Source organism: Callorhinus ursinus, unplaced genomic scaffold, assembly GCF_003265705.2.
Source record: "Callorhinus ursinus isolate GAN/ISIS: 27379988/994484 unplaced genomic scaffold, GSC_fseal_2.0 scaffold3, whole genome shotgun sequence".
Lineage (NCBI taxonomy): Eukaryota > Metazoa > Chordata > Mammalia > Carnivora > Otariidae > Callorhinus > Callorhinus ursinus.
Window position 1 is genome coordinate 54776288 of NW_027397065.1, and position 277802 is coordinate 55054089.

The 277802-nt window shown below is 37.6% G+C and overlaps 3 protein-coding genes and 1 pseudogene across 10 annotated transcripts in view; 1 reads left to right on the plus strand and 3 right to left on the minus strand.

Annotated features, from left to right (window-relative positions):
- ITGA2 (integrin subunit alpha 2) overlaps nucleotides 1-32305 on the minus strand; it is a 105719-nt gene extending 73414 nt beyond the window's left edge. Inside the window, exons 1-2 of the mRNA XM_025867296.2 lie at nucleotides 32148-32305; nucleotides 5535-5655 (exon numbers count right to left, since the gene is read on the minus strand). Coding sequence (XP_025723081.1) covers nucleotides 5535-5655; nucleotides 32148-32205 — 179 coding nt within the window. The 5' untranslated portion in view covers nucleotides 32206-32305. The remainder of the gene's footprint in view (nucleotides 1-5534; nucleotides 5656-32147) is intronic.
- A 20596-nt stretch (nucleotides 32306-52901) lies between these two features.
- Nucleotides 52902-221365, minus strand: ITGA1 (integrin subunit alpha 1). Of its 8 annotated transcripts, none has more exons than XM_073890924.1 (31): nucleotides 220634-221365; nucleotides 163751-163871; nucleotides 150895-151007; nucleotides 148409-148497; nucleotides 148191-148302; nucleotides 147443-147570; nucleotides 132039-132187; nucleotides 128079-128229; nucleotides 115475-115640; nucleotides 109794-109867; nucleotides 108977-109121; nucleotides 103446-103588; nucleotides 99884-100027; nucleotides 98374-98631; nucleotides 96043-96173; nucleotides 92475-92641; nucleotides 90722-90858; nucleotides 88589-88699; nucleotides 86572-86781; nucleotides 84707-84787; nucleotides 79531-79607; nucleotides 77832-77921; nucleotides 76361-76463; nucleotides 70503-70616; nucleotides 68149-68253; nucleotides 67882-67986; nucleotides 66713-66805; nucleotides 65460-65532; nucleotides 64485-64601; nucleotides 58987-59082; nucleotides 52902-55787 (listed from the first exon to the last, which is right to left on the minus strand). In XM_073890924.1, the coding sequence occupies exons 1-30, from the start codon at nucleotides 220692-220694 to the stop codon at nucleotides 59012-59014; spliced, it is 3639 nt and encodes a 1212-aa protein (XP_073747025.1). In that variant the 5' UTR covers nucleotides 220695-221365; the 3' UTR covers nucleotides 52902-55787; nucleotides 58987-59011. The 8 variants fall into 8 exon arrangements, 5 of the variants coding, with proteins under 5 accessions (XP_073747025.1, XP_073747024.1, XP_073747023.1 ...); XM_073890923.1 differs by lacking the exon at nucleotides 220634-221365 and adding an exon at nucleotides 194903-195014 and having other exon boundaries at nucleotides 52902-53104; XM_073890922.1 differs by lacking the exon at nucleotides 220634-221365 and adding an exon at nucleotides 194903-195014.
- On the minus strand, nucleotides 207623-209568 carry PELO (pelota mRNA surveillance and ribosome rescue factor). The gene is made up of 2 exons (XM_025867301.2): nucleotides 208526-209568; nucleotides 207623-208236 (listed from the first exon to the last, which is right to left on the minus strand). Exons 1-2 carry the CDS (start codon nucleotides 209249-209251, stop codon nucleotides 207805-207807), a joined length of 1158 nt encoding a protein of 385 aa, XP_025723086.1. The 5' UTR covers nucleotides 209252-209568; the 3' UTR covers nucleotides 207623-207804.
- A 20508-nt stretch (nucleotides 221366-241873) lies between the features above and the next one.
- On the plus strand, nucleotides 241874-242715 carry LOC112820227 (small ribosomal subunit protein uS3-like; annotated as a pseudogene).
- Nucleotides 242716-277802: the final 35087 nt, after the last annotated feature.

Sequence of the window (277802 nt, forward strand, 5' to 3'; positions counted from 1 at the left end):
CCAGGAAATGACTTTAAACATATCTCAATCCTTTGTATAATTGCTTCTGATAAGAGTTGCATCATCGACATTTGAACATCCTGTGTGTACAATGGGGGCCTCAAAGTGACACAGAAGGGGGAGCAGACCATAGCTTTACTTACAGACAGAGGGGTGCTCTGCTGCTCTGCTTGGGAGTAGTCTTGCATTTAAAATTATGCAGCTTGTTTGAGGCTGTTAAAAAAGCTCTAGAATTCTCAAAGCCACGTCATCACTATTTCTAGAGCAAAAGTCCACAGTGTGATAAAAGTATAATAAATAAAATGAGCAAAAGCATCAAGATCATTTTGTTCAAATCTTGTGCATCCCAATGTAAATGCCTGTAAATTCTTAGAAACATGGGGCATAGAGGACAGCTGATGTTGTACTTGAAAAATAAGGAGTGTGGTTTAAGAAAACTCAGAGCCATAAGTGAGATGTCAGAAGGAAGGAAAGGGGTGAGAGATAGAGTTGGGGCTCAACAATACAGACTGTAAAGAAAGTCAAAGAGAACAGAGGAAAAACTATTCAAACAGCAGCTTCAGAACAAGCAGTAAGAGAGTAAAGGAAATAAAAGGGTGTGTGTGTGTGTGTGTGTGTGTGTGTGTGTGTGTGTGTGTGTGTGTGAGAGAGAGAGAGAGAGAGAGAGAGGGAGAGAGGGAGAGAGTGTTATATAAGTCCAAGAGAAAAAGACTCACAGTTATAAAGGAATTCACAGTAATCCCACTTTCTTTGCCCAAAGTTAACTTGATTAGTATCAGGAGGAAAGTTAATGTTTAAACAGTCCTTCCCACATCTGCTACTTCCATAATGTCTGTGCAGTTGTCATAAATTAGGAGTGGAGAAGGGCACAGTGCCAATCGTCAAAACAAATAGGCAATTCTGGATTCCAAGTTTCATATTATTTTCCTTGAGCCTGAGAGTTGTGAGGGCCGCCTGTCCTTGCAGGGGGACACGCCATCCGCTGGATCCTCACTCCAGCCCTGCAGGGGGACACGCCATCCGCTGGATCCTCACTCCAGCCCTGTAGGGGGACACGCCATCCGCTGGATCCTCACTCCAGCCCTGTAGGGGGACACGCCATCCGCTGGATCCTGCCACAGCCCTGTCCTCCATGGCAAGGCACCTCGGCAGGGCCAGGCTAATGAGAGAAGGACCAGGAGCAAATCTTGTCCCTCGAGTGTCCCACGCTTTGGGAGGAGAGAATGAGCTCTCAATAGTAAGATAATACAGTTATGACACTGAAAGGACACCCACACTATTAACCACACGGGTTTGGCCTCTATTGCATCTCTGCCAGCTCTGCATATCAGTCTTCCGCTTTGACTCTGCTCCACGCTCCTTAAAAGGTAAGGTTGATGTTTTCTATTTCGCACCTCACACAGGGTCCAGCCTGTGGTGGATTAGCAGTTGGTGTCCATGACGTGCCCTCTTCTGCTTCTTTGCTTTAACAAGACCAGCACAGTGAAAGGGCAGACTGGCATGCCAGGCCAGCTTTGGTTCTCTTTCCTTCCAGCTTTTCACTGCCATAGGACTTAGCCTCTCAGGTAAGACAGGTACCCCCCTCTCCTCTTCTTGTGTGCTGGGGTGTGCTCGTACCAGCTGGTACTGTAGACAGGCCTGAGGGTAGTAAGACTAACAATACACCTTACCAGAAAGCTCTACGCTGGAGTTAAAAGCACTAGTCCAACCAATAATAGAGCGATGCCTTGTTCCCCAGTAGTCATTGTCTGTGTTTATACATCTTTCAGGAATGTCATGAGAAGGCTACAGTAGGACTTAGGAATGTCTACTGTCCTTGGTCTGAACATAACCTGATCAGCACCAGAATCTCATCCTAAGCTGCTAATACATTCATCTTTTAACAATGTTTTGCATGCTCAGAGAGAATCATGGAGAGAGAAAGGATGTATGGCTGTCTCTCACTCTCCTGGGACTCTGCCTCCTAGATTCCTGTCAACATTTTGTCCCTGTTGGTCTTGCTCAACTTCCAACCTGCAACGTGGTCAGTAGTTGAGTTACCTTCCGATCCTTGGTAGGCTTATCGTCTCTAATAGCATCTCCTACTGATGGTGGCTCTTTCTCTCAGATTGACCTTGTTGGGCGCCTGGGTGGCTCAGTCGTTAAGCGTCTGCCTTCAGCTCAGGTCATGATCCCAGGGTCCTAGGATCGAGTCCCACATCAGGCTCCCTGCTCAGCAGGAGACCTGCTTCTCCCTCTCCCACTCCCCTTGCTTATGTTCCTGCTCCCGCTGTGTCTCTCTCTGTCAAATAAATAAATAAAATCTTAAAAAAAAAAAAAGATTGACCTTGTCCTAGAAAGAGCAACCTTTACCTTGTCACTTAAAAAGAACAATTGTGTAAGACTGTTGCATCACAGACCTGTACCTCTGAAACAAATAATACATTATATGTTAAAAAAAAAAAAAGAAGATAGTAGGAAGGGAAAATTGAAGGGGGGGAATCGGAGGGGGAGATGAACCATGAGAGACTATGGACTCTGAGAAACAAACTGAGGGTTCTAGAGGGGAGGGGGGTGGGAGATGGGTTAGCCTAGTGACGGGTATTAAAGAGGGCACATATTGGATGGAGCCCTGGGTGTTATACGCAAACAATGAATCATGAACACTACATCGAAAACTAATGATGTAACGTATGGTGATTAACATAACATAATAAAATAAATTAAAAAAAATAAATAAAAGGAACAACCGCAAGCTTGATGGCAGATTGTCCTCAGCAAGGCCACACTTACAAAGCAAACAATCAGAGTCCCTCCAAAGGTCTTGTTCGGCTCACACTTAAGTCAAACTACTATAGTTCACTTTGTAGAGTACCTCAGGTGAATCATTTGGAAATAGGACTTTCATTCAGTCATTCAACTCATAACATTCTGGGTTCTGAGTACATGCCATTGAAACAAACAATGTGCCTCTCTTCAGAGACAGGGCAGAAGACAGACAATGAGCATATAAAACAAATAAAGGTGATTACAGATACTAATAACTACTACCCAGAAAATGAATCTGCATGGAAGGCAGGAGAGTGGCTGGGAGGTGTGCTGCAGTCCTTGTTTAGGAAGACACGCTCTGAAAGGTTTCTATGAGGAGGAGACATTTGAGCTGAGACTGAAAAATGGGAACTGAGCAGCCAAGTGGAGATCCTGGGAAGGCTGCTCCTTCCAGGAGAAAAGCATGTGCAGAAGCTTTGACGTAGTAATGAGCTTAGTATGTTCAAGGGACAGACAGAAGACACAATTCATGGAGCACAAGCGTGAGGGGATGAATTATGAGATGGGACAGGCAGACTGAGACCAGATCAGGGAAGATCCTTTAAGGAATTTTAATGTATTCTAATTGCAGTAGGAAGCCACAGAGGGTTTTAGTCTAGGCAGTAACATTATTTGAATCACGTATTTAAGAGTCCACAAGCCTGCCCTGAGGGGTAAGAAGGGAAGCAGGGGGCGGGGTGAGAAGTGGTTGCCGCAGCACCCACAAGGGCTCATTGGCTTTGAGCAGGGGCTTCAGGGAAGACGGGGGAAACCAACGGTCTGTTATCACATGTATTTTGTCGGTGGCATCAACAGGACTGGCTAGTGGATGAGATATGGGGGGCATGACAGAAAAAGAAGAGTCGAGGATTTTTGGTCTCATCGGCTGGTTCAGAAAATCAGATATTTGTTTAAGTTTGCTATGTTAAGCTTGGTATGTCTAGTAGGCATTCATGTAGTGATAGTTCTTATGGGTGTCTGCAGTTCAGGAAAGAATCGGGGCTGGACATAAAAAATTGTGGGTTATCAGCAACTTCATCTTGTAGATTCCAAAGTCAAACTATACCAACCATAACATCTTTCTAGCCCTTTGACTACAGTTTATGGTTATCAAAGCATAATAATATAATTGTTAGAGATGCCGTCTGATATCCCAAATGATGTCAATAATTGCTATTCTTTGGGTTTTCAACCAGATCATTCTTATCCTTCTGGATGACTGACAAACTGCAGTGTATCTTACTAAGTCTTCTCATAATTAGTTAATGCTTTTCTCCTGCCTATTCATCTCCTCCTAAGACCCACCTCATGATTCACCTCCTTCAAGATGCCTTCTGAAACACAGTACCCTCTTGAGTGATAATTTCATTTTGTTTCTTTATCACACAGATGGGGATGCTCCAAAAGGGGAATAATTTGGATTTTAAATGTGTCTTTGAATTTAATTTTTTGAGCATCAAACATAAGTTCCCACAGAAAAAAGATTATTAATTATAGCTCTTACTTGATAAGCCAACAACAGCCTATTCGATTGTTGGAAAGAACTCTAAAGGATCCAGGTTGGAAGCTCCAGGGGTAAGTCTGGAATCTTCTGCTGCAACAGGGAGTTAAGGTTCCAATGGTAGGACTCTTGTGACCAGTGAACATCAAGACTGGCAAGAGAGGAGCTACAGTTCTACCTAAAGACAAATTTCAGAATCATCTGAATTCCCCTGCATTGATTTTCAATATTTTTATGGGAAATTTAAGCCAGCAATGGGAGTATATAATTCCATATCCATGAAGGTAGTGTATATAAATGTAACCATGGTTTAAATGTAACCATTACACAGCATCAAAAAACTGGGGGCACTTTCATGCAGAAACAAATGATGCAGATGCACTAGAGAAAGGCAACTTTATAAATTTTGCACAAAGGCTTGTGAGGGTCCTGTGCCACACAGAGGAGGAAAGGTTGACTTCGAATTAAGCCAGTAGATAAAGCCGTGCTGAAGGAAAAAATTTAGGGAAAAAATCTAGAAATCTAGAAATGGCCAAGAGGCAGCATCAGCTAGGCTGACCATTTACAAAGCTCAATGGTGGATACCAGTTTACAGAATAAGAAATGAAGACAACTGTATCTATCTATCTATCTATCTATCTATCTATCTATCTATCTATCTATCTATCACTCTCTCTCTCTCTCTCTCTCTCTCCCTACCTATCTATCCATCCACCCAACTATCTATCACTTTCTTCCTCCTTCCCTCCTTCCATCTGTTAATTAAATGGTCAAAACTCCTACTATGAATACTATGGAATACTTAGGGAAAGTTTTCTATCTAGGTTTTTTTTTAAAGATTTTATTTATTTATTTGACAGAGAGAGAGAGATAGCAAGAGCAGGAACACAAGCAGCAGGGGTGGGAGAGGGAGAAGCAGGCTCCCCACTGAGCAGGGAGCCCGATGCGGGGCTCATTGCGGGGCTCGATCCCAGGACCCTGGGATCATGACCTGAGCCCAAGGCAGACGCTTAATGACTGAGCCACCCAGGCGCCCCTCTATCTAGGTTTTTAAAAAGTACCATTACACCATCTCATTAATTATCAATCTGAAAGTTATCAACTGTCAAGGACAAATTCTTCATTTGAGGATATTTGAGGGCTATCTATTAATAATACATTCATGTACCAATTTGAACAAGCTATTAGAGTTAAATATTAAATTTATTTTGTATTTTTACTTAAATCATAAAAAGAATATTCTTACCAGTTGCCTTTTGGATTTATAAACTGCTGCACTGCATAGCCAAACTGTTCACTTGAAGGACCGGAAAATATCTTTGCTTCTAGGAGACCAACATTGTATGCCATACAACAATTTAAAATGCCTATTAAGAAAGATGAAAACACAGTCCATATTTACAATTTGTGAATATAAGTTTGTAATATAACTCTCAAAGGCCACTTAAAAAACTTGTTTTATATAATAATTATTCTTCCTATTAGTGTTTACCAAGAAATAATAACTACTGCTTTTTAAGTACTTTTTTGTGGCTCTGGTACCATGCTAAATACTTTATATGCATGATTCATTATCTCATCCATCCTCATAGCATTCCCAGGAGATGATTATTAATATTATATTTGTTTCGCAGAAATTTCTAAGGTTCCTGGGGATAAGTATGTCTCCCAGGTGGAAAGGAATAAGGGTAAGGGCAGGATTTGAACACACGGCTGTCTGATTCAACTTGAATTCTAAAACCACATATTACCTCTAGAGACTCTTAGGTAACTTCAGTTCTGTTTGTCCTTCCTAACACAGTAAGTCTCCAATCTGCCCAAGGGCAGAAGCTGAAGGCTATTTACTTTTTGTCCTAAATTCCCCTGAAGATTTTGATATGGACTCTATATGAAGTATCTGTTGGAAATGCATGGCTTCTTCAAAGGAGGAAGAAAAATCACAGCTCCTTGAAAATTATATCATTTTCTTTCAGAAGAGATCATTTTTGAGGATGAAAATGTAGGGGATGGAGTCCTATCACTTTTATTCCACTGAGAACTGTCAGAAGTGGTTTTGGTTTTTGATGCTTCTTTCTCAGTGCTCGAGAAACGATAATCATTTTCAAAAACAACAGAGACTTTGATAGGATAAGGCCCTGATAGACTTTTTCAAAAAACCTTATTTGTGATGGAAAGGGAATAGGGGAACAAGTAAGGTTGATGGCTGTCAGTCCTTCATTCTGGAGAAAGCAAGCCGGGTGGATATAAATGCCGTCTGTGGCGACGGGGTACGCTTCATCCTGTCTGCCATCAGTGTTTATTTTTGCAGACACTGAAGGCAGAAGTGGGTTCTTTGAAACTGACATCCAAGTTCTATTAATATGTGTTTCTGTGAGAGAATATCCCACTTTCTGGGCAGCAATGAAAGTACAGAGTATTTCATAAATCTATTGTTTCAGGCATGGAAAGGCTGGAGGAAGAGGGCCTGCTCCTCTATGGGGCCTGGGTACTTCTGGGAGCTGATTCTGCGCAGCGCACCAAAGGAATTATGAAGTCAGTGATAAAGCTTTGGGGACTTAAGGTAGTTAATGTGCTTCTCTATGTGCCAAAGTCATTCCACCACAGATTTCTTCATTCAGGAGAGCTCAGCTCATTATTTATTAGAAATATGGTCACCCAGGAAGAGAAGGACAAATAGTAATTTTGAAATACTCTGTGACAAAATCTGCATAGCTCTACATTTGCAAATTTTCTCCTTAACACCTATTTTTCACATGTACCATTCTTCCTTCTTATTTTTCAGGAAATAAAATGCAGAAGAAAATAACATAGCAAATTAATCACGGAACGAGAAATGACATTCAGAATACTGGTGTTTTCAAACAACAGTTTAACTTCACCCCATTGTGCGGAACTCAATAAATGCTATCTAATTATGTTACCAGTTATCTAACATACTAGTAAAAGCTTGGGGAGATGATGTCAAATGCTCCTTCTTTTCTAATGTGTAATGCTGGAAAGGCCATATATGATGCAATGGCATCATTTTAATTAATTAGAACCATTAATTAGACCTCAGCAGATCATGTAATGACACAAAATCACGTTGAAATTCATTTTATCATCTAGCAGTTAAATTTCAATTTATATATGTTATATATAAATATATACTTTATATATTTATATATATAAAGTATATAATATATACTTTATATATTATATATAAATTACTGCCTATATATATGTGTATATATACACATGTATGTTTATACACACATATAGAAAATGTTATTCAAAAATATAAATCAGATCACTTTTCTCTGCTAAAAATATCCCAGTATCTTTTATTATTTTTTTCTTAAGTATAATTAACATACAGTATTATAATAGTTTCAGGCATACAATATAATGCAACAGTTCTGTTCATTATTCAGTGCTGATCTCCCTAAGTGTGCTCTCAGTCCTTTGTAACTATTTCACCCATCCCCTAGTCCACTTTGCCTACCTCCCCTTTGGCAACTACCAGTTTGTTCTCTGCATTTAAGAGTCTGCTTTTCTGTTTGTCTCTTTTTTTTCTTTGTTCATTTGTTTTGTTACTTAAATTCCACATATGAACAAAATCATACGATATTTGTCTTTCTTAGACTGATTTATTTCACCTAGCATTATATCCTCTAGGTCCATCCATGTTGTTGCAAATGGCAAGATTTCATCCTTTTTTTATGTCCGAGTAATATTCCATAGTAGTATTTATGTGTGTGTGTGTGTGTATAAAAATGTGTGTGTATATGTACATGTATATATGTATACGTATATATAAATATACATACACACACACATCTTCTTTATCCATTCATCTATTGATGGACACTTGGGTTGCTTCCATATCTTGGCTATTGTAAATAATGTTGCAATAAACATTGAGATACAGGTATTTTTTCTAATTTGTGTTTTTGTATTCTTTGGGTAAATACCAGTAGTGGAATTACTGGATCAATGGTAACTCTATTTTTAATTTTTTGAGGAAGCTCCATACTGTTTCCCACAGTGGCTGCACAAAATTACATTCCCACAACAGTGCATTAGGGTTCCTTTCTCTCCACATCTTTGCCAACCCTTGTTGTTTCTTGTGTTTTTGATTTTAGCCATTCTGACAGGTGTGAGCTAGTATCTCATTGTAGTTTTGATTTGCATTTCCCTGATGATGAGTGATGTTGAGCATCTTTTCATGTGTTTGTTGGCCATCTGTATGTCATCTTTGGAGAAATGTCTGTTCATGTCTTCTGCCCATTTTTAATTGGATTTTTTTTTTTTGGTGTGGAGTTTTATAAGTTCTTTACACACACACACACACACACACACACACACACACACACACACACACACACCCTGATTGGGTATATCACTTGCAAATATCTTCTCATATTCAGTGGGTTGTCTTTTTGTTTTCTTGATCGTTTCTTTCACTGTGCAGAAGCATTTTATTTTGGTATAGTCCCGATAGTTTAATTTTGCTTTTATTTCCTTTCCCAGGGGAGACATATCTGGAAAAATGTTTCTACAGTGATGACAAACAAATTACTGCCTATGTTTTCTTCTAGGAATTTTATTTTTTCAGGTCTCACATTTAGGTCTTTAATCCATTTTGAGTTTATTTTTGTGTATGGTGTAAGAAAATGGTCCAGTTTCCTTCTTGTGCAAGTAGCTGTTCAGTTTTTCCAACACTATTTGTTGAAGAAACTGTCTTTTTCCTATTTTATGTTCTTGCCTCCTTTGTCATAGAAATATCCCAATGTCTTATCAGTACACTGAGAATAAAATCCAATTTTCTTACCATGGTTTCAAAGGTCATTCATGATGTGACCTTGTGTATCTGGTGACTTCACTTTCGCTACCCTCCTTCCTCACTATGTTCCAGCCACACTGGCTTTCCTTCTGTTCTTTGAGCACAAGCAGCTCATTCTGCTTATGGCCTTTGCAGCTGCCTGACCCACTGCCTACAACATTTTCTTCCCAGCTCAGCATCTATGTCTTGGCATCTATTCATTATTTAGGTCTCTGCTCTCCTTGTAGAGACTTCCCCTGACTCTATCTAGCAGCAACATTCTACTCCATCAATATACCACTATCACAGCACCAATTACCTGAAATTATCTTATGTATCTGCATTATTTTGTGTCTGTCTCTGCCTAGTAAGACCTAAACTCCTTGTAAGCTCAGATTTTATTTCATTTATTCACTCTTATTTTCTCAACACCTAGTATAGTTCATTTGTTGAATGAAATGAATTTTTAATTAACATATGCTCTTCAATGATAATTTGGAATATAGAGAAATTTAGAGGAAGAAAGATCACTCAAAGCCATATCATTTTAATGCAAGTGCCGTGAATTTGGATATATTTCCTTCCAGCATTTTTTCCTCATTTAAACCATAAACTTGTATCATACTCTTTCTTAGTGCTTATGTCTGCATACTTATTCAGAATCACTTCGACTCATTTGATCCCCCATGAAACCTTGTGAAGAAGCAAAATGTAGCTATTATTACCAACGTATAAATAAGGAGGTTAGATACCATTTTTGTTCAGTGTCACACATTTGGTGGCTGAACTCTGAGTCGGGGTCTGGCTCATTTTCTCAACCTTATTGTCCAGAACTTCCTTCATAAATGGTCTGCTCATTTCCTCACTAAATATGTCATTTTCCATTGCCATTCCTTATTCCATTGATCCTAAATCTCTTCTTTCCTGCTAATTCAATCCTCCCCTCAAGACCACGCCTCTTTTGATAAACCTGGACAATCTCAGTTCACTATACTTACTTCTCTTCAGATATATATCTACAACTCACTATCTATGTCATCATTTCACACTTAGCCTGTGATAGCTAATTAGCTTATGTAAATTTATTTATTCATTTATTTAAAGATTTTATTTATTCATTTGAGAGGGAAAGAGACAGAGAGAGCACAAGCAGGGGGAGTGGGAGAGGGAGAAGCAGGCTTCCCACTGAGCAGGGGGCCCGATGCGGGACTCGATCCCAGGACCTGGAGATCATGACCTGAGCCAAAGGCAGATGCTTAACCATCTGAGCCACCCAGCCTCCCCTAGCTTATGTAAATTGAATGTATGTATTCTAATTCAATGTCTATTCCTTCTTTACAGTCCAATTGTGTATAGAAATATGTTTCTATATCTGTTCTTATAACTTTACTGGATAGTATGGAAAATAACAACCATATTTGTTTCATCGTGTTCCCTTCCCCCACAACCATGCCCATATGTCTGAACCCACTAATAAATGGATCATTCAAAACATATTTATCTAGCTCCTTTGTGCCAGGCATTTTCTAGTCCCTGGGGATATAACAATGAACAAAACAGACAAGATCCCTGTTGTCTTTGAGTTTCCTTCTGGTAATTTGAGTAAAAAATAAATAATTACATCGTAATGGGAAGAGTATTAAATTTCAGAGAACTACAAAGAACCCTAAACCAAAAGTTGAGAGAAGGGTAAATCTAAGTTTGAAGGTTTCATGGAAGAGGTGGCAATTAATCTGGACCTTGGAGGATGAGCTGAAATTCACGACATAAAGAGGAAGGCAAAGGTCATTCCAGGCACAAGGAACACCCTGCTCAGCCGTATAGAGATGTGAAAGAGCAGCTCTATTTTCAACTTTTTGAGGAACCTCCATTCTGTTTTCCAGAGTGGCTGCACCAGCTTGCATTCCCACCAACATATAACTCTACAACCCCGCAATTGCATTACTGGGTATTTACCCCAAAGATACAAATGTAGTGATCCGAAGGGGCACCTGCACCCTAATGTTTATAGCAGCAATGTCCACAATAGCCAAACTATGGAAAGAGCCCAGATGTCCATTGACAGATGAATGGATAAAGAAGATGCAGTACACACATACACACACACACACACACACACACACAAACACACACACACACGAATATTATGCAGCCATCAAAAGTGAAATCTTGCCATTTGCAATGACATGGATGGAACTAGAGGGTATTATGCTAAGTAAAATAAATCAATCAGAGAAAGACAATTATATGATCTCAGATATGTGGAATATAAGAAAAAACCCAGAGGATCATAGAGGAAGAGAGGAAAAATAAAATAAGACAAAACCAGAGAGAGAGACAAACCATAAGAGACTCCAAACTGAGGGTTGCTGGAGGGGAGGTGGGTGGGGGGATGGGGTAACTGGGTGATGGGCATTAAGGAGGGCACGTGATGGAATGAGCACTGGGTATTATATAAGACTGATGAATCACAGGCCTGTACCTCTGAAACCAATAATACATTATATGTTAATTGAATTTAAACAAAAATGTTTTTAATTAAAAAAAGAGATGTGAAAGAGAAGAGTATGGGACAAAAAATTGGCACAGAAAGTCATAGATTGTTTCATTAATTTATACATTTCCAATTCTATGTTAGATGCTGTGAGTTTCAAGGTGACTTGAGCTTTACCCTGCCAGGGACACATCATTACCCAAAGTGTAAATCTTACCTCCTTGTCCTTATGTGAATGCTTGTGAGTGCAGTAATAGTGCCGCAAACTCAACATATTTAACAAGGGTGACTTTGTTGTGCATTTGTTGACAGTAATGAAGTCCAAGTACTCTAGAGAATCTCAGTAAAATTTACTGCAAATATAAGCACTGTATCCCCTGGAAGTCTAACTCATTTCCTCTATGTCCACAATCCTCGTTGATTATAACCTGGCTTGTTGCCATTTTCATATCCATAGGCAAATCAGATAGAAAAACCACCCTGATTAATGCAGAATTCGTTTATCTTCCATTCATTAAAATTTTTTTTGAGAACCGCTTGCCCTGAGAATTCCTGCTCATCTCTGAAATAAGTGTTTGGGGAGCCTTAAAATTTAAGAATTGGCTTCAGCAAATATGCAGTTAGTTCTCCCGCTTTATTCTGGAACCAAATTTTAAGTTATAAGATAATTCAAAAGAGAAATATATGTTTGGTGATCACATTAGTTAACCCAGTTTTGTTCTCAAAATGTAGTGGAGCTCAGATAGGAAAAAAAAAATATTTCAAAAACCAGAGCAGAAATAAATGTATAAAACAAAACAGGTCATTCTATATTCAACAACAAAAATTTGGCAGAAGTTTATTGACTTCCAAAATATCCTTGTAAGAGATTAATGATACATATTTGTAGTAAAAGATGGCAGAAGGAGGGTCTAATTTGTGTGGTCAATGCAAAATTTAAACATGTCTACATATGTTGACAGGCTGGTGGGGCAGGCTTTGCATGGAAAGGCTTCATTTGCAAAAAGGTCCAAAGAGATATAAGGGAGGAAGTTCATGTTAAGAGAAGAGAGTCAAGGCCAAAAGCAAGAGGCAGATTTGGGAAGAGTGTGGTGTTTTTAACCAGGGCACTCAGTTTGCACTTTGGCCTATTCCTGCAAATGTATGCTGCATTTCACGGGGGAAATATCTCTGTTAACTAGTAAACAAAAACATAAGAATTCTTCCAGTGATAAAATAACTAAGTCATGGAGACGTAATGTACAGCATGGTGAGTACAGTTAAAAACACTGTATTGTATATTTGACAGTTGCTAAGAAAGTAAATCTTGAAAGTTCCCATCGTAAGAAAAAACTTTGTAATTATGTGTGGTGATGGATATGAACTAGACTTATTGTGGAGACAATTTCACAATACATACTTATATAGAATCATTATGTTGTACACCTAAAAGTAATATGTTATATGTCAATTACATCTCAATAAAAAAAATCTAAATTAATCATTATATAGTTAGATATAGATGTAGATGTAGATCTATAAACTGGTCCTCCCCAGAAGCTGCAGAGGGTTGGCAGGTGCAGGGGCACAGAGCAGTGAGTCAGGCATTGTGGGGGCAGCAGGAAGGTGTAGAAGTCACCAAGACACAGGGGAACACTCTTAGGGGACAGCAACGGTTCCCAGGAAAACTGGGCTTAAGGGTCCAGGAGAAACACTCTCATCTAAATCAGGGACAGGGGAGACTCCAGGTGTGGTCTGTCCTAGAGCAAAATTTCTCTCCATCTGTGGGTCTATGAACCTTGAAAAACCGTGTTGTCTGCTTCTAAAATATAGTGGTAGGACAAGGATGTGACAGACATTTCCATTTCAAAAGGGAGAAATTAGAAGGAATGATGGGTCACAGGTACCAAGAAAGTTTAACCTAGCAGGTCAAATTCCATTAGGCTTCAAGGCCCGAGAATAATCCTCTGCCGCTCAAGGCTCTGTCCCCTGGGTCCACAACAGCTCTACTGGCCTCTGCTTCAGTACTAGGGGGCAGGATTTCTGCTGAAATGACATTCCTAAAAGCTTGTAGGTCTCCTGTGTACACCATGGGGATCTAGGCCATTACACAAGACAGCTCTCCACAGACCTTCTTTGGATAACTCCATCTCTATCCCTGGCCTCTGCCGAAATGGTTGAGAGGATCCATGGATCACATGCCTAATCTGTTCTGCAAAATTTTCCAACCACACCTCTGGCCTTTTCTTCAGAGCAACATTTTCTTAACAATGAGTCTCCTAATATTAGCTTTTATTTTTGTAATCTGGGTAGGCTGAGAGTCTCTCATATCATTATGTTGTTCTGTTTTGTTGAACAGTTTCTTTCTCAATTTATCTCCTTCGTCTTGCATCTTACTACATTCAGTTAGGAAAAAGCGGGGCTGCACCTTCAACATTTTGCTGGGAAATCTCCTCAGCCAAACATCTACGTTCATTGCTTGAAAGCTCTGTTTTCCACACAACTGCAGGACACAATTAGCCCAAGTTTTCTGCCACGAAATAACAAGGATTACCTTCCCTCCTGTTTCCAATAGCATGTTCCTCATTTCCTTCTTGAGAACTTCACCAGAAGCAGCTTCAACATTCCTGTTTCTACCAACGGTCTCCACAAGGCAATCTTCAAAGACCCTCTATCCAAATAAGGTAATATACCCAGATTTTGGGGGCAAGGATGTAGACATATCTTTTGGGGGGCACCATTCAACTTCATACAATGAGTATGCCAAGAATATTAAGATCCTGACTGCTGTTTACCTCGGCCATTTCTCAGGGTCGTGTTTACAGTGAGCAGCCTTGATGGATGAGGTAAGATCTCCCTCCGGGACAAAGAATAGGCTTGTTGACTTCTTGCTGTAAAATAGTAGGTTCCTGTCTTGTAATGCAGCCTAGTGTGGATGCAGGCGTCCATTTGGACCCCTTTACCTAGTTACCATGAGACTTCATGGAGAAGCAAAATGGTTCCTGATGTAAATATGCTCGTGTGCATGCTGCTTGTTGTGCGATAAGAAAGTCCTTTGTCTCTGACTCAGAAATATCGTGTCATCTGTCAGCATCAATGAAACGGTAACAGGCTAATGTATTAACTTGTACCTAGGACGCAATCAAATCCTAGACCTGACAGAGTGGAGAACAAAAATTCCACAGTCAGGAAGTTGGAGGTTGAATGACAATGAAAATGGATACCTCCTGGGAGTTCAGAGAACTCTTGGAATAACATTGTATTTTCCTATAAGGGTGGAATAGGAATTTGAAGGAGTCTTATCTCAATTTTAAGAAATGGAGAGACTCCGATCTACATTTGGGTAATAATTCCCTGCCTCATGGTTTGTGTCTACCTTTATTTTTTTTTAAATTTTTAAAAAGACTTATTTATTTGACACAGAGAGAGAGAGAGAAAGAGAGCGAGCGAGCAAGAGAACACCAGCAGGGGGAGCTGCAGAGGGAGAGAGAGAAGCAGGCTCCTTGCTGAGCGGGAGTCTCAATCCCAGGACCCTGAGATCATGACCTGAGCTGAAGGCAGATGCTTAACCGACTGAGCCACCCAGGCACCCGTGTCTACCTTAAAAAACAAAAAACAAAAAAACAGTGTATGCATGTATCATTTATTTAACAATTACTCTGTGTTCATATTAAAGAAATATGTGCATCACTTCCATGGCCAGAGGTAAATCTATTCATGTATTATTGAGGCTACAGGGGTGTTATGGATGAATTGCATCCCCCAAATTCCTCTGTTGAAACCCCAAGTCCTAATGTGACTATATTTAAAGCTAGGGCCTTTAAGGAGGTAATTAAGGTTAAAAGAGGTCGTAAGGGTAGGACCCTAATCTGATTAAGTCTAGTGTCCATATAAGAAGAGGAAAAGTACCAGAGCGTTCTCTCCCCATGTGATCACTGAGGTAAGGCCGTGTGAGGACACAACAAGAAGGCAGCAGTCCACAAGCCAGAAGGAGAGGTCTCACCACAAACCAACCCTGATGGCCCCTTGGTCTTGGATGAGCAGTCTCCAGAACTGTGAGAAAATAAATTTCTGTTGTTAAAGCCACCCAGTCTATGATACTCTGTTAATGGTAGCCCCAGCAGACTAAGACAGGGAGAAATCAGGTTATATCAGAAATTTTCAAAGTATTATTCTGAGTTTCAAAGATAATTCTGTCAATCCATATATGTGCATATATAAATACAGGAGAGATATATACTAGTTCCACTCTAAAGTTCATATTTTGTGTGGAAAAAAAAAATCCAAGTTTTTTTCCTGACAAAGTAACTGTATCAAGTCTTAGACTACTGTGGCATGTAGTTTGATGATTTTGAGGTCCTTACACATTTTTTGATCTTGCAGGCGATGAACATCTTCAAAATTCTCCTTAAATTTATTTATTATGACTTAGTGCCTCCTGATAACTCAATAGATTCTCTTTTTTTCATAAAGATGTCATCTGGCAGTCTCACTGTCTCCTAGTGGCCAAGAGGACTTGGGAATACCCACTCATCAATCCGCTTCCTATTTTCACAGTTTATTTCTAAATTCCTTCTGTGTAAAAGGAGAAATTCTCCTTCTCTCTCTCTCTCTCTCATTCTCTCTCTCACAGAATAGCATTTTTGTGCATTTAGCAAGTCAATGCCTGCTGAATAACCTGCTCAGTAACAAGATATGCCTCACATATCCTGAGGCAATGTATGGAAACAACACGCATAACTGAAGTGAATATTTCCTCCATTAAATCTCTGTTCACAGGCCACTTCTCTATAAACTTGGGTTCTGGTCTTCCCCTACCATTCAAGCCTGCATACACCCTTCTTCTAACTCCCTTGATACTTGCCATTTGCATCTCTTGTGGTGGTGTACTGCCTTAAAATGTTACTCCACTGTTCTTGTGTGTGAGTTCTTCCTGGAGAACTGTGTCATCATTCCCTCCCCTGTCTGATCTCACCTCCTGCCCTATCCCCTCAGCCCACTCAGCTGGACTCTGGCTCTTCCTTAAATACACTCTGACCACCGGCCTTTTGCATTCAGTCCCTCGGCATGGAATATTCTTTCCCCAGAAAGCGTCACCTTCACTCTCACTGCCCTTCTGTTTGCGTCAAACACCAATCTATCAGAGCTGTCTTTCCTCACCACCTGTGGCGGTCAGGGGGCTCCCAATGATCCATATCTGCTGCTATTCATGCCTTTGTGTGACCCTCTCCCCTGTGACTTTAAACCAATAGAATTGAAGATTCAAAACATAGAATTGAAGTCTAGGATAGATCACTTCTGTGATTATATTACATAAGACGGTAACTTCTGTCTTGCTAGCAGATACTTTCTTTGTCTTTGATGAAGCAAAGAGATGCACAGGGAAAGGAAACTCAGGGCAGCCTCCAGTGGGAGCCAGAGAGGAATGGAGGCCCTCAGTCCAACAGCCCTGGAGAAAATTAATTCTGCCAATAATCAAAGTGAGCAGAAGTGGATCCTTCCTCAGCGGAGCATTCAGATGAGGCCCCAGCCCTGGCCCACATCGTGAGTGCAGTTTTAAGAGATACCCTGATGCAGAGGACTCCAGTGAAGCCAGGCCCAAATTCCTGACCCACAGAAATTGTAAGATAATAAACGTATATTATTTTAAGTCACTGCCTGTGCGGTAATTTGTTATGTTGTCATAGATAACTAATACCTAAGCCCCCGTAAAATGATACCTGCCCGTTTCCCAGCCCCTGCCGGGTATTCTCTATCCCCCTTATTCCGCTGTGTTTTGAATAATGCATCACTACCACCTCACATGTTATACATCTATCTCTTTTATTTGTCTGCCTCCCTCATTAGAATCTGTACAGGGAGATCTGAGTTTTGTTGGAATTGAAACTTCTACGATTTGGGGCAGAGTGACTCTAAGGAAAAAAAATTACAAAATTATGAAACAAAATTCAGGTATTAAATACTTAATTAGGATGAGAAAAGCAATCCTAGCAAGTTACATATTTTTCAAAGCTGAAAAATCTGAAAAAACAATATATATTTTACTGATTGCCTAACATACTTCTGTAATACCTTTTCCTACAGTTTTTGGCCTCCATATCTTTTAATCACCTCTCCACTTGACAATTTATGAAATCATATTTTCTAAAAAGTATTCAATATGTTTTGGCATGGTAAGTTGAAACTTTTTTAAAAAAGATTTATTTATTTGTTTTTTAGAAGGGTGGGTGGGAAGGGGCAGAGGGAGAGAGAGTCTTAAGCAGACTCTACACTGAGCACAGAGCCTGACTCAGGGCTTGATCCCATAACCCCAAGATCACGACCTGAGCCCAAACCAAGAGTAGGATGCTCAACCAACTGCACCACTCAGGTGCTCAGGCATGCTAAGTTGAATCTTAAAAAATGTTTATTATTTATAGTTAAGAGAAGTTCCTTTCATTTTATAATTCCTATTTGTAATGTCATGGGAATGTTTAGGACTGTTTTCCAATATCATACAGGAGCTATAATATTTTAAGTTCCCTCAAGTTTTCTTTACAGGGATTAATCCAGAAAATCTTTGAATTGGTGACATTTCTCAACCACTTTGTTGTTGACATCTTTGTTGAAATATGTTAGGGCACAAAAGAGACAGTGACCTCAACTTTCTCAGGTCAGGCTGTGTGAACACTTGGGAAGGGGCCTGCAGAGTGAGGGTCCCTGAAACTTAAGCTTCTCTTGTTTTATGGTAAATCTGTTTTTGTCCCTAACAGTAGGGAATCTGCCTATGTTGTTTACTGCTGTATTCCCCAGTATTCAGAAGAGTGCCCAGTCCATGGTTATGGATCAATCATAATCAACTGAATTGACAAACTGCTGATTGTTTCACCTTCTATCTAACAATCACATATAAGGGGAGATCAATATCTAACAATAACATATAATGGGAGATCAATAAAGACCAGCTTAGTTAATAAATATGAGTTCTGGACTGGTTCAAAGGAAGATGCTTGAATGCAGGCTACTGAGAAGATACACAGATAGATGGATGAAAAGGTAGATTAGTAAATATGTATATATACCTAGACATACAGACATAGACGTACAGACATATGTACAGACAAATATACAGACAGATTTTATTTTCTATTTAGAATTTTAGAGAACATTTAACTTTGTTTCATTTATCTAGCTATAGGTGAACCCTAAAAAGAAGATGGACTATTTGGGGGGTGATGGGGTAGCAGAAGTATGCCAGTGCTAGAAGTATAAGGATTTTTTTTTAACTGAAAAATCCACATACTGGGCAAGACCAACAGTATCTCATAGTGCCTAAGAGCTTAGGGTTTGAATAGCTCTGTGATCTTGGGCAAGTTCCTCATCCTAAATAAGCCACCACTTTTTCACCTGTGAAATAGATATGACACACAAATCTACCTCATCGTGATCAGACAACACATTTAAAACTCTCAACCCAGTGCCTAGCAAGTGGGTTGTAAAGACAGCTGATTTTGTTTGTTTTGTTTTGTTCACTATTAATATCATTATATGTTACCAAGGATAGCACGATTTTTGTGAAATTTATAAAGACATACCAATTTGTGATCCCACCTTCACCTCTACCATGAAAAGCATATTCTAAATGAATTTCCACTTAAGTTTTTGAGAACTGGTGTATATCAGGTAGGAGGATGACACATTACTGCATTTTGCTGAGGCATACCCTGAGTATACCACAAAAGCCATCAGTTGGTGGATCCTTCAGGAAGTCGCACAATCAGGAAGTGGGGCTACTCAGATCCTGACTTTAAACTTTGGAAACAGACTTCAAACTCTAAAGTGTAGCTAATTATTATTTAGAATATTTATGACAATGACAAATGGTCATAGGTCACATTAGATCATTTGAACACATACACAACCACAGGAACTCATTTTCAATAGCATTGTCTTCATGCTAAAAGGACAAAAATGCAGAAATAATGTAGAAAGCCCTCTCCTGCCCCTAAAAAAAACACAAAGCAAGTAAACTTGGAAATTATAGGCTCTCTAGAAATGACCATATACCGTATACAGATTTAAGCTCTGTGATGGCTGGCTTATAGCTACGGTGCTTGAAAAAAAAAAAAAAGTTGTGCAAAATCCAAAAGCATAAGATGACCTTTACAACTGTTTTGGACTACAGCAGCCTAACATTTTTCTGATTTCATTAAGAAAAATGCAATTTTTCCTTAAAAGGCTGTTTTCAGTGTTATATTTAAATTCAGTAAGGACCTAGGTGCTACCCTTTACCTCCACAGGTGATGTTAGAATTGAAAAGCAGAGCTCCTGAGGGGCTGCCTTGAATCCTCCACAATTCCCCCAGGGTCTGACACAGCTGCTATCGGATAGGCCTACATAAAGTTCCTTAAACAGATCTCTTCAATAAATGAATGATGATAAAAATAGATGAATACCAAGTATATGGACCTTTAAAAAATAGCATCATATATGCTTTTCCAGTTTGCAAAGCACTTTGCTGTTCGTAATCTCCTTTAATCCTCCCATTGACCCAGAAATGTAGGGAATAGTTCGCCTGTGATATGCAAAGTCACTGGGAAAAATGGCATTTAGTTTACTCTTCAGTGCTGGAGTTCTTGCCACAAGGCCACGAACATTAAATGTGCCTAATACGGGCACACTTTGTTGTACTGCACTTCACTTTATTGAGCTTTAGGTTGCGGTTTTTCCGATGGAAGGACTGTGGCAACCCTGTGTCTAGCAAGTCTATTGGTTACATTTTTTCCAACAGCATTTGCTCACTTCATGTCTCTGTGTCATATTTTGGTAATTCTTGCAATATTTTAAACTTTTCCACTATTATTATATTTGTTATGGTGATCTGTGATCAGTGATTACGACTTGCTGAAAGCTCAGATGATGATGAGCACTTTTTAGCAATAAAGTATTTTAAAATTAAGGCATGTACTTTTTGGGGACATAATGTTATCACACACTTAAGAGATGACAGTATAGTCTAAACATAACTTTTGTATACACTGGAAAACAAAAAAAATTCACTTTATTGCAATATTTGCTTTATTGTGGGGGTCTAGAACTGAAGCCCCATTATCTCTGAGGTACATCTGTACATATTTGTTTAGTGTAGTGGTTCTCAGCTGGGAGAATTTTGTTCCTTGGGGGCATTTTGTAATGTCTGGACCTATTTTTGGTTGTCACACTTGGGGGCTGGTGGCTACTAGCATCTAGTGGGTGAAGCCCAGTGATGCTGCTCAACATCCTACAGTGCACAGGACAGCCCCTCCACCCACCCCCACCTGCCCTTCAGGAATTATCTGGCCCCAATGTCAATAATGCCCATGTTGAGCAACTCTGATGTAAACAATGAACTGTCTTGTAAGCACCATTAAGTTGATTAAGTTACTGTGGTGGTTTTAAAATCTGTCTGGGAATTACTTGACACTCTTCCCATCAAGAGAATAAGTCTCCTTCCTCAGAATCTAGACAAGACTTTATGATTGCTTTGATGAATAGAGGCAGTTGCATGATTTCTGAGTCTATGTTAGAAAAGGCCATGCAGTTTCTGCCAGTTTCGCGGGGGAGGGAACCCACAAGCCTTTGGATCCCTGAGTCATCCTGCAGGAAGTCAAGCTATCAGGGGGTGCCATGAGGGCAAGGCCCCTGATGGGGCCACACAAAGAGAGAGCTGCCCGCCCTCTGACAGTAACCACATGAGAAACCTCAGGCCAGAACTGCCCAGCCAAGCTATTCCCAAAGTCCTACTCAAGAAACCATGAGAGATAACAAATGATGGTTGTCATTTTAAGCCACTAAGTTTTAGGGTGAGGGCTTACATGGCAAAAGCTAACCAGAACAATCTCCAAATTTGGTTGCTTGAAGTCAAGTGCTCTGGCAAACAGAATGTCCTCTCTTTCCCCCTAAATGGGTCTGACCCATGGAAGCATGGAAATCTTAATTAGAGGTCTGCCACTCCCTAAGTGAAATAGATTATAATCAGCCTATGGGAAATAGGTCACCAAGGGTGGGGGGTTGTCAAAGAGATTTTCAGAAGAAATTCTGAAGAGCATTTTGAAATGATGGACAGCACACTGCAGGCTGGAGTCTTGGGCTTCAGTCATTTCAAAAACTGATTATTATTAAACTGAGGCATTTACTAGATGATCTCTTGATGTTGTTCTAGGCCTAAATTCTAGAATACCCTAATCTACACATATTTTTCAAAAGACAGGCATTTTTACCTTGTAACTTAAAAGGTACACCCTAATGACTATAAAGAATGAAGCATCACTTTACATCTACCAAACTAAAAAAAGTTAAAAAGAAACTACAAAAGGTGAACTAAAACCTAATGTTGGTGAAATTTGTAAATCCACACATTATTGAGGCCTACACTGTTCACTCCACAACAAGAGCTAAAAAATACAAATAATCTTTGACCCAGTAATGCCCCCTCTGGAAACTGTCCAAAAGGAAAAAGGAAAGAAAAAGCTTCTTGCACAATGATATTTATAGCCACATTATTTACAATAGGGGAAAAAGCCCACAGGAAACAACCTAAATATCCAACAATGAAACAATAGTTAGCCATGATATGGCAGGATGCATTAATGCAAAGCTGTAAATATGAAGCCCGTGTAGAAATGTACAAAAGATATCAAGTGAAAAAAAGTATATTTTTTACCGATCATTTCCATATATATGGTAAGTGTATCTATAAAAAGTTACTTTCACACTTATAAATGTCAAAAGAGAGAAATACAAATACTTTTTCTGTTGAGATGACTATTTTTGTATGTGTCATTTTTCTATAAGGATATTAAAACATTCAGCTTTAATATTCTGAAACTAGTAATCAAGTTTAATATTTCAATGGACTTATGTACCTCACAGTTATCTGAATTCTAGTTTTGTGTTTATTTTTGTATTTTTTAAAAATTTTATTTATTTATTTGTCAGAGAGAGAGAGAGAGAGCACAAGCAGGGGGAGTGGCAGGCAGAGGGAGAAGCAGGCTCCCCGCTGAGCAAGGAGCCTGACACGGGACTCGATCCCAAGACCCTGGGATCATGACCTGAGCCAAAGGCAGACAATTAACTGACTGAGCCACCCGGATGTCCCTAGTTTTAGGTTTATTTAAAAAAAATTTTTTTTACCAATCGAGATGCCTGGGTGGCTCAGTCATTAAGTGTCTGCCTTCGGCTCAGGTCATGGTCCCAGGGTCCTGGGATCGAGCCCCGCATCGGGCTCCCTGCTTGGCGGGAGCCTGCTTCTCCCTCTCCCACTCCCCCTGCTTGTGTTCCCACTCTCGCTGTGTCTCTCTGTCAAATAAATAAATAAAATCTTTAAAAAAATTTTTTTTTAACCAATCATTTTTTTGAGCACTTACTATATGCCAGGTCTTGGGAATACTGGGGTAAATAGGATCGAGGGTGATTTTAAAGAAGGCATTCAGTGGAAGAGAGAGTCCACTGAAGCTAAATTATGGGTGCTGCTTTACAAGAAGAGAGTAGGGAGAGACAGCACTTTGGGGACAAAAGGAAGTCTGACCGTGCTCACGCTTTGATTCATCTTGTTAACTTGTCAACAGAGCTAGCCCAGGTGGACATTGCAAGGCCAAGAAGAGACATTTTAAAAGTAAACAAACTCTGCCAAAGAAGTGAAGAAAGAAAAAGATCGATGAAAGAAATATTTTAGCCAATTCAGATAAATCTGCACGTAGAGGCTTTTTTGCATATTCTAATTGGAAAGAACTAGGAAGTTTTCCACTCGGCCTTCGTTCAGAAAGCGCACCTTTCCTCCCTGTATGACAGGAGTTGCCACACACGTCTCAGATTGTCATCACTCACTCAACAAAATTCAGCTGGGCCCAAGTGAAAAGGACATGGGCCCTTAGAATTTGCGATCAATGGGGGTGAGAGCTGAGTAAATGGATTTTTGAAATAGAAAGTGACAAGTGCTATGAACATGCGGGGAACACCCAAACTGAATTGGGGTTGGGAAGGTTTCCTGGGGCGCATGAGCCTCAATGCCACTGACACATAAATGATGTGCAGAAGATGGGTTGGGGGATAGAGAGTATTTCACAAAGAGAGAACACAGACAAAGGTGAGAGACTGTGAGGATTGAACTCTTAAAAAGGGTTAAGGCCATATCTCACTTAGACCATAACCAAAAAGTAATGATAAAATGATGTCTGATAATTTCGGGGCAAAAATTAAATACTGTGATGATAAAGGGGTTTCTTAATTACTATGTGCTATGGTCTGAATGCTTGTGTCCCCCTTCCCCACCCTAACTTCATATGTTGAAATCCTAACCCCCAAAGATGATGGTGTTAGGGAGTGGGGCCTTTGAGAGGTGCTTAGGCTTCACCCTCATGAATGGGATTGGTGCCTTATAAAAGAGGCTCCAGAGAGACTCCAGCCCCTTCCACCAGCTTCGAACAAGGGGAGGCCTCTTGCCAGAAACGTTACCAACCTGGTGCCTCGATGCTGGACTTCCAGCCTCTAGAATCATGAAAGCCACCCAGTCTGTGGTATTTGTTCTAGAAATCCAAATGGACTAAGACACTATGACCTTTACATAAATTATTTATTTAATCATCTTTCAAATTTTTTATTAAGGCTTTTTTATTCAAGCTATTACGTTTTTATGCTGAAAAGTAAATAAAGATCACATGGAAGTATCCCAATTTCCAAGGCTAAGTTATTCTTTTTTTTCCCCCTCAACAATGTTAATAAGTACATGGAAAAACTAAGTCAATTGTTCTGAGAGATCTGTTTATACACTAGCATTTGGAATATGGCTTTGGAAAGGTTATAGAAGCCCAAAGATTCAGTGTCCATATTCTAACAAGCATCCATGAAGCTATTTGGTAAGGACCTGAAGGTAACTGGTCAACAATTTGGAATAGAGTTATCTGACTGAGCTGACCAGAAGCCAGCTTGTATTCAGTCTGCATTTCTACACGGTATCCATGGGAATGAGATCAGGCGTGCACAAAGACAAACAAAGGCCACCTTCAAATGAATGAGAGGGAATGACAACTGTCAATGTTCAAGGCATCCATGGGCGCAAGAGCTTTGCTCAGGCTTTTCAAAACACAATGAAATAATCTCTTATGCTGACAATACAGTGTCCATCACTCCTTTATTTCCACGGCTTTGTTTAAACATTCACCTCATTTTTATACAGAAAGCTTTTCAATGATCAGGAGTTATGTATGGCTTCTGTGGTAAAAACTGTCTCTAGTCACTTTAAACTCCTGAAAGGAAGAACTGCAGTTACTCTTTCAGAACATAGAATAATAATGCGGAAATTTTCACCAACAAAATTGCACAGTTGCGGTGAACTGTTTGGACAACAGAGCAGACAACTCTTTCAAAGGAAGAACAATATATTTGAAAACCATTAACAGTCCCAATATTCTGTGGCCCTGAAAACATTAGCAAAATATGCAGTTCAAGTTTGTACTGGTTAGTTAATGTGATTTATATGTACAAGAGTCAGCAGGCACAGACTGGAAAAAATATTTGACTATAAGTACTTTGAACTAATGATAACTTTAACAAAATTAAGAATCGGCATTAATTTCTTTTCTAATTTGTATGATTAAATGAAAACGTTTTAAAACACTTTGAAGACACCGCTGAGTTACACAGAATAAAAGGCTTTAATATCTTACTAACAGAACCTTTCAAAGCCAGCTCTAATTCTCTGTGTTCTATGGGACTATGATTTCTGAAAAGATGACTTTGAGGATATTTATTATACTGGATAGAAATAAAGAACTAAAAGCTTAACTGGAGAAACCTATCTATAACTCTAAAAAAACTTCTTTGTTTCTTCAGAAATCTGACGAAAGCACAGATACTAATTCTGCAACCAGAGTTTGAACACTGTTATATATTATGCACCCTAAAAACCATGCAAAGCTTATTAATTACAGCTATTTTAGCATGGTAAGTCTGCTCTGAAACAGAAATAGATACGAGGGCTCCCTCATCAGTCCAAGCAGCCACCCTGGAGGGTGGGGGCTGCCAATTCCCACGTCTGGGCTGTCTCCCTCTGCACCCCTCAAAGTCATCAACTTCGCCTCTGTCTCATCAGTTCATGTCTTCTCCATGTCAGACCCCAGAACCCACTCTGCCTTCCTTCAAATGGGCATCTGTGGCTTCGAAGCTGTTGCCAGAGCTGCTGCTGTTGTGGTCCTACAATTCTGCTCCCCCTTTCCCTCTGACGACCCCTTTGCATTGGATGTCAGCACTGGTCCTTTCCCCCAGTCTCTCCCCGGCTAGGGACTCCTGCCACATATACAGATGCCTCAATGCAGTTCTCAAAATTCACAAGTAGACCATGCAATAACGTAAGTAATAGAAGTAAAAAAAAAAACCCCAAAAACCTCATTATAATCATTTTTATGCAAGTCTCTCCCATGTTTGTTGGTTTGTTCATGCAAGTCTCTCCCGAACTGTCCCTCTGCCACTCCCTCTCCTCTTTTAGTGCCTAACTTCCGGAGGCTGCCTGCATTTCCTCACAGTGCACTGACTCCTCAGCCCATGCCCCTCTGGCTTCAGCTTTTCGCCCCATGGAGACTGCCCTCGTCAAGGGTGTCCGACATGTTTGACTTCTGTGAAGAAGCTGATCCTGCCGACCAACTCTTCCCTCTCAAGATATTTGTGTGGCCCCCTACTTCCTGCAGCCTTCTTTCTGCTTACTACTCCCACTGCTCCTCTCTCCCTGGCTCCTCCTCTTCCTCATCTGACTCCATCAGGTAATCCCTCCTGTTGTGGCCAAAGCTGTCTTCTGGTCTCTGCCTGACTCACCAACACCATGTCCTCAATGACTCTAGTTGCCTCTGGCTCCCAAATCTCTACCCCCTGTTGTTCTCTCTCCTGCTTCTAATACTGCTGTATATGTAACGATCTACCTGCTAGACATGTGCACCCGGATGTCTCAAACAACCCGTCAAGGTGAACTGATTATCTTTTTCATCTAAGTTGCCTTTTCTCCTTCCCTTCCCCATCTGAGCAGCAGCTCACTGAGCTCTCTACAGCCAAAACCTAGGCCTCAGTCTTATCTTCTCCCTCACTTGCTGCCACCATAGTAAATCCTTCAGCAAATCCTGTCCACTCTCCCTAACTACATTTCAAATCTGTCCCCTGTGATCTTTCTCTACTGCTACTGAATTTTGCACCATCATCCCCCAATTGTGTACTAAGCTAAAAACAAGACCAGAACCAGTTTTTCCTAAGTGCTTTTGGTGCCTTCAGTCTGACCTCCATTCAATCCACCATCTTCCTTGCCTCCAGAGTGATCTATCTACCCAAAGGGCCAATCTGATCATGTCACTCCCCTGCTAAGGCTCTTCAAAACCTTCCCATTGTCCTCAAAAATCCATGCTCCTTACCACAGTTTACAAGGCCATTTAGGGTCCGGTGCCTACTAACTCTCACCCTTTCACCCTCTGTGAATACCTTGCAGTGTGTTCTGGACATAATGACCTTCTCCTTTCCTATTCAAGCATCTAAACCATGTGATCCAGGAACTAGGAGACTTGGTCCCATTCCCGGCTATGGTACTCTCCGTCCTATATTATTTAGCAATTAATTATATATAACCAAATGATATCTATTATGTCACAGAAATATACGTTAGATATCTCTGTTATAAGCACAGACAACAACACAATATGATGAAAACAACATAACCAAGTTTTAAATTACATTTTTTTAGGCACAAAGAGATGGCTCTAAATTTTAACAGTTCAAAAACTCAAAGGCCATATAAAGGGTCTGCTTTCTCTCTTTCCCCTGGGCCAGTGTACTGGCTTTACCCTCAAGCTAGCTGATATCATGGCTGTAAGATGCTACCGCTGTCCCAAGCTTCACCTTTAGACCTGGAAGTATGTTTCTTAACCAGTATCTCTCTTAAGAATGAAAAAGTCTTTCCCAAAAGTCTCCAAGCATACCTCCCTCCATATCCCAGTGCCATCACATGCCCATGTCTAAATCAGACACTGGAGAGAAGCATGGGACAACCAGGAATGGCCCAGTGCAAGCCCCTCGGGGCCCCCCACTCTCAGCTGCTCCGAGTAGGAGGCAGTCACCGTACTTCTGTCAGAAAGGAGGAGGGCAGGGGCCGAAATTGGTTAGGTACCTTCCAGGGGCTGAGACAATGTCCTTCCCTCATGTTTGGACTTGTTTCCAAATAGACTGTAAACTCTTTGGACCATGTTTCAAGTTCCCTATGGCTGAGCCTAGCACATTGCCTTCCATGAAACAGTTACTGCATAAGAATATGTTCAAATGCCAGTTTTATGGAATTCACTACAGTCAGATGAACAAGCCACCTATGGATCATCTGAAGGGGCATCATAGGAATCACTTTCACATACAGAATCTCTTGTTTCAGGATTTACGGCATTAAGATTCTTCTTTTTAGAGAGACATTCTTCTGTGTGTTCAGGTAAATCATTAGTCACCATAACAAATGAAAAAAAAAACACAAAAAACCCACAAAACCCCTCCTATCTTTGACTTGCCAATTAGAATGACAGCCTTCTGTGGTTCCTTCTCTTTTATGCTGCACTGAATCTTTCAGTAACATCCCAAGCTAAGCAAGGCTGATAGTCCAAACCAAAGCTTTTGACTTAAGTGGGAACATGCACATGACATCAGGATGATAATTTTGGTCCCTGATATTTTCCCCATTCTTCCTGAAATACTTTATTTTTGATATGCTGACTTGAATTTGTGCCTTTATTTGGCTAAATGTCTAAAATTCCATCATTGGAAGCTCGTCTCTTTACATTCACAGGCTTCTCCCTTTTAATAGGCCCATGGCCATTAGCACATTTAGACAGGAATAGTCATCACCCACTATAGAGGGAATTCATTTGAACTGACGCATTCACTGACTCTTGGTGTTGAAACCTACCTGTCTTGGAGGTCATCTCATAACAAGGTGGTACAGGCAATACTGGAATTTTAATTTGTTAGGAAAGACGAGATACAGCCCTAATATTTAAGCAATTAACTTTCAAATCTGGCTGTACGTCAGAAATGTTTGAATAATTGTTTTTAAATACCGATCCTGAGCCCCAGTGCCTGAATTTAAATCAAACAGAGGCTCAGGAACCAGGACTTAAAGAGAGCAAAGCGTAGTCGTGGTTGGGCAGGTGTAGCTGGAGAGCCATGGGGTGGGGAGTTACTTTATAAGACGGTGGTTTATGGCCGTGGAGGTGCTGAGGCTAAGAGGTGGAGGCAGTTTAGGGTCAGTCCCAGAAATGAGAGATGACCTCAAACTTCCCTTTTAGTCATAAAAGAAAAACTTCCCTACTTTATAATCTTGCTTGGAGTTGTCTTGGGACAATGGTGAGTTAGTTGCAAAGGGATAAGAGGAAAAGGGAAAAAGCATCAAGGCAGTGAAGGCAAAGGGAATAGTCTGGAAAATAACACTAAATATGGTCTGATCAAGTGCAGTCAGAACACAGAAGGGTGTGTATTGGTGTATCTCTACGGCTTTGGGGCATGTGTATCATTCCTGTGCCCATGTGCAGTATGTGTACTTGTGTTGATGTGTGTGCATGAGGACTGTAGCAGAGAAAAAGCCAGAATAGGCAGGACAGCCTGCAGCCAGATGGCGAAGGACTTTTTAGGCCAGGCCAAGAAATCTGGACTTCACTCCGACAAGAGATGGGGAGCCACCAAACTTTTGAAGCAAGGGGTTGATTGGATACAAATAAGTGTTTAGAAAGATAATGCTGGTGACCATGAGTAGAATGGGTCAGAGGGATAAGAGAGAAAACCAGGAAAACCAGTTTCCAGTTGTCCAGACACAAAGAAAGAAAGGGCCTGAACTGGGTGGTGGCAGAAGTTGCATAAAGTGGGGAAGATGGACAGAACTTGGAGATAGGCTGTAAAGTTGAAACAAGGGAGAAGATTTCTGGTTTTCATGTTTGCATGTGAATGCTGCTGCCCCATAACCAACAGTGGACAAGACAGGAGAGAATTCTGGAGGGCAGGTGTTTTGACTTCAGTTGAGGACGCACTGAGCCCATGCTTATTTGACATCTGGGTGGAGATGGTAGCGGATGGAAAAACTGATCTGGAACCAGAAGAGGAGTCTGGCTGGGGATTCTGACTTGAGTGGGGAACTGGCCCAGAGAGAACTGGGAGAATGAAGACAATGATCCCAGATGGAAGTCGAAACACCAAGGACTGGGCTAAACAGATGAGCTCGTGAAAGAGAGTGAGGGAGAGGATTTGAAAGTATTCGGTAAAGAGGGGGAACTCTGGGGCAGGGAGGGAAGATCAGGATTATCTGTGGTCTGGCAGCACACTGGAGAATATAAGTGTCACTGTGCACTCTGAAATTACATTTTCCTTTCCGCTATAGACCTATCATTTAGATTATGAATGATCTAGGCCCCCTATGGCCTTTCTCTTCCATCCTTCATCTGCCAGTTACCATTTCAATGACTGTAAGCACTTAAACCAAGGAGTGATCAATGCAAGGTGATAAATAGGAAACTGGACTTTGAGCACTGTTTTCTCTTAAACACCCATGAGAAGGTTTACAGAAAGTCAATTTGACTCTAAATGTTAAAATGAGATTTGAGGGTTTTAAGTTTCCACAGTGGTTGGCATGTATGCTGGACAGGATGTGAGATGTATAAACACACATACATACACACATGCTTTTTACATTCTCATTTTGGGTATTTATATTTGTAATATTTCTATTACACAGTTGTACTTGTATATAATTTATAAATACCTATATGTGTGTATAGTAATGATGAATACTCAGAAATTTTACATACGTAGGGTAATGCCAAAAAACTTCAGCTATCACTGACCGAGAGATTTAATTATTCATGTTAATTTGGGATGTTCATGATATCAGAAAGTGATGCTGCTTCCCTGGGAACCTGGATTGATATCATAAATGACCAAGCTTGATTATGATCATCCTGAATTGAGAGAAAATTTGTTTCTTGAGTATGCAAATAACTGGAACAGAAGGAAGGAATAAATATTAAAAAGTCATTTTTACAGATGTCATTTTAAATCACCTCTGCTTGCTTGCACTGATTTGTCCTTATTAACTACCTCCAGGTTAAAAACCTCTATACCTGACTTCATGCCTTGCAGCAACACATTCCACTAAAGTATTTCTCACTGCTCTTTAAAAAACAAGCCTCAACACTTCAAAGATAAGAAAATGATGTTATGTTTCCATAGTTTCTGTTAATAATGAGTAATTAAAGAGAGATGTAAACCTTGGATTTAAATGTCTATTAGTTCTTGGGAAGGTCGTGGTGTTCCAGGGACTGATTTTCAACGTGAATCCAACTTTATCTGAAACCCCTAGATTAGGGTTGATGGTCCCTCAAAACACTCTTTGGGTACCAGCACCGAATATCCACGAAGCACCACACAAAGTGTGGGACAGAAAACCTAATGATGCCTAGTTTCTGCTGGGGTTGGGGATAGTGGTGCCATTTCTCTGTTATCTCAGACTGGAAGAAAATGCTACAGGGTTATCTGGATTAGGTTTCTTGCATAATAAAGAATAACCTGGCTAAATGCCTCAAAGGAGGATAAGAAATATTTATATATATTAGGAAATATTTATATTCTTTGTAAAAACACTTGAAAATCAGAGACCATTTTTTTTTGATAGCTGTTCAAACTACAAAATATAAATGTGCCCCCCCCCCCCCAGTAAACCAAAGTTCTTACAGTAAGCACACAGTAGGCTCTGGCAAAGGTCTGGATGAGGGTCGCACAACTTAGTGCAGAAGGCGATGGGTGGGCCTCACTCTAACCGCCCTGCAGCTGGAGCTACCGCTTTAGTTAATTCTCTTACTGGCAGCAGCTAAGATCAAGAAAGTAAAAAGAACTTTTTCTGGCCTAAGTTTATATTAAGTTGAACAGAAACGTTACAACAATTAGAGGAAGGCAGAAGGGAAGGAAGAATTCCCTTCTGCCAAGTATTTAACAGGCACTAGGTTTTTCTATGTCCTCTATGGTTAGAAACATCCGTGCTGCAGCCTGAAGAAATGGAAGCATAATTCACACCCTTGGGTTGAAAAACAGGCATTTCGGGCTCCCAGGCTCCTGCAAAGCCACCGGGTATGGCGCTGAGGTGGTGCAGGCGGCCTCCCAGAACCGGATTCCCGGGACCCGAAGAACCCTCTGGTGTGCGTCCCGGGCGGCACCTGCTGTCTAAGCTGGGCTGCAGGACTCTCCATCTTCAGGACACCCCTTAGTCTCCACTCCCTCTCTGCATGTGTGTGCGTGCGCGTGTGTCTAAAACCAAAACGCGCAGGAGCTGACTTTGAAGGGTGCTTCACAGACAGGGTGAGACACGCCTTATGGGGACACCATGGGGAGGGAGAGAGGGAATGGGGAGTCTCTCTCTCTCCGGCTCTGGATGGCTGGGAGCCTGGGTCCACGTGGAATCCGAGCTGAGAGGCGCGCTGCCTGCCCCCTCATCCCGCAAAACTCCTCCCTCCTGCCCCAGTTACCCGCGCAGGTCCCTCCGGCAGCTGATGGAGAGCGAACTCCTCGCTTACCTTGACTAAGCACTAACACCAGCCGCAACGGCGCGCCCCCTGTCCGTCCTGGCCGCATCCTGAGCCTGCGGGGACACGGTAGCTGCTCTCGGATTGCGGAGGGACTCCAGAAGCTGTCCCGAGAGCCTCTCTCGCCCGCCGGGGTGAGGGCAGGGAAAAGTTGCCTGGCAGCTCCTGGGACGCCAAGGCCCGCCCCGGCCCGCCCCGGCCCGCCCCTCGGCCACGGCAAACACCGGATCTGCCCCGGCCCCGCCCCGCCGAGCCCAGTCCCTGCGGCCCCGCGGGCACCTGCGCTCAACCACACCCCTGGAAACCGCACCTTAACTCCCCCGCGCGGTTCCGGCCCCCGCCCGGGGGAACCCGGAGGCCGCGGGGCTGGGGTCCGCGAGCCTGGCGCTTTTCCTGCCCTGCACTGGACTGGCCGGGCACGTCCGACGGGCGGGAGCCGGCCTGTCACTACCCCGCCCCTGACGGCCGGCCTGCCGCCCGCCCGCAAGAGACCCCGGTCCCCTGGAGAACCTTGGCCCTTCTGCAGCCCTTTGTGGCTCCAGGCTCCAGGCAGAGGTGGAAGGCGGGGGTGAGGGGCGCCGCGAGCCCAAAGCCACGCTTTTACGGGTGGCGCGGTGCGTGGTTCTCTCTGCTTTTCTCAAGTGGGTGGAGAAACGGACAAAAATAAGTGCAGAATGACCAGGTTAGAAACTAACTCGACAGGAAAGAAGATCTGCTCACAAGTTATGATTATCCGAGGTATATTTAAGCAAGACCTGTTGCAAAAGCACCGTGTGTGTGTGAGATAAATCCTCATTCATTCCTCTCCTCCAAGATAATAAGCAGCTGATTTGATTACTAAGTTTAAGCGATTTACTTCAAGACACAGAGACGAGTGAGAACCCATATATGAACTTGTGACTCTTCCTTTTTGTATTACACCATGACCATTTTATTCCATTATTTGAGTTTCAGATCTGGAAAAAAGGACATTCTGTAACCATATCTGAGATTTTTACTTACCAACCTAAGAAATAGGATATTCTCTTTTCTTTAAATCTGATTTTTCCTCCAAAGGTTCACCCACAAATTCCCAGCACATTGCTGAAACCAGAATTCTACCAGTGACCACTTTTATGAAATAATAAAATGTTTTAATAAATTAAACTTAAGGAACTATTAGACTAATCATTATTATTATCACCATTCCAAATCTTCATGGAGCAGCTAGTATGAGCACTATGGAATATTTGGGATACTGCCACTCAGAAGTAAAGTGGTTCAGGGTGCAAGGACTTAATTAATTGGTAAAAATCAAATGCTCTCCTTTACCATAGCTGAGGCTGGAGTCTTAAAGCACTAAATTGGTATTCACCAGATGTTACTGCTTTGCACCATTACTATAAACTCAGTACCTTTGAATTCAAAATGTATAGCCCCTGGTTCTTTCCTGTTTTCTTAATCTGCCCTTACTAATTCTACTTACTAATCCCGACAAACACTTGAAGGCATTTTTTTTTTTTTTTGACCTGTCTGTGGTACTCACCTGCTTACTAAGACTCCAGATATCACCTGAGAGCTCTTAGGTGGCCATTCACTAACCCTGACACCAATTTAGCCTCTCCTCACAGACTTCTTGCAGGAAGTCAGCCAGGTTTCAGGGAGATGAATATCTGTCTGTTTCCTTCTGACTCACTGAAATGTGAGTAAGTGTTTGGAACCGACCCTTGTTTGGGAGGCAGTATAGCTCCCTTCATGTGAGACAGGAATCTGTGCTTTGTCTCTGGGTGCTGGAGAGGAAAATGCACCCTTCTTTGCTTTTGTGCTCAGAACTGGACAAATTAACATTATGCTGGCATGAGGTACAGAATAAATCAGGAGCTATATTTTTCCAGAGCAGGCAAAAATTTCAAAGTTCAAGAAACAAAGAATTGACTCCTGCCCCACATTAATTTTAAAAGTGTAAAGCGTTCTTGCTACAAAACAGTTTGAGAACTCATGCCTTAATCTTCCTAGCTAGCCTAGTCTGCTTAGGTGTAACTGTGCTGGACACCACATCCTAAGGAAATAAGATTAAGGCAGGGCTTTTTAAATCTTTGGTCTCAAGGAGCCCTTTACACTTAAAATTATTGAGAATCTCTCAGATGAATGGATAAAAAGATGGTGAAATATTGTATATATTTTCTAACGCTCCCAAAGTCCTTTATTGGGCCAACAAGGCTGGGAGCTGCTCTTGGAGTGGGGTCCCAGTCCCAGTCTGGATTCTCCAGGTCTATGCTGCCTCTGCCTCTGTTCCTAACTGGGGCAGTTGGCCTCCTCTGACAGGCTACTTGGTTTGCTCCGTCAGGTATCCCCAGCCCTCCTTGGAGTACCCCTGGGCCTTGGACGGGGCCACCGAGAGAGCCAACATCAGCATAATGATGCCTGAATTCCAGGACTTGTGGATGTGAGAGTTAAACTTTGGAGGGACTGGAAGCTGGGGTATCTTCAGACTGGTCTTCTCACACATGTACTGGCTGAACTGGTCCATGGCTGGGGGGGGCGGGGGGGGCTACCTCCTCAGACTTCTGAAGGGCAGTCTGGCTCTTGACACTAGGCCCCAGCAGCTCCTGGTCATACACCAGGTAGATGGTGCCCCCAGCCATACTGCCCTTGATGAGGAACCTCCTCAGCAACCATGCTTGGGGCACTGTGGTCGCTCAGCTCTGTGTGCAAGGACCCAGATGATGGAATATTATTCAGTCATAAAAAAGAAGGAAATCTTACCATTTGCAATGACATGGATGAACCTGGAGGACATTATGTTAAGTGAAATAAGCCAGAGAAAGACAAATACTGTATGATCTCACTTACATATGGAATCTAAAAAAAGTCAACTCATTGTACAGAGACTAGAATGGTGGTTACCAGAGGCTAGAGGTGAGGAAAATGGGGAGATGTTGGTCAAAGGGTACAAACTTTTAGTTATAAGATGAATAAATCCTGGATGTTTAGTGTACAGCATGGTGACTACAGTTAGTAATATTGTATATTTGACATTTGCTAAGAGAGGTCTTAAGGGCTCTCACAACAAAAACAAAAAATGGTAACTGTATGAAGTGATGGATATGTTAATTATCTTGATTGTGATAATCAGATCACAATGTATATATATATATATATATCAAAACCTAATGATGTACACCTTACAGATATACAAATTGTAATTGTCAATTATACCTTATTAAAGCTGGAAAGAATATGGAGGATCCTAAAGAACTTTTGTTTATGTGGATCATTTCTACCCATGTTTATCATGTAAGAAATTAAAACATACATTTCCTAATGTTTATATATTAATTCAACAATAAGGCTCTTATGTGTTAATGTAAATACAAAAAATGTACCAAAAATAGCTTTATTTCCCCAAATAAAGAAAATCATGAGAAGAATGGCATTGTCTTACAATTTTGCCAATCTTTTGAATGTCTGGCTTAAAAAATAAACACTTGATTTCTCATATCTGCTCCTGCATCCAATCTCTTGGGATAGGTAGTTTCAGTGAAATTATATTAGTTTGGAATTAATCTGGTAGTTAGAAAAAACAGGACATAATTGTGGATATTCCTGATACTGCCCCCAAACTCAAAAAGTGGTAGTTTCTTAAAGACTAGTTCCAATGGGGAATCTGAAACCACATCAACAAACTTTTCTTATCCTAGTGTTGATTTGCAACCTCGGGAATTCCTGGGGTTGAAAACTGAAATTGGCCTTCACACATGGAGGGCAAGGAGAGAGGAGAAAGAGGCAGACCTCTTCCTATTGGGGGGGGGGGTGGCAGTTTTAATAAGCAAGGGAATTTATAGTCTAGGTTTGTGTGGAGTGGCCACAAGATGAGTGAATTTCCACACTGCTGCCAGAATCTCAAGTTTACGTAGAGCCCTTAACAGGCAGGGTTCAGTCATATATACAGTTCAGATAGTCTCAATAACACATTACTTTCTCAAAGCTGTGTCCCTGAAGTGGCTACTAGTGTGGGAACAGTAGGCAGAACCTACATTTTAAGGACAGGGGAGGGAATAAGGAGCTTCCAATTACCCAGGTCCAACTTGCAGGTCAGCCAGCCGTCACATCCTCCTGATAACCTCCTCCAACATGTTGTGCATTAAAATTCATTGGTCTATTGAGCACTTTGAGTAGATCTTTCACCTATGCAAAGTTTTGTCCCATCATATATTGATCATTTGGAAAATATTGGTTCACTGAGTTATGCAGATTTTCTAATTGTTGACACATTTCAGTACACAATATAAAAAAAATCATATCATCACCTATCTCATCGGAAAAGTCTTTATATATTGGGAAGCTGTCAAGCTCATGCTGGCACATACACATTTTCCAAAATTTCAATTTTAATTTGAAAACTTGAATTTTATCATTGGCAGCACATACTATCAGTTGTTCTATGTGAAATGAAACGCCCACTTCATTCATTTTTGAGAAATAGCTATATAATACCCAAGACTGAATAATCATAGTTTGTCTATCAATTGTTTTTTCAAGTAAAACTGGTGTTCCATGAGAAACGTGGCTAGTTCAGTTTACGGATCCTTGAGACAACCATCCTATTTCAGTATGCAACACAAATGCTTTATGTGTATTACCAGGTTTACTCATGAAAAATATTTAAAAGACGTACTGAAGCGTTGAGATTTAATAAAGGTAGTTAATTTTTCCTGCTTTGTCAAGGACATTCTCTCTCTCTCTCTCTTTTTAAGAGATTTTAGAGAGAGAGAGAGAGAGAGTGCGTGAGAGCACAAATTGGGGGGAGGGTGGTTCAGGGCAGAGGGAGAAGGAGAGAGAGAATCCCAAGCAGGCTCCAAACTCAGCATGGAGCCCAATGTGGGGCTTGATCTCATGACCCTGAGATCATGACCTGAGCCAAACTCAAGATTTGGATGCTTAACTGACTGAGCCTCCCAGGTGCCCTGTCAAGGACATTACTAAGTAAAACTATCTTTCTCCTCCCTCCCTCCCTCCCTTCTTTCCTCCTTCTTTCCTCCTTCCTAGTTTCTTCTCTCCCTCCCTCCTCCCCTCCCCTCCTCTGCCCTCTTCTCCCATACTTCCTCCTTCCTTTCTCTCCACTGCTCCCCTTGCCCTCTCCCTCTCATTTTTTCTCTGTGTGTCCAGTGGTGAAGAATGCAATGATTACTCTTACTGATCATTGTTCTTGCACCATAGAGCAAATGCGAACACAGTGAAAAATACAGATAATGTCTCAATATTAGTGTGAAAATATTTTTGATCTACCAACCACCAAAAAGATCTTGAGACACCCAGGGGCCACATTCTGAGAATTGCTATGGGATGGAGTGAGGCCTCTCCATCCTTTTCTTTCGAACTCTAGGCTGGAGTTTTTTAGGTAGGAGGCTCAGATGAATTTTCCCCAGGGTTCTCTCTGACCTCTTTGTAACTTTAAATCCAGCTCTTTGTTTATCTCATTCCCCCACGTGCAATCACCTAAACTAGGAGCCTCTGCTTTCCATCCTCAGGGATACCACCAGGCCTCCCCCCCACCACACCATATCAATTTTGTCCTTATCCATACAGAATAGAGAGCCCAGAATTGGACCCTCAACTCTATGGTCAACTAATCTTCGACAAAGCAAGAAAGAATGTCCAATGGAAAAAAAGACAGTCTCCTCAAAATATGGTGTTGGGAAAATTGGACAGCCACATGCAGAAGAATGAAACTGGACCATTTCCTTACACCACACACAAAAATAGACTCAAGATGGATGAAAGACCTACACGTGAGACAGGAATCCATCAGAATCCTAGAGGAGAACACAAGCAGCAACCTCTTCGACCTCAGCCGCAGCAACTTCTTCCTAGAAACCTCGCCAAAAGCAAGGGAAGCAAGGGCAAAAATGAACTATTGGGACTTCATCAAGATAAAAAGCTTTTGCACAGTAAAGGAAACAGTCAACAAAACCAAAAGACAACCGACAGAATGGGAGAAGATATTTGCAAATGACATATCAGATAAAGGGCTAGTATCCAAAATCTATAAAGAATTTATCAAACTCAACACCCAAAGAATAACTAATCTTATCAAGAAATGGGCAGAAGACATGAACAGACATTTCTGCAAAGAAGACATCCAAATGGCCAACAGACACATGAAAAAGTGCTCAACATCGCTCGGCATCAGGGAAATCCAAATCAAAACCTCAATGAGATACCGCTTCATACCAGTCAGAATGGCTAAAATTAACAAGTTAGGAAACAACAGATGTTGGCAAGGAAGCAGAGAAAGGGGAACCCTCCCACTGTTGGTGGGAATGCAAGCTGGTGCAGCCACTCTGGAAAACAGCATGGCGGTTCCTCAAAAAGTTGAAAATAGAGCTACCGTACTACCCAGCAATTGCACTACTGGGTATTTATCTCAAAGATACAAATGTAATGATCCGAAGGGGTACGTGCACCCCAACGTTTATAGCAGCAATGTCCACAATAGCCAAACTATGGAAAGAGCCAAGATGTCCATCAATCCATGAATGGGTAAAGAAGATGTGGTGTATATATATCCAATGGAATATTATGCAGCCATCAAAAAACCCCCGAAATCTTGCCATTTGCAACGACATGGATGGAACCAGAGGGTATCATGCAAAGAGAAATAAGTCAATCAGAGAAAGACAAGTATCATATGATCTCACTGATATGAGGAATTCTTAATCTCAGGAAACAAACTGAGGGTTGCTGGAGTGGTGGGGGGTGGGAGGGATGGGGTGGCTGGGTGATAGACATTGGGGAGGGTATGTGCTATGGTGAGCGCTGTGAATTGTGTAAGACTGATGAATCATAGACCTGTACCTCTGAAACAAATAATACGTTATATGTTAAAAAAAAAAAGAAGAAGAAGAAAGAAGATAGTAGGAAGAGAAAAACAAAGGGGGGAAATCGGAAGGGGACATGAGCCATGAGAGACTATGGACTCTGAGAAACAAACTGAGGGTTTTAGAAGGGAGGGGGTTGGGGGGGATTGATTACCCTGGTGATGGGTATTAAGGAGGGCATGTATTGAATGGAGCACTGGGTGTTATTCACAAACAATGAATCATGGAACACTACATCAAAAACTAATGATGTACTTTATGGTGACTAACATAACATAATAAAATAAAATTTAAAAAATTGTTCTTATCCCTAACATATCCATCTTCTACTTTCTGTGTGTATTGCTACTCTCTTTAGTTCAAGCCCTTTTGATCTTTCCTCATAATGTCAGTCTCCTATGCAATCTCTCTGTGCTTTCTCCTCCTGTCTCTGATCCACTGTATACCATCAAAGTTCTCTTTCCAAAACAGAGGATTGATTTGCTAAAAATCTTTGGAAGTCTACAGGATGAAGTTCAAGCACCTTAGTGTTTAAGGTCCCAGTTGAACCTCAACCTGCCTCTGCTATCTCTCTTACCAAAACTCTTTCTTTTGTATGTATTATGATATGACTTGAATTTAGTAATGTGTATATACTCCATCTTCTCACTTAAATGTTGGATCTCTGAAATCTTACATGTTTACATCACAAGTGTCTAATCCTGTACCTGGCAAATAGTTCCTAAAAATAATTACTACATTGAATTTCTGAAGAGTTCTACATTCTTCTCCCTAGACCTGAAAAGGGTAAAGAATGTGAAATTCTATGTTACTCCTGGAAAATTTGCAATGAAATAACCAATGATTCCTCAGATGTTACCCAGTAAATCCATAACAAGACTGAGTAAAGTTCAGAATCCATTGCGTTTGACTCACCCACAGGTCTCCCGGCACCTGTTGAGTTGCATGATGTTCAGACACTTCCAACTTAAAAACAAAACTAGTAAACAAAACTAAAATAGTTCTATGTTCCTCAGGTCTCTGGAGCCATCAATTCTTCTATGCATTTTATTCATACTTCTGTTCTAGCACTACTAGGATTAACTGTCCTTATTTGTTTTCATGTGTGTGGCAGACATGCAAAGCAATCAGCCAGTTCTGCCCACAGGTTGTTCTCAGAGTTTGCCATGATTTCCCTCTGGGAGTCACCCTGCCTCCTCGTGATACAGAGAGACACCTGACCCTAGAGAGTTGTATTCAGGGTACAGAGATTCTAGAGGGTCTTTGCTGGCCACATGGACCAGGAATTCAGGTTCACTTGGGGCAGCCATTTTTTAAATGAGCATAGAAAAAGCCGATTGGTAACTTTTCATAGAAAACAGAAAGGAGAGACCAAGACACTGAGGCATGAATAAATTAGAGAGAGAGAGAAGGAAAGGGTGAGAGAGATTGCTTTAGTTCCTTTTCTCTTTCTGTTTTCTGTTTGTAGTCATTTGAGAGATCTGACTGCTCACTCCATGAAATTCCCAGTGTCCTCTTAATATTTTCTTTTTATTTTTCCTATTGAATATCCTTAAGGACAGTGACCATGTCTCATTAACTTTACTCACACTCCCCAAAACAGGGCCTGACACATAGTTGGTGGTCAGTAAATGTTTTCTTCCATTAATGAATAAACACATTTATTCAACTAACACCTAATTATTAAGACGAACCAGAGAAAAGCAGAAGTTAGGAAGTTTATCTCTTAGAACATGGAAAAGCTCAATGAAGGGAAAACATTGTTCACATGAACTTCAGGATTTTTTTATTTTGTTTTTTATTGTTGTTGCTTTTTTTTTTTTTTTTTAAGAAATGTGTCATATGATGGATCAAGCCAGCTGTATGGTTATTTGTTACTCTGCTGTCTCTGGAAAACTTGAATGTTTCAGTTAGAGATATAGAAAGAAATGACTGTATTTTTCAAGGAGGAAAATGCAATCTTACTTAAACTAGCCTAAGTAAAAGAATTGAAAGGATATGAGGAAATTTCAAAGAACCCAAAGATGTGAATTAATTACAGCCTGGTCTCAGGGACCTAAAATGGAGACTGGAAAAGGCAAGAGCACAGATCATTTATAGAACTTTGAGCAATGGTGTGAGTTGTTGGCTTTGCCTCCCTGCCTATACCTGCTCCATTCTCCTCACTGTGGACTTACTTCCTCCTTTAACTCTTCATCACTTCCATGGCCCTCTATCTTCAAACTGCAAGTGCCTTTAGTTTCCATGACACGTCTGTAACCTTGATTCTATGAGACCTAATTTTAACTCAGGACATGGTCTTCTTCAGTTTGACACACTTACAAGACCACTCACAATGACAATTTTTTTTTCTTAAGTTCTCTGCCAAGAATACACAATCTTTGATTCTGCAGGTAGCTTTTATTCTTTTCTGAAGTCAAGACCCTTCCTTTCTCAACCATTTTGCAATTTAACATTGAGTGCCTCCTATGAATCATGGTAACTCTTGTTTCAGTTGAAGTAATTTTGATTGTGCCGGTTAGATTAGAGTCTGTCCTTTTAGATGGAAACACATTTCAAATGTTTAACATCAAAAAGTCAAACACAGCCAATTTTGCCGTTAGGATTTATTTGACTGGCAGGTTAATGAGCTTTGTTTACACATCAAAAGAATGAAATCAGTGAAGATGGGAGAGCCTCAAAAGATTAGGAATTTAGGTTTTGCCAGGAATCTTAGTCTTAATCATTAAATCTTTTTCTGCTTCTACATCCTCTATTATGCTATTTAAGAAAGCAAAACTTTTATTCCTGGCTCACAAACTTTGGTCCATCTTATGGTCTTCTAGTATTTGTCTTTAAGTTTTTTGCATAATTCTCCTCCAGACTTCTTACCTCTCTTTCCCTCTTACATTTTTATAATTTCTAACATGACCCTTCACTTGGATTAAGTTGAGAATCTTGCAAAAACATCACTTTTGTCATTTATTCATTTACTTAACACATACCTACCATGTGCAAAATAATAGTCTAAGCACTGTGGTAGGAAACAGTATGTTACCTGGCTATCCTCTATGAGCTTGAAATCTCATTACTTAATATTATCTCCAGAGTCTTGCTATAGATGAAATCATATGAGATATGTAAGCAGAGAATAGGGAAGTTTGGTTTGGTTAATGCCATTTAGTGTAATGAAAGAATATTTAGGCACATTTTCTTTAGATTCTCCGTATGAACCTTTATAAAAGTACAGTTACGTGGAAAGTAGTTTCTTCTATCAAAAACCTCTAGATCTAAAGGTAAATGAAGATGTTTCAAGGCTTAAATTCATGGAGCACTAACATTTTTCAAGTCTATAAAACCACACATCTTCACATGGTATAGTATGGTAATGTAGTTCATTTTCTTCTTAGAGTTGTGGCCCATGACATAGACATAGAGGTAGCAGCTTTCACACAGTTATAAACGGAAACTCATCAGCCTTGCAAGTCTCTGAGTGCAGATGAGATCCCATTCAGGCAAATGCCCCCAAGTGTCCTCCTTTCACTGTTCCCACTTTTATAACCAGGTCTCTCAACTCATGAACTATTTCTTATGTCCGTGGGTTATGACTTCCACACCTGCACTGGGAGATCAGTGCTAGTTGCTGTTGGCCCCTGCTGTTTGAGGCCCGTGCTCTCCCTCACCACAAAATGGGCATAGATCCTTTTCCATTTCAACAACTTATGATGACTTCAGGCTTCATGTTGCCAGGTTTGCTTGGGACTCTGCCTTAAAATGAGGCGGCTGCTACCTCCCCTTAGACTGACATTCTCTTAGATGGAATCCCCAGAAGGCTTGCTTATGCCCCAGTGCATTACAAGATCCAGCCAGATTTACCTGTGGCCATTCTTCCTTCCCCAAACCCCCCAGGATGCATAGCTGGGTCCAGAGTAGCTGGGTCACAAAATGTTCAAACAAGTTACCACATTTATCCAGAAACACTATTTCCTCTTGACCTTTGGCTCTGTTTTTGAGTCTGGCTCAGAAATTTTTTCCACCATATTTACTTGCAATTTGGCTTCTGTTCTTTTCCATTCTCTGCTTTCTCCTTCCCCAACTACCTAATTCCACATGACATATATGACTGAAACTCAGCTCCAGCCCTAGCACAAACTCCTTCCATATGTTTATATATATATTTTTAAGTATAAGATTTTAATAGTGATTATATTTGTATTTTAACAGCTGCATTGAGGTATAACCGATATACAATAAATTGTACATGTTTAAGTTGTTCAATTTGATGTCTTGGCATTGCATATTTATATCAGTACACTTTTAAATAATATTAAAAGATTTTTAAAAATACATGCAGTTGTGTAGGGGTGTGTGTGTGTACTCACATTTGCATGCGTATCTGTGTGTCCTTCAACTAGAGGACACAGGGGAGGCACTCATAGAAGGCAAGCTAACTTGAGGACCCAGACAGAGGCTGAGGGTTAGTCTGGCAGACCCATATACCCATTTGAGCTATGAGACTTCCAGGAAAAGGACTACCCCTAGGGGAGGGTAAGGTGTAAAACACTGATCCAAGAAACAAGAGGTTTTTAAGGGGCAAGATTAATTTGAGTAAAACAGGGTGTCCGTTCTAAATCCTGGAGTGGAGGGTAGATATTAAAAGGATTACAAAGCAAAATGGTAAAAATGGTACTAACATTCCAGTGATAGAGTAAAAGATAGTGAGACATTTTTGGCTAAGTTATAACATGAATGGAGTGGTAAATATTCTCATTTCAATAGAAACATTACTGGACCATGAACCAGAGAAGGAAATAACTATACGTTAGAAGCCACTGAAAGGGTTCAGAGTACACCCCCCAAAATATGCCACTTTGACGTAAGGACTATTTTGAGTGAAGGCAATAGAGAATAAACAGACACAAGAAAATCTCTCTGCCTTTTCCTTTCTACCAGGAAGGTCAGGACAATTCTTCATCACCAGGGACAACTCTAGACTCTTACCAGCCTGGAGAGGGCACCAGAGAAATCCGCATAACAAACCTTATCCACTAACTCTTAACTTTCATGAGTTTCCCCATATATTTATCTTTCCATTATTTGCTGCCCCAAAAGCCTAAACCACTTTTCCTTTGTCTTGTAATCTGTCTACAAAATTGTTGTTCTTTGTTAAGATGCTATATAATTCCCACATTCTAACCACCCCTTTGAGTTACCATCACTGATTTTCCCATACGTGTGCTTGATGGACATGTTAATAAACTTGTTTTGTTTTTCTTGTTAATCTGTTCTTTGTCCATATAATTCATAGGGCCCTAGCCATAACATCTAGGAGAGTAGAGGGAAAAGTTTTTTCCTTCCTCAAACCACTAAGCATGAACAAGTGATCAACACTAAGAGCAGGAGAAGACCACAATGACCGGGGCACCATGCCATGCAGTCCAGGGCACTTTTGCTGCTAATTGGTCTGTGCGAGACATACACTCCAGTAGCCCACAGAAGATCAGAAGGAAAGATTTAGGCCTGAGGTTCCGACACATCTCTAATTAGGACTTGAGTCAAAGAAATATTATTGTAATGCTATAAGCTAACTACTGAATGCCTCAGGCTGAGAATCTAAGATACAGACACATCTGCTTGGTACATTGTACATTACTGTGTATAAGTTGCCTTTCATTTTTTATTATAGTCTGTTTCCATCCCACCTCCCAAATTAGGGTTACTTTAAATGCTCCTCTTACTGGGTCTCCATATTTGCAGCAAAGCAGCAGAACTTCCTATATTTGTCATCTTTGGGTTGTAGGTTGCAGAGTGAATATGTGGATGAAGAAGATAAGTGACAAACATCAAGGGTGATCAGAAAAGATTAGATCAACCAGTTCCGGAGTCAGTTTCTGTACATTAATATATAACTTAATTTGAACCAAAACAAACACCAGCTGTTGCTATTTTACATGGTTAGAATATAAATGTATGTTCTATAAACTGGGGCAAAAAGAAAATGTGCATATTTTTGACTAAAAAATAATCATTTGTTATTGCCATCCACAGTGAGAATTACAACAAGCCATTTAAAATAGTTTAAATAAGTTGTTTGGAATTTAAAGGAAAAGCCCTAAATTGTTGCCCTAAATTATGACAGAAATTAAAAATCCATATATACCAAAGAGACTACTCAGGATAGGGAGCTGAGAAGAGGGGAGTAAGATAACTATTTACTGTATACTGAGTGCTAAGAATGCCACATGTATTATTATTCCAAATTTATTTTATTTTGGCTTTTCATCACAACTTTATGGGCTCGTATTATGTTCTCTACTGTGTGAGTGAAGCTCATTCTTAGAAGGCCAAGTTCAGGACACTTGTCCAAACAAGTGCAGCAAGCAGGGCCAGAGTGGGCATGTGGACCCAAGTCTCCCTGATTCCAAAGTGCATTCTCTTTATTAGGTGGCCAAATTATACTTTGAGATACAATATTTCAAAACTGCTTTATAAGGAAAGCATCAAATACATTTACCAAGTTGTTCATGCAGCTTATAAAATCTGAGTACATTTCAACTCAGGCAATACAAGGCATATAACTATGTTGAGTACTAGGCATGAGGGTCTTTCAGGGCCATATTGTCTCATAGGAAATACAAAACAAAAATAACCAATTATAATATAATCACAATCCCCTCCTGCCATCACCCTGTAAGTTTCAAAGACAAGAAAAACTAACTAATAAATATATCATAATCACAAAATACATCCATACAATGGAATACTTCTCAGCAGTAAAAAGGGAAAACACTGATATATAAGCAACATGGTTAAATCACAAACACGTTATGTTGAATGAGAAAAGGCAGATACAAAAGGTAGGTTCTTTATGAATCCTCTGATATGACCTTCTGGAAAAAGCAAAACTAAATGGACAGGAATCAGATCCATTGAGAAGGCTGGGACGAGGAGAGAAAAGTGACTAAAATGAGCATGTGGAAACTTTTAGGGCAATAGAAACATTTTATATCCCGATTGTGGTGGTGGTTACATGCTTTTGTGCATTTTTCACAACCTGTAGAACTGCTGATTTGAAAGGGATAAACTACTGTATGTAAATATCTGAATCATCATGATTTAAAAACTTTTAAAATCCAAAGTAAAAAGAGAATATGTTTATAGAAAGAGAGATAGGTGGGGTAAAGTCTGGGCTACAGAAACGCCGTCTGGGGAAAGAGCTCTGGGGGAAGCAAACTTAGGAAGGAAACAAAATGCCAATGTCTATGCCACAATGTCTAGGAAAGGAAAGAAGAGAGACTAATTCTTCATATTTAATTAGATCTTTAAAAGGCACTTTCAGTGTAAGCACATTTGCCTGACTTGACCTTAAAAATTGATTAAAAAGACTGGTTGTTTCCTTTTATAGTCAGTGGGAGTAACACTTAAACATAATGCAAATGCCTCATTGGAGAAGTGGGTAGCCCTAGGATGTCTGAGCAGTCTCTTCCTTTCTTATTTCTATCAGTTCAGGATGCCTTCCTGACAATGCCATCATATACAATTCCATCAACATTTCTGGGAAAATCTTGTGTTCATTTTCATTTTTGCCTCAGCTAACTTCTGAATTCTGTGCAGCAAGAAAAGTTATTCTCTTCATGCTAAGTAAGTCTGGTCACATTCAATCCAGCACATGTTTACAGAGTACCTCTTGTGGCTAAGTACTGCACAGAAAGCAGACGCAGAGCAAAATGGAAGTACAAAGCATCCTGCCCTCAGGAAGCTGACAGGAGGCTTGTAGGGTAAGGCGTACTCAGGCAACAAGGGCCCCTGCTTGGACTTTGCCTGTGCAGGTCTGGAGGACCGAAGCGAGAATTCACTGGGAGTCAGTCCGCATTCAGTTTGAGGAGCTTTATAATTGGAGTTACCCTAATGGAGGAGCTGGATAAAACAAGGTCTGGCATCTGAAAAGAGGACAACTTTGATTACAGAAAAGTGTCTGTCCTGGCTTTTGTTGGTGGGTTAAGATAGAAAGCGTGTCTTTTTTTTTTTTTTTTTAAGGATTGGGACCACAAGGGTATCAGAGAGAAATATAGGTAGAAGGAAGGTATTCTCATCCCCATTTTAGAAGAGAAGACAGCACAGTACCTTTGTATTGAGGATGCCATCAGCAAAAGATGCCACTGGCAAGAACTAGAAAAAGAAAATGGCAGACACCACTTGATAACCAAGAAGCTGTGCTCATGAACATAAGAGAGCCCTCTGGGAATTCCAGAAAGAATTGGAGGGGGTATATTTTTAAGGGCCAAGAATAGGTAGACTGCAGGTCAAAGAAAAAAGGGTTGGATACATCCAAGGATATTTGTAACCATTAATGTGAGCCCAGTTTTATCTTCAGAAGGGCCTGGAATAGGTATAGATGGGTAAATGTGTATGTATAAAACTAAAATGTCATTTAGTGCCATATGGACTGGGACAGACTGTAGGAATTTAGAGAAGAGAGAAATCATAGTGTGCCATTCAGTAGGACTTCCTTAAGAAAGAGAGACTGGAGCTTGAGAGTCAACGCATTTAACTCAAAACTCTGCCAAAAGCATTTTCCAAAGAATTGTCAGAAAAAATTACCCTCAGATAAAAACCATCTTTTGATATCTCTTTAGGGGAATGGTGACTGCTCCTCAGTTTTCAGGTATAAAATTACTTGCATACAGTAGATACTTAATAAATGTCTGTTAAATGAATATTTTTATAAATGAATAAAGTCTTAAATATTTTAAAATTATATTATGGTTTTAGAATTTTAAATGTTAGATGAGCCTTATAAAGATGCTATATAGATTCATGACATGAGGAACATGTGTTAAATCATTCTGAAAAATATTTTTAATTTTTCCTTTGTACTTCCATAGAGTTTTGGAGTTGAAAAGGCTTTCAGAGATCCTTCTTGGTCTGAAGTTCCCTTCATATAAGAATAAACTTGATAGTAATCATGTTGATTATATCTGAAATACCATTTCGGTGGACATTATGAGTTTAATCACTTACTACCAAATCCCACCCAACTCATCTCTAGTACATGTGCTGCCGAAGCGAGCACTCACCCAACTCATCTCTTCCTTCTGTTATAGACGCTGGAAGTTAAATATTCTATTTCCCTTGCAATGTGGAATGGTCATGTAACACCATTATGCAAGGTATAAGTGGAAGTCTGCTGGGAGGAAGGAATTCTCGGAAATGTTTTACAATTCTGATTTTTTTAAAAAGAAGGATTGGCTTTCTACCTAACTTCTTCAAGCTTGGGACACAGATCTCATTCTGGAAGAGGTAACAAACTGGCTTGTGACAAAGGCCAGCAAAAAGGCCAAGAGAATCAGGATTTCTAAGAACTGACCATTATATCTAAGACCTTAAATAAGTGGTACTAATTTCTTGACCTATGGCAGTGCCATACATGAGCTAATATAGTCTTTGTAAAACACATTCTTTCATTTTATAAACTCTCATAATTCTATCAAGAACTCACTTGTCACTATGAAAAAAGATTGTTAGATGCAAAATGCATCATAGCTGTGTTGTATTTTATGTTTGCACTGTCATTATGTTGTCTTGATTTTTAAAATAGTTTATCATATAGTAATGATCTTAATACCTTAATCTCCAATTTTGTTGATTTTTTTTTGGATAAGTTAAAACACTTGTCTGAGAGTCTTGACAGTTGGTAGAAGGAAAATAAATTGACAGACATTAACTTGAGAGGCAATTTTAGATATTAAAATAATATGGAGACAGAAAAACTAAACTAAGTGTTACTTTGCACAAGAAGTAGTAAGTTTATGGGATGTAATACTCTAAGATAAAATTAATAGGTTAAAGAAGACTTAGATAAATGGACTAACACTTTGGTTAATACAGAGTTAATATTAGAATTTGAGATACAAGGGCATGCTTTCAAACAATTAGTGCTTCTCAAGAGCAGAGCAGAATTTCCAGCTGGAGTAGTGAAAACCTCACTCTTGGAAGAGCCTGAAATAGGCTGGGTCAGACTATCAGGGATGTTGTAGAGAAATTTCCAGTACTGGATGACTTTTCAATTGCCTTCAAATCTATGAGTTTATGACTAATGACCATATTATATGTTCATAGTTTTCCTCCCAAAGCGATACAGATAAATAAAACTTTACTCAGATTATCAATTCTTGCATTCATTCAATAATAAACAAATATTTTCTGAGTACCTACTATGCACCAGTTATTACAAAGATAGATGTGTGTTCTTTTGCATCTCTGTGTTTTCATTTCTCTTCCCATGACTTCTGAAATTCTTGCTGTTGGGGGAAATGATTTTGGAACCAGATAGAAATTGGTTTTTATTTCAACATTACCACTTACTAGCTTTATAACCTTGAAATAGCCCCTTAACTCCTGTGAGTCTCAGTTACATCACCTGTAAAACAAAAATAAATAATAGTATCACCACAGTGTTAGTGATAAGATGAAATAAGATGTTAGAAAATTGCCTGGCATGTGAGATGTAGGCAATAAATGTTGATTTTCTTCCCTTTTTTCCTCTGCTTGTAGAAAAATGGGAGACTTCACCCAGCCCCATCAGTTCCATTCAAAACTACCTGCTTCACATGTGCCAATTCTTATAGCTCTTACAGAATACAAATGACTCTTCATTTAAACATACAATCTTCATTCATGAAGATATGGTCTATCTTAAAAGGTGAAAAACTGCTGTGCTGTCAAATAATACACTAATTGGAATCTTTGCCGAATTACCCACCTTATAATGATGAGGTAGGCAGAATGGGTAGGAATGAAAGAAGGGTTTGAAAAGTGAATGAAAAGGATAGCAGATGGTACTTGGGTGCTAATAGAATATAAAAGTCTGAGAGTAAAGGAAGGAAGAAAATAGAAAATGAGAGACTCAGCATGTGAAACTAAAGAGCCCTGGGCATTTCATCGAGGACGGTTAGAGTCTCCAGCATGGCTAATTTCCAGCTCCACTAATTATAGTCTGATGACCAATTCTGGATACTATCCTTTATTTACCAGGTTGAGGCATTTCCACTCTTGCTTTTGGAATGCCATTTGGGATTGTGGTATCTAAATGAATTCCTGCCACACATGCTCGGTTGAAAGATACTACAAAAATAAAAAAAAAAAATAGCTGAGCAAAGTGGAAGCTAAAGACCAAACCTGCAGATGTTTCAATGCTGCTTTTATTAATTCAAGCCGTTCTTGCCAGTCAAGTACTAACTGGGGCACCGGCACATGACCAAACTGCATTCATCTGTGAAGTGGCTGGCAGCCTGGGTGCCTACAGACAATGGTGCTTGTTCTATTATTCCTGCCATAAGGGAGGAATTGGACCATTGTAACTAGAATTTGTGCAGGTCAGGGACCCTACACACTAATTTAAGACTCAACTCTCAGAGTGGAATGACTCCATGATTCTGCTCTAATCCACACAGAAAGTTTCATTTCAGCCACCACCGAGTCCTTGAAAATCTGCAAGACATCAAATTCAACTCAAGTATAAACCTGGATTTCTGTGTACTGCAGAATTCCAGGGATCTCCTTTCTCACAAAATTAGACTCTTCCCAAGTCTGGAATTGTACACATCTTAAAGTTCATTTTGTCTGATATTCATACAGCCACCTCCAGCTTTCTTATGGTACCTCTTGGCATGACATATTTTTTCCCCCATCATTTTCCTTGCAACTGATTTGTGCCTTTGAATCTAAAGTCTGTCTCTTCTAGAGGGCATATAAATGGACCTTATTCTTTTATCAGACTGACAATCTCTGCTTTTTGATTTGAGTGTTTAGACCATTTACCTTTAACATAATTATTGATATGGTTGGAGTAACATTAGCTATGTTGCTATGTGTTTTCTATATGCCTTGTGTTTTGTTTGTTCCTCTGTTTCCCCTTCACTGTCTTCATTTGTTTGTAATTCTTGTAAGGTAATGGTGACAGCTCTTGTTTCTGGCAAAAATTCTTTTTCAAGGATTGTTAATAAAATAACCCAGTTGATTTTGCATAATCAGTGGGGCCACACTAGCTATTATACTTAGTGAGACTACCTTTCCCATCTTTCTGTATCCACTCCTTGGTGTCTGGCCCATCTCACCCCTGTTTGAAGAAGTAGGTAAAAGTAATTATTTGACATCTGGACTGTGGAGAATTCTAGTATGGCATATATATGTTTGTATAATAATTATTAACTTAGAGAGAATGTGAGAGGGATAATTTTCTTCTTGTTGTCAGCTCCAGAGTGAGGGAAAGAATTGATGGCTATCACCATTTTAATATGAACAAAAAATTAAAAAGAGAATGTAAGATTTTTAGAAGGTACAGGGTAACATGTTCTCTGTGATATCAAGCATATCAAAGTAGAAATATGTAAAAAATAAGCATGTATGCCCAGAAGAAGGACAATAGGATGTTAGGAATTTCTGGTGTTATGACTCTTTTTAAATTATTTTTCTGTTTATCAGATTTCCTACAATATGTATATATTCCCTTTTACCCTAATTCTTTCCTGATTTAAAAATGGATACTCATTTATTTAAAAACAAGTCAAATAATATAACTATTCTAAAGAAGAAAATACAAGTCACCCCTAGTCCTCATTGATCACTTCTCTTTGGTGAACATTCTTCCTGACATCAGCCTGTGGATTATTACATTAATTGTATAAAAGTGAAAAAAGACACCACAAAGGACAGGAAAGCGAATGTTATGCCTATGCCCTAGGCCTTACAAATAATAAGTTCTGATGTATGCCATTTATTTTATAGCGAATATATCCAGATTTTTTCCTAGTACCTCCACTGTGTATTCTCATCCTGGGCGAAGAGTGAGGTGGCAGAAAAACTACTTATCTCACAGTGAGAGAAAAGACAGGGCATTGGAGACATGTGCTGACACAAATTAGTACAAGACCTTGTAAATAACCTCTTTATAAGTCAGCCCATTTCTTCTGTGAAAGTACCTCAGTCACCCTACAGCCTGGGTTGAGGATGAAAATAGTGACAAGATGAACATGTGTAATTACTACTAAAACTCCTTCCTGTATTTTCTTCCAGTCCTTATATATTAAATAACTATATTTCTTTGAATTATAGATTAAATAAAGAAAATAACTCTTTTTTTTCATTTCTTAGTATTTTTTTTGTTTCTCACCATGTGGTCCAATCTATTGTTATACAACAGATAATTTATTATTAAAACATCCCATTAGAAGAAGATATGTAGTAATACGGATTCTGTGGCTTTTGTGTCAAGTTTGCAAAAGACTAATCACATTGCTATATTGTGTACAGGAAACACCACAGACACACTTAATTTGCTTTTGTTTTTTCCTTTTAGACCATCAAAGTGAAAACCTACAAAGGAGCTAAAAAAAAAAAAGCTGGAGTTTTGGAAGAAATACTAATCTTGGATAAAATTTATGTACTTAAAATCACAACAATCACATTCTTCTTTGAATCATTTAAAAAAATTCATAGATAAGACAGGATGCTCCTTTACCTTGACGTAAGATGCACAGCTGATGCACAAGATAAGAAAGAATTATACTAAAAATACCAAACCTCTGACCTCAAATCACTGTACGGGATGTACCATATATTGGATATTCAAAATACTCTTTTACTCTCTCAGCTATTTCTAATTCTGTCACTTTAATGACTGTTACCTGATAACTGATTTTTAAAAATGGGTTTAAGTTAGGCATCTAATAAATTACTAGAGTCAACAAAGGTTGTGCTTCTTTGTTCTTGAGGAGATGAAAACAATTTCTTCTAATGAGTTTGTCCAATAAAAGTCTTACAGAAATGCACATACCCTTAACTTATTCATTTTAATGAGTTTATTCTGAGGTAAATAAAAAAAATACACAATGCAATATACCTGATGTCAGACCATGCTGAAAACTTTATTGGAGTGATATGATACGCGTTTCAGGGCAGTAGTTATTATATACAATATTCTTCTTCTTAATCAAATGGATACAATTCTTCACACTGTCTGTTAACAATTTTACACCCTCACAGTAGTAATACATAGTACACCATTCTCTTCACAGGCCAATGTTTCCTAATGAAGACAGCTGTTGCATCCTGCAATAAGGCCAAGAGATGTCAGAATTAAATGCGAAGTATTAGGATGTCCTGTATGAAATGATTCCAGTATGAAGAAGATCTGATGTGTTGCTGCTTCACATGATTGTTTTTACTTGAGACAAAGTGTACTAAACTCCAGGAAATTAGCCCCGGCTAATAAGCAAGGAAGAATATATTTTTATTTGATCAACAATTTACTTGTGCAAAGTACATGTGTTAGTATTGCATGGGGGTACGATGTGGTCTAAGGAAGCTTGCGGTATTTTGAGGAAGAAGGGTGTATATATAAAAGATAAATAGCTTTATTTCCTCTCCCCACCTCCATCCCCCCCCCCATGTTTTTTCTGTCTCTCAAGATGCAAGAAGCCTTGGGGGCATGATAGGAAGACTGCCAGTCTCAGGCTTTTGCAGAAGAGTTTCTAAAATTCCACTTAGTCTTTTTTTTCCCTCCCTAACGATGTGACTTGAAATATGGTAAAATCAAATATCATCATAGTTGGGAGTGTCACTGGTCCCTAGTTTATAGCCAGGGTTTCTGTGGTGTGTCAGATAATTAAAGGATTTCCAAGTCTCAACTCACCAGAGAAAACATGCAACCATGCAAAGTCCTGCAAGGGGCACGAGGTTTATAATGGCCTTGCCAAGGAAATTCCAAATCAAAACAAACCATCCCCATTGTGCACTTGAGAAGAGAAGAGATCAACTGGAAGGCAGAAGGCAGGAGGCAGAAAGATCCTGCAGATGGACTCTAGCTCCTGCTGTCCGGTCCTCATGGCACGGAAATTCTCCAGCCCGTGGCAGGAGGCAAATGCAAGGAAGTCTTAGGTAAAGTTCAGCACTCATTAGTTATGGGGGAAAGGTTTTGATATATTTAAAAAGGCAAAAAAAAAAAAAAAGGCTGACCTCAAAGCAGAGTACATTTGAAGTGATAACTCACCCTTGCATATTTTTCAGTATGGTAAATTTTCAGCAAGAAGTGCTTATGTGTATATCTGATATGGAGTGGGGCCAGGCTGATCTGGGGTGCAGTGAATTCAGGAGTTAAGCTCAGAGGCAGAAGTATCCATCCCCATCACTTAAGACCTGAACCTCCTGGTGCCAGATGTCACAGGGAACGATGGGGCTTAGGAGCTCCTTCAGGTTTCCTCAAGGTAGATGGTTAAAGGCTGTTACTTGGAATTTTTAAATTCAAGGTTAAATTTTAATATGAGGATCAAAGATACTGACTTCTTCACCAGATGACAATGTTAGATGTAGCTCTATTTTTGTTTTAGATAAGATGTTGCACAATAGTGCTTCCATTTGGGTAACAGCAGAACTGAGCCTTTTGTAATGTACTGCAGAGTTAACATCTAGGGGTGATTTCAGAAGTTCTGTGTAGGGGAGGTTTAGGGACAGCAGTTTGATATGAAGGGGTTGCTGAGTGGACTCATCTTGAAGCTCTGTTTGCATTAAAAAATTTCTGCTGTTTACAATTAAATTACATTAAAAAATAGTATCAGTCTGAAGATTTTAGAGCCCTCTTTTAATTTTTTGGATTATTATGGCCATGGGTGAGGATGGAGATTGTAGGGTGCTGGTGGCTACATCCTACCCTTGGCATAGTTGCTGACAGCGTCCCACAAAGGTTGGCAAATCTGTTAAAGATATTACTTCTCTGAGGTACAGGGCATTTTGTCCCATTACATTATGCCTATATCATGTTATGCCTTTAGAGTGTCACAGAAGAACTGAGGCCTGAAATCCTGTATAAATGATCAGTTCATTGAAGCTGGTATTCACAGCAAACAGAGAGCACATATAAACAGATTTTCCTCCAATAGTCTTCTTGAAACTCTCCCTTGGTGTTGGGGGTTAGGGGCGATCACTAATGCAGAGGACTTGAGAGGTGTTGAAAATAAATGAAGGATGCAGAGGATATTATTTTCTAAAAAAGGATTTGCCAGAAGCCTCCTTATTTGAACAATAACATGACTGCACCAAGCACATTGAATCATGCTTTAAATCTGGGTCTTCCCTAGTTTTCTCAGTGTTGTGCCAAGCAAGACAGTTAATTCACACAGAGCATGTTACCACATTTGACAAAGGCATTATCCTCTATGAAAGACACTGCCTGGAGCTGGAGGGGTGGCCATTCACCCTACAAGCTGTGGCCCTTGCAGAGGATGCCTGGGGAGAATGTGGGCACAGCTTTTCACAGCTGCTACAATCCAGCTTGAGTCAAACACTGTGCAACCACCTTTTGCTTTTGGTACAGATATTTGTTTTCCAATTGAGTCTAGATATTGGTTTTGTAAAAGGAAAAGAGAATATATATATTTATAGGTATTAATAGGTATTTGCATGTGTAGGTACATTTATCATGGTTGAGTAAGCATCAAATTTTACAAAAATATCTCCCTCTATAAGCCTCATTTTAAGCATACTGATGACATGGAAATATTCAGAGATTAAATTGCCCGTGACTTTAAGGCTCAAAGAAAATAACTGAATAAATTGGACAACTGAATTTCAAATTGGATCATAGAAATTACAAATATTTGCAAAGGATGAACTTTCACAGTATCGTTTCAGGGTTCTGGATTCCTTGAGAAAGTAAGACAGCTTCTTTGTGGCTGTGAAGGTCTGATTTTCATTGTGTCACCCTTTGTATTTTCTTGCTTTCAACTCCTTGCTTTGCCTGAAAATTTATATGATTTTATTAATATTAAAGGAAAGCTATAATTCTAGAAATTGAAATTGAAGAATGAGGGATAGCATTATGTCTGCTGGGCTTGAGATGAGCATTTAAAGCATTAATTTGAAATACAATTATATTGTGTGTATTTATGTATGTATATATATCTAACATGTTACATCTCTGTATCTGTTATCTATCTATCATCTATCTATTGTCTATTATTATCATCTAATCTATTTCTTTTTTTTAAGATTTTATTTATTTATTCATGAGAGATGGAGAGAGAGAGAGAAAGAAGCAGAAGGGGAAGCAGGCTCCCAAGCAGCAGGAAGCCCGACGCGGGACTCGATCCCAGGACCCTGGGATCATGACCTGAGCCGAAGGCAGACGCCTAACCATCTGAGCCACCCAGGCGCCCCTCATCTAATCTATTTCAATGGTGTGCTGAAGCCAGCTTACACTGGTTCATAAGAGTTGACAGATCAATTTTCAGGAGTTTTGCAAGCTGGTTAGGGTTATATTGGTAGCTTGAAAATGGCCATGGCAAGCCTATTTAAATCATGGAAATAGGCAAATTATACAAATCAGGGATTTTTTTTCCTCCTGAAGAGCCAGTTGTTGAATAATTTACCAATATACCATTCTAAGTTTGGTCTGGAAAGGGACTTCATACATATTTTAGTTCACAATGGAAGAAATAATCAACTTTGTAAAATACCAAAGTTAAAAAAAAGTTTTTGGCATAAACTCATATTCTTAAATAGCACTCACTTTTCTTATTAAGTGCTTTAGAATAAAATGATAGTTTAGTATATTTCTTAATCATTGATTATGTTTTAGAACATTTGTACTGTTGACTTATTATTTTAATCAAACCTTCCACATTTATCTTTTAGATAGTTGCAGAACTGTGCACTAAAGTTAAATATTAATGAAAATGAATGAATGAATTAATGAAAACGGATGAATCAAACTTTTCTTGTTGGTGTAGCTTTTGTGTTTATTTTTTTGTCATTTTTGTCAAACCCTGTTATTTGGTATTATTGAGGTATTTCGTATTTGATTTGTGTTTGTCCATTCGTGTGTGTGTACATGTGTGTTTACACACACATACAGATGCTCACACATAAAGCTCAACAAATAATAGTATTAGGGAAAAGGGATATCTGGTTCATTAAACATTCTATTTGAAAACTGGGAACAACTTATGTTAAAAACTGTGCCAGGCTTATAAGTAGCTATTTGATCTGTCCGAATGGTTCTTCCTGTCTTTTCTAACAAGTTCAAAATGCCATTGTTTCCATCTTTCCCCTCTGGGTTAATATCGTATTTGGTTGAAATGTGCACATTCCTGTTTCAGCGAATGCTTTGCCTAGCAGTCATAGAGACCAAGTGTGAATTTAAGTTTACCTGTTCGATTTACTTCTAAGAATGTGCTGAGATTGGAGCTGAGTTGCCGAGCAGGCTGTGCAATGCAGTGACTCCGAATAAGAGAGAGCCTGAGTTCTGTTGGGCAAAGAAAGAACAGGTGGGGAGAGTGATTTCTGAACCTGGAGATAGGTAGTGGGAATGAAGGAAACTCCCGAAGTGGATATTTCTGAACAATGACCAGCAGGAGGATATCAAATCTCTGGAAAGTTTGAGCTTTTCTTCTAGTATTGATGACCTCAGCACTTCCCAGGTGCATGACTTTGATCGTCAGATCGTAGACATAGATGTGGAGAGCCACAAGGGAGGCCGACTCTGAGTCGGCCTTGGAAATTCCTTGGAAATTAGTTTTAAAAATTAAACCTATGTCATTTAAGTTCGCCCTTGATTTGATGCTTTTTGAGAATAGGAGAGTCCAGGACTTTCGGGATAAGTTGCTGGACAGGTAGGTGCTGGTCTTGTGATGGTCAGCCCGGTGGAGAGATGGAGTTGTTACAGAAGTATCAGCAAATTTTACAGCAGTAGTTCACACATGCGGCTATAATACATTCATCCACTGTTACTTTCCTAAGAAACGGAGCAACCTACGAGCTTATGCTGCAGTAGAGTCCAATGCACCATAATGATCACTTCAGGAGCAAAGAAGCTCATACAGAGGTGTGATATCTTTCTTTTGGTGCAAGTTCCAACCTAAGATTCTTTAAAATACATTTCCAGAGTTCTATTTAAATATGGATATGCCACACTAAAAAAGCAGTGGCTTCTTGGTAAAATACAATACCGAAATGGAATACTGACTTTCATAAAAATAAGAAATGTGTTTGGAAATTTAAATACCTTTTAAAAAATTAAAAACAAACGTACTCTCACAGCTTGAGGGTTTAAATGAACCATGTGCCAAGGAGTTGAGAAAGCTCCTACTTTGGGTTACATCCTGGGACTCCTAGCGTTCAAAAGCCGCCCAGCTGGGCATTTCCGTGGCATCTGCATGTTCCATTCAGAAGCCATCTTAGCATATCCCGCACACAACATGGCTTTTCATGACAAATCACTGGTATGCCCCACAAAACTTCTGTGAAGTGTTGTTTTCAGCATAAAAGTTTTGAGTTTTAGGGCTCATGTCAAAATTAAGCATGTTCTGTGAAAGCTTAAATTAATTCTTTCAGTGAGTTGCCTTTAAACAAGTCTATCTTCGTTTTCCATCAGCTCAATTTTTCTAAACACTTTGAAAACAAAAAACAAAAAACTTTCCAAGTACAGAACCGAAGACAAAGATGCTGAATGCATTCTCTGTGACTTAATTCTATTTTCATTCCATGTTTTATATATACTCTACCCAGGAAAATTTTCTCATTTAAATAGGGAGAAGTGATCTTTTTCAGTTAATTTCTTTCTTGTCATTTACAAATGTTGACTATCATGCTGAATGTAGATATCCATCAGGAATCAATGGAAAAAGTTTAATTTATCGATGATCATAAAAATCTTTTTATGCATTCCTTAAATACTCTGGATGCTGATTTAATATATAAACATATTTGTACAAGTTATTCTTCATCTTCAAAACACTTTGTAATTCTACTTAACACAAATGAGTAATTATTTAAAAATATTTTTCTTCATTTTACAAAATATATCTTTCTGGTATTGTTTTTGGATCTTCCTTGATCTGTCATTTTCCAAATGATTAATCCCTGATGGATTACATAAAGTTATGTGACTATGTCTTTAACTGTAATAATAAATTTCTTGTCACATATTTGAGGCAAACCTGAGGATAGATCATCGAATAACTGTTATTTTTTTCCTCCTGTAAAATATGTCATTTCTCCATTTTCTTCTTTAGTGGTCTTTTGAAGAATCCAATCTGTTGAGAAAATACCAAACATAACACAATTAATTATTTGAATTTAGATAATAAATGCTAATTTCCTTGGATAAAATTTAATACTACGTTAGTGATTCTGGGCATTCAAATAATTAATATAATTGAGATTTTTTTCATTGACCTATTAAGTAATATTGACTGTCAAGAAATGACATTTGTCAAATTGCTATTTCATTTTAAACTTTTTTGTTGGTTAAATATATCATGTCTCCTAGTAAAAACTAGTACATGTGGTTTTTACTAGTACTAGGGAAAATATTTGGAAAGACATATAAACTACAGTTAGCTGGCATTAAATGGCACTTTGCCATCATCTTTTTTCTCAGGGATGTGGCAGAGAAATTCCATCAAATAACTGATGGTCACAAAGTGAGGTCATTAGAGCTGGGGGAGGGAATCTGGCACATGCACCATGGCTGAGGGTGGGGGAGATTTGAGTTGTCTGGATTAACTTTAAATGTGTTAGAACATCTGCCTTTATAGGCTTGACAGGAAGTGCCTCTTGAAAACATGCTGTATCATTTGGATATGAAAAGGAACTCACTGAACATAAAAGAAATTTCACAAAGGGGTGAATGTGGGTTACTTTTCATTATACTTTGTAATTTGGGTCATCATAAAAATTATAAGTGCTTTATTTATTTCCTGCTGTACATTATAATAAAAATAAGTATAGGGGCTGGAAGGGACCTTTGTAATAATCTTATCTAAAATGTGGGTATTTTAAATAAAAGGAAATTAAGCATCCTAGAGAAGTGTTTTTTTTAAGTTCGTATTTTTTTTTTATTTGAGAGTGGATTATAATAGTTCAAGCAGACAATGAGTTAATTCTTCGAAAGTATAGTACCTCCGTATCATTTTAATAATGAAGTTATGGTGAATTATGCAAGAGAATGGTATATTTTCAAGAAATCATTATTGAATAATTGAGAGCTTAGATGGGATAAATAGTCAAAATGCAGTTTTAAGTTAGAGCAGGTAACTTCTTTATGTCTTTCGCCATGACAGGGCTTTATGTCCTCCATCATGTCAGGGTCTAGCGGGTGGTAGATGAGGAAAAGGTGACAACAGAGAAATAAACGTGAAAAAACAATAAATTTGTCCTGCTTCAAGGGGCAGTTCTGTGTCTCAGGGTTTTTTCTTTGAGCCAACAATAAAAGTTCTGGATTCACAAACTATCAAGTCTCCTTACCTTGTGCCTGCAGGTCCTGAGTTGAAACTAAATCCAACAAGGCTTTCGCAGGAGCAGGTGGTGAATGTAAGACTTTTCTCTCTCCTGTCCTGCCCTGCTCTCGCTCTCTTCTCCTTTCCCTCTCAAGTCTTTCTGCATCTTTTCAACCTTCCTTTGCTTTCACATACTAAATGTTCTATTTTATTTTATTTTTTATTTTTAAGATTTATTTGAGAGAGAGAGCAAGAGCGAGCAAGTAGTAGGGGTGGGGGAGAGGGGCAGGGGGAGGGGGAGAGAGAGAATCCCAAGCAGATTCCCTGCTGAGCACGGAGTCCCATGCAGGGCTCCGTCTCACAACCCTGAGATCATGACCTAAGCTGAAATCAAGAGTTGGATGCTCAACCAACTGAGCCACTAAGGGCTCTATTTTAAAACTAAATTGTGTTATCTGAACTTTTCCACTCAACTAATTCTACTAACATGGTTTGTTAGTGGAAGTTGGGTCATAAGAATGCAGACTAGGTGAATGCAGTACATAGCTTCAAACTGGCTGGGGCCAATACTAGCTAAAATTAAAAACCAGTTAAGTTTGTTTTCAGTGCCCAGACTAACAACTTTCACTTTCCTTCTTTGCCTTTCCATATTTACTTATCAGTAAGTTCTAGGTCTTATTTATGCTTATCCTTAGTTCAAAACCCTACGGCAAAGGGTCAGATTCAACAGTACCTGGTAGAAATTACGGGCTTACTGACTATAATATGGAATAAATGTTGAATGAATAAATTTAACTAATGTATAAAAGACTAAAAAATGGTGGCGCTATTCCCTGTCCACATCCACCAAGGATATGTGTATTGGATGAGGAATAAAGCTTTCGGATTAGTAAATAAATCATCAGTGATGGAACTTCAGCCATCAGTATGAAATCAAGTTAAGAGAGAAAAACGTTCTGCTTTCTTAGGGCTTCTCTGTGGGCTGAGTCTCACTTCAATCTATTCAATTATATTGGCCTGACTGGGCTTCTCCCTCAATGTGTGGTACTATATTCCAGACCCTGTTTCTCAATCTATTTAAAACTGTGCCCCCTAAAAGCCTTCTCTCTTCAATATTAAGTATGACAAGGGATGCCTAGGTGGCTCAGTCATTAAGCGTCTGCTTTCGGCTCAGGTCATGATCCCAGGGTCGTGGGATCGAGTCCTGCATCGGGCTCCCTGCTAGGCGGGAAGCCTGCGTCTCCCTCTCCCACTGCCCCTGCTTGTGTTCCTGCTCTTGCTATCTCTCTCTCTGTCAAATAAATAAATAAAATATTTAAAAAATAAAAAAATATTAAGTATAACAAGCTACTACTAAGATTTTGAAAAACTTTAATTTCTACCACGTGTACTGCAAGGATAAATTATATAAAGACAGCGCTTTTTGAAATAGAGTCACAGCTCCAGGAAGAATCTTTGGCCTGTTCCCTGTATGGACCCTGGGAGTTCCAATGAATTTCCAGAGTGGTCAGATTTGTTGTTGTTGTTGTTTTTTTAATTTTTAAGTTTTATTTATTTATTTGAGAGAGAGATAGTAAGAGAGAGAGAGAGAGCACGAGCAGGGGAGGAGGGAGAAGCAGGCTCCCCATCCATCAGAGAGCCTGATGCAGGGCTTGATCCCCGATGCGGGGCTTGATCCCAGGACTCTGGGATCATGACCTGAGCCGAAAGAAGACGCTTAACTGACTGAGCCACCCAGGTGCCCCAGAGTGGTCAGATTTGGAAGAAGGAGGAAGAAGGGATAGTCCTGAAATTTCTGCTCCCGGTCTAGTAAGTGTAAAAAAAAGTCCCTGGGTAGCTCTTCTGAGTCTTCTGCAGACCAAATACATGCTTCAGGGAAGTTCCACATGGCTTTAAGCAGGAGGAGGGGCAATTAATCTTTGTAGTATAATGGAGCTGCCGAAAGTCCGAATCCAACCAGGGACTCTCATTCCAAAACAAAATATTTTTATACATTTCAGAGAGTTCATGACCCTCTTGAACAAAATCCAATTCCTGGAGCTCCAGAATAAAGAGCCCTGCCTAGAGGCTTCTAGCAGTGAGAGATACTGGAAAAGGATGGGCTTTGCTGATAGAGCTTTGCTTGCATCCAGTCCTTTACTAGCTGGTAATCTTGGGAGAGTTACTTAACTTCTCTTTGTTTTAATGTCCTCAAATATAACATGTAGTTAATATACTTTGTTGAAAAGGTTGTAAACACAACAGAGTGAATAAAAGCAAGAGGGAACACAAAGCAAGGGGTTAACAGTGTTGGCAAGGAAGTAAAATGGTCTGGATTTCGGTCCTTACTCTGAATCTGATAAACCATGTGGCCTTGGGGAACATATTTAACTCTTGTACGTCCCAGCATCTCATTAATAAAATGAGGTTCATAGTCGTGTCTTTCTCAGAGGGCTGATGCTAACATTAAAGTGGAAAAGTTTAAAACAGTTGCATGTTGAAAGCATTCAGTAAGTCCTAATTCTCTTCCCTCCCTAATTCTCTTCTCTTCCCCCTCCCTGTGGAGTCGCGGATCTGATCACTGGATCTCCCACTGAACTGGTTGAACTAACTGCACCTACTGGTCAGAACAGTCCAAAGGTTGCTAAATGACCTTCCTTCCTGGGCCTAAAGAGATCCAAGAAGCCAGCAGAACATATCAACAAAACATTTATTGGATGGAAGAATGTGTTTATTTTTACCTTTATTCGTCTTCAGACTGGTGGCCAAAAAAACTAGGTGAATAAAACTTAATTGTTTTAAGCAGAGATATGCCACCAGAGAAAATCTATCCAAATATCAGCTCTGGCTTTCCTTTTCTCTTGTCAGCTGTCTCCTAAAACTACATGGGCAAGTGCAGTGCTCAGAATAGAAAAGCACACTTAAAGAAATCCGTAAAATGCTCTCTGGAGTAGAGGCGCGTAGAAGTGAAGAAACCACAATCTTTGTTTCAAGCACAACCTCTAAGACAGGTCTTGGGGACCACGGTGTGGCAAAGCCAGGTATTACAGACAAAGCACTGATAACCCTGCAGTGTAGAAGGAGCTGCAGGTTTGAGAAAGCCAGGAATTCTTAGAGACTTTGCGAGAGAAAAGCTATGGTTTCTATTTACTGAACTAAATGTTACTGACCTACACCTTTAACATGGCTTTGTTTATCATCCTCTGTGAGTGCAATCCCCCCAAAAGAGGAAGTTAGGCATTGTAAGCGAGTCAAAAAGGTAGAACTGTTGGCAATTTGTGGGACAGAAATTTATTATTTAAACTATTTGATTAAAGAGAATTCTGCTGCTCAGGTATTAGAAAAAAAATGAATATGTAACCACAACCTGTATTTTTTAACAGAGTTTAGCTATTTAATAAAGCAATTTGGTAAAATATAGGGTGGTATAATGTTAGAATGAATACCAATTTGATGTTTCATTGGAAAAAAACATTAAATTCAACTTTTCGATAGAATTTTGTTCTCTATTAAATTTAGTGTAAATTCTGTCATCTCAGTTCTGCTTAATTTGAAAGTGATACAGCTAAGAATTTGAAAAATCTCACACACCTCAGTATAAGCAAAATATCTATGTAAATATATGGATTTATCCAATAGAAATAGTTTTACAAGAGGATTTGAAATAGGAGTCAGTAAAACAGTAAGATTTCTCTTTCATCAACTAAGTAATAAATTTATCCTCTCTCACTCAGGCACACAACTATTGCATAAAATGTGGCATATTTCTTCATATATTAAAGAAATCTTAGTTTTTAAGATACAGAGAGATATGTATTTGGACAAGGCTCATCTTAACCATTCTACTGTTTATATATTCTTAAACTGATATAAGAACTCATTTTGTCCTTTTTTTATAAAAGAGAGTTTTCATTCTTCTTTATTTATAAAAGTAATGCATACTTCATTTACAATTCTCAATGTTATAGACATATAAAGGTCTTTTACAATCCCAATCTCCAGAGAGATCCATCATGATTTTTGGATTTGTTTATTTACTTTTTTTTTTTTTTACAAAACTGGGATCAAGTTGTACACAGCGTTTGGGAAATACATTTTTTTCTTTTGTCTTGGTCATCATCTCAATATTTTTAATGGTTGTATAATACCATATTACACAGCATGGATAAATAATAATTTATTTCACCAATTTGTTGTTGATAGTTGAAATAGAAAGTCAAAGGAACTTTGGTGCTTACCTTCCACAGTGCTAATATGAGCAGCATTAATAGCAATAATCCAGCAAAAGCACTCAATAGGATGACCCATAATGGCACTCTGCCCGGCAGTCCATCTTTGGATATTTGAATAGCAAACTGAAATTTATTAAACAAGACTGTTAACATTGATAAACACCTGTTACAATTCTTGGTACATTGAGTTCTTGCAGGCTATAATTTTCTACCAAACAATGTACTTAATCTGACTACTACATACAGAGAAAACCTTGAGTTTACATTTAAAAATGTCCCTCATCTATTAAAAATCTCTAAGGATGTCAAATTTATTATTACCCAAAATATTTATAATCTTATGCTTTAGAAATGTACACGTAAAGAGTAAACTGTCCATCAATCAGAATGCTAGGGAGCAGAGGTGAATTTAACTCAGTGAGAACCAAAAGTATTACATATTTTAAGGATTTATTGATTGACTTTAGTGCATTATCATGATGGTAAAAGTTTAGGCTGGAGCGTTACCACAGGTTGTTGACATCATCAACCTGAGTAGGTGGTCTTCTAATTCTAATTTTCATGTGTTTTATTTTTTGTCTACAAATTTACATATAATTTTCATATGGTAAAATGCACAAATCTCAAGTGGACAGATAACATGAATTTTTGCACATATATTCACCCCTATGTATTTTTATCAGACTGCACTGTCCCTGCCAGTCGACTTCTCTTCAGTCTGTATATTAGGTCTTAACTGAAGGAAAACTTGGAGGTAAACAGCTGTTAGTGTCGCAGCCACTCAATGCGGCACCCAAACCGCAGCGAGACTTGTCTGCCCTGGGTCTCATCCCAAGGTTTCTGAGAAAAAACTAATTCAGTGTAGATCTCAACAATGAATGACAGCTCAAGTTTCTGTGTTTGCTTGTCACAGGGAACATCTCAATTCCTAAAGCTAGAGGGCAGACTGGAGGTAAAAAAGAGAACAGGGGAGATATTTACATATATTGGCTGCTGGTACAAACTCCTCAGATGGCGACGGGTGGGTCACTGCTGACGCTTTGGGGACACAGAGCTGGCATGAATGTACATATGTACAGAATAAGATCTTAGAAGACAGATTTCAAATGCATCTAAAACAATTCCCTGAACTGATAGATACAGAAGCTGAACTCTGGATGGGATCAATGACTTCTCTAAGATCACACAATTACAAAATGATCACTTCTAGTAATTTTAACGATGGGCGTACAATTTTCTTTTAGGCTAAGATGTTGAATAATAGTTCAAAATGGGGAATTTTAAGCTAACATTTAGGGGAAATAAAGCTAATTATAAAATTTCAACAAAACACATCCAGGAATCAAAAGTACTCTTTTCCAATATAATTTACACTCAGTTTTGGGGGGGGCGGTGCTTACTGGTAAAATTTTGGCTTCTCTGCATGTGGAACAACTTTGCATTTATCAGTGTTCTTTATAATGTAAATAAACGTTATATGCATATGTTCTTTAAAGGTGAATACTTACCAGGGGTCATTGACACTGGAATTATTTGAGATAAGTATTAATTTGAAATAAGAAATTTTTAAACATCTGAATGTTATGTAGCTTCCAAATAAAATTATATGACTCATACTATCCACATGGGACATTTAAACTCTCCCATGATAAGAGGAGAAATGCTTACATAGCCACATCAGTAACAAGTATTCTGGCCTTATTTTATAATAAAACAGGAGGAAAAACATCAAACCATTTTATTTTTACCAAGGACTGAAATGTGAATTTGTATGAGGGAATATTTCATTTTTGCTTCAGATCTCCCAATGACTAAATGAAGAAAACCTTTCAAAATTTACATTTATTTCTGTACAGTGTACACTTTCTTTAAAGTGTTTTTCAAGTCTGCTCTTCAGATGTCAACTGCATTTTACAATGTAAGTTTTTAAGGAGGAAAATCACAAATGCATCATTTGTTATCAAGGTGAAAGTAAAAACAATTTATTGTGATAGTTACAAGCGGTAAAGTCAAACATGGCATGTTAATTGTAAATATCATGGTTTTTCCCAGTTTCTTACAAAGAAGACTGAAATCACACTTGAAGCTAATTAAGTATAATTTGAAGCAAAAAGTATCTGTTACTTAGTGACTAGCTAGTTGCTGCCTTAGGTTCTATAAGCAATTATAAAACATTATGTCATAGAATTCAGAGTGAAATGTATAATGTTTTCAAAACTTAGAGTTGCTCTTACCTCTCTTTTTTGATTGCCAGTACTTAAAATCAGTGATGTATTTTCACTCTGAAGGTCTGCCCTTACAGTAAGATTTAAGCTGGAAAAATGTGCCTGAAAAGCAAACAGGATTTATTTTCAAAATATTATGCTAATCACAGTGAGAGCTAGTCATGTTTGAGTAGTGCAATTTTTAAAATATGGATTCTCCTGAGAGATTTAAAAACACTGGTTTTGTTAACATGCAAATGGAACTGGTGGTTTCAAATGACCCATCCCTCTTCTCTCCACTCAAATTTTCACTTAGGTCCTTGTTATAGAATGAAACAATTCTATATCATTTTCTACAGATTTATCCTTAGCAAAAACAAATCTCAAACCCTGCCCCCCTTTCATATAGCTAGGTATGAAATAGCTACACTCTGGTAATGAAGTTTATATAGGAGTTTGTGCAGGATTAAACATGAAATTGCCAATATCCATAAGTTTGTGATTTATACAAATTGTAACTTAACATGATCGAACCTAAAAATTGGAAATTTCATATAATTAACTAAACACTTCTAAGAGAGAAAGAAACCATACAAAATACAATGGATTAAGTTTTAAAGTAGCTTGTTGTCAGACAGATTTGACTCTTAGTAGTTAAAAAATGTCCTCCTATTTTATATATATACATACATATGTGTGCATATATATATAGTATATATAAATGTGTGTATATATGTAGTATATATAAATGTGTGTCATATATATACATATATATATGTGAAGTCTAATCTAATACAGTGAGTCCATAATACATGTTAGCTCTATTGTTAATGGTATCAAGGAGTCAAGCACTGTCTCTCTATAATTCTTTGTCCCTTAACTGAGTTCTACAGCGTTAAGATAAATGCAAACTTTGATACTGTATAGGTCTTTATTTCCAGCGGTACAAAAAAAAAAAAAGAATAAGAGAGACTGAAAAAAAAGTATACATCTGGAAGGAGACCTTGGAGATAACTTCATTACTAATAAACAAGGAAAATGAGACCCAAATAGTTGGTTAAGTAGAGCTGGGGCTTGGACCACATTTTTTTACACTTCCAGTTCTTTCTACAGAAGCACTCTGCTTTGCATATACTAAGTAATGAGCAAATATTTGTTAACATAATTCAATAATTACAGAGAACAATGCAATCACTTACTTTTATAAAAGTTGGTTTCCATAAGATAAGTGAAACATTCACTTGGCTTATGTCAGAAGGAATCAAAGTACACGTAATAGTAGCAAATTTACACGTACTGCAGTCCTGTTTAAATGTTCAGAGGTATATATTAGTATCTTTGCCATTTGACAAAAAGATACCATATTAAAGTATTCTATAAGATAGCTATTTTTAGGTTGATATTGAATTTATTCACTTAAAAAGCATGAGATAAAACTAGCACTTGTCTTGGTTATCTGAATTTACCGGAATTGTGCCTCGTTTGAGATCTTCAGGTTTGGATATAATCATTTTCTTCCCAGAGTTGACACCAAGAGGGTCCTGAAGGCTACTGGGTCTGCAGTTTGCATTCTAAGAAGTAAAAATATTTCTTTTATCAGACAATGCCAGGTGTCAGAAGGAAAAATGACTTGGTACAATAAAGTGAAGAATCTGAGTGACAGCCATTGTCACAGATGAAAGATCCATCTTCAGGAGTGTGCAACATGGAAGGAGCTGTTCTGTAGCATCCATATACCCCCACTCCCAGATAAAAATTACTGTTAGAATGCTACTTTTGAATTGTAATAGAGATCAGGGAGGTTGTTATCAAAAAGGAAGGATGTGGGGCGCCTGGGTGGCTCAGGCATTGAGCATCTGCTTCGGCTCAGGTCATGATCCCAGGGTCCTGGGATCAAGCCCCGCATCTGGCTCTGTGCTCCACAGGAAGCCTGCTTCTCCCTCTCCCACTCCCCCTGCTTGTGTTCCCTCTTGCTGTGTCTCTCTCTGTCAAATAAATAAATAAAATCTTTAAAGAAAACAAAACAAAAAGGAAGGATGCTAGTGGAACTTAACTATTGCATAACATAACTCATTAATTTATTGTTTTCATCAAACATTAGTTGTAAATTCCCATAATACAGAGAGAGAAAAGAAGTTAAAACTATACTGAAAAAAAAGGTTAGCATTTGTTATTCATTATGTTGGCTCATACGATGGTTTGTGAAACAAACAAAAAAAAGAGAGGGGCTTTCATCTGTATTTGTGTATTCATCCAATAATATTTTAGGAGTCTCTAAACACCAAGGGTAAGATATTTGGTCCATGTGGAAAGAAGATGTAAGTAAGCAGCCCTATAAATGTTAAGATGTCATGTTTGTAAGACAGCTTGTTCTTGGATTGTTTTACTAGACTTACTCTAATAAGCCTTTCGTTCATCAAGACTCTCTACATCCTTGATAAAAGGTAATGAGGATAAAGTTCATAAGTAATAGGAAAAGCACAATTTTAGTCTTCCTACATCTTCACAAACCTGCTTTTTTGGATTAGAGAGAAATGGTAGAGGTTTAATTTTTCCTTGCCTTTAGGGAAACATTTAAAGATTATAATCCAACTATCTCGGTTTCTACTTCTTGATTTTTGAGAGTATTTTAACTTAAAAAAAATCTCTGAAGACAGATTGTCAAATGCTGATAATATGCATGCATTACTTCAACATTTATTGTGATTTTCTGTGTCTTAGAGACTGAACCATAACAATTTACCACATTGACTCATTCAAAGCTATAGGTACAAAGTGATGCTGCTATTGTTTGGGATAAGTGAGTAAAGAGTACCGTACTGTTTTATGTGTAGCTGTGTGTGTGCTTAGGAGCAATTAAAAAGTCTCTTTATAGAGCTGTTTGATCATCTTAAACAAATTAAAACTGTAACAAACATTTTAAGGCACAAGTCAACAAGTAGTTATCTAAAATCTACTCCAGTGGATTGAATAGTATTCCAAAAAGACATGCCCAAGTCCTAGCACCTGGAACCTGTGAGTGTGACCTTATGTGGAAAAAGGGTGATTTTGGGGCGCCTGGGTGGCTCAGTTGGCTAAGCATCTGCCTTCAGCTCAGGTCATGATCACCAGGTCCTGGGATCCAGCCCAGTGTGGGGCTCCCTGTTCAGTGGGGAGTCTGCTCCTCCCTCTGCCGCTCCCCCTGCTAGTGCTCTCTCTCTCTCTCTCCCTCCCTCTCAGAGAAATAAATAAAATCTTAAAAAAAAAAAAAAAAGGAAAAAGGAAACAGTGTCATTGCAGATGTAATTAAGGATCTCCAGATGAGGTCCTTCTGTTTAGGATGGGCTCTAAATTCACTGATGAGTGTGCTATAAGAGACAGAAGAGGCAAAGACCCAGAAACTCAAGGAAGACAGACACGCGAAGACCGAGGCAGAGACTGCAGGTATGCTGCCATAAGCTAAGGCATGCCAAGGGTTGACAGCAGCCTCCAGAAGCTAAGAGAGAGGCATGGAACAGATTCTCCTTGTGAGCCTCCATAGGGAATGAACATTGTTGACACCTTGATTGTAGACTCTGGCCTCCAGGACTGTGAAAGAATACATTTCTGTTGTTTCTAGCCACCCAGTTGGGGTAATTTATTACCACAGCAGTTGTAGGAAACTAATACATCTACTAAGGAGCCAGTGGAAATTATTATTATTATTTAAAATTTTCTAAATGCTTCTCCAGATCACTTTGGTAAAGCTCTTTATCACAACTGGCATGCAAAACAAAAGGTTTTAAATACAAATTGAAAAAGATAATAATTATGATGTAATTCCAAGGCACACATTACTTACATTAGAAGACGACCATCCACTTGGGTATAGCACAGGATAACCATCTGATGTCAAGTTGGGAAACGAAATTGACAGTTTAAGTTCTGGCATTGGAAAATGTCCACTCTTTCTAATCTACAGGAAAGAAAAATAAAAATGTAACCTCTCTTCCTCTTCCAACAGCATCCTTTCTGTATTAGGTAGGACATCTGTTCTTAATTGAGGAATTAAGTTGTGTAATATTTTGAATCTGAAAGCGAATGCAGGCAGTTTACGGCACTGGATAGAGAACTGGCATAATTAAACAAGCAAAAAATAGGGATGTTTAATAGTGGTTGTATGCATCACCTATAACGTATATTGTTCCTTCATTCTCCCACTCCCAAAATAGGACTGGGATTAAGGAAAATCAGAATTAAATTTCTTTATGCTCATCATCTTTTTGGACATACTGGTCTTTTTGGAGGTGGGAAGGAGGGAGAACATTTACTTGATCCACTCAGAACAGGTGAGCATATTTTGTTTGCCTCAACCAGCTTGCCATAACTCCTTAAACCCACAAATCATTTCTCAGCACAGCCACATGGGATCTGCCACCACTGCACAGGAAAACCAGATACCAGTATGCTTCCCTTCACCATTTTATCTCCAACTAAGGCTACTGTGTCAATAATGATTGTTAATCCACTTGGATGAGAGTCACATTGATTCTCCTTTCAATGCCCATCTGTTTTTATCCACTAAACTACAATTCCCACTTAATATCACATCATGCCACCAATGGTGAGTGTAGCTCATAGGGAAGGAAAGCCAGGCAGGATGAAATTCAGCAGAGAGCCGAATTTGCTATTCAAAAGTCCTCACAAGTGGAAGAGGTGCAATGGAATTGGAGCAACCAAGTGCTATGGCCCTCCCTTCTTCCCACTCAAGCATAATTTCCAGGACCTACACCTTCTTCACACCCTCCCTAGGCTGAATTCTTAGGTGAGTAGGGAGCTCCTTAATTGACAGATGCCAGAAAATCCAACTGATCTATCTAATTGAGCCTTCTGGACTGGGAGTTACACAGTAAGCAATTCCCTGTGTTTGCCTAAAACTAAATGCATCCCTTAATCTTGGAATTCTAGGAATTTCTGAACAGCTGTGCCTGGCCTCTTAATCATGCTCCTTGACTCTTGCCCCTTCTTATTGTAATATGCCTTAAAATTGCCTGCCATGGCCTCCCACTCTAATTCCATCTGTTTTCTGCTAAAGAATAAAAAATCATATAATCTGTAATTAACATTTTTTTTGATTAAAAACAATGTTATTTACAGAAACATTGGAAAATATTGAAAATAAACAGGAAGTAAGTTTTCTACAATTCTACTACATTGGTAACACTTTAGTGTACAACTTACCTATCATATATGTATATATTATATACATGTATATTATAAAATTTGTAACATATAAAATACAAGATTTGGCACCCCACTTATAAAATGTATTGTCATGGTGTTTTCCCATAAACTTAGAGATTCTTTGAGAAATGAGTTTCATTGGCTGCTTAATAATAACCACAATATCAATATTTATTTATGTTCAACATTTATTTATATTCTAGACACTGTGCTAATTTTCTTACTTGCATTATTGCTTTTAACCCTGTTAACAGCCTTATGAGGTAGATTCTCTTAATATCCCTATTTTACCTATAAGGAAACAAGGTTAGAATGAGAATGAAGAACTTCCAAAATCACAGAGCTAGTAAATAGCAGAATTAAGTTTTTTTTTAAATCTAAAATGTGCCCTCTTTAGCTGTCTTTCCATTGAATAACTATCTGATAATTTATTTAAGCAATTATATGTGGTTAAACTTTTAGATTGTGTCCAGGTTTCAATTTTTAAACTACAAATGACACTGATAACAGTATCTCCTAGGGGTGTCTGGCTGGCTCAGTCAGAAGAGCATGTGACTTTTGATCTTGGGGTTGTGATTTTGAGCCCCATGCTGGGTGTAGAGATTACTTAAAAATAAGTAAGTAAGTAAGTAAATAAATAAATAAATAAAAGAGTATCTCTGAGAATAAATCTTTGTATCACCAATAATTTTCTATGGTACATTTTAAGCAATAAATTCATTCACTGGGTCTCACCTAAGAAAATGTTCATATATTTTTCAATTCCATTACTCCAATTTTTTATTTTATCTTAGCAAAATAATGAGGTACAAAAGATTATGGTCGGGGTATTCTTTTTCTTTTTTAATTTAATTTTATTATGTTATGTTAATCACCATGCATTACGTCATTAGCTTTTGATGTAGTGTTCCATGATTCATTATTTGCGTATAACGCCCAGTGCTCCATTCAATATGTGCCCTCTTTAATACCCATCACCAGGCTAACCCATCCTCCCACCCCTTCCCCTCTAGAACCCTCAGTTTGTTTCTCAGAGTCCATAGTCTCTCATGGTTCATCTCCCCTTCCGATTTCCCCCCTTTGTTTTTCTCTTCCTACTATCTTCTTTCTTCTTCTTCTTTTTTTTTTTTTAACATATAACGTATTATTTGTTTCAGAGGTACAGATCTATGATTCATCAGTCTTACACAATTCACAGTGCTCACCATAGCACATACCCTCCCCAATGTCCATCACCCAGCCACCCCATCCCTCCCACCCCCCACCACTCCAGCAACCCTCAGTTTGATTCCTGAAATTAAGAATTCCTCATGCCAGTGAGATCATGTGATAACTTGTCTTTCTCTGATTGACTTATTTCTCTTCGCCTAATACCCTCTGGTTCCATCCATGTCGTTGCAAATGGCAAGATTTCGTTTTTTTTTTGATGGCTGCATAATATTCCATTGTATATATATACACCACATCTTCTTTATCCGTTCATCTGTTGAAGGACATCTTGGCTCTTTCCATAGTTTGGCTATTGTGGACATAGCTGCTATAAACATTGGGGTGCACGTACCCGTTCTGATCATTACATTTGTATCTTTGGGGTAAATACCCAGTAGTGCAATTGCTGGGTAGTACGGTAGCTCTATTTTCAACTTTTTGAGGAACCTCCATACTGTTTTCCAGAGTGGCTGCACCAGCTTGCATTCCCACCAGCAGTGTAGGAGGGTTCCCCTTTCTCTGCTTCCTTGCCAACATCTATTGTTTCCTAACTTGTTAATTTTAGCCATTCTGACTGTGTGAGTTGGTATCTCATTGAGGTTTTGATTTGGATTTCCCTGATGCCGAGCGATGTTGAGCACTTTTTCATGTGTTTGTTGGCCACTTGGATGTCTTTGCAGAAATGTCTGTTCATGTTTTCTGTCCATTTCTTGATTGGATTAGTTGTTCTTTGGGTATTGAGCTTGGTAAGTTCTTTATAGATTTTGGATACTAGCCCTTTATCTGATATGTCATTTGCAAATATCTTCTCCCATTCTGTCGGTTATCTTTTGGTTTTGTTGACTGTTTCCTTTGCTGTGAAAAAGCTCTTTATCTTGATGAAGTCCCAATAGTTCATTTTTGCCCTTGCTTCCCTTGTCTTTGGTGAGGTTTCTAGGAAGAAGTTGCTGCAGCTGAAGTCGAAGAGGTTGCTGCTTGTGTTCTCCTCTAGGATTTTGATGGACTCCTGTCTCACGTTTAGGTCTTTCACCCATCTTGAGTCTATTTTTGTGTGTGGTATAAGGAAATGGTCCAGTTTCATTCTTCTGCATGTGGCTGTCCAATTTTCTCAGCACCATATTTTGAAGAGACTGTCTTTTTTCCATTGGACATTCTTTCTTGTTTTGTCGAAGATTAGTTGACCATAGAGTTGAGGGTCCATTTCTGGGCTCTCGATTCTGTTCCATTGATCTATGTGTCTGTTTTTGTGCCAGTACCATACTGTCTTGATGATGACAGCTTTGTAATAGAGCTTGAAGTCCAGAATTGTGATGCCACCAGCTTTGCTTTGCTTTTTCAACATTCCTCTGGCTATTCGGGGTCTTTTCTGGTTCCATAAAAATTTTAGGATTATTTGTTCCATTTCTTTGAAAAAAGTAGATGGTATTTTGATAGGGATTGCATTAAATGTGTAGATTGCTCTAGGTAGCATTGACATCTTCACAATATTTCCAATCCATGAGCATGGAACATTTTTCCATTTCTTTGTGTCTTCCTCAATTTCTTTCATGAGTATTTTATAGTTTTCTGAGTACAGATTCTTTGCCTCTTTGGTTAGATTTATTTCTAGGTATCTTATGGTTTTGGGTGCAATTGTAAATGGAATAGACTCCTTAATTTCTCTTTCTTCTGTCTTGTTGTTGGTGTATAGAAATGCCACTGAATTCTGTGCATTGATTTTATATCCTGTCACTTTACTGAATTCCTGTATGAGTTCTAGCAGTTTTGGGGTAGAGTCTTTTGGGCTTCCCACATAAAGTATCATATCATCTGCAAAGAGTGAGAGTTTGACGTCTTCTTTGCTGATTTGGATGTCTTTTATTTCTTTTTGTTGTCTGATTGTTGTGGCTAGGACTTCTAGTACAATACTGAATAGCAGTGGTGATAGTGGATATCGGTCAGGGATATATATATATATTTAAGATTTTATTTATTTATTTGACAGAGAGAGACACAGTGAGAGAGGGAACACAAGCAGGGGGAGCAGGAGAGAGAGAAGCAGGCTTCCCGCCAAGCAGGGAACCCGATGCGGGGCTCAATCCCAGGACCCTGGGATCATGACCTGAGCCGAAGGCAGATGCTTAATGACTGAGCCACCCAGGAGCCCCGGTCAGGGATATTCTTAACAATGTTATTTATATCAACATTATTTATAATAGTTTGAGAGTACCTATTTCAAGTTTGGACCCTAGTAACAACATATTAATAGCTATAATATTCAAAATTCTTTCCTTCCTTCCTTCCTTCCTTTTGTTGAATTCTTTAATCTGGGAAAAGCAAATGGGGCTAGAAGAGCTTGGCAGCCAAAATTTCAAAAGTTAATCTCGATAATAAGGTGATCTGCATTCATGCTAATTTCCAGGGTATAGCTTGTCATAGAAATTTTAGCAAAGAGCACGAAAAGAAAATAATGGAATGAATCTTGAGAGCATACATTTATTTCACTTTGTAAGAGAACTTCCCTTTCCACTATTGGCAATTCCCAAAGAGATTGAGACCATTTTCACTTATAATACTGTTGCATTATTTCATGCTTCTGAACATATACTTAAATCCGTCATTTGAATTGGACCCTCTTTTACTTGAGTAATATTAACTTGAGTCTGTGTCTGTAAGTAGGCATTACCTAAAATGAAAGTCTGGTTTAACTTCATAATTCTTTGCTACAATGGTTAGGAAAAGTTCATTATGAGGAATTCAAAGAGAAAAATAAATTTATAGTAGAAAACATCACTTAAGGATCTGGTAGGAGGAACATAAGTTATAGTATGATGCCTATGGAAGGTTGCAATGAGCAGAATGAGATACATATTTATTTGTTGAGTAAAGTAAAATATTACCAAGACATCTGAAGTAATCAATTTCTGAAATAGTCATATTTATTTTTTTAAAAGTGCTTTGCTCACTCATACTGAAAACATAATGTAAACAAAGTCTATAGGCTTATAGGTAGTGTCTTTTTGGTTTTATAAGTTTGTTTTTTCTAGGAAGTCATTCTAAGAATGTGTTAGGAGGAAATTAGAGACTTTTTAAAATTGCTTCAAAGTATAATTATCAATAATTCTTTAGATAAAATTGCTTCAAAATAGTGAAATTATAAAAAAATATTCTGGAATATAGAGATTAACTGTTGAATCAACATGTTTCTATGTGTCTGTTAATACTTTCATTTATTTATAAACTTATAAATTACTCCTTGACAATAATAATTTAGAGGTAGTTTCTTACCAAATAGAAGATATTAATTTCATCTCCAATGTCCTCAGTAGAATTAATAACTTCAGGGACAGTCTCATTGGCTGCAACTGAAATATGGTATTCGCTTGCAGAGCTTAGAATTAATTGGAAGAAGAAAAACAAAACACAACAAAGTTTAACTTTTATTTGACCTCACTTTTTTTCTTTCTTTATACCAGGTAATCCCACAAAAAGTACTTGTAGAAATTTCAAATCAGAGGCAAATTCTTTTACCCTGAAACCTACAATTAAATCTTTGAGGAGGGTGAGAAAGATGATATAATTCAGCTCAATAAGTCACTGATGCTTATTTGGCCTTAAAATGCCAAAATACGTACAATTTTTAAAATAAAAGTTTCATTGTTACCAAGTGAAAAGTTTCCATTAATTCACTAATATCATTTACATTTTGTAAATAATGAGGCTAAAACTTAGTATTTTTAGTAGTGCTGAATTTTAAATAGATTTAAAAAAATTGTTAACCTTTTCACATTAAGGGCCTATATTTACTGCTAAACTTAAAAATTCAATCTTTCCTGTACAACTTCTCCATGTTCTTTGGATGAACTTGGTGGAATGAAGTATAATAAAAATATATAGGTGTTTGCCAAAATTTGATTTTAACAAAATGAAAAATTCTTGGAAAAAAGTCATTGTACCAAGAGAAGTGGATAACAGCGAGATAGAAAACAGCAAATAGAATTTGGAGGCTAAGTAATATATATAAAATCTATGTGTATATCCTATTATCCTCTCATTTTTGTTGTTTGTTATCAGAAAAAACAAAGTTCCATAGAAAATAAATTAATAAAATGATAAGACTTTTAGACTAAGCTTGTCTCTGATTCTTGTACTTTTTATATACATTGCACATATTTTTTTAGCAAAAGCTTGGAGTCTTGCTTAAGCAAGGGGATTTATAGTGGGAAACGTTGCCAATATGATTTGTGTTTGGATAGATTGAAAGTTCTTAGGGGAAAGGAGAATTTATGAATAATGCAAGAAATAAACAGCTTCATTAATAAGAAATGATTTAATCTTGTGTGTCCAGAATGGGCAGGCTGATCAGATCCCTCACAATGAGAAATGATAGTTAAGAAATATGCTGGTGACCTCTAAGAACACTGCCATTTGTAAAATACTTCTTCTAGGTCTTCAGAGTTTAGAGTGGATTGCTAATGAGTTTAGACTGGACTGCTAATGCAATCCAGCATCATTAGCACCTCACATCTAAGATTATTTAGCATGCTGGGTCTCAGACTTTAGAGTGCATGAAAATTACCCGGAGGGCCTGTTTAACACCGATTTCTGGGCCCCAGAGTTTCTGATTCAGTATATTGGGGTGGGGCTAAGAATTTGCCTAAGTTCCCAGGTGCTTCTGATGACCGTGGCCAGGGACCACACTTTGAGAACCACTGGGTTTGTAGAAAGGCATCAACATAAAAATGCAGTTTCCTCCTACCTGTAAAACTGAAGTCCAACTTCATATTTTACTGGGATAGAAATGTTTACTTCATTATCAGAAAGGGCTTCAGGAGGTTCTTCACTGTCACTAGAAAATACATAGCATGTTCAGACAAATCTGAAACTATTGACTAGAGACATTTCTGAGCATTTGAAAGGGAACCTTATCTTGGCAACTAAATAAAAGCATAGAAGAGTAGAATTTTTGTTTTTGTATTTTTTGTTTGTTTTGTTGTTGTGGTTGTTTTTCAATCAGGGTGGGGAGGGAGGTCAGAAATGGGTATTATTAAATTTCCCAAGTTGATTCTGAATTGTAGCTAGGGTGAAAACCACACTGATATAGTCCAAGTTTTCTCAAACTTCTATGAGGATTATGGATAAAGTAACCTTGCATCTTCCTAAGAAACAGCTAGCTCTGTATATACACTTCACCCCTCAAAAACTTTTCTGGCTCCTTATGGTTTGCTCAGTTAAGAAAACATGTCTCATTCTGACATTCAATACTCACCATAACATGGTAGGATGCACACCCCCTGTTTATCTTCATTACTCCTTTATGTATTCTCTATATTTGAGCTAAAATGGATTACCTGATATTCCCTCAGTAGACCTAGTGGTCCACCATTGAGTTTTTGCTCAAGCTGTATATTTTTCCTAAAATGCTCCACCTAATTCTATTTACCAACCTTTCTATGAATTGCTACTCACCCTTTAAGGTCCTTCTCAATTGTAATCTCCTTGATCAAGTTTTCTTGGGGTCTCATTGCCAAGTAGATTTAATTTCAACCTCTATTAAGTCTCTGATACACAGCTTATATTTCTTTAATGAATTTTCCTTGTTGTATCCTATATTATAATTTATATATATATATTTTTATAATAATTTATATATTAGTCTTCTTAGCCCCCTACTATAATGTTTACTCCATTAAGTTCATGTCCTTATTAATTTTTGTATTCCCTATAGTGACTAATTCAATATCTTGTCTGTAGTAGATATCAAATAAATATTTGTTGAGCTTGATTAAATTGAGCACACAGAATTCATTTACCCATTAATTTATTTTCTCATTTATTCATTCATTCTACATTTATTCAGTGATTATTAGATGTGAGGCACCACGCTAGCTACTAGGGAATAAAGCAACCAGAGATAGAACTTTATCTCAAGGAGTTTATGGTCCAGTGGATGATTACACTTAGAAGAAAGTTAAGACACTATTTCAATTTCCTTATTAGCCCTTTGTTATTTTTAGTCTGGGTATTCTATGATATCTATGATTTGGATGAAATGTATTAAACTACAAAAGGGCATCATAAAATTTAAGTCCATCTAATGATTCAGTTGACCGTGATGGCAGTAAAAGTTAAATTAGCAATCCTGTAAAATTTTAAAAAATTTAAATGCAGTTTGGCAGGTATAAGTGATGTGTGATTACAACATGTTTTACAGCTCATAGAACCAAAGGTTTAATCTTGGTAGATGCATTAATTCTATTAAATAAAAATTTCTTTATTTTTAGTTAATCATAAGGATGTTTTTGTGAAGTAAAGGCGTTCACTGCCTTCTGCTTTTACTGATCTCATAAAAGCTGTAAGAAGTTCCAGTGAGTCTATAGAGCAAAATATTCTAAATACCTGAAATTATATACTTACACACTTATATCACATATGCTTATGCATACATATCAACCAACCTTGTTGCACTTAAATGAATGATCACATTTTCCATGAGATAAGATGTGTTAAACTGAAATAATATTTTGAAAGTAACCTATGAAATAAAAATATTTTTAGTTTAGTAACAGATAAAGAAGTAAAATGTTTACTTTGATCAAAATGTTTAATTACATTAATGATATTACCTATACTGAAATTGCAAAGTTATTTAAGAAGTCTGACCTTAGAAAATAAAACCTAATCACATCTCAAAAATATAACAAGACATAACATACATGTACTTTTAAATGTAAATACATTATGCAAACAATGAATCATAGAACACTACATCAAAAACTAAAAAAAATTAAATATGTTTTTAACTTTTCAGAAAAATATAAATCTTTCAAAAATAAATGTAAATATGTAATATGCTTTGTATATTAATATTGAATTTAAATATTTTATTCAAATTATATTAATAAAAATAATTTATACTACATCAGCTATTACCATGAAGGTACATTCTATGTATTATATTACCATAGTCTACCAGATCACAATCATAAAAATGTAATTATAAAATGGTCATAATAAAAGCCTCCTTAATATGTAACAATTTCAAGTAGCAGTAACCATCTACACATGTTCATTATAAAATAGGGGAAAACCTACTTGGTTCCATTAATTTGATAGTATAAAAAAGTTTTGGACTTTTAAGGAATAAAAACAAAATGAAAAAATAAAAGGCTTATTTATAATAAACTATGATAATAATAATAATAATGCAGTAAGTTTTATTTACAAATTGTATAGTTAAAATAATACCTAAGAAAAACATATAAACTATATAATTCAGGACTCTTCATAAACACTGACAGGTAGGCCAGAAACTGGATTACTTATTTGAAGAAATAGGTCCTCAGCAAAGTTCTAGTCCAAGACTCCTCATGATAATCTTTATAAAGCTGTATTTCCTATCCTGAAAACTAATCTTGGTTTGTGCTAACTAGGGTGTTTTGGAATTTGGCCAGCTAAATAGATGGCTCAAAATGCACAATTGATAGAAACTACCTAAAATTTTACCTTTGTGATTAAGTGCCAGACAGGACAGAGTTTGATCTTTAAAGCTCTTTTAATTAGTTTAGGACCATTCACAGAAGGGATGATTAAAATTCAGGTGTCATGAGATTTGCATGGTTGAACCATATTATGTGTGAAGTTTTCTTTTGTATTTTCTTTTCCCACATATATTTTGAGTTACATTAAAATTTTTTTTCTTAAGAATCTGCATGTCTGCAGTGTGCTTCTTGCTTTGAAACAGTAATCATAATTCTAATAGATTTACTGGGTGGGTTTGAGCTACAATACTTTATAGAAGGTCAAATTGCCAGTCTCACAGTGTGCTCATTTTTCTCCTGCCTTTCCTTAATCCCCTGACTGGCCTGGACATATAAGTCTTGGCATTTGGACCTCGGGAAGATACTAGCAGAGAACTGGGGTTGAAGACGGTGCTTATTCCATATTGACCTGATCCTGAAATTCTTAAACTATAAATCTAGATCTTGAAGTCAGAGTATATTTTAAGTGTAGAGCCCATGCAAAAATCCCTTGCAAATTAACTTCCCATCTCTCTATTGATGGCATGAGATGCTTTGATTTAAGCTTTTACCTTAAGTAGCAAGGAAATGCTAAAGAAAGAAAAAAGTGGTTGAAAAATAACTAAGATTGCAATTAATATCTTTAAATGGCTGAAATGTAACACAGACTATATCATTATTCTTTAAGAAATGGAGATAATTCCATGGTTAATTAAAGTGTTCAGAGGAAGGTATAGACATGAGTTGAAATTCACTATTTCCATATCAAAATAGAGGAATTATGGGTGTATTTTTCAAATATGATATATGTTTTATAGATTTTTAGGGAAGAAATGCAATTTCACAATAAATTTCATTTGAGATAGTCAAGAAATGGGCTTGATAATGAGGTTCCAAAAGTAAATTGGTATATCCAGTTAGTTTCATAGATAAAATGGTTTATTGAATTCAATGATAATTACTATCATTTGTAGTTTCTTCAATCACTAGTAGCCATGCCATATATGTTAAGGGAAAAGGCTTTTCTGAATACTCATTTGCAAAAAGAGAAGCTAAAGACTTCATTATAGGTATGTGACTCTGACATTTCCAGATGTCCAACTCAGTGTTTGTCAACTTTTTAGGATATGTAATAAAGATGATAAAGATCTATTTTGAAGTCTTATATTACAAAATATTATATGTGAAGAAATTGAAATAAATATTTGGGATAGTATTTCTATCTTTTTTTAAAAGACTAAGTCAAGTAAGTAAAGTATCTTCTTATCTCATCACTTTGATTAAGTATTTCCCTCATTAACTCAATATGAATAGAGGAGCAAATATTCATACTGAAAAGCAACCTTCAGTGAAAATATATGCAAATGTGTTGTTTATCATTAAGTGAGATAACTATTCTCTGTTTTTCATGGAAACAAATATTGTTTTTAAAAAGACATGAAAGCACTCTCCTCACTTCTGTTCAAGTACTACTGTAGGTTTCAGCTAGGGCATTTAGGCAAGAAAAAGAAATAAAAGGCATTGGCTTGGGAAGGATGCCTCTACTTGCAGATGACATGATCTTGTATATAGAATATCCTAAGGAATCCTCTAAGGAACTATTAGAACTAATAAATAATTTCAACAAGGTTTCAGGATAAAAGATCAATATTCAAAAATCATTTGTATTTCTAATTTTTAGCAATAAACAATCTGAAGATAAATTTAAGAAAAGAATTTCATTTAAATTAGCATTAAAAGGGGCACCTGGGTGGCTCAGTTGGTTAAGCATCTGACTCATGATTTCAGTTCAGGTCATGATCTCGTGCCAGAGATCGAGCCCCACATCTGAGTGTGGAGCCTGCCTAAGATTCTTTCTCTCCTTCTCCATCTGCCCCCGACTCTCTCTCTCACTTTAAAAAAGAATAGCATTAAAAAAGAATAAATGCTTAGGAATACATTTAACAAAGGAAGTGTAAAACTTGTATTCTGTAGAACACAAAACATTTTTTTTAAAGATTTTATTTATTTATTTGAGAGACAGAGAATGAGAGACAGAGAGCACGAGAGGGAAGAGGGTCAGAGGGAGAAGCAGACTCCCTGCTGAGCAGGGAGCCTGATGTGGGACTCGATCCCTGGACTCCAGGATCATGACCTGAGCCGAAGGCAGTCGCTTAACCAAATGAGCCACCCAGGCGGCCGAATACAAAACATTTTTGAAAATAATTAAAGAAGATCTAAATAAACAGAAAGACATCCCATGGTCACAGATCAAAGACTTAATATCTTTAAGATGGTAATAATCCCCAAATTGATCTGCAGATTCAATATAATCCCTATCAAACTCCCAGCTGGCTTTTTTAGTAGAAAATGACAAGCTGATCCCAAGGTACAAGTGAAAATACAGGGGACCTGGAAGAGCTAAACAATTTTGAAAAAGAAAACATAGCTGAAAGACTTACATTTTCAGATTGCAAAATTTACAGAAAAGTTCAGTAATCAAAACAGTGTACCAACATAAAGACAGACATATAGATCAATGGAGTACAATTAAGAATCAAGAAATAAACCCATATGTTTATGGTCAACTGACTTTCAATAAAATGCCAAGACAATTCAATGGGGGAATGAATAACCTTTTCAACAGGTGGTGTGGGGCAAGTGGACATCCATGGACAAAGAATTGGACCTTCTCCTTCTTACACAATACACAAAAGTTCATCAAAATGGATCACAGACCTAAAGGTAACAGCTAAAATTATAAAGCTCTGGGAAGAAAACATAGGAGTGAATCTTTGTGATCTTGGGTTAGCAAAGCATGAGTGACAAAAGAATAAATAGATTAATTAGACTTCATCAAAGTAAACACTTTCATGTTTCAAAGGACACCATCAAGAAAGTGAAAAGACAGAATGGGAGAAAATATTTGCAAATCATATATCTGAACAGTGACTTGAAAGCAAAATATATGAAGAGCTCTCACAACTCAATAATAAAAAAAGACATCCCAATTAAAAAATAGGTAAAGGATCTGAATAGACATTTCTCCAAAGAAGATATACACATGGTCAGTAAGCACATGAAAAGATGCTCAACATCATTAGCCATTAAGGAAATGCAAATCAAAGTCACAATGAGATACTATTTCATACCCACTGGGATGGTTATAATAAAAAAAAGGCAGTAACAATGTGAAGAAAGATATACATTGCTTATGGTAGGAATGAAAAATGGTGCAGTCACTTTGGAAAACAGTTTCTCGGTTTCCCAACATGTTACACATAGTTATCATATAACCCAGGAATTCCACCCTAAGAGAATGGAAAACATGCCCACACCAAAACCTGCACACAGATATTCATAGTGACCAAAAAGTGGAAAAACAACACAAATGCCCATCACCTGATAGATGAATAAATAAAATATGATACAACCACAAAGTGGAATTTATTTGGAAATAAAAAGGAACTACTGATACATGGATGAACCTTGAAAACATTATGCTAAGTGAAAAAAATCAGTTGTAAAAGCCCACAGACTGTATGATTTCATTTATATGAAATGCCCAGAATAGATAGATCCATAAAGAAAGAAAGTAGATTGCCTGAGGTTGGGGGAGGGACTGGAGGAGAAAAAAGAGAAGTAACTGGTAATGTGTACAGACTTTCTTTTGGGGATGTGAAAATGATCTAAGACTGATTGAGGTGATGGCTGCACAATTCACTATTTGGTGAATAAACAAAAACCCATTGAATTGTACAGTTTAAATAAGTGAATTTTATGGTATGTAGATTATATCTCAATGAGGATATTATTAAAAAGAGACAGAGAAATGAAAAAAGAGTTTCTATACAAAGTTCTAAACGAATCTGCGTGAAAGATCTGTTGTGGTGTACAGGTCAGAAAATCCTACTACTATAAGATAAATTATCAAGTATAAATTTTTAATTTTGTCTTAACGTTTGAGTTTGACTCATGCAATAATTGGCTTTTGATTCCAATATCTCAAAATTTTGAACTCAATCTTCTTCATCTACATCACCCTAAAATACCACTAGAGGGACTTATATATTTAACTTTGAGCATAATATTTTTCATATCCAATTGCCACATGTATGTTTTAGAATCTGCTTACCTCTTCTCCTCTTCTCAGGAAAGGATATCCAACTTTACATGTGAGATTATGATTGGATTCACAACTGTCTTTTTGGATAGCCTTGGAAGAAAAAGTAAACAGAATTAGAGCAGACACACAGGTGAAATACTTGAGCTTGGTTTTCCAGAATTTTCCCAGTTGTGCCTTGGACTCTGCCTTGTTAAGATTTGTCTCTCAATTTAGTTGGGATAGTCACAGCATTCTGAGATCACCTGTGTCACCAACCATGGAAAATCTGAAAACATTATTTACGGGAGACTGAAGGACAAAGCACATCGCATATCTTGTCTAGGTGTCCCACAGCACAACGGACATACTAACAGCATGTGCCGCACAGGGTGATTAGGTGGCTGGACGAAATAATCCACACGTCCTCGACTGCCCTATGGAAGCCCACAGTGAGTGGTTGTCATGAGAAGAGTTTCACTCAGTGGTAAGAGCATGGGTTCTGACCTGAGACCACCAGGAGTTAAATTCTGACTCCATCACTCTTAGCTTTCTCCTTGTCAAGACTCCTCACTTCTCTGAGCCTGATTTTCTTTCAAGTGAGGTTAGTCATACTCTATTTCATCAAATTGAAAATGCCACTGAATAGGAGATAATAATAATAATGCCATTCACCATTATTTTGCATACCAATAAGAGGGGGAAAATGCTGCCAGTTAAGTAAACACATCAACTGTAAAATGCAGTTACAGCAAAGTTAAAATGTGACAGAAAGGGTTTATCTTAGAATCTCTGTAGTACAATAATACCTATTTACTTAATGACAATTGAATAAGTGGAATGCTTAGAACAGTGCCTGGAACATAATGTGACTCAGGAAAAGACTGTCATTATTATTACTGTTTTTATCATTAATAGAAGTAGAGGAGATGCATTATTGATTTTTATAGTTCTCCCTCTCTACCAAGGCCATGAAGTTAGTTGAGGATACTGGCAATGATTTTTAATATAGTCCCCTTTCCAGAGAAAAATTCAGTGGTAATATTTTTCCAACATCACTCTGCACATTTGGATTTATAATTAACATTCTTTACTGAATCTAAAATATGTGGTAGTAATGGAGGACTTTTTTAAGCCTCTGTTAGTCATCATGTTTTTAAGTGATATCCTAATAAATAGAGAGAAATATCAGTGAAAGTCTGAATTTACAGAAACTAGACAATAGAGTTTTAATATTATAATTAATAAGGGTATTGCTTTTAATATGAATCATACATATTGCTAATTCATATCTATATAGATAGAATTGTAACTAAGGGGGATTCATTCCGAGATCAGAATTAAAAGCAAAGTTCAAATGTGGAAGTACAAATTATTCCTGACATAGCATCTTATTCAGCTATGTTATTGCCAAGATAAAAAAAAATTCTGTAATGACACTAAGACATTGTAATTTAACACCTCTCTTGCCAGTGTAAGGATTTTACATAGAAAATGAGAAATAGTATCTTGATTTTTCTTTATGTAAGCATTTTTTTGTTCCATACATGCATTACTGCACCTCTGTTTAACTTTCTTGACTTTGTTATGTTTATACTTTTCTTTGACTTTGTCTCAATTTCAGCTATGTAATGCCTCTATGAAAGGTATGATTTTGACACATCAGTGATACTTTCCTCATACTGAATCTAAGAAAAGTCATAGATCTCTAAAGACATTCATCAAAACAAAACTTTTAAAAAAAGTTTGGTACTTTCACCATGAGTGAGTACTAATAATTTGTACAAAATGCTCTCTATTCTTCTAAACCCAATAAAAACAATTAGTTCAGTAGCAGAAAAAGTAGGCTCAATAAATTATTATTACAAGAATAAACAAATATAAAACTAAAAGTTTACCTCAATTCCTGAAAAAATTAGATTTGGAGAATAGTGCACTATGGTTCTGGTGTTATAGGCACTGTCCTTCTTATTTTTGACTGTGAGACTAACATTGAACTTATCGTTGTGGGACCTGACAATAAGCAGGCCCTTTTCTGTGGTGGATACTTTCAGGGCGAGGTCCGAGATACATTTTTCCTTGTTTCCACAATCTTTGGCGAAGGGAATCTGAAATGGTCACAGGAAAGTGTTTTTCAACATTTAGTTAAGCATGACTGAAAATTACTTATTAACCCGCTTAGTGAAATGATATATTGCCAAACTAAGTTAACCAACTCATAAAAAGAACAGATTCCACTGCAGAAATCATAGGGAATTTTAGATTTATTCCTACAATTTATAGGGAAAAATAATAAACTCCCTGAATATAAATTCTTCCAGTCCTTTAAAGAATGCACAATTTTTCACAGATGTTTTTCACTTTTAGTCTGCCAAAGTAGGAGCGTTTCAGAAAAATCAAGTCAAGTACTCTAAGATCTAAATCTATGAGAGAACACTTTAACACTCAACCCCAATTATGAGATTTTCTATTGAAAAGAATCAAATACTTAGGAATGTAATAGAGCTCAGAGGTAGAAAATGGTCAAGCCACATAACTAGGAGCTTTCCTTGACTGGTCTTCCCATTAAGCCTCACCCTTTTATCTAAACCTTCGCTAAGATCTGTCCATTCTACCTCCCTTCTAAGTATCTCCAAACTCTCCATTTCCACCTTCACCTCTAGTCTAGCCATCCTTATTTCCTCCCTGAACTAATGCAACAGCTTCCTAAGTGTTCTCCTGCACCCATTCTTGTTCCAATCACTGTTCCCCTAATCATTCTCTACATTGCAGCTGGAGTAATCCTCAAAAATACATAAATCCAGTACTATCACTGAACCAACTGAAACCATCAATAGCATTCCCTTTGCTCTTCAAGATATCTGTGCAGTAGCACAAAGTCCAGAATGATCTGGTTCCTGCCTATGCCCCCCTCCTCATCCCTATCACCTTCCCCCCTTGCTCTTCAGCTTCGGCCACATTAGAGAGTTTAGTGTAGTTCCTTTATGCCTCAGAACTTTTACACATATCTCTGTGCACGAAACACAGCTCCCTCCACTCCTGTGAATAGGATGGAAAATCTTTTTTGCTTCAGGTCTCAATTTAAATGTCACAACTTCAGGGGTGTGCGCCCTGACTTTCTATGTAGGCAGAAGTTCCCATAAAACAATTAAGTTCTCCAGAGCACATGCTTTAATTCCTACCTAATACCTGTTTCTTAGGTTAGACTAAACTCTGAAGCCTGGTATGGATAAGCTACCCAATAAATATACTTGAAAGGAAGAAAGTGAAAGTGAAAGTGAAAGATATGGGTATGGGGAAAACTAATTCCCCATCCCTAATGCTTCCTCCATTGGTGCCACCCCATCTTTCTACTTGCTCACTCACTCTTTCTCAGGGGTGAGACATTGGACTTTGTGAATTTGGAAGCAGGAGCAGGGTGAACACAGCTCAGTCCCTTCCCACCTCTTCTGCTCTTGGGGCAGTGGTGTGCCCATGGGAAGCATACATTCTTGCTCTATATTTCCATTCTGCAAGTTTTATGAGGTGGGCCCCCCTTGAATGAGGCCTGAGATTAATGAGCACTCTGATGACGCACTTGGTTATTTGTGGTCTAAACCTTGTTCAGTAGGAGGACACCCAATATGCCCAAGCCATGTATGCAACCCAGTGCTCATTAGTAATAAAGTGAGTTCCAGGAAGTTAAACCATGTCGTTCTTTCAACTGGTCCTAAATTTAGCAGAGATTAAAAGAGGTGCTATTTGTAAGTTCCCTCCAACAATGGGAAATAGAAGAGTTGAGAAAAGTCTAGAAGAGTCTCATTCTTTTTTTAAAAAATTGACGTAGGTTTGTGTATGTGTGTTTATATGTTTCAGGTATTTTCCCCTCAATATGTTCACATATAGGCATTCTGAATTTTAAAAAATATGACTTACATATTCATGTACTGAATTTGGTAGGGAATCATCAAGAACAGGCCCATTTTCTGGATCGGTAAGATTAAAATCCAAAGTTATCCTTACAGAGTCCCGAAAGTCATGCTTGTCCTACAGGTTGAAGCATAATATATTTTATCATTGGTATCACATTTGCTGAATGTTCTGACCTTCTTATGGCTTCCTTCTTCTGCCCCTGTGGGTTATGCTTGATGGAACATTCTTGTGCACCTGATCTGACATATGATCTCATCAGGCTTTTGCTTCTGTGGAGAGAGACTGCCTTCTGCCTTGATAAGGGACACTGCTGAATGCAGAGTCTTCAGAATATGACCAGTTGATCCACCGCCAGCTTCTCGGGGGCCCTGCTGGAGTAATAGGATGTGCCATACTTTGCCACGTCAAGATATACTACTCTGGGCTGCTTGTAGAAGAATATCTTTTCTCTTGAGATCTTGAGCTAAAAACTGCCATGTAATACTTCTAGGAGAGTCTCTCAAGTTCAAATGAGCAAACTTTCTTTAAATTGAATTGAATTTCGTTAGTATAATATATGCCTCAAGTTGCAAGAATTTTATAATGTAAAATGATATGTAAGTAATAGGAATGCAACCAATATCGTTTTATACTATCATTAGTAACAGCCATCATTTATGGCATGTCCGGAATTATGAGCTTTACACACATTATTGAGAAGTATTTCAACAGTCCTCCAAAATCAATAACTATTATAGTCATTATTTTACAAATGAAAAACTGGGCCTCTAAGAGACTAAACAACTTGGTCAAAATCATTTGGAATGTAGAGAAGCCTTTGAGACAAATTCCATCGTGGCTGACTCCAGAACAAATGTTAATGTATCTATTAAAACTTAAAGAATTTTAGAAATTTTGAAACTAGTTCATTCCTTTTAATACCAAGTGCCTACACATAGCTAGATTCTACATTTTGGACAAATATACACTACAGTGATTTCTAGCAGGTTGAAGGCAGGGGCACATCTAGTTTCACGCCCTTTCAAATTTTATACAAGTTCTAACTCCTAAATGTTCAGTTCTGATGAAGTAAATGGGGGGATAACTCCGGTTTTTTTTTTCTGATTATAGATTGATCTTAGTGTTGACAGATAAGTTAATTTTGATATATATTCTGTGGGGAATATTGACTTGAAAATCACTGAAGAAAATTACAGTACATCAACAGGCATGTTTTCTGTCACTTCCCTACCCTGACTATAATATTTTAAAAATATAGAGTATGAATACATCAAGAATACAGAAATAAATCAGAGGTGGGGGGAAATTGGCCTGTTTTCCTTTAAAATTCCAGGATCATGTATAAGTCCCAAGTCTGTCTCAGTCACTAAAATCTGTGTTTTCTCATTACATCCATTCTTCCCTCTTTTTTTTTCTTTAAGTATCATGTACCTTATAAGAAAATGTTAAGAAACTCCTGCCCTTATTAGGAACATTTCACATTTACATAGTGACTAAATAAAATGCATTTTAAATGGTTCAAACTGGCTTCCTAGCCATCTACAGAGATTAATAATTTGCTTTCCAAGGCTTCCTTATTACTGTAACAGAAAGAAACTTAGGTAGCACAAAGTCTATGGATAACAGAAAATGCCAGATTTTTTTCCCTTTAATTTAAAGTCAAAAAGTGAAATACATAGTTCTGTGGACAAGAAGAGACCCCAGAAAGCCTATGGCCCAACATTTCTCCTCAGGGCATGTAATCACTTATCCACATGTGACAGATGAGGCCCACAAAAGTTAAATGATGCTTTCAGTTTGAAAGAATAAATGAATGAATATAAAAAATGAATGAATGAATGAATGAATGAATGAAGGCAGAAGGTTTCTTATCAACTAGTGCACTGTGCCTTCTACAATTCCATAATATAAAGATGACTGATAACACACACAGGGAAGAGGAAAGATAGTTTTATGAAATGCACTTGGAAATTTGAAAACCAGACCTGTGATTTTCTGATAAAAGTGACCAAATAAAATGAAGTTTACTTCATCATGTGCACTTTGAAATGAAATCCATAAGATTGACTTGAAATAAGACATCTATGCTTTATTCTTGATTTGGAATAAAGCAGCTATAACATATGATTTACTTGCCAACATGTAGAAGGAGAGCTTAGTGCATTCTGATTCTTCAACTGTGATGTTTCTTTGAATCTTTCTTTCTTGAGTTCCAGAGAAAAAACTTCGTGATATCTGTCTTAGTGAATCTAGTGTGACACGGTACTGCATATCTGGAAACAAAATGACAAAAATATTTACTTGAGGTAATTTTTATATGGTCTAGTTCATTAAATTAACATTATAGAAAAATCTCTTGAGCAATCAGTCAACAAAAAATTTCTATTACCTCAGCTTATCCACACTACTGTAGTACAATGGTAGTCTTAGTCATGAAGATAACCTTCAAGAACTCTACAGAACCACTCTCTGAGTTCACTATGCCTTTGATGTTTAATCACACTTATTTTATAATGTATATGTACATATGCACACCCACACACTCATACACATGTACACCAACATATAAACTAATTTTCTGACCATGCATGTGTTTATTGGGTTTTCACTTAAATTATTTTTTTTAGTTTAGCAATGTTGAAGCCCTGTTTAGAATATTGATTTTATTATTATTATTTTTTAAAGATTTTATCCATCTCTTTGACAGAGAGAGACACAGCGAGAGAGGGAACACAAGCAGGGGGAGTGGGAGAGGGAGAAGAAGGCTTCCCGCTGAGCAGGGAGCCCGATGAGGGGCTCAATCCCGGGACCCTGGGATCATGACCTGAGCCGAAGGCAGATGCTTAACAACTGAGCCACCCAGGTGCCCCTGATTTTATTTCAATAGATAAAAAAAATATACACTAATGAACTCTTATCAATTTTATGAAAAAGTCACTTCAGACTGTTCAAAGCACATAATGAAAGAAGCTTAATAAGTAAGTTTAATAAAATAGTCGTACCAAAATAAAAAACAAGTTAAACTTATACTTTCTAAAAAGGCAACAATCCTACTTATTTGATTGCTTAGTTACTCTATAAAAATTAAATGAGACTGAAACAATGTTGTATATGAAAATGTAAATCATATTTTACATTTTTACCTCATTTATCTTCTAGTCAGAGGGCTATTGCAGAGCATAATTATGAAAAATAGCTTTTAAGGATTAATGATTTTTCATATTCTACTTACATTTGGTTTATAGAGTAAACTACTCTTTTGCAGCCTATGGCCTCCACAGTTTTGACTCCAACATATTTCAATATCATTAAAAAGCCACCTTAGGAAGTGTATGTGTAGGGAGGAAGACATACCTAGACTGTGCCCGAGAACACACACATGGAACATGTCTGATTCTCAAAAACCAGGTCACCTTCTAAGCGGAGCAAAGAGATCTCAGGAAGTGGGGGTGGCAAAGCATTCAAGCACTTTGTAATACCAGTCTTACCAAAGAGAGAGCAGGAGAAGGAACAGAGGGGTTGTGAAAACCCACAAGAAGGAAAACTGGGCTCCTGGTCCAATCTCTAAACTCTACTTCTGAAATGGTATTATTATTATTGTTTTTAGCACCTGGTTGTTTGTGGTAAATGGGAGAGCCAGAGGGGAACTATGGACTGTGGAGACCATTGCATATAAGCATATAGTTTCTGCTCCAGATTTTATTGGGTTCCATAACATAGTCTTTCTTCAGTAGATTTTTTTTTCAAGGTTCAACATGTTCACAGGGGCAAATGTGATAAGCAGATCCCTATCATGGGGTAAAATACAATATCTTACTGGATTTCATCATGCGGGACCAAATGTATTGTCCTGCTGCCCTAAAGTACTTGGTATACGTATGACACTTACCAGCTACAAAAATTGTGTCTTCTTTGGACTTTAATTTCACATCAAAACACACTGTAGCATTTATGCATACTGTTTCCTTTCCTTCCACATGGCAGTTTTTCTTTTGGATATTCACTTTATTGGGGTCAAAATTCATGGTCACTTTAACGACAGCCACATCTCGCGACCTACAAACATAAATAATGATGATTATTCACACATTTTCACATTTAATGAATGCCATCATTATGGGAGTGCAATGTGAATGCACTGATGGGGATACTTCTTTGTGTATAGTTGGGCTCTCAGGATTCCATTTCTTTGGTGATTTAAAAAGTGCTTATTTAATTTTATTTTTTATTATTTTTAAAGATTTTATTTATCTGAGAGAGAGAGAGAGAGCAAGAGAGCTTGTACATGAGCAGAGGAGAGAGGCAGAGGGAGAGGGAAAAGCAGATTCCCTACTGAGCAGGGAGCCTGCCTCGGGGCTTGATCCCAGGACTCTGAGATCATGACCTGAGCCAAAGGCAGATGCTTAACCTACTGAGCCACCCAGGTACCCCTATTTATTTACTTGAGGGAGAGAGAGAGAGCATGTGTGAGCAGGGGATAGGGAGAGAGGGAGAACCTCAAGCTAACTCTGCGCTGAGCTTGATCCCAGGGTCCTGAGGCTGTGACCTGAGCCGAAACCAAAAGTCGGGTGCTTAACCTACTGAGCCACCCAGGCGTCCCTCTTTGGTGAATTTTTGATTCACAGAAGTGATGGTATCTGATGTTCTGAGGACACCCAGGTTGTTTTGGGACTATCTTAGGCTGTGGTTCTGAGTGGTAGCAGAATATACTACCTCAAAATGTGACTATAGGAGCTCAGGCCATGTCACTCCAAAACATATCACTTTGGTATATGGATTATTTTGAGCTGTAGGCACTTGACAAACAGCAAATGCAGGAAGAGGCTTCTGCAAACTCTCCTTGTACCCAAAGACAGACACTCCAAAAGGAACTTCACTGGAGTTCATCGACCAGGAAGGATTGACTCCTATCACAGGACAGGAGACACCAGAGGAGATGAGCTTTGTCACAAACTATCATATCACCCATCTGGTCTTTCCTAGGTCCATTTAACTTCCTTAAAAAGTATTTACTCTCCTTATAGAGGCCTACATACCTTCTTCCTTTTCTCTATTAAGATGGTATTTAAGTCTAAATTCTAAGCCACCTCAAAGAATTACTCATTTTTCTCTGGGTATCTCCCACGTATACATGGGGCATACATGTTAATAAACTTCTATTTGTTTTTCTCTTGTTAATCTTTTATTACAAGGGTATCAGCCAAGAACTCAGAAGGCTAGAAGGAAGATTATTTTTCATTCCTTACAGTTCACAAGGCAAAAATCTGTTTGCTTGTGAAGGAAGGAAGATGGAATCAAGTGCTCAGGTGCAACCTCAGAACCAAAACCATATTTTGGGAATCTTTGAATTTGTTCTCAATCTGGAAAGAGTCCAAAGGCCCATGGACAACTTGTATGCACTATAATACTTGTACAGACAAGTACAAGTTCTATAGCTAGTTATCTTGTGAATACATAGGTCTTTGATTTGCTTTTGCATTAAAAAAACTATATTTTTCTTTTGAAACATCTTACCCCTAGAAAACATGAAAACATAAAAAAGGAAACAAAGAAAACAGAAATCACTTGTAATTCTACCACTCAGCAATAATCACCATTAATATTGGATATGCTTTTTTTTCTTTGAAGAATATATATCTATGCATATAGATGTGTCTGTGTATATATATATATACAGGGAGACATACACACACATGCCTATACATCCATACATACTTTTAAAACATAATATAATGAACAGATTTCCAATATTTGTATTTTTCTGGAAACATTATTTTTAATGACAATATACTATTCCAACATATGCATGTATTGTAATCCATTTACTCAGTCCTTTCTTATTGGACATTTGTCTTAATGTGTTTTTTTTTAAATAGTTACTAGCCCAGTGCTGTGATCACTCTAAAGATTATATATCTTAGGTGTAGATTAAATCTTTAAAAATTTTTAGGAAGCAAATTCCTTGTTAAAAAGTATGAATATTCTTGAGGCTTTTTAACAGTTATTGTTAAAATACTGTATGCAAATACCTTCTAATGTGTTTTAACCAGTTTACTCTTTCACCAGTAATGAACGAGTATGTCTAGTTCCCTGCTTAGTAGTTTGGATCCTTCAGGAATGAGGCTGCCTTGACCACTTCCCACCGCACACCCATCTGCCCCAACAAGGTCTTTAAAGGGGTTATAGCGCAATTTATTCCACATGATGGGGCGTTCAATATTTGCTCCTGGAAGTCCCTGATTGGGACGGACTTCTGTTTATTGCCTGCCACCTATATCCACTCTAAATCCCTCCTTCAGCATTGTAAATCTTGGTCCTCGTGTCCCAGTCTGTTGGTCTGGTCCATTCTGCTGGGCAATGATAGGGGTCCAACTCTGTCATTTTGGCCCATCAACGATAAAGCACTGACTGGGAGTAAAAGAGGCCATAAAAATAAGTCTTCAGAGCTTTGTAAGAAACCTTTGAAACAAAACTGGAGAGTAAAAATTGCCCTTATAATGTATGTACTTTTAATATGAGAGTGAATACACTAAATACTTTTTGAGTTAAGGTTATCAAAATAAATTGATCCAGGATTAACTGTTTAAACAGAGACTAACTGTACCCTTTGTTGCTGATACTGGCGACTTCTGGGTTGGAGTCCTGCTTCTGGGTGAACCCTTGCCCAAGTCACAGCTACTTGCTACCCAGCATTCTCCTTTCCTAGGCACCACCTTACAATTTCTTTTCTGCCTACTGTACAGTTAAACCATTTTTTAACATAATGGTTATTATCTGTGTACAGTTTAGTGTACAATTTTTATTTGGCCATAAGTTCTTAGACATTATCTCTGTTTTTAATTTTTAAATTTTTTCTTCAAATTTTTAAGTTGAAGTATAGTTGACATACAATATCATATTAGTTTCAGGTGCGTAACATAGTGATTCAATAATTGTATTCATTATGCTATGCTCACCACAATATGTGCAGTTACCATCTATGTATGGTATGGTATAAATATAATATATATATATAATATATATAATAGAAATATAATATAAACAGACAATGATGCACAATTGTCTAATTATACATATTAGGTAAATGAATGAAGAGTCAATTACCCCGAAAAGTTTGTGAACAACTCAAAGTTAAGCATATTTTCTTGTTTATATAATTCTCTATGAGGCCCTCTTCTTTCCTATGCTGCCCCCTAAAACAGAATACCTACCTTAGTGGCAAGCACATAATAAGTACCCCAAATTAAGAGTTGGTTTTACTTGTTCCTTTAATATGGTTTCTCTATTTTTAAGATTTATTGACTCCCCCAGGTTCTTTAACTAAATAGCTTTTATCTAAATAATGGGGTACAAAAGAAAACAGATATTTGGTATGACACGAGCTCCAATCATACTCTGAGCTCTGGAACTATTTGTACAGTATCATCGGATGAATTGGATGTTATTAAAATACATACCAGAAGAGGGCAGCACCACCAAGGCCCCCAATAGTCACATCAGTCAGACCGTCACCATTTAAATCCATTTCTCCATGGATAGACTGGCCAAAAAATTTTAGTGTCTTGCCATCTCCACCTGATGGAATACGCTGTAAAAGTCCCAACAGAGAGTTTTTATGCCAGAGTGTCTCTTCAAAAACAGTTTTAAATAAATCTGAGAACTTGGATTGGTTAACAAAAAATAAAAATTGCAGATCTTTTGGAAACCTGCCTAAGAAGCCCCTCATGTGGAGACAAGTTGAATTACTCAGATGTTACCAAAGGTTATTCTTTTTATAGTACAGACAAAATAATCCAGGGTTGCTGACACCAGAGAGAGGGAAAAAAATTTTATAACGTCATTTTTCTAATGCTCAAAGAAAACATTGTGAGTAATTGGCTCTCCGTTCTAGTTCCCACTCAATCCCATAACACAGAGATATTTAAAGATACTGGAACCTTGAAAACACATCATACAAGCAAGAGAGGAAGTAGAAGTTTGTCCTAGGGGTCAGTTTGGGGTTCACGAAATTTGGGGGATGGATATAAATAGCACATTCCATCAGATACATTTTCCAGTGTATGATCTTCTTTGCTAAAAGTCAAGGGCACTATAAACTCAATAGGTACAAATGAATGTGGAGTTCTCAAGGCTGATTTGTGCACATACCCACACATAATGTGTTTAATATTCATACTTCCTGATTTAGCTTTGGTTCAAGCTGATAACATTTTAATAGAACCTGATGGCAAGGAGACAGGACGGACAGACCCTCCCTAAACTTGAGGTCTTCTTAAAAACCATAAATTAAGAAGCCAAAAAAGGCAAACCAAATGGAAACATTCTGCATGCTGAAATGTTTGTGGCTCATTGGGAAGTATTTCCTTATTTTTTCAGGAAAGAAACCCGAGACATCTGCCTCATTGGTTCTGGAGGAGTTCACTCAGTTTGATTCTGGATTATCACATACACAAACACATACACCTCTGGTTACCATGGAAACAAGTGAGCACATCCTCACCTATCCCTGGGAAAGCATTTTGCCAATAATTAAGCAAACTCAACTCTACTATTCTTTTTTCTTGTTATTTAAAGCTGCATCTTGAGTTACCACCATTTTACAAAATAAATTTCTTATGACAATCTATCCTATTATTAATGATTTAAATATCCTCTTTTTTTTCTACTGCAAATGTCATTTCACTAAGTTTTCAGGATTAAGAGTGAAGGAATAAAGTGGTAGAACACAAGAAAGAAATGCCTTCCTGCAGCTCCTCATTCCATCGTGCCCCCATGGTTAATACTGCCTGTTTTCAGTTAAGTAATACCATGAAGACTTTTGAATTATTTGAAAACAAATAATTTACTAAGTGGATGGTAGTGTTGTTACTGAAATACACCCTTTACTTTATTGTTTCACTAATGTCATTATCACTTTACAAAAAATTAAGCACAACTTCACATGAATGGATTTTGAGAATTTTGTTGACTGTAGTACAAAAAGAACAACTATAAAAAGAAATAATTGATGTTCTGATTTTCTTTTCATGTTATATAAGTAGTTCAATGCCTAACTACTTATGGTTACTTAAAACAGACAATTACATTAGAAGAATCCCTTTAAACTCTCCTACTTTTATAGTGCATTAAATACTTCTGCAAATTGATATTTTTCTTATATAGAAAAAATTACATTTATGGATTAGAACCATTAACTGACAATAAATTTAAAACAAGAACAACAGAAATCCCTGCAGGTTAAGCTTAATTATTTAGATTTTTTTCCAAGAGGGATTACTTGTGAGGAAATTGTAAATCTTCAGGAACCCAAATTCATTTGACAAAAAAATACCAATTTAAGTTATAAATATAAATGTAATGCAATTTCATTATAACAACACGGATATTGAATATAAAAACAATAATCTCATCTTTATTGGCTAAATTATATCATTATTGTTCTCTTATTCAGAAAGTGGTATCCTCTGTTTAGGATCAGGCACACTGCAACTGTTAAATCACATCGTTAAAAAGTGTTCTTTTTTTTTTTTTTTTTGTTTTTTGTTTTATTTTTCAAAGAGCGCAAATCACGGAGACATGGAAAAAAAAAAAAGAAAAAAAAAACCTAGATAAACGGATAAAATACAAAATAATGCTTCTGTAAAGAAAAGAGAAGTAAATCTAGTTTCCCAATAGAGTCAGAAGAAGAAAAAAAAAATCAAGTAACTCATGAAGCAAGACAAGAAGCAAGCCTAGCATTGAACCCACTTATCGTTTAAGGGTGGGAATGTGTAGGTTTAACTTCTTACTTGTGCGTACTCTTTCCTTATAGTCTTGCCACTCCCATGATAAATATACACGGCTCCCCCATGATCATCTTCCAGGGGAGCTCCTATCACGATGTCATCAAATCCATCAAGATTGAGGTCTCTCACAGCAGCGATAGCTGTTCCGAAACGAGCCCCGCATGGCTCGTTTTTGTTTTCCTTTGTGCATGAGTTGTGCTTCAGAGATGAGCAGCAAGTCTGCTTAATGGGCTCCAGGCTCATTTGATATTCAAACCTTGTCTGGAAGAACGATAAACAGGATACTTACGGATTTCTATCATTACTACAGCATAGTGAAATTTTTAAGTACATGCTAAATCAGCGCTGTTAAAAACCATTTGTACATCAACGGTAAAGTTTATAAAATTTCTTAAAAAGGGTGCTTATCTGAGAACCACGTAAAGATTTTAAAGAACAGATTGTAGAAGTGTAGGGAAGAAGGCATATTGAGGATTTTAATGGATTCTCTTTTTAATGCAAACTAGTGAGTATATAACTCACAGAATGTTTTTAAAGCCAAAGAACTGAATTTTTAAATCCTCAATTCAGGCCTTTATCCTTCCTTCATCCAAATTTGCTTCTTTGAAAAGTCTCTGTAGTCTCCTCTATAGGGCAAGGAGAAAATTACACTGTTCAAAAAGCAAACTTTTCCCAAAGCTATCTAAAGCAAAAAACAAAAAAACAAAAAAACAAAAACCCTGAAAAACTCAGTAAAGAAAGTACTAGTAATGATGGACAGGAACACACGTTCTAGGAAAAAAGGGGAAAAAAAGCACAGGACCCCCCAAAAAAAATTGATGGAGGAAGCAAACAAAATGATAGGAAGAAAGATATACAATTTATGAATTAAAAAATTAATTGGAGAGACTAAGAATTTAAAAAGCTAAATAGATGAATACTGGACTTTTCCATAAACAGCAAAACAAAACAAAACAAAAAAACTCTTCTAATGAAGAAATCGAGAATTATTTCACCTAACAAATGATGTCTAAAGTCAGGAGCGGCAAACAAAATCTCACTCCAGCCCAGTGAGGTATTCCAAAGACCATACTAGTTTGCCGAAACTGGTGTCACTGCCTTAAAATTCACTACTCCACAGTCTCTCTGCTTCCCTAGCTTTAACTGTTTTGACAGCGAATGCAGTTTTAACTGCTAATGTTTCCAACACCTCCAGGCCAGAGCCATGAATGGCTGCCCTGTGAGTTTATTTAGCAGTTTAATGAGATTTATATTTATCTTTATTCTATATTTTCTGCTAAAAAAGAATAGTTCACATTTCCAAGCAGAAAACATCTAATGGTTTGAACTACCTTATTAGAATTCTAAAATGTTCATTTAGAAACTGAGGAGTTGGTGCGGGTAAAGAGGCCCTGAAAGATTCTTCGCTCCTTTTTCTAAAGTGAGTACAAAATTGGAACTGCATTACTTATTTGAGATTGAAAGAAAGGAAGAGATATTCCTGAAATTCTGCCAAACTCAGAGGTAGCATTACCTGATTAAGAGCATACACATATACTTTCCCTTGTTCCTCTTTCTCTGTTCCCATGTACATGGGAGCCCCAACCAGAAGAATGTCGGTATTAGAATCTTTATCAATGTCGATTGTTGTTAAAACACTGCCAAAGTAGGAACCAATCTAGGGTACAAAACAAAACAAAATAGTCTGATGAACATCAGAAATTCTCAAGATAGCTAAAAGCCTGCATTTCTTTTACTTATCCTCATCTAGAAGAGTATTTGAGATTCAGATAGATACGGGAATGGAAATAAAGTATAGAAATGGATTCTACCTGAGAGCTCTTTATTGGCTCTTGTCGGGGGCTAATAAATAGGCAGACCCACCCTTGAGGATGAGCCCCTGTCATAGATTTTGCAGCCTGAGAGTAAGAGAAATGGCTTCCTTTAGATTTCATCCTAATGTCTCTTCTCCAAAAAGCAGAAAATGTAAGTAATGCCACCATGATTTTTTTTAAGGACATAAAATGAGATTAAACAATAAAAGGCATTCTGGGATGGCTTCAATATATGCTTATACACAGTAATATAAAAATAAGAAATAAAATACAATAGGAAGAAGTGAATGTCTTGGGATACCAGTGCAGGGAATTTCATCTTGTAGACTTAGAAGATTGTTCGCTCACGCACCTGATAAATTATTGAACACTGCGTCTGAAACTAATGATGTACTATAAGTTGGCTAATTGAATTTAAATAAAAAAAAAAAGAAGATTGGGGCGCCTGGGTGGCTCGGTTGGTTAAGTGTCTGCCTTCAGCTCAGGTCATGATCTCAGGGTCCTGGGATGGAGCCCTGCGTTGGGCGCCCTGCACAGTGGGGAGCCTGCTTCTCTCTCTCCCTCTCCCCTTCCCCACTCATGCTCTTTCTCTCAAATAAATAAATAAATAAATAAATAAATAAATAAATAAATAAAATCTTTAAAAAAAAAAGAAGATTGTTTACTCAACAAAATGGCTAAGTCTTGTCCTAGCACTTGCAGAAGATAGAAAAATATAAAAAGATTGCAGGGGGACCATCCCTTTGCAGCAATGTTTTTTCTTTTAAAGATATGGATATATTTTAGGGAAATGCAGGAGACTTGAACTTCATTACCTAAATGCAATAGCCTTCCCAAATATTGACCTGTGTTTAATATTTGATGCTCTTGATAGCTGTCTTATTGAAACTTCCTGTCTTGGCGTCCATGATTTTAATTTTGCTCTCTTGATTCTGCCACGATATCAGAGGCCACCTTTTGTTTTCATCTTTGCTGGTTCCTTTTCCTCCTCCCATGCCCTAGATTTTGGCCTCCCCTAAGCTAAGATCTGCACTTTTCCACCATTCTCTTCTAGATGGCCAATCCTTCCAAACATTTCTATTACTGAAAATGGCAAATTTCATTCCATCTTCCGCTCAAGGCTCCAGTTCTGCATTCCTAGACATTGTTAGACACTCAGACAGCTGCTAGACATTGGCTTTCAAATGTCCTTTCCTCATAGGTTATGAAGGGTTGAAAAGGTTTTTTTTTTTTTTAAGTTGAATTAATTACAAACATAAATAAAATGCTGTAAGATCTAGCAACCTTGGGTCTTCATTCCCCCATGACAATAGCCATCTGGAGCTGAGTGGGAGCTTAATGTTTAGAAGGCTCATGAGCTGCCCAGCCCATGGTTCCCACCATTTCCTGCTGTCTTCTGTGTAGTAGCTTTATTTATTTACTTTATCTTCCTGACACCCACAACCATTTGAATTTGTGCTCACTGTTACAGGAAATATGTAAAACCAAATACCATAAAAAAAAATCTACACTGCTTGAGTTGCTGACATTCTAATAATGGTGCCACCTTTCTCTCAGATTCCCAGGCTCGACTCTTAAATCATTTGTAATTTAAATCATTTGTAACTTTCATGAGTAATTTTTCACAAAATTCTCACTTCCTGTCTTGTAGACAATTAGTAGAGTGATATCAGACCTAAGATGTCATAGAAAATACTTCATTTTACAATCCTGTCAGTTCCTCCTTATTTATGTCTACTGCATTCCTTCCTTTTCCATTTTTATTGGTGATACATCATTTTAGGCTCTCTTCACCTTAGCCTGTTTTTAGATTGCTGAAGCATTTTCTGATTACAAATGTGGGCAAAAGGCTAATAAAACCCTTTCACCAGGTATTATTATTTTATATATATGAGAATCTTTATACACGAGACTCTTACTTTTGGTTCACTCTAACTCTGTTCCCCTGGACATCTGTGGGGGAAAGGATTTCAGTTATACTACTAAGCAATATTGAGATTGGTCAAAATAATCTCTAGTTGGGACATTGCATTTAGGCTGTGGGGATCTATAAATACCTGATGGAGCTAACACAGTTTGGGCTTCCCAAGATGACTCTGACAACTGCACGCCCTTAGCTAGAGCCCTGAAAGCTATGTTTATGGTGTCATTCTAAAAGATATGGGCTCCTGTGGGGCGTTAAAGAGAGGGCAGCTCTCTTTAACATCAGGCAAGGATGTGTCTGTCTCCTCTGACCTAAGCTGTTCTGCTGCACTGGGCAGCTGTGAGTACATCTGCAGGGGGGGAAGGCTGCTGCTGCCCAGCCTTGTGGAGTAGTTGGTGATGGGAGGAGGGTGGAGGGGCAGTGTGGTGAGTTGGGGATATTTAGTGAAGCCCAAATGATTGTAATGCAATACTAACCAATCACATAGATGTTTCAGTTAAAAAATATTTACATATATTTATGTTTGCATATTGCATGTACGATTTCTTAAAATACTTTTAATATTCAATATCATCTAATGAGAATTTTTTGATTTTACATAACTTCCCAATACTTCCAGGAGAAAATCCAAATTCTTTAGTTTGCCATTCAAAAACCTCACACAGTTGGGGTCCGTGTTATCTTTTTAACTGGCTCTTCTGCTCTTTCTACTTATCTACGGTCTGTCTTTCCTTCTAAACTAGCACAAATCTGATCTCGTGGTAAGACTTTTGGCACCAATCCTAGCTTAAAACAATCTTTCCATCTTCTGCATTTACTGTCTGTGCCATTGGCATTTTCAGGCTTAATGTTTTAGAATGTTTTTCTTATATGTATATATTTGTACATGTGTGTCTACATCGTCTATCCATCTTATCTCCATTTCCATGCAACTGAAATATTCCTGAGGCCAAAGACGCAGGCATTTTACATCTCTGCAAGGAAGCTAACATGGAGCCCTGTTTAGGGTTGATGTTGACTAGGACAGTACTTTTTCTTTTTTTTAATTATTATTATTTTTTAAAGATTTTATTTATTCGTTTGACAGAGAGACAGCACAAGTAGGGGAGGGCAGAGGGAGAGGGAGAAGCAGGTTCTCTGCTGAGCAGGGAGCCCGATGCGGGGCTTGATCCCAGGACCCTGGGATCATGACCTGAGCTGAAGGCAGACACTCAACTGACTGAGACACCCAGGCGCCCCAGTACTTTTTCTTTTTAGAGTTTAGGACAGTTGATGGTTAATTTAAATTTACATAGAGTATACATGGATTAAATTAAAACAATAATTTTTAAGCTTACCTGTTCTCCACTGAGTGTCTGGAGAATCTTGATGTCTCCATCTTCCATCCTGTAGATGACAACTTGGCCCGTATGATTGTACCGTGGCTGTCCAGCAATGTACAGCACATCTCCAGAAACAGTGGCGGAATTCACTGTGTAACCTAACAAAAGAGCGACACCAGGTGTCAAATATACTATCTGACCCCTTAAAGCCTGCACAGAATAAATTAAGATCCATTTTAAATGGTTGGGAGAATCATTTTTATATGTTTGAAAATATTTTTTAATGCAGGGAAGTTTGTCTCTGTAGAAACTTTTAGCATGCTCTCTGATTACTGCGACTGCTTTGTCCACTCCCACCTCAGTTTTTCATTGTTTAAAGGCACAAATGATATGACAATGATGACAGAAGAAGAAAAAAAAAACCCACAAAAAATCCCTCATAATCCCAATTCATGACTTTGTAATATATCAGTTGTACTTCATCTGGACATATTTTATAGAACCTAATAATTTTAATTATTAGGTTCTATAAAATATTATTTTATTTATTATCTTTTATTTTATAAAATTAATAATTTTATACAGTTGGAATCATAGTAAATGTAAGCCTTTTCGGTGTCGCTGCTTTAGATTTTTATTTTATGTTTATTTACTTGTTTTTTAGAGAGAGAGGGTGTGTGTGTGCACGGGAAGTGGGGGGAGGAGCAGAGGTAGAGGGAGAGAATCTTAAGCAGGCTCCATGGCCATCACGGAGCCCCACGCAGGGCTCAATCTCAGGACCCTGAGGTCATGATCTGAGCCGAAATCAAGAGTCAGATGCTTAACTGACTGAGCCACCCAGGTACCCTCGCTGCTGTAGATTTTTCAGTAGTAATTTTAAGTAGTTGATGTTTATTCTCTGAATGAAGGCATAAAGGGATTACGTTTCTACCACAGGATCATTCCCACTAGAATGGTAGAATTTTTAGGTGGTTTTTTAATTTTTTTTTAGATTATTTATTTATTTATTTATTTATTTATTTATTTATTTATTTAATTTGCCAGAGAGAGAGAGAGAGACAGTGAGAGAGGGAACACAACCAGGGGGAGTGGGAGAGGGAGAAACAGGCTTCCTGCTGAGCTGGAAACCTGATGTGGGACTGGAGCCCAGGACCCTGGGATCATGACCTGAGCCAAAGGCAGACGCTTAATCCACTGAGCCACCCAGGCGTCCCTGGCAGTTTTTAATTTTTTGATATTATACTTAAGGCTGCAAAGACATCCTTGAACATTTAAATTTTTTTCTTCTTTTGGGTTTTTGGTGACAAATTTCAAGGAATAGATTACTGGATCATATTTTTTCAATTCTTTCAGTGTCTGGCAAATTGGTTCCAGAACATTTTTACTAATTTATTCCATGAACGGCCAAAGCACAAACTAGATTTATCAAACTCTCACAAACTTTGGGTATCATTACTATTATTTAAATTTGTGAATGTTCTAATAGATGTTAAACATAATCTAACAATAATACTTTGCTGTGATTTTAATTTGCATTTGTTTGATTAAAAGGAGGTGGGTGGGGGGATGGGTGAAAGAGGTGATGGGGATGAAGGAGGGCAATTGTTGCGAGAGCACCGGGTGTTGCTTGGAAGTGCTGAATCACACTATTGTACACCTGACACTAACAGTACACTGTGTTAACTAACTGGAATTTAAATTTATAAAGTGAGTTTTGACATTCCTCTTTTTAATTGGGCTTTCAGTTTTTGTGTATCTTTGAGGCAGACAATTCAATTTTTGAGTGAAGAATTAAATTTATTCTTTGTGTTGATAAAGAACAGAGCTAAATCAATGAATAAAAAATTGCACATTTCAACTCTACAGAAAGAAGAAATGTTCTAATAACCAGATCTGCCCATCAGTAGAGGAGAAGAGGGCAGATTATTTTTCCAAATGTCACAGAATAGTATTTCTTACTAAGAGAAAGATTATATGGAAAATTTATTTTTCAAGTGTTTTACTATAAGGTAATAGTTTCACTTTCTTACAACATTTCTGTAAAGGAACAGAGGTTTTTTTGTACTAAAACATGTTTAATCTCACAAGTGCTAAAGGAACACAATTCCTCAGGCATTTTTCCTTCATGAATATTTTTCTCACATTCTCATTTCTTCATCTTTCTTTGAGCTTCTAAAAAAAACCATGCATAATAAATTGTAAACTATTCTTTTTCAAACAAGTAATGTTACTAAACAAGTACTTATGTTACTAACCACAATATTGCTTAAAAAATAAAAACTTTAAGGTCATGTTTATACACAAATAAAATAAAAAAGAAGAATGTGCAAAACAAAGACTGTCTTATTTCATATCACTCTACTAAGAAATATTAAGAAGGGATTGGCCCAAGAGTGTTAGTACACTTTGATTTTTTTTTAAGTTTCAGAGCTATGAAGGCCAACTGATAAAGGAACCTTTAAAAAAAGTTAAAAAATTATGTTTGAGGCTTGGGGTTGTGTGATTATTTGGTTAATTAATTCTGATAATTTGCTCTTGATAGCTACATCTATTAACTTAAGTCTTCACAAAGACAGTAGTCTACTGGTTAGGTCCTTACTGGTTGAAGCTCAAGTGTTTAAAGACAATAAGGAGGGAGAGAGAAAGAAAGCCATGTAAAGTCTAATTTTCTTGAAAGGAAAATAATTATAAACATCTAAGCTTAATGTTGCTTTCTGAAGAGAAAGCACAAAATTGAAGAAAAAGGAAAATTCATCGCATAGCCTTCTGCATGGATTTACAAGAAATAGATCCTGTCAGCTCTCATAATTCACTCCTTGGGAAAAGTGCTCGAATCTGGTGAGATAATGGGAAACAGGTCTGTTCTGCTTTGGTTTCATGCATTTGCCTCACATCTTTACTTTTTCTCTTGAATTTGTCTGCCATGATTAGAAAGAGGCAGACCGTGGGTAGTGGAGGCAGGGAATGAGATTTCCACTGTACTCTCACCATCAAATCCACTTGCTAAGTGCATAGTGTCCTAAGGCAATTCCTGGGTTGTGGAAAGATGAGTGAATGACTATACCCTGAGAGAGGTTCAACAGTTTCTGTTCCTACTTTTTTCTGGTTATTATTGATTACTATGAGATTTTTTTTTTTTCTATAGAGCATCTACCTCTCACTTTGTTTCCTCCATGAGATTTTCCACAGCCTAACAACTTGCAATCCACACAGATTTCAGACTAACACATTCAAACTCTTCTTAATTTGTAACCCATACAAGCAGACATTTTGAAAGTTCCATTTTAGATTTAGAATAATGTTTGTGGGTACAAAGGTATTTTTCTTCCCTGTCCCCTTTCTAGGTGCTTTTCTATTTTAAAAGAAATCTTATATATCTTAAACTTTATGTTGGCAAAATATCTTATGTGCTAACTTGTGATTAAGCTAATGAAATGATTTCTAAAATATAAAATCATCTAAGCACATTGTGGACAACATACCCCCAAATTTCCTTTTCTGGGCAGAAAGAAATCATATGTTATAAATACTGTGGTTACGAATGAAGGTTCTCTTAGTTTTTTTCTCGCTCACAGTGATATCCTTAAGTCTTAAATTCTCTAAGCCTGCTTTAAGCAACCTTGAATCTAAGCTTTCCGGGAATAATAGATTTAGGATTCTTAAGACTCTTTGGTTTTAAGGAATTTTATCATATAATAATAACTCAGAATATAAAAAAAACCTAGTGTTATTAAAATGTGTGAGCTTTTTTTTTAAAAAAGATTTTATTTATTTATTTTAGAGAGAGAGTGCACACATGCATGCAAGGGTGGGGGGAGGGAGAGAAAGGGAGGGAGAGAGAGAATCTGAAGCAGACTCTGCACTGAGCATGGAGCCCAACTCAGGGCTCAATCCCAGGAACGTGAGATCATGACCTGAGCTAAAACCAAGAGTCAGACGCTTAAACAACTGAGCCACCCAGGTGCCCCAAAATGTGTGAACTTCTTAAGATGTCACACACATCTTTGTGGATTTCATGCCATATCTTTAATTTTGTAAATGTCTTTAATTTTGAAAGGAACACTGGAATAGAATCAAGAGACCTAGATTCTAGTTCAGATCTGTCATAGGTAGCTGTGACATCATTTTTCTATTCCTTAATATCCTAATTTGGAAAGTTGGATGTTTACCATATGCTAAGATCTCTTTTAATGTATATGAATTTTGAGCCCAACCTCTTTATGTTAGAGTACAATCCTCCAAATACTTAAAAGATATGCAGTGTACATTTTGTTTCCTAACCATTAATTTCTTCAAATTTTGTCGGGGGTGGGAAAGGAGAGAAAGGAATTGTTTCCAGATCAGTATCCTTTAGATAATCTTTTAATCAGCACAACCTAGTCTGGCATTTTCTTTTGTTATGTGTAATGTCTGACCAGGGCAGAATGTAATAGGACTTTTATGAGAAATAAACTAGACTTTCATGAATGCAGTTCAACATGTGTTAAGGGGTTTGAGGACTCACGTTATATTTGCTGCTCACTGCCATATTTTTAATTATCTTAAATCCTCAGGCCTTTCATTTTTCTTAAGTCTTGTTGCCTCTACAGTTTTAAGATGTGTCCTTGAATAAGGAGATGTATGGATCTACTAGTAAAGACCTCCTATCTTCCTTGTAAAATAGAAATAAACTGGAATAGAGAGAGAAAAAGACTTGCCTCCAGGACAGAAAGATCCCAGAGAGGAATGCTAACATACTAAAATTGAACAGTGAAAGGTATTTGTTTTCTTTACCACTACACCCCAGCACCAAGAACAATGCCTGGGGCAAAATAGGTACCGGTCAAATATTTGTTGAGTGAGTGAACAGTTGGGAAACCATACCCTGAGCATTTTTTTTTTCATCCTAGGCCCTCCTAATTGTTTACTGAGATCATTTAGTGCTAGAAAAGATTCCTGGTATCTTCTAGGCAGCTTGGTACAGATCTAGAATAAGGTGATTCCTGACATATAACTCCTCATTCCAGAAAAGTCTTTGAAAAATAAGATGATATTACATCTTAATATTTGTCTTATTTAATAGAGTTATTAAAGAAGAAGCTATATATCAAGACAAATTAACATTTTCTTTTCCAAAATTAGGACCCATAGAAAGAAACCAATGATATAGGATATTTAAGAGAAAATGGGAGTCTGACCTTCAGGATATTAGCTGAATCAAGGTTTCTCTTTTTTATCGTAATTTCCTGTCCACCAGGTGCAAAGCTCTTCTTGAAGTTAATGAGAATACCAAACAGGGAGACCTCAAAAAGTGCACATATCAGCCTAAACCATTCCTGCACTTCTGAGAGAGCATGACCTCCATGTTCTATTATTCTGACTACTGCTCAGAAACTAAGGCTGCTTTAGAATTTTCATGGGTCCTGTAAAATGTCTAACTCTTGGAAATGATTTGTCTTACTTGGTTATAAGTAAGCCTATATAAATATAAGCAAAGAATGCTAAAAATAAAAACAAAACCAAAAATAAAACATAATAATTTTCTATCAATTACATCCAAACTTTACCTAAGTAAGAAGCAAGAGGTTCATTCTTTTTGGTAGACTCAACGTTAAAGGTTGTGTTTTGGGGGATTATGATTTGATTAGCCTTCTGCATGACGACTGTTCCATTCCAATCATAGGCTCCTACTGCTCCAAGCATGACCCAGTCCTTATATCCAAAGACAGAAAACAAATGATATTTAACAAAATAGTAAGAACACAGCATTAACAATGTGATAGGTTCTGGTCAAAGTGCTTTACATATATTAACTCATTTAATTTTCACAATAACATGATAGTAACTTGGCAGAGTAAGTAACTTGCCCTAAGTTGTATAGTACAATTGCCCATTGCAATGTTAATATTCCTTTGCATGGACTCTGATGCATTTTCTTTCCTCAACTACAAATGATACATTTCCTAATCTTGCCTTTCTGTTTAATTCTGTTAATTCAAGAATCCTAGGTCTTGAACATGGAATTCTAGTAAGATCTTTGAATACACTGAAACTGAGAAAAAGATACATTCCATATCATTAGAAACCATTTTAAGTTAAGTATTTCATTTAGCCAGATGTATAATTACATAAGGCAGACCTCAAAATGTTTGATTCACAATTATTAGTACAGTGTAGTGAACTGTGTGGAAGAACTCATTTTCCTAGTAAGTTTGTGAAATGTCATTTTCCTATTTGGATTAGGAACATCATCACAGTTGGAATAACCGCTCAAGCCATGAACTGCTAGTTGCACTTATAATGCTGATGCCTGGGCATTGCTTTTGGGAGTGGAAACCTTAAAAAAAAAAAGATACTTCATTTTCTACCAAGTGGTCAATGTACCTGTGAATAATGAGCACTGAAGCCAGTCTGAGACATTTCCATTTCAAATGAAGCTGCTGACTGGTCAGCTGTAGCTATAACAGAAACATAAATGCCTGTTAGCACACTGTTGATTTGGAGAAGACAGAGGCCAATTACAGTCTGGGCTCTTTACAAACCAGAATTTCCAACATCTTTTGGGTATGTTCAGCCACACATTTCTCAACCCAAAATTCCTAGGTAGGGCTGGGTGGAGGACAGAGAAGGTTAGCAGAAGGGCCATGTCTAAATTCTTGACTGATGGCTTCCCCACCCTTGCTGGAGAAGTTGAGAAATCTCCATTCATGCTTCTGTTCTTACACTGTGGATGCCTGTGGATGATAATGGCACTTTGGATCCAGGGGGTTAAAGTTGAAAGTACTGAGATTGAAAATCTCTGTCTTCCCCTCACACCATCGGAATCCTGCTCACACATTAGGCTAAACTTGCCTGCTATGTTTCAGGGCTGAAATAATTTTATTCACATATCTAAAGAGGTCTCTTGACTCTACCAGCCCCACCTGTATTTCCAGCTACAGATCCTCTCAGAATGCCATTATTTGATAAAGGGTGAGGGGTTCTGGGTTTGTATTTGCTCTAATTTCTGGTGGTAGGTATCACTCACAAATTGGGAGGAACTTTTTGATGGTCTCTAGGTCACATGCCATACAATCACATATTTTTTTAAGAATCTGTACCCATTTTTTGAAAGACCTAAATGTGAGACAGGAGTCCATCAAAATCCTAGAGGAGAACACAGGCAGCAAGCTCTTCCACTTCAGCCACAGCAACTTCTTTCTAGAAACATCCCCAAAGACAAGGGAAGCAAGGGCAAAAATGAACTATTGGGACTTCATCAAGATAAAAGCTTTTGCACAGCAAAGGAAACAGTCAACAAAACCAAAAGACAACCGACAGAATGGGAGAGGATATTTGCAAATGACATATCGGATAAGGGGCTAGTATCCAAAATCTATAAAGGACTTACCAAACTCAACACCCAAAGAACAAATAATCCAATCGAGAAATGGGCAGAAGACAAGAACAGACATTTTTCCAAAGAAGACATCCAAATGGCCAGTAGACACATGAAAAAGTGCTCAACATCGTTCGGCATCAGGGAAATCCAAATCAAAACCTCAATGAGTTACCACCTCACACCAGTCAGAATGGCTAAAATTAACAAGTCAGGAAATGACAGATGTTGGCGAGGATGCGGAGAAAAGGGAACCCTCCTACACTGTTGGTGGGAATGCAAGCTGGTGCAGCCACTCTGGAAAACAGTATGGAGGTTCCTCAAAAAGTTAAAAATGGAGCTACCGTATGACCCAGCAATTGCCCTACTGGGTATTTACCCCAAAGATACAAATGTAGGGATCCGAAGGGGTACGTGCACCCCAATGTTTACAGCAGCAATGTTCACAATAGCCAAACTATGGAAAGAGTCAAGATGTCCATCAACAGATGAATGGATAAAGAAGATGTGGTGTGTGTGTATATATATATATATATATACACACACACACACACACACACACACACACACAATGGAATATTATGCAGCCATCAAAAAAACCAAAATCTTGCCATTTGCAACAATGTGGTTGGAACTAGAGGGTATTATACTAAGCGAAATAAGTCAATCAGAGAAAGACAAGTATCATATGATCTCACTGATATGAGGAATTCTTAATCTCAGGAAACAAACTGAGGGTTGCTGGAGTGGTGGGGGGTGGGAGGGTTGGGGTGGCTGGGTGATAGACATCAGGGAGGGTATGTGCTATGGTGAGTGCTGTGAATTGTGTAAGACTGATGAATCACAGACCTGCACCTCTGAAACAAATAATACATTATATGTTTAAAAAAAAAAGAAGGTAGTGGGAAGGGAAAAATGAAGGGGGGGAATCGGAGGGGGAGACAAACCATGAGAGACCATGGACTATGAGAAACAAACTGAGGGTTCTAGAGGGGACGGGGGTGGGGGGATGGGTTATCCTGGTGATGGGTATTAAAGAGGGCACAAACTGCATGGAGCACTGGGTGTTATATACAAACAATGAATCATGGGACACTACATCAAAAACTAATGATGTAATATATGGTGATTAACATAACAATAAAAAAATTAAAAGAAAACTAATGATGTAATGTATGGTGATTAACATAACATAATAAAATAAAAAAAAGAATCTGTACCCATTTTTTTAAGTCAATGGTCTGTAATGAGGTTCAGTAGCAAGCATTAGGTCTTTTTATCTTTCTAAGAGCTCCGTGAATCTGAAAATTTTTTAACGAGGATTTCTGTGGGCAAGATTCTATACCCATTTTTAGGCTCTTTACTGAAATACAGAGATAATCCAGAGCATTCCATGGAAAATGTGCTACTCTCAAAATATTCACCAACCCAAAGCCACAACCTCCTAAGGGGATTGCGGGAATGTTGATTCATTTACTTTAAGTAGGGAGTTACTGATTTATTTGGCTTTGCAAATAAGTTAAAAATAGTGCATAATTGTAAGAGTCAGTCTGCCCTCTCATTGAGGCATAAGAATAATTAAACTTGTGAAATCACACTTATTTACTAGCTATTTGCTGTCATAAATTTGTTAACAAATACATCAGTGATTGCCTTTTTTTAGGACTAGGTTAAATAGGGATATCAATCAAGAATCCAAATGTATCATTTTAATTTCACATATGAATTATCCTCTAATTTTAAATGACTGAAGTACACTTTAAGTTTTTAAGTCCACAATGCTTTATGGTGCCTTTTTATTTATCTTTGCAAGGCCAACTTAAGAGCACAGCAGCAAAACCCTGCATATATCCAGTACTTTCTCTTCCTGCTGTTCTGCTTACAGCGGAGAACAGAGGGAAGGGAGTTATGTGACATTCCGCCTGCTGAACTCTCCTCATGGTGAGAGCCCCTTGCACATCTCTGAACTTGCTGTCAACTCCTCCCAGGACTCTTCATGAGTACTGGGATAACCACTCTCCCCACTGCTTGGCGTCTGGTTGGGAATTTCAGCATTTTCCCCAACATTTGCTGGGAAAGGGAGACAGACCATTTTCTGATCTTTGATTGGGCAAGTTGGTGGCGTGTTCTCATCACTAGGTGGTGCTGTCTGTGGCAAACAGGAATTTCATAATCGCTGCTATTTACCATCTAAAGATAAATGTTGATAGGAAGTGGACACTTCTCAAGTAACAAGGAAATGAAGCCCTTTCTGCTGTCATTATGAAGAAAATCCTAAATAGGCTAGTCAAAACACTGCATTTGGTTAGGCCACAAAGTGTAGCAATAAAGATGCGGGAGACATTTTAATCTGTGGACATTTAAAAAAATAATTTTGCTTTTAAATATACAGACTTCTTATAGTTTCGGGGCATTCCAATGTGTAATCTTTAACTAATGGTGTAGATAATTTAGAAGCAACACAAAAATGTCATTTAAGGCAAACGGGGCTCCTTTTCCCACAACCACTGATACAGGCTTCATTTCTACAGGTTCTGTAAGGTTATATTTATTTGCTTACTTAAGATGAGGTTTAAAATTGAAACTGTATTGTGCTTATCTAATGTAACTAAGTAATTTTCATTTAAATGGTCTTTACAGATTGTTTCTATCATATCACAGATCACATTATTGACTTATCACATTATTAAAAATTAAAAGTACACAATGACTTGGAAAACTTTGTCTATTTCCTTGGGGCCAGTGAAGCTTATGGTCTGGCCTATTAGTAAATGACACTGGGATAGCTACTGTGAGACCAAAGCCACTTAAAAGTGACTTGCGTACAGAATGCAGGAAAGCCAAGTTCTCTAGACGCAGCTGCGACTTCAGATGGATAAGTAATTCAAGTGTTCTGTTTCTAAAGGCACAGGGCAGGTGGGGCAAAAGGGAAGCAGAGAAATGAAGTCTGCATGGGCTGTAGCTGCTCATCAAATCTAAACCAAATCTGTCACTTATGGGTCATGAAATCATCAGGGTGAGTCACCACCAGCATTTTTTTTTAATTGAAAGAGAAGAGAGAACGAAAATGAGAAACTATCAGAGTGCTTTGTACATAATAAGAGTAATTTTGTGAAATTCTGTTTGATTTTTCTACATACATGTATGTGCACTGGGTCATGCAGGAGTGGAAAAATTTTCCCTTCCTCGGCTGGTTTAATAATTAACTTGACCTAAAACAGATTATCAGGAGAAAAACAAATTTAATTTCATATGGGACCCCCCACCCCCAAAATATGAGACTGAAGGTCAAGTGGGGGCAATTGAAGCTTATATACCATCCTGACCTAAGGATTGGGAGAGGAGCCAGGGGCTGCAAAGGGAGGAGGGCAGTTCAATGGACATAAGAGGAACAGATGTTTCATAATTAGAAGTTTGCCCTGCCATGCAGATAGATTTTTCAGATTAAAAAGTTATCCTTGGTTATAGCTCTTTTTCTTGACCAGCCCCCCTGTATAAATTCTTTTAGGTAGTTAAGGAAGAGGTTAAAGTTTTTCCTGAGTCTGCTGGGTCTTGATTGCCTTCAGCTCAAAATAATCTACATGCCAAAGTGACATATTTTGGGGTGGCCTATTTTACTCCCCTTTAGTGACCCATGATAATAAATATGCTATGCCTCGTGACTCTTTCCTTTCTATACATTTTAATATTCTGTTGTTAGTCACTTTTTGCATTTTCCTGGTCATTTGATGCTCAAAGTGGTCTACTTTGCTTTACTTATGTCTCTTTCTCATTTTATCTTTCTGTTTCCCATTATCAGGTCGTATCAGGGTGACTGAGAATGTGCTTTTAAATTTCTGTGCTTAAGATGCAAAACAACAGTCTTTCCGTGTGTCCTCACAAGGACAGGGTCCATTGGATTCGGATGAGGCATAAGAGTAGAACTCTCTGGAAAAAGGGAAAGAGGCATGTTCTCTTAGGCTCCAGTTATCAGAGAACATGAACAAAGAGGCTTTTTTTTAAGTTTTCCTGGCATAACAATTCCAAAGACTTATTTTTTTTTTTTGTCAGGCAAAGGCTAGTTTCAAAGTAATTTGTTACTTGACATCTACCAAAGGCAGAGGAAGGAATGCCATGACTCATTATCCTCAGTAGCCAATCGTCATTGCAAAATCAAAAAAATTCTACAAAAAAGAATTATGACTTAGACAAATATAGTGAACCAATGTTTTACTGTCATGGGAGTTGAGACAGAGTTCCGTAAAAGACCTTTAAAGTGGGCAAGAAGCAAAACAGGAGAAAATAAATGAACAACAAAGTTACTGCAAACAAGAACATTTCCATAGAAGCCCAAAATAACATAAACAAATTAAAAAGGAAAAGTTGAGTTAGTGTCTCCATTTTCTAAAGCCGTGTCACAGAAAAGGACTAACAATACGCGGGCACCTTTTTGTTCTGGTGAGTCTACACTGACCATTGCCTTCCTTCAACCCCCACATCCTTACAAAGAGAGCTGCCGACAGACACGGTGCTAATGTGAGATAGCCATCTCAGGGAAAGATTTACATAAAAGGGCACCGTTCCATGCTGGCTATTGTACACAGTAAAAGTGCACGACCCATGTAGTAGTAGGAATAAATACCAAAAACCCATTACATTGACTTTGCATTGTAGACAGAACATACAGGATTACAAGAACTAGTCATACCTTCCAAGGCAAATATTCTTTCTCCCAGAGCTTCAACAATAGTGACTAGAGCCAATTCATCAGAGACGTTGAAGAAATGCTTTTCAGTGGGTTCACTTGCAATTGATTTTATTTCTTCCACAAATTTTTCAGTGCTTAAATTTCCTCTGTTATAGCTCCCAAGAATCTAAGACACGACAAAATGGCAAGAATATATTTTAAATTCTATGTGTTAAATAAGGATCCCAAGCATTTTGTCAATAAACAAGAGAGGTGTATAGTATATTAATTCAATGCAATTTTTATGTATTTCCACATTCTTGGAAGAACAATCTTCAGTATATGTAGATTCCCTAATATTAACTGTTATATACTGTAATTGGTGTAGGAAAATATAAAGGGCAATCTTGTATGTTTGTGAAAGTTTCTTCTCTTGCATTCCTGTGTCCCTGTTTATGAACAGCTCTATCTTTAAAGTCTGACAGTTCAAAAGTAAGTTATAGTTTCTGAATGTCTCTGCTATTATTCCAGCCCATGCCACCACTATTTGCTGGCAAAAACAATTAGCAAGTGAGTTACTTGATCTTGAATAGGCAGTTCTTCCTGATAATCTTACCAAGAGCCAGTCCCACATATATATATTTTTAAACAGATATTAAACTAGATAGTAATCTAACTTGGCAATCTAGAAAATAAACAATCGGGACATTCCTGTTTGAAACCAAATGCTCAGGACAGGGACACCCCCCACCCACCCTTTTTTATAGAGTAGAGAGAGAGGCAGGAATTATCTGTTATAGTTCACCGTAATTATTTAGATGTATTAGCAGGTTTTCTCAAACATCTATTTTATATTTTAAGGTAACGTTTATTGAGATATAATTTATATACAGTAAAACTCACCCTTTCTAGGTATACAATTGTAAGTTTTGACAACCCACACAGTTGTGTTACTACCACTTCAAGATGTAGAACATTTCTATCAGTGTTCCCTCTTGCCCGTTTGTAACCAATTCCTTCCTCCCCCTAACCCTTAAAACCACTGATGTATTTTCTGTCCTTAAGGCTTTGCTTTTTCCAGAATGTTATATTTACGAATTCATATAGCATGTAGCCTTTTGTGTCTGACTCCTTTCATTTGCGTAATGCTTCTGAGAGTCATTCATGTTGCCCCATGTATCAGAAGTTCAGTTTGTTTTTTTTTTATTGCTAGTAGGATTCCATTGGATAGATGCACCCTAACTGGAAACAATCCAAATGTCCATGTAAAGTATGGAACAAATTTTGGTAGATGCATACAATGTATAATAAAAAAATGAATGACTGATGCACAATATATCATGGGCGATCATTATGTTGCGTGAAAAGTTAAACACAAAAGAATACGTACTATATGATTTCATTTACATAAAATAGAATAGGCAACTTAAGCTGTGGTGGTGTAGGTCACACCAGCGGTTACTACAGAAGTGAGTATGAAAAAAATGAAAGTATAGGGAACTTTCTGGGGGTGATGGAAATGTTCTATATCTTGATTGATGAATCAGTTACATGGGTGTATGCAATTATCTAAACTCATCAATTTGTTCACTTTGTACATAATTTTCACACTGAAATTTTGCATTTCACTGTATGTGTTATTTAATTAAAAAATGAACTATGATGGCTTGTAATAATATGGATGAATCTTAGTAATATTAAATTTTAAAAGTTTCAAAATACTATATACAGCATGATACCCTTTTTATAAAGTTAAATAAAAGGAAGACTTTTAGAATTTTTTTAAGATACATATAGATACCAAGAGATTAGAAAAGGAGAGCAAGAGATGAGTATAGGATTTGGGCCAATGGTTATCAGGTAGAGGATGCCAGGTGGTGAATGTGGTCAGGCCCATAGATGCTTATACTGGATACTTAAAATCTGTATACAGGTACAATAATAAACGTAGAAATCTATGAAATGGGCCATGCTTTCACAAATGATGAGGTCTCCTAAACCAAGGATCATGATTAATTCAATTCTGTGCTCCTGGTATCCAAAAAACAAAGGTAAGATTTTGAGCTCTGTGCTATTGCTTGATTTTTAGAATATCATACTCCTTGAGGACAAGAAAAATCATGACCTCCAGGGACCATGAAGACACCAGAAATTTCTCGCTTCACTTTCCATTTCTAAATCATAGACATAGATTTGTCTAGCATCATTAAACTGAGACTCGAGGCTGTCTTCAGAGTCCCACTGCAACACAGACCTGCGATACTCCCCAAACGCAGTTCAGCACTGTGGACCGGGTGGGTCCTGGGCACATGGGTGGGCTGGCACCGGTGGAGGTGCCAGGCAGTCCTGGTCCTCATCCTCACTGGGTCTTCTCGCCACAGACCCCTGCCTCTCCTTCTCTGAGCACCCATCTCGTGCCCACTCTCCTTCGGCTTCCTGTTCTAGGCCTCTGCATGCATTTTTTAAATGTCAGATTCAAAATGGTAGATTTTAAAACTGATATTTTTATTAAGAAGGGTACAGTTTTTACTTATAGTTAGAAAAAAAGCTGAAATTACTGTTTTAGGTGTTGCTATTTATGATCTACCACATACTTGTTCATTTGCATTATAAAATGTATGGGGGTTTAGATTAGTAACTGAATCATTAAAATGTACACTAAATGTTAATGTGAGCATACGAGTTGTGTACCAGCTAGCCAGGAAGGCAGTACAGATAGCAGCTTTGGAGTTTTCCTTCCTAGTGAGAAGGTGCTGAGGGATTGATTCCTGGGTCCTTCCCCTTGCTTGACTCACACCCACCCCATTCCCACAGAATACCTGGGAGGAGTCCCGAGCAATGCCACCTATCTGCACACACAGGTCTTCATCGAGGCCCTTGTCTCTTGTTTAGCTCTGTGTCTACCTATAAAATGTGTTCATGAGGCACATGCCCTAAAGTTTGTGAAGAACTTTGTGCTACATTGAAAAAGTGAGCAATTTAGGAAATCACTACACTATTTGGGTAGCTTTTTGATTTTTGAAGCTAACTCTCTACTACTTGTCCAGATACCGGTAAGAAGGTGAATACCAGGAATTTGCAGAATTGCACGAGAACAAAAAACTCAGATGCTGTCTACTTGGCTGAAAAGCAAATGCCAACCATCAGAGATGGTTTATATTTGAACAGAGACCACTGGTGCTTTTCCCACTTTAGCTACTTGATGGTGGAAGAGAATTAATGGAAATGAATGTAGAGAATTGTCCAGTTAAGGGAGGGAAAATCCAAGGGCCGCTTGCTTTTATTACCTTGAACAAATTCTCTCTAATACTTAAAAACAATTAAGATGATCTTCTTATAGTTGAGTATTTCCCCACATCTAGATGGACATGCCCCAAAGAAAGCATGGAAAAGGTGGGAGAGAGTCTCCAGCCTCCAGAGCCTCTCACACCTGTGTGTCCGTTTCAGGATCACTGGGGTCTTGCTCCACACCTCACTCTATACCTGGTATTCTTCTCACACACTGTTAGGTTCCTCTTTGGTCAGTAGTTTTGCTACGTATGGTTTTCCTTTAGATTCATACAAATTCTACATCATGTGAAGCCCTCTGGGTCCCCACTATTTTACCTAATTTATCCTATAAGTTATATGACATCTTTGGCTGGAAAGTCACCATCTTTCCCCCTTAGTCCCTACTGAACATATTCTAGATTCACTATCGCATTGACATGTTAAGTTCCATTTCACTTATAAAGTAATGAATTTGAAAATACACATAAAAATTGTAAAGATGTTTGGACCATGCACGGTTGAGGTTCTTAGTTGTGATGTAAATGTTATCAGGTATTTAGTGCTCTATGTGACAGACAGAGACAACTGGATAAAGTTCAATGGGGAAAATGTCCAAGTGACATACATAAATAATAAAAATAAAACATAAATGGAACATGAGAGTATATATTTAGAAGAAAATATAAGAAAGAAAAAATTCCCAGGAAGTACTGTGACTTGTATCCAGTTTGAACTATTCTGTATTAAAGAATAAAAAATGAAAACAGAAATGTATTTTGATCCTTCACCCAAGGATCTCGCACTTGCAGAAACATTATTTTCTATGAGTGAGAAGAAATACAAAATAACATTTATAAATTACTTCTGTTTCACTTTATACAAATATGTCAAGCCCAGGCATTTGGTATTCTGTTAATATTTACCTCAAGTAGACATTCAGAATTGAAGTTCCCTTGAGGCAGATGTGTCAAATGTAAAGTGTACAATTCATTCACATGTACTATATATAGTGCCTTTTGTGTGCAAATGAATGAAATGCTAAGATACTTTCTAACTTCTCTTATTTTCATTTGAATGCTGTAAATGATACACATTTCACAGTCATTATAATCCCAGCCATTATCATCTAAGATTAGAATATGAAGGTAAAACAGGCTCCTGCTGGCAATGTCTAGTATCCTCAAGTGACAGAATACAGACCATGCAGAATACATACCAGTTTGGGACCCTCACCAAGTCTGAGAGTTTAATGGGTCATGTTTGCAGTTTTATCATAGAGTGCTTAAATTTTCAATAGTCAGTTAGTTTGGGGTATTGTCCCCCCCAAAACACATCTTTGTGGTGTTCAGGATCAAATGGTGAGTAAAAAAAAAAAAAAAAAAAATTTGAGTAGGAGGAACAGCTCAGGTGGCAATAGGGGCAGACCCCCAGGTATAGTTGATCCATGTGAAGCATGAATGGAGCTTCAGGAATGCCTAAAACCTTTCTGTGTGAATGCACAAGGAGAGGAAATAAAATAACTGTCTTATTTCCTAGTTTGGCGCAAACTAAAAAATACAAGTTTCACTGGGGAAAAGAAATATGAATTGGGAAAATAACAATTCTTGCTGTAGTGAAATTTTCCTATATATTATTTATAAAAATTTGAAGAGCAATTTGACAATAATTCATTGATTAAAACAGGAAAGGAACTCATGATTTTATGATTCTCTAGGAAAATTAATGGAATTATGAGAACCCTTTTTGACCAGCTGGGAGGCAAAGTATGAATTACCAACTAGGGATCCAACCATGGGAAACATAGTGACTTAAGGACAAGAAATACTGTATATGTAGCCAGATACCCTGTAAAAGTGATGTAAGCTTCACTTAAAATTAAGAAGTCATTCATTGATAGGTACAGTATCTGCTTTCCAGTGAAGTTTTTTTAATGTTGTTAATGCTGCTGATGGTTTACTCAGATCATTGCCTGCTACAGTGGTACCTGGAAAGCTGAATAAATGATAGCACTTCTGATATCCAGTTGTCTGGGACAAACTGGGCATACACTGGCTTTGCATGCTGAAAAGACCAGCCATAGACTCTAACTGTGGCCAGTATCACTGAGTGAAGGAAGGCTGGATCTATGGAATTATTCTCAACCACAGAAGAGATCAAAATAGTTATAGCAACTATTATAATAAGGGGAGGTAATAATGGATTGATAGTAATTGGCAAAAGGTAATTTATAGAAGTAACAACAAGGGAAAAGAGAAATAATGAGGTGTTTTAATTTTTCACATCTGTATCCCAAATAAAAAAGAACATTATTGGACATTGGGCTCTCTCCATAGTTTGGCTATTGTTGATAATGCTGCTATAAACATTAGGGTGCATGTACCACTTTGAACCTATATTTTTGTATCCTTTGGGTAAATACCTAGCAGTGCCATTGTGGGATTATAGGGTAGTTCTATTTTTAACTTTTTGAGGAACCTCCATACTGTTCTCCAGAGCGGCTGTACCAGTTTGCATTCCCACCAATAGTGCAAGGGGGTTCCCCTTTCTCTGCATCCTCACCAACAGCTGTTGTTTCTTGTGTTGTTAATTTTAGCCATTCTGACAGGTGTGAGGGGGTATCTCATCATGGTTTTGATTTGTATTTCCCTGATGATGAGCGATATTGAGCATCTTTTCATGTTTCTGTTAGCCATCTGGGTGTCTTCTTTGGAAAAGTGTCTATTCATGTCTTCTGCCCATTTTTTAACTGGATTATTTGTGTTTTGGGTGCTGAGTTTGATAAGTTCTTTATACATTTTGGATATAAGCCTTTATCAGAATGGATAAAGAAGATGAAGCACACACACACACACACACACACACACACACACACACACAGGAATATTACTTAGCCATCAAAAAGAATGAAATCTTGCCATTTACAACAATGTGGATGGAGCTAGAGTGTATTATGCTAAGTGAAATAGGTCAGGTCGAGAAAGACAAATACTACATGATTTCACTCATATGTGAAATTTAAGAAACAAAACAGATGAACATATGGGGGGGAAGAGAGAGGGAAACAAACCATAAGGGACTTTTAAAGATCGAGAACAAATTGAGGGGTGATGGAGGGAGGGAGGTGGGGGATGGGCTAGATGGGTGATGGGGATTAAGGAGGGCACTTTGTGATGAGCACTGGGTGTTATATGTAAGTGATGAATCACTGAATTCTACTCCTAAAACCAACATTGCACTGTATGTTAACTAACTAGAATTTAAATAAAAATTTGAAAAGAAAAAAAAAGGATATTGTTGCAGTCAGAAGTTGACTTGTTGATAAGCAAGTCATCTTGGTTATAAAATAAGTACAGTCACCTTGCCCCTGGGAGGCAGTGAATCAATTTTGTGTTCTGGGAGTTTATCAGGGATGAATCACTCTTCTTCCCTTCCTACAACGGGGTGGGATGTCTTTCACTGATCATACTTTTGAAAGGAAAGGAGGAAATCTCACTGATGAAATGCTGAAAAACCCTTATGTGTAATATCTGATTCTTACTTACAGTAAATAAAAGAGATTTTGTCAAAAAACAATTTAGGCTAAACTCTTACAGTTCTGAAAGTTTTACTTCCTGACTTGTTTAAAAAATCAATTTATATTAAGAAGACTCTCTCCTCCTAGGCAGAGGGCCCATGCTATGGAATTGAGAGTGAAAGGAAGGCTGTACACAGTTGTTAGTGAGGCTGAGATAAGGTTTGATAGTCCATGGGGGAATCTCTGAAGGTTTCTGGGCAAGGAGACAACACAGTTTATCTCTAAGATTCCTTCTAGCTCTAAAGCACCATGATTTTATTATTTCATGGTTGTAAACTCCTCTAGTTAAATATCCTTAAGAAAAATAGTATTTATTGGTTGCCTCGCCTACCAATAAATAGGTGCTAGATGTTTTCAGTCATTATCTCACCGATTCTTTTTCTGAGAAAAAGAGAAAGAAACAATATTTACCCTTTATCTTTACAGATAAAGAAGCTGAAGCTTGGAGTACTAAGTGACTTATCCACTGTCACAAAGGCAGAAATCGAACAAAGGTCTTTCTAGCTCCAAAATATACTCTTCTCTACCCTCTCCCACTTCTTCTCACTTTTGGAAAATATCCATGGGTTTGTTGTTGTTTAAGGTTATGACATCATGGGAATGCTTAGTGTCTCTGTGCTGGGTCTTTTTGCTCTGGTACAAGGGCTGGAGAGGACTGTGGTGCTCTTTGGAAGTCTGGGGAAGTGAGTGAAAACAGGTTAGGACAGTCCTGCAGCACCTTCCAGAGATCTGCTGCAGCAAGAGAGACTGGGAACTGGGGAAGAACAGCCCAGGGCAGTGGTACAGACGGTCAGTCAAGGGGTATCTGGAGACTTGGTCATGTGGCCTACAGCCATGAAACCTGATGTCCCTTGGTTTCCTCATTCATAAAATGGGAAAAGGAAAGTGGCCCTGCTCTCTTTGGGGTACCATGAAGGACAAAGAAAGGTATCTAGAACACAGAAAAAAAAGACTATGGTAGGTTACAGAGTTCTATATAAAATTATATATATATACACAGAGTTCTATATAAAATTATTTTCCATATTTCCATTTGAAAGGTGGAATTTTTACTTCTCCTTTTCTAAATGTCCCTCTCCATGGGGTGGCACCATGAAATTGAGTCACCTCAGTTCATGGAACTATTAGAAGTTGATTTAGAAAAGATAAATTACTATTAAGAGGTAAAAAGCACTCTGTCTCTATTTTTTTTTTTTTTGCATTTTGAGAGACAAATGTTATTAATAATGGATTGCTTTTATATTGATACAGATTTGCTCACAAAGAGCTAAAGTACTTTGTACTTTATACATACATACAAAGTATGTAATATCTTCTATATCATCAATAGCAGGCTAGGCTTTTCCTTGGAACTAAATGAAATTTCTTCTCTGATCCTTTTTCCCTTCTTGTCCAGTTTAAATACAATTACAGGAAACATTTTAGAGCTGCTGGCTGCACAGTTAGGGGCTATGAAGTAGGGAGGAAATGGAAAGTCCGGCTTTGTGATGTCACCAGCTTTGGTTTTCTTTTTCTACATTCCTCTGGCTATTCGAGTCTTTTCTGGTTCCATACAAGTTTTAGGATTATTTGTTCCAGCTCTGTGAAAAAGGTTGATGGCATTTTGATAGGGATTGCATTGAATGTGTGGATTGCTCTACGTAGCATAGATGTTTTAACAATATTTATTGTTCCAGCCCATGATCATGGAATGTTTTTCCATTTCTTTGTGTCTTCTTCAACTTCTTTCATGAGTATTTTTCTGAGTACAGATCCTTTGCCTCTTTGGTTAGGTTTATTTCTAGGTATCTTATGGTTTTTGGTGCAATTGTAAATGGGATCGACTCCTTAATTTCTCTTTCTTCTATCTCATTGTTGGTGTATAGAAATGCAACTGATTACTGTGCATTGATTTTATATCCTGCCACTTTGCTGAATTCCTGCATGAGTTCTAGCAATTTTGGGGTGGAATCTTTTGGGTTTTCCACATAGAATATCATGTCGTCTGTGAAGAGAGTTTGACTTCTTCTTTGCCGACTTAGATGCCTTTTATTTCTTTTTGTTGTCTGATTTCTTGGGCTAGGACTTTTAGTACTATGTTGGAGAGTGGACATCCCTGCCATGTTCCTGACCTTAGGGGAAAAGCTCTCAGTTTTTCCCCATTGAGAATGATATTTGCTGTGGGCTTTTTGTATACAGCTTTTATGATATTGAGGCATGTTCCCTCTATCCCTACACTGTGAAGAGTTTTAATCAAGAAAGGATACTGTACTTTGTCAAATGCTCTTTCTGTGTCTATTGAGAAGATCATATGGTTCTTGTCCTTTCTTTTATTCATGTAGTGTATCATGTTGATTGATTTGCAGATGTTGAACCAACCTTGCAGCCGAGGAATAAATCCCACTTGGTCATGGTGAATAATCCTTTTAATGTACTGTTGGATCCTATTGGCTAGTATCTTGGTGAGGATTTTGGCATCAATGTCCATCAGGGATATTGGTCTGTAATTCTCCTTTTTGGTGGGGTCTTTGTCTGGTTTTGGAATAAAAGTAATGCTAGCCTCATTGAAAGAGTTTGGAAGTTTTCCTTCCATTTCTATTTTTTGGAACTGCTTCAGAAGAATTGTTATTAATTCTTTAAATGTTTGGTAGAATTCCCTTGGGAAACCATCTGGTCCTGGGCTCTTGTTTGTTGGGAGATTTTTGATTACTGCTTCAATTTCCTTGCTGGTTACGGGTCTGTTCAGGTTTTCTCTTTTTCCTGTTTCAGTTTATATGTCTCTAGGAATGCATCTATTTCTTCCAGATTGCCTAATTTGTTGGCATATAGTTGCTCATAATATGTTCTTATAATTGTTCGTATTTCTTCAGTGTTGGTTGTGATATCTTCTCTTTCAGTCATGATTTTATTTATTTGGGTCCTTTCTCTTTTCTTTTTGATAAGTCTGGCCAGGGGTTTATCAATCTTACTAATTCTTTCAAAGAACCAACTCCTAGTTTTGTTCATCTGATCTGTTCTACTGTTCCTTTGGTTACTATTTCATTGATTTCTGGTCTAATCTTTATTAATTCTCTTCTCCTGCTGGATTTAAGCTTTATTTGCTCTTCTTTCTCTAGCTCCTTTAGGTGTAAGGCTAGGTTGTATATTCGAGACCTTTCTTGTTTCTAGAGAAAGGCTTGTATTGCTATATACTTCTCTCTTAGGACTGTCTTTGCTGCATCCCAAAAGTTTTGAACAGTTGTGTTTTCATTTTCATTTGTTTCCATGATTTTTTAAAATTCTTCTTAAATTTCCTTGTTGACCCATTCATTCTTTAGTAGGATGCTCCTTAGCCTCCTTGCATTTGAGTTCTTTCCTCTTGTGAATGAGTTCCAGCTTCAAAGCATCGTGGTCTGAGAGTATGCAGGAAATGATCCCAATCTTTTGGTACTGGTTGAGAACTGATTTGTGACCCCGTATGTGATCTATTCTGGAGAATGTTCTATGTGCACTCAAAAAGAATGTCTATTCTGTTGCTTTAGGATGGAATGCTGTGAATATATCTGTGAAGTCCATCTGGTCCAGTGTGTCATTCAAAGCCCTTGTTTCCTTGTTGATCTGCTTAGATGATCTGTCCATTGCAGTGAGTGGGGTGTTAAAGTCCCCTACTATTATTGTATTATTATCAATGTGTTTCTTTAATTTTGTTATTAATTGGTTTATATAATTGGCTGCTCACATAAATATTTACAATTGTTAGATCTTGTTGGATAGATGCTTTAATTATGATATAGTGTCCTTCCTCTACTTTTATTATAGTCTTTCTTTAGTTTAAAATCTAATTTGTCTGCTATAAGGATTGCCACCCCAGCTTTCTTTTGATGTCCATTAGCATGATAAACGGTTTTCCACTCCTTCACTTTCAGTCTGGAGGTATCTTTGGGTCTAAAATGAGTCTCTTGCAGGGGCGCCTGGGTGGCTCAGTCGTTAAGTGTCTGCCTTCAGCTCCGGTCATGATCCCAGGGTCCTGGGATCCAGCCCCACATCAGGCTCGGCGGGAGGCCTGCTTCTCCCCCTCCCACTCCCCCTGGTTGTGTTCCTCCTTTTGCTATCTCTCTTTGTCAAATAAATAAATAAAATCTTTAAAAAAATAAAAAATAAAATGAGTCTCTTGCAGACAGCATATTGATGGGTCTTATTTTTTTTATCCAATCTGATACCCTGTGTCTTTTGATTGGGGCATTTAGCTCATTTACATTCAGAGTAACTATTGAAAGATATGAATTTAGTGCCATTGTATTACCTGTAAAGTCCCTGTTTCTGTAGACTGTCTCTGTTCCTTTCTGGTCTATGTTACTCTCTTTGCTTAAAGGATCCCCTCTAATATTTCCTGCAGGGCTGGTTTAGTGATCACAAATCCTTTTAGCTTCTGTTTCTCCTGGAAGCTTTTTATCTCTCCTATTTTGAATGACAGCTTAGCTGGATACAGTACTCTTGGCTGCATGTTTTTCTCATTTAGCAACCTGAATATATCATGCCAGTCCTTTCTAGCCTCCCAGGCCTTTGTGGATAGGTCTGCTACCAGTCTGATGTTTCTACCCTTGTAGATTATGGACCTCTTGTCCCTGAGCTGCTTGTCTCTGAGATTTGCAAGTTTCACTATTATATGTTGAGGTGTTGACCTATTTTTATTCATTTTGAGGGGGGTTCTCTGTACCTCCTGGACTTGAATGCCTGTTTCCTTCCCCAGATTAGGGAAGGTCTCTGCTATAATTTGCTTCAATATACCTTCTGCCCCCCAACCTCCAACTCTCTTTCCTCTTCTGGGATCCCAATTATTCTAATATTGTTTCATTTTATGGTATCACTTATCTCTCAGATTCTCCCCTTGTGATCCAATAGTTGTTTCTTTTTCTCAGCTTCTTTATTCTCCATCACTTTGTCTCTTATATCACTAATTCTCTCTTTTGCTCATTTATCCTAGCAATTAGAGCCTCCATTTTTTATTGCATCTCATTATAGCCTTTTTGATTTTGACTTGGTTAGATTTTAGTTCTTTTATTTCTCCAGAAAGGGATTCTCTAGTGTCTTCTATACTTTTTTCAAGCCCAGCTAATATCTGATATCTTTATAATCATTATTCTGAACTCTAGTTCTGACATCTTACTTATATCCATACTGATTAGGTCCCTGACAGTCAGTACTGCCTCTTGTTCTCTTTTTTGAGGTGAGTTTTTCTATCTTGTCATTCTTGCAGAAAGTGGTTACTTTTCTATTTGTAGAGTTGCAGCTATTCTTTTCTTAGATATCTGGTTGAGTTTGTCAGTGTTCAGAATGATTTGATAGCTATCTAGTTGAATTCTTGGGACCAGATGAAACTAAGCTCTCCTACTCTTCCACCATCTTGGACTATTCTCCAAGCAATGTATTTATTACCAGCACATCCTCAATTTCCTCCTTTCTTTCCTCCCTTCCTTTTTTCTTCTTACCTTCTCCTTTCTCCTTCCTTCCCTCCCTCTTTTCTGCCCTTCCTCTATTCTTCCCTCCATCCTTCCAGCATTCTTCCTCCTGCTGGGGGGTCCTCTTCTCCTCCTTTTCTGCTCTTCTTTTTTCTTTCTTATTTCTGTCTCTTTCTTTCTCTTGTCCTTCCTTCCCTAGGACACAAAGGGAGCAAGATCCAATCCTGCCCTCACAGAGTTTACCTTCAAATGGAGACGTTTCTCCTTTACAACCTTGTTTGTGTAACTTGCATAAAATAATCATATGTACACACCTCTTGTCTTCACACCAGATTTTGAAAGCTATCTCTAGCCATGTACTTACAGCTATGGAAAACCGCTGAATGTTTTCATCCTCACAGTCTTGGATGACCTTATTCAGTCGATGATTGTCATGGGATTCCCCATCAGTCACAATTACCATGACTTTTTTAACTCCCCTTCGGGCACCCCGGGCTTCAGTGAAAGCCTCCTTCCTGAAGTGATCACAGAGGAAAGAGAAGCAAATAAAATACCACCCGAAGGTTAGGCAAAGTGATAAACAAAAGAAAAACACTGACGACTCTAGTTGGAACAGTGCTGTCCCTCCACGATCAACACTCACAACCACTGTTCAGGCTGGGAGGCATGAAGATCATTATTTGTAATAGTCTTAGATTTCTCCCAGATGATGAAGAGGTCACCATTTTACTAATCATCACATATCCCATATACAAAGGGCAGCACTATTTCATTCTTTGGAAACTTCTCAGGGAAGGTGTGACTGGAGCACACATCAGATCTGGAGAAGGTCCGATCTTAAATACTTGCTCAACCACTCCTTTCTCTATAAACACTCCTCTTTTCTTCTGCTTTAGGCAGAAGCTTTTGCTTGTCCTCACTTCCACCACATCCATTCTGACATTTATAGAACAGTATGGAAATCCTCTGAGCTGAAGAGGGGTGCTGGGAGAAAACAGAATTTTGTACAGCTGGAATGCTTGAGAGTGCTCTTGGATATGGGGAAAAAATGGACATAGTAATAAAAGACTGCAGATGGCTGTGGTCTGAGTCAGTGATAGAGCAGGGCTATGGGGGGCAAGAGTGGATGGAGTAGCTATGAAAGATTTGGTCTGAACTAGGTTTTAGGACACAGGCTGCTGGGGGTAGGGTGGAAGAAAGCAGCACAGAGAGAAAGGGAAAATGCTATAACCTAACTGCAAAGAAAGGAATTTTTTATTCCTTTTTTTAATTTAATTTTTATTTTTATTTATTTATTTATTTATTTTGTTTTATTCCTATTTTTTATTCCAAAAAGCATTTATGGAAGAGAAGGGAAATTAACAATTTTTGTTGTTTTGTGCTTACACACACACACACACACAGGGGCATATTTTCCCTCTATTATTTTCTTTCACTCGCTCACTTTCCTTTCTGGAGTCAAGTACATTTTATTTAGGAATGAAACCGTGAAAGGATTCATATAATATTTTTTAGATCTTGGTATAAAATGCAGCAATCATTATACTGAATGGTCTATTTCAATATTTTTCTTTGGTCATGAGGACAAACAGCTGCAGTTTGGGATATGCCAAAAAAACATTTCTCTTAACTAAACTTCCAAAGGGTTTGCACAATACACATTAGTTTTACTGCAGATACACAGTAAATATACACAGTGGTGGGTATCTTGTGAGCCGGCTAAAAGATCCTGGTGATGTGGGCAAAGGGATTTTATCTCTGTTTATTTTCCTTTAAAAGGGCTAAATGTCAATATGACAAGATGTTAACAATTGTTGATTTGTTTGGTGAGTACACAGGATTTTGTTGTACTATTTTTTACATTTTTAATTTTTCTTATAATTTTCTTTTTTTTTTTTTTTTAAAGATTTTATTTATTTGACAGAGACACAGCGAGAGAGGGAATACCAGCAGGGGGAGTGAGAGAGGGAGAAGCAGGCTCCCCGCTGAGCAAGGAGCCCAATGTGGGGCTCGATTCCAGGACCCCGGGATCATGACCTGAGCCGAAGGCAGACGCTTAACGACTGAGCCACCCAGGCACCCCTATAATTTTCAAAATAAAGAAACTATTTAAAAAAGTTAGCCACTAGGGAACTGTGTATCTCTGCCCTCTACACTACACAGATAGATTTTCTGACTTCTTTATATGCACAAAAGTGAAAATAGATGTTAGAGGCTAGTCTTTATTTTTTTTATTATATATATTTTAAAGATTTTATTTATTTATTTGAGACAGGGAGAGAGAACAAGCAGGAGGAACAACAGAGGGAGAGGGAGAAGCAGGCTCCCTGTTCGAGCAGGGAGTCCAATGTGGGACTCGATCCCAGGACCCTGGGATCATGACCTGAGCCAAAGGCAGATGCCCAACCAACTGAGCCACCGAGGTTCCTCAAAGGCTTGTCTTTAAATGAAGTTCAGACATGGATATCATATAAGATTCTATCCTTTTTGCAGTCCTAACTCCTTAGAGGATCACCAAAACTTCCCAGTTCTCTTGAAGATTCAGGCCATTACTGAATGAACCTCAACCAATGGAGATGATTAAAAGACATTTCTTAAAGAAAATCTGGTAAATCTAAACAGGGGTTGGTTTTATATAATGTAAGAGTAGCCACTGGCAGAACTCCTGAGTACACTCTTTCTGTTTCAAATATCTTCAGCAAATTGCCCTTTACCCCCAAATACTACCATCCAGTGAAAATAGAAGCAAAGGATTCTAACAAATGAAAAATATTGTTTGCAACTGGCCCTGCCTAAAAGGAATAAAGAACAATTAAAAATATGCTTCAGTGTGAAAAACTAATGTATAAGAAGGATACTTAGTGATACCATTATTGAGTTTTATTTATATACAAAACTCAATAAATTATGTGTCTGACAGCTAAACCCTTTGTGAAACATGTAGGCAAAAACCATATAGGGTCATGGAATTTAGAGTGTATTTATGCAGGAGCAAAGCAGCCAGAATATTTCTTCAGTTAGTTTTCAAAGATGAATATTCATTCTTAAGTGGTTGCCTTTGGAAAAACACAGCTCCCTACAGGCTCAGAGCTTTCAAAGAACACTTTGATTTACTTTGAATGTGCAGTCACATTTAGTCAATTATTTAAGAGGGTACATTCAGTACATCTCAACATGTGCACTCTTTGTGCATGCAAATTGGTGATCCCATAAGCAGGTAAATGTAAAATTACCCCATCTGTTTGTGGTTATTTTCTCTTGAGCCCCATATAACTAGAGCCACATGCTTCTCTAACACTTATGAGTCTAAGGCTGCACATGAAATTTTAAATTTTTGAATATCCAACCCATTCTTTGGAATATCCATGTTAACTATTTTAACCCCCTTAAAATACTGATCTTAGCAGGCAGGTGAAATGAGAGCATGGCTAATTAGTTCTTTAAAATCAGATGAGAGTCCAGAAGTTGAAGACACTTAACAGAAGAATCCTTAATATTAGTCAAACTATTTATTAGATTTCCTGTGATATTGGTATTGTTTAGTTTTTGTTCAGAAACTTACTAGCTTTAAAGGCAACTTAGGAAGAAAATAGCAAGAGATAAGAGTTGAACGCAGTTTGGAAAAATATAGAAAAACTGTTTCACAGTGTAATCAAAGGAAGTTCTGTAGCTTCTCATAGAATGAAGTTCAGACAGAGTGGATTATGTGTTCTTCATGGAGGTATAGGAGAAAGGAAGGGATGTAAATTAGAGGGAATTTGGAGAAAGGAAGAAAGAAAGAGTGCACAAATGATGGAAGTTCTTGCAACTTCTTTTAATCTTTTCACTGCAAATGATTTCAAATATAGCAATATTGAATTTGACCTTTTAAAAACTCTTACTTGAGAGCTTCAATAACTCTAAATCAGGTACTGTAAAATTATGGACATACTAGGATATAAATATATATTGAGTAGAAGTGGATGAATATTAATCCTTTTTTTAAAAATGAGATTCCTAGAAGCTGTAGACAAAGAACAAAGGGAAAAGATATTCACTAATATTATGTCTTAGTACCCAAGAACATGATGCAGCAGACTACAGTAATTTTCTGATTTTTCCATCATTTCAACCTTTGGAATAAGAGGAAAGATATGAAGGGTGGGGAGACTATATTGTAGAAAAACTTGATCCAATAACTATTAATCAGTGGGATCTAGTTTTAAAAAAAAGATGGCTTTAAATATTGCCAAGGTAAATGTTCATTCGACACTCCAAAGGGTTTGATTGTGAGCAGTTATTTTTGCATAGTCTTTTACTTTGGTTTATTTTTTAATCCACATACCTGGCTGTGTCTATTCCAAGGGCTGTCATAGTCTGGCGGCCACCTCTCTGGATTATTTTATTTGCTGCAACAAGTACCTCTTCTGTTGATGAATACTTATTGAGGTTGAACTCATGGGTTACATTTTCTCCATACTGTACAATTCCAACCTGAAATACCAAGCCACTCTGAGTTATCCATCTAGCAATGCTCCGTTTTCAATTTTCTTTAGTTTAAACATGTAGATCAGATATACTTTTTTGTCTTTCAGATGAGTTTAAAAATTCATCAGTACACAAATCCTTCTGTTTTGACAGCAATAACCATTGGCACTTGTGGATATTCACAGCCCAAAGAACAAGAATGATAGTACTATTATTAAACTTCCCAAACAATTGGTTTATATCTTCAATAGTTTCTACTGGATGACTCTGGCAGGCTTTGGTGGGTAGAAGGTGCTACACACTGACAGGCTCTCTGCCTTCACTTTGTTTCTAAACTAGAGAGAGAGAGAGAGAGAGAGAGAGAGGGAGATTCAACACATGATCATTCCAATGCATGTTCAACTGTGGAGAGGGCTATCATGCTGTTTAGCAAGTAGAAGCTAAGGCCCTGCTTCAGAAGAGGCTCAGGGAAAGCCTCTTAGAAGTGATAATCAAGTTAAGACTGAAAGGTGCAAGGAGTGTGGAGACCTGTCCTGAATGGAGGCTGAGTGGGAGGATGGGGTCCACATGAGGAGAATCTGTATGTAAAGAAGATGAGATGAGCAAAAAGCAAGGGACGTCCTGAGAACTGAAAGGAAGTCAGTGAGCCTGGACCAGGCTGTGAGGGGAAGTGAAACAAGATGAGGCTGGATGAGTAATAAGCGGGGCATGTATCTGGGGAGGGCACATATGTGCTTCAGGCTTTATCTAGTTCAGGCGTAGCTTCATTTCTCTCATGCCAGCCCTTCTCCCCACCATCCCTTTTCATGTTATCTGTCTTCCCTTTCTGCCTTCCTCCTTTCACTCTGTCCTTTGCACAGACTGGATAATTTGGGCAGCTAACTGCAAAGTCACCATAGAGTAAAATGATACAGAGGGTAAAGTGTCCCCAGATTTGATTTCCTTTGCTTCCTATACCTCCCCCTCCCCTAGAGACACCCATTTTTCTTATCCTTTTTCTATACCTTTCCTTAAATGTTTATGTGAACCAATAGACTAATCTACATCAAGAACTGTGACTGGAGATAACTTTTTGTTTAATTTTCTCAACTCAAAATTTGAGATTCAGAGAATTCTATACCCAAAGGAATGTCTTTTTAATGTAGAAATCTGGGCACTACATTTCTTGGGTTGGGGAAGCGATTTGAGACAAGGCTGCCTTCTTTCCCAGGCAATTGTGTAGTTTGTCCATTGATAAAGTTGCCTCATGCTTGCTTCAGACCCATCCTATTTCCAAGTCTGATCCTATTTCCAAATGGCAGAGGGGACTGGCATCTACCTTCCAGCTTCCCTTGCAGATGTCACTGTTTTCAGAAATCTTTAGGCTTAATTACGTGTCTGATTTAATGATACATTTCCACAGTTGTGTCTTTCTTCTTGGAAACCAGAAGTATACTCTGGCATTTTCAGAAACCAATAGGAGAACCTTCCAATTTAAAATAATCTTTATCATCTTTGAGCTACCTTCTAGAGTGCTTTAGAAATCGTGGCCCAATTAAAGCCACTATACTTAAATAAGAGTAGTATCGAATATTTTTAATGCTTTTCAAAATTTTTTTTCCCAATTTATTCAGATTATAGTAACAGAAATTAGTACCACATTTTATAAATGAGGAATTTAAGTTTAAAATACTCCTCATGGTGAAGGGGCAGAAAAGGGTCTAGTCTAAGATGTGAGTCCTTTATCCCAGGGCTTTTTCCATCACTCTACTTCCTCTCTACAAAAACACACCTCTCTAAAGTCCCCGCATTCTCTGTCACCTCGTTCTGACAGTTTCTACTAAATGCTGCTATCATATCATTGCTACTTGATGAATTTAATGAGCTAGCTACCTAATTGAGATGCACTGGAGAATATAATAAAGCAAAGCAAACAAACAAACAGATCATATTTTAAAAATGGAACATATTAATCCTTCCTTAGAGTTGCTTAGTTGGGTATAGGATAAATAAGAAATAACCGGAGAGCATATTCAAGTGTAAGATAAGGTGCATAATAGGCTGAGTGAACATGCAATCTGCTCAGTTCATGTCCAGGATAACCCTGATCTTCTATGAACATATCTTTCACTATCTAGTCCAAGATTATGTGCCATTATAATTGGAATAAAGATGACGAGAAGTCCCTTTGGAAATAAAGTAGGCTACAACCAACTAATAATGCAAAAAATAATAAAATGAATGAGGACACACCCATAACTCCCAATTCAGGTTATTTCTTTGAATTAAATGTTATGGATAGTTCTCTATTACTCTCCACAAAGATTTAAAAATATTATCCTAATGACCTTTATAGCTTTTAATTAATAATTCAGGGAGAAACTGAATAATTATTAAGGGAAACCATGAAGGTTTGACATTGTCTTTGCATATATAAATATTCAATGTAAATAAAGGTAAAATGATTTTGCTACTTAGATAATCATTATGCCTGTTTTTGGGTATCAAAATGAATAAATGCTACTGTGGAAGTTAATTGCTCACCCATTCAGGACATCTTACAGAGTTGCTTTGTTTTTCCTTCCCTTTGTTTTTATTTGATTAAGCAGGAGACCAAAGAACTCTGAAAACTGTCATTCCTGTCATTATTCTTGGATATTTTACTACTTGGGTGCATCTAGTGAACACCCTAATCTCTCGTTTGGATAATCTATTGAATAGCCTAGTCTCTTATTTCTTTGACTTCCTCATCTTCAGTAATTTTTTCCTCTAGGTCACCTATGTTGTCCAGTCTCAAGGTCTTATCCTTGACCTCAACAGGAAGAACAGCAGTACCTCCATCTCAATTTCAAGTGTTCGTCTGTCTGACCATTAACTTCAGCTCATTTACCTAGTATATCTAATTCATCAATTCCTTCACCACATCAAGACTTCCAATTAATTCAGAGATCGTATTTTTTTTTTTAACTTAGCATAGATTTCATGGTCCATCACCACAATCATTTACTTGCAAACTTTAACTCCTTTAACCTTTTTTCCCCTCCATTAACTCACTTGGCTAACTTCCAACTCTGGTTAAGTCCAAGTATCTTCTTTTCTTTGCGAGCTTCTGTGACACTAAATGTTTCTAGACAGAAATCACACAACTTATAGACTAGTCTCACTTTAAAGTTATGGCCATGAATCTCTAATGTGGTTGCACATAACACTGCCCAGCAGTCCTACTGTTTTGTACTAATGAGTGCACTTTGCTCCCATTTATTGAGTTCAATCGAATTCTAGTCATAAACTATTAACTGCTCGGGAAAAAGAGAGTATCACACTGATACATGGGGAGGAGGTCACATGAAAAGAGGTAGAATTTATGCCAATTAAACAAGGCTGTTTTGTGCCATAATATTTGACATTTGCAACATACTTTACATATCTTATAAAACCTTCTGTGAACTATTGGATTATCTGGACACCAGGAATAGCAGAAAAATTTTAGCCCCTTGGTAAGTCAGAAATCAGTGCTTTATATCTTTTTCCTCTCTCTCTTTCTCTACTGACTTAACATATATCTCAATTCCATAAGTTTATTCTTTAGATAACTTATAACTGCCAGTTGCCTCATGCTTTCTTTATACTTTGCTTCTAACAACTCCATGGGAGAGCCTCTTCAAATGGCTGACTACCCTTCGACTGCTAGAGCTGCTTTGCCCCAGAGGCTCAAAGAGCCAGAAGTACCTGGAAATATTCTCCCTCCTCACCCCTTGCCCTGCTCCATAGATGATGTCTGAGTCCAGGCAGGGAAAGATCAGTCCCTTGACTCAACTTGGAGTTCCCCTTCCAGATCAGCCTGAGGTCCTGATTTCACCTGAAATCACACCCTTGGTTGTCCTCAGTTGCTACTGTTGCACTCTCCCAAATCTCTTACTATTTTCTGTTAAAAGCACTCCCTTAGTAAATCACTGTCACTTGGCTCATTTTCTCAGGGTTTGTGTCTGGGAAACCAGACCTAAGGGAGGGAGAGAGGATATAAAGTACTGATTTCTGCCTTACCAAGGGGCTAAAATTTTTCTGCTATTCCTGATGTCCAAATAATCCAATAGTTCACAGAAGGTTTTATAAGATATGTAAAGTATGTTGCAAATGTCAAATATTATGGCACAAAGCAGCCTTGTTTAATTGGCATAAATTCTACCTCTTTTCCTGTGAGCTATTATCCCTGTTTCTGAATTTCTTCATTGGCCCAGGCCAGACCTCACTGCCTTGAACCTGGACTGTGGTAATCGTTGGTCTCTCTGCCCTTGCTCTCCCTCAGATTTCCATTCTCCTCAGCTCCATCTACATATTCATGGAAGATTAACTGTCTTGAAATTCTGCTTTTATCACATAACTTCCTTCTTCAAAAATCTCTAATAACTCTCCATTGCCTACTACATCAATGACTTTGAAATATACTTTAAAAGAGAATTTTTATTCTACTTAAAATGGAAACAGATAAAACTTCAAGGTGCTCCTTGAAATACTAGACCTGTAGGGTAAAACTCAGTTTTCTTTCCCTGACCTGCAGTCACTCAACAGCCTGACTGCACTTTCTTTGTTCCCCCTCAACTCTAGGATTCCCCAGTCCGAGTGCTGTCCCTACCCTTTCTTATCCCCCCAATAAAACTAAATTTTTATTACCCATTCTGGAAGATTCAATTCAAGTTTCACTTTTTCTGCAAAACTTTCCCTACCTAATCACCAATCTAGATAATACTGATCTTCCTCTTCTCTGAGCCCTGAGGCAAACTTGTCTGTTTTGCTCCTGTGAGTACAGCATTCTTCTCAACTGCTTTGTATGTGTGCTTTATCTTCCCAACTACATTATATGTTCCAGAGGGGCAAGGAGGGGTAAAGAGCGTGGACTATGTCACAGCTTTTGGTATTCTCTTATCCCATGCCACTGCTTTGCTTTGCTTACAGTTGACCCGCATACATTCTTACTAGATGACTGTAACATTTCACATGAGCAAGTAGAAAATTGAGATAGCAGGGAAATAATGATAAACAGAAAAAGAGAGACAAAAAGAAGTGTGGGAAATGAGAAGACTGGGCAGTAGAAACTCAAATCTCAGGGAAATGACACAATGTAGGTCCCTGGCTGATACTGGGCTGCATATTTCCTTAGGAACCAGGCAGAATAAGACCTGCTGTGCTTTCCCTATAAAAAGAGTTCCATTTATTGATTTTGATCACAGGAAAATGGTCAAATCACAAAACAAACATAACTAATACTTTGCTGAGTATTGATGAGACTCAGTGAACAAAAACAGTTTCAGTCCCAGCTTAGAATATAATTTAAGGCAGGTAAAACAGGTTCATACTAGCACACTGTGTATATATGCATATGCAACAGAATCAAATAAAGGTCATGATTAAATAGCAACATAAAAAGTGAGCCAAGTGATGAACACACACTGAAGGAGGCTGGAGGAGAGAAGCACAAGCACATTTACTCTCTTGCATTGAAAGGCCTCATGGAGGGAAGAAAATGTAGCCTCCTAAGCAAGAACCCCAGGTAAAGAACAGACAGTGGGTTATGAATGTAGAATGGGAGAAAGCAAAGCTGTCTGGAGCTTGGAAAATATGTTAAAAATGATGAGGAACTGAAACCATTCTAGAAATTGAGAAAAATAAAACCTGCCAATAATCATCATATTTGACTTGAAGCAGTCAGTTGCTTCAGTTGTTGGAATGATACAAGAACCAGAGGGTAGAAGTTAAGTAGAACACTGTTGGAGAGTAATGGGGATGATGAATATTCTAGGCATGTTTGCTAAATGGAAATAAGTAAGCAGGGATGGCAGCTAAAAGAAGCAATAGGTTCGATGTGAACTTTAAGAGAAAATGGAAAAAAAGTAGCTTATGACCTCAGCAAGAGTACAGGAAGGTAGTAACAACACTCCTAAGGAGTGGATGAATCCCAGGTAGAATGGTTGCTTTTGGAGACACCTGGAAAGGAAGCCTTTACTTCCTAGGGAGATACAGTTGGAACTTCCTGATTAAGTAGAACAAAAGATATAGGTATGTAATTGTAATCTAAGGCCAAAGAGAACTAAGCTTCAGGCTAGAGCATAAATCAGGCACACAATGGCTGAGGATTCTGTTACATGAACCAGAGGTTTGTAACACTGATTCAAACCCTCCATTTAACATGAGATTTATAATCCTTCTTCAGCTAAGCCATGAACTAATATTCCCTTACCCCTTTCCTAGGGAGTACTAGCATCTTTTTGTATGTTCCTAGGTATGATATTTAAAGAGTTCCATGGTCAAGTAAACTTGGAAAACAATGGGTAACACAAAGTTAACATGTATCTTTACAGCAGTACCCCCTTCGACATCCTCTCTGTTTCTCTGTCTTTATCTCTTTTGTCTGTCTCTCTTTCTCCCTTTGCTATTTATATTAACAACAACAACAACAACAACAATAAAACACCACAAATTTTGAATGCAAAAGACCAAGGCTTTCTCTTACTCCTGTCTCCAGTTGCTCTACTCTGACTCATAAGCAAATTCTTTTGAAAGTGCTCTCAGAGAGGGGCCTGGGTGGCTCAGTCAGTTAGGTGACCAACTCTTGGTTTCAGTTGGGGTCCTGATCTCATGGTTGTGAGACTGAGCCCCGCATTGGGCTCCATGCTTAGCTGGGAGTCTGCTTGAAATTCTCTTTCTCCCTCCGCCCCTGCCCTCCTCTCTAAAATAATAAATAAATAAATCTTTAAAAAAAAATGAAAGTGCTCTCAGAATCTCTAATATGAAAACATGAATTGTGAATCATGAATTGGAAGACCAGGTATATTTTATTCTTATTTAAGGGAATATTTTTGGGAGAAACATATTCAACACCTCAAGCAACATAGTTTGGAAACATTTCTTTACATACTGAGTTACCTACTTGTAACGATCAATTAATTGTTCTGCCTCGTTGACCTTTGTTATATTCATGATACAATATCATGTACTGCAGTTACACAAATATAAGATTTTATCTCATTTCTGAGTTGGAAGTCTTTTGGGTTCAGGGACAAAGTTTTAGTTAGTTTTTTTTTTAATTTTTTAAACTGCCCATGACACCTAGCATAATATTTGATCAATAAGATACTTCATATATATCTGCCAAATTACAATGAATTAATTATCTAAGTGGCTTCATTTCTTTTGGGGGTTAGAGAAGAAAGAGGAGGAAAATGAATGTGAGAAATATAAAAGAAATCATTGTAAGGAGGACCTTCTGATTTTTCTTTCATGAAACTTCAAGTCAAAACAGAATGACAAAGAAGTATAAGAAAGAGAAGTGTGTAAAATAGCTATTAAGTGTATTAAGTCAGAGAGCTATGAAGGAATGGAATTATTTTCTCATTTAGAGTTGTATTATTACTTTGTATTGTTAAGTCAATGTTATATCAGCAGTACCTAAATTTTAATTTCTAGCACAAACTAAGTTTCTGGGCTTTCATTCAACAATTAACATTATCAACTCAATGGCTTCTTTAGGAGAATAATGATAGGGTAAAACAATTGAGTTTTCAGTGTAAGATGCACAATTGCTTAACATGAAAAGACCTCAGGCTTTGTGTCTGGCCAATTTTATATTTCCTTTTACCAAACTATGGTACAAAAGCCCTGCCCTATAATATGCTTCTAATGTAATCAAGTCAGAGTATGATGTGGTAATAATACAGATTGTAGTCCAAGTGAACCATCATCATGGACCATTCTGAGGCTATTTTAGCTGAAACTAGGCTTAACCTCTTGTCACTATGGAGAGGGACATAAATGAGACTGGTTCCCAAGGACATGAAATGAGTTCTCAGAAACATAAAATTGATAGATGATAGATATAAGTTCTAGGAAAAGGGTGTCTTTAGCTGCCCTCTTGAATGCTGCTGCAATGAAACTCATCCAAGTTCAAAAATGCAAGGATAGGAGAGTAAAAGTAAAGTTCCAAGGAGAGAGAAGACTGTGGCTGAAATCAGGATGAGAGGTGAATGGGGCTGGGGAGGGAACACCTGCAAAGAAAAGCCTGAAATCTAATGTAAAGGGATGTCTGGGGGGAGTCCCCACAAACAAGTACTTCTAGCTTAATGACTTCATGATGTGAAGTGAGAGAAGGAGGTCATTACAGCAATGGTTTTTAACACAAGGAGAAAAATTCCAGCAATGACATTTTTCCAACCCAAATGATTTATCTCCTATGTGCTTGGCAACACATAAAACTCCAAATTGTAGTCCATAAATAAAAGGTTTAAGGCACGATGCTGTCAAAGTGGAATTCACAGTCTGCCAGGAGAGACAGACACATGAAGCAAAAAGTAGTGCTACCAATTGATGAGAGCAATAAGTGAAGGGTGAGCACAAGGTACGGGAATATGGGAGGAGAAAGAATTGTTCATGGGAAGCAGGGGTGGAAAGATCATGGAAAGTGACAGAGCAAGTGACATTGGAACTGAGTCTATGAAGTTTACCTAGCACCCAGGGCCTGGGGGTGGGAGTGGCAGCAGAGCAAGAAGGGAGGCAAAAAGACACCAGTGAGGCAGAGGGCAGCGGGAACGACTGGTGCCAGGTGACAGATGCCATTTAATCCACTGGAGAGCTTGGATATTATTCAGCAGGTGAAGATAGGTAATTTTTTATCTAGGGAAATGCTATAATCTGAAAAGATCTGGAAAGATAACTCAGGTGAGTTATGGATGGAGGTAGGAGAAAATGGAGACTGGGTGGTTAGTGATAGAGAAGATTCACCTCATTCACAGCACCACTGTCGGAAAGTATATCCTGATTGACAAGGATATGGCTGCAAGGCGCAGTCAGGCTTCTTTTCAGACTTCAAAATGATGAATCAGGCCTCATATTTAAGGCTTCTAGGGAAATGGCCATGAAATGCGCAGTAAAAAGAAAGATAAATAATATTCCTAAAATTTAATTAATTTCTCTCTTTCATTTTGCCTGGTTTAATGTTATGCTATACTCTTGATAGCAACAATCTAGACATTGTTCCATTAGTATATTTCACTTTTATATCAAGCCTCACAATTTACTGGTTTTATTTAGGGTAATGCACTCGTATTTGGCATATTTATATCATTCTCATTTATTATTAAAAGCAATGTTATGTTTAGGTATTGAGGATCAATAAGACCTCTGTAATGTTTATACCATCATATCTTTTATAGCAAGCTCAGAGTGTTTCAGGTTTGTTTTTATAGGTGGTTTTTTAAAAGGCAACTTTATAGCCTTTACTCTGTCTTGGATAAAAAATTGGCTTACAAAATTTCCTTCACTGTGTTTGCAAAAAATGGGTCCACACAGAAACATGGAAGAAATTTTGAGTAACTATTTGGAGTTGATCTTTTTGTCATTATGCTGCATTCTACTAATATATACTAATTGTCATATGGAAACTTTATTTTTTTAAGTTTTTTATTTTAATTCTACTTAGTTAACATACAAGTCATGTTATATTAGTTTCAGGTGTACAATATGGTGTGATTCAACATTTCCATACAACATTCTGTGCTCGTCACAAGTGCACTCCTTAATGCAAGCTTTTTTATTTGTTTTCCTTCCTTCCTTCATTTTTTTCTTTGCTGTGTTGACAATTACTTGCACATCTTTGCTACTACCTTTCAATACATGCTATTACTACATGACAAATCTATGACTGTAGAGAATAGGCTATCATATTTCATCTTTACCTGTTGTACTAAGTGTATGACTGTAACCAATATAATAAACAAGAACTCATGAGGCAGAGTCAGAATGTAAATTTTTTTGGCTCATGATCCCTTTAAAATTTATCTAGGGTGAAGTTCTTCCATTATCCCTAGATAGAAAGATAAATGTCTTATTCTTTGTTTTAAAATATCTATTAAAAAAAAAAGACCTATACAATTTGGCCCGTAAGCAATACAGGTTTGAACTGTGTGGGTCCACTGATACATGACTTTTTTTTTTTGGTAAATATAGTGTAGTACTGTAAATGTGTTTTCTCTGCCTTATGATTTTCTTAATCACATTTTCTTTTCTCTAGCTTATTTTATTGTAAGAATACGGTATAGAATATATATAACATATACAATATGTCTTCATCTATTCCTTGTGTTATTGGTAGGGCTTCCAGTCAACAGTGGGCTATTAGCAGTTAAGTTCCCAGGGAGTCAAAAGTTACATGCAGACTTTTAACTATGCAGGGAGTCAGTGCCCCTAACCTTCACATTGTTCTAGGGTCAACTGTATTTTAATTTAGTTGTACCACATGAAATTGCTGTATTTGTAGGTAAAAAATGATCAAATAGCAACAATTTCATATAGTTCAACCTAAATTAAAACAAACTCAAGAAGACAAAATATGAAAGTTGATTTATAGTTAAATTTTCTCTCCTCCCCTTACTAAGGCTTACAGGGGGTGAGAAGCATGTAGTTGAGAAAGGGGCACAACCGGCTGTTTCTTTGTTTCTTTACTCATCTTCCCTTAGATCATTAACTATAGTTTCTGACCTCTCCAGGGACAGGGGTAGGGGAGATGTATAAAGGATACAGGAATTCTTACTTGACTGGTGCTATCCTGAGGTAGATCAAGTGCTACCAGGTGATAACAGCCTTCTTGTGGGTTCTCTGCAGATTTCCCTTTACTTACATCCTTGTCTGAGTGAATATATTTCCCTATTGCAGTCCTAGACATCAGGGATGTCTTCTGCTTTTCTGTGCAGAAGAAGCCTCTGCTCACCTCCAGGAGTCTATGGATAGGACCTAGCACGATTCCACGATGATTCATAAACACACACATTCTTTATACTGACAGACGCTGGGCCTGCAGGCCAATTCCACTGAGGCTACCTCTCATCTGATTGCCCGTCAGGAGCTGGTCGGCTGCTATCTCCCCCGTTAGGTATTTCAGGCAAAGGTCAGGCACTAGTCAAGGTGTGTCCCAACTTTAGTGGACACACCAAGCTCACTGTATGATCCCACTGAAGCCTTTCTCACTAGACTCTTCATAAATCCCCTCAACTCCATTCTTAATTCCTTTATACCTTTGAGGTGGGTGAGGAGTCTAAGAATTCATCATCCAGCTTTTAGCTTTCTATCTGTAGGCTCTCTCACAATTTATTTTTATATCTTCCCCTTTCGGAATGAAGGTGGGGAGGATAAGTAATTGACCTGCTCCGTTTCTGACCTGGGCTGGTTCACCCCTCCTTAGGCAACCTGGTGGTCCCCGGCTCCTGGGAGGAGGTAGCCATAGTGATGCCGAACTTGGTGCGCACACCCCATCAGCATAGCGCACTACAGCCCAGAACTCCTGGGCTCAAGTGGATCCTCCTGCCTCAGCCTCCGAAGGAGCTGGGACTACAGGCACGTGCCACCGCGTCCGGCAGAGGATAAGTACTTGGGAGGAAAAATTCCAGAAGCAAATTCTGTCAATCTTCGGGCAGAATTGGGTGCTTTAATTGAAAACAAACAAAAACAAAAACAAAAGACAAAACAATCCAAACTTATTTAAATTATGTTACCACCAGTCAGGGAAAAAAATGGTTGTTAAAATAAATTATTTATGTTTTTAGAGAGAATTACTATAAGACCACATGAAAGATAACCATACTTTTCAGTACACATTTCTTTGAAGAGGAAGTATTTTTCCAAAATTTCTATGAACAAATTTCTTTTCTGAATCCACTGAAGGAAGGTCAAACTTTAAAGGGAGTTTAAATGCGTTACACTTAAAACCTTATTAAATACAGTTTAGCAAAATTGATGGCTTAGTAAATATGTCCTTTTCAATCCATCTCATTTAGAGAATTACTTATGAAACTAGTCATCAATACAACTTAAGCCAAAATAGAAAAAGATTAGAAAATACTAAAGTATAAACACTAAAGCCCAAAGTATAAAGTAATATACTTAAAAGAATATTAAAATGCCAGTTATAGAAAAAGTGTCTCATTAAATGTCCACCTATCAGAGAAAAAATTTTAAAAGCATTAATTATGATATACACATTTATTCAACAGAGTCTCATTAAGGGCCCACTATATCACAGCAAAGCACTGGCTGCCACTGAAAAGGATTAAAAGGTGATATAAAGTCTGTATCTAGAGATGCAGCAGACACACGTACACTATATAGAATAATGCATTAATCCTGTGTTTCTCAAACTTTACCGTGTTTAAGGATCATGTAGCTTGCTTACTTAAAATGCAGGCTCTAGAGCCCTACCCTGAGAGACTCTGATTCTGAAAATCTGGGGCACAGCCCAAGGACCTCAGGGATTTGGAAAAAGAAATTCTATGAGCCACTTTTGGAGAAACACTGCATTATACAGAAACCCTATGAGGGCACTGGCTGTGTCTGTCTTATTCTCCACAATTATCCAAACCCTAGCCCAGAGCCCAGTGCACTGTAAACCCTCAGGAAAAACATTTGAGTAAATGAATGAAGGAGTATGGATAAACTCCACAATGAATTATACAAGCGAGATGCGACATAAAAATTTAGCCATTTAAGAAGCTCCTCTCTCCTTAGGAAGACGGTTTCCTTGGGTGAAGTCAGCAGATATCACAACTGACTCGGTGCACAGGGTTGCATTCTGAAATTTTCCCCTCTGTGGAATGGTGTCTTAGAACTGAGTAAATGTGACCTGACTCTTCTGCCTCAGAGTATGTTCATTTCCCTCCCATTCACTGGTAGCATCTGAACCCTTAAGGCCTGACCCCTATTCCTCTGAATAGAGTGATTGTTCCCCCCAAGGAAAGACATAGGATTCCATACAGCCCACATTGGCTGGCTAGAATTCCACTGGTGGCTGGCAGAATAGCTCCTTTATTAGGACTTTCATTATAGAAATATAAAATTAATTACTGTTCTAGTGGATAGAAACATTAAAATTGCAGCAGGATGGGTTGAGTATATAAGCAACTGATTGTTATCTATTTCTTTACAAAACAGAGTCATCACTGGCACAGATCTCCACTGAGGCGGTGATTATTTTTCTAAGAGAGCCTTGTAGATTTCCTTCTTGAAGTTGTGGAGCAATTTCAAACATGTCACTGCTGCACTATTGTCCACAAATAGCTACAGATACATTTTTTACAGTGAAACAGATAAATGAATTTAAAAATAAAATAAAATTTCCAGATGAATAAAAAATACTTGAAATTAAAAAAAATATTCCAAGACTATTCTTGAATTTGGAAAGAAAGGACTGGCTAAGGAAGCAAATGGGGTGGGCAAAACAGGTGGAAGTGAAGAAAGCACATCCTGGGGAAGGCAGTGAGAGAGGGCAGAGCTGCGGTCTAGCCATTTCATGGCAGGTGTGTCAGGGGTCAGGGAAGAGAGTGCCACAGGGCTGGCCGCAGAAGGACAGGGACAGTCATGATGAAATGAAAAGGACTAGAGACCTAACATTTAGGACCAGCTCTGAAACTTCTCCAGAAGTAGAGGTCTCCGCAAGAACAGAGAGCCCGACTGCAGTTGGAAAAGCCATGGTTTCTGATCTGTCATCAGTAAGCAAGTAACCTTGAACAAGTTACTTAGACTCTCCCATCCCCTCCATAGATTGAGATTTTGGGGCTAAATGACCTCCACAATTCTGCCCAGCTTTAATTTTATAGCGCTATGAAAATTTATTGACCAAAGAGAGAAAGGATGGAGAAGAGAGGAAAGAAGGAAGAGAGAGGTCCTCAGAAGGAGAAAAAAATGGAGGAGGAAGTCACATTCTGGAGTGGTCTTTTAAAGGATGCAGGCTGCCTTATGGCCTGTAGCAAGAAGAGATATAATATCCCCTCAAAACCTCTGGTAATTCACTTGGGAAGATTAACTGCAAATGAGAAACTTGTATCCAGGAAAATTTACATTTTGTGATGCATAAAAGTTCATTTTCTTTAAATAATTTTACACTGATTTCAAGATTTTTTTATGGTACAGTAGGATATACACAGTCTTGCCCCTTACCTAGCTCTCACCTATTCAGCCTTGGAACACAGCCATATGACATTTCACTTTGAGGTTTTCCATCTACTTTGCAATCTTCAACTACTATCCTTTTGGGAAAATTCATTTTATATATATGTGTATATAAATTTATATTTATAGGTATACATATACATAAATATATACAAGCATATCATACACATACACACATCTGTGTGTATTTATGTCCCACACTATGTGTTGGTGTGCCAAACATTAATGCAGTCATACCACTTTTTCAGTGCCTCAGAAATTTCTCCAAAAGTCGAGCTCTCAGAAAGAAAAGGAAAGACATTGGTCTGCTTGTACAGTCCTAAAATGTCCTGTGCTCTCCTGCAGTCCCCAAACCATGCAACAACCATTTTGACTCTGACTCCTGTACTAATTTCTGCTCTCAAGGCACTGACTTCACTCTGACATTTAATTTGCCTTTTATTCACTGTCATCTCCATATTTTAAGCCATACAGCCATATAAGATTTTTTTTAAGTTTTATTATGTTATGTTAATCACCATACATCACATCATTAGTTTTTGATGTAGTGTTCCATGATTCATTGTTTGCATATAACACCCAGGGCTCCATTCAATACGTGCCCTCTTTAATACCCATCACCAGGCTAACCCATCCCCCCCACCCCCCTCCCCTCAAGAACCCTCAGTTTAATAAACATTAGATTAGTTAAACCCAAACTCAGTGTCTGAAGTGGGAGAGCCACATGATAAGTTTCACTTCATTTAATGACAATAAAGGGGATGTGTTTAGAAACAGATACTCATGGGGAGAAATTAAAAAAAACTATCAAACTTAACTGTAGCTAAAACATGGAGCATGTGCTTTTCGCTTAAGAAAATAAATTATTAAATATGAGAAAAAAATGGACCTTAAGCGATATCCTGTGGTCACTTATGAATTTACTTGTGAGAAATATCTCTCATAATATGAGAAAGGAGATTGTAATGTGATGTGTTCTTTGGGATGTTAGATTAGTTTCCACAAATTCTGAAATCCTGCTTTGACATTACCAAAGGTGGCTACACTTGCCTTATAAGTAAGAATACTATCATGATTTTACAGAGATTTATAGGGGATATTTTCTAAGAGCATTAGAAATGGCAGTTTTCATAATATTTTCTGTTTAGAAAATAACAGGGTCAGACATATGGAATATAAAATTCATCCCAAATATTAGCTTTATTGATTAATTTATTTTCGGAGTATTTTGTATTATTAAAAATCTATACATTTTTATCTTTAGGACAACAGAAGTCAAAATGCATAGTCACATACCTGTGTCTGTTTAGGACCAATATCCATTCTTTCAAGAAGGTCATTTAAAAAAGCTGTAACACTCTCCCAGGGGTAAATACTATTGGAGCCATCCAGCACTATGACTATGTCCAGTTGGGTGCTGCATTCTGTAATAAAAAGAGTCAACTGTGCAAATTTCGAGTTTGTCTTTTTAGATAGTTTGAAGGTGTACGGAGTGTTTTCATAGCTGAAATAAGCTCATTTTAAAAGATAAGCTGAGAGTTTACATAGTGTATACATTGGGTTTATAATCAGAAAAAATAGTTTTAGGAAAAGTAAAGGTGATAAATACTACTGCATTCAATAGCAATTGGTTTGGGATTCTTATCAAGTAAAACTCATCTCTATTTAATTTTAATCAACATTGTATGAGTTATCTTTGGAAATTTTCTCAATATGAATTTTTTATATAACTGTTCTCATTCTGTGTGTATTTCAAATGAGATTACTTTCTTCAAAGAGACTCACTCTTTAAATAAAAACAGTGTGACAGCTTTAGCTATGATGTTTAAACAAGATTCTGTTAAAGGTTATTTACACTAATAATCAGCTCCAAAAATAGAAGTGAGGTTTGGTTATAAATTGGCAAAGCAAACATTTACCTAAATTGGTAATGCTGGTAGCTGGGAAAATACTTCAAGCTCTTTGGTATGCTCCTGTGTATACATATGTCTCATTCATTGCTTACACTTTTCAAACATGTAAGAACATTGCATAAAATGTATACCTCGTACAGGAGCAATGGAGTTCACGACTTGAAATGTGGGGCTGACATCAGAACAGATTCCAGTTGTGTAATGCAAATGTCCACATCTATAGGCATATAAGGGGCCACATGCCTTTTAAAAAATTAAAAACCATAAGATTAAAAATTATATAACAGATTTTATAAAGTCTTAGAATAACAGCATTCCTGGTTCATTAACCAACTCTTTGCTATCTTACCAGAAACCCTCCGTTTGGGTTGGTGACTAAAGTTGATCCAAAAGTCATGTTCTCCTTTACTTCTGTGACATTGGGAATTGATGTATTAACTAAAAATAGAACAAAATTTTATGAGGGTAGAAAACAAAGTATAATTAAGTGTCTTCTCATTAAGACATTCTATTTGCTTTGCTCATATCATAGCACTTTCTTCGTCTGATTCAACTAAATAGCCTTCAAAGTATTATTAAGGAATATAATGAACAAGCTAAGGCTAAAAACTTGGCTTATGTCCCAGAAACTTTGTCTGGATAGCTGTCTCAAATAGTTTTGCTGAACTGTAAAAGAATGCAGAACTATTGGGGCAATGAGAGAATGTGGGATAGCCTTTCACACATTTTTGCTAATTAAAACAAATAAAATATTTAACCTCATAATATTATAGACATAATGTAAACTTACACACCTACCTTGCATGTTATATCTATATGTTATAAATAACCAATGATAAAACATGATTTCTGACAAGAGGGAAAATGAGTAGTAGAGCAGAAAAAAAAACCCCTCAAATACCAAATATAAGTTTATGATCATTAATTTCACCATCATGGGGACATCATGAAGGTAACAAACAAAACTGGAGCAAGACTGAGCATTGGTCAGGACGTTTGGAGAAAAGAAACAATGAAAGGATACCATTTGACATTCGAGATAGGAACGTTGGGTCTTGAAGCATGCCAACCTAGCAAAATTGGCAAGAAGTTCCAGTTATTCATATTGAAAAAAAAAAAGATTGGACAGGGAAATAAAAATCTTCTAAACCCTGCTTAGCAGAGTTTGAAATATTTGAAAGTGGCAAAACTCAGGTTCAAGAAAGATTTATCTCACTGTTAAGGCCCAGAAGTTTTTCCTACCTTAGGACCATATACAGCTTAAAGTGAGGGAATGGAAGCCGAGATTCCTGAATGGTCACACTGTCTTCCTAATCTGACCGTGGTCCTTGTCCCAGAGTTTAGTCTGGTTTGCCTTGAAAGTACTTGGAACTGGGCTATTATTTACACAGGTCTTGAATAATCTGGATTAGAGTTTTTTATTCTAGGGTTGACCCTGGATGAACATTCTTGGGACATTACGGACTATAGCAGGAACTTCTCCACCGTTGTTGATGTAGTTAAAATCTCCAAGCTAATGTTAAAACTCTATTACAGTTTCCAGTAATGAAAGAATAGCTCCTATCAGAACAAGTCCTTTGCAAATAACAACTATAACTCTAGGAAAAGGAGAAAAAAAAATCTGAAGGCACTGGAAAGCAACCAAAAGCAGACAGAAACTGGAGGCAAGTATGTACTTATAAGAAAAGATAAGCACTGGGTGAGTTTCCTGTTTATGTGTTTGTTTTCCCCCAAGGGAAGGCTCTTGTCAGTGGCTAAACCTCAAATAAAGCTCAAAGTCTTACTGTTTTGAAGAAACAGAGGACAGAAATTGGGGTAATGACAGCAACTGCAAAGTGAGGGGGTATATCTTGGAAAGCAGAACCACAAAAAGAGAGTTCCAACATATACGTGTATATCCTGTCCAAATATCTGAAGGACTTGAACTGTATATGTGCAGGGTAAATTTCAAACAGCTCAGCTACAATTAGAAGAACTGAATAGAGTTTTTAACTGCTTCCCACTGCAGTTTGGAAATTGAGTTCAGCCAAGTAAACTGTCTGCTAAAACAAAAAGTTAAGACTATTCAAAGACACATAAAAGATCTAGAATCTCCACACTTATAACTCAAAAGTATAATCCAGGATATAATCCAAAATTACTAAACACAAGATAAAACAGGAAAATGTGACTCAAGCTCAAGAGAAAGGTAATAAATAGAAAGTGATGTTGAGATATTCCAGACGTTCTAATTATCAGACAAGGATATTAAAGCAGCTATTATAACTATGCTCATAAATGTACAGGAAAAATGTTCATAATAAACAAACAAAATTGAAAGAAAGAGAACTGAAAAATAAAATATTTGAAGTTAAACCTACAAAATATATACTAATTTGATGGTATTTAATACTGTATAGAACACTGATAGGATTCTAATTCTTGGATAGTTCTAATAGGAAGTTTCTAGTCATGTTCTAATTACAGTGATATTTCTATCAAACATACCCATTTCTATATAAATTTACCTTGTACTATTCTCTTTAAAAGAATTTATGTATTACAAGTCTTGTGCTATTTTCTTTTTAAAAAGAAACAGTTAAATTTTGTGGAGGCAATGTAATGGGTGGGGTTATTTGGAAAGGTCTTTTATTTCTAAATCTATGGGTATTCTATAATGAATTCTAAAGCAAATGAAGGGCAGACAATCAAAATGTCATTTTATGTGAATCTGAGTGATAAGAACTGAAGAATATTTATAGATTCTTGTAATCTTTTCTTGAGTTAAAATTTATTTTTTTTTGAGAATACTGGGTATAATTTAGGATCAGGCTTTAACGTTTTGACTTTACGTACCTGGTAGATCCAACTTTATGCAAGGTAATGGTTTGCCTCTCCCAACTGGACACTTATAGACATCTCCAGTTCTGTTCTTGGGTTGACCAACTAGAGGAGAACCAACAAGCACCCTGGAAGTTACATAACTCAATTAACATTTTTGAATAAAAGGAAACATTTTATTTTAGTTATTTTATGACTAGTTCCAAGACAATGACAGTTTCATAGACATAATCAGATAGTTACCCTCTGTTAGTAATGTAATGTTATTCAAAATAAGCTGAGTGTCTTCAAATTGCAGGTTGATTTGTATTAAAAAACTATAAAATATATAGAGGAGAGATTTCAGTATATTTTATTTATTGTATTATATATTACTTTATTATATATTTTATTTGGGGGCTGAAATAATAAATAGTGGTTAAGCCTGCTGCTGTGTTAGTTCACAAAGCATACATGGAAGTATAAATGACTTTTTCCTATGAGGAGTTGATAATTTCATAGAGAAGTTAGCAAATATAAACACTTGATTATCATAAGATTTAGTATTAGTATATACTAGTTTGTAAGCATTTAGAAAATAAGGATAGCTGTGAGACACAGGTTAAAATCACTTACTGTCTTTTTAGACAGAATTATAGAATTGCTTTAATAATAATTAATGAAAAAATATAATCATGATTTATTTTAGTCCTAGGAAGCCATTTAACAAGTTTTCCTGTGATATCTTTGGGAATAGTGTGGATGAATGTGGTTGAGTGTTAAGGCACTTGGGTGGATTCACAGCTGCTGATTCATTGCTGGGTGAAAAGCTATATACAAAGATGCTGATTACTATCAACCAAAGGACTTTAATTATGTGCCATAAGAATGTACTTGGGTTGTCTTAGCCTGTATCTTTGTTTATGACTTTTGAGAAGATACAGAAAGCATAAAGTTATGCATCAAGTAAATCAGTATATCTATTTGGGCAATCAGAAGTGTCTCAAAATTCTGGAACTAGAAACTTAATAAACTAGTTAAAATTTAATATGAACCTATGTAAATAACTTCACTTAGCTGCATACTATTATCTACATCAATACAGAATGTGGGCAACCTGACTCAATAGGAGTTCATGTAAAAATGACAGGGGGGTTTGTTGATAGCAAGTAAACATGAGCCAACAGTGTATTTTAGTATCAAAAATGCTAAAGTGACCGTAGGCTGCATTGCTGGAAATAGATGCCCTGGTCAAGGAATGTGATCACCCCTCTGTGCTCTGCACTGTCAGACCATGTCTGTAATCTCCAAATTAAAAGGGACATAGGCACAATGGGATGTATTTGGGAGTTATGACTCAGATGGTTAAGCACCTGGTAATTTTGTCAGACCAGAGGTGCTTGAGGGAAAGTTGGGGATGTTTAGCATAAAAAAAAAAATCTGAAGGAGAGTTGAGAGGTTCCATAGGAGTGTAGGTGCTGAAGGCATATATTTAAAAAAAAAAATCTAAATATTTGAAAGTCTCTCATATTGAAAAGAAATGGGATTTATTTTGTGTAAATTCTTTGGATAAAGCTAGTATTAATGAAAATGTTTTATAACATGCAAATATTGAATTGTTGAACAGACTCCCTAAAACATAGCTATGCTTTAATGCCTTTGTAAAGCCATTTTTTATATGCATAAATAACCATAAAAATGTTTAAACCTTTTAATGCATAATTCTTACTTCTGGCAATCTATCCTAAAAAAATGGCCTAAATTAAGGGAAAAGCTTAATGCATAAAAAATAATGCTCATAGTGTTATATACAATATAAAAGATGAAAAAAATATAGTCAATAGCAAAAACTAATTAATTATTGCAGGGTCATTCTATAGAATATTGCAGTCATAAAAAATAATAGTTAATAAGATTGTATGGTGGTATTAAAATCATTTATGATCTAATTCAAAGTAAAAATCTACCTCATTTAGTGAAAATCTATGACAATTCAAAGTGGATGACAAATTATATTAAATGTATTCATCATAATAGCAATGACAATAATAGCTGGCACTTACTAAATCTATACCTTGTGCCATATACTGTTCTAAGTGCTTTCCATAAACTAAGTAATTTAATCCTCTCCATTAAATACAGCATGAACTTTGGTGCCAGACTTCATGCATTCAAATCATAGCTTTGTCACTTAGTTGCATGATTTAGGACAAGTCACTTAGGCTCTGTGCCTTAGTTTCTTCATCTGTAAAAATGGAACTACTACATCTATGTAAAACATAGATTAAAAGGGAGTTCATCAAAAAACAAATTATATTAAGGAAGTTATGGTTAGTGTTCTTTCCCCAATATTTTCAAAGCTTTTTTTAATGTGATTGATTAGTTTTATAGTTAAGAGAGTTTAGAGGAAAGTAGTGAGCCTATTTAAATATTTAAGTTGAGGCTAGATAGATTGAATAATGTTTATTAAGAACAGTCTATAAGCCCAGCATGTACACTAGGCCCTGGGGATATGAAATTAATAAAACACGTTTTTTTAGGTTGCTTAAAACTTAGGGGGAAAGCAGAACTATAAATGGACTATTATAATACTGAATAGGTCAGAACTTGGTGCAACTTCAGCAAGGTCTTAGAAGCAAGAAGAAATAGCTCTTTGGTAGGTCCAAGTAGCTCATCGTAGCTGGAGTAGAAGTTGAGCCTGGCAAGCTAAACAGTGTCCAGATCATGACCATCCCTATAGTCCAGTTTAAGGAATTTGGATTTATTATATGGAGGGGAGAGTTGGGAACCACCAATGCTTTTAAGGAGGGATGTGACATGATCAAATACTTTACAGAGCTTATTTGCTTGCAGTGTCATGAATAAATTGGGAAAGGGGAAAATTAGACTCAGAGAGTGAAGGTAAGAGTTTCTAGACCCAGACAAGAAAGAAGGATCTGAATTTAGGAAGTGGAGAGGAAGGGAGAACAATTTCTACAAATAGAATATAAGTTATCTTACTCTAGGTTTCCCCAAAAGCAGACCCTAGACAAGGACTTTGGTGCCGGTAGATTTTGGGGAGGCAATTCCAAGCACACACAAATGTGGAGGTGGGAAAATGATAGAGGGAAGAAAGGCCGATAGAGTGCTTTGATAATGGTTTACTTCTGCAGGGCTCTGGGCTCAGTCTTGCTGGTGAGCATCTCAGAAACCACATGGAACATATATGAGCATGCTCTGAGCATGGTTGAGGCCCTAAGAATAAATACTACTGCCTTATGAGAGTACAAAGTAAGAAGAGAGCTGAAGGAAAAAATAACACCTAAGATTTTAATGAGCAAAGGAAGAAAACTGGTAGGAGTGTCCAGAGAAGGAGAGAGAGAATTAGGAAACAGTGGTATCACAAAAGACAACGAGGAAAGAATATAAAAAATGGGAGCCATGAGTAAAGAGCAGACGTCATTTCAAGACATTTGGCTAAAAATGAAGGAGATGGGCCATGTCAATATGTGTGGGCTTTTTTTCCCTATGCAAACCATCAAGGGTTTGAGGTGAGCTTAATTTTATTATGGAAGGCATCCATATATTGATAAATGATGTTGAGAAAGAGCTAGTAACAAGAGAAAGGCTAATATTACAGAAGAGAGAGCCCCTGAGCTGGTGGAAGGGATGGATCCAGAAGGACAAATTTGTCTTAGACATGAGGAAAGGCCACTGATTACCTAGGCAGGGATCTGGGTGCCCCAGTATCCAGAGGTTTGAAACTGTAGTAGATGGCTTGGAAATTTTTTGCATTCTTTGTAATGTGACATTGTCCTTCACTGTCCTTCACTAAGGCAGAATCTCTTTTTTCCTCCTGTCAAACTGGGACTTACTTGATAAACAGAAGGCAGCAGAAACAGCACTGTGACTCCTGAGGCTTGAGTAGTGTATAGAATTGTCAAATCAATACATTGCACACCTGAAGCTAATGTAACATTGTATGTCAACTATATTTCAATAATTAAAAAAAAATGTATTACAGATTCTACTTCACTCTTTTGGAAATCTGAGATCACATGCTGTGAAGAAGCCCAGTCTAGCCTAATGGAGGATGAGAGGTCACATGGGGGAGAAGTAGTGCTTGAGCCAACAGCATGAACTGCCAGGCATGTGAGTTAAATCATCTTAGACCCTCCAGTCCCAAGTGAGGTACCAGATGAGCATTCATGCAGTTCCCAGGTAGCAGGGGAACACCTATGCAATCCTCAAAATCTTGAGAAATAATAAAAAATATTGTTTGAGCTCACAAAGTTTTGAGATGATTTGTTATATACCAAGAGATAACTGAAACAGGAAGGGAGGATAAAGTTTTAATCTAGAGCCCCTCCCTCCTTTCTTTCCTTCTTTCTTTCCTTAACTTCCTTCCTTCTTTCTTTGAAAACAGTAGCAATTGCCATTTCATGAGATTTAGGGAGAGAGGTGATTGGGTGGGGGGCTTGCAGAGATTTAATTTAGATTTAAACTGACAGGGCCTATGTAGACCAGTTAGGGAACCCTCAGGCCAAAATGAAGTCAGGGATGTTTTGGAAGTTGTTTCTACTGTAGATGTAAGATAGGCCTCCAAAGCCCCTTCCAATGCGAAGATTTCATGATCCAAATAGACAAATTATGTGTGTAGAAGAGTACTGATTAGTTTAGGAAACATGTACCATTAGCTGGGGAAAATCTAGGATAATTGATGAAAAGTGAGTGCTGAATGGCATGTTAATAGTAAAGTTATTGTGAATTTTAAAACAGGAGAGAAGAGAGATTTGCAGCCCAAGCAAAAGTTGAAAACAGGAGAGTGAGGGCTGAAAATGAGGGTGATGAGGAGGTCCAGGTGGTGGGAACACAGTGGAGAGCCTCTGTATACACTGGAGCAGGGAGGTTGAGAGTGGCAAGCCTCTGACTTTAAAGGAGAGGCTCTGGAGTTTATATTTGATTTCTAGGGCAATAGAAAGCCCCTACAGTATGGGGATCACTGGAAATGACCCGAAATAGCAACTGGAGCCATGGCCGATTCTGGATTCTGGAGAAGTAAGCCCTGAGGTGTGAGAGCTCAGAAAGCAGTAGTGTAGTAGACCAGGACTACCTAATCTGAAGTAAGTCTCACTTTTCCCAAGCTGTATAAAAATAACAAGATCCTAGAAAAGTATCAGCATAGTCTTTATGGAATTTCAGGAATCTCCAGTATTCTCAATCCCCATTATCTTGCTCTTTTTTCTCAAATACTTACTACATTCTGACATGATATAACCTACCTGTTTATTACATTTATTATTTATTTTTTGTTCCCTCCTTCCCCAGTAGAATACAACCTTCACAATAGCAGGAATTTTCATCTATTTTGTTCACTCATATACCCTTAAGGCTTATAAGAGTGCCAGAAACAAAATAGGCATTCAGTAAGTATTTACTAAGTGAATGAATTAATGATTGTATCAAATGCGCTAAGAATCTGAATAAGACAGACCTGGGAATTTATGACTCATGTGACCAGCTAAGAGGTCCTAATTGTGAAGTCTTCTTTTCCATTTTAGAGGCTGAATCTTTTGCTTAAGCAGAATGCCATATATGACTTTGGCATGGCACAGGAGGCATTTCCACAGGTCAAGTTTCCAGAGAATCCTTGTGGTTACAGGACAGAATTGGCTGAAAGTCAGAAGGCTGGTGTTCCATGTCCTGGCCCTGATACATACTTACTATATTAAACCCTTGGCAGTTCATTCTCTGAGTCTCAGTTTCCTGTCTAGAAAATGAGGATGGTAACAATGGTATCTGCTCAAACCCATAGGGTCACTGTGTAAAGACCCAAGACACGCTGTGTCATGAATGATGATATTGTTATTTCAAATTTTAATGCAAGTTTGCTTTAACTCATTACATTTTATTTCTATTAGATTTTTGCTTTTTCTATGGCACTATTGCAATGATGTGTGTGCAGATTAAGAGGATTAAAGAATGTTCTGGATCTCATTATTGATCTCTAGAGAAACACCTGATGAACTCAAAGATCATCAAAGTGAGAAAAACAATTTTTTCTATACCCATTCTATAATGACTAATTCTAACTCTTTCTATACTCATTCTAAAATGACTAATTCTGATTCTCATTCACTCATTCTAAAAGTTCATCTTATAATCTGCTCTCCTCTATGAAAAAGCTCCAGTCATAATAAAATTTAGTAACCTGAGAAATATTTGCTATTCATAATAGTCATTCTTGTCATTGTGACCATTATTTTACTTATTTGAAGAGTAGCTGTTCTGTGACTCCTCTACTTCATATTTATGTTTTTTCCTCTGTAAAAGATAGTTTTCTAGAGATTTTTGTCTCATATTTACATTATCTCATGAACACTCTTTTCACCTCTTTTTTGATGTCCAAGCCAAAGTCACTATCAGAGTACCAAGTACCCCCGCCAGCCAGTACCCCCCTTTTTTTTAATGAATTGAGTGTTTGGTCATCTTGGAAAGTGAAGTTACATAGTAGTCCCATTAGCTGCAGTACTTTCAGTAATGAAAGGTATAGGGGTGGAAATGAGGTGAGCCAAAGAAATGACAAGTTTAGCAAGGAGGAAATTTCAACTTCAAAAGATATTATAAACAATGGAAAATAAATATTATATTATAATTGTAAGAGAAAATGTGCTAGAACCTTTGAAAAATCTTCTTACCCCAAGCTTGAATAGGTCTTACTTAAAACATACATACATTGGAAATAGAGCAGCAATCACATGAATTCACTGGTAAACCTTACTTGGCATAAAGCAGGGTCCTCTAGGGAAAAGGCAGGAAGGCAACATATTTTGATATATATTGGGTGGAGGATTGACTAGGGAGGTATCTGCATCATGAAACCTACTTTGAGAGGCAGGCTCACTGAAGTCACTGAACCCCAAGAATGGTTGCTTGAACAGCAGTTAAAAGGGTTGATGCACATATTAAAAGGAATGAAGCAAAGGAGCCACAGAGTGGAAAGCCCTGAGACAATATCTCACATTTTCCCATTTGGTGGAAACTTTGCCATACTGGTGATTACCACTAAATCTGGAAAGTTTGTGCAATGCTGAGCACATTTAAGTTTCTTTTCTTCAAAGCAAAAGTATTAAACTAATTGTGTTCTCTGTGAATTTTTCTGAACCACATTGCAATTGCTTGGATGTTTCAACTCATGCTAGCCATAATGAACAACGGCTGATCTTAATCAGAGGTATAATGTGTTCTGCTACTGAGAAAACATGTGGTTTCTGAGCCAAATATATAAAGTAAATTACACGTCACAGTAAACTTTTGAAAGGTAAAGGGGGCATAAGGCTGCCCTTTTTTGTTAATTTTTAATTCTTTCTAAAGAATTAAAGTAATGCTTTTCTTTTTTTTTAAAGATTTTATTTATTTATTTGAGAGAGAGAGAATGAGAGATAGAGAGCACGAGAGGGAAGAGGGTCAGAGGGAGAAGCAGACTCCCTGCTGAGCAGGGAGCCCGATGTGGGACTCGATCCCGCGACTCCAGGATCATGACCTGAGCCGAAGGCAGTCGCTTAACCAACTGAGCCACCCAGGTGCCCTAAAGTAATGCTTTTCAAATGCACAGACTGCACTTGTAATGGACCAACAAGTACTACTTCTTTTTTTTAAATTTTATTATGTTATGTTAATCACCATACATTACATCATTAGTTTTTGATGTAGTGTTCCATGATTCATTGTTTGCGTATAACACCCAGTGCTCCATTCAATACGTGCCCTCTTTAATAACCATCACCAGGTTAACCCATCCCCCCACCCCCTCCCCTCTAGAACCCTCAGTTTGTTTCTCAGAGTCCATAGTCTCTCATCGTTTGTCTCTCCCTCTGATTCCCCCCCTTCATTTATCCCTTCCTGCTATCTTCTTTTTTTTTTTTTAACATACAATGTATTATCTGTTTCAGAGGTACAGGTCTGTGATTCATCAGTCTTACACAATTCACAGTGCTCACCATAGCACATACCCTCCCCAATGTCTATCACCCAGCCACCCCAACCCTCCCACCCCCACTTCTTTAGGCAAACTTCAGCCAAGATGCAATATGGGTCAGGGTGATTTTTTAAAAATCTGAGGTTGATGAGCTTCCAAAACCTGAGTAGTAAATATGATTTATAAAGGTACCCACCTCTGGAGAAAACCTGAGTAACAAAATCCACGTCCTCCAAATACGTCAGTTATTCCATAGGCCATTTCTTAAAGTAAGTCTGCATCCTATCTGCTTTTATAAACACAGAATATCCAAACATGTTTCTAAAATTTATTTTACAGTACCAGTGCCTGGATCTCTTTAGAACAATATGCTGCTACTATGCCATCCTTAAAAGTTTAGACATTTAGATTTTTGTAGTTTGCTTACTTTTAAATTCAGTTGGCCACATTGCTTTTGTTATTCTGATTTTTCACACCTCTTATATAAAACCATTGTCAATATGGAATGACAAAATGGAATTAAATTATCTGACATCCTTATACATTCAAATGCTCACAAATTCTCACATGTATGTTAACATGTAAAGTCTGAAACTGTGAAGATAGTTATTATCAGCATTTACTTCTTAATATAGTTCTAATAAAGAAAAAAGCACCAGACTGGGAGTGGAGAGATGTAAGTTCTATTTTCAGCTCTGGCGCTAAGTAGTGACAGAAGTCACTTACAAAAAAACAAAAAAAACAAATACTTTATTGAAATATGATTGACATATTAAAAGTTGTACATACTTAATGTATACAACTTGATGAGTTTAGAGACAAGTATACACCTGTTAAACCATCACCATAGTCTATATGCCATAAACGTATCTATCGCTTCTACAAGTTTCCTCCAATACTCTTTTTTTTCCTCCAATACTCTTTAGTTACTATTATTATTATTTCATGATAAGAACACTTAACATAAGATCTACCTTCTTTTTTTTAATACTGCTGATTATAGTTTATTATATTAGGATACAAATTAAGACGAGTCCTCCAAAAGAGACCACAGTACAAGGTCTGGGAGGGTCCCAAATGTGAAGTTTCTGTGTCCTCAGGACACAACACTTGCAGCCCATCAGTGAGCAGGAAGCTCACTCAAGCCTCAGTGTCCTGAGTTTTTATTAGGGCCTTATTATATAGGCATAATTACTTGAAAAAGATCTACCTTCTTAATACATTTTTAAGTATACAGTACAGTATTGTTAACTATAGGCACTATGCTGTTCAGTGAATCTGTAGTACTCATTCATCTTGCATAACTAAAACTTTGTGCCCTCTGAGTAATACTTCCTTGTTTTCCCTCCTCCCAGCTCCTGGTAGCCATGATTCTACATGCTACTTCTATGACTTTGACTATTTTAGACTCCTTATATAAGTGAAATCATGTAGTATTCGTCCTGTGTCTGGCTTATCTCACTTAGCAAAATGTACTCCAGGTTCCTCCATGTCTCAAAAGGCAAGATTTCCTTCCTTTTTTCAGGCTGAATAATATTCAATGTTATGTATATGACACATTTTTAAAATCTATTCATCCATCAATGGACATTAGATTGCTTTCAAATCTTGGTTGTTGCGAATAATGTTGCAATGAACATGGGAATGCAGATACCTCTTCAAGATCCTGATTCCAATTATTTTGAATATTTACCCAGATGTGGGATGCTAGATCATATGGTGGTTCTATTTTTAATTTTATGAGGAACCTCTATACTATTTTCCATAGTGATTGCATCAATTTTCATTCCCACCAACAGTGCACAAATGTTTCCTTTTTTCCACATCCTTGCCAACACTCCTCTTTTGTGTTTTTGATAATAGTCATAGAAGAGCCATTTTTAACATTACTTGTGTGTGTGTGCTTGTTTTTTCATTAATGATAACAGGGAGTTAAACTAGATTCATTTTTTCAGCCAACAAATAATCATTGAATGTATATTATGTTTAAGGCCCGGTGCTAAATTGCAAGTGGGAACCAAAACCAGTCTTTGTTCTCTAAATATTTCCTCTAATATATTAACTTCTCCCTCTTATCTGTATTCCATTTCAGGTTTCCAACTATCCAGACATACTCAAGCTGTGTTGAATCACCGATCTGTACTTCTGAAACAAATAATGCAACATATTTTAAGAAAAAAGAAAAAGAAGAAGATAACAGGAGAGGAAGAAAAGGGGAGTATGTCAGAGGGGGAGACGAACCATGAGAGATGATGGACTCTGAAAAACAAACTGAGGGTTCTAGAGGGGAGGGGGGAGGGGGATGGGTTAGCCTGGTGATGGGTATTGAGGAGGGCACGTTCTGCATGGAGCACTGGGTGTTATGAACAAACAATGAATCATGGAACACTGCACCAAAAACTAATGATGTAATATATGGTGATTAACATAACAATAAAAAAATAAAAAAAAAACCATACTTACCAACTTCCTGATAAAACTTATTTTTCTTTCCTGTATATTTTCCTCTAAATGGCTACCCTATTTCCAATGATCCAGTGTAGAAATTCTGGAATATGTTTGACTCCTCCTACATCTCCATTTGACATTTCCAAACTTCCACCAATGATTCATCTAAATTTATCTTGGATACACTTTTCTTTCATTCCAGTTCTCCCTAATCTAGCCTGGGACCTCATCTCTTAAGCACCAGATTGCTATTTTTGCTTACCTATAGATTCCCCAGCTTTCAGGTACTTTTTTCTCCAATCCAATCTTTACGTAATTTCCTAAACTAAGGTTCATAAAAACCACCTACAATGGTTCTCAGTGCCCTTTACTTAGGTCCAAGTTTCTTCGTCTGGCTTCTAAGGTCTGCCACTACCATTTCTCCTCTGTCATCCCTGTGTCAGTCCTGTTTGCTTAGCAACACACCCATTTCTCAAATCTATGCCCTTGCTTATGTCGCTTCCCAGATTGGAGTGGCATTGCTTCTTTTTTTATTAAAAATTAAATCATCTTTCAAGACTCAGCTCAAGAGTCAAGAATCAATTCCTCCTTCTCTTAAATCCTATTGAATTTATAGTGTATATTATACTGATTAGCACAACTGTTTTTTTTTAATATTTCAAGTTTTCATTTAAATTTTAGTTAGTTAACATAGCATAACATTAGTTTCAGGAGTAGAATTTAGTGATTCATCACTTACATATGACAACTAGGGCTTATCACAAGTGCTCTCCTTAATGCCCATCACTCATTTAGCCCATTCCCTGCCCACTTCCCTTCCAGCAACTCTCAGTTTGTTTGCTATAGTTAAGAGGCTCTTATGGTTTGCCCCTCTCTATCTCTCTCTTTTTTTAAATTTCACTTATGTTCATCTGTTTTGTTTCTTAAATTCCACATACAAGTGAAATCATATGGTATGTGCCTTTCTCTGACTTATTTCGCTTAGCATAATATACTCTAGCTCTATTCACGTTGTTGCAAATGGCAAGATTTCATTCTTTTTCATTCTTTTGATGGCTGAGTAATATTCGATTATGTGTGTGTGTACATATACACACCCCGACATCTTCTTTTTCCATTCATCAGTCGATGGACATATGGGGAGGAACATAGGGAGATAGGTGGGGAGAAGCAGAGGGAGAGAGAATCCCTAGCAGGCTCCAGGCCCATTGAGGAGCCCAATTCAGGGCTCCATGCAGGGCTTGATCCCACAACCCTGAGATCATGATCTGAGATGAAATCAATAGTTGGATGCTTAACTGACTGAGCTACTGCCCAACTGAGTTTCAGTTTATTGTAGCTTATACTTGGCCCACTCACATTATTCTCTGAGAGGCAGAGCTCCCTGAATTGCAGGCATAATGCCTAAAGGAATAAAACTGGTGTCTAGAGAGATGATTTTACCTCTCTAACCTTAAATGGGGTGGGGGTGGGGTGGTAAGTGAGAGTATAGGTTGGAAGGACAAAGAATACAAAACTCATACTCTATTATTAGATGTCTCATCTAAGATATTTGTAAGGAGAGTAGAGAGTGAAACACCTCCACAAATTCTAGTTTGTACCTAGGATATAATATTTGTATGCAGAAAATGTGAGAACTCAAATTCTTACTATTGATCATTTTGGGGGGCTTATGATCAAATGAAGTCTAAAAGATAAAGTGAAATGTCAAAAAATCCATATTTTTTATTTGTGAGATATAGTAGAGTGATAGATTACTGTTTCCTAAGAAGTATAGATCTCTTTTTGATTATTCTTCTTGTTACTAGAATAGTTTAACTTATTAAACTGAAGCAAAGTTTAACAACTGCTTGTTCTTTTTTTCCCAAAAAACAAGAGGCATTAAAAATTATGTTAAATATAAAGTAAAAGAGCTTTAATATTAATTTTGTGTAATTTCCAACAGGTTAAATATACTTTAAAAATCATACCTGAAGTGAACTGAATCATTACTAACGGGCTTAAAAGTGTATAAAAGAAATTCAGTAAGGTTCATTGTAAACAGTAAACCAAACTCAGTAGGTTAGTACATTACCAAAAATATAAGCTCAATAATATCTTATGGAAGTGATATTAACCCTTTCAATATAGCTTCTCATCTGCCTCTCAATCCTTCCAGCTGAATTGTTCTCTAGAATGAGAACAATTAAAGAACTCTTGCCAGAATAACAATTACAGAACAATGACTATTTTGCACAAGGACCTTCCTTGAGGTCAACACGGGTTTCAACAGAAATCACTAACCACTTCCTTTAGTACTGCCAAGGAATTTTCCTTTTTTTTTTTACTGTGTCAGTTTCCATTACCAAATGATTAGACTGCAATTTCTATCATGCATGATTCATTCTGTTGAAGTCTCATTCATAAAACAAACAGTAACCAAACAATATTTTCCATTACTTTGTAAAAAAAAACTAGACAACAACACAACAAAATTGACCGGCTTACCATTTTCCTTCTTCATTTTCATATTGTTGAACAGTATATCCAAACATGTCCTCCACGGGGCCACTGAAAGTCATTGAATTTTTCACATCAACGTTGAATGATACGCAGAAGCCTAGAACAACTTTAAGAGAGAAAACAGAGTCCAGTTACACAGAGTTAACTAAGATTCCATAATGTTTTGAATTATGGAAGGCATGTTAAAAAGAGCAATGATGTTCAAAAAATGAGAACTGCAAGAAAGGTCTACAATATTAATTGTATTACTGACCGAAAATAACAACTAAAGAATACAAGTACTAATATTCAAACAAAATCCTATAGAAATTTAGTAGCTGTACCATTCCCAGAGCTAATGACTTCAGAATATGAGAGAGCTGGCAAAAATTCATGCTTGTATATGCCTAATGTGGTTACAGATATCTTTCCAGTAGTGAGCCCTACAGTGAATCACGGTCACCAGTGAAATGTAAACACCTTCTTTTTCCTGTTTTCACTATGAAGGATGAAAGAATCACCCTTTAAACCCTCAGGAGAGGAAGCTTTCTCCTTGCTGCTTCCAAAGGGAATGCAAGCTGATTGCCTCCACCCAGAAATGGCTTCCTAAGCAGGCCTGAGGTTTGCTCCGCTTCCCTCTCAATCAAGTGGTGGACAGAAAGCTTATCCTAATACACTAGAACCTCTGTATAGAGTTGGTGGTGATAACCTCACAGGTTGCTGTCCATGATATATCTAAATCACATGACATATCTAAAGAGCTTACTCAGTGCTTGACACACACTAGATAGTCAATGAGGGTTAATTCTCTTCAATTTCCTTAAAGTTCATGTAATGAAAACCCTTTACAAGTGAGACTCTCTCCTAAAAGGGTTCTGGATGGTGCCAAATTCTGTCAAATGGATGGTGCCAAATTCCATGTTTGGTACTACTTTTTAAAGTATACTTGTGAAGTTACAAAACATTCCTCTCCTAGATGCAACTGAGAATTCTTCCCAAAGAGCACTCCCTTATAAAATCACAAGCATCATAAGGCACATTCAGAGGTAATTAAATTCACTGTTCTTTATTAAAACCATGATACAGCTACACACATCTTGAAAAATTCTCTTTCCTTATTCATTATAAACCCTAAATCCAAACTCGAATTCATTCTATGCTCTAATTCATAATCTTCAATTTTAACATTATTGTTTCTTTGTTGCACAGGATTGTACCTAATTTAGAGAAAATTTTGTTCTTAATATATGTTCTCCCAAAGGCCATTAAAAAAGGATATTTATGTATACCTATTTATAAAGTCTTCCTTGATCTTTCCTACTGGAAATAATCTTTTTAATTACTAAATCCTCCTCTTTCATTTTCTGAATATCTCTCATAGAAATAATTATTAAATACTATTTTATTTACATTGTAATTATCTCTGTGTGATTTTCCCCCCCCCTAGTATGGAAAATTCTTAAAAGCAGGGAATTTCTTCCTTATCTTTCTTATCCCTTCTCAAAATCTAGCCTAACTCCTTGTACACAGATGGGCAATAACATATTTGTAGAGTAAACACATTGAAGGAGAAAGTGTACCATTTGAAGTTAGAGGTGAACTGACAACTATTTCATTTTAGCTAAGAAAGACTTAACGGAGATGGAAATTTTCAAGTTAGATTTTTAAAGGGAGGGAGAGATTCAAATTGGCAGTGAGAAGAAAATATGTCCCAAGGATTTGGGAGGGTCTCTACAAGTAAGAAGACATAGAAAGGGACAAATATGGTTGCAAAATCATAGAGAGATTTGCTTGGCTCGCGTGGAAGATGCAGAAAAAGAATGGAAGGCTACCATTGGTCCATTTATGTATATTTCCTGCTCCTACTTCAAGTGTGATGGAGACAGCTGGCTACCATCTTCTGTATAATTGTCTTTCACATATTTGAAGACAGTTTTAAACATGGTTCGCTCTACTCCAAACTAAATAGTACATGCTCCTACCCTTCTCTTACAGGTTTATTATTTTGAAAACTTGCAACAGATTATTTTTGATATGAGGGAGACACAAAGTAGTACGTCTACAACAGGATTTCTCAACTTTGTTGTTATTGACATTTTGAGTCAGAAAATTACTTGTTATGAAAGTCTATACTGTATGTTGTAGCAGCATCTGTGGTCCCTGTCCACATGATGCCAGTAGTACTCCCTGGGTTATGGAGATCAAAAATGTCTCCAGACACTGACAAATTCCCCTGGGACCAAAATTGCCCAAGTTGAAAATGACCATTCTATAGATAAGGACCAGAACACCACCACCAATGATTTTGTTGAAGAAGATGATGGAAAAACAACTGGCTTGCAGACCAGCAGCATCTGCATCACCTGGAGCTTGTGAAGGATCCAAAATCTCAGGTTCCACTCGGATTTCCTGAACCAGTATCTCCATCCCAACAAGATCTCCAGGGGGTTCAATTCCTGTTAAGGTTTGAGAGGTGTAAGCCTGTAATATGGTAACCCTCTTTCATAATGTTGATGTAGGTAACATAATTTACCCAAATTAAAAGTACTCACCATCTTTTAGACCAAACGGGGAAGGGATTATCATTAGTCAGATTCAAGTTCACCTGCTCTTGAAATATTTTTCCAGCACTTTATTGTCTTTAATATATGTTCTCCCAAAGGCCATTCATGATACTCCTCAATATAAGACCAAGAGCTTTTGGTTTCCTTTTTAGGCCTGTTTATTCCACATGTTGTGTGGAATGTCCGGGGTGGGGGGGTGTGCTGCACTTTTTTTTTTTCATTTCCTGTCTTCAGAATTCTACAGGCAATTTGCCCAAAGTGATTGTAAATCAGTCTCTTTCATGTTTGCTAAGGCACCAAGGAGACTGAAGCACAGGAGATGACATAAAAAAATAGTTTACATCTTGTTCTTTTGATTTAAAGAAGTGCACAAACAGTGAAAGCAGCTTCTTGTATTTTTGAGTTTGGTGCTCATTTTGTTATACTAAGTTGTCTTGGAACTTTATGTACCAGAGGTAAAGTAAAAATCATACTTATTCTTCGTCAAAGTCAAAAAACAAAAACAAAGTTGACGTGGCTTAAGGGGCCATATAGGGTGAAAATGATGGGAAATAAGACATAGACAATAGCCAGATGTCAAAATTAAGTTCTGATTTCACATGTACCAGCAAAAGAGGAACTTTTTCCCTTAATAATAACAACATAATTACTATGTGTTACTCTTCACATGCTCCTTCTCATATAATTTTCCCACAACCTTACAGTTAGTGTTATTATCACCACTATGCAAATGAAGAGGAGGAGGCTCAGGATAGCAGAGAAATTTGCCCACATTTCCCCAGGATTCCTAAAATTCACATTAATTTGATTTCTACATTTTATCGCTAAAACTGAAATGGGCTAGTAGAAGGCAACGTTACTATTAGTCCATGTAATCACATCTTCTGAAAAGCAAAATTGGGGAAGAGGCCTTCTACAGTGGCCATGGCTAAGAAAATGGGGATGAGGGGGCTGACTGGAGTAAGGAGAGAAGTCATGCCTGCAGAGCTCTAGATAAAGCATCATGAGATATTTCAGCCAAAACATTCATGTTCAGGTAGAAAAGAAATGGATAGGCTTGCTCTCTTTCAAATATGATTATATGTGTTATATATTTAAGGGCTAAAAACTGAGGAGGAAGATGAGATTGTTGGTATTGAAGGGTATATCTTGTGAAAAGAGATCATTTTGCACAATTTCTTTGCCCCAGTATGGAATTTGATGTGTAAGACAACTAAATGAGAGAAAGAGAAAAAGAGAGGAAGAGAGGGAGAAGTAACCTACAATTGTATGGTATTTTCTGCATATAAATATTTTGCCACGGGGCCACCTGGGTGGCTTAGTCGGTTAAGCAGCCAACTCTTGACTTTGCCTCAGGTCATGATCTCAGGGTCCTGGGATTGAGCCCCACTGAGGCTGGTGGGCTCTGCACTCAGCTGGAAGTCTGCTTCCAGATTTTCTCTCTCTCTCTCTCCCTCTGTCCCTCCCCCTGCTCTCTTTTGCTCTCTCTCAAATAAGCAAATAAGTCATAAAAAACCCTGTTGCTACTTACAAACATTTTCATATAAAAAGGGTATTGAACTAGACAACAAACTGTAGCGGTTGGGCAGAACAGTAGCCACTATTCTCTTCTTGTATGTTAGGAAACTGGACCTTAGAAGGGTTAAGTGATTGGCCTAATGTTAGGCTGTGTTAGTGGCAGAGAAGGACTTAACATTGGGCTTCTGAGGTCAAATCATAGACTTTCTGTGTCAACAGTGCCATTGAAGTGATCAGATTAATAAAAATAAAAATCATAACCCAGGTCAATAGAACGCTCAAATAGCCCATGAGAGCTCTTAATCATCTTGTAGCTTTGGAGTAGTTGAGGGTAGGACTGGCAGGAAAAGTTGAATGAAGGGAGCAAAGTCAGGGCATCTCCCGAGGGCACCGACCTTCTGGTCAAAAAAGACCTTCCTCCTCCACACATCCTCTGAGTTCCAAGAAAAGTCACTGCAGCCTGTTTGATTTTTTGCTTTTTAATGAAGAAAGTCTGTCTTTCACAGGGTGGTCCAGAAATTCTGATCTAATAATATCCAGATTGAAGCATTTAATAGCCAATGGAATTTTGAATATTTAAAATTCTAAGCCCAAGTAAAAAGGGTATCAAATAAATGGTGGATATTAAAATGCTATTGCTTTCTTTCAACAACTTCCTACACATTTATCCAATCTGGACATAGGAGAAATCATGGAATTAATATTATATTTATTATTTTTAAAGAGTGAAATGGCACAATAGTAAGATAGGAAATAATAACTTTTATTATAGTTAATGGTTTTTATTTTTTATTGGTTTAATGGTTTTTATTTACTTATTTTTAAAGATTTTATTTATTTATTTGAGAGAGAGTGAGAGAGAGAGTGTGTGTGAGCAGGGAGGGTCAGAGGGGGAGGGAGAAAGAATCTGAAGCAGACTTTAATGAGGAACCTGATGCAGGGCTCAACGGGAGGCTCAATCCCACCACCCTGAGATCATGACCTGAGCCAAAACCAAGAGTCAGATGCCCAACTGACTGGGCCACCCAGGCACCACTATAGTTAATGGTTTTTAGAGAAAATTCCTTGATTGTATAGAAAGATGGTAATCTTTAGAGATATATGAACCTAGGCTTAAAGAAGAGCCCTTTCACTTATATTATTTGTGTAATTATTCACATTTATTCAACTACTCCACAAATATTCATCAAGACTTTACTTTGGGTTGAATAGATGTTAGGTCCTGGAGATATAATCATAAAAAGATGGTGCTTCTACTTTCAAGATCTTATAGCCTAGCTGGGAAAAATATAGTAAGTGATTTAACTTCCAGGAGCCTCAGCTTATCAGATTTAAAATGAGCTTAACAAATGCTTTATACGTATTGGTTGCTGTGACAAATACAACTTAGGCATGTAGCAATAAACAATACTCAATAAATGAGTTAACTGTGTTCATAAGTAGAATCCAAAGAATCAGTTTACCATCTGGCAGTTGAATTTTCTTTTGGAAGAGGATCCCCTACTCCCATCCTGACGACCATTTGCATCTTGAAAAACAATACAGATGTGTTATATCAGTGGGGCAGGACAGTGAGTTCATTGACTCATTTCCATACAAAATTTCCTGTTTCTAAACCTGGTTGCAGTGACATGTGTAAGGAAAGTCTACGATGAGGGAATCAGACTTTCCAGGTGAAAGAACTGGCCAAGGAAGAGGAATGCAGGTGAATCCTGTCCTCCCAGTTAGATCTCTTGGGTTCTCATCTCAGTTCCTCAAGATGTGGTGAATATTTATGACACCACCCAGGTTCTCATCCAATAGCAAGTTAAGGCTTCTCCTACTTAAATGACAATCTGCTCTTCTCTAACCTACTACAAAGATTACAAGTCTATTCCAAGGACAGGACAAGCCTGAAGTGATTCTTCTCCTATAATCAGGCCATACTTACTGAGTGACAATCTTGAGCCGCCTGAGAATCAGAGAAAATACCTAGGCGGTGCCACTCTGTAATGCAGAACTGCAGAGTTCCCATAGCCCCCCAACCTGAATGCTGGTACATCCTGGGTGCCTCTTATATCTCTTGCTGTGCCAAAGCCTCTTGGTGGAAAGAGTTCATCTTCCCCTGGTCAAATGGATAGAAACTCCTCAAGTTATATATGCTCACTATAACTGTGACACATTAGGTATTTTATATCACTTCAAATTTACTTTTCCTTCTCCTTAAATTCAAATAAAATATATTCAACTTTGAGACAGTTCAGGGGGTTGGAAGAAAAATTTTAATGATAAAAGTTGATGGAAACTGAAAGCCCTTTTCCTCATTTGCAATGTATAATGAAACATCTTTATAATATCAGTGCTATAAGTCTGGAATTTTAATTAGTTCAATTACTCTTGGTGGCTAAGTGAGTTGGATCTCAATTTTGGTGTACATGATTACCTTAAAAGAGAAAATTTAAGAGGTACCTGGGGGGCTTGGTTGAGCGTCCAACTCTTGGTTTCGGCTCAGGTCATGATCTCAGGATCGTGGGACTGAACCCCACATCAGGCTCTGCTCAGCGGGGAGCCTGCTTCTCTCCCTCTCCCTCATCCTCTCCCTCTGCCCCCCCCCCCGCTTGTGTGTGTTCTTTCTCTCGCTCTAAAATAAATAAAGAAAAATCTTTTTAAGCAAGACAAAGTTTGATAGTGTAACTGGATCTATCCAAAAAATATAGTACTACATAATTCTAGTTGATCTGATATCTGAAGTGATTATTTTTACAGCATTGCAATCTTGAGAAGGATGAGACAAAGAAATCCAGTGGTGAAGACAACAGAAAATAAAAATAGAATAAAAAAACAACATTAGAGCCTTGAGCCTTGATGTAGAATCAACACAAGTGTTTAGAAACGGTATCATAGTCTCAAATACAGGAATACCTATTTTCTGGAAAAAATACCATACCCAACTCACTGTCTCCAAGCAATTGAAACTTCCCTATACAATTATGTAAGAGGAAAGTCTGGCTCAGTCAATCCCACCATTCAGAGTTCTTTCATCAGAAATGATGCAATATGTCAGCATGATATCTACCTCTATCAGCAAGTCCAGAAAAGCCAATCCAAATAAACACCTCAATGTTCAAGCATTTTCCAAGTTTCATCCTGGGAGGTTGCTTTTTAACTTCAGCTTGCTACAGTGAGTGAATTGTTTTGACTTTAGTGCTGACGTCCTGTGGGCCTCCAGTTAGTACATATGGTATTTGAACTTCAAAGTGAGTGTGTGTTTATGTGTGTATCTGTATATGGCTGGTGGGAAGGAGGCAAGGAGGCCTAATTCTTGGCACATAGTAGGTGTTTAATACAAGTTTGTTAAATGAAACAGGATGGAATAAACAGAGAAATGAAGATTTCTCATATAAAGGTCATTCTGGCTGTAAGAACTTGTACCCTTTTGTAAATGCTGCCCAGAATATTAAACTCCAATGGAGTGTTTCCCAAACATCCTTTGTTAAAAATCCCCCTTTTAAATTTTTCTACATAAGTTTGTTCTTCCACAGTGTTTATTTTCCTTTGTAGTATCTACAGGCATCTGCTCTTTTCCCATATCCTCCCACCACAAATAATTGCCTACTCTGCCAGCTCTTCTCAGACTGTCCCTTCTCTTGAAATTCTTAAACAGTCTCAGTTTCCCAACGTCTCCACCCTATCACCATCATCTTCTGGCTCTGTGTTTTACAGGATAAAAAAGCTGCAGAACCTCAGGAGTCCCTGGACCCCATTGTGGGAAACATGACTTGCGTGTTTGTGCAAGCAATGTGAGCACAGAACTCTGTTCTCCAGCTGCCCTGGCATCCTGGGAGCTGAACTCATTAATTTCTGTGACTACACAGCATGGAGCGCTGCATGGGGAAAGGCATATTACACTTTAGAACAGAGCAGGGTTGCATCCTATTCAAGAATTTACACTGAAATGTGAGATACAAAGTCTTTGGATGTGTAAAAGTATGAATGAAATTTGTACTTTTGTTAATGAAAACTTTTCAGTAGATTTTATTAATTTACATATAATACCTTCTCAGTGAGACAGTAAGACATTGTCAGTAAGGTTATTTTTCTTAGCATGCATAACAGGTACTTTTGAGGCCCAGGAAAGCAAAGAGGTAGTATGCACTGTAAAATAAATGGTTCCAGGCACTAACAGGTTGTTTTATTGATTCTCCTACAGATTCAATAGGACAATTTTTCTGGATGGCTTGGGTACTGGCTTTTGAAGTCCATACACATGTTGGAGTGTGTGAGACATGTTTACTACTTCAGATACTTCTATTGCTTCACTGGGGAGAGTGAATTCTTCTTTTTTGTTTGTGTGTTTAATAACTCCAATAGAAATCAGGAAATTTAAAATAATTCATATCACTGTGTATACTCCCTCTTTGCTTTCCTGATCCATGAAACCACCTCTTGTGCACATTAGCAAAAGTAACAGGATTGGCAATGTGTTACTGGCTCATATATATCATGGAGAAGAAATTATATGTAAAGTAACATAATTCATTGAAAAAATCTGTAAATAAAGGTAGAATTTTTTATTCAGGTTTTTCTTCTCAGGCATTTATGGATACAATGCATATGGTACCTTGGTAAGATGTGATTCTGAGATTGAAACAAAAGCATCTCAAAAACATGCATAAGATTATCCAGTTACCTAATGTACAAATGGTATAAAACGAGCCAGAAGTGGGGCACCTGGGTGGTGCAGTCAATTAAGCATCTGACTCTTGGTTTTGGCTCAGATCATGATCTCAGGGTCTTGAGATGGAGCCCCGCATGGGGCTTCGTGTGGAGTCTGCTTAAAACTTTTTCTCCCTCTCTCTCTGCTCCTACCCCACCTAAAATGAATAAATAAATCTTAAAAAAAAAAAAGAGCCAAAAGCCATTCTCTCTTAATTGTACAATTTGTAGTTAGGAACTAAAATTGTTTAAGTGAGAACACACTTATGTGTAACACAAAATAGAAATGAATGGAAAAATTCCAACATGTGAAAAAAATCAGTTAAGTTGTGATTATTTAGACTGGAAAGTAATTACTGGTATTTTGAATCAACTATAATATTTTTTCAAGGATTGAGTATGCCTGAACTTTTTAAAATGTCTTGATTTTTATGCAAGGTTTTAGGAACACAATCAACATATAAAATGATCTACCTATATTTTCTTTTGCCATGGACCACACAGGGGTATTAGCTTTAACTTGCCTTAACCTTTCATATTTTTTTATTTTCCATAATGCTCAGAAGCCAGGAGGCAAAGTATACAGATTTATAACATTCCTCTTTTGATGGAATAAGATTATCTAAATACTTTCTGGTTTAACGCACAAGTGGTCAATCATTAACATTAATAAATTAAGGGCCTCATGAAGCTAAGTAACAAAATAAAATACTGTGCAATCCCCAGTATATCCCAAATCGAAAACAAAGTCTATAAGAAAACAATTGCTCATCCTAGAGTTACCCAGTAGTTTTAATTGGCAATTTCAAATTGCATAGATTAAGAGATGCCTTATTGATTCTCATATACCAAGTAATGGGCTAATTTTTCTAGATGTCCCTAATAATATACTGGTACTTAGACTAAAATGATTATAATATTTCCCTCCCTTCCTAGCTAATTATTATAGCTAGTTTTCATTTTATCATTCACTATCAAACCTTCTCTTCATTCAATAGTCTTTTGGTACCTCTGTTCAATTTAAAACTTGTTCAGTTTATCGAGAGAAAATAATGGAAGTCAAATGCATATAACTTGTGGTTTGTCTGAAAAAAAAAGGAAATAAATCAGAAAGTATTTTAAAGGACATGGGTTTGTTTATAAAAGATGAAGAAAAATCTCAGTAGCCTGGAATGTTCAAATATTTCAGAAGGCAAGGGTCAGTAGAATGCTTGTTTTCTTTTCAGAGGAAATAGATAACTTAATGATGCTTTCTTTTCTGTTTTGAGATAGCTCCAATTTTGTTTTCTTAGCTATAATTGTTGTTGCTAAGACTATGATGATCTTTTAGCACTTAGAACATTAGTTGAGCAGTAATATCCTTGTATCCAAACTCTGTTCCTATCTAGCAGCATCATCTTTTACATTCTTTCCATTCGTCTTGTAGAGTATCTGGTAATTGAAGTAAATAAGATGTTATAATCAAAATCCCCAAGAACTGGCAGCCAATATTTTCCTTAAATGGAAGCATACTGGTACTTAGAATCACAATCCTGGTGACCAAGTACTTGTTATATACAAGGATCTTGAAATTCGAGTAGAGGTTATCTGTGGACTGGGGGCAAGAGAAGGAAGAGAATAGGATCCAAAAAGAAATATAAATGTGGTTTTAACTTTATATGTTTTTAGAGGAAAGTGCTTACTTCCCTTTCTTCATGGAAGTGTGCTCTGTGAGCTGTAACCCTCCTTATCTGTATCTATGCTTGTCTCCTTTCACACTTAAATAATTGGTGAGTTTGGAAAGAGAAGCTGTATGGGTAGCTCAGTCTTTTCTTACTTGTTTTCTCTTAGAAGTGAGCCTGCCTACAGAAAAAAAAAACAAAAACAAAAACAAAATAATGCTTTGTTCTATTTCCCCTATATCAGACTCTGAGTTGGGGGTGGAGGGTAAGTCAGCTTTGTCTAATGGTTAATAGTGGAAATTTCATTCATCAGCCACGCTCCATTCTGATTCTTGGTCATTTCCCAATCAGTTTTAGCTTCAATGTCGAAGAGATTTGCTCATTATTGGGCTTTCTAAAAAATCCTAATAGTGTTTTATTTCTCATGAAAAAGAAACAATTATGGGACAATGTTTAGATTTTGCAAATCTGGGTACTGGGCACACTTAACGTTTATTGTTATTCCTTTAATTTTCTTTCTCTTTTTTTCATTTCGAGAAAAGTTTAATGCCATTATACCAAGTCAACCATATAAGATTCTCCTCTGAAAAAATAATACTTTGTGTTATTTTCAGAAATCTTTCTTTCATATATTTAAAAGAGGTTATTGGTTTCTCTATTTACTGGAATTTGAAATGAAGCCTGCTTTATAATTACAATGACTTTTTGGGGTTTTTTTGGGTTAACCCCTCCCCCCGCCCTCCTCCCCTCCTCCTCCCCTCTAAGCCTTTAATTTTCTTATTAGTCTAAAGAATTTCATGAGAAAAAAGAACTTCTAAATATTTTTTGTATAATTATTATTATGTTTAAAGATGTGTTGACATGATATATCTTTTCTAATTCTTTTAAATTTTATTAATTTTTAAAATTTCATATCTCTTAACACAGAATTAGAACAAACACAATGCTATTTTTGTTTCTAGGAGCTGCAAGGAGACACAAAATAAAATAATTTGAATGTATCATCTTAATTATCTTTACCCATTTCTCATTTTCTACAATCCCTTCACTATCAATGACATTGAGAGTAAGGGGTGGGGGGTCCGTAGAAAAAGATATAAGGAGGCATGATTAGGATAAGGGGGAGATATGATATTTCAGAGGCAGGCAAGGTGAACAAGGGCATGTGGAGATTTGACCAAGGATGGTTTGCTATGGCAGCTATATCTTACACTCACACTCTGGTGGTTATTGCTGGGGGCCAAAAAAATCAAGATTTTAGGAATGAGATTAATACTATGATTAGCCAAAGTTTCCAATTTGCTTAACAAATACACTGGTCTGAAAAGGAATTGACTGCTAGAATTTTCACTATTTCTTTTCCAGTACTTGTCCACAGTCTAGTTTCTTGGACTGTGTTATTTATATGGGTGTGTCTGCCTCTTCAGAGAACTGAAGACGATCCAAATCATGGAACTGAGAGTTATATCAAGAAAGAGACAAATGTGATGCTCCAGGAACTCATAATTCCTTACTATGGGAGAAGTTTAAAAAATATGGAAGTAAGGCAAGTTATTTCCACTGGCCATCATTATTTCACAAACACTCGGCACTCAGGGAAGATGTAAAAGAAATAGGTCATCACTCAATTTAGAACTGTCCAGCATGCCAGAGGTGTACTGAACATTACTTCTGAGAATATAAACATATAAAGATGGAAGGAAAAATGCCAAGGAGTTGTACACTTACCAGTAAGGTTAAACAGGATAGAGCAGGATTATGGCAGATGAATGAGCATGCGTATTTGACAATTTTCCTTAAGTATTGCAACTTTAGAAAGCTTGCTGACTTCATTGTTTCTAATCATTCCATGTATTCTTGCAACTCGCTAATCTTAAATTATTATTTGGATCTTTAAAGGGGCAGAGATTAGCACAACCAAATCAATAGCAACCACAAAGACTACATCCCATTGACATCAATGGAATCTAGTACCACATTTCCTCAGAAGGGAGCCCATGATATATCACAGTATGTTACATGAGAATTTTTAAGACCTTAGAGTTAAAGAAAATTTGTATCTTATCAAAATGTAAAGATGCTTAAGTGGCATTAGACTGGATATGCTTTTTTTTATGAGGGAGTAGGCAGGATCCTGAGGGTTCTGTATAGTAGCTTAACCTCATGAAAGGCGTTTTACTGTCTTTTCAAAGATTTTGAAAGGATATCTTTTCCATCTAGTGATACTACACAAAGGTTAACACTCAATTTTAAAGTTTTTGATGGCTTACCAAAACAAAAAGTTTGAGAAAAACAACTAAAAACAACCAAACAAAATTAAACTCTTTGAGCAATGGGATCAGGGGGAATCAGGGATGAAAAAATATGTATGGATTTAGATATTTCTGTTAGAATAAAAAGGGTCTTCTCAATACCTAGAATATTTCTTGTCAGTATTTAAATATGTTTTCAGGTTTCCAGTGATAGTGTTCATTCTCTATTCTAACATGGTATAAGTAGTAAGTGGTTATATGTTGTATATCCTGCAAGAAAAATCTGTTTGATCCTTGATCAAACTGTTGAGTTTAGGGGAAACTGCAAAGAATTAATTATGACTTCCTAATATATGACTTCTATAGTGACAAATCATAAAATATTATAGTTGGTAGATATGAGACACCTTACCTATTATTTAAGTTGGCCATTCCATTTCACCAGAAGCCAGCAACTACTGTCTTATGGCAACCACCTAATTCCAACCAAGGGTTTCAGAGGGTGCTGCCATGTTTTTAAGTGACACTGACATCCAGACTACAGCTGACTGGCCCAAGAACAAGCATCAGATTTAAAATGAACCATCTGGTATCTTACCCTCCTGGCCACAGTTGATTAACTCTAAGGCAGCCAATCCAAGTACTCAACTCTCTGATATCAGGTTGGCACCTTTTGTAGACTCTTGTCCTGGTGGTGAAGATCATGGAACAGGACACTCAGGAACAGAAACAGTCTTCATTCTTGCCAAGAAGGTATTTAATGGTGTAAGAGTGAAAGCCAGGTGAGGGAAAGAGAGAATTCTAAGATATAGAAGGGAAGTGAGATATTGTCTAGTCCAGTTAGTGGCCCCCCTTCAGTTTCATTGCTCCACTGTGGCTGGGGGAAAGATGGGAAGGAAGAACGAGGCAGGGTAGCCAAGAAAAACAGATGGCTACCATGACCCGACTCAATGCTTCCTTCTTACTTCCCCCCAAAGGCCATTAAAAACTTTAAAAAGACAAAGTAAGGGAGAAAAAGTGACTGGCCTGCTCTGTATACAGATTACAAGTATGTAAATAACTGTCTATATGTAACAACACTCTGCATGTGTTACATTCATTCAGCACACACTAATAAACACCTATCATGTGCAAGGTAGTGTGGAAGAGCTATGAGTGATTAAAAGGCAAAATAAACATTAGCCATGCCCTCAAAGAGCTTTAGTTATTTGTGAGACATAAGGCATAATCAAATAATTAACCATTTGAGGTTAAAAAAGAAAAAAAAAATCCCAGGGGCCATAGTGATTGCTGTAATGTGACTCCTGTAATTTGGATGTCAATTTTATAAATCTTAATCCCAGTTTTGTTTTTTCTTTCTTTCCTATTTAGTCATTGAAAAGGTCTGTGCTATTTAAGATTTTATTTATTTATTTATTTGAGGTGGCAGATGGAGGAGCAGAGGGAGAGGGACAAGCAGACTCTGTGCTGAATGCAGAGCCCGATGCAGGGCTCGATCTCATGACCCTGAGATCATGACCTGAACCAAAATCAAGAGTCGGACGCTTAACTGACTGAGCCACCCAGGGACCCCAGGTCTGTGCTATCTAAAAGAGAATAGGAAATAGATATCTTGGGACTTAAATTGGGTAGTCCTTTATGTACTATGAAAAAGTGTGACACCTTTTTAGTTGACTAGGCAGGTGATTAAATATGCAAAATTTCCCTGGGAAGACTCTACATTTCACATTAGAAAATGCTTTCAGTACTTTAGGTCTGTACTCGAGACATCACCATGAGTTAAAAATAAAGCCAGATGAAAACATGACACAGAACTCACACTGACTTTCATTGCCCGGTCAGATTTAAAGTTGAAATCTTCCATTATGCAACATAAGAATAATTCATTTAAATACAGGCAAAAGGGCAGGATGGTGGTGATGTCACTACAGAATAATTGCTGCTTTGTGGCAGGCTGATCTTATTAGGAGGGCAGAGCTGAATGAGGCACCAGCTTGCCCCTCCACAGACTGACACCCTGCCTGGCGCCTACAGCGAAAAACTACAGTGAAAAACGAGGGTGAGTGATTCTGTTGTATGTCTGTTATTTCCCAGCCAAACCCTGAAGCATATTTTTCCTTCATGTCTTGAGTGCAACTACTATTCCGTACTATGATGAAAGATCAGTAATATAATTTGTGTGGACACTTTATAAAATACTTGGCCTTCTATTACTTTAAAAGTATAAAAAGAACTTTTTGAAAAATTTCAAAAATTGGATTTCCTACAAGCAAGTAATGATTTTCTGGATGAACTCCAATCAACTTAAGAATGACTGTTATTTTTTTTAAATGCCTGTCAAAGAAAGCACAGAAAAAAAATTTGTTTTTGTTTTTTTTAAAGATATACTCCCTGGTGAATACTTAGGACTTACTCAAAACAACTGGGCACATAAGAGCTTCCAAAATTTATCTTTGAAGACAAATAATGGGGACAATTTGAGAAGGTGATGAATCAAAGCTTTGTCATCTATTTCTTAACAGACTGCACTGAGGAAAAAAAAAAAGAAAGATTTCAGAATAGCATTAGGGTCCAGAAAATTGGCTTCTAAGAAGCTTTTAGTTTTCCGAATAAGGCTATTGTCCAAATTCTTAAATTTGTATGTTCTCATACTAAAACAACGTTTCACAGAACTACTAACATTTATTAGCTTTTTTTATATTTGGGAACTCAAATAACTTTTAATATATTGGGTCAAATGTCATTCTTAAGAAGAAAGGATTACTTCATTTACATATTTATTTAACTGATGCATGAAATGAGACCCCAACGAAGTTGGTCATAAGCTACATGTCACACTGAAATACAAAGGTTCTGTGGCTTAAGTGTTAGGATAGTATGCCTTTATGACCTGAATCCTCAGCCAATTGCAAACCATACCAAAGTTGAGGATCACAGTGGTCAAAGGCCCAAGTCTTAACAATAACAATGATTTAATTATTCATAATTGACAAAAACAAAAACAAACCAAAACAACAACAACAAAAAACAAGAGTGTATCATGTGTAACAGTGTGAACACACACACTCAAATATGGTTTCTGGACATCTTAATGGAGTCCTACTTTTGGCAATACCAAAACCCCCCCAAATCCTTTAGTACCTTAAAAGGTATTTTCTCTGTATGTGAATATGGTACTGTTCTCATTAGTTTCCTCTCAAAAAAAGAAAAAAAAAACCACATAAATGTCCTCTGAAATCCTTATTTGAAAAGTTCTTTTCACAATCATAATTATTGAAGACATTTTTCAAATACTGATTAAGAATTTCTCCTTTATAGGGTGGCAAGTTTGTACAATTTTCTTTCTCTCCCTAACCTATAGATCTTTTGTCACAAAAACTCTGATTACCACATTTAAAAAAAATATTTACCATTTCTTTTCTTAAAGACTTTTTAAAAAAATTATTAAAGTATAACATATATTCAGTATAGGGGGATAAATTGTGTCCCCTCAAAAATATGTCCGAAGTCCCAACCTCTGGTGTCTGTGAATGTGATCTTATTTGGAAGGAGGATCTTTGCAGATGTAATTAAGGGTCTTGAGATGAGATCATCGTGCATTTAGAGTGGCCTAAAATTCACTGATTGCTATCCTCATAAAAAGAGAGAGGGAGATTTGGGATACCTAGAACCAAAAATGTACTCATGAAATGAGTACAAGTTTAGTTAATATTCATTATAAATAACATGTATATATACACACACAGAGAAAGAGACAAAAATGTTTTTGTTGTGATGAGAACTCATAGGATTTGATTTACTCTTTTTTTAATTTAATTTTATTATGTTATGTTAGTCACCATAAAATACATCATTAGTTTTTGATTTACTCTCTTAACAACTTTCATATATACCATACAGAAATGTTAGCTGTAGACATCATGTTGTACATGACATCCCCAGCACTTATTCATCTTATAAGTGGAAGTTTGTACTTTTTGACCATATTCATCCAATCCTCTCTCTCCCTACTCCGTACCTCTAGTAACCACAAATCTGATCTCTTTTTCTATAAGTTAGTTTTCGTTTAGTTTTTTTTTTTAATACTCCACACGTGAGAGCCTACAGCATTTGTCTTCCTCAGTCTGACTTATTTCACTTAGCGTAATGCCTTCAGGGTTCATACATGTTGTCACAAATGGCAGAATTTTCTTCTTTTTTTATAGCTAAAAAATATTCCTCTGTGTGTGTGTGTGTGTGTGTGTGTGTGTGTGTGTGACATCTTTATCCATTCCTCTGTCAACAGACACTTAAGTTGTTTCCATGTCTTGGCTATTACAGATAATGCTATGAGCATGGAGGCGCAGATATCTCTGACATAGTGTTTTCATTTTCTCAGGCTATTGTTCCAGATGTAGAATTACTGGATCATATGGTAGTTCTGTTTTTAATTTCTTAAGGAACCTCCATACTGTTTTCCATACTGATGATACCAATTTACATTCCCACCAATAGTGCACAAGGGTTACCTTTTCTCCACCTCTCACCAGCATTTATTATCTCTTGTCTTTTTGATGCTAGCCCAAATTTCTGTTTCTTTAAGCCACTGTGCTTGTGGTAATTTGTTACAGCAGCCCTAGGAAACAAATACCTTCAGAAAAGGGCACATATCCTCATTTTTTACAAATGTACGTAAGGGCACGAAGTAACACACTCATGTAACTGACCCCCAGATCTGGAAAAGGAACATTTTCGGCACAACTGAAGCCCTTTTGGGGTCCATTTCCTTTAAAACTACGAAGCAACTCAACAACAAAAAGGCAAACAACCCAATTAAAAAATGGGCAAAAGTAATTAGTGGTAATTATTTGTAGTAATTAGAACCCTCATATATTGCTGATGGAAATAGAACATCATGTAGCTCCTCTCGAAGATAGTTTGGTGATTCCTTGAAAAATTAAACATTGAGTTACCATGTGACCCAACAATTCCACCTCCAAGTTTAATACACCAAAGATAGGTTCACATAAAAACTTGTACACGATTGTTCATAGTAGTATTATTCATATAGCCAAAAAGTGGAAACAACCCAAATGTCTATCAACTGATGAATGGATAAGCAAAATGTGATATATCCATCTAATAGAATATTATTCAGCTATAAAAAGGAATGAAGTACTGATACACACTACAACATGAATCAACTAGATTTGTGGTTTTCAGGGCCTTAGAGGAGGGAGAAATGGGAGTGATTGCTTCATGGATATGGGGTTTCTATTTGGAGTGGTGAGAAAGCTCTGGAACTGGATAGATAGTGGTAACGGTTGGACAACATTGCAAATGCACTTAATGCCACTGAATTATAACTTTAAAATGCTTAAATAGCAGGGACACCTTGGTGGCTCAGTCAGTTAAGCATCTAACTTTGGCTCAGGTCATTATCTCAGGGTCCTGGGATGGAGCCTGCATCGGGCTCTCCACTCAAGGGAGAGTCGGCTCTCCCTCTCTCTCTGCCCCTCTACCCCTGCTCGTGTTGTCTCTCAAATAAATTCTTAAAAAAAAATAAAATGGTTAAGTGGTAAATTTTATTTTATATATACTTTACCATAAGAAACAAAATACAAAGCATCTCAATTACTCACCCTAAACATACAATATGGTTTTTTTAAATTTTTATTTATTTTATTTTATTTTATTACATTATGTTAGTCACCATACAATACATCATTAGTTTTTGATGTAGTGATCCACGATTCATTGTTTTCGTATAACACCCAGTGCTCCACGCAATATGTGCCCTCTTTAATACCCATCACCGGGCTAACCCATCCCCCCACCCCCCTCCCCTCTAAAACCCTCAGTTTGTTTCTCGGAGTCCATAGTCTCTCATGGTTCGTCTCCCCCTCCGATCTCCTCCCCTTCATTTTTCCCTTCCTTCTCCTAATGTCCTCCATGCTATTCCTCATGTTCCACAAATAAGTGAAACCAGATGATAATTGACTTTCTCTGCTTGACTTATTTCACTTAGCATAATCTCCTCCAGTCCCATCCATGTTGATGTAAAAGGTGGATATTCATCCTTTCTGATGGCTGAGTAATATTCCATTGTATATATGGACCACATCTTCTTTATCCATTCATCTGTTGAAGGGCATCTCTGCTCTTTCCACAGTTTGGCTATTGTGGACATTGCTGCTATGAACATTGGGGTGCATATGGCTCTTCTTTTCACTACATCTCTGTCTTTGGGGTAAATACCCAGGAGTGCAATTTCTGGGTCATAGGGTAGCTCCGTTTTTAATTTTTTGAGGAAACTTCACACTGTTTTCCAAAGTGGCTGTACCAACTTGCACTCCCACCAACAGTGTGAGAGGGTTCCCTTTTCTCCACAACCTCTCCAGCATTTGTTGTTTCTTGCCTTGTCAATTTTTGCCATTCTAACTGATGTAAGGTGGCATCTCAGTGTGGTTTTGATTTGAATTCCCCTGATGGCTTAATGATGATGAACATTTTTTCATGTGTCTATTAGCCATTTGTATGCCTTCTTTGGAGAAGTGTCTGTTCATGTATTCTGCCCATTTTTTGACCTATTTGTTTTTTGGGTGTTGAGTTTGAGAAGTTCTTTATAGGTCTTAGATACCAGCCCGTTATCTGTAGTGTCATTTGCAAATATCTTCTCCCATTCTGTGGGTTGCCTCTTTGTTTTGTTGACTGTTTCCTTTGCTGTGCAGAAGTTTTTTATCTTGATGAAGTCCTAAAAGTTCATTTTTGCTCTTGTTTCACTAGCCTTTGGAGATGAATCTTGAAAGATGTTGCTGTGGCCGATGTCAAAGAGGTTACTGCCTGTGATCTCCTCTAGGATTTTGATGGATTCCTGTTTCACATTGAGATCTTTCATCCCTTTTGAGTTTATCTTTGTGTATGGTGTTAGGGAATGGCAAAGACCCCATCAAAAAGGAGAATTTCAGACCGATATGCCTGATGAATATGGATTCCAAAATCCTCACCACATCCTAGCTAATAGGATCCAACAATATATTAAAAGGATCATCCACCATGACCAAGTGGGATTTATCCCCGGGATGCAAGGGTGGTTCAACATTCGCAAATCAATCAATGTGATAGAACACATTAATAAGAGGAGAGAGAAGAACCATATGGTCCTCTCAACTGATGCAGAAAAAGCATTTGACAAAATATATACAGCATCCTTTCCTGATTAAAAATCTTGAGAGCATGGGGATAGAGGGACATTCCTCAAGTTCATAAAATCCATCTATGAAAAACCCACAGTGAATATCATCCTCAATGGGGAAAAGCTGAGAGCCTTTCCCTTAAGATCAGGAACACATCAGGGATGCCCACTGTCACCACTATTGTTCCACATAGTACTAGAAATCCTAGCAACAGCAAACAGACAACAAAAAGAAATAAAAGGTATTCAGATTGGCAAAGAAGAAGTCAAACTCTCTCTCTTCGCAGATGACGTGATACTTTAAGTGGAAAATCCAAAAGACTCCACTCCCAAATTACTAGAACTCATACAGCAATTCAGTAACGTGGCAGGATACAAAATCAATGCACAGAAATCAGTTGCTTTCTTATAACAATGCAACTGTAGAAAGAGAAATTAGGGAAACGATTCCATTTACAATAGCACCAAAAACCATAAGATACCTTGGAATAAACCTAACCAAAGAGGTAAAGGATCTATACTGTAGGAACTACAGAACACTCATGAAAGAAATTGAAGAAGACACAAAAAGATGGAAAAACATTTCATGCACATGCATATGGATCGGAAGAAAAAACATTGTTTAAATGTCTATGTTGCCCAGAGCAATCTATACCTTCTATGCTATCCCAATCAAAATTCCAATGACATTTTTCAAAGTGCTGGAACAAACAATCCTAAAATTTGTATGGAATCAGAAAAGACCCCGAATCACCAAGGAAATGTTGAAAAAGAAAAACAAAGCTGGGGGCATCACATTGCCCGATTTCAAGCTATATTACAAAGCAGTGATTACCAAGACAGCATGGTATTGGCACAAAAACAGACATATAGACCAATTGAACAGAATAGAGAGCCCAGATATGGACCCTTAACTCTATGGTCAAATAATCTTTGACAAAGCAGGAAAAAATATGCGATGGAAAAAAGACAGTCTCTTCAATAAATGGTGCTGGGAAAACTGCACAGCTATATACATAAGAATGAAACAATATGCTTTTTAAATTAGACTTTTTATTTTGAAGTACTTGTAGATTCACATGCCATTGTAATAATATGTAGAGTTCCTGTGTACCTTTTACTCAGTTTGCTTTTTAAAGAATCTTCCATCCTTATTTTTCCTATTTAAAGCAATAAAATATAAATACCTTCCTTTGGTGGCTAATACAGGATTATGTAATTGGACATTCTGCAAATTGGGCTTCCTGCCATTGCATTAGGTAAAAGTACGGTGTGTTTTACTTGGTTACTAATCAGCCCATTAAGAGAGAACAACCTTCCCAGCTATTTTATCTTTAATGGGAGACAAAAGGAAACACAAATTAGGATAGATATTAAAATTTTGATGCTTCAGGTACATATTCAAATGTATTTTGATATGTGATTTATAGTTGTGTGTGCATGTATTTTTTTAACCCATAGAACAAGGCATGGTCAGGGCTGAAAGAAATTAGGTCACAGACCACTGAGTATGAAAATATAAAACAAATACAGCACTTACGGTCGGGTACATTTTCTTCAAGCTATAACTCTGCAAACATCTGACATACCATCTATCTGGGAAGTATAGAATATGTTAATGATGTTTTGTATACTTGTGAAATAAATTGGTAAGTGCTGATACGTTTAATTTTTTTGTAAAGCTACTACAGGCATATGAAAATGTATTCTATTTTCTAAGCATTCAAGAGAAATGAAAAAGAAATCGTAAAAGCACTATTCATCCTTTCCCCTTCCTTTTCCCATGTTTTCTCCTGGTTTCCAATTATTTTTCTTCCTTTGCCCTATTTCACTACTCTGTATTGCTTTCTCAGTCCCCATTGGGAAATAAATGCCCAACCACAGGCTAAACATTGACCAAATAAATAAACATTTAACCGGTTGTGGGTTCTGCCTAAGCAGGATCATGGGATCAAAACTACAAGTAGAAGAGATCTCTAGAGATACGTGAGCTCTGTTTTCCTACAGCAGGAAAAAACTGGGGTGTCAGAGAGAATAAAATAGCTTTCAGTGTCACTCACTATTAAGGCATACATTTAAAAGTTTGTGATTAGATATTTTTAATCCAGTAATGAAATTAATAGTATTTTGAATATTACATATAGGCCTTTCATTAATTTTGAAAATGATTGTCTTCTCTAATATTTTATTGATCAAAAATAATTTGAACTGCTCTCAAAAATATTTATCTTCTTTATTAATATCTCTATATTTTATTTTTCTATTTTTTAAAGGTACTGCCTTCTTTTTTTTAAGATTTTATTTATTTATTTGAGAGAGAGAGTGAAGGAGAGAGCAGAAGCCAGGGGGAGAGGCAGATAGAGAGGAAGAAGCAGACTTCCTGCTGAGCAGGGATCCCAACCTGGGTTGATCCCAGGACCCTGGAATCATGATCTGAGCTCAAAGCAGATGCTTAACTGATTGAGCCACCCAGGGGCCCAATGTCTGTGTATTTTAAACAACTCTGTACTTCCTACAATAGTTTTTTTTAATGTTTTTTAAAATTTGTGATTATTTAAAATGCTTAAAAATATCAAAATATTATGTTGTACATCTGAAACTAATATAACGTTGTATGCCAATTATACCTTAATAAAAAAATAATATAATAAAATGCTTAAACACTCCATGCAAATCAGGTGCTTTCATTTTGATCATTCGGTCTGTATTTAGCTTTAAGGTGTATCTAAGATGCGGAAGGATCTCAGGGAAGTACCATTGAAAGACCTCCCTTACCGTAATAAAGCTCTTTGGACCTGGCTCCTTGGGGCCCTCCTTTGAGCACACATTGAATAAACCCAAGTATGCCCTTGAGGAATCTCAGAAGGCCACAGCTAGAAAAAAGCCTTATTTAGATCCCTAATTAGCCAGTGTCCTTAAATGATGAGGGAACACTGAGGCCCAAGCAGTTGAAATATCTTGCCTAAGACACCATGGCTGGTTTACTGAGGGAACCCAGAGCTGACAATTTCTTGCTCTTCATTGAATTCCCAGCTCTATATCCCACACTATGGAGCACATGAAGCAATGATAAGCCATCTTCGCTATGCATCCCTGGGATATAATTATAGCTCACACAAGGCAGAAAGATTAGAGGAAAGAGGTCTTCTTCAGTCTGCAGCTGTGTTCCTACTGGGTAAAACAATGTCGTGGTTAGAGGCTAGAATAGGGGAAGGACTGGAGAGGGAGCACAACCAAGCGACAGACTTCCCGTCAGCGACAGGCTGAGGCCCGTTGGTCAGAAGCCTGTCTTGAGTATCCCTCAGCCTGTCTAGAGCAGCCAGGGTCCTGAGTAGCAGTTATTCTAGGAAACTAGCAAGGCTGTTGCCTTTCTGGGATGGAGTAAATTACCTGGTCCCATCCAGCCCAAGCTGAAAAGAGTCCCTACATCAATGGGAGGACGAGGGGAGAAAGCGGCCGGAGGAGGGTTAGATTTCATCTTATTTATCTCTGTATCTCTAGTGCCTTGCATAAAATACGTGCTCAAAATATGTCTATTTGAATAGAATAACTAATTAGAGCCAGAATTTTGTGACCAGTCTACCTTAGGCAAAACATTTTTCTTTCTCTGAGCCTCAATTTCCAAGTCTGTCAAGTAGAAATACCAAAAATGATCCTTGTGGTATTGTTCTGGGATTGAAATAAGATTCTGTATGTGAACACCATTTGGGAACTCTAAAGCACTTTGAAATATAAGGGATAAAAAACCGGAAAACTGCCTCCATATGGAAACTTCTCAAACAGACCCGAGCAAATTTTGTTATTGACATTCTTGTATTCCACAAAACGTATGCAATCGAAGTTTGCAATACAGGCATGTCTATTACAATGTGATATAACCATTCCTAAAAGCAACCTCATGTTTTCTACAGTCTCATGTCAAAATAATGCAGATTGTGGTAAAAATAGATTTGGAGCAGCCTACTCAAAACCTACACAACTTTTTAGCCAAAATACAAACAAAACCATTAACAACCAAAATAAAAATACTAGCATGATTTTAAAGGCATGTTAAATTCCTCACAAATAAATGCTATGCTAAATACAAGGGCTTCAGTGGAGGGGAGTAAGAAAATGTTGAGGTTGTAGAGTTATGGGGACAAGGGGAAAATGAACTGAGTGTGGGGTCGACCATTAATAAGCCCTTCCAAGAAATCACACATATGGCAAAAGTAAGCCAAGAAGAAGAATGGAGGAGAATGGACATTGTACACAGACTGTATTAGTCCATACTTGCTGTGTCCAACTCTTAGTGTACTTAGCATTCAGGTACTGGTACTTGGTGGCATTAACATTCAGGTGCTGGTGCAATGTCCACAATAGCCAAACTATGGAAAGAGCCAAGGTGTCCATCAACATATGAATGGATAAAGAAGATGTGGTATATACATACAATGGAATATTTTGCAGCCATCAAAAACCCCGAAATCTTGCCATTTGCAACGACGTGAATGGAACTAGAGGGTATTATGCTAAGTGAAATAAGTCAATCAGAGAAAGACATGTATCATATGATCTCACTGATAGGAATTCTTAATCTCAGGAAACAAGCTGAGGATTGCTGGAGTGGTGGGGGGTGGGAGGGATGGGGTGGCTGGGTGATGGGCATTGGGGAGGGTATATGCTCTGGTGAGCGCTGTGAATTGTGTAAGACTGATGGATCACAGATCTGTACCCCTGAAACAAATAATACATTATATGTTAAAAAAAAAAAAAAGAAGATAGTAGGAAGGGAAAAATGAAGGGGGTGAAATCGGAGGGGGAGACGAACCATGAGAGACTATGGACTCTGAGAAACAACCTGAGGGTTTTACAAGGGAAGGGGGTGGAGGGATGGGTTAGCCTGGTGATGGGTATAAGGAGGACATGTATTGAATGGAGCACTGGGTGTTATACGCAAACAATGAATCATGGAACACTACATCAAAAACTAATAATGTAACGTATGATGACTAACATAACATAATAATAAAAAAAACCATTCAGGTGCAGGTACTTGGTGGGGAAACTGCATTATAGTGACATGTGTTATAGTGACACCATTGCCCTATATGCCAACTATGTCTGAGCTAATTTGATTATAGCAACACGTACATACCTGAACAGAATAACTTTATTCTTCTTTTAAGAGTTTCAATAAGGCCATTTTCACTCAGAACGAGAGTAGGGGAAGAGCAACCTAAACACACAGGTTTTTGAATGTAGGCTCCTGGACCCCACAACAGACTTTCCAATTTAGTCCATTGGACATACTTTGAAGAACACTGATCCAAACTAAAATCCCTAAGCAGTCTAGAAATGCAAAGTAAAGGTAGTCACTTGTAGTCTTCATGCTACTGAATGCTACCAAAGTTTACTGAACACAAGTCTTCACATTCACTAGTGTATACCAGTGTATATAGAGTTTATTTATCATCCAATACTTATTCAGTACACCTTGAGATATAATTATTTTCCTGTAGTACCTATAATTGGAGAAACAAGACACACACACTTATTAAGTAGGCTATCAATACAAAGGGTGTATTTCATGATATAGATATTAAGGATTATATAGTTAGAAGAGTTTCATCTGTCCATTAAGTTAAAGGACAAAGAATTTTAAACACAGCTACCTTAAACAAGGGAAACAAGAAGAATGTAGCAAATATTCTATCAACATATGTTCTTGTCACAACCAAGTGAATGAAAACTGAGATAATACTACAAGTTTCTTATTAGTTCTTGTCTGATTGATTTTTGGACTCAGCTTAAAACCCAATGCTCTGAATGTTTTTCTCTGGTAGGGCTCACCGATTATCACCAGATATCCATGTACTCCTCCATATTTGCCAGCCTTCCTTGCACTTCGGTGGGAGCCATGTGGGCCATTTTTGGTCAACGAATGCGGAGCAGAAGTGATAATGTGTCCCCTCCAGCCAAGGCAGTGCTATTTCCTACCTACACCTCTCTCTTCCCTTCTGCTGTGATCTTAGAGGTATGTGTTTCTGATGGCAGAGTACAAGATGGAGTAGGACCATCCAACCCACACTGGACTGAGATTTATGGAAGAAATAAAGTCAGTGGTAAGCCAACGTATATTTGGGGCCTTTTGACAGTTAATTGTGTTTACCCTGTTATTACTCTTGCATGAAGCTTCTGATTTCTAGATATTCTCAAAATACAACAGAATTAGAATTTATAAAATTAGAATCTCTAAATGGTGAGAGATTAGATGCCCTTCTAATGTACATGTAAATGCTGGATGCTTTGTTAAGGCACTGAGGATTGAGTTGGGTTCTTATATTATTATGGCAGAAAGAGATGCAGTGGCCTTCTCTAATTCTCAAAATTCTCTAATGCTCTAGGCATTTCATTACTTTCAATTTCTTCCTGGAAGAAGGAATCACACAAAAACATTCTTAAAAGACATTGTTTAAGGTGATTGTGGGAAATAGTTATAAAACACCAAGGTCTAAACCAAACAGGTTTAATCCCTGCAGGAAATTCCTTAGAACACAATGGCTCAGATGCAGTCAGGTAAGCCACCCTTGAATACACGTCCCAGGAGATTCACAAAATATTCTTGTGCAGCAGAAGGAAATCCTGTCCTAGACATTCACGTAATAATGGATTTGAGTCCAATATTGAAACTTGCCTAACAAAGAAAAACAATAAAGCCTATTATGCATATACACATGGCTCCAGGTTAGAACTTCAGAAAGTACTAGTGAAATGCACGATGATTACAATGTGATTTTCTACTAGCATCTCAACTGAATATACTTGGAAAACCACACTATTTTTTTTAAACTTAGCAAGTTATGATGCTAAAGGAATAAGTGCATATACTAAGGTTATTTTTATACAATTGCTGATTAATAACTTATGGATATATATTCATAAGTTTTTCCCATCAAGTTATCTTAATTATGCCTAATTAGAAAATATACTCTATATCATGCTCTAGGCTAGGGGTCAGCAAACTGTCCTATGAGCCAAATGCCACACGTCATATTTGTAAATAAAGTTTTATTGGAATACAGCCATGACCTTTAGTTTACTATTCTTTACAGCTGCTTTTGCACTACAATGGCAGAGTTAGGTAATCACTAAAGAGACTGTGTTTCCTGCAAAGCTGAAAAAATTTACTATCTTGACCCTTTACAGAAAAAAAGGCTGCTGACCTCTGCTACAAATAAGGCTGAAACAACATTTTATAATACGTATATTATAATTTGCATATGCAAAAATACATATTTACAAATATTTTAGATATTCATGTTTGTACCAGTTTAATCTCCTATAGTTAAACAAATCAAAGGCAAGAAACAGGATAAAATTCTGGCCGATGAAATAAATGTTTTTCTGTCTTTGCTTTACTTTTAATCTTTGGTGCATTAAAGCACAATTGCATATTTCTGCAGATTTCTATTACAGAAAGATATCTGCTTTCTCAACCCAGAAACTTAAGAAAATTTTAGTTTCTTTGAGAGGAAGATGATCTCTATTTGGTCAGGACATAAAAACTTTAATACTCATTTTGTATTTAATTAAAGAAGAAGCTCTAACAAAGCTTGTAACTCAATCCCCTTATAATAGGCCACAGATTTAACATTTATCGAACACCTCCTATGTGAGTTGAGTGCTCACATAAAGTTTCCATAATTTAATTGTCCCCACATTTCCAGGTGGTATTATCTTCACTTTATAGGTGAGGCTCACAATAGCTTAGTGATGTCCAAGATCACAAAATCACTTAGTTGCGGAATCCAGGTTTAGACCTAGTTCTCCTAAAACCAAGCCCACTGCAATTTTAACCTCCCACTCCCTACTCCCCATTCAGCAATTCTGGTGTATTAAACTCTGATTGACTTTTACAAAAAGTAAGAAAGCCAAATAAGGGAAAACAAGTTTTGCAAAGATTAGTATCTTACTAGGTTTGAATCAGACTAAATGTTTAATGGAAAAAATTCCAACATGATCTGTTAGTGGGTAGTATTTAAAACTTTAGAATGTGTTAGCTTTGAGAGAGATTATAAACTGTTCTAAACTGATCCCAAACTGACACAAGTTTATCACCCAAGCACTTATTTTTTTTTAAAGATTTTATTTATTTATTTATTTAGAGAGAGAAAGAGCTCATGAGCTGGGTGTAGGGGCAGAGGGAGAGGGAGAAAGAGAATCTCAAGCAGACACTACATTGAGCACAGAGCCCCACGCAGGGGCATGACCCTGAGATCACGACCTGAGCCAAAATCAAGAGTTGGACATTTAACCCACCGAGCCACCCAGGTGCCCCTCACCTCAAGTACTTCTTCTTTTTGCTTTTAGGGTGCCAATTCCATCCAGAGAAAGGAATCTAGCTGCTAGGTGACATTACTTGAAAACATTACTTTGCTGTGCAAAAGCATGAAATCATGGAACACTACATCAAAAACTAATGATGTAATGTATGGTGATTAACATAACATAATAGAATAAAATTAAAAAAAAAAGAAAACATTACATTGAAGAAAACCCCCATCTGCTGTAGCCAGTGATAATACAGATATTTACTACTATTATTTTTTCCTGTGATTCAGAATAAATGTGAGAAGACCTGTGAGCAAGTAAATATTTTTCAGAAATATGGAGTATTACAAAAGAGCTTTGCTATCTCTCCAGGAGTGTTACACCTTTAAGACTCTAGTTGGTGATATATATACAAGGCAATAGGTTCTGAGACTTGCTCCTCCACTCTGAGCACGGCCACATGGTCCTTTCTTGCTCCATAACAAGGACCTTGGTCCCTAAGAGAAGAATGGCAGGGTGGCTGATGATGATGAACTCTTTTCAGCTCTTAATTGCTTACCTAATTCATGGAACAGTTCATTCAATAGCTCCCCCTCTCCTGCCCCCATTCTCTACCCCTCCCTATGAATGACAGTTTCTTTTTTTTTTTTTTTAAGATTTTATTTATTTATTTATTTGACAGAGAGAGACATAGCGAGAGAGGGAACACAAGCAGAGGGACCAGTAGAGGGAGAAGCAGGCTTCCTGACGAGCAGGGAGCCTGATGTGGACCCCAGGACCCTGGGATCATGACCTGAGCTGAAGGCAGATGCTTAACGACTGAGCCACCCAGGCACCCCTGAATGATGTTTCTAGTCTGTTTATGTGGGGTGGGAGGCAACATGAAAATTTTATGCCATGGTTCAAGAAAAATTCTTTTATATTAATAGAAACAAACACTAACTTCATGGTTTAAGCTCCCACCTAAGAGTGGCTGATATATTTCACTGTCTGTAAGACGTCATTAATTTTGGCTGGCAGATTGATTTCTTTTTGGAACTGAAATTGTGCTCAGTGTTCACAGATATTTATTGAATCCCAGGGAGATAAATTTTAGATATACCATATAAAACAGGTAAAATGTCTTAAACATTTGCTCTGGACCAAGCATTATAAAAAGTGTCAATAATCTCACTTAATTTTCAAAAATCCCTATTAGGTTGGCACTTAATTTGCAGGTGAGGAAACTGAAGTCAGTCACTGAAGTAGTCAGTATTAGAGATATTAAACTTTGGAGCTTTTATCCTTAACCACTGCCTAATACTGTCTCCCTACATATATACACAATTTGTTCCCGTTTTTACAAAGTTTTTGTGAGTTAGTATCTGTTTAGTGATAAATTTTAAGCTAAACCTCCTTAATTTGTGAAGAGTTTAAGCCCATTTGTAATTAGTAATTTTATTTTGTAGGAGAACCTCACATTATCAGATTGTGGACATGGGACCTCTGGACAACCCATCTGTTATTCCTGTCCCCTAGAGATTGTTCTCAGAAGCTCTGGTTGAGTTTTAAGTCCAGGGGCTGTCTGGGATGGCAATTTAATCAGCTGCATTGTCATACACAGATAATTTCTGTAGCACAGGTTTGACAGTGGCTTCCTCTCTCCCTGAGCCTCCTCATCATCCAAAATATTCCATTATTATTTACATTATCAAAGCTACTTTCTGTTGTTTGCAACTGACTTAGAAATAGTAAGAGAACTGTGGTTTGTTTATAACTTATGCATGGCTGGAATCCCCAGATAAAGAAAGCTGAGCAGTTGAGGAATGATATTCAAATAATTAATAGGTACCATAGGAATTAAGGTGAAAATCAAAGAGGAAAATACAACACATTGTTTAACCTAAGAATTAACATAAATTTAACTTGATTGGGAGTTTAATGATGGGCCATGCCTGATATAGAACCAGCCTTAGCATCATGGGGCTGTGTGAGTTTCTGTGTTTCCTGCAGATTGAGCCAGGACTACCTAGTTGGGTGGTTAGTGTTCTCTGTGTGTGCATAGTGGTCACCTGGAGGAGTTACTATTCCGGGCATGAACTTCAAAAGTGTAATGTGCTCTTCTGTTTTCCTCTTCTTTATTGGCTTATAACAGTTATAAGAGTGAGTTTTTCACCTCCATTATTTACGCAATGAGGTAGGACATGAATATGTATCTGAATATGAAGAAATGAAAATGTTATAAATGCCAAGCATGGTCTGGCTAAGCCATCTCTCGCTGAAGGTAACTCTGGAGGGAGTGGGTCCACTTTTTCTGGTTTTAACACCTCTTTGGCAGATGGTAGGAATTTATGATAGGAAAGGACATGAAGTATTTCTTTTGCATAATACCTCCACAGTTGATCTGGTGCCCAGGTGGTAAATATGGTAAAAAAAGATACAAAAAGAAGGAGTAATTAAACTAAGTTAAATACAGCTCTTAATAATTTTCAGGTATTTTGCTTAAATCATATCATTTATGCCTTGCAACTCTATAAGGCAAGTTTAATTATTTTTCCCATTTTGCAGGTTGAAGCTCATAAATCTAAATTTGAGGATCATAAAGATAACATGACTTACCCACAGTCATGGAGCTCATCTCTGGTAGAGTTAAGATTTTCTAGTTCAGGGTCAATGTTTTTACCACTGCTGCCTGCCATCCGAGTGAAAGAAGACATTCAGAAGGTGGCCTATACTTTGGCTCAGTTGAACAACTGATTTGATTTCATCTCAGGTCATGATCTCAGGGTCCTAGGATCGAGATCTGTGTTGGGCTCCCCACTCAGCGGGGACTCTGCTTGTCTCCCCATCCCCCTACGCCTCCCACTGCTCACTCTCTGTCTCTCAAATCAATAATCTTAAAATTAAAAAAAAAGGTAGCTCATACTTAAATACCATCTACCCAAGAGAGTCTAGCCAATTGTGATATCATCCTCTTATCAACAATTTTAGCTTTTACTCACTGTACAATATATGATCTTGCTGTCTTGGTTCTGTCTTACATAATTCTTGCAGCCCAAGATTTATATGCTCCATCCTTCAAGAAGTGGGAATCAGTTTCTCTACTTTTTTGTATCCTTCCCCATTGTACCTAGTAACATATGCACATGTAAAAAGCATCAATAAATATTCAGAAATTGGTTAACATTAGTCCTAATTGTGGATTTATTATAGCAAGTCAATACATAAAGATACAGACAAATCCCATACTGAGGCACTAAAGCTAAAGAAATAAATTCTCCTCATCAATTTTTGAAGTTGCCTTTTCAGTAGTGGAGATAATTAATCTACAATTCCACATTTTTTTCTATGCTCCATCTTTTTCTTAGCTAGGCAGCTGACTGGTATTGTGGCCACAGAACATATTAAAACCAACCGGCTTACTTAGTGATGACCTGCCATGGTTTAACCTGGCTGCAGATAAGAAACACCTGGGGAACTTTTTAAATGTACACATGCCTGGGCTTTTCTCTCAAGTATTCTGACTTAAGTGTCTTGGGGTGGAACCCAGTCAGCAGTGTGATATTAAAACTCCCTCGTTGATTTTAATGTGCAGCCTGGTTTGAGAACCACTGGGCAAATTGAAAGAACATTCCAGAATAAATAAAGACCCGTGTTTTTCTCATATCCAGTTCTTTGGGACAGCAAGCAGTTGATAGGGAAGGAAAATAACAAGGAGGAAAGTGTCAGGACTATGCAACTTAGCATGCCATTGGGATGTCGCAAATGATTAAAAAATATCTGTAAACTTCAAAATTTTTGTGCACCTATTGAAAAAGTGTCTTAAACAACTGTTTCTCCCCTAATGTTCAAGTTTAAAGGCCCCAACAACTTTGAAAATATGGGAGTATTTGGCAAAGCATTCCAAATAAATGACCCTCAGCTCTGGAATTTGCTCCTAGCAGGCTGCTCTCTTTAGCAGTCAGCCAAACCCAAAATTTGGCAGCTTTTGGAATATGGTGAAAAATAGATTCTTTTTAAACCTGAGAATCACTGAAGATTTATTTTGCTGGAAAGATACAACTTTTAAAAATAACAAGCAGTTATTGCTACTGTACCAAGTAGAATCAGAGATTTGCAAGAGCAACTATGAAATCAAGGGCCACTCATCTTTTCCTCATTCTATTGATGAAAAAACAGAGGCTCAAAAGAATGAAGTGATTTCCTCAAGTCACACAACCTAATGGTAGGGCCTGGGTACATCCTGATCTCCTGACTCACAGGCCAGTTTTCATGTTTGCCCTGCCACAGCCACAGAGTCCTCTGAAAATGGCCAAATGATTTCTTCTGCTGTGATTCATTTTGGTTGTTCACAAATGCAATGTTTTTGCAAATGCTTATATATGATCTTTGGTAACTGTGGCAAATAGCATTCAAATTACGTTGTAATTTTTGGTATGTAACATCCTTTCCACAGTGTCAAGGACTACACTCTTGATTCTGACAATTAGAATTTCTAATTTATCCAGAAGAATATATGTGAACACATGCATCAAATGCAAATCTAAGAATAAATCCATAACTAACCATTATCAAAAGGTCTTGTCTTTCTCTGTATTTCCTGTCTACTCACCCCATTTCCCACTATATTTTACTGTGACTTAGGGCAAGTAGAGGAGTCAGATAAAGGTGAAGATGATTTCCAGAAAGATAAGAAAAATTCTAACACTTATTAAGCTCTCTTAAGTTCTAGGCAAGGAGTTAGGCCCAGAGTGAGAAATTTAGTATCTGAGTTTCAGTGATAACAGATTAATTTTTTTAAAAAATATATGACTACATTTAATGAGGCAGATAATTTTACCTCAGCTCTTCCCACTTCCGCAACATTCCACATGTATTCCATTTCCTTTCACTCAGTTAAGAATACCAAGAGACACAAAGGGTCAGAGAACTATTCCCAGAGTCATTCCTCCTTTTATATTGTTCTTTTCTCTCTTCTGCAGAAAATTTCCTTTCCTTCCACCATACTCCATCCGTGTTGGCCAGTTAGTGAAACATACTACTTAAGAGAGAAGTTGTTCCTTTTTATTAAGGGTGTTTCCCTGAATTTTACACTGAGGATAAAAGGCTGAAAAAAGAAAGAGGAAAGACTCTAGCAGGTCTTCCTACTGTCCAGTCTCTGGGCCTTCCCCCCGTGCCCCCCTCCCCAGACCCAAGCGAGTACCCTGTCACTTCTTTCTTGACAGCTGGCCAGCAGTCTGCTTTCCTTGCTCTGAGGTAGCTGCCATCATCCCCTCTCTTTTGGACTTCCTCTCTTCCAAGAATGGCTATGGAGTAGGACATAATGTCCCATGCTCTCCCTCTCACCATCTCCTTTGCTGTCCTTTCTGGATTAACTGTTTTGCTGTTAGTCATGACAGAGGAACAGGAGAAAACAAAAACGTGGAAAATATAAAGGTTCCAGAATCTCAAAGTCATTTCAGTCATGGTCCCTGATCCGTACCTCTCATTCCACTTGTGCCTTTTCCACTCAGTTTTGAGGGTAGGAGGTGATGTAATCTCCTTTCTCCATGATGTTTTTTCCTAGGTTTGTTGACTCTTTACTGTAAATATTTAAACATCTAGAGAGCTTAGGGATTACAGTGACCACTACATAGAAGAAAAAGGTACCAAATAAACTTCAGGGGCTTCAAAAGGTAAATGTCCTCAGTTCTCTTTGCCTTACCTCTCTGGAAAACAATGGAAGATCAATGTGGGTTTCTGGAATTGACCAGTTTAGCTCTGATAGCACCTCCTCAGTGAAGCCAGTCTGAATTAAGAGCACCATCTGAGCTCCTACATTCTATTACATTTTTCTTTAATTATTATTTTATTAACATACAATGTTTTATTTGTTTCAGGGGTACAGGTCTGTGATTCATTAGTCTTACACAATACACAGTGCTCACCAAAACACATACTTTCCCCAATGTCCATCACACAGTTACCCCATCTCTCCCAACCCCCTCCACTCCAGCAACCCTCAGTTTGTTTCCTGAGATTTAGAGTCTCTTATGGTTTGTCTCTCTCCCTGGTTTCTTCTTGTTTCATTTTTTCCTCTCTTCCCCTATAATCCTCTGCCTTGTTTCTCAAATTCCACATATCAGTGAGATCATATGATAATTGTCTTTCTCTGATTGACTTATTTCACTGAGCATAATACCGTCTAGTTCCATCCATGTCGTTGCAAATGGTAAGATTTCATTTTTTGATGGCTGCATAATATTCCTGTGTGTGTGTGTGTGTGTGTGTGTGTGTGTGTGTGTGTGTGTGTGTGTGTACACCACATCTTCTTTATCCATTCATCTGTTGATGGACATCTTGGCTCTTTCTATAGTTTGGCTATTGTGGACATTGCTGCTATAAACACTGGGTTGCAGGTGTCCCTTAAGATTACTACATTTGTATCTTTGGGGTAAATACCCAGTAGGGCAATTGCTGGGTCATATGGTAGCTCTATTTTCAACTTTTTGAGGAACCTCCATACTGTTTTCTGGAGTGGCTGCACCAGCTTGCATTCCCACCAACAGTGTAGGAGGGTTCCCCTTTCTCCGCATCCTCGCCAACATCTGTCGTTTCCTGATTTGCTTAATTTTAGCCATTCTGACTAGTGTGAGGTGGTACCTCATTGTGGTTTTGATTTGGATTTCCCTGATGCCAAGTGATGTGGAGCACTTTTTCAAGTGTCGGTTGGCCATTTTGATGTCTTCTTTGCAGAAATGTCTGTTCATGTCTTCTGCCCATTTCTTAACTGGATTATTTGTTCCTTGGGTGTTGAATTTGTTAAGTTCTTTATAGATTTTAGATACTAGTCCTTTATCTGATATGTCATTTGCAAATATCTTCTCCTATTCTGTTGGTTGTCTTTTGGTTTTGTTGACTGTTTCCTTTGCTGTGCAAAAGCTTTTTATCTTGGTGAAGTCCTAATAATTCATTTTTGCCCTTGCTTCCCTTGCCTTTGGTGATGTGTATTCTACCACATTTCTTATTCCTGCACCAATTGCCGTGCTATGATAGCTTGTTTACTGTCTGTTCCCCATCCTAGACTGGCTTTCTCTGTAAGAAAGGGACTGCAATCTTTTCTACTCACCTTATATTGCTGGGGGCTGGCAAAGTGCCTGGCACATAGTAGGTACTTAGTAAATGGTTGTCAGAAGAATGAAATGCTTCTCAGAAGAAGAAAGGTAGGAGGAAGGATCTTTTTCTAGGAGAAGATAAATACTCCTCCAAGGAATGAACAACTGAAATTCAAAGCTAAGTTTGGGTCTCAGTGATGCTGCTGAAAGAGAAACTGCTTTGCCACAAGATAAATTATTTGGTAAAGGAGGGTTTAAAGCATTCTAAGATCCTAATTTGTTCCTTGTTTCTCAAACCTAACCATCTCCCAATATGCATGGGTGACAAGAAAATGGGTAAGAAATTCGAACAGGATGGATCAAACAGGAATGTGGACCCTATGAAAAATTCCTATTCATGTGACTTTGAACAAGTTATCAACCCTCTCTGGGCCTCAAGTTTACATCTATATCATGAAATGAGTAGGCCAGATGACATATAAGGTTCCTTACATCACTAACCTTTCATGATTCTAAATGATTCACAGGCATGTATGGCAATATATTTTCAATCTCCCTCTCCTCCACCTCAAACCCCTCCCCCTAGAAAAAAGTGACTCCTACCATTGTCAACAGTACACTTGCAGAGGAAGAAAAAACTATAAATTATGGTCCCAGGATCAATGAGGTGAAATAAAAGATTAAAATATGTTTTATATTCACAGAGCAATTTTTCATAACAGTGTCAAACAAAAAGTTCTTGTCAATGTTTACTCTAGGACTTGATGAAAAATTCCAGACATAAAACTTCTGGAACATAGACTTGAACTCACAGGACCTCCCATCTCTGTCTGATAAATTTACAACTAAAATCTATCAGAGTTTTTTCCTTAATGAGAATTTATCTTTCAACAATTACTTCTGTTTTATTATTGAGATCTTATGGTTTAGTAAAACTCTGGCTATCTGGAACTGTCATTCTAGGTATGACAGATAGCTAAAGATTTTTTAATATCTATCTTTTAATAATTTTGGAAGAAAGTACTTTTGAAAGACATATTTCCTTGATTTTTTAACAGAATACACTGAATGTAATTCAATCTTTTCCTCAATATGAACATCAGTTACTATAATACAGTAATGTCCTCAGACCCCAGTGAAATAGTCTCAGCCCTAGACTTTCTTCTTTTGAACCTCTGTCAGCTTGGCCACTTGTGATCATCTCTCTTGATATTTAATTTGCTGATGAAAGGGAGGGAAAAAATTCTTAATTCATTTTTACATACCCAAGAGTAGCATAGTTCCTGCTACTTACAACACTTTAGTAAATATGTGTTTGGTGAAATAATGCATGAATTAGCATAGGTTTAATTTTTTTTTTTAAAGAAGCTTGCTAAAACTGGGTGTGAAATAATAATAGAGGCTAACTAAAGGCTTGAGGGGATTGGTTTAATACATAGTCTTGCAACAGTTTCCATCCGCTTTCTAATTCTCATATTCTAGATAGAATCCCATAGGTTTGAGCTCCTGAGACTTATATAGAGATGAAAAATAATAGTGGTAGGTAAATAACTTATAAAATGATTGCTTAAAATTTGGCTGATTATATAAAATTCAGTGTTATTGAATAATTCTTCTATTTCTAGGCACATGTGATCCACTCCAAACAGAAAACTAAGGAATGAACTGGCATTCCTACATTTTTTAGATTATAGCTTGAGTAGGCACATCATCACACCCACTAGCTATGTGATTTGGGGCAAATGATTTAAACTCTTCTAATTTGTTTTCATATCTGAAGAGAGTAATGACAAAATCTTTCTCGCAGGACTCTTCAAAGAATTAAATAATTCATTCTAAAGTACTTTACCATAGATCTGGCCCTCAATAAGTATGTAGTTACTTATACTGTGATATGTTGTCCATTCCCGGATTTGGGACAGTGGAGCCAACCCTGTGCATGGCCAGGAACTGTTGTCTGCAAAGACATTTTTCTCTTGTGCTTACAGCTTGCCAGATTGTGCTCTGCCTCAGTCTTGGGTGTTCTGAACCAAATGTGGCACCCTACACTGAAATAAGCTCTAAGTCCTCTAACTCCCTTTCAATATGGAAAACAGGCACATTTCCATTATACTAGTATTCTAAATGATGGGATTTTAAGGTGGGGAATGTTAAGGGCTGAAGAAAGGAACTTAAAAGAAGGCAGTACTCCAAGTCCCCACAATTTATCATAAATGTCACAAACTTTAGTGACTGGCACCTGGAAATTAAGACCTTTCCCATATTGATGCTGCTTATTACAGAATTAAAATATTCACTGTCAAGAGCAAAAATGATAGCCTCAATTTTGTTTGCAAATAAAGTATTGCACACAAGAGTGGATTTTCCTTGAGTAAATGCATTAGTTTCACCTCAATTTAAATGAACAAATTCACAACATCCGTTTCTTTCCCAGAGTTATCACAACAGAATATACTGACATGTTTCTTAAAATATAAAAATTAAATACTGCAATATAAATGGGTTATCTTACAAATTATTACACTCAGAAAACTATAAAGAATACTCTAAAATATGCATGAGAATACAGATGGTGATACTAAATCAAACACTCCCTAGAAAGGAAGAATTCTTGCTACATAAAGAAAAACCACAAATGAGATTTTATCATCTCTACTCCAGCTTAACAAGTATCTTTTGTCAATGCTTTTTATAGTTTTCCTAATCTAACTAGCTCCTTATTGAATTTGGTCAATTTATTTTTCATTTTTAGTGAAATTTACCTGTTACTTGATGACTACAATAAGTAACTACTCTGATTGTTCTTGCTAAATTCCAAGATCATTATTATGGATCTTACTGCCCAACATCTTAACCAACTGCATCGTTGACTTTCGAATCTTTTCTAAATAAGGCATCATTAGTACACACAAGTATTATATTCCCTCCCTTAGAAATCACTAGGACTTTTCAAAAAAAAACAAAAGGAAATCACTAGGACTTTTCAGTAACATTTCTGCGCTAAACTTCACTAAACTGCCAGTTGATCAGCAGTTCACATAATGTATTAAGAAAATCTTGACTAGCACTTGTCTAAAATACTACATCTAGAATACATAAACTGAACCTCGGCATAAACCTTAAAGATGCTGACACATCAGTATGAAGACAACCATTTAGAGGCTTTTGAAAACTTTATCTGAAGTTGTGATTCTTTTTAAGTCCTAAAATTGCTACTTGGAAACTCATTTACTGAAAAATGTGTATAAACAAAATTATGGGCTGACCAAAATCAATTTTTAAAATAAATATAAATAAAACATTGCAAAATCCATGCCACAATTGTGACACTTAAAGTTCTGCAGGGAGTGGAAGTGTGCTCAGGGAAATCAAAGATGCCACGGACAGGGAGCCCAAGAGTTAAGGGTCCAATTGCAGTAATACTGCTATAAACCTGGCCTGAATGAGACAGAACTTGCTAATAATTCCTGTCCTATGGAAATCCTGAAAAAGTCTCTTAGTAAGTTCAATTATCACACCCTACTATATCCTTTTTTTAATTGGAACGTTCATATACTAAATTTGTAAATATATATGCATATTGACTCACTTAAAACCCATATACAAAAGTAATTTGGCTTTTGCCCTCAAATTTAGAAATTTTTTTATCTTAGGAACTTTTAAAACTCAACTTCTATGTAATCAACACTTTGGCACTTTGGCTCTTATACTTGTATATCTCTAGAACATTAAAGAGCTCTGTAGGGGAAAAAAATAATTATCTGACCATATTAATTATTGAAATATAGAAATATCTCTACTTTAAAGGACTTTGGTAATGGAGTCAAGGAACATTTAAAGAGATTATCTGTTTCCCTATGCTTCTGTGCCTGGCCTTTTTTCCTAGCTTTACTAATTCTTGCTAGGCCATTTTTTTTTTCCTCTCTCTCTCTGATTTCAGGTTTACTTATATGCTGACAACTCCTGTATAATTAACCTCAGCCAACTGCTTTTTCTTGAACTTCAGGCCTGTGTGCTCAATTAACTAAGGGACCTTCTTAAATAAGGGACTGAATGAATGAATGAATTCATTCATTCATTTACCACCCCCCCCCAATATTTTGAGCATCTACTGTGTGCCAGTGTTCTTAGCATTAAGGATATAGCAATGAACCTAACATACAATAGTCTGCCCTCATGGAGTTTACATTCTAGACAGATGACAAGCAAAACAACTAAATGAAATAAGCATTATAGAGAAAACTAAGACAAAGAAGGGCTTGGAAAGAAATCTTGGAGAAGTTATCTTTTTTAAGACTGGCTTAGAAGTCACTGAGGTGAACTTTTAGCAAAAACCTCAAGAGAGTAAGTGAGCATATAGAAATCTGGTGGAAGAGCATTTCAGATGTCCTACAGGCATCCTCAGTTTTTTTGAGAGAGAGTGTTGGGTGGGGGGCAGGGAAGAGCAGAGGGAGAGAAAGAACCTTAAGCAGGCTCCATGCCCAGTATGGAGCTGGATTTGGAGCTCAGTCTCACAACCTGAGATCACGACTGAGCCAAAATCAAGAGTCGGATGCTTAAGCGACTGAGCCACCCAGATGCCCCTAGAGATTCAAAACTGAACTTAACTGTTTTTCCTTGCAAGCCAGCTTCTCTTCCTGTATTTCCTGGTTTTATTTTGTTTTGCTCTTTGAATTGTGCCATCATCTCTCCCACATTAAAAAAAAAAAAAGTCTGAGACTTACCCCTATGGTCTACTCTTTAACTCTGAACAACAATCTGCAGCCTATGTCCTTTTGATCCTCTCTTCATATTGCCTATTCCTTTTCATTCCTGTTGCAAGGATTATTGTTATTGCCCTTGTTCAAGCCAACATTGCTTTTCCCCAGGGTTTTTCTAATATGCATTCTCTTAACCAGTCTTCTTGCCTCCTCCAATTCATCCTTGATATTGCTGCACAGTTATATTTGTGAAATGCAAACATGCCATTCTCCTGCTTAAACTTTTCAGTAGTTTCTCATTATTGTCAAACCACTCTTAATTGTGGCATGGGGGGGTCTAATGTGATTAGCATACTTACCCTGCCCCTCTCCTTTTCCCAATAATCAATCTGGGGTTCTTCTCACCATTTTAGGTAAGTTTACTGGCTCCAGCTCTATCAAGTTCCTCCTAAAAGTGACCCCTTCCAACACTGTGCTCTCTTACACTTTCTACAAGTTGCTTTTGTAACAGTGATTTGTTTACATGTTTGTCTTTCCTAAACCCAGCTCAGTGCTTGAATCAAAGTAGGCACTAAAAACCAAATGGATAAAATTAAATGTATTACCCCTAATAATGGGTATAATATAAATATAGATGCCCCATTTCTAGGATCTGGACACAGGCAAAAGGTTTCTTTCTCCTCAAACACTCAGAATCACCTTAAAAACACCTATTCAACATGCAACTCAACATATTCTGATACTGAACACAAATATCCAATCTTATTTGCTTGGAAAACTATCTGATTTAAAAGCACAATACTCCTTTCCCCAGTAACAGCTTTTACTTTGGGGAACTCACATATACACCATTCATCTGTGTACTTCTATTTTTAGCAATGAAGGAAATTTCAGTTCCAGAATACATGAATTGCAGAAAATATGAATCACTTCTGTTAAATCTATTTTGAGGTTAAGAGAACTGGTCACAGGGATTAAAAAAGGAAAATAAAGTTAATGACAGAAAATAGGTAGAGATAAAGGAAAATTAGTTTTACAAAGCTACTATAGTGGCACCTGGGTGGGAAAAGATCCAACTTGTATAGAAGAGGGAAATGAAAATGAAATCCAGAATCAACAATCCAGACATAAAGCTAGCAAAATACTTAACATATAAACGGGGGAACTATTAGCAAAATAAACGATATATTTCATACCTAGAGTAAAATGAAATAATCTGTCAGCTTCTCATTTATTATACTGCAGGGGCGGGGGAGGGTAGCAAATCTTTGTTTACAAGTACCTCATGGTAAATGGACATTTTACAACATTGCCTTGAGAGGTGTTTCCATTTGTAACCAAACTGTTCCTTATTAGTTAATAGAAGTTGAATTAGACATTCATATTAATGAATTAGACTACTGAATATGATTTCCAAAGACTTATGGTTCATTTTGCTTTTTAGAGAATAGTAAAAAAAAAAAATTTTTAAATTTTATATGGTATCACTATTTTGATATTTCACCCTATACATATATGAAGATTTATACTCTTGACAATGGTACAGAATGTAACTTTTTTTTTTTAGAGGGGGATGAAGAGAGAGGGACAGAGAAAATCTTAAGCAGGCTCCATGTCCAGTGCAGGGCTCCATCTCACAACCTGAGCTGAGCCACCCGGGAACCCCAGAATATAACTTTTTAAAAATAGGAATTCTTGAAGATATTTTAAGTACTTTATAGACAAAAAAAAAAATACGCTTTTATTTCGAGAAGTTTTATAGATAGTTAAGCTGAATACTGGCCATTGAAATCAACCTTGAGACTCAAATGTTCTTCTCTATGGCTGGCAACCCCAGCCAGAGATTTTTACTGGTACAGGGAGAATAAACTATTGCCTATGTTTATCAGATTTTATTATGCATAGTAATCAACTGGAGATGTTGTTAAAACACAGACTGAAACTCAGAAGGTCCACGATTCTAGTTTCTAACAAGCTCTCAGGGTTTTGGTCCATAGTCTGCTGGTTATCCATGGACCACACTTCTGAATAGCAAGGCCTGAATCAGGGGTTCTAAGTCTTGATACCTAATGGAATCACCTGGAGAGCTATAAACAGTCATTTCTAGGGGTGAAAGGTTATTGAATCTGGGATCCAGTCTTGGTAACGAGTTTAAAAGCTCCCAAGTTCAGGCTAACAAGCAGCTAAATTTGAGAACCTATGACCTAAAATGTATTGGTCAGATTTATGGGTAGGTTTCATTTCTCCTTGTTTCTAATACAGTAGGTAGCAGAGCTAGGATTAACCGGTACTGTATAGATTATGAGAGTAATATATGCCCCAAGTCTCCAAATTCTTACTGACAATATGAGTCATTATCAATCAGGTTCTAATGTTAAGAATCTTAGCAGTTTCATTTCTATCCTTCTACCAAATGATTTAATAACATGCTTTTCATAGTATTTTAAATATCCATGGATTTATAATAAAATGACAATCTAAATTATTTTTAGGAGATAGATATGTAGAAATGTGATTTTAAAGTATATGGAAGTGTTTATTCCTTTTTTTTTTTAAGATTTTATTTATTTATTTGACAGAGAAAGACACAGCAAGAGCGGGAACACAAGCAGGGGGAGCGGGAGAGGGAGAAGCAGGCTTCCCACCAAGCAGGGAGCCCGATGCGGGGCTCGATCCCAGAACCCTAGGATCATGACTCAAGCCGAAGGCAGATGCTTAACAACCGAGCCACCCAGGCGCCCAGGAAGTATCTATTCCTAATTACAGATTAAAATAAACTCAGATTAGTTAGAAGTTTATAAAAAAATAATCCCCAGACCTGGCACTTGTCCCAGGAGAAAAGCCCAGACACAGAAAGGACAGCACAAGTTTACTTAGTATCTGTATTTGAAGTAGGTACTAATGTGTTACAAACTTAATTACCACTCTTTCTTCATAATGCCTTTCCTAATTATTTTGCTAAATTGAGGTTTGTAAAAGGTCAGGATGCAATTCATTTCAAGGATCCATCCCCAACTCTTAAAATGCACATCCAAAATACTTAATGAAAATATTTTAAACTCTCAGGTATTAGCATAAACTCCCTCATTACAGTAGAGTACTGGAGTACAAGTCAACTACCACATACTACTAATGATGTGACTTAATCAAACTTTCTGAACAGGCCTTCTCACTCCCTAAAATAGTATGTTGAGAGAGAGTCCAATAAGAATGTGCAAGCACAGACTAATGCCACATAGAAATATAAGATAGCACTACATATATCTAGGATAAGCCAAATAAATACATAAATAGTGTGGCAGTGCAAAGAAATGGAGCCCAGAGCAGGGACTACTTTTCAGCTTTAGCACTAATTAGCCACATAACAAGCAAATCACATACCTTAATTGCATTTTTAAAAAATAAAGATAACTCAAATAACTTATCTTGAGAATCCCTAGCAGATCAAAACTCTATGATCTAAAAATCACTGATGAAGCGGTCCTCCAAAGCAAGTATGATTAACTGTAAAACAAGGCGAAACAAACAAAAACCCACCAAGAGTTTACTTGTAACATGACTGATTTAACAAGTCTCTTAAGAAAAATACCATTTTAAATTTGTCTTCTAGAAAAGTCTACAAATTATTTGGCCATCACTTAAAATAGCAAATTAAAAAAAAAAGTGTAGAGGAAATGGAGGAAAGGGATCATTAAATACCGTACAAGAACACTATGCAGAATTCAAATAAACAATGTAAACTGAGGATAATAAAATATTAAACAGCTTTTCCTAAGGAAAACTTATTTCAAAGTATGACACTGGGATTTTATGATCTATCCCAAAAAATATATAAGCATTCTTATATACACAAAATGTTTTTAAGTACTGCAAATAACTCATAATTTCTACATAAATTATTCTAATTAATAAAAATGGTAGCACATGGTGATTATTTCCTTTTAATTTATTTAGTTTGAACACATGTCCTGCCAATCACAAAATACCTAGTGTGGCCAAATACATGAGAAATCCCTGTAAGAATCACAAGGTGCCTTGCAGGTTTCTGTCAGGATGCTAAGAAAATTTAACAACGGAGACACAGCTTTTATCAGTTATAAGGTTCAATCATTAATCTTCTTCAGAACTGGAATCATCCTCTTGGTCAGAGAGTTCAGGGACAGGGAAGCGGAGAATGGCAGCTACTCCAGTCAACTGACTGAGCTGTTCCCCTGATACATGAAGACTAGAGAATATCCTAACCGTGCCTGCGTTCTCTTTCACACTGTCCACCAGCTTCACATACCGGCTTCGCGTAGCGACATCCTGGTGCCTGAAAAGCTCATCGCTGATAAGCAATGTGTCAATTGCCATAGCTTCATTGGCCTTCTCCACCTGCTTGAGTCCATAAAACGCTCGGTCAGGTTCATGTTGTAACATTTTATAGAAGTCATCCAAGGCTTTTACTTCCCCAGCAGCTTTAGTGTCTGAAAGGCGGCTAGCTACAGAAGGGTCACAAAGGGCCTCTTTCAGGGAGTACTTGTGTCCAGAGGAGGCATGTACCTAGAATCATAATTATGAAAGTTAGACAAAAGAATCTCTTAGAGTACCCATTAATCAGCCTGCAGTGACCTAAAGCCAAAAGCACAAATAAGGCTTTGTATGTTTGAGGACTTAAGCAAAGTTTACTATGTAAACAGGCTATTTAACAACTCTCTTTTTATTTCATTATCTCACAATCACAGTCCAGTGAATACTTTCTCCTCTTGTACTTTTCCCGGTTCTAAAATTTAAGAGTAGTTTATACAAATCCCTCTGCCCAATCTTAATTATCCTTGGAGAAGACTTTTACCTGAAGAAACTTGGACCGGTTTTCCAGGAGCACTTTGTTGTCGGTCTTCACTGCTTGCTGAAACATGTAGTCGCAGAACTGCTCCCTCACAAATCCTGGGCTGGCCACCAGGATGCACTTCACAACATCAAAGTTTATGTGGCGCTGGATAGCCTGGACCACCTGTTCATAGAACCGCTCCAAAGCCCGGTCATGTTGAGAACAGTTGCCTTTCCGTTTTCTAGGGATGTTCACCTCCACCTTGGCCCGAGTGAGGGTCATGCTGGGAGTGACTAAGCAGATATGGGCGAGGCCTTCCTGCATCACCACAGCCGCCACATCTGCACTCCAGGCTGGGTCACAGGCCTGCTCGATGCGCTCCAGAACCACACTGTCCCACTGTTTCTTGGCCAAAGTGAACTGGCGATTGGGCTCCAGCTCAATGGTGTGGTAAGCCCCCATCTTGACATACTCATTCTCTTGGATGTTGGTCCCCTTAACCCGCAGCTGGCAGGCTTGAGAGTCAAAATCGATGGCCTCCACGCAGAGCGTGAGAGTAGTGCGGACTCGGTTGCTTCCTACGCTGCCCGTGGAGGACTCGGTCTGTACCTTGCGGATGGTGGAGGCACGCAAGCTGTCGCCCACCTGCACTAGATTGTAGGTGTGCCACATATCCTCAGGTTCTTCGGGGACTAGAGTCACCTGGCCCGCATTGTCTTTCTCAATGTCCTTTCTCACGAGCTTCATGACCTCGGCGGGGGTTCGCAGGGAGAACAAGAGGAAACGAAAAGATCCCCAGTGGGAAAGGGACAGGGAGGGGAAAGGGAGTCTAGGCCGGGAAGGGGGCGGGGTCCGGTCCCTATGGGCACTTGCCTGGCAGGAAGGAAATACTCTAGCTCCGACTCAAGCAGCCAAGGGGAACACTTACTCTAACCCTTCTTTTCTTAGTCTCCCGGCACACCACGCCAGACCCCTGGGAGGGACAATGCAGCAAACACAATCTTCTCCGACGTACCAGCCGCCAGCACAAACCCAGCGGCTGATGGAATGAGGGCGCATGCGCAGCCCGCGTCCCGCCTCTCGGCGCACGTTTTACGTCCCCAAGGAGGAGGCGGGGTTGTAGTTTGCGCGGGCGCAGGCGCGCTAAGCGCGAGGTGTGTCCGGAGTAAACCGAGAGGGAAGGGCTGGTAATCTTTGGTGGCGAGTCATTTATTTTAATGCTGAACTTGGACTTCCTAAGTTTTCTCTTCCAAACCTGTTTGTGCAGAATCTGGGGAGTATATGTGAGTGCAATTATTTTTCCAACTGCGTGACGTTGCCACTGTACACCTCTACCCCGGGTAAAACCAATTTTAAAAAACTTAACCAAAAGTAAAAGGAATTCTCAAAAGTGCAGACTTGGCCCCAAAGTTCTAAATTCAGCTTGCTTTATTCAGCACTCAAACACTGCACGCCTGTTGGAGTTTGGTATTTCCAGAAACGGTTTCAAAGAACTACTGGTCACGGTTGGTCTGGGCTCAGAGCAACGTGCCCAGCTGTTTTCTGCGCTTAGTTACCGTGTCTGCACGATCTGACTACCCAGATGTTAAAGCACTGACCCCAGAGAGAGAAGAAACTATCTGTGGAATTCACCCCTGGGTGGACCTCTCAGTTGTTTGCCCTGATGTCCTGGAAATCCCAGAATCCGAAATTGGCAGCCTCCGCTTTACGCAGCTCTGTAGCCTGTGAAATGTTAAGGTTGGGGGTTGGGTCGCAAAAATTTAGAGCGGGATCTTCATTGCCTAAGTTGAGCTGAGGATATTGGAAGTGGAGAAAATCTGATTTACTAGGACCAACCCGACTGGATGGCTACAAAATTGATTTTAAAGAAAATCCTTAAGTCACTTAGCATTTTTATGGTGGTCGGGGGTTGAGAAGTGAGGATTGCCTCTTACAATTAGTGAATATAAAAAGCCCACCAGAGTTTCCCTGAGAGTTAAGATGAGATGGAGAGGGGTGCCTGGGTGGCTCAGTGGGTTAAGCATCTGACTTCAACTCAGGTCATAATCTCTAGCGTCCTGGGATTGAGCTCCAACAGGCTCCACGCTCTGCGTCTACCGCTCCCTTTTCCCCTCCCCCTCCGCTCATGCTCATGAGCTCGATCTCTTGCTCTCTCAAATAAAATCTTAAAAAAAAAAAAAGAACAGAGGAGGTGAACAGAGTAGTCCTACCCACATATCGTCTCATTCTCTTTCTTATCTTGTATATGGCACTGAAAGGGAATCTTACCACCCGGAACTGGTGAGACCAGGATGAAAGGGAGGAATCTGATTGTGGCACAAGTCTTGATACTGATGCCTCAATTATCTTCCTCAGAGATTCTCAGGGGACACAAAAATCCCTTCCAAAGCTCTAGTGCAAATTAGAGGCATTGTTTTGTGGTTTCTCGCCCTCCTTTTCCTCTTCCTTCCACACCTTCCTCATAAAGTTTCTAACTCAGCCTGCCTTCTTCCACTTCCAAGAAAACCCAGCAACTTTGAGTAAGGAACTGATTGCATTGAAGTGTGAAGATGGCTTGCCTCTCCAAAGGACATTTCCTAACTGGGAGAGAGAAATACTTTGAGTTGCTCCTTGATCACCTTTCTAAGTAGAATTTACTTCTCTCCAAAGTCTGACAAAGATTAAAATCCACAGAATCACTGTGGCAGGCATACAGTAGGATCTTAGTAAGTGTTAAATTTTTCTTTAAGAGCTATCATTTATTGAATGTTCATCAGGTACTTTCTTATACTCTTCTAATCCTCTTCTGTAAATATTTGTTATCCTCATTTTGTAGATTAAGAAAATGAATTACAGAAAAATAAATGTATTCAAGATCACAAAACCAGCTTTTAAATTCAGACCTGCTAAGGGCGCCTGGGTGGCTCAGTTGGTTAAGCGACTGCCTTCGGCTCAGGTCATGATCCTGGAGTCCGGGGATTGAGTCCCACATCGGGCTCCCTGCTCAGCGGGGAGTCTGCTTCTCCCTCTGACCCTCTTCCCTCTCGTGCTCTCTATCTCTCATTCTCTCTCTCAAATAAATAAAATCTTAAAAAAATAAAATAAAAAATAAAAAAAATAAATTCAGACCTGCTTAACTTGGCACCCTCTCCTCTGTTCAGTGCTGCAGGCTATATTATAGATGCTCGAAATAATCTCTGCAACCACAAATTATGTGCTGTCATCCACTGCCACTTCCCCTTAATTGTCACGTTTACAAATTCAAGACCCAGAGCTTAGGAACCAAGTGAGAGCATCTGAAAGGCACCAGCACCAGTCCCTTCCTTGCTTTTAGTACTTTTAAAAATCTTTATATTCATCCATTCAACATAGTTTTCCTTCTGCCCAGCCTAGGTCATACCATTATAATCCTTGAGAAAAATCTAATATTATACTTTAGAAAAATATGCATATATTTCTACATTTAAAACCTGTGGGAAATCCACACTGACTCTTAATTCTGTGGTTCTTTTAAAAAGTTTATTTAAATTATGGGCCTAACTACTTTGGGCTGTGTTTTTATTTTGTATTTTATTTTATTTTATTTTATTTTATTTTATTTTATTTTATTTTATTTTATTTTATTGTTTAAGATGTTATTTATTTGACAGAGAGAGAGAGAGAGAGAGTACAAGCAGGCAGAGTGGCAGGCAGGGGGAGGCAGAGGGAGCAGAGGGAGGCAGAGGGAGAGAGAGAAACAAACTCTGCTGAGCAGAGAGCCCCATGTGGGGCTCGATCCCAGGACCCTGGGATCATGACCTGAGCTGAAGGCAGATGCTTAACCAACTGAGCCACCCAGGCCCCCCATTGGCTGTCTTTTTAAACATAGATGTGCTTCGGTGATTGAACATACTACAAAATTTTTCATAGAATTACTATTTGATCTGAAATGGAACTATTTTTTAGAAACTGGAGCTTACTGTTAAATGATCTGATGTTTCTCCCAGATTTTGTGTGATAACTTAATATTTCCAGACTAACTGCATTTCTATTTTGAGTTATTTAGAGTTCTCATTCCCTACTAATTAAAATCCAATTCCCTAGCATTCAAGGCCTTCATGATTTGGCCTTACAGCTTTATTTTCCACTTGCCACCCTCCAGCACCCTATATTCTACAGGAATAATCTTTGATCCCCATACATCCTGGGAACTGTCTACTTGCTGCCCTTAACTCATGCCATTCTCTTTCTTTAAAATGTCACTGCCTCTCACTCCTGTCTCCATAAATCCTACTTCTTTTTAAGCACCTGCTTAAATGTTATTTCACATTTGAAACCATTCATTATATTAATTGGAATACTTGTCTTTTCTTTCTTATTGAACTCTGAGTGGATTCATCCTTTTATTTCCCCACTGACCCTTGAAAAGTCCCTTGCACATAGTAGGCACTTATATATTGACGATAAGCTGAGTGGATCAGATGTAAAGTGTGGCAGCTATCTTAAGGCATGATATCGTTACCAGTTAGAGTTCACTTAGTAATGGTTCCTCTTATTGTAAAACTGCTGTAGTTACAGCAGTTATGTAATAGATAGCAGTATATGACATTTTCATTCTTTACCAAAATACACAAAATCATGAGAAAAAACATGATTTAGCTTTGTTACTTTAAATTATAATTTTATATTTACTTACTGGCTTTTTCAAAATAGAAACCTTTATATCAGTAACTTTATATATATTTTTTCTATTTTATTTATATTAATCTCTCTAGAATTAAAAGTTTTCAATTTGTTGTTTTTGATATAATTCCAGTCTCAAAAAAGAGAACTGGGCTAGAAGTCAAATGTCTTGGATTGTAATTTTTACCCTGTCAATTGTTTTTACTCTAACTGTTGGCAGCCCTTAGTCTCTTAGAAACTCCATTTCTTTTACTTAAGAATTGAGGGCATTGAACTCAATAATTAAAATTGTCTTAATTATAAAGATTATGCTGCAAAAATCTTTAAAAAAAGAAAAACACTACTCATAATCTCACCCTATCATATTTATTTTCAATTTTGCATAGTACCTTTTGAATTTTATTCTTCCTAAAGTCCATTGCAGTGGTAAAAGATCAATACCAAGTTTAATACTTGCATAGCAAGAGTCAGCAGACATGAGTCATGATCTTTCTAGCTAGATTATAGCAACTTTAGATAAGTCCCCTAACATCTACAAACCTGAACTTTTCATTGTAAATTGTAAATCGGATTACTTGTCCTGCCTCTCTCATTTGATAATGCTTATAAGGTTCTATTGAGATTATGATACTTTGTAAACTGTAGAGTTCTACAAACACGTGAGATAATGTGGCATATCTCTAAGAATGCCTGACCTGAAGCTAGAAATCTGGATCAGACAAAGCAAGGGGCAAGACAAGATCATAATTATTCAGCCTTAGAAAAATAACTTGTTCAGTAAAGTTGACTGATGGATAATCTTTTGGGTACCATTAATTTATATTAGTATCTCTTCTCCAGGGAAACCTTAGGTCAGCCCTAGTGCATGAGTTCATGTACCTCATTGGTGAATTGGATTACAATTCTTCTTCCTATTATAATGGTATGTTAGAAATGGTTTGTATGACAGCATCAGGGATTCTGAGCTCCTGAAGAATGGAAATCTTGTTTGAATACCCTGGGCTTAGCATGGTAAGGCTGTATAGATGTTCCTGTTTCTAGTATTTTTTTTTTTTTGCAAGACTTAACTTTCCTGCAACACATAGTTATCTTTTCCTTCCTTTGCTTAGAGCACCTTAGAGGCTCCTCCCATCATTGCTTCTTTGCTTGTCTATTGCCTTTTTCAGACTGTGAGCCTACCTTTTATTTGTCTGTGTTCATGAAACCCAGCACAGCAATTGTCATATAAACTTAGTCATTATATGAAAGGATGCATAACTGTTAGTTCTCCTTTAATGCAGAATTTTTTAACTTGTCTATCACTGGCATCTTAAAATTAGGAAAACATTCTGTTTTATAATGTTACTAAAATTTTAAAGAGAAGATTACTCTTAAGGTAAGTTTCTAAAAACTTATTTCAATTTTTCAGATAGCCGTGCTTAGATAAGAAAATGATTATTTTAAACACATCTTACTGATGAAAAGATCTTAAAATGTTGCAAATAATGTATAATGACAATTTTATTATGCCTGTTTAGAAAATGCTCTTTGCAGAATAAGCCAGAGCTCTGATTATGAATATCTAATAATAAATGCAAATCAGTTATGTGAAGAGAATGTGCTAACCTCAGGTTGTTCAAAGATGCCCATGTGCCCTCCACAAGCAAAGCTAAGTGGACAGCTGGGAGAAGTATTCAGCTAATTCAGGCAAAAGGAGAAAAGGAAAAGTTTTTGTTTTTTTACAGAGATCTACTGTTTGGATAAAACAATATTAATGTTTTTGCACATAAAGTGAATTCTTAATACCAACCAGTGCATATATTTTAATCTCCTTTTAAGACTTAGTTGACTTTTTAATTTTCCTTGAAGACTTTAGATAAAAATTAGGTCCCTTCATATGTGTATAGCCCTAGCACTAGTCACCATTTATGACAGAAATTTAGGGTTTGCCAAAACTAGTCATTGATCCTGTGCAACTAGAACATTTTTGATTACTTTATTGTCACATTTCTCCTGAGGCAGAATATTCAGACGAAGCTCATTCTTGGGATTTGGTGAGGCTGCTGATGACAGAGGAGCAATTATCCCCTGCATCATATAGAAAAAAACTAAGGAGAGGGACAAGGTTCATATCGTTGTATCCATAAAGAATGCCATTTATATTCAGGAGTATGTTTGAAATTTTATGATGCAGTTTTTAAAAATACAAAGAAATGTGATAGAAAATTACTGTAGATTTACTGTATGTTTGTAATTTTCAGATGTACATTTTCCCACCTTTCAACATCTCTAACAGTCTAATAATTATAATTGGATTGGCAGCACTTTTTTTCTTTGTAGTGAATAAAATAATGATGCATTATTCAATTGATGGTATCTTTCATTCAATCAGATATAAATATGGGGGTGTGTGTATATATATGTGTATATACATATATATATATATTCCAGGTGAGGATACAGTTAGAAGAGACAATCTGATCTCTTAAGTATTTATGAGTTTGTCTTTTGTCTATCTTTTGAGATTCATTCAATAACAAATTTTCAAGTGCCTATTATTCTTAGATGCTAAGGATAATAAACTCTACCCTCACAGAGCATATAGCAAGCTGGGAAGACAGACAGATATTTAATTAACCATATCATGTGGTATAGTATAGAAACAAAGATGCTAGAGGCTTACATGTTTCTGGGGAAGGAGGACCAATGGGTTTCTTGGAAATGACGTTCATGTGGGGACTTGAGGGTAAGCAAGCAGTGCGAGCAACTGCTTATGCAAAGGCCTGGAGACCTCAGAGGAGCTGGCACAACAGAAGAGCTAACAGAAACTCAGTAATCTTGACAGGAATATATTCAGCTCATTTACATCTCTTGCTACTCTTCTGTACTTGCTTTGAGAGTGAATACAATTCTCCAGTCACGGACCACTCTGGATAGGCAACGTATTTTGATTTTAGCATTGTGGCAACAATTCCAAATATCTTTCATCTCAATTTTTAACATGAATTCAAATACATTAGTTTGTGTTTCATACAACAGAAGGATTGTGTAGGTAAAGAATAGCACTTTGATCCCTAATTTTCTGAATATGTTTTAAACACGAGCTAGCTACTTTACAAAATATTTTAAGGGGCATATGAAAATCCAGCAAGTTCTAAACCTAATGGGAAGTTTCTTGGGTTGGAGGTGGAAGAACATAGGCAGAGGAGCATCCATCTAAGGAAGTAAAATCGACAGTTATAAGCTGTGGCCCAAGAGTTTATGCATCAAAACAGCATCACAACAGCAGGGACGAAAAATAGGCAAACTAGTTAAACATATATATTTCATCGCTACTCTCAATGCCTATTTATTAAATAAACATCCTATGAATTTATTGCTACCTTTACAGACATCATAATGACTAAAGAGTTTCACCATCTTCAATAATTCCCGACAGTCCATTGTGTGCCACTGGAGGTCATTTCTCTGTTATGGGTAAGTATCTGATTCCCATATTCAGCCATCACCTCACCGGACTTCATTTTGAATAGAAAATCTTAACTGAAAAAAGTCACAAAGGAAGACTCCTTGCTCTTAGGCTAACTAAAATGTTTCTAGTGAGGAGAGACATATAACTCAAATAGGGGTCATTTTCTATATTCTTAATATCCAGGGATAGTCTTATTTGAGTTATAATTAATACAGGGTGGGACATCATCTAATTTCATGATATACCTAAAAGTCATGAAAATATCAGATATACATCATTGATTCGGTCCTTTTCAAAGTCTTTTAGACAGTTATGCTTGGCTTTAACATTCAGAGGGTTGAGCAAGAAGGAAATGGATTGCATTTTGATAGTCTATATGGCATATTATTTCACAGCATGAGATTTGAGATCAGAGAGAAAGCTGAGCACAGGCTTTGCCATTTACTAGTCATGGGACTTTGGACAGATTAATCTCTTAGCATTTTGGTTTCTTCATCTCTAATATATGGATAATATTCTAAAATTTTCCTTTTTTTGAGATTAAAGTGAAATAATACATGTAAAGTTTTTGGCACAAGGCCTCACATATATGTTCCCAATAAATATGTGCCTTTCAGCATTGTGTTAGTTTTTCTCTGTTATTGTATGTCCTGACCCTATTCCCCAGGAGGTTTAATTCTGCCATTTGGATTTGGCCAATGAGAGGGTTGGGCAAGACGTTAGAGAGTGGGAGGAAAAGAAGGGGTTATTTATTTCTCCTGCTCCCTCCTGGCTGGGCTTCAGCTGTGGCTCTAGCTGCATTCCTCTTCCTATGCCCCGGCTCCTGTCCAACAGCCCTTCTCCCATAGCTAGAGTTCACAGTCAACCTGACACTGCTACCTCCTCAGGCCTAAGAGTGGTAATGGCTTCTCTTCCCACGGCTGCTTCAGATGCTTTCTTCTCACTATTGTTTGTCCTTAGGTGCTGTGCCATCTTTAGTCAGTTCTTTAAATGCCTCTGTAAACAGTCCTTTATTAAACTTTCTTTAGTTAAATGCTTTATATATGTCACTAGTTTTTTGCTGGGACTTTGACTTACATAAAATAATAATCTTTGTTGACAAGTCATTTTAAAATACTGTTAAAAGCTAATACAAGACAATTCTTAATCCAATGGGAAGTTTATTGGGATGGTGGTTTGTTGTCATGCTATAAACCCAGCTTTGAAGGCTAGAGAGGGTTCCTTTAGATGGCAGCTTTGAAGGCTGGAGAGAGTTTGTTTAGATGGCAGGGGGAGGTGGGAAGGAAGGGTGGAGTTCTTTTCTAGATATATAAAACAACAAGATCATAGCCACAGTAGCAAAATGAGCATGAGGATTATGTAGAAAGTAAGGAAATGTGACTGGCTTTCATGGGAAGTTTACATTTCAGGGTTTTGGTAGGCATGATAATGGTGTCCCAAAGACCTTCATGTCCTAATCCCTAGAACCTGTGAATGTTACCTTATATGGCAAAAGGGACTCAGTACATGTGATTAAATTAAGGATCTCAAGATGAGGAGATTATCCTGGATTATCCAAGTGGGTCCATTGTAATTAGAAGGATCCTTATTAAAAAGAGGCAATAGGGTCAGAGTCAGAGAAGGAAATGGACAATGAAGGAGAGTCAGAGGAAAGATGTGAAAATGCTATTCTGCTGGCTTTGAAGATGGAGGGTGGAGCCACAAGCTAAGGAATGCAGGTGGCCTCTAGAAGCTAGAAAAGGCAAGGAACTGGATTCTCCCTGATACAGCCTTCAGAAGACACACAGCTCTGCCCACACCTTGATTTTAGCCAGTGATACTTCTAACTCACAGAACTGTAACATACTTGTCTTCTTTTAAGCCAATAAATCTATAGGAGTTTGATACAACAGAAATAGGAAACTGATACGTATAGTAGGAGAGAGAGGGTGCTGGATTAGGGCAAACCCCGCGCGGTCAGTAGAGAATTCTGGATTTCATCTGAAGACAATAAAGAACCACGAAAGTGTTTTTGTTTGTTTTACTAAAAAGACTAAGATATAATGAAAATTACTTATTAAGAAGATAGATTAGAGGTTGGGTACAGATTTGCAACAAAAAGAGTTCTCTACAGTAGTGTGCATGGGCAGGTATGATGATGAGACCACAGGTTGGGTGTGGATTCTATGAATTGAGAAGTTTCCAGGAAAGCTGACAGTATGATGACTAGAAAAGCAGCAAAGGAGAGGAAGAAGTCAAATTTCAGATCCTTGTGTTGTGAAATGGGCATAAATATAGCATAAATGAAGAACATATTGATTCTGATGTAATAAATTTTAAATTTTAGTATGATTGAGTAATACACACACATACACACACAAAAGGAAATTAAATATTATAATTTAGAAATATCTATGCATTATTCTTTAAGTCCCTTTCTGCATTTAGCAAGGCATATTATCCCAACAATTGGCAAAAAACCCACAGTATGCAACTGTGACTGTTTTAGGCATGAGTAAATAGTTAAACCTAAAAAATCTTCAATTATATATATATATATAATTATATATATATACATATATTTCATATATACATATGTGAAATTGTAACTTGTTGACCTCTATTTTTTTAAGTTTCATTCTTGTCTTTTTAGAGGATGTGCAAACTACATTTGATTGTTTCTGCACTAGTGATGCTTATTTGGTAAAATGAAAAAGGTACAACTTGAGTAGTTAGAAAACTTCAGATTTTGTACAATGACAACAAAATGCAAACGACCTCCAAAAAGTTTGAGCTGAAGAGGCATCATAGGTCAAATAAGTGCAAAGGGCAGTGACAGTAGCTAGTAAGTTAAACCATTCACGGGCTGTAAAGCTGTTCAGAAGTTACTACTGTTTGGATTACTGGACACTTCCTGAGTAGTGGAAAATATCTGGATGAAAAGTGAATAGCTCATAATTAACTCTCTTAATACCACCTTCACCATGGAAAAATGTTTTGCTTGCGAATAATCCATTTCTCAGTGATCTTCATTAAGACTTAATGCTTGGGCATCTAAATCAGAGTAAACGGGCCTGATCACCCCTGTTTTTAATGGAAAAATGTTAAATTAACTAATACCAATAAGCATGCCAGCAGTAAAGACACTGAACACTGAATACTGATGATATGCTAAACCCAACCATTAACCTAACCATTAATCAGGTCACTTTCTTTCACACAAAGCTTCACCAATCTGCCTTTTTCTTTCACCATTACAACTATACCCCCTCAGTATATGGTAAAATCTGACCATGGGTTAGTCATTTGGAAAATCTTAGAAAATGCTATGATTCAACCTTTTTCTAAATTGGATATAACTTTGCATTTCCAGTGTTTTTTTTTAAAGTCCCTCCTTAAAAATACCTTTTATACACAAGTAACGATACTATATTTTGCATTTAAAAAAATAGTCTGCTCTGAGACTATCCCTTTCTCAATTTCAAAGTGTTCCTCCTCCTTATACAGAAACATCATTTCAGGACAAGAAACAATTTTGCCTCGCTTTCCTTTCTTTCCTCCTTCTGTAGTGGAAAAGATCTTGAATACCTGACAGCAAGAAAATGCAATAATGCCCACTCTTGAGTAACCGGAAGGTAGGAACTTTGCATATAAATCTGGTGCCCTCTAGTTTCCTTCCTCCAAAAAAATAAAAAAAATAAAAAAATAATAAAAATAAATAAATAAAGGCGGGGGAATGACATTCAGCAAAGTCCTAAAATACAATGTAAACTGTCAAAACAACTTTAATTGTAAAGTCATTTCTACCTTGTAAAGTTTTCAGCACTGTCTCCCTCCTACCATTGCGGGGGAAGGTTTTGAAACACATCAAAACTAGTATCAAAAACAAAACGCAGACACTCCTTTCTATACTCGGACCTGCCCAGATTACCTGGAGCGTCCCAAAGTGAACCAGCTCTCCCTCCACCTCTCTGGGCCAGAGCTCTCTGTATCTCCCTACCCACAAGTAGCCCGGAGCCCCGCACGCAGATGCTCAGGAAAAAAACAAGGTCGCTCACCGGTGAGGAGCCAGCAGCAGGCGACAGCGACCCCTGGGCTGGCCTGGCGTCGGGGGGCCATGGCCGGGGAGCCCGCAGAGCCCGGGGGACGCGCTGGATGGGAGGGCAAGACGCAGCAGGACTGGGCACGGGAGCCGCGCGCTCTGGGCCACTCTGCCGACGCAGGTCTCAGTCTCCGGCCCCGGTCAGTCGCGGCGCCGAGAAGCCGAAGAGTGAATTTCCTGTGTTTTCGACGAATGCCTCTAGGTCCTCTCCACGCTTTTCATATCCCAGACTTACTGCCCCATCGCCCGCCCCTTCGCGCGCTCGGTCTCTGAAATCCCACTGGCAGCCTCCCAGGCTCTGTCCGAGACATGGACAAATAAAGCCAGCTTCGCGGGTTCGTGTTTAGGCTAAAGTCCACGGGCTGCAAAGCAAACCTTAAAGGGACATCTGCCTTTCATTGAGAGGGTGATCCCGCTCTTCGTGCCAGCTCCCTAAGGTGGTAGGAAGGCGGGCGAGGGCTGGACCTTCGGGAGGGTGTCGCCAGCCCAGTGGCCCCGCCTTCACACCCCTTACCTCTCCCTGGGTCGGGGCAGGGAGGGCACTTTCAAAGTGCCGGGGCTCCTTGGCCCTTAAGGGGAGGCTGCTTTCCTGGGGTCAAATTGCGCAGAAGGAATTAGACTGTCTCTGAAAGTGAGCACCACCTCCCTCTCCTGCGGACACTTGAACTTCGCTGTGCTGTAGTCTGGCACTGAGAGAGAGAGAGAAGAGGGGGCGTCCACTCAGACACGCCCCCACAGAGGGTTTTGCTTTCGCTTATGAAGAGTTTACTTCATTTATGGTGACTTGTGGTTGAACGGTGGTTGCCCCTGAAGTTTTCTTTGGGGAGACTGTAAGTGGGAGAAAAGAAGAAAAACAAGAGGGGGAGAAAAGAAAAAAAAAGAAAGGAAGAATGATAAATGCAAGAGGGAAGAGGGAGGTTAATGAAGGGAGGAAAACAGTCTCCTTAGAAATGATTATGTGTGGGGACTATTTTGTTTAAGTTGAATTAAGATGTTTGTACACTGGGAATTGAATCTAATAAAGAACTCAGGGCACTGTTTTATTTCTTCTTGTTATAAACTTTTATAAGTAAGAGTGCATTAAATGATGTTCATGTTACTCCTTCCTCTCCCACTCCCACTCTCTAGGGAACTGAAGATTGGGAAGTTAAGTTGATAGGTCACAATGTTGGAGACTGTTACCCCACCCGGGGAGACCCAGGCCAGAAAAGGCGCTTAAGAATTTGCAGTGCTTCCCTTCCTTGTTGAATGAGTTGTACAACGTCCCTGAGTCAAGAGCCACATTGACATGTTAGCTTCACGTGCTGTTTTTTGTTTAAAGCAGCTGTGTCTTAATGGTTTTGAGAACTTCAAAGAAAGAGGAGTGGATGAGTGGATTTGTGTTTACAGGTGGTGGAGGAAATCAAATCTATTCAATTCAGTTCAATTCAAAAGCAACAACTAATTATCTCTATCTAGCAGGACTAGGGCTAGGCAGGACAAGACTGCCACCCAAAGGAGGACTCTGCCTAGAACACAATACAGGTGACATAGTATAGGTAACCCAAGAGAAGGGAAGGGAGAAGCCCACAGGGATGATTGAATAGATTGCCACCAAATAGAAGATTGCAGGAACTAAAGTTTGAAAAGATAAAAGGTAAAGAAATGTAATGAAGATCAAAAATAGGGTGGGCAGCCCTGAGAGGTCCAAGGCCATCAAATCTCAGGAACATGACCCAACAGAGCTAAGGAATTCCTCTTCAAATTTATGTATGAAATGATTAACTACCTAATAAATATATTTAAAACACTTTTTCCCGTTTCCAGCTTTCATATTTTCATTTCTTAGTCTTATTTTCAAAATTGCACAAATAAATTTCTAGAAAAATATCATGTTGGATCACAGTTCAAACCCATCAGACATTACTTATGCTCCTATGCCTGCATTCAGTGGTCTCATATCCCAGTTTCGCTTTCCAACCCATCTTAATTAACCTGCATTATCACCCTGCCTCCTGCTGTTCCTTTCCTGGGAAAGCCTTAATGAGTATATCTGTACATTTCATCTCCCTGTCTATAGTCTCAGTTATGTCTTATATCTCTCAGTATGGCCCATGGGGCTTTGAACAATAATCAAATACTGATAAACTGATTAATGCTTAGACATTTAAAAATCATGATAAATACCTTCTTCAAAATATCTCTTCAAATTGCTCACTGTTTTCATAAACATATAATAGTGTGTGTATATATGTAAACCTACGTGTATATATATGTGTACATACATATATACATATGCATATATGGGGTTCTAGAAAATTACAGTATTATTGAATTAGAAAGAAATGAAAAGAGAAATTATAAAATTATATCTATATACTGCCTCTCTCTGAAGATTATTGTGAGGATTAAATGAGACAAACCAATGAAGCATTTAGCAAAATGCCTGGATTAAAGTAAACAGAAGTGAATTATTCTTCTTCCCAGTTGTAGGAGAATTAGAATTAGACAGTGGGAATATAGGGCAGGGTCTGTGTGTGGTGGGCCATAGGAAGTGATGCCATTTGATGGGCATCAAAAGAGAATGTTAGTGTTTGGCCAAAATCATCTCTATCAACTCTTGTTATTATTTCTGGAATCCTTACCTGGAATCCTTACTTTTTGTATTAGGGAATTATCTTGAAAATATCCCAATAAAATGGGTATACATTAAGACATCAGAACCCATTACGACATTAACAAGGACTTACTTGTCAAATTAGCTAGATGTCAAGGGGATTTTTTTTTTTTTTAACAAGAAAAGGACATTTCACTAAGGGGTTGGGAATAGGAGAGGGTCTAGAGTTCTGCTACTGGTTAAGGCCAAGGTTCTTTGGTAGTTAGATCATGGGTTCTCAAAGCCACAGGATAAATGAGGCACTCCAACCTGGGTAGAAGGGTGGTATCAGTTTTATTCAATAGTAAATAAATACTTTTTAATTTTTTTATGTTAGAGTAACAGATTTTTATAAGAAAAATGTAAAATGATGTTTTAAAAAAGTTAAATATAAGGTTTAAAATACATTTTAGTATAGCATCAAATTGTGCTTTCTTCCCCCCTCCTCAACTCTGAGGTGTTATGGGTAGGTAGTATTGTCTAGAGCTGCTTCTATTAAGATCTCATAAAGATTCAGATTTTTAAATTTTACTATGCATATATTCAGTTAGTTGCTCTCCAAGACACTGATGCTAACTCATAGAGCTAACTCATATGGTCAACTTAGTTCAGTTGAATAATTTTATTTATTTATTTATTTATTTATTTATTATTTTTATTTATTTATTTTAAAGATTTTATTGATTTGAGAGAGAGTGAGAGAGTGTGGGTGGCGGGAGGGGCAGAAGAAGAGGGAGAACCTCAAGCAGACTCCCTGCTGAGCATGGAGCCGGACATGGGCCTCCACCTCATGACCCTGAGATCATGACCTGAGCCAAAATCAAGAGTCGGAGGCTTAACCAACTGAGCCACCCAAACGCCAGATTTGAATAATTTTTAAGTTCCTGCTGTGTACTGGACTCCAGGGCTATGTTCTGCAGAGGCAAAAATGGGTAGAACACTTGTTTTTCTACTGAAAATCTGCTGTCCATTAATTTTTTTCACTTGGAACTAGGGACAGAAAACAAGCAGTTTTGTTCTCAATTATAACATTGACATGTTTCATTTTAAGCCTGTAAATTAAGCAGTCTAGTGGAATTACCATATTAGTGTTGTTACTTCAACTTGAGAACCCATGATTGCTTCTTCTATGACCAAAACAAAGTCACAATGATGTAGAGCTTAAACTTCACCACCAACTAAACTTTTTTTTTTGTTATTGCATAATGTTCTTGTGTGAATGTTGTTTCACTTAAAATATAAAATAGGTGTTCCTCCCACCCTATTTCCTGAACAAGTCTATGCCAGAAACTTGGTCCAAAGACATTTGGGCAACTGGTACTTAGGAAAAAAATTTGAATTTAGAATCCTGGTGAAGGACAGTTCTAAACACTGTGAAAAACTCCTAAAACTTATTAGCAGACTTCAACATGAGTGACACACTAGGGCTGTACTGGGGGAGGGAGTACCAGGGTGGTGCCCTGGCAAGAATATTTAAGTCGTGGCACACTTGAATCACAATAACCATCACTGATGAGCAGTAACATTTTTGCTGCAATGCTGGATTCCTTAATTTGCAATGTGAGTTAATTATTTTTTAAGCTATTAGGTAATTCTGGGACTATTTGAGCAGGTTGATTTAATTAATTTATTTTCCTTTCACCAGTTTATAAAGAGTTAAAGCAGGTAGGTGGGCTCTAAAATTTCAGGACTGAAACAAATAAATTGTTAGTAATTAAACCAAGAAGACTGATATTTCTTGTAATAGGACTGGGTCACTATATATGTGGGGGAAATAGTCTTCTAGTTAATAAAAAATAAATACATCAAGAAAAAGGGAGTCTATTATTTGGCTCTGAAATAATAACGCTTAAATCGCTTGTTTTACAAATTATGTGGCTATTTTTCATCTGCTCTACTAGACCATAATCTATACCAAGACAGTCAATTATTCATTTTTATTGCCTGCAGCATCTGCCCCTTTGTAATTCATTCACTCAAACATTCAAACATTTATGGTGTTACCTCTGTGCTGCAGGAAGTCTTCTGGCCCCCAGGATTCAGAGATGTTGAAATGCTTGGCACTATTCTCAAGAACATTCACAAGATACCTAGAGATATGCACAGAATGATCTTCCTAATTGTGTCTGATGAGCCCTAGAACAGAGCATAAAGTCAACCGGAAGAAAAAGACGGTTTCATATAGATGATGGCACTGAAATGTGGTCTTGCAGGAAATGGGGAGACGGTTTCACAGGGGGAGGAAAAGGATAATGGGCATTCTAGGCAAAGAGAGCATGAAATGGATGAATAGAATGGAATAAAAGTTAGGAAAGGCAAGTGAACTTCTGACCAGATTTGAAAGGATCTTAAAAGGATGCCAAGGAATTTGGACTTCTCATAAGAATGTAGTATTTTTGGAGGAGGAGCAAGATGGCAGAGAAGTAGGGGACCTAAATTTTGTCTGGTCCCAGGAATTCAGCTAGATAGGTACCAAACCATTCTGAACACCTGTGAACTCAACAGGAGATCAAAGAAAAGAATAGCAGCAACTCTCTGAACAGAAAAACGACCACTTACTAGAAGGTAGGACATGCGGAGAAGTGAATACGAGGCGATATTTGGGAAGATAGAGGCAGGGGGAAGGGGGGCCTCCGTCAGCCGCTACCCGCAAATGATAGAACAGCAGAGAACAAAACTGGAACTTTTAGAAGTCGGTTCCACTGAGGGACGTCACTCCAGTGGTTAAGCGGGGGGTGGAACCCTCGGTGGGACAGTGTGGTCTCAGGACCCTCGGGGTCACAGAAAGACCAGGGGTGCCTGAGTGCGGCAGAGCTCCCAGGTATCGGAGCTGGGAAGCCGGCTGCAGAGACGGAGCCGAGGAGTGGGCTCTCAGCTCGGGGTTGCCATAAAGCGTGACCCGCGGCACAGTCGGGCCACTGCTCCTCCAGCAGGGACCCAATAAGTGGCAGATTCGGGGAGACTCCCCTTCCTCCCCCAGGAGGAGCGGTGTGGGAGCGCACCAAAGGGATCTGCTGGGTTTGGAGACTCCACACAGGGTTGTGCACCAGAGATAGAAATGCTCAGTCACAGGCCGGGTGAGTACGGAGTGCGGCTGGAGACTGGAGAGACAGGAGTGATTGACTGCTTTTCTCTGGGGGCGCCCTAAGGAGCAGGGCCCTGAGTTCTTGGCTCCTCCAGGGCAGAGATTGGGAGGCTGCCATTTTTATTCTCGTCCTCCAAAGCTGTATGGAAAGCTTGCGGAAACGAAAGCTCCCAAGAGCAAACCCGAGTAGATTACTTAGCCCGACCTGGTAAGGGCGGGGCAATTATGCCTCCTGCAGAGACATTTGAGAATCACGGCAACAGGCCCCTCCCCCAGAAGATCAGCAAGAACAGCCAGCCAAGACCAAGTTTACCGATCAGTGAGAACGGCAGAACTCCAGGGCTAGGGGAATACTGCACATAGAATTCATGGCTTCCCCCCCATGATTCTTTAGTAATTTTCTTTTTCTTCTTTTTCTATTTTTTTAAATTTTTCTTTTTCCCTTTTTCAACCAACATCTTATCAATCCCTTTTTTAAAAAATCTTTTTTATTTTTCATTTTTAGAGTCATATTCTATCCTTTCATAGTAGTTAACCTTATTTTTGGTATCTATATATATATATACATATATATATATATAAGTTGTACTCTCTTTAAAATTTTGGGATACAGTTGCTTCTAACAGACCAAAATATACCCTAAATCTCTAGTGTATGGCTTTGTTCTAGTCTCCTGCCTAATCACATTCTCTCCCCGCCTTTTTTAAATTTCTCTTCTTTCTTTTTTAACCAACTTCTTATCAATTCCTTTTTTTTTAATCTTTTTCTTTTTTTTTCTTTTTTCTTTCTTTCCCTTTCTTTTCCCCTGGTTTCAGGTCTCTTCTGATTTGTTTAGTGTATATTTTTCTGGGGTCATTGTTACTCTGTTAGCATTTTGTTCTTTCATTCATCTATTCTCCTCTGGACAAAATGACAAGATGGAAAAAAATCACCTCAAAAAAAGAACAAGAGGCAGTAGCGACTGCCAGGGACCTAATCAATACGGACATTAGCAAGATATTGGAACTAGAGTTCAGAATGATGATTTTAAAGATACTAGCTTGGCTTGAAAAAAGCATGGAAGTTATTAGAGAAACCTTTCTGGAGAAATAAAAGAACTAAAATCTAACCAAGTCGAAATCAAAAAGGCTATTAATGAGGTGCAATCAAAAATGGGGGCACTAACTGCTAGGATAAATGAGGCAGAAAAAAGAATCAGCGATATAGAAGGTGAAATGATGGAAAATAAAGAAGCTGAGAAAAAGAGAGATAAACAACTACTTGGATCACGAGGGCAGAAGTCGAGAGATAAGCAATACCATAAGACGAAACATTAGAATAATTGGGATCCCAGAAGAAGAAAGAGAGAGAGGGGCAGAAGATATATTGGAGCAAATTATAGCAGAGAACTTCCCTCATGTGGGGAAGGAAACAGGCATCAAAATCCAGGAGGCACAGAGAACCCCTCTCAAAATCAATAAAAATAGGTCAACACCTGACATCTAATAGTAAAACTTACGAGTCTCAGAGACAAAGAGAAAATCCTGAAAGCAGCTGGGGACAAGAGGTCTGTAACCTACAATAGTAGAAACATTAGATGGGCAACAGACCTATCACCAGAGACCTGGAAGGCCAGAAAGGACTGGCATGATATATTCAGAGCATTAAATGAGAAAAATATGCAGCCAAGAATACTATATCCAGCTAGGCTGTCATTGAAAATAGAAGGAGAGATAAAAAGCTTCCAGGACAAACAAAACTAAAGGAATTGCAAACACAAAACCAGCCCTACAAGAAATGTGGAAAGGGGTCCTCTAAGCAAAGAAAGAGCCTAAAAGTAGACCAGAAAGGAACAGAGACAATATACAGTAACAGTCACCTTACAGGCAAAACAATGGCACTAAATTCATATCTTTCAATAGTTACCCTGAATGTAAATGGACTAAATGCCCCAATCAAAAGACACAGGCTATCAGATTGGATAAAAAAAAAAAAAGACAAGACCCATTGATATGCTGCTTGCAAGAGACTCATTTTAGACCCAAAGACACCTCCAGATTGAAAGTGAGGAGGTGGAAAACAATTTACCATGCTAATGGATATCAAGAGAAAGCTGGGGTGGCAATCCTTATATCAGACAAATTAGATTTTAAACCAAAGACTGTAATAAGAGATGAGGAAGGACACTGTATCATACTTACAGGGTCTATCCAACAAGAAGATCTAACATTTGAAATGTCTATGCCCCTAACATGGGAGCAGCCAATTATAAAAGCCAATTAATAACAAATTCAAAGAAACACATGGACAACAATAGAATAATAGTAGGAGACTTTAACACCCCCTCACTGAAATGGACAGATCATCCAAGCAAAAGATCAGCAAGGAAATAAAGACTTTAAATGACACACTGGACCAAATGGACTTCACAGATATATTCAGAACATTCCATCCCAAAGTCACAGAATACACATTCTTCTCTAGTCCTCATGGAACATTCTCCAGAATAGATCACATCCTAGGTCACAAATCAGGTCTCAGCTGGTACCAAAAGATTGGGATCATTCCCTGCATATTTTCGGACCACAATGCTTTGAAACTAGAATTCAATCACAAGAGGAAAGTCGGAAAGAACTCAAATACATGGAGGCTAAAGAGCATCCTACTAAAGAATGAATGGGTCAACCAGGAAATTAAAGAAGAATTTTAAAAATTCATGGAAATGAATGAAAATGAAAACACAACTGTTCAAAATCTTTGGGATGCAGCAAAGGCGGTCCTAAGAGGAAAGTACATAGCAATACAAGCCTTTCTGAAGAAACAAGAAAGGTCTCAAATACATAACCTAACCCTACACCTAAAGGAGCTGGAGAAAGAACAGCAACTAAAGCCTACAGCCAGCAGGAAAAGAGAAATTATTAAAGATCAGAGCAGAAATCAATGAAATAGAAACCAAAAGAACAGTAGAACAGATCAAAGAAACTAGGAGCTGGTTCTTTGAAAGAATTAATAAGATTATTAATAAACCCTTGGCTAGACTTATCAAAAAGAAAAGAGAAAGGATCCAAATAAATAAAATCATGAATAACAGAGGAGAGATCACAACCAACACCAGAAAAATACAAACAATTATAAGAACATATTACAAGCAACTATATGCCAGGAAATTAGATAATCTGGAAGAAATGGATGCATTCCTAGAGATGTATAAACTACCAAAACTGAACCAGGAAGAAATAGAAAACCTGAACAGACCTAGAACCACTAAGGAAATTGAAGCAGTCATCAAAAATCTCAAAAAACAAGAGCCCAGGGCCAGTTGGCTTCCCAGGGGAATTCTACGAAACATTTAAAGAAGAATTAATACCTATTCTTCTGAAACTGTTCCAAAAAACAGAAATGGAAGGAAAACTTCCAACTCATTTTATGAGGTCAGCATTACCTTGATCCCCAAATCAGACAAAGATCCCATCAAAAAGGAGAATTACAGATCAATATCCCTGATGAACATGGATGCAAAAATTCTCACCAAAATACTAGCCAATAGGATCCAACAGTACATTAAAAGGATTATTCACCACAACCAAGTGGGATTTATTCCTGGGCTGCACGGTTGGTTCAACATCTGCAAATCAATCAGTGTGATACACTACATTAATAAAGAAATAACAAGAACCATACGATCCTCTCAAAAGATGCAGAAAAAGCATTTGACAAAGTACAGCATCCTTTCTTGATCAAAACTCTTCAGACTATAAGGATAGAGGGTACATACCTCAATATCTTAAAAGCCATCTATGAAAAACCCACAGCGAATATCATTCTCAATGGGGAAAACTGAGAGCTTTCCCCCTAAGGTCAGGAACACAGCAGGGATGTCACTCTCACCACTGCTATTCAACATAGTACTAGAAGTCCTAGCCCAAGCAATCAGACAACAAAAAGAAAAAAAAGGTATCCGAATCAGCAAAGAAGTCAAACTCTCACTCTTTGCAGATGATATGATACTTTATGTGGAAAACCCAAAAGACTCTACCCCAAAACTGCTAGAATTCATACAGGAATTCAGTAAAGTGGCAGGATATAAAATCAATGCACAGAAATTAGTGGCATTTCTATACACCAACAACAAGACAGAAGAAAGAGAAATTAAGGAGTCGATCCCATTCACAATTGCACCCCAAACCATAAGATACTTAGGAATAAATCTAACCAAAGAGGCAAAGAATCTGTACTCAGAAAATTATAAAATACTCATGAAAGAAATTGAGGAAGACACAAAGAAATAGAAAAATGTTCTATGCTCATGGATTGGAAGAACAAATATTGTGAAGATGTCAATGCTACCTAGAGCAATCTACACATTCAAAGCAATCCCCATCCAAATACCATCCACTTTTTTCAAAGAAATGGAACAAATAATCCTAAAATTTGTATGGAACCAGAAAAGACTCCAAATAGCCAAAGGAATCTTGAAAAAGAAAAGCAAAACTGGTGGCATCACAATTCCAGACTTCAAGCTCTATTACAAAGCCATAACCATCAAGACAGTATGGTACTGGCACAAAAACAGACACATAGATCAATGGAATGGAATAGAGAGCCCAGAAATGGACCCTCAACTCTATGGTCGACTAATCTTTGACAAAGCAGGGAAGAATGTCCAATGGAAAAAAGATGGTCTCTTCAACAAATGGTGTTGGGAAAATTGGACAGCCACATGTAGAAGAATGAAACTGGACCATTTCCTCACACCACACACAAAAATAGACTCAAAATGGTTGAAAGACCTCAATGTGAGACAGGAGTCCATCAAAATCCTAAAGGAGAACACAGACAGCAACTTCTTCGACCTCAGCCACAGCAACTTCTTCCTAGAAACATCCCCAAAGACCAGGGATGCAAGGACAAAAATGAACTATTGGGACCTCATCAAGATAAAAAGCTTTTGCACAGCAAAGGAAACAGTCAACAAAACCAAAAGACAACCGACAGAATGGGAGAAGATATTTGCAAATGACATATCAGATAAAGGGTTAGTATCCAAAATCTATAAAGAACTTATCAAACTCAACACCCAAAGAACAAACGATCCAATCAAGAAATGGGCAGAAGACATGACCAGACATTTTTCCAAAGAAGACATCCAAATGGCCAACAGACACATGAAAAAGTGCTCAACATCGCTCGGCATCAGGGAAATCCAAATCAAAACCTCAAGAGATACCACCTCACACCAGTCAGAATGGCTAAAATGAACAAGTCAGGAAACGACAGATGTTGGCGAGGATGCGGAGAAAGGAGAACCCTCCTACACTGTTGGTGGGAATGCAAGCTGGTGCAGCCACTCTGGAAAACAGTATGGAGGTTCCTCAAAAAGTTGAAAATAGAGCTACTGTACGACCCAGCAATTGCACTACTGAGTATTTACCCCAAAGATACAAATGTAGTGAATCAAAGGGGTACATGCACCCCAATGTTTATAGCAGCAATGTGCACAATAGCCAAACTATGGGAAGAGCCAAATGTCCATCAACAGATGAATGGATAAAGAAGATGTGGTATATATATATACACAGTGGAATATTACACAGCCATAAAAAAACCGAAATCTTGCCATTTGCAACGACATGGATGGAACTAGAAGGTATTTTGCTGAGTGAAATAAGTCAATCAGAGAAAGACAAGTATCATATGATCTCACTGATATGAGGAATTCTTAATCTCAGGAAACAAACTGAGGGTTGCTGGAGTGGTGGGGGGTGGGAGGGTTGGGGTGGCTGGGTGACAGACATTGGGGAGGGTATGTGCTATGGTGAGCGCTGTGAATTGTGTAAGACTGATGAATCACAGACCTGCACCTCTGAAACAAATAATACATTATATGTTTAAAAAAAAAGTAGATAGTAAGAAGGGAAAAATGAAGGGGTGGAAATCAGAGGGGGAGACAAACTATGAGAGACTATGGACTCTGAGAAACAAACTGAGGGTTCTAGAGGGGATGGGGTTGAGGGGATGGGTTAGCCTGGTGATGGGTATTAAGGAGGGCATGTATTGAATGGAGCACTGGGTGTTATGCACAAACAATGAATCATGGAACACTACATCAAAAACTAATGATGTAACGTATGGTGATTAACATAACATAATAAAATAAAATTAAAAAAAGGAATAGAATATTTTCATAGTTCTGAGTTACATATGCAAACATGTTTTTTACTCTGTATTAGTGTTTTCCTCTCATATGTTTCCTGAAGTGGTGTGATTTACTCTAATTTTTGTGGTAGAGGAAATGAAATATATTAAATCCATGAGGCATAATGTGAACCTTCTTTTTTTTTTTTAAGATTTTATTTATTTATTTGAGAGAGAGAGAGAATGAGAGATAGATAGCACGAGAGGGAAGAGGGTCAGAGGGAGAAGCAGACTCCCCGCCGAGCAGGGAGTCCGATGTGGGACTTGATCCCGGGACTCCAGGATCATGACCTGAGCCGAAGGCAGTCGCTTAACCAACTGAGCCACCCAGGCGCCCTAATGTGAACCTTCTATTCCCTGAATTTTTATGCAGTGCTTACTTTAAGGAAATTTATTATTATTTATTATCAATAAGTATAATTATATGCACTAGCAAAAAAAAAGGTGGAAGTTTGGACATTTATTTCTGACCAAAGAGTACAAATAATCTAGAAGAATAATCTTTGGTGATTCTTTTGAAATTTGAAGAAGATGAAAATGAAACCACTATCATGATGCCTAAAGAACTTTTAGATATGCCAACTGGACACCATAGAGTAGATACGTAAACATTAAAGATATACTGCCAATGTTGGACATTTTAAGGATGTGGAAAGAGAGGAACCCTCTTACACTGTTGGTGGGAATGAAAGCTGGTGTATCCACTCTGGAAAACAGTATGAGTTTCCTCAGGACATTAAAATAGAACTACCCTATGACTCAGCAACTGCACTACTGGGTATATACCCCAAAGATACAGATGTAGTGAAAAGAAGGAGCACATGCACCCCAATGTTCATAGCAGCAACATCCACGATAGTCAAACTGTGGAAGGAGCTGAGATGTCCTTCAAGGGATGAATGGATAAAGATATGGTTCATATATACAATGGAATATTACTCAGCCACGAGAAAAGGTGAATATCTACCATTTACATCGCCATGGATGGAACTGGAGGCTATTATGCTAAGTGAAATAAGCCAGTCAGAGAAACACAATTATCATATGGTTTCACTCATATGTGGAACATAAGGAATAGTGCAGAGGACAATAGGGGTGGGAGGGAAACTGAATGGGAAGAAATCAGAGAAGGAGACAAACCATATGAGACTCTTGACTCCAGGAAACAAACTGAGGGTTGTGGAAAGGGAGGCGGGTGGGGGGATGGGATAACTGGGTGATGGGCATTAAGGAAGGCATATGATGTGATGAGCACTGGGTGTTATACTGAACTGATGAGTCACTGAACATTATGTCAAAAACTAATGAGGTACTACACCTTGGCTAATTGATTTTAAATAAAATAAAATCTGTTGGAATTAATCAATGTCAATAAAGTGACATGTTACATAATTAAAAAAAAAGATACTACTTCACATTAGGATCATTATGACAGTCACAGGTGTTAGCAAGGATATGGAAAAATTAACACTCTCATAGATTGTAAAATGGTGAAGCCAGTTTAGAAAATAGGTATTTCTTCAAAAAAGTTAAGCATAGAGTTACCATGTGACTCAGCAATGCCCACTTCTTGTGTGTGTGTGTGTGTGTGTGTGTGTGTGTGTGTGGTGTACTCAAGAGAACTGAAAACATATAACCACACAAAAACCTGTACACAAATGTTCATAGTAGCACTATTCAGAATAATCAAACAATAGAAACAACTCAAATGTCCACCAATTGATAAATGGATAAATAAAATGTGCTATATCCATATATGGGGATATTATTTAGCCATAAAAAGGAATAAACTACTAACACATGATTCAACATGAGTAAATCTTGAGAACACTCTAACTGAAAGAATTTAGACACAAAAGGCCACATATTGTGTGATTCCATTTATATTGAGATGTCTAAAATAGGCAAATATATAAAAAAGGAAAAGTAGATTAGTAGTTGCCAGGGCCTGGAGGGATAGAAGAATCAAAAATGACTGCTAATATGTAAGGGGATTTTTTTTTTTAGGATGATGAAAATGTTCTAAAATTAGATAGTGGAGATGGTTGCACAACTGTGAATATATTAGAAACCACATGAATTGTATACTTTAAAAGAGTGAATTGTATGTTTCATAATAAAGGTATTATTAAAAAAATAATACTGTGCTAATAAACAACAGATGGGTTGAGATCAAGAAGCCTAGTCTACATGCACAGTAGTAGAATTAATGAACAGTAGTTTCTTCTTTAACTTTTGGTAAAACCAATTAGGCTATGTATCTATATTGGAGTATGAAGAATAATCAGTGACAATCACTGCTTGTTATGCTTTCCAGTAATGTGTAGAGATTTTAGAGCAGAATATCTTGACTGTAAACTGTAGTCTAAAATATTCTGCAGCAATTTGGCTGCAATGCATGTAGATGCAAGAAAAATGAAAAATAATACGTTCTTTCTTAATTCTCAACTTGTTGCATACAGAAGTTCTAGAGAGCTACATGAATTACTATGTTGACAACGATTACAAAGAGAAAAAACAAACTACCAGCCTTCTTTAAAATAAATACTGTTCGTTTAAATGTTAGTAGTTGGTTTATTTGGTTGAGGTACTGATTCAATAATATCTGCTAATTAGAACAATGTATTAAGCAACATAAAATTGACCCAGATTATCTGTTGATCACAACATTTTAAGGCACTTGTATGAAGTAGACAAGAAAACAAACAGAACAGAGTATATTCAGTGAGAAAGATCTCTAGATATGAACACAAGACCATGGGCAAGATGAGCATTACAGAGAAATGCTCTCTCCATTTGCTCTCAGCCCTGTCATTGAATCTGTGCTCGTTAACTATCTTAATAAAGTTAGATGTTCTAAAATTGAAAACAGGAAGAAATACTGGCAATAAAATCCCAACAAGTAAGCAACTTCTAGTGATCTCTAATTAACTCCTATTGCTTATTTTAAGAATTATTCCAACTCTTATTTATAAAACATTAAATGGAATTCAAAGTTGACAAAATGAAATAGACTTGAACTGACTCTATTCTTTAAGAGTTTTAAGGGATTTTCTTACAATGGTTAAAAAAAAAGGAAGTCTTGACTGTTCTTCATTCAAAACCTAATCAAGTCAGTAAATGAAGCAAGTCTAGTTGTATCCTAATGTTTAAAACACATGTATAATTATGAATGTACATGGAAGCACACACATGTAAACACACACACATTCTAGCGAATCATTCACAATATGATACTGGTCTATGCAGAAACACGCACTAAGGTTAAGAATGCTCACCTACTTCATTATATGTGACTCTGTAATATTTTATCATTTTGCTTCTTTTATTGACTTTACATTATAGATTCATAGGCATCTAAGAAATATTATCTTTCACCATTGTTTGCAAAGCTTTTAGTCTCAGGTCATGATCACAGGCTCCATGTTCAACAGGGAGTCTGCCTGAGATTCTCTCTCACTCTCTCTCTCCCTCTGCCCCTCTTCCCCACTTTGTCTCTCTCTCAAATAAATATTTTTTTGAAGATTTTTATTTATTTATTTGTCAGAGAGAGAGGAAGAGAGAGAGACCCCAAGCAGGGAGAGCAGCCGGTGGAGGGAGAAGCAGGCTCTCCGCTGAGCAGGGAGCCCGATGCAGGACTCGATCCCAGGACCCTGGGATCATGACCTGAGCTGAAGGCAGATGCTTAACCAACTGAGCCACCCAGGTGTCTCTCAAATAAATAAATCTTAAAAAATAAATAAATAAATTTAAGGAGTTATGACCTGTCATAAACATTCACAAAAAAAGATCTCAAGTGTCATTTATATGACATTTAATAATTATTGAGAATTGTTCCATTTATTTATTATATTTGATTTTCATAACTTCCCCATTAGGAAGGCTGGGTAGGTATCTCTATTTTACTTTATTTTTCAGAAATTCAGAGCCATACAATGAATGGAATTGCCAAAAGTGATACCTAACCCTGGAGGTTTTTTTTTTTTTTAATTCTGTATATCCACAATTTTTTAAAAATTCTGTATATCTGGGAACACTTTTAAAAGAATTTTTAGAGAATTTATGTTAAGCTGGTATTTTAATTCTTGTCTGTTTGTAGTAAATACACACAAAATATTCAAATAAATCTCTGGGACACATCTGTTTCCTGTTCATTGTGCACATCATGTTATAAGCTTTTGGAATGAAAAGTGGCATTTAAAAACCTCAAGAAATGACAATAGCAGTGATGATGTTTTTCAGCTCTTACTGATAATGTGGGAACTGATTATTTATCTCAAAAGGTTTTTATAAAATAAAGCAAACCTTGGAACATATTCAGTTAGAAAATAAACCTTGAAATGATAAATCTTGAAACCAAGAGCGATAAAGAAGAGTTTCAAGAAAGAACTCAGTGATTTTTAAACATGCTAACATTTCTTAAATGCTTTTGTTAATTCTATGATGTTGTCATAAGTTGATGCCTGTGTGTAATACATATTATTCTATCTTTAAGGTAACACAGGTGGTTGAAGCACCAGAACATATTTTTACCTAAATAGTTAGACAGCTTTTAAATAGTCATATTTTGGGCAGGTTACTAACTTTTGATTTGGAAAAGAATTTATTATAGTTTGCCTTGGTTCTTAATTTGCTATATTAATAAATCTTAGTTTAGACCTTAAAAATATAAGTGATTTGAGAATTAGAAATTCTTTGATGAGAAAACGTATCTAACTTTACCTTATTTGAAGTAGAATCTATTATTTAAACATACATCAGACATCAAGAACTAAAAAAAAAATTGTACTAAGGCAAGAAGAAATTGCCTCCTTCTTCTTTCCTCTCCCTTACTTCGATTTCTTACCTCCTCCAAAGGAAGTTTCTGTAGTCTGGTTATTTTCTGTAGAAATCAAGCATCCCTCACTAGGAATGAGGCCTCTCTGGTCACATATATAAATATATGTATGTATGTATGTATGTATGTGTATGCATGTATTTATGACCCATTCTGTCAGCATGACCCAGCAGATAATAGAAGTTAGAGCCAGCTGGGAGTTCAAATACAATTCATTAGAGGGTCTGTTTACAGAGATGCAGTTATGGCTGGGGGAACCAGCAAGGAATGTGGAACCATGAACTATTCCCACTCTTAGGCCTCCAGGTACAAAGGAAGGAGATGGCATTACCAGGAGATGACATTTTCAAGAGTCTTGGAAGGGAGTGGGTGTCCAAAAGAAGCTGTCTTTGTAGAAGGAGGCAGCCAGTAGTGTGGATGGGTGTGAGGAGAGAGCCTAGGATGAGAGATAGCCAGGAAGGGCAGCAGGAGACATTTACCTTCTCCTTTCTTGTGCTTTCTCCAACATCCTGCCTGAGGCTCCTATTGGCCTAACTCTCTAGAGGGCAAGGGGACATAGGTAGTGCCATCCATAGGGGTCAGTCTCCCCTGGGACACACAGAAAAGTGGAAAAGGGCAAAGAATGGATCTGGGGATGGGTAGCAAATGGAGAATAACCAACCACCATCTCCAGTGTTTCATTTTATTAGTCTGACTGCCTAACTTGCTAGCTGAACTGACCTCTCACAACTTTGTGCTCTTACTTAAGTAAGCATTTCTTCCACAAAGGCTGGTGCAATGAATTATCTGTGGGGCCACCTGACTATAGTAGGTAAGGCCTCCCTTTGCCCCTGCTCTCAAGCCCTAGGCTCCAAATTATTGGTGGTGGTGCTTTGGGGTAATGAATTTTCTAATAGGTCCCTCTAATTTTAGGCTTTCCATGCCTCAGAGTTAATTTATGAGGATGAATCAAAGTCAGGGCCATAATCTTGAAACAGAGTTCCTGGGGGCTCTTATATAGAGTTTGATTTTCTCTGATGGGCTACAGCCCTCTCATATAATTTCAAGTAGATTAGGACTTTGATTATCATATTGGCCCGTACCTCGAGACTGATAGCAGTTCCTCAGAGGTTCCCAGGGACTTTGGTTGTGCTCAAAGCACCAGAAGGCATATTCCAGTTAGATAAAAATATAGAGACTAGAAGGACCCTTGTCCAAAACTCTGAAATATTGTTTCTATAAAATAAAAATGTTGTGAAACCAAATTCAATAGTCTTGTTTAACACTGGAGGTTCAGACCATATACACTCCTCAATCTTGTGAAAATAATATATTTGAAATAAACTTTTCTGTGTTACGTTTGTGTGCAGCTCTGGTTCTAATTTTAGGAAAGAAAACTTCTTGCGAAAAGGCACTGGAATCACCCTTAAAAATGCATCTGTCTGATATCACATAAACATGAACTAATATGAAGATAATTAAATATTATTAATGAATCTTATTTCCCCATGTTTTAAAGGTTGTTTAAAGTCACTTCTCTAGGAAGTCAGGGAGAAAATTGTGGCCAACACATGGAATTAACTGACACATTCTACTGAATGACACCATTAATCCAATGAGACTCTAGAAGAATTAAATAGTTTCAAAATATGAAGACAATTATGACCAGTACTATGATTGCTATTACTGCAAAAATGTCCTTCTGTAGTCTTTCCCTTATGTCAAAAATACAGTGATAAAGTTGAAGAGGAAAATACAAGAAGAGAATGCTTTAAAAGAAAATTTGAAACTTACAAATAAAGGGAATAAAGATATTAGATTGTTCTGCTATTGAATAAGCCACCCTTGAGATTCTGCTGCTCAAAAGTGATCTGGTCTATCAAGGTTTACATAGGGAAGGATCACAAAATCTCAGCTGAAACCCTCTTGTTTTTAAATTCAGATTTTTATTGGCTCATTTCTCAACACAAACTGAGAGGCCTTTTAAGTGCTAGAGTAGGGAAAGTGTTGAGGACATAGAGAGTAAGGGAGGGGACATGTTAGGGGGAGATCTGGTTGGTTAGCAGACAAATCAAGGGAAGTGAGAGAGATCAGTGCTACCTAACAGCCCCACAACCTGCTCTCTCATAGCACAAAATACTGTAGAAAAAAACGAGCATGTTTTCTAAGCAGCTGAACAAGCGCGGTCATGAAATGTTCACATGCAGGAATAGGAATCTGGGGCTACTGTTTCAATTGTGAAAAATCTGGGGGTGGACAAAGAGAATAAAAATCTGTGCTTTTGTTTTATTTTGAGGATGCTGATAAAAAGCTAAATTACCCATAGAAGAACACAGCAGTCAGAGGGTCGGGGCAGAAATCTGGTGACAGAGAGAGGCTGGTAGTAGAAGAGTTTCTTTATTTAAATTTAGTTTGCAACTACAATATAAAACTGATTATACATCTCAATAATCTGTTTATCAGTAGGACCTGTCACATCTATTAAAAAAGATATTTATTATTCAGAAACTTATAAGAAGTCTTCAGAAATTAGCAGAGAGTATATGAGAAGCTTGTGCTTTAATTTCATGATTCAGTGGTTTAATAAATACTTACAAAGCACCTACTACATGCAAATCATTATAAACCAATATAAAATATTTGCCACGTAATATTATTTTTTTTCTGCATTCCAGAACATTTAATTGGATATGAGTCTCTCATGCTGTGTGTGTGTGTGTGTGTGTGTGTGTGTGTGTGTGTGTTTTAGATGTTTTGTTTATAAAAATGGAAGGACTTATCAATGTGTTTTATAAAGATAAATTTTCTAGAAAAAAGCCATGACCTGCTGAAAAACTTTTGGACAGCCACACAGTAACACAAAAAGTCAGCCTTGTAAACAAGGATTTCTGGAAGTTTGATTTATAAGGTCCTCCACCCATTTTCCTGTCACACAGGATATAACGGCTTTTGTTGAAATGCAGTGTGACACTAAATAACTGGCAGTTACTGACTGTGTTGCTTATTACTTGGATCACTCAATAGAGCTACATTTACAGGAAATCCAATAGCTTTTAATAGATATGCTGTATTGCTATCAAATAATAAATACAATTAAGTTTTTGTTATTAAACTATTTAGGCATGGAGACTAATATTTCATCCATGTCAAGGATGGCTTTATTTTTAAAGAATTCTGTATTCATAGTCTAGGTGCATAGTTAATCACTTTCTATGAATCAGAATTAAGATCCATGATCCTGTTTTATTTAATCATTGCCTCTTAACATAGGTTCTGCTATGAGCTGTCATTTAACAGTGGACCTTCTTCAGGTTTGTTGATGACTTAGTGGGAGTGCAACAATACATTTTAATCTAATAGCTTACTCAAGTCACATTTGGTTGTTATTTTATAGAATTTTGTATTCAGAACCAAGATTTTACATGCTGTTGGTGAATATATCTACTGTATTATGTGTTATGATGGACTTTTGTTTTTTGGACCATAAGTTACCAAAAATATTTAATCATATCTATTCTCCTGTTTTGACTGAGTCCACAATTGTAGGGCAGGTTTGGGTACAGATTTAGGATAATTTAACTTTATGTGCTATATTCATTGAACACTATTCTTTTAGCTAAGTGACTGCTATTCTCAGGTAGGAAGGTTTGTACATATATCCATCCATCCATTCATTCATTCATTCATTTAACCTTCAGAATTTATTGAGCACCTACTATATGGCAACTCATTTTTAGGTAGTAAATAAGATAGATATAGTCTCTGCCACCATGACACTTATCATTTGTTGGAAGGAGATAAACAATAAACAATAAATGGATAAATAAGAAAACATGTCATATAGTAATAAATATTACACAAATAATTATAATAGAGTGGCTACTTTTCATTTGGATAGTCAGAAAAGACCTGAGAAAATGACAGTTAATGTGTTTTTTGAATGAAGGCTGCCTTGCGAAGTTCACATAGGTATCATCTAACTTTATATGAAAAGCAAAGTCAAAAGTAAACTTAAATCAGATAAAATCTTTTTGAGTCACAAATTTTTCCTTTTCCATTCCTGCATGGATATACACACCTTTGGTCAATATACACACCTCTGGTGAATGTGTGCAGATACGGAACAAAAATGATATTGGAAAAAATACACCCAGAAGTAAGCTGCATTAAAGGTGAGTTATTTGCAGAGGTGGATATAAAGAATGAGCCATGGCATGAAAACATGGAGGTTGTAGAAAGAAGGAGAACATGGGAACAACAAGAAAATTAAACAGCAATTTCCTTTTATCTTCCATCTCTCTACCTACTGGGCCTAGAGATACAAAGGATCAGCAAAAGGATGCCCTGAGTACCATGGGCTATCTGTGTAGGGAGAGGAGGGGACTGCTAAGAGATTCAAGTCATTTGCATCCATGATTAGTAGCATCACTTTATTCAGAATCTAACACTACATTTTACATTATAAAAAAGTAACTTTAGCCTTTTTTTTCTTTCCGGGGCGCGCGGCGGCAAAATGGTGGTGCAAATTTCCAAGAAGAGGAAGTTTGTCGCTGATGGCATCTTCAAAGCTGAACTGAATGAGTTCTTCACTCGGGAGCTGGCTGAAGATGGCTACTCCGGGGTTGAGGTCTGAGTTACACCAACCAGGACAGAAATCATTATCTTGGCCACCAGGACGCAGAATGGTCTTGGTGAGAAGGGCCGGCGGATCCCGGAATTGACTGCTGTGGTTCAGAAGAGGTTTCGTTTCCCTGAGGGCAGTGTAGCGCTTTGCGCCGAAAGGGTGGCCGCAAGAGGTCTGTGTGCTATTGCCCAGGCAGAATCTCTGCGTTACAAACTCCTAGAAGGCCTTGCTGTGCGGGAGGGCCTGCTATCGTGTACTGCGGTTCATCATGGAGAGTGGGGCCAAAGGCTGTGAGGTCGTGGTATCGGGGAAACTCCGAGGACAGAGGGCTAAATCCATGAAGTTTGTGGATGGCCTGATGATTCACAGTGGGGACCCTGTTAACTACGTTGACACTGCTGTGCGCCATGTTCTGCTCAGACAGGGTGTGCTGGGCATCAAAGTGAAGATCATGCCTCCCTGGGACCCAAGTGGTAAGATTGGCCCTAAGAAGCCCCCTGCCGGATCATGTGAGCATTGTGGAACCCAAAGATGAGATACTGCCCACCACTCCCATCGCGTAACAGAAAGGTGGGAAGCCAGAGCCGTCTGCTATGCCGCAGCCAGTACCCACAGCATAACAGGGTCTCTTTGGCAGCTGGATCTGGAGACTGGATTTTAATCTGTAAAGACCTTTAATAAAATCTTTGAGAAAGAAAAAAAAAGTAACTTTAAAAGGTCAAATTAATTATGTGTAGCTAAGAGTTAATCTTTAAACCACAAGAATAGCAACAATCTAGTTATATATATCCTGACTCCCTTCATAATAGATTATTTTTTGGGGGGGGGAGTATTAGTACTTATATGAAAATACCAGTTTCTTTTTCAAACTGTGGCTTCTCTATCTTTTGTATTAGTCTAAATGTGGAGTCCCAAGCCCTGTAAGGATGCATTTTTTATCTCAGATTTGTATCTAAATGGATCTTTATAATTGGACAAGATAAAATTGTGTGAACAAATTTGATTATTACATGGAATGCCTAAGACTCAATTAAGAAAATCTATGAACCAACTTGTTTCCAATTTCTTGTTTGTGGTACATAAACTGAAGTTGCAGAAAAATTAACCAGGTGAAGTTGGGTTGTGCTCAGAGTTCAGCATCACACCAGAGAGAATTCAAAACACTACTGTGAAGTGTTCACACAAAAAAATATGTCTGGTCTTTAGAAATGGGAGTGTGGAATTCATTAATATTTTGAGAATGTGTGGGTTCAATTTAAAATGTCTGTTTATGAGGATTACCTTTAATCTAGCCTTTCCTAGAAGAAAGGGGGAAGCGAAAGACTGCATTATCTTGAACGGAAAAAAATCTTGTGATACAAGATTTTAAGACTGTGCTACACTGAGAGTGATAGGTAGCAGAGCATCTTGGTGTGTTTTTATTGAATGTCATCATGTTTTGTTGTTGAAATTACCAATCTGTTCTCAGGAAATACTTACTTTAATAGCCTTTATTGTGCCCCTTTTGAAAAAATAAATTATGCAAATTAGACAATAAATAAATCTCATAAAAATTAGACAAGTAAATTATACAAATTACATAGTAAATAAAAATAAAAACAATAGTCTTGTCATTAAGTGATAACCTGTTAGTAATGTTTAGAGCCTTTAAAACAGATTTTGATGCCTGTGTGTACACATGAATATTTATAAAACTGTGACCATGCTATGCATACCATATTCTTATAATCTATTTTTCTTATGTAATTTCTCTAAGTAATCTATTTTTTATGAACATATTTTCACACCATTGAATACACTGAAATCATCATCTTTAATTACTATATTTTAGGGGCACCTGGGTGGCTCAGTGGGATAAGTGTCCAACTTGATTTCGGCTCAGGTCATGATCTCAGGGTTGTGAGATCGAGTCCAGTGTCAGGCTCCTCGCTCAGCGCAGAGTCTGCTTGATTCTCTCCCTCTCCCTCTGCTCCTCCCCCTGCTCTCTCTTGCTCTCTAAAATAAATAAATAAAATCTTTAAAAATTACTACATTTTATTGCCTGAAATGAAATACACATCCTCTTCCATTAGTCACTTAAGTCATTTTCAATTTTTGTTATTAAAAATAATGTTCTAATGGACCTAATCAGGGGTAAGCAGTGCAATAAAAGTACACATGATGGAGGCTCAACCCAGTCTAGAAGGTCAGTGAAAACTTCTCAGAAGCTTAAACCTCTAAGCTGACATATAAATGCTGAGACCTGAGAAAAATCATCCGTAAGTGATGAAGAAAGATACAACCTAGGTTGAACATGCTTTCTCTTTATTTTTAATATTTAATCATTAAATTAGTAGAACATTCTTTAAATGCTTTCTTGTTCTCCCTGTCCTTCAGAATTCAGAAATATGTTATTTTACTCTTTTCTTTCTTTTTCTCTTCTCTCTCTCAGCCATATTAATAACAATGTAGTTATTTGTATAGGTACAATAAAAATGGTCTTCCTTTTCTTAGGATATAATTGAACAAACTGATTATACAACCAAATTTCTTGCATTTTCTGGAGTCCCATATATGAGAATAGTCTCATTTACTAAGGCATAGCAAGTTCATCATTAATGAATAAGGATTATACTACATTTGTGGAATCAATGCCTATAAAGCCCTACCAGGAAACTGGTCAGATATCTGTTCTATGGCTGACAAAATTAGCCTTAGAGGTGATAAATGAGATCACTTTTTATCATCCCAGGAACCCTGCAGATTTGGGGTATCTTAAAAACAGAAAAGTCAATTGACATTTACCTCATCTTTGCTCTTTAGAATCTTAAAGTCCATTCCCAAGTCTTCTCCAAAGAGCCTCATGAAATGACTGTGGATTATAGGAATTATAAACTATGCCCCTTGAGCTGGGCCCAGTGGTTAGGAGAACCCAAGGAATAGTAAAGACCAAAAGATAAAATAGTAAAGAAACTCACAAGATGAAAACTAAACATTATGATTTAAGCTAGAGACAGGAAAAATAGTAAAGATTAAGTAAGGATCCAACATAGAAGATAAATTTCTACATCATTACACAGTTGTGGAGAGGGCCATGTCATGAGCCAGAGAAAATACAGAGAAATCAGAATTCCTAGGTCACACATAGCAACGTACAAGTTGAGCTGGTTTTAAAATAGTGTTTCTGCTGTCACTTTAGTCATGAATCAAGTTGGGTTTGTGGGCAAAGTTGTATTAATTATTTGTTTATTTTAGGTTGCTTAGGATTTTATCAACTGGCTTTGTATAGGTTATAGGAAATTGTCAGCATATGAGGTATCGCTTTTGTCTGTTGCTTCTATTTTGGGTGAGGTTAGGTAGTGACATTATACTGTGGCAAATAAGAATTGCAGGATGCAAGAAACTGCTCCACAAAAGCTTGTGGGAAATAAGAGGAGCTAGAAGCTGCAAAGAAATATTCTAAGGCAGATCAACTGTGGCCACCTGACTCCCTGTGCAGAATGAAAATTTTAGCAATATTTTAAGAAGAGGATAATGAAATAAATATTTGCCAGCAAAAAGCTGACAGGCTTGATCAAAGAGATGATGGAGATGAAAAGAGATGATGAAAAGATGTGATGAAAGAGACCAAAGAAGCTTTCATAGGTTTATTCATGTTTCAAAAGCATGTTAGTAGGCCTAGTGTCCACATTCATCAGGCAAGTATTGCTGTGAGTTTTCCAAGTTGGGTTCATGTCAGGCCATGACAAAGGAAATAACCAATGTTATAGTTTTTATACTCCTGACCATACCTTTAGAGTGTATGCAGGAATTACAAGCAAAATATAGACAACTTGCTTATTTTTTGTGCAGTCAGCTGGATAGGAGGTGAAAATGTGTTGAAGAGAATTTAAACTATATTGATATCATGGAATTTTTGGAGTTAAGGAGATTTTTAAGAACCAACTTGTCAGACCCCTCAGGGATCACAGTATTACCAGTAGTTTCTTAACTGATATTAGAAGATAACAACATAAATTGAACTTAATCATAAGGAAACACCAAACAAGATAAAGACAAATCTACTTTCTTTAAGGAAGTAAAATATTCAGCCTCAAACCAGACTTGTGAGTTGAGTAAATGGAGATTAATTTCTTTTTTTTTTTAATCTGTCCTAACTTTCCTAGAGTCATAGATTGCCCAGATTTACAGATATGTTGGTGTAAATGAAGGTCCAATTCCAGAGGAAGTTCTTAAGTATTTACAATAATATGAAACCACACTTTAAGTTTTGGCAGAAGTCCTTGGAAGATAAACCTCAAGGTCTTTCTAGATAATAACAAATCTGGTGTACTTACATGCCTCAATAGCCAAAGTAACTGATGAAACTGTAAGTGATTTTCTCTCAACAAGTTGACACACAAATCCTAGAATTCTGGAGATGTACACATAAATCTTAAAACTAGTAAAATTAAAAAAATAAAATAAACCTAGTAAAATATTTAGCTCTGTGACCAAAGTGGGCAAACACAGCATAAACTACCAAAATACATCTGAAAATCACCATGGACGATGTTAACGTAGATTTAGAATTGGGATGAGCCCCCCCCAAAAAGTTCTTTAACATTCGTTAAATGCCAACACTGTGTTCTCACTACTTGGTTAAAATTGACCAGTTAGTAGCACTGGGTCAATTAAGAAAAAACCTTTTGTATTTAAGAAATGTGTTAAGCCATTTCTGGGTTACTTTGGCTTGTTTTGCTCATTTATTGGGTTATATTTTAACACTGTTATCATTAAAGAACTCATGAAGCCCACTCCTGTGGATTTCTGGTCATAGGACCTGCTATAGAAAACTGTGTGGAACAAGGGGCCATTGAGTAGGAGGAGTTGCTTGGCATAAGACAGTTCCCTAAGATGTAAAAAAAGTAAATGAGGCTCTTTTGAATATAACAACATAACCTAATTTGGGCTAATATTTATACTCAGAAAGAAAACAATCACCTGACCAGAGAGGCAGTTTTAGGGAATACTAATACCTTTTCTTAAGGGCCCACATGGTCTCATCTTAACTCTCTGTTTCTCTTTGGCTGTCTCTTCTATTCTCATTATTATCTGGCCCAACTCATAAAAATTTAGAAATTGAAATTTTACAAATATAAAATTAAAAATCTTTTAAAAACCAAACATCTGAAAAAGAGCACGTCTGGTTGTTTTACTGAAAAGCCAGACTACTTCATGGCTCAGAAGCTAATCCACATTGCAGTGTTCTTGGGCTAAGTACCCAGGAATGTCCCCAAGAATGACTACTTCTCTGCAAAGGACAGCTTAGAGCTATTTTATTGAACATGCATTTTATGGATGTTTGTGTGTGTTTATGAGGTGGGTTAGTGGTGACCAAGGAAGTTTCTGAGACATTAGGCATGACACATATGTCTACTATGGGTTAGCAGTCTTAGTAATAAATATTCTTCAGAAGAAAAAACAAACAGGAAACTAGTGGGTTTCAGTTACTATCTATGAAGTGAGTTAGTAATCATGACTATAAAACAGAAATCACAAACTCAAAGAAGGCCATGGACTGGAGTATGAAAGAAATCCACCTTAAGTTGTTTTCCACAGATACACATCGTGTGCATTTTTAAAACATATAGGAATATTCTTCATTTCCTCAAAATAAATGTGATTCTTCTAATTTTTTCCCTTGAATTCATTACATCTCATTATTGTTCTCATTTTTGATGGTGACATGGGGACAGAAATATTTAGCTATAATAAAATAAAAATGCAGATCGAATTAGATGATAAATGAAAGTTGACTTGTGTTGGTGAAAGGGTGGAGAGATTTGGGGTGAACAGGAAACTCTAGTTTGTATAAAGGGATTCATGCTATGTAGATTTCATTATTGCTATTCAAGAATATGGGCTTAGTGTAGCAATATCTTCCAGTGTTTTAAAAGAAGTCAGAAATTCAGAATATTTAAAGATCAGAAATCATTTGATTTTTATATGTTGGCTTCCCCCTTTCCCCCTTCTAATTCTTCAGTGGAAATTCTTCAAGGAAAACCTATTTGGGGGCTGGAAACCATCCACAGTCTCCAGCTTATTACCATGTCTGGAAGAAGATGAGGTAAAAATCTCCCTTTCTTTTTATTTTCAAGTAGTTTAGTAACTTTCTTTCTTTTAAAAAAATCGTGATTAGAAAAATGGGCTTGTTTGGGGATAGAAAGGGAGCTGGGTGCCAGGGGACCTCTGCCCTACTCAACAAACAGACTTTTGGGTAGATATTCCCCACATAATAAAGTAAATTTTGAGAACTTTAAAAAAAAGTGGTTTGAATCCTTGAGAGTTGGAATAAAGAAGAAAGAGATAAGCAGAAAAGATTTATCCAATATCTATTTTGTCACTAACTATGTGACTTTGGGCAAGTCATTTCTCTTGTGTGTAAATTACTGAATCTGTGGAATTAAAGTACTAGACTAGATCACAAGTTCTCAAACTTGCTTGAAATTAGAGAATTTGCAATTAAAATTCCAGTCGATTTTTAATTTATCAAACTAGGAGAGATTGTACTAGTGGAAAATATCGTTAGATAGAAGCAAAATATAATCACAACCATTTGCATGTGGCATGATAAATCAAGCTGTTGCAATGACGATTTCTGGGTTTTTATATTTTTATCTATTTGCTTCTTGCTTCTTGACTTTTGACATCTCTTGGTACTTGTTAGTTGATAAGTGACTGTGGTGCCAATATTTTAAGAGAGATCATAAGAAAAAATTTAATTGAGAATATTATCTCTATCAACTTTCTGTTTTTGCAAATTGGGAAAAAATACTGCATTATTCAATTTTATGGTGGGAAATCTTGGTCTAGCCATTGTGGGAACATACTTTAGGACACTAGAGTAGGTTCCCTAAGGCCCCTTCCAGCTGTAACATTCCATGCATCTACGTTTTTCAAACGTGGCCAAATAAGATCTTAGTTGGAGAGAAATTTAAAAATGACATATAGCTGTGGGCTACTTTCTGCTCATTGAAACTGAGAAAACAGATATTTGAGGACAAGTGAAATAGTTTAAATGCATGCAAACTCTGTTCCAACAATAAACTTTTAGGGGTTTGTCAAGTTTGCCTTTAATCAGATCTCCATCCGGAAAGCTCCATTAATTCATTTTATTAATTTATTTCAGTGGCTACTGCCTACTAGGACATTTTCTACATGCTGGGGATATAGCAATGAACAAAACTGAAGAAAATTCCTGTCTTAAGGAAGCTACATTGATGGAAAGAAATATGAAATAAAATGCTAAAAATAGTATATTAGTGATAAGTTTTATGGAGAAAAAGGAAGCATAAATAGAGAAAAAAGTGCATAGTAGGAGCTGTAGTGGGGGGAGCAAATTTAAGATAAGGTAATCAGGAAAGGCTTCACTGTGCAGATGACTTTTGAGCAAAGATGGGAAGAAGGTCTGTGCGGGAATCCATGGTAAGAAAGTTAAGAGTCTAAGGGCCCTGAGCAAGGAGCATCCCTGTCATGTTCAGAAATCCAGTCTGTTTGGAGTGGACTGACCGAGGCTGAGAGCAGTAAAAGGTGAGATCAAGTAATGTAAGGACTTACAGGCCATTTAGAAAATTTGGCTTTTATTCAGAGATGGAAAACCAGTGGAGGATTTTGAGTACAGTGGCATCATCTGACTTATTTTTTAAATATATGCTTTTCTGAGGTAAGAGTAAAACAGGGCAAGAGTGAAACGGAAATGAGTGGTAACCAGGCAACTGCAATAATCTGGCTGAGAGGATGGTGGCTCTGACTAATACGGAGGTGAGAGAGATGGTGAGATTCTCGGTATGTTTTAAAGATAGGGCCAATAGCATCAGATGTGTACTGTGAGACAGAGAGGAGTCTAGTATGACTCCAAAGTCATCAAAGACAAGTTCTTCCTTACTTGCAAATATTCCTATCTAAAACCCAACAGCTTGTGATTAAAATACAGTACATTCCTTAAAGTTTATTGTCAATTGCTCATTTTCTTCCCTCCTTTCAGAGGATGACAAGATCATTAAAGCCAGGACTGGGACCCACATCAAGATCATCTATAACCTGTTGTCTTGCAAGGGGGCTACTATATATTATAAGCCCACTACCCTCATTTGGTCCATGATATTCTCTCTGCTTTGTACTATCCTTGCATAGGATTTTCCATCTGGTCCACTGAGCTCATCCATCAGTACTTCTACCAACTGGTATGCTTTATGCTCCTGGGTCCAATGCTTGTCATTCTATTTGTCACTGAGTCATTGTTTTTAGTTATTTATGACAGCATCTTATCAAGAGCAAGTCTACCAACACCCAAGGCATGGGTGATGGCGGGAATTGGCTCTGTGAGAAATGAACAGGTAAAACTCTAAGTGCTTAACAATGTTAGGTATTTATTATTATTGTTACTAATTGCTATTATTATTATAGATATTTATTCAAGGAGTAGTATATTCCTGTTCTGTATACCTGCACTGTTCATTGTGGTAGCCACTGTTCATTTACATGTAACTCTGTAAATTTAAATTAAAGTTAATTAAAATTAAATAAAATGAAAAATTCAGTTCCTTAGTCCCAGCCGTATTTAAATTACTCTTTATGTGGCTAGTTACTATTGTATTGGACACTGCAGAATGGGGAAATTTACATTATTGTAGACAGTTCTATTGGTGAGTACAGTTTTAGAGAATGCTTCCTATCTTACTACTGATTACAGAGGAGAGGAAGTGGGTAGGACGTCACTATACCATCCAGATGAATTGTCCTTCCTAACCTACTTGGAAATATTTGGGGATTGTTTACACTAATGACTATACCCTAGGGGTCTAAGGGTTTTCAGATTACTTTTGTTCCTTGATACATCTTTTAGAGGCAATGAGTACAGTTACAATATTGTATGCATATGTTTACCCTGGAAATCAAGAACCTCTTACCACAAAACTTTGAGGTATTTGTACATGAAGTACAAGTTTTTGGCCTGGTGCAATTCTTAGAATTTTTCAAATGACCTTTGCTTGAACTTAAAAAGTTAATGTACATTTTAAAGGAAATGGAATCCCACATGTTTTTATTTATGTTTGTTTTTCCAGCTTCTGGTTTGGAGAGGACTTGTGTCTGAAAAATCTTTGGGGATTTTCAAATGAGGATTAGTATTAATTTTTCCCTCCAAAATAGGAAGTTAGGTTTGGTCATGGGTAAATGATCACAAAATCTCAAATGTTTTAGTTTGCCTTCAAAGCTCAGATTTATTGATTCAGGGTGGGTGTCAAACTTGGCAAGAGATGTTCTTGCATTCATGGGACTTAGTCTATTAATGAATTATTTTCAAAAGATAAAGGGAAAGGTTGGATGATTTACATTAAAAACATTAAATTGTGAATTATAATGCAAACTGAAAACCATACACTCTGTTGAGACCCTTTACAAAGGAGTAAGTGAACTTGGCAAACCTGCTGCCAGTTGTCTTTTTGGAGATGCTGTACTGAACTGCAAGCCAGTGCCAACCCACTTTAGGATAACATCTGAAACCCTTCAGAACTTTGTTAAGTAGCCCAGTCAGATAGTCATGGCTAGCACAGGGCATCTCATTACCCTACTGCTCTGGCCACAATTAATAGGCCTACATCAGCCCAAAAGTTGGCTAATAATCTGTGAGATATCCAGGCATATAGCACTCACCCCTTGTACTAGATGATACTGGGCCAAGAATACCAGATCCAAAAAATAGTAATAAAAATTAGTGATACTATACATTGTGATCTTGACTCACACCAAGTACTATGGCAAAAGTTTAACAAAGTTATACCTAATGTGTACAACAACTCTTCATGATAAAGATTAATATTCCCATTTTTAGTTGAGTAAACTGAAGCTCAGTTTCCTGGAAATAATGCCTAGAAGCAGGATCACAGAATTTTCTGACTCCAATGCCAGATCTCTTTTTAATAGATTATACTGTTCTCTCCTTTTTCTTTGAGTTTGAATTTAAAACCTATAGAAAGTGTTATTTGGATAATAGCAAAGGAGAGAGAAACAGAGACGAGGTATATCTGAGTCATCATGTGGGGGTGAAAAAGCTAATAGGGTAGCTGGAAGAGTTTTAGTCATCGTAAGGCCTGGTTGTAGATATACAGCAGTATCTTGGATATGTCCTCCAGTATGTTTGGCCATAGGACCGGTGAAAGTATTTGTTGTTGTTTATCTCTGCATCCCCTTTTGATAAATCCATTCACTGGGGAATATTGCTGCTGGGCCTTTAAAACTGAAATCTCCTACCTGTTTAATGATCATAATTCATTGTACCATTGTGAGTTCTAACTTAAATGCTCAAATAAAATTGTATAAAACACTGTCTGATCTGTAGTAAGGTCTAAACAGAGTTTAGGATGTTAGTTCTCTTCTATTACCTTCTTTGTATTTATTTGCACTTAAAAATAAGTTGGAGTTTTTTGATTTTTATCCTAGTCCAACAATCAGTGTTAGTTTCTTTCTCTAATGATAAATTCCATTTCATAACAATTGCAAGTTCCAAGGAATGCATTTCAGGGAAGTTATTATAGTTCATTCGAGGATAAAATCATTGACATTTGAACTCCTGTTGCCATTTGTAGCATGCTACAGCTTCTTAGGAATATATTGCCTTGTCAAATCTTCTTACTTGATTAAATCTTCCTGTAAATTTTTCGATGGCAAAGTAAGTAAAAAGTAGCTATTAATGTGGTAATAATTATTTTATATTCAGTTGAGTCTTGGACATGAATACTGAAATAATCAACATCCTGTGATAACGCAAAATAGGAACAATGAATTTGATGGAGAAGTTTCTTCTTTTTCTTTTTATAACCAACCCTCAGCCTTGTATGCCATCTCATATCACTGGGAGTCAATGAGGAACATATTGACAACTGTCCCTGCCAACCTGAAACCTGAGCCTTGGGGGCATTCAGCCCAAGCAGAATTGGGACCTTGGATAGAATTCATTCCTAAACATTATTCTTGTAGCACTGTCTCCATTGCAGAGTACTGCCCTTAGACTTGGGAAATAGGGAGCCCTGGGCCTCAGAGAACCCATGCTTTAGAATGCTTTCTTCAAAATGCTCAAAGTTTCCCTCCATTGTCTGGGATGAGATGAGGCCAGCAGTGCCATCAGGGAGGGTCTCCCTGAGCTTGGATAGAGATTAGCTTGTGCTTTTCTTCCCTCTGTAGCACAGCATAGGCAGGGATAGAATGTCACCCTGGCATCATTGAAGATAGGTTTCAATAAGAGAAATATTAGGTCGGTTGATATGAGAGTCTGGGGGTGAGAGAGCTGTAGATAGACCCATTTTGGTCTGACTTCAGTGAGGAAATTTCAGGATAATGGGAGGGAAACTTAGTGCAGTGGCAGGTAGGCCAGTTCTGACCTAGGATTCTAAGGGCTGACCTGTACCTTGATAGGCGGCTTTGAAAGAGGACCCAAGAGCTGTGAACTTTGGACCTACAGGAGAATTCCAGTTTCTTGAAGAAACCTCTATAAAAGATTCCACACTAGCATCTATAGTGACAGTCCTTGCAAAGAAGCCAGTGTCAATTACAGCACTCAAGGGCCAACTTCCAAAGATATATTCACTGGTGAAGACAGAAATTCACTCCCTTGAGGCCTGTTATCTTCTGACAAAAACAATTGTCACTCTGGGGGTAGTCCAGTGTTTCCTTAAGGATGCTCCAAACACTACTTTGTCCTTGAGAAAGCTCATAACCACCTAGAAAAAACTTGATCAGCGAAAATGGTCCATCTCAGCCAAATCTCTCTGGCTCATGATTGAATTTATATCAAATTACTTTACACTTATAATTTGAGGATATTTATGCATATTTATATAAAACAATCTAAAAGAGTTTGTTACTCTGCAATATTTCTATCCTCGCTATCATAAGGGGTCCTTAATTATTCATTAAATATCCCTCCACGGCTATCACCTCATTATTGTTATTTGGAATTTTAATTTTGTGCTTTTAAAAAAAGTTTTTAAATTGTTTTGATAGTCAATAGCTAACTAATTTGACTTACATATACGATCAGTTTTTCCTATTTTTTGCCTTTCTTCTAGACTCACTCATTGCCAACTAAAACACATCTTGAATAAAAACTGTATGTTAAGTAAGTATGTTTATATGTGCATGTGAGGGTATATAGGAGTGCGACTATGTGTGACTGGGTTATTAAGTTTAGTGGGTATGTGTGTGAATATGTGGGTAGAGTATGTGAAAATATCTTTATTTTGCTCTCAGTCTTGCATGACTTTTAGGCTAGGTTTAAAATTATGGATTAGAATTTATTTTCCCTTGCCTACTTGAAAATGTTACCTAATTTCTTCTGGTCTTTTTTATGATGATAAATACTGCTAGATTTACTTTCCTTACCTGTAAGTAATTACTCTTTTACTCTACTAGCTATTAAGATAAACTCTTGCTGGCTCATTACAATGTGTTCAACTATAGATTTATTTTTATTTAGTCCCCTTGCTTCTTAGAGTCCTTTAAACCTGAGAACCTAGTCCTTCTGTAATTCTGGAACTTCTCAATAATTATTTCTTTAAATATTGCATCTCCACTATTCTCTTCTTTCTTCAAGAATTCTTATTTTGTAAATGCCTCTCAGTATGGCTTCTTAACTATTTTCCTACTTATCTTTGTCTCTTCATGCTAGAATTCTTCAGTTCTATGTCTTATTTCATTTATTAGGTTTTTTTGTCTAGAAATTATCTCATAATTGCATTTTAAAATTCATTACTATATTTTTGATTTCCAAGATTTATAATTGGAATGTCTGTCTATCTATCTATCTATCTATCTATCTATCTATCTATCTATCTATCATCTCTGATTTTGTTGTGTTAGTGTTTTTTTTTTTTTTTAGAAGGGAGGGAGGGGAGAGGGAGAGAGAGAGAGAGAAAGAGAGAGAGAGAGAGAGAGACAAAGAGAGGTGGGGGAGGGGCAGAGGAAGAGGGAAGGAGAGAATCTTAAGCAGACTCCACGCACAGCACAGAGCCCAATGCAGGGCTTGATCTCACCACCCTGAGATCATGACCTGAGTTGAAATCAAGAGTTGGACGCTCAACCGACTGAGCCACCAGGCACCCCACAATAAGTGGACCCTTAATCCCTTTATCTCACCCATCTCCCCATAACCTCCCCTCTGGCAATTGTTTGTTCTTTATATTTAAGAGTCTGTTTTTTGTTTATTTCTCTTTTTTTTCTTTGCTTTGTTTCTTAAATTCCACATATGAGTGAAGTCATATAGTATTTATCTTTCTCTGACTGACTCATTTCACTTAGCATTATAACATCTAGGTCCATCCATTTGTTACAAATAGCAAGATTTCGGGGCGCCTGGGTGGCTCAGTCGTTAAGCATCTGCCTTTGGCTCAGGTCGTGATCCCAGGGTCCTGGGATCGAGTCCCGCATCGGGTTCCCTGCTCGGCGGGAAGCCTGCTTCTCCCTCTCCCACTCCCCCTGCTTGTGTTCCCTCTCTCACTATATCTCTGTCAAATAAATAAAATCTTTAAAAAAAAAAGAATAGCAAGATTTCATTCTTTTTATGGTTGAGTAATATTCCATTGTGTATATATACCACTTCTTTATCCATTTATCTATCAATGGACACTTGGGTTGCTTCCATATCTTGGCTATTGCAAATACTGCTGCAATAAACATAAGGGTATACTTATCTTTTCAAATTAGTGTTTTCATTTTATTTAGGTAAATACCCAGTAGTGGAATTATTGGATCATATGATAATTCTATTTTTAATTTTTTGAAGAACCTCCATACTGCATTCCACAGTGGGCTGTACCAATAAAATTTTTTCTATGCTATTTAAATGAAAATTATTTTAGTTAGCTCTTTCAGATCTCACCATTTTTAATAGTTTTTGTCAGACTTTTTACAAAATAAATATTATATAGAAAAGTTCCACTAAGCTGATTGTTGATTTTGTTGATCATGTTGGCATTAGATTTTTTTCATATCTTTTGGAATTTTTGTATGCTGGTTTATTTTGAGTAAGATTTCTCTCCCTCTCCCTGTCTCCATCTCTCTGTCTCTCTCTCTCTGTCTCTGTCTTATACACACACACATACACACACATGCACCCCCACCTCCCACCTGCACACACACATTGCTCATCTCTCTTGGTCTATGAGCTTTGCACACTCTGAATTTCCATTTTAGGGCTAGATTTTACAATCACAGTTTAAAGTTAATGCCTCTATGGACTGATTGGGAGTAGGGGGAATCTAGACTGAAGGTAGCTTGACTCAGTTTTAGAGAATGAAACTGTTCCTCTCCTCTCCATGCCCCCTGAAACCCACAATTTCTATATACCTTTAGCTCTATTCAGCAAGTCACTAGATCTTACATACCCCTATTTCTTTTTGCACTTGGGGAGGCTCACCAAATCCATGGCTCTAAGCAGTAAGTAAAACTTAAGTCCTCCCTTACAATCAGAGGACTGTTTTTAACGACCTTTGGTCCAGCAGTGCTGAATTATTTGCCACAATTATAAAACCCAGAAAACTGTGAGCTCGGCCTCCATTCACCATTTCTTGTTTCTGTTCTGTTTTTCACCCACATAAATATCTATCTCAAATTTGAGTACAGTTGTGGTATGTGTATATATGTATGTGTAAGTATATGTGCGTGTGTGTATGTATGTGTGATATTTTACCCCTCTTTGCTACACGTTAGGAAGAAGGTGTTTTTTGAAGCAGAAATTCTCAGAATCATGTTGGCTTGGAAGCCTCCTTTTTTCGAGCTACTTAGAAAAGTAGTCTATTTTCAGTTTCTCCACTTCTTCCTCACCACTTAAGTTCTCTACTCATAATCAGGTGTCTGTTTCCACAACATCAGTGGAACTGCTCTTACCAAAGTCATGGAAGACATCTAGTATTTCTCTATATTATGTTTAATTGGTGACAGAAAGTTCTTTTACTTTCATGCTTATTCTTGTAATACACTCTCCTATGTAACCCCAGTAAACTTCTGTTCCTTGCATCCTAAAAATCCTAATGAACATGAAACTGTACAAAACTGGTCTTTCTAACATTTGAAAGATAGTCCAGTCATGTTTCTTATTTACCTAAAATGCTTTAGAGACTCCCTATCTCTTATCCCTGAGATAAAAGCCGCAATTGCTTAGCATGATATCTGTCCTGTTATGTACACTCTTTCTTCTTTTGCCTTCTCTGACATGTCCCTCCAAACCCCATCTCAGATTTTACACCTCAGCACCAAGCACGCATGCTTTCTTCTCTTTGCACCTACTGCTGTACCTTTGCCGCCAATGTCTTCTTTCTGCCTAGTTCTCCTGTAAAACTCCTAATCTGCTTCCGATGGCCAAGTCAGGTATCCTAATGTATTCTTTAGGAATACTTCTTCTGTGTATACTCAACCTTTAAGAGATACTAATTGATAGCCTTTTGTACCTAGTATCCTGGATGTTGAAAATTTAATAGTGGGTAAGAACGAATATGCTCTGCGCCCAAACAGAACTTACATATTAATGGAGGAGATAGGCATTAATCAAATGATCACTGAATAAATGGAAATTTTCATCTGTGCTATACCAGCTATGAAAGGTAGACTTGTGGTACCATGTGAGCCTGTCATTAAGAAATTTGACATTGTAGAGATTTCCTTGACTTTTCTACAGAATTAAACACTCCCTTCCCCATAATGTGTGCATGGTTTCATTGTTACAGTGATTAAAATGAATTTAAATGTATTTGTTTATATATCTCTTTTCACCACTAAGCTGTGAGGTGCTTACTAATTTCTGAGTTTCTGTATTGCACAGATTATCTAGCAAATAGTAGGAATATATTAAATATGAAAAATGATGAACTATCTTCTGATTGAGTTAAAGTGTAACTTTGGTCATGGATTATAGGAAAATTTATAAAGGATCATTTTTTATTCCTATTTTTTATTTTCTCTAAAACAAGATATTCAGTGTCTAGTTGCTTTGCAGAAAACAGTACCATTCTCTAATAATTATAAGCTTTTTAGCATTCTTTCTTATAGGTCATGGACTATTCTAGCACTTACTTGCTAGCTTTGAGGTTGGAAAATGAGGGAACAGCATTCACTAGTTCAATTATGAATTATTTCAAAGGTCAGAGCATAAGAGCACAAACTACACTAGTGCCTTTCAGAGAATGGAAAGTGATGAACATCTATTTGATGAAATAAATATTGTAATGAGGAGAGCAAAAATAGCCAAACAACTATAGCAAACATTTTGGAATAAATAAGAGAATGATAAGGCCATGTTAAATGTCTTCTATGATTTCCTGATCTTGTACATTTTAAAGTATTATAACATAAAAATGATCAGAGAATGGACTTTACATAGATAATAGTTCATTTCTTTACATTAAAATTAAGTACATTGAGTGCAATCCATACAGAAGCAAGAGTATTTCCATACATTCCAAATTCACACTCCTCCTTTTCTAAAATGAGGTTAAAGATAGAAGTTGTACTTTGGATTTTGCCTCATGATCCTTTCCTAGTGATTATCTGTCAAGTGCTTTTCTAGGCAGCTGCTTCACTGGCTGCACAACCCAAAGCTGGGAACTATAGCACCCACAGACAGGCTAACAGAATGTATGGTTCACTTATGTCTAGTTACAAAGTCCTGGTCTTGGAATGTCCTAAGGGTTCTTTGTAAGACTAATGATGATCCAGAGATCCTTTGTTTCTTTCTTTATTATCTTCTGAATCTGTTTTTATCTGGACACCTAAAGGTCTTGATAAACTCCCCAAAAGATTAATTTTTACTATTATCTGTTTTCATTATAGCCATCCTACTGGGCATAAAGTAGTATCTCATTATGTTTTTTTTTTTAAGATTTTATTTATTTATTTGACAGAGAGAGACACAGCGAGAGAGGGAACACAAGCAGGGGGAGTGAGAGTGGGAGAGCGGGGAGCCTATGTGGGGCTCAATCCCAGGACCTGGGATCATGACCTGAGCCAAAGGCAGATGCTTAACGACTGAGCCACTCAGGCGCCCCTCATTATGGTTTTGATTAATGATTTCTTAATGACTAATAATGGTGAACACATTATCATGTGCTTATTGGTCTTTTTTATATCTTTTTTGGAGAAATGTCTATTTAAGTCTTTGGCCCACTTTAAAATTGAGTTATCTTTTTACTGTTGAGTTGTAAGAATTCTTTATATATTTTGGATGCTAGTCACATATCATATATATGATTTACAATTATTTTCTCCCATTCAATGAGTTGACTTGAGTATTAAGAGACCTTGAGTGTTTCAACAAGGATAGTATTATGGTTATCAGTGTGTCCCAAAGACCTGAGAAAGCCTACAAATAGGATTGCATGTAGGATTTCTAAGTTCACATATGATCGTGGAAGGCAGTAGGAATGGTATGAGAGTAAACCCTCAATAAAAGTAATATTAATTTTCACATCAGCCCATACAGGTAGGTATTCCAAGTTCAAATTAATTAAATTTATAGAAAATCAAGTGATGAGACATTTCTGGGATACCTGAGTACTTCATAGAATACGATTTACCCCTGCAATATTACTTTTGATATAAGTTAACAAAGTAGGATCTCCTCAACTATACTGAACTACTGTGAAATAAAACAGCTCCTTCAGAGGATGGCTTTGAGGTACAACCTTCGTTTGGATATAACTTTTCATCAGTGCATCATAAATCTGTGTTCATGTGGGGACAGGATTACATGTAGTTTAGAGTGTGGTGCAATTTGAGAGATGCTGATGAATAAGGGTCATGATGCCTTTAGGTCTGGCTTTCTTCCTACCTGGAACCACACAAAGTTTTTCTGGAACACAGAACATGTAAATTGTGATTCTTTCTTCCTTGTTTTTATCACTCAAGGCATAAGTTAACCTTAGATACAGTTTTATAGTAAACTCTGCAAATATTACACTGATATGAATAAATCTCATAGTTGAATAGAAAAATTTTGATTGTTATGCTCCTTAGTCTTAGCATTGTAAATCAATGTAATCTGCCCATACCTCATGCCACAGCACATGAAGGACAACAGCAGGTAATGGCCTAACAGTAAGGTATTTCTACCTAGCATCTCTGACTTGCTTGCTCATCTTGTTGCGTTCTGTTCTCTTCTCACTGGATCTTCAGTGCTTTAGCTTTTTAATTTTGTCCTGTGTATCAGTTTTTGGCCCTCTTCTTTGATTTTTGTGATATTTGACTTTGTGAGCTGAATCCTCTGCTATTGGACTCTTCCTTCCTTTCTCCTCCCCATTCCCTCCAAGTAATTCAGCTATAGCTTATTAACTACCATTTCTGCAGTCTCAGTACATTTTCCTGTATATTTTCAACTACTCCTAAGGAACCCATGTTAACCAGGCACCACGCTAGGCACTGGATATAGAACAGCCGACAAGACAGGAACATTACTTGTAAAGAACCCTTTGGCATTGTGTGGAGGTTGGCAAGAATTAAAGTATAATACTTTGTGTCCTGAATTTTTGTACTATCTTCTTTTGCTGTAAAATTACCATGGCTACTTTAATGATGCCCTGACCCAGACATGATTACATAATTACATATCTCCTATATGCATGCCAAGGGGATCCTGACATCCTGGGTATACAAAAATTTGGAATCAAGGTTTCCTCCAGGTGAATGTCTCTAATATCCTGGCAACCCAAGGTACTTCTTTTCTTTTTAAATTGAATTTTTGTTTTTTCTAAGTAATAAGTGCACATAGTTCAAGAAATCATATAAAGTTAAAAGTTTCTTGTTGAAAAGCTGTAATCCTTTCTCTTACCCTACTCACTCTACCCCATGCTCCAGAAGCAACAACTTTCAACTACAAATAGGATTGTATATAGGATTTCTAAGTTCACATATGATTGTGAAAGGCAGTAGGGAATGGTATGAGAAGAAACCTCCAATAAAAACTAATATTAACTTTCACATCAGCCCATACAGGTAGGTATTCCAAGTTCAAATTAATTAAATTTAAAGAAAATCAAGTGCTGAGACATTTCTGGGATACCTGAGTACTTCATAGAATAAGATTGACCTCTGGAATACTTTTTCCCCCTGCTATTTCCTCTATATCTAACTGACATATCAGTTTTATGTATGGTTTATTGACTTCCTGTTCAGCCTCCTAATGTAGTTTTACCACACACTTTAGTAAACAGGCATGTTAACATTGCTGTAATTATGTAAATAATAACCATTGCTATTTGAAGTTCCTTTCTCAGACAACTTTTGGCTTTTCCTATAATTAATAATTTCTTATTTGAAAGATCCCTCTGTTTAGTGTGTAGACTTTGAATAATCCCGTTGTTTTCAGCCTGGTGTCTTTCCAAGGTCCTTGCGTTCCCTGATGCCCACTGGCCCTAACCCTGAACCCTTAAGCGTTCTGAAGAGTGACCCGACTCACTTTCTTTGAGCCTTCCCCCTTGCAGATACTTAGTTTGTCATGTCCTCTGCTTTATTCAGTCAGTAACCAGGATTATACCTATCTACCTGGTAGTATCAATACTTCTACATTATAATTTTTTAAAGATTTATTTATTCATTTTAGAGAGAAAGACAGAGTGAGTGGGGGGAGGGGCAGGAGAAGATATCCAAGTGGACCCCCGCTGAGTGTGGAGCCCAACACACTGGCTTGATCTCACAACCCAGGAGATCAGGACCTGAGCCAAAACCAAGAATCTGATGCTTAATGGACTGAGCCACCCAGGCGCCCCATACATTATAATTTTTAAAAGACTTGGGAAAGAAAAGAAACGTAACACGCATATTTAGAAGTCCAAAATTCCTCTCAATAAATTACATATTTCTCTCTTGTGGACTCAAGACTAACAGGCATCTTTCCCCAAGTTACCCCCAAGGTAGGCTCATTCATTCTCATCTCAAGCATCTGATATAATAGTCCACTATTTTCTTTCTTCACTTTCTCTGTAACTCTCCGTCTCTCCTAATCTCTTCCATTTTACCAGTGGCCTTTTGATTAAGAGGAAAATGTCAAATGGTATAATGTGTTCAATGGGTAAATATTCTTACATATATGAATTGCACTTACTTCAATGAAAAATTAGAGAGTCAATCATTTATGTGGTAATAACTTTCCTCACCTCAATACATCTATGACAAATGAAATATTTTCTGAATTGATAAAGCAGCAGAAATTATACCAGGGAGAGAAAGGGCTTTTCAAAGTTCAGAATGTTGAGGGATTACTTTATCATATCACTTCATTCTCACTAATGGCCTGGATCACATATCAATATATTTGAATAATTAAATGAGATGCCTACTTTAGTCCAGGTGCTATAAGACTAGATAGAGCCTAAACTGAGAATCTTCAGGAAAATTTTAACTTATTGGTAGAAATGGCAGACTTCTGTAGTTGATATTCCTAGACTGCTTCATGTGTAATTTACTTGATTGCTTGGCATGTATATCCCATACCAGTGTTCTGTTAAGTATATTAGCTAACATACAGGAAAATAATATAGTGATAAAATAGTGTTGGTTAATAATTTCATTATTCATGGAAAAAGAAATGCCATCAAGACCACTAGAATTCATGCTCTGAGTATTTTGGTACATGTTGGCTTTAGGAGGACAAGGACAATATCTTTCTAATTTTTAACACAGGGTTTGAGAGTATTCCAAAAATTCCCCAAAGTATTCCACGATTAGCATTGCCTGATGTAGCCCAGGCAGGAGGCAGTCTCTAATAGTTGCCTTCTGGACCACTCTGACTCTACCTTCTAAAAGAACAAGATTTCATCATTTAGAAGTTGCTCTGCCTCATATATATGCAGGGAATGAAAAGATCCATGACATTTCCACAAGCAATTTCTGTTGTAAATACATCTTTTCCAAGAGAAAAAGCATGTTCTTACATTGGCATGCAATGTTGGGCAAGGCAGACATACAAACTTACACATATAGTTTGCCACAGTATCCCAAATGTCTAGCACAGAATGGACACTCAACAAATATCTGATAATTGGCAATGTGTCTTTGCCATCATAGAATTTACAGTCCATTTGGGAAAAGAAAGCATATAACAAGAAATTATAATCAAATATTTTAAGTACAGAGGAAAATGGGGGCTTTATGGGCAGCACTTAAGCCAGATTTGGGGAGTCAGTGAGGAGGTCTAAAGGAAGTGATGTCAGAGTGAGAACTGAGAAGTGGGATGTAGCCAGCCAGTGGTGGCTGTGTGGGTAATAGAGAGAATATGGGGGAAAGGGAACACTGAAGCAGGGACTGTTCCAGTAAGAGGGAATAGCATGAGCCAAGGCTTGGAGAAGAGCCAGAATTTGGAAAGAAATTGACAATGACTAGACAGTAGAATGAGGGGAGTGACTAAGAATAAAGAAGAGGAGGCAATAAGAAAGAGGCATAAAATTTGCATTTAAGAGTTTGAGTTTTATTCTAAATGCCATGGGCAACTATTGAAGGGTTCTAAGTGAGGGAGTGACAGAACTTAGCATGTCAGCTGGCATGATGCTCTCATAGAGATTTGGATTCTTGAATTCAGTGTTAAGGCAGAGGGGCATATATTATTCCTTTCACTTGGTCATATTCCAAGGTATATTTTTGAATATTGGCAAACTGAAATTCATAACTCCTACCAAAACTAAAATAACTCCTTGGATCTGATCCTGGCTATTTTTAATTACTTTCCAGATTTCGTGTAAAATTGACAACTGGTATTTATTAAGGTGGAATCCATTTCTCCAGACTCCTGGCAGTCAGGTCATATCAAAGAAGTTGCTCAAGCCCAAAATGTCATTTCTTTCCAGCTGTCCCCAACAACTTATGGATAACATTTCCTAATCTTGTGGGGTTTGAAATTTGTTACAAAAATCCATGCTGGATTTAATACCCAAATTAGGATATATAATTTCAATAAGGCAATATCCCAAATTGATATTTATTCTTTTTCAGGATCACCAGAGGAATTTTGTGGCAGGATATTCTGTTCAACCCATCACACTGATGAAGTAAGTAGGCCACTGAACGCTTCTCTGGTAAAATTGAATCTGGTGATTATATCATGAGAGTTTACTGTAGTGTTTTTCCATTCTTTCCCATCAAGGACTTGTTTACTAGTGCTGGTATAGCATTACCTATCATTCTCCTAACAGTGAAAACCCACCATGCAGCAGTGCCAGGTTGGCTCCTATGGTGTTTCCTCCTGAGCACTCTGTGTAATGACTCTGACTTTCTTTGGCTTTCTGCTTCCTCTCTATTATTCCTGTACCCTGGTAATAGAATCCAGTGATGGAAGAAGCACAGAAAAACCTTGGTAATCACATGGGCCTGGGTTTAAATCTTGATTTTATTATCTACTCAGCGTATTATCAGGGGCATACTCAGCTTCATTTTCTTGTAAAACAATACTCAATATACAAGATTGTTGTAAGGATGAAATGAGATGATATGAATCAAGTACCTAGCCCAATGCCTGGTACATTTAATGCCAATAAATGGCAAATGCTGCTACATTCAGGAGGAAAATGTAAACCTTTGGCATTTGCCATTCTGAAAACCAAACCTGTACTTTAAAATAGGCCAGCACTTCAGCTTAGAGGAACATATACAAATCACATGCAGATGTAGCCTTTACCTTGGGGAAAATCCCAAAAGACAGCTGCTTCTTGTCATCAACAAGAAAATGTCACAGGGATTGAGGAAGGAATGGTCAGTGTGAGATTTGAGATATTGTTTCATATTGTTGATACTTAGTTTCCTCATCTATAAAATTAATATTTTAGATGAAATGGCTTCCAAGTAGTTTCAATTCCATATTTCTAAAGTGCCAGGGATATGTTTTAGCCATATTATAGTTTTACTAAGGGCTAAGACCATTAAACATCTATGTACATCTAAGAACACAGTTGTACAGTGTTGTGTGTGTGGGAGGTGGTATCCGCAGAGCATATAAAAAGATCCATAAAATTCAAGAATATTTATTTCTAGTTCTTTATGTTGTCCAAAAATTTCAAAATATCTGATCACCACAGGGATGTTAATAAATGCTTACTCCTAACTCCACCTATGTTTATGACTATTTTAATCAAATTGCCCACAAGAAATTGATTAAAAAAAAACCACAAGTCAATTAAATAATTAACTTTACTGTCTTTTTACTAACTTGATATTTCTTTTTCCTAAAGAATAAATCAAACAGTTAAACTGGTTTATGTAAAGAAAAAAACCCTCAATTTATTCATGTGTGTAGCCCCCGGTTTTTGGAAGCTAAACTCTAATTTTTCTCAGTGTTCACTGTCAACATTCCTGCCAGGCTTACATATATTTCTCTTAGAAGACTCATATCTTGGTGGATCTCTGTTTCTGTTACTAGTAGTTTCAATGGTCATGGGATCAATTTATTAGGGGAATATTGGGAATGTGACAGGGGAGGAAAAAACCCAAGTTTAGAGTTGGACCTATACAGAGAGGAATGGATATTGTAAGCTGAAAAGAGAGGCATGAAAAAGTCTGGATGGGGGTCAGGGTAGAGGAGAATTTGAAAGCAGGTGGTGGGGCTGTGTTATAGGTAAGGATGCTATAGGTATTTAAGACTGAAAGCTTGGATTGGCAGAGACAGAATAATGGGGTTAGACACAACTGATGATCAAAACCAGGAGATTGTAGCTGAGTAAGAGGAACAAGAGAATAGGTGAAAACCAGAGGTCAACACCAGGTCACAGAAAAATTACCGGGAGAATGACAGCAGACACATACCCAAGAGATAAGAAAGCTTTGAAACAAAGGGATAGTCTATTCAGCAGGAAATCTCCTCTTTTCTCGCTGAAGCAGGAAACAGATGGTATAATTTACAAAGTAAGAACATCCCAAGGCCTTGAGGGCTAACACCAATGCCATCCTCAACAAGACACTATCCTAATAGATCCCAAGAGTGGGAGAGGGGGTAGGTGGGACAGAGAGTCCCTTTGAGATTCTCAAATTAAATCAGTCATTTTTAAAGCACATATTGACTTTGTAATTATATTTTCCAAAGAAAAATTGGTCTTTGGTGGGTTGGCATTATGATATAGATTCTGACAACAGAAATATTTAATATTAGGACTATCTCAGAATATCCAGGCCAAACAGTTGCTATAGTTACTCTGATTGGAAAAAGAGGGAGAGAGAGAGAAGAGTGATTTTACATAGCATAAAGAATTGTAAATATAAGCTTCAGTTTCCCACAAAAGTGATTAATGCGATTCAGGCTCCAACAACAACATGAAAAAATGTAACAAATCTTATATTATACCAAGACTGAAATCTTGGGTAGGCCATTGTGGCCATAAAAATATAGACTTTATTAGTCTACTAATACTTTTTTTTTTAAGATTTTTTTTTTAATTTATTTGAGAGAGAGAGAAAACACGAGCAGGGAGGAGGGGCACAGGGAGGGGCACAGGGAGGGGGAGAAGCAGATTCTCCACTGAGCAGGGAGCCCGATGTGGGACTCGATCCCAGGACCCTGGGACCATGACCTGAGCTGAAGGCAGACTCTTAACTGACTGAGCCACCCAGGTGCCCCAGTCTAGTAATACTTTATATTTTATTTTATAGAGAATATCTATCTCTGAGTACTCAACAGTAAAATAAAAAAAAAAAAAACAGATTCACAATTAAACATATATGGAAGAGTGATTATAATAAAATCACTTCTGATCCCTAAAAATGTAGATTTGTTTGAGGCAAATTAATACATTGTAACTCTGCTGGAGGAACAAAGTAATCATGAGGCCCATTTTGAAAGGGACAATCTATTCTAAGCAGTAAAGCAAGATGGTTTTCTTGGGGGGGGGCTGATTTATAGTCAATAATGTACTGAGATTCTCACATATATAACTGCATGTAAGCAGCCCATTGTGTTTCAGGGGAGTTTTACTAGCCAACTCTGAGGTTGTAGAGCAGTAAGAAAATTTAGAAAGATGAGAGCTATCAGAAATGAGATATAGGATTTTCAACTTTGTGTGTGTGTGTGTGTGTGATCTTAATTATTTGAAGATAACTTTAAAAATCCTATTTCTAAAAATTTCCATTCAAATTAAGTCAATAAATGTATTTAAAATCCAATCTGGTAATTTGAACAAGTAGCATATATTTCCCCTCTAAAACATGTACTTACTAAAAATGTATTCTTACATAGATTGTTTTTTTCTAGAATCTTTTTTTTTAAGATTTTATTTATTTATTTGACAGAGAGAGAGAGAGCACAAGTAGGCAGAGTGGCAGGCAGACGGAGAGGGAGAAGCAGGCTCTCCGCTGAGCAGGGAGCCGGGTGTGGGGCTTGATCCCAAGACCCCAGGATCACGACCTGAGCCGAAGGCAGCTGCTTAATGCACTGAGCCATCCAGGAGCCCCTTTCTTCTAGAATCTTAAGAAATAATCTGAAAATGGTTTTCAAAGTACAGCATTTCTTTGGATCTTTGAAGGCGATAGTCTGATGAATTTAGCAAAATTTCTGGCTTTAACAAGGAGAAGGCTTGCTGGTAGTTGCACCAGTTGCTGAAAACACCTCGAATTTTATCCTTTTTCTAAGCACAAGCAACAAGACTTGTGCTTGTCCCTTTTTGCAAGGGGAGGGGCACCCAAGATGTTTCACATTCACCATGACAACCTACACAGACAGCATATGAACAGAGGAATTTCTATAGCAATTTTTAATGCAGTGCTTCTCAAGGTGAGATTTAGGGCCACGTGCTTTGGAGTCACCCTGCATGCTAATTAAAAATGTGGATCCCTGGGCCTCATTCTCAGATAATGAAATAGTTCCCTAGTGGAGGATCATGGGAATCAAAATTCCCAACCAGCTCCCCAGGTGACTCTAATGCACTCTAAATTGGAAAGCTTCTGTTAGTGGCTCTTTTGCTCACTCTTGACAAATACTTTGCTTACCTTGATTATCATGGTTCTGGGGGAAAGAAGCAAAATTTTCCCCTAAGTCCTTAAGGAAAGCTGAGCCTGGAACAACTGCAGCCAACCAGTGAAGATGTCATTCTAGTATGATCTGAGATGCTCTCTTTGATGGAGTTTTGCAGTTTCAAGTTGAAGATTATGTTGCTGTTTCATTGTTTTGAGACTTTATAGTTTTCCTTTTTATAGTTTTTTCCCCATCTGACTGTGAAACAAAGACTTAATGGTTCTTTCTGTTTTTATTTTTGTATTTCTGTGTTTTCTTTTCCCTTCTATTCAGTACCTTTTTGTAATTTCACATTTTATTAGTTCAACTGAATAAATATATTTTGCCCACATGGTTGCTGCTTATGTTTTAGTACCCCTTTCTCTTCCTTCTTGCTTTCTTTGCTACTTTTGCTACTTTTCTTTTTTAATGTAAACTGTAAGTAAGAGTACTGATCAGTAACCTTTCTCTCAATGTAGTGTCTTTTAAAAAATCTTCCTTCAGGGTAATTGTGTCTTTTTTCCTTTATATCTGGTTTTCTGGCTACTGATTAGGAAAGGACTCTGGCCTTCATTTCTGCTTCCTTTCACATTGGAGATAAGATAATGAGGAGGGACATCACTCAGATGGGTTCTGTCTCTGGCTTTTGATTCTGCAATTGTTGGATTTTTGCACATTCTTTCCCTTCTCACACAAAACCTCAGAAAAGCAGAACTCCATGGTTTTTGTGGTTTTCTCCAAGAGGAGAAAAGAAATCTATCTCCTGCTCTTCTCTTCCTTCTTCTCTTTTTTATTTTTTCAAAGTTGCTATGCTCAAAAAGAAAATAATTAATTTTGTTATGATTCTTCAGAATTTCCAAAGGAGATCAGAGAGAAGTAGTAGAAGTTAGAAAGGAATCCTGGGCCACTTGTTTTCTAAACACCGAGTAACACAAACGCCATAGAAGTAAATAATTTGATAATCTGAACCCTACTTTTTACTACAAAAGACATTTCCTTGGGGAAATACAGCAATAAATTCTGAACATAATACTTGGATTTACCTTTACTAGATATAGACAACTATTTCATCAATGATAAAAGGGAATAAATATAGAATTAAAATTAACAAAAAATTCTCAAATTCTTCTATTTGAGTGATTTTTAAAAATTTTTTATTGTTATGTTAATCACCATATATTACATCATTTGTTTTGGTGTACTGTTCCATGATTCATTGTTTGTTCATAACACCCAGTGCTCCATGCAGAATGTGCCCTCTTTAATACCCATCACCAGGCAAACCCATCCCCCTACCCTCCTCCCCTCTAGAACCCTCAGTTTGTTTTTCAGAGTCTATCATCTCTCCTGGTGCGTCTCCCCCTCTGACTTACTCCCCTTCATTCTTCCTCTCCTGCTATCTTCTTCTTTTTCTTTTTTCTTAAAATATGTTGCATTATTTGTTTCAGAAGTACAGATCTGTGATTCAACAGTCTTGCACAATTCACAGCACTCACCGTAGAACATACCCTCCCCAATGTCTATCACCCAGCCACTCCATCCCTCCCACCCCCAACCACTCCAGTAACACTCAGTTTGTTCCTGAGATTAAGAATTCCTCATATCAGTGAGGTCATATGATACATGTCTTTCTCTGATTGACTTATTTCACTCAGCATAACACCCTCCAGTTCCATCCACGTCGTTGCAAATGGCAAGATCTCATTCCTTTTGATGGCTGCATAATATTCCATTGTGTATATATACCACTTCTTCTTTATCCATTCATCTGTCGATGGACATCTTGGCTCTTTCCACAGTTTGGCTATTGTGGACATTGCTGCTATAAACATTGGGGTACACGTACCCCTTCGGGTCCCTACATTTGTATCTTTGTGGTAAATACCCAGTAGTGCAATTGCTGGATCGAACGGTAGCTCTAATTTCAACTGTTTGAGGAACCTCCATACGGTTTTCCAGAGTGGTTGCGCCAGCTTGCATTCCCACCAACAGTGTAGGAGGGTTCCCCTTTCTCCACATCCCCGCCAACATCTGTCGTTCCCTGACTTGTTAATTTTAGCCATTCTGACGGGTGTGAGGTGGTAACTCATTGAGGTTTTGATTTGGATTTCCCTGATGCCGAGCGATGCTGAGCACTTTTTCATGTGCCTGTTGGCCATTTGGATGTCTTCTTTGGAAAAATGTCTGTTCATGTTTTCTGCCCATTTCTTGATTGGATTATTTGTTCTTTGGGTGTTGAGTTTGATAAGTTCTTTATAGATTTTGGATACTAGCCCTTTATCTGATATGTCGTTTGCAAATATTTTCTCCCATTCTGTCGGTTGTCTTTTGGTTTTGTGGACTGTTTCTTTTGCTGTGCAAAAGCTTTTTATCGTGATGAAATCCCAATAGTTCATTTTTGCCCTGGCTTCCCGTGCCTTTGGCGATGTTTCTAGGAAGAAGTTGCTGCGGCTAAGGTCGAAAAGGTTGCTACCTGTGTTCTCCTTTAGGATTTGGATGGACTCCTGTCTCACGTTTAGGTCTTTCAACCATTTGGAGTCTATTTTTGTGTGTGGTGTAAGGAAATGGTCGAGTTTCATTCTTCTGCATGTGGCTGTCCAATTTTCCCAACACCATTTGTTGAAGAGACTGTCTTTTTGCCATTGGACATTCTTTCCCGCTTTGTCAAAGATAAGTTGACCATAGAGTTGAGGGTCCATTTCTGGGCTCTCGATTCTGTTCCATTGATCTATGTGTCTGTTTTTGTGCCAGTACCATACTGTCTTGATGATGACAGCTTTGTAATAGAGCTGGAAGTCCGGAATTGTGATGCCGCCGGCTTTGCTTTTCTTTTTCAGTATTCCTCTGGCTATTCTGGGTCTCTTCTGGTTCCATACAAATTTTAGGATTATTTGTTCCATTTCTTTGAAAAAAGTGGATGGTATTTGGATGGGGATTGCATTGAATGTGTAGATTGCTCTAGGTAGCATTGACATCTTCACAATGTTGATTCTCCCAATCCATGAGCATGGAACGTTTTTCCATTTCTTTGTGTCTTCTTCAATTTCTTTCCTGAGTATTTTATAGTTTTCTGAGTACAGATCCTTTGCCTCTTTGGTTAAATTTATTCCTAGGTATCTTATGGTTTTGGGTGCAATTGTAAATGGGATAGTCTCCTTGATTTGTCTCTCTTCTGTTTTGTTGTTGGTGTATAGGAATGCCACTGATTTCTGTGCATTGATTTTATAGCCTGCTACTTGACTGAATTTCTGTAGGAGTTTAGCAGTTTTGGGGTGGAGTCTTTTGGGTTTTCCACATAAAGTATCATATCATCTGCAAAGAGTGAGAGTTTGACTTCCTCTTTGCCGATTTGGATGCCTTTGATTTCTTTTTGTTGTCTGATTGCTGTGGCTAGGACTTCCAATACTATGTTGAATAGCAGTGGTGAGAGTGGACATCCCTGCCGTGTTTATCATAGTCAATAGTTTCAAGTTTCTCTTTACTGTTTTTCCTACGAGTATAGTTCACAAGTAGATTTGATTTTCATCTTTTTTTCCCCCCGATCATCTTATTCTCTCTAAAAGTTCCCTGAGTATGGGTGCTTGAATCTATATGGTGATAATATTATTTTCAGTAAGAGCTACCTTGAAGAGTTATGTGGACTGTTGACAAAATCCATTTTCTAAAAAATAGATTCAGGTTTGCTTCCCCATGACTGAATGAAAGGCGAGCATCTCTAGAGAATTAAAGGACTGCAAAGTTTGGTAATTCTTGGTTAGATGAGTCAATCACTTTGGTGTTCTTTTCGTTTTTATTAAGCACCTTTTCTAAAGTGTTAATTTCATTATTACTAGTTCAATTGAGGAATCAATGTATTTAATTTTAATTTTTTGCCTACTTTTTTGCTTTTGCTTTATATCCCTTCTTCCATACACACACACACACACACACACACACAGACACACACACACAGACACACACACACACACCCCATTCAGGAATTTGAGTTGCTTTAGGATTCAGATATTCATTTCTTTCATCCAGTTCTATCATTTTTTGGACACCTCCAACTAGCAACGAGCAAGCCAAATATTTAAAAAATGCAACGAGTAAAGTAAGACAAAAAAAACTTTTACTTATTTTTTCCCCCCACTTTGGACTTCCTAACAAGTACAGCTGACAGGAGGAATGGCTTAGGGAAATACATATTGAATGTCATAATAATTATATCACATTATTTCTGTTCCCTTTGTATTTGATAGACATTGCCATGTACTGGACTTCTCTGAGTTTTCACCCTTTCCACAGGAAGTTTTTCTTGTTCATTTTTTTAATCTTAATTCTACCTGACCTGACCTCAACCCATCATTTTTTTTTTTTTAAAGAGAGAGAGAGAGAAAAAGAGAGAGCATGAGTGAGGTGAGGGGTAGAGGGAGAAGCTGCCTCCCTGCTGAGCGGGGAGCCCAATGCAGGGCTTGATCCTCTGGGATCATGGCCTGAGCCCAAGGCAGATGCTTAACTGATTGAGCCACTCAGGTGCCCCAACCGATCTTAATGGAAACATTCTTTTAGAGAAGAAAAAGAGGCAGCTTAGCTGAAGACTGGTAGAAGTCTCATTGAAATGTCACTCATTAAATCTTTATGGTTAAGAAGAAGAAGGAGTGGTCTTAGCACACAACAGAACCTCCATATACAGTCATTTCATTTTTCTCACAAATCTAAATAAATTACCATTGCCATTGTATGTAATAGTTAAGACTGAATTAAGCAACATATACATGGCATATTTCAGAAATATTGCCACAGTAGTTAAGCTGCATCAAGTTAACTCATAAAAGTGTATTCTATTTGTTTCAGTGATTTTTTTAAAAAAAATTTAATACTAAGAGTCTTCAACAATAGCGTATTTCTAGAGGTTTTTAAAAATTCATAATGCACAATGCTTGAATAGTGGACACTAGATGTTAAAGGATACCTGTTAATGCTGAATAAATGCTAGCTGGGATGTTTTATGATCAGATACAGAAGTCGCACAATGAAATAGCTATTTTCCACTTTAACCAACCCAAAGATTTTACTTGGCAAGCATTTTTTATTTTATTTTATTATGTTATGTTAATCACCATATATTACATCATTAGTTTTTGATGTAGTGTTCCACGCTTCACTGTTTGTGTATAACACCCAGGGCTCCATGCAGTACATGCCCTCTTTAATACCCATCACCAGGCTAAACCATCCCCCCACCCCATCCCCTCTAGAACCCTCAGTTTGTTTCTCAGAGTCCATAGTCTCTCATGGTTTGTCTCCCCCTCCGACTTCCTCCCCCTTCATTTTTCCCTTCCTACTATCTTCTTCTTCTTCTTTTTTTTTTAACATATAATGTATTATTTGTTTTAGAGGTACAGGTCTGTGATTCATCAGTCTTACACAGTTCACAGTGCTCACCATAGCACATACCCTCCCCAATGTCTATCACCCAGCCACCCCATCCCTCCCACCCCCCACCACTCCAGCAACCCTCAGTTTGTTTCCTGAGATTAAGAATTCCTCATATCAGTGAGATCATATGATACTTGTCTTTCTCTGATTGACTTATTTTGCTCACTTGGCAAGCATTTTTAAAAGCTTTGCTTCTGGTTGAACACTGTTTTCTTGTTTTAACAATTATTTGAGAAGTCTGACTTATTTATAATAAGTCCAGTCTTAACCTGTTTAAGTTGCTACCTCATTAAGGAAGCATTTGGAACTGTATCAGTGCTGATAAATTTCAAATAATGTAATTTAAGGAGAAACTAAAAATTAAGGAATAAAATTATTGTACCTAAAACAGATATGGGCTCTGCTTGCATTCACAGTCAGTTTACAAGAAGCAGGAAATACTACACATTTATCTACTTGCCTGGGTTTCATCGTGTGGTAAATAATTCAATCCAAGGTTCTTAGTCTGTGGTTAATATGGGTTAACTTCAAGGAGACCAGGAACCCTCATCTATTTATATATTCAATTGATAGTTTGGGAGAGCCTATGATGTGCCAAGTACTGTTATAGTAACTGGGGATATAGACATGAAAAAGACTAGTCCCTTGCCCTCATGGATATTACATTTCAGTGGGAAAGTCTGACACTTAAACATAATATGATGTCACTACTGAAATGAATGCAGAGCTTTCTGCCTTATGTTCATACATACATTATTTTTTTTTCTGGAGGGAGAGCTCACTGAATGCATGAAAGCAGTTTATGATCATATTAAGAAATTAAGAACCAGTAACCTATTACACCCTACTCATTTGATCGATGGGAGAAGCCAAGCACAGGCACTGAGTGATATGCTATGAAGTTCATGCATTAGTGACTGACTTAGGATCAGCATCCTGGTGGCACTCAGTCACACTACTTCACACTGTAGGGGAGAAGATCTTTGATTTCTCACTTATTTTCTGTATTTATTCTCTTTTTCATAGTACCTACATAACATTTTGATTCAACAAATTCATTTCAAGAGTTGAGTGTCTGGTCAGACAGATCTCAATCCTAATTTCAGCATTACAATATATTAGCTTTGTGATTTCAAAAGTTGCTTCAACCCTCAGAGCCCCAGCTGCCACATCTGCAGAATGATGAGAACAAGTCATAACTGACAGATAGATTATTGTGAGGATTAAGTGAGATCATCTATACACACATACCCTCTCTGTCTCCCATTACTTGCTATAATGCTTTTCAGCTGATAAGCCCATCAGCTATTATTATTATTATTATTATTATTATTATTATTATTATTCTGTTTAAGATTTTACAAAGCCTGGCCTTTGGTGCCAGTTCCCCAGGCTCTAAAAAAATTATTCCCTCTCTCTTCACCAGACTATTATTTAAATGGCAGCTATTGGGCTTTCACTTAACTCAGGGGAGATGAAAAATGCAAAAGTGACTAACTACTAGAGCATGTACTCTGGAGCTTGGCTGCCTGAGTCCAAATCCTGGCTCTACCACTTACTGTGTATGTGATCTTGGGCCCATTACACAGATTTTCTGTGTCCTCAGTTTCCTCCCACACAGAATGGTGTCAATCAAGTAGCTACTTCATAGAACTGTTATGAGGATTAAATGGCTTAACGTGTTGTCACAATGTTGAGGTGGAGATTATTATGCTTGTTTTAAAAAAATCAGCTAAAACATTTTAAGAGGGTTGACTAGAGTTGCATTGCTATGTGTGGCAGAGCTATTATTTGAATTTAGAGTCAGTGCTTCCTCAATGTCATTAAAAAAAAAAAGTAGATTGGGAGGGCCTAGTGTGCCCTGTCTTCTCAGCATGGTCTTCTACAAATCTTTGGCCTCCTGGAGACAAATAAGAGAAACTGCCCGGAGTGCCCCCTCTTCACTGGCATTCAGCCAACCCTCTATGGACCCAACAAACACCCTGAGTGCTAAAATACGTACATCCAGTGATCTCTTTTGCCATCCTATTTGAGACTGCCTCAAATGCCATGTTTCTACAAGGTTATAAACTCCCTGAGAGCAACCTATGTGTCTTTGATAGTACTAACCGCATATTATACAATGCTAGGCACACAGATTCTCAAAAAATTATATACTTATTTCACATGATTTCCTTATACTTTCTTCTTTTTGCTTTTAGATGTCTGAATTTTGTATAATAAGCATGTGGTAGTTTTTTAATTAAAAAAATTAAGCTATTTTCCCTGTAAAAAACAACATGTAGATTCATTTGTTGGTGACTTGCTGTATCTGTCCCTTTGAAATCCATCCTTTGTCTTGGCGAGGTAGGGTATGTGGCTGTCCTGGCCCAAAGGGCTTGTGGTTGATCTTCTTTGCTGGCAATAGGGCTCAGCCTGCTCCTTCCTGCAGGGATAAAGGAGTGGCTTGGAAAAGCAGTCAGATCAGGAAGGCCCTGGAGGCCAGCTCTTTTTCCCACAGTCTTTTCCTCAGTCTCTGACCCAAAGTGAACCTGGCTCTGGTCTCTGGAATCCTCTTCGCTTTCTACACCTAGTGTTCCAGAGTTGTTTTCCAAACAAAGAACAGGACATGTAAAGTCTGTGACCTAAGCTTTATTGATATGTAAGAGAAAAGTGAAAGGAAAACCAGACCTTCTATGGCATTTGTGAACAAAATATTTTTTTAGAGAAAGCTAGTCCTTACATGAGAAGACCGATAGTGAGGAAGTGGGCCAAATTCTTTGTGACATTTTTCTTATTCTCTTCCCTCTGGAAACTATCTCTACCTGCAGGAAGTGACATGCTTGATGGTGAAAAGACCTCCAAGGATTTCAGAATATATACTTAGACACCAACTTAGAATGTAAGTTATCTATATTGCTGAAGAAAATGGTATGTGTATTTTCTACTACATTGGTCATTTTGTTTTCAAAGAAGAGATACTTTTAGATTTCCTTAGGTCTATTCACCTCAGATGTTTCCACTGAAGTGTCCCTAAATGGGAGAGGAGTAAGAATGAATATCTTCAGTCTGTAGGGGAGCTGGCTTTGGGAGTATATTCTCAAGCAGTATATAGGAAATTTGAGAATGATTTTGTGTTCTGTTATTTTAGAAAATCATACAAACTTTTATTTCAATCTTCAAACAGATGTTCCAGGAGAATGCATCAGGCTTATTGTTTGACTTGGATCACGCTTTATTTCTTAACATGTACTATGGTGCATTTCTGTTTATTACTATTTAAGAAGCATGGTCTTACATGGTGGATGGTTTTTTTTTAATTGTTTGTTTGCTTTCTAGGATAAACAGGGACAAAAAAACAAAACAACAACAACAACAAAAAACCACAAAGGACCTATCTATGGAGTTGTTCTAGAGTTTAGGGTCTCTAGGTTGTAGGGTCCTAAGTTATTTGACAATGACATTTTTTTAAAACTTTTTATTGTTATGTTAATCACCATATATTACATCATTAGTTTTTGGTGCAGTGTTCCATGATTCATTGTTTGTTCATAACACCCAGTGCTCCATGCAGAAAGTGCCCTCCTCAATACCCATCACCAGGCTAACCCATCCCCCTCGCCCCCTCCCCTCTAGAACCCTCAGTTTGTTTTTCAGAGTCCATCATCTCTCCTGGTTCGTCTCCCCCTCTGACTTACTCCCCTTCATTCTTCCTCTCCTGCTCTCTTCTTCTTTTTCTTTTTTCTTAAAATATGTTGCGTTATTTGTTTCAGAAGTACAGATCTGTGATTCAACAGTCTTGCACAATTCACAGTGCTCACCGTAGCACATACCCTCCCCAATGTCTATCACCCAGCCACCCCATCCCTCCCACCCCCAACCACTCCAGTAACCCTCAGTTTGTTTCCTGAGATTAAGAATTCCTCATATCAGTGAGGTCATGTGATACATGTCTTTCTCTGATTGACTTATTTCACTCAGCATAACACCCTCCAGTTCCATCCACGTCGTTGCAAATGGCAAGATCTCATTCCTTTTGATGGCTGCATAATATTCCATTGTGTATATATACCACTTCTTCTTTATCCATTCATCTGTCGATGGACATCTTGGCTCTTTCCACAGTTTGGCTATTGTGGACATTGCTGCTATAAACATTGGGGTACACGTACCGCTTCGGGTCCCTACATTTGTATCTTTGTGGTAAATACCCAGTAGTGCAATTGCTGGATCGAACGGTAGCTCTAATTTCAACTGTTTGAGGAACCTCCATACGGTTTTCCAGAGTGGTTGCGCCAGCTTGCATTCCCACCAACAGTGTAGGAGGGTTCCCCTTTCTCCACATCCCCGCCAACATCTGTCGTTCCCTGACTTGTTAATTTTAGCCATTCTGACGGGTGTGAGGTGGTATCTCATTGAGGTTTT

Excerpts from the sequence above, each read along its gene's own strand:
- ITGA1 (XM_073890923.1), bottom strand. The coding sequence starts at position 194,975 with ATGGAGCATATAAATCTTGGGCTGCAAGAATTATGTAAGACAGAACCA. Across the intron at positions 109,122-109,793 it reads TCAGTGCTCATTATTCACAG|GACTGGGTCATGCTTGGAGC; the intron begins GTACATTGACCA and ends TTTGGATATAAG. Across the intron at positions 90,859-92,474 it reads AGACACAATTTTTGTAGCTG|ATATGCAGTACCGTGTCACA; the intron begins GTAAGTGTCATA and ends TTTTGTTTCCAG.
- PELO (XM_025867301.2), bottom strand. The coding sequence starts at position 209,251 with ATGAAGCTCGTGAGAAAGGACATTGAGAAAGACAATGCGGGCCAGGTG. Across the intron at positions 208,237-208,525 it reads ACCGGTCCAAGTTTCTTCAG|GTACATGCCTCCTCTGGACA; the intron begins GTAAAAGTCTTC and ends TTATGATTCTAG.